Consider the following 216741-nt stretch of genomic DNA (forward strand, 5'->3'; position numbering starts at 1 on the left):
TATGTGTTTTTTATTACAGTAAGTATAAAAAAAAAACCTACACCAACAAAGGAGTTGCTGATAAATGCCGCACTTATGGCAGTAGAATATAGAAAAAAAAAACACCCTACGCCAAAAAGGAGGAGTTGCTGATTAGCAGCGCACTTTCGTGCGATGCTGATCAACACTCAGCGGCGATAGGGTGCGGAAAATAGAAAAAAAAAATTTGGGGAAAAAAAAAACTTTTTTACATTCTGAACGTCCCTGTAGCTGCTGATAAGTGTATTACACACATCAGCCGCTAGAGGGCAGCAGAGCGCAAAATGCGGAAAAAGCCGACGCTGGAGCCGAAAATAGCCGAGAGAAGCCGAACGTGACGTCACGGAGGAAGCCGAAGACCCGAACGAACACGAGGACGCCGCAAAAACGGAAGACGCCGATCAGGAGCCCGGGACAGGTGAGTAATGTACAAATACCTGCTCTGGACCCCTCGGCTACCTAGCTGAGGGGTCCAGGGCAGGTATTTTTTATTTTATGGGACTCTGATCGCCGTGCCACCAGCCCGATCGCCGTGAACGGCGGTGGCACGGCGATCACCATTACTTTTTACAGTAATGGCGGTCGGTGCCGTCCTCGGTCAGCACCGACCGCCATTTTTTTCCGGGTCATCGGGTCACCGATGACCCGGAAAGGTTCCGATCACCGCTATTGGCTGATCTGAATTGATCAGCCTATAGCGGCGATCGTAAGCACGGGGGGTGTTAACCACCCCCCGTGCCGTGAAGCTAAGATGGCCTGCTATGATTTATAGCAGGCCATCTTCCCCGATCGCTGAGTGCGAACACGCAGCGATCGGGGAAACATCGGGCGTAAATTTACGCCCTGATGCGCCAAGTACCAGGGCGTGAGGGCGTAAGTTTACGCCCGATGTCGTTAAGGGGTTAAAGTGAATGTACCATCAGGCCCAACTGAAGCACTGGATGCGGGCCGACCCACCTCCAGTGGGAGGAACCCCCCCCGCCCCTTTATGATGTGGCTCCATTAGAATCAATAGGGGATGGGGGGGGGGGGTTCCCCCCACTGGGAGTGGGTCGGCACGCATCCAGTGCTTTAGCCTGATGGTACATTTACTTTAAATTCTGTTATTGTAGATATACCAACCACATCTGCTGGCAGTTTGTTTCAGGCATCTACTACTCTTTCAGTAAAGTAATATTTTCTCAAGTTGCTTCTGATCTTTCCCCCAACTTACCTCTAACTATGTTCTTATTTTTTTTTTTTTTACTAAAAACACTTTCTTCCTGTACTTTATTTAGTCCTTTAACATACTTAAAGGTTTCGATCATGTCCCCCCCCCCTCCTTTCCCTTCTTTCCTCCAAATTCTTAAGTCATTCCTGATATGTTTTATGTCTGACACCCTCTACTACTTTTGTAGCCCGTCTTTGGACCCGTTCTATTTTATCAATATCTTTTTGTAGGTAAGGTCTCCAGAACTGGACACAGTATTCCAGATGTGGTCTCACCAGAGCTCTATACAGATCATAATCTTCCTCTTCCTACTAAATCCTTCTCTTCTGAAGTCTTTTCCAACACAATACTGCCGATGTGATACTCGGATAGAGGATTCCTCCTCCCCAAGTGCATTATTTTACATTTGGAAACATTGAACTTCAATTTCCAATGTTTGGGCCACTTATCTAGCAAAGGTAAATCATTTTCCATATTACTGACACCTCTAGGAATATCAACCCTATTGCACACTTTTGTGTCGTCAGCAAATAAACCCTACCTACCAACCCTTCTCCTATGTCACTATCCTTACCTACCAAACCTTCTTCTATGTCACTTACAAACATATTAAAAAGAATAGGGCCCAGAACAGACCCTTGTGGTACACCACTTGTAACCAGTCTCTGCTCGTAATATACACTATTAAAGGGAACCTGTCACCCCCCGTGCCGGGGTGACAGGCTCCCGACCCCCCGTTAGAACCCCCTATACTTACCTCATCCCGCCGGGTCCCGCTTCTGGATTCGGTCGGGTCCCGGAGATCTCAGCCGCTGCAGCCCGGCGCGCGCGCTGACAGATGAGTCCAACGCTCATAGAGAATGACGGAGCGCTGGACTCTCCTGTCATTCTCTATGGGTGTTGGACTCATCTCTCAGCGCGCGCGCCGGGCTGCAGCGGCTGAGATCTCCGGGACCCGACCGAATCCAGAAGCGGGACCCGGCGGGATGAGGTAAGTATAGGGGTCTCTAACGGGGGGTCGGGAGCCTGTCACCCCGGTACGGGGGGTGACAGGTTCCCTTTAACAACAACCCTCTGATATCTATCCTTCACCAACCACAAATCTCCTGAACTATCCAGGGATTAAGTCCAATCTTTTGTAACTTTATCTGGTCTTTATGGGGAAATGTATCAAAAGCTTTGCTGAAGTCCAGATAGGCGATATCCACAGCACCACCTTCATCCAGCACTTTTGTGACATAATCAAAGAAATCAATGAGATTAGTCTGACTAGATCTGACATACCATGCATGTTTGGATCCATCAAATTGTTTGATTTAAAGAGAACCAATCATGGGCGGAAATTACATTTTTTTTTTTTCGATAATTAGATTAAAATTGTTATTTTATTAATATTTGTAATTTGAATTAATTACTTTTAGGGCCGCGTTTTCACAATATACCGACTTTCTTTTCCTGTCTCGCGCCGGCTCTTTTGAAAAGAGCCGGCGCGCGACAGGAAGCTCCCGGCATGCCGAGCGGCAGGAAGGGCTCCCATGAGCCTTTGCCACCGCTCTGTAAGTACACAGTGATCCCGCGCTATACAGCGCGAGATCGCTGTGTATGAATATCCTAACTGGGCCTATTAGTCTATTCCTGAAGATACAGACTGCCTGTGCAGTCTGTATCTTATGCCATTACCTATAGCTGTATAGCGGAGCGGAGCGGAGCAGTAAGGCCGGGGGCGGCCATCTTGATGACGTCAGTGGTGCGTTCCAGCGCTGGAACGCAAGGGACGTAATCAAGATGGCGCCCGGCTTTACTGCACCGCTACAGAGGAGTGGGTAAAGTATAAGATACAGACTGCACAGGCAGTCTGTATCTTCAGAAATAAACTTCATGAAGATACAGACTGCCTTTGCAGTCTGTATCTTATACTTTACCTACTCCTCTGTAGCGGTGCAGTAAAGCCGGGCGCCATCTTGATTACGTCCCTTGCGTTCCAGCGTTGGAACGCACCACTGTGACGTCATCAAGATGGCCGCCCCCGGCCTTACTTCTCCGCTATACTGGATTAGGTAAAAGCATAAGATACAGACTGCACAGGCAGTCTGTATCTTCAGGAATAGACTTAGGGACAGAGAATCTTTTATTATAGGGATAGTGATTTTTAGGTGATTGGTCCTCTTTAAGAACGCGGCTTACTAAGAGAATGTTTGCTTGCATACGACACATAAGGGATCCTGTCCATAACCGCAGACTTGCTGACATGATTATGGATGGCCATCAGTAATAGTGTTGAGCAGACTTGCCTAACTGGAAATGTTCTCCAAACCTGAATGCTTGGCCATTGACTCCTGGTATCTGGAGAAGTTAGATGCAGCCCTAGGGATGCGAGGAAAACATGGATACAGCCTATGCTTGTACTTATGTTTTTCCGGACTCCCTAGGACTCCTTCTGCAGATGCCAGGAGTCAAATGCCGCATTGTTTTTTATTTTTGGCACAGATAACCACCCCAATACAGATTTATAGATTATGCAGATGTGTGTAAAGCCCCTATTCCACAGGCCGACTGACAGGAGCAAACGAGCACTATTAGCGCTCGTTTGCTCCTCATTCCCTGCTCGCTGCTGCCGCTATAGCAGGTGAGTCTTGGGGGGGGGCTGCCTGGGGAAACGCTGATCGTCCGGGCAGCCCATAGGATACAGCAGCGTCTGCTGCCGACGCTCCTATTCCACGGAGCGACGGCAGCAGATTGTTGCTGTATCAGTCGTTTGTTTTTCAACATGTTGAAAAATAAACGACTGCAACGATCAGCCGACATGAACGATGTCGGCTAATCATTGCTGTCAATTCCAAGGGACAATTATCGGCCGATAATCGTTCCGTGGAATAGGACCTTAAGAGGCCTCAGAAATCAATGGGTTCCCATTCTGTCCGCAAATGTGAAAGGGGTCTAAGTGTTAGGGTTGAAAATCTGCACCTAGACAAGTCTAAAGATGCTGAATGTATCACAAAGCATAAGCCGCTGTGAAACATGGGCCTCCAGCTTACAATGTCTAATTTAAAGGGGAAGTATTAGGATGTTAGACAAACTAACCTGCTGATAGCTCCCTATTGAGCAGGAAGCGCTATTCCTATGCAGTTAGTTGTTTATTCCTTGGTCCAGTATGACAGTTAGGAGCACTGCCCCACCCCCATAGCGCCGATCTAACCCCAGCCGGCCCACCCCTTCTAATGATTATCAATGGAGCGGGCTGGATCATCGCTAGGGGGCGGGGCCGTGCTCTTAACAGTCTTACCGGACCAAGGAGTAAACAACAATAGGGACGTATTGGCAGGTTAGATTTGTCTTACCTGCTGATAGTTCCCCTTTAAGCTCAAACAGTTTAGCTTTTAGAGTGAATCTGTTCGGTCACACCAGGCTCACGACCTGACATAGTGATGCCACATAGAACTCAAAAGTAACAGTATTCTTGACAGTTACGATGAGTTTTACAGTCACATGCACTTTGTGACAGCCTGAGTGCAGGGCATTTCCACACCAGTCACCGCTGTTCGGGCAGGAGGGGTTGCAATGAGTATGACTGATGGTGCGTTTACACAGGCAGATTTATCTGACAGATTTTTTTTAAGCCAAAGCCAGGAACAGACCATAAACAGGGAACAGGTCATAAAGGAAAGACTGAGATTTCTCCTCTTTTCAAATCCATTCCTGTCTTTGGCTTCCAAAATCTGTCAGATAAATCTGCCTGTGTAAACGCACCATAAGGGTGCCTTCACACCTACCGACTCGCAGCGTTAATAACGCTGCAAGTCGGCTAGGTCCTGGCAGATCACTGTCATTACATACACGCAGTGGTCTGAACGACCGCTGCGTGTATGTAAATCTGCCGGCCGCTTAATCCCTTCTGATGCCGGCCGCCTCCCGCTCCGCTCTGTATACATACCTCCTCGCTCCACGGGGTCCCGGCGTCCTGCTCTCGCGTCTGGCCAATCAGTGTGTTGCCCTGCCGCAGCCACTGATTGGCCAGGCGGGAGAGCAGTACGTCGGGACCCCGTAGAGCGAGGAGGTAATGTATACAGAGCTGGAGCGGGAGGCAGCCAGCATCAGAAGGGGTTAAGAGGCCTGGCAGATTTACATACACGCAGCGGTCGTTCAGACTACTGCGTGTATGTAATGATAGTGATCTGCCAGGACCTAGCCGACTTGCAGCGTTATTAATGCTGTGAGTCGGTAGGTGTGAAGGCACCCTAATGGTGCGTTTACACAGACAGATTTATCTGACAGATCTTTAAAGCCAAAGCCAGGAACAGACTATAAACAGGGAACAGGTCATAAAAGAAAGACTGAGATTTCTCCTCTTTTCACATCCATTCCTGGCTTTGGCTTCAAAGATCTGTCAGATAAATCTGTCTGTGTAAACGCACCATAACTGCTCAATTACGAACCAGCCCAGATGCCCCTTACCACTGTAGCAATGCAGGCAGAGCTGGAGGGATAGCCAGAAGATTGACTAGTGATACAGAAAGGAGGACCTGTACCTGCACCCAGCCAGCGATACATCCAGCATAGGAGGAGGGACTGGGCTAGAGAAACTCTCCATCCACCCCTCCTCCTAGGTGTCCTTACTAGTGTTGTGCTCTTATCGACGTTACAGTCATTCTTCCTGCTGCATCAGGTCATTTGTATCTGCTTAATAGGGTAGACCTGCATCAGAAAATTGTATTCATGTTTATTCTTATTTTATTGAAAAGATTTTGGTTATAAAAAAAAAAAAAGTCTCCTCTTATCATCTGTTGAGGGAACCCAGGTCAGACATAAATGAGGGGCTGCTGTATATGCATATGTTTTCCAGATTTTGTGTATGTATCTTATGGCAACAGTGATCTAGGCACGCAGAAAAAAAACCCAAAATGGTAGAGTAGAAGGCGATATTCACATCAAATGAGAACAGAGGAGTGATAAAATTCTTGTTTCTGTAAAGTATATTCATGGTTATATGTTCCAGACATTGGCGATCAATGCCCTTCATATTGCCAAATTTAAAATGGGCCGCTTCAGCCACAATGATGAGGAACGTCCTGGACGACCAAGAGTAGTTCTTGCTCTGGAAAACGACTATGCTGTGCACAACCTCATACTAGAGAATCAGCGAATTTCAGCTAAATGAATAGCAGATATCATGAAGATTTCTCTTGAACAGGTTTGTGTTATTATCTGTGAACATTTCAACGTGAAAAAGATATCTATAAAGTGGGTCCCCAAATGTCTGACAACAGATCTGATAAGCATGTGAGTGAAAACTTGCCGGTCCATTCGTCAGCGTCTCCAGACTGATAAGAACTTCCTGGATCAACTGGTCACTATTAGAGATGAGCGAACCGGGTTCGGGTTCGAGTCGATCCGAACCCGAACGTTCGGTATTTGATTAGCTGGGGCTGCTGAACTTGGATAAAGCTCTAAGGTTGTCTGGAAAACATGGATACAGCCAATGACTATATCCATGTTTTCCACATAGCCTTAGGGCTTTATCCAACTTCAGCAGCCACCGCTAATCAAATGCTGAAAGTTCAGGTTCGGATCGACTCGAGCATGCTCGAGGTTCGCTCATCTCTAGTCACTATGGATAAGACCTTGATTTATTTGTATGACCCTGAAACCAAGGAGCAGTCAGAAGAGTTACGGCACAGTGGTTGTCCTGGTCCATAGAAGTTTAGGATGCAAAAATCAGCCACTAAAGGTGATGGCGTCTGTGTTCTGGGATAAGGAGGGTATTCTGCTAGTGCACTGCCTTCAAAATGGTTCCACCATCAATGCAAGGTATTACATTGAACTTTTGGACCAATTAAAGGCAACTCTGGAGGCTAAAAGGAGTGGCAATCTGTCCAAAGGAATCTTGTTCCTGCAAGACAACTACTCTGCTCACGCTGCACAAGCAACCACGGCAAAACTCGTGAAGCTAGGCTTCCAGCTGGATGACCACCCAAGACAGGGTCAAGCCCATGGACAAGTGGGTAATGTCCTTCTCAAGAGTTTTGTCTATTCCTGGCTCCCTTTCAACTGTGCTGCAGGCCAGGGCTTAGACTCTGTGTAGGTCACACTGCTGCTCCAAAACAGATATAGCCGTCTAGGTTGCTATGCTGCAAGCGGGTGCTACGAGTGCTAGGAAAAAATCATTAAAAGTTATAGAGATGTCACAACATAATGTATTCCCATGTCTGTGCAGTTTTTACACCAAGGAAGAAAAGAAAACTGGGCTCCCAGCATCTCCAACATCCTCTGATCTCACAGGACGCTTGGCTGGATCTTGTCTCTGAGCTCTAGTCCCACTCTAGTCACCATCTCTGACCAGTCATTCCAGTCTACTTCATAATCTCCCTGTCATATATACACATTCATATATGAAAGTCAAAATGAAGCTCAGTATTGTGTGTGGCCTCCACGTGCCTACAACGCCTGGGCCTGCTCATGATGAGGTGGCGGATCGTCTCCTGAGGGATCTCCTCCCAGACCTGGACTACAGCATCCGCCAACTCCTGGACAGTCTGTGGTGCCACGCGACATTGGTGGATAGAGCGAGACATGATGAACCAGATGTGCTCAATCGGATTCATGTCTGTGGAACGGGTAGGCCAGTCCATAGCTTCAATGCCTTCATCTTGCAGGAACTGCTGACACACTCCAGCCACATGAGGTCTGTCTATCATTGTACTGCATTAGGAGGAAGCCACGACCAACAGCACCAGCATATGGTCTCACACGGGGTCTGTGCGGCACTCCAAAGAAATGCCACCCTACCCCTTTACTAACCCACTGCCAAACCGGTCATGCTGAAGGATGTTGCAGGCAGCAGATCGCTCTCCACAACGTCTCCAGACTCTGTCCCATGTGCTCAGTGTGAACCTGCTTTCATCTGTAAAGAGCACAGGGCACCAGTGGCAAATTTGCCAATCCTGGTGTTCTCTGGTAAATACCAAGCGTCCTGCACATTGTTGGGCTGTGAGCACAACTCCCATTTGTCGACATAGAGCCCTCATACCATTCTCATTGACTCGGTTTCTAACAATTTGTGCAGACACATGCAAATTGGTGGCCTGCTGGAGGTCATTTCACAGGGCTCTGACAGGGCTCTGGCAATGCTCCTCCTGTTCCTCCTCGCACAAAGGCGGAGGTAGTGGTCCTGCTGCTGGGTTAGTTCCCTCCTACGGCCCCCTCCACGACTCCTAGTGTACTGGTCTGTCTCTTGGTAGTGCCTCCAGCCTCTGGACACTATGCTGACAGACCCAGCAAACCTTCTTGCCACAGCTCACATTGATGTGCCATACTGGATGAGCTGCACTACCTGAGCCACTTGTGCGGGTTGTAGAGTCTCTCATGTTATATCATAAGTGTGAAAGCACCACCAACATTCAAAAGTAACCAAAACATCAGCCAGAATGCATAGGTACTGAGAAAAGGTCTGCAGTTCCCACCTGCAGAACCACTCCTTTATTGAGTGTGTCTTGCTAAGTGCCAATAATATCCACCTGGTCTCCATTCCATTTGCACAACAGCAGGTGAAATTGATTGTCAGTGTTAGGGCCCTTTAACACAGAAAGATTATCTGACAGATTATCTGCCAAAGATTTGAAGCCAAAGCCAGGACTGGATTTGAAAAGAGGAGGACTCTCAGGCTTTCATGTATGACCTGATCTCTGTTTATAGTCTGTTCCTGGTTTTGGCTTCAAATCTTTGACAGATAATCTTTCTGTGTAAAAGGGCCCTTACTTCCTAAGTGGACAAGTTGATTTCATGAAAGTTTGGTTTACTTGGAGTTAAATTGTGTTGTTTAATGGTGGGTTTACACAGAGAGATTTATCTGACAGATTACTGAAGCCAAAGCCAGGAACAGAAATGAAAAGAGGAGAAATCTCAGTCTTTCCTTTATAACCTGTTCCCTGTTTATAGTCTACTCCTGGCTTTGGCTTCAAAAATCTGTCAGATAAATCTGTCTGTGTAAAGGCATACTTAGTGTTCCCTTTATTTATTTTTGAGCAGTGTATTTATTTGGAATGCTAGGGAGAGTGAGGTGTGATGCTACAAAGCAGACAGGGAGTGAATGCAACATCTGCAAAGAGTTTGTATGTTCTCTCCGTGTTTGCGTGGGTTTCTTCCAGGTACTCCGGTTTCCTCCCACACCCAAAACATACAGATAGGTGAATTTAGATTGTGAGCCCTATTTGGGGACAGGGAGCAATAATTGGCCAAACTATGAAAGTGCTGCGGAATCTGTGTGCACTATACAAATAAAGGCGCACTCGAAATCTCGCACTTGTCCCCCTATCCTGTAAAACAAGTATGTTTCAACCAGAGAACCCCTTTAAATTACTTAAGGGGGCACAGTCGCACAATTAGTTCCCTTAGTACACCATCCTCTCTTGTTTTATCCCCACCATGTCCAGTGCTGCCGCTCTGGTCCTTCGGCCATTTTTTTTTTTTTGTAACTTCCCTGCAAAAATAAAACAGGCAATATATTATCTAAAAAAAAAAAATCTGACAATAATGGTTTAGATAATTCAGACAATTTCTTTAAGGGGCCATGGTGGCATAATTATTCAGATCAGGGATCAGACGTGCTGCATTGTGTGACAATAGTAGGAGATAGTATAGAGTAAGGGGTCATTCACAGATCTTGGAGAATGGTGATTTAGAAGCCTGCTTCTATCCTAATCAGGGCCGCCATCAGGAATTTCGGGGCCCCATACAACCAAAGTGTCTGGGCCCCCCACATTAATAAAAAAGGTATAATTTGGTTCAGATCAATTCTAGAGAACTGGCTCATATACCCCATTTTCCCCAGTGGCTTAAAATGTAACCTCTGTTATACAGTTATAAAATTGTAGAAACTAAATGTGAACAAGGTGCAATTCAAATAGACACTTACTTGTATAGCTGTCTCTTGTGCTCTGTATGCAGTGCATTATATTCACCCTTGCAACGTACAATTTATAGCGTGTCTACAAGCCCAGCGGGGCTCATTATGATGGAGACTAAAACTTATACAAGAGTGGGGTAGGGGTTCCCCTGCATTCAGAATGCTGTTGAGTACTAGGCAATGCCCCGTTTGGGGTTATTGAATTTCAAGGGTCTGGGGGGCTGTTTGATTTGTATATGTTCACTAATATCCCCCCCCCCCCCCCCCCGGTATGCTCACTAACATAGAATATGTTGATAAGGCTAATATAATGAGGCAGTTCCATGTTAGTGAGCATATACAAATCACACCCCCCCCCCAGGCAGACTAGTTTAGCTCACCCAAGACAGTGATAGCGAATACATGGCGGTGAGAACGCTTTCTAGGAGATCCTGTTTGTGCAGCAGAGGTGTCTTTATCCTGCTCTGCATAGACCCTCGAAATTCAATAATCCCAGACGGGGCATTGCCTAGCACTCAACAGCATTCTGAATACAGGGGAACCCCTACCCCACTCTTGTATAAGTTTTAGTCTCCATCATAATGAGCCCCGCTGGGCTTGTAGACACGCTATAAATTGTACGTTGCAAGGGTGAATATAATGCACTGCATACAGAGCACAAGAGACAGCTATACAAATAGGTGTCTATTTGAATTGCACCTTGTTCACATTTAATTGCTACAATTTTATAACTGTATAACAGAGGTTACATTTTAAGCCACTGGGGAAAATGGGATATATGAGCCAGTTCTCTAGAATTGATCTCACACACAGACACCAGCACACATGTATTCAGACACCAGCACACATGTATACAGACATACAGACACCAGCACACATGTATACAGACACCAGCACACCAGGGCACGATGAAGTTTGAACTTCTGCAACCTGGAGAAATCACCTGATATCACCTGCAGTCCTATGTAACACCACATAACACAGTGGTATCTCTGAGTACAGATAATGTAGTAGATTTCACCAGCAGTCCTATGTAACAGCACAGATAACACAGTGATATCTCAGAGTATAGATCATGTAGTAGATGTCACCTGCAGTCCTATGTAACACCACAGATAAAACTGATATCTCTGAGTACAGATAATGTAGTAGCTGTCACCTGCAGTCCTATGTAACACCACAGATAACACAGTGATATCTCTGAGTACAGATAATGTAGATGTCACCTGCAGTCCTATGTAACACAACAGATAACACAGTGATATCTCTGAGTACAGATAATGTAGTAGCTGTCACCTCGGGGCACCCCTACTAAATGATGTTCTACAAAATAAGAAAAGTGTCATACAGTGACTCACAGGTGACGTCTTCTTTGATCTGAGGCGTCACTTTCCCTTTTCCTCTCCATCCAGTCCAGTCCTCCATGATGATTCCTTCCAGATATGTTTCATCCCCTTAGAACCTGCGAGACAAACAATTTAGGCTCCGCACATTTCTAGCAACTTCCTTTCCTTTCTCCCTCCTGTAGGCTCCCATAGTAACTGCGCTGTGTGGGATGCCCCCTGTATGTAGGATCCCCAGCTGTGCCCCCATGAGCTAATAATGCCCCTAGAGGTGGCCCCCATGAATAATGCCCCCAGAGGTGCCCCCATGAACTAATAATGCCCTCATACACTAATAATGCCCCCAGAGGTGCCCCCATACACTAATAATGCCCCCAGAGGTGCCTCCATACACTAATAATGCCCCCAGAGGTGCCCCCATACACTAATAATGCCCCCAGAGGTGCCCCCATACACTAATAATGCCCCCAGAGGTGCCCCCATACACTAATAATGCCCCCAGAGGTGCCCCCATACACTAATAATGCCCCCAGAGGTGCCCCCATACACTAATAATGCCCCCAGAGGTGCCCCCATATACTAATAATGCCCCCAGAGGTGCCCCCCATATACTAATAATGCCCCCAGAGGTGCCCCCCATATACTAATAATGCCCCCAGAGGTGCCCCCATACACTAATAATGCCCCCAGAGGTGCCCCCATACACTAATAATGCCCCCAGAGGTGCCCCCATACACTAATAATGCAACCCAGAGGTGCCCCTAAAAAAACAAACATCCTACTCACCTAATCCGCGCTGTGCAGGTAGCAGCTCTTCCTCCTCCTCTTCGGGCTCCATCTTGCGAGCCGCAGGGACGGGACTTCCGGCAGGCGTGATGACGTCACATCATCACGCCTGCCGAAAAAGGCACATGATCACGGCCCGGCCTCCCATAGGCTGCTGGTATGAAGTGCCGGCAGCCTATGGGAGGGAATACAGGAGGAGGACGGTGACAGGTCCTTCTCCTGTATTCTGATCGCTTTAATGTTCCGCCCGCTCACTGTGCTCACTGTGCGGGCGGAACATTAAAGCGATCAGTGCATCCCGAGAAGCTGCGCGGCCGCAGCTTCTCGGGATGCTCAAAAACAGGTGGCAAGGGGGGCCGTGCGGGCCCCCCTAGCGTAGCGGACGGGGGGCGGCGGCCGGCGGGCCCCCCCCATGTCTCTTAGGGACCGGGCCCCATACGGCAGTACCACTTGTACTGCCCTATCGGCGGCCCTGATCCTAATGTAGGAGCAGTTAGGTTCATGCTGAACTGACCTAACAACCTTGTGAACAATCTCTTCTGAACAGGAACTTCCTCCTGTACCCAGATAAGGATTAGGTTGGAATAATGGAATGAACCGAATCTCAGCAGGAGGTTTGCACCAGGCTTTTCTGGATTACTCTCCTCTCATTGAGAGGCTAGACTACACTCTCTCTGACAACTGCAGAGAACGTTGCCAAATCTGAAGAGTTCAGCAAGTCTGTTGAACACTACATTTCATCTCACCAAAGAGGCTGCACCAGAAGTAGATCCCAATTCTGTTTTGGAAGGGAGCAGATCTTATTTAAAGGGATATTCTAGCATTTTGAAAAACTTGAAAGAAGAATGCAGGATCATTATACACAGAGCAAGCTGGGGACAAAGTAATGTTTGGTCAGTATTTTAGCCAAAATTCAAAAGAGGTACAATTCTCTTCATCATCTTTTTTCCCTGCACTATAAACATTTATATTTGCCTTTATTACACTTATGTGCTTCTTTTTTGGCACAGCTAGACTGGACTTTGCTTCATCGGCAGACTACAGTACCCATCATTTTTCACATCTCTTCTCCTGATGGCTTTATGTGCATTATATATTGAGCTTGCTCACTTTAGTTTTCAGCTATAGCCACTCTAATTTTTTTCATGGACAATTAGCTTGACCTCTTTTAAAGGGGTACTCCGCTGATTTTTTTTTTTTTAAATCAACTGGTGTCAGAAAGTTTTACAGATTTGTAATTTAGTTCTATTTAAAAATCTCCAGTAATCTTCCAGTACTTATCAGCTGCAGGAAGTTGTGTATTCTCTACAGTCTGACACAGTACAGTACTCTCTGCTGCCATCACTGTCCACGTAAGGAACTGTCCAGATTGGGAAAGTTTGCTACTGTTTTGGACACTTCCTGACATGGACAGAGGTGGCAGCAGAGTGCACTGTGTCAGACTGGAAAGTATATACCACTTCCTGTAGGACATACAGCAGCTGATAAGTACTAGAAGACTGGAGATTTTTTTGTTTAATAGAAGTGAATTACAAATCTCTGGTACTTTCTGATACAAGTGGATTTGAAAGAATTTTTGCTGTAGTAACCCTTTAAAGGGTTTATCCAAAATTTAAAAAAAACAAACAGAATATCGGTCATATTTGCATAATATATTTATAAACAGATCTGCAATGTTTTCGTACAGCGATCCCACATCACTGACACATTCAAAAGTTATTACAAAACGCAGCATTGTTATATAGAAATACAGGGTAGATCCGCCCTTAGCAAAGGTGCTAGTGTGTCAATAGCAAGAACAGAACAAAAAGACAACACACATGCCCTTGTAAACATTTATGGTGCAAAATCTAAACGTGCAAAGAGAAGAACAATCCTGTTTCCCATCTCAGTGTTGCTCTTGCGGCAGGTAGGCCATGTACAGGGGGGGGGGGGGGGGGGGGGAACCAGCACAATTTAAGCTGTATCCAATTTAATAAGATCCCAGCAGATTCTTACAGCATTCTCAATAGAGAGCGTTATAACAGACACATTATCCAGACCAATGCTCTAAGGCAGCGGACCTTAAGCTATTGCAAACACTACATTTTCCAGAGCTGGGAATTGTCATTTTCCACAAGATGAAGACCACTGCACTAAACCTAATCATGCACAAGCAATAGATGTCCGCCATGTGCTATATTCCCCAACTCTACCACAAATATCCCGGTTTATTTCAATCTGGAAAGAAGGATTAGGCGTGTTAGCAGTTGCTTATTCCCAACATTTTAGAATGTTGGAGGCCTCATATTCACAATATATCAACCAATTCTGCCAAAATCAGCAGGCTAAGGGCCCTATTCCATGGGAAGATTATCGTTCGAATTATCGTTACATTGCTTGGATCTAAACGATAATCGTTCGGTTGAATAGCAGTTAACGATTAAACGGCGAACAAGAAATTGTTGATTGCTTAATAGGACCTGGACCTATTTTTAGCGTTGCTCATTCGCAAATCGTTCTCATTGAATAAGACGTAGTTCGCAGTAGCAACGAAAGCAATAGCGACGACAAGGCGACCTCAAGAACGATCATAAGTATCGATTATCGTTCCATGTATATGGGAGAACGATTTCAGTCCGTTCGCAACAGCGGTAGTTTGAAATCGTTTATAGTTAAAGATTATGCGAACGATAATCGTCCCGTGGAATAGGGCCCTAAGTTCTTATCGGATGTGTATGGCCAGCTTTGGGGATTACAAATAACGACTTAGCTTTTCCAGTGCTATTAAAGGGGATTTTTTTTTTCGTTCAAATCAACTGGTGTCAGAAAGTTATATAGATTTGTAATTTACATGTATTTAAAAATCTCCAGTCTTCCAGTACAGTACTATTCAGCTGCTGTATGTCCTGTCGGAAGTGGTTTATTCTTTCCTGTCAGACACAGTGCTCTCTGCTCCCACCTCTGTCCATGTCAGGAACTGTTCAGAGCAGGAGAGGTTTTGTATGTGGCTTTGCTACTGTTCTGGACAGTTCGTGACATGGACAGAAGTGGCAGCAGAGAGCACTGTGTCAGACTGAAAAAAAAAATACACCACTTCCTGCAGGACATACAGCAGCTGATAAGTACTGGACAACTGGAGATTCTTAAATAGATTAACAAATCTATACAATTATAACCAGTTGATTTGACGGAATTTTAAGAGTTGCCCTTTAAAGTCACTATATTCTTTATGCATGATCAACGTCTGCACTACATCTGATCTGCCCTATTACTTAGAGACCTTCTCTTAATGTCTTTATTCTAAATAGAGATGTTGATGGTTTTTTATTACACACCTCAAGTATAGCAACTTCAGGCAGGATTAAAGGGGTACTCAGGCCTGGGGGATTTTTTTATATATGGCTGGGAAGGAGGTGGCTGAGAGCAACGACATCCACTCACCTCCCCGATTCCAGCAGCGGGTCCCGTATCGCGGCGCTCCGGTCCCCTCTGCCCGGCCGCTTCTCAAGCTCACGTCAGACACCAGGAAGCCGGAGCTCCCTCCTTCCCTGCTATATTAAAAAAAAAAAAGCCCCAAGGCCGGAGTACCCCTTTAAGTAAGAGCAGCACATGTATGGATATGCTACAGGTCAGTGTTAGAAGGTGTCGGAAACACTGGTTTCCAAAGACCAGATAATAGGGTAAGAGCGGATAAGCTGATACATTGCACTTTTAGCCACTCGCAACACTTTTGGTCTGTTCTGCCTGCAGCATCGTATGTATAGAGTAAAAGGTTATAAAACAGTAATTTGTAGTAAAAAAAATAAAAAATAAAAATCATCTTCATAAAGAAGCAATCATACATTTTCATATTCAGTAAACCAGCACAGAACAATCGTACAAAAGGTTATAGCATTGGTAGTAGACAAATAACATCAATATTAAAGAAAATATTCCTTGGCAATTCGAGACTACTCCACTGGTGGCAGCTGTGCGATAAGTAATCTATGCACATACATGTCTGTAGGAATAGGATTTTATGATAGGGACCAAAGTTGCTGCAGCTCATTTGTTCAGTTATGAAGACACAATATACTGTATGCTTTGTCATAAACGTCAGCCAAATCAGAAGATTCTCTGAATGAATATGAATGACTATCATTATTGCTTGTAGTTATTGTTAGAAGAATGTGTATTTACAATCAATGGAGATTGACAGAGATCAAGAGAAACAGGAACTGCACTTTGAAGGCCCTATTACACGAAATGATTATCAAAATGCCAGATGTCGGCTGATTGTGGTCTTTGAACATGTTGAAAGAGCACGATCATGTCAGCGACTGTCTAATGCTCGTTGCTCTGTGTAATAAGAGCGGTGGCAGCAGACCGCCACTGACTTATGGGCAGCCTGAACAATCTAAGGATGGCATGGGCAGCCCCTCCTGCTACTCCGTCTGTGTAATAGCAGTGGGGAATGAGGGGAAAGTAAGCAATAAGTGGACACGCCGTGTAATAGGGCCTTACGTCTGTCCGATTCCATTATTAAAAGTTTCTAACCAAGCAGAAGAGTTTTTCTTTGCTCAACCAATGACTAAGATTGAGGAAAAACGAGTGGCCATTACATTTTTAGTCCAGTATGGGTATATATTTGGGAACTTGCCTGTGTATACCTCTGCTGTATGGCTATGACAGATGGGACTTACTATTTTTTCTCTTCTTGAGAGGACTAGGGTGTATAAACACGAGAAACCTAGTGTGAAAAGAGTCTCTCTGGAACAAACTACTCATTAGACATTTAAAGGAAGTTATCCAGGATTATTGAAACAAAGCAGAAAGCACAAAGCCTTTGTATGTGCTTACCCTCTGCACACTGTAAAATACTGGGAGCTCAATTATTGGGAACACTGCTAGTTTCCAGATACCTACTTAGCAGGTATCCCAGAGGTAACTTCTTTGCTGTGTGATCCAGTGTCTCTGGAAAAAAAAAAATAAGTTCTTTATCTTGGTTTGACCATGCCACAGATGCAGGTCTGTAACACTGTCTGCTCTTCCCCTGCTTTCCAGCCCTGTCTTCAGGCTGCACATCATCTCCTAGAATGATTGACAGATGGCTCATCTTCAGCTACGTTGAAATCAAGCTGGCTGTCGATCATTGCCAGAGGCGGAGGGGTGGCTTGAAGACACAGCTGGACAGCAGGGCGGGCACACACAATATTATAGACCCACCTCTCTGAGACGGACGGACTGAAATAAAGATAGTTTTACTAGAGTCCAGATCACACAGCAAAGAGGAAGGTACCTACAAGATGTCTGCTTAGTAGGTAACTGGCAGCACGGATATCCGTGCTGTCATTTATTTTTGAAGTGGGAGTGTAGCAAAAAAAAAAAAAATTAAGAAAATCAAGAGGGGTTGTCATTACAAGCAGTTTTTCAAAATACTCTATTTTTCCATGTTTAAATCAACGTTATACATATGGCCACTAGGTGTGTCCCTTCACTGCGTATGGGTGCAGTTGATGCGTGTCCACATTTAGTAGCGGAGAATTCTGGGGGTGCTCGCATTGTATGGTCAACTCTCCTGTCACACAGCACCGACACCTCTGTAACCACACAAATAAATTATACATAACAAAGAGCATTGTCTCCTGGTAAGCTGCAGAGCTGATATTATATTACCTTTTACTAATTATATTAAGCCCTCAGTGTATATACAACCTGTATGACAAACAGGTGTCTTTCACTGAGTGCACAAAGGACTGGGACTGTGTTTGGTCTCTTTTTGAGCAAAGTAAAGACCAAATATCAGCACAGAGGTAGCATGGACCACAGTTTGGCTGTATGTATAACACTGATTTAAACATAAAGACGTAAAGACGCATTTTGCAAGAAGAGCTCACTTTTTAAAAAAAATTGTGACTTGGTTTAAGAGCATTACTTTGGTTTAAGAGCTCCCTGTACTGGGTAGGAGGTGAAGTGGTCTACAGCCCTGTACTCTGACCCAGGAAGTCTCCCTCGCCTTCTAAATCATGGCAGATCCACTTCAGGCTGGGGCTTGTATCAAGGGACAAGACTGTGGAGGTAATCTCTTCATAGCTGTAACCCCTCTCTCCGGACAGAGAATGCTGCTATACTGTGCCCATATCTGCCCTGCTCCCTCCTTCATGCTCCTTGCAGTCTCTGGCAGCCCTTATGTTTCCCATCCTCTCCATTCCTGCTATAATGTGCCTGCACTTACACTCAGCTATACACACTGCTGCTATAATGTGCCTGCACTTACACTCAGCTATACACACTGCTGCTATAATGTGCCTGCACTCACACTGCTGTATATAAAGTTTCTGCCACTATCCTCCTGCACAGCTCTGTGAATGTCCCTTCCTGATTGGTCCATGCTGAACACACACACCCTTCCCCATTGCTGTCATGTGACCACACAGACCTCTGACAGCGACCCTGCTTTTCTATTCTAGCCTGTTGTACTACACTACTGCATTATGGGGATCTGCACTTCCATCCTGTATCTACAAACTGCGGCTGTTTTTCAGGTTTATGCCCTCACTATACATTATACTCCATGTGCTGATTGCTATACTGTACAGTAACTTATAATATCACATATTCAGCTGTTTCTAAATGTTTGTTTCATTAGTTTTACATGTTATTCAAAATAAAAAATGTTTTTTGGGGTGTGGAACCAATTGTCTGCATTTCAATGATTTCTTATGGGGAAAATCTGGTTTGGTTTAAGTGTGGATTTGGATTACAAGCGCAGTGCCAAAACAAATTATGCTCCTAATCCAAGGCACCACTGTATATTACTAAAAGAAAAAAGTTGTAAAAGACAAGAGATTTTGTTTGTCCTTTTGAACAGAGCTACTGCACCATACTGGACAGGTACAATATCATGCACAGAGAACACAAACAATTGTACATGGCTAAAGTATTGGGCAGAGAGGAAAGTTTTAATATTAAACAGTGTTTAGTTATGCCAAGACACAATCTTACTGCTGATCACTAAAATGAATGTTACATACTGAACACAGCCAGAGAGGTGAACAGAATGCAGCTGTCCCAGACCTGATATTGCAGGAGCAGTCAGGATAAGAACCTGTTTGAAGTGACAGTCTATATATCATTTAACTGGGCTCTGACAAAAACCAGTTCACTCAAGAAAACAACCTGTGTCTGTGTTCTGTCTAATAAGTCAAAATTTATGAAGAGAAATGAAAATACAGATGATTCACCTACACCTGTCCAAAGCTTTGTTATAAATATAAAACACCAGATTTATAAACCTTATATCCTCTAAACAGTTATTATTACATGCCCCTATAATAAATTCTTCATCCAGACACCATGAGAAAGTCTGCTGCTCACTTCTGCAGAGATGTAGGCTGCGAGCAAATATGACAGTGCCCAAATCACTGCCGCATAGTCAGTAATATAGCCCAAGACTAACCCAAGAGATAACACAGAGTAGCCTGTAAACTTCTGATGTGTCAAACAAACCCCCTTATAGGAATACCACCAGAAAAGCTTTTGGAGACGCTGCCGCGTGGAATTCCGCTACAGGCCGTCCACATTGTCCGTGAAACACGGAATGTGGGAGTAAGGCCTAAGGGGATGAAATCAAAGGGTAAAAAGAAAATGGCAGTAAAAGGACTGAAATTATAACATTTTAAAAGGTGATCTCTTACCACAAAGCTTTATTATGACCTGTTAAGAGGATATTACTTGGCAAGTTAAAGGGGTTATTCAGGATTAAAATAAACCACCACTGGTGTTGAACAGACTGGCCAAACTGTTCAGGTTCAGCAACATTCTCTGAACCCAAACACTCTGCATTTGACTCCTGTCAGCTGAAGTTGGATGCCACACTAGGACTGCCAGGAAAATATTGATACAGCCTATATTATATATAATATATCCATATTTTCTATAATATATCCATATTTTCTATAATATATCCATATTTTCCAGGACTCCCTAGGGCTTCATCCTACTTCAAATCTTTGGCAGATAATCTTTATGTGTAAATGGACCCCAACACTCGTTATTTGAATGAAACTAAACAAATTGGCCACTCAGCTCAACGCTAATCACCACTTTCCTCCAAAAAGAGCGCCCACACCTGTCCTCTGGTAGTATGCGGTATTACAACTTGTCTCCATTTACTTTAATACAACTGGGAAAAAGCAGCTAGGTTTATTGTAACCCTGTTAAGGAGGTTGTTGGATTCACATTTTTTCTCGCAGTGATCAGGACATACACCCAGCTCCTGTCATCTTGGAAGGAATCCTTCTGAGACAGGGAAACAGCATAAGTAAGCGTCACGGAGGGAAGACAAGTTATTTTCTGCTCCCAGGATAACCCCTTAAAATTACTGGCCCCTTTGCACGGGCAAAAAATGCTCTGAAAACACCTGATTTACATGTAATCTTTTCAGGTTTTTTTTTTTTTTTTATTATAAATCACCATTGATTTCTACAAGAGTATTTCAGGAACTGCACTGAAAATTTACAATTTTGGCAGGTTCGCTCAACACATACTCCTCAAGACTCTTTTCACACCACTGGTGGAGGTATACGTTAGAGGGCTCCCCAACAGATACCTCTGCTGTATACAGTGGTTTGCAATAAATTATCAATAATTTTTTTTTCCAGTAATTCAATTCAAAAAGTGACCTCATATATTCTATGGAGTCATTGCAAACAGAGAACTTTTTCTAGTGTTTATTTCTGTTAAAGTTGATGAATATTGATTACAGCCAAGAAAAACCCAAAAGTCAGTATTTCAGAAAATTAGAATAATACCCAAAACACCTGAAGGCTTCCTAAGTGTTATAAAGGGTCCCTAAATGGTGGTTTTACTCGGAGCGATTTATCATTCGAATTTGCACGATAATGGTTGAATTCGAACGGTAATCGTACGTGTAAACGCAGCGAATGATTAAGCGACAAGCGAGAAATCGTTCATTTTGATCTTTCAACAACTTCTCAAATCGTCGTTGATCGTTCGCAAAAAATTTGCAGATCGTTCCATGTAAACAGTCTTTCAACGATTTCACCTATGAGATAGGCTTAAAGAGGATGTACCACTAGGTACATCCTCTTTAACCTGAACCCACGGATCAATCGGCGCCGGCACGGGGAAGCGAGTGCTGTGGTCCATTTTTCGGACCGCCGCCCGGCTTCCGTGCACGGCCCCGTTCGATCCAGCGGTACCGGCCAGTACTAAAGCACTGGAGGTCGGCCGGGCCGCCCCCAGTGGGAGGGAATTCCCTCCCCTGTATGACGCGGCTCGCTTAGAATGAATGGAGCCACGTCATATAGGGGAGGGAATTCCCTCCCACTGGGGGTGGGCAGGCCAACCTCCAGTGCTTCAGCACCAGCCGGTACTGCTGGATTGAACGGCGCCGTGCACGTGAACCGGACAGCAGTCCGAAAAACGAACCGCGGCACCGGCTTACCCGTGCCGGCGCCGATCGATCCGTGGGTTCAGGTTAAAGAGGATCTACCGGGTGGTACATCCTATTTAAGCGATCGCAAAACGATTTTTACGTAGGATGTATCGTTCCATGTAAACGCTGATCGTTATGAAAAAAACATAGTTCATTCTAAATCGTTAATCGTGCAATCGGGCGAATTATCGCTCCGTGTAAAAGTACCCTTAGTCTGGTTCAGTATGCAACACAATCATGGGGAAGACTGCTGACTTGACAGATGTCCAGAAGGCAGTTATTCACACATTCCACAAGGATGGTAAGCCACAAAAGTTCATTGCTAAAGAAGCTGGCTGTTCTCAGAGTGCTGTATCAAAGCATATTAAGTTGAGTGGAAGGAAAAAAATGTGGTAGAAAAAGGTGCAACTGGGAGAACTGCAGTCTTAACAGGATTGAAACAAAAATGCCATTCAAAAATTTGGGAGAGATTCACAAAGAGTGGACTGTTGCTGGAGTCAGTGCTTCTAAAGCCACCACATACTGCAGGTCATGGGCTACAAGTGTTGCATTTCATGTATCAAGCTACTCCTGACCAATAAACAACTCCAGAAGAGTTTTATCTGGGCCAAGGAAAAGTAAATTGAAAGTAAATTTTGCATTTCATTTGGAAATCAAGGTCTCAGAGTCTGGAGGAAAAGTGATGGTTTGGGGAGCCATGTCATCTGCTGGTGTAGGTTCCCTGTGTTTCATCAACACCAAAGTCAATGCAGCCGTCTACCAGGAAATTTTAGAGCACTTCATGCTTCCCTGTGCTGAAAAGATTTTTGGAGATGGAATTTTCATCTTCCAGCAGGATTTGGGCCCTGTCCACACTGCCAAAAGTACCAATACCTGGTTTACTAACCACAGCATCACTGCTTGATTGGCCAGCAAACTCGCCAGACCCTTAACCCCATAGAGAATTTATGGGATAGTGTCAAGAGGAAAATGAAAGATACCAGACCCAACAATGCAGACAAGCTGAAGGCCGCTATCAAAGCAACCTGGGCTTCAATAATATCTCTGCAGTGACATCAGCTGATCGCCTCCATATGCGCATTGATACCGTCATTCATGCAAAAAGGTGTCCCAACCAAGTATTGAGGACATTTACTGTACAGACTTTTCATTTGGTCGACATTTGTGTTAAAAACATTTTTCAGTTGGGTTTATATAATCTAATTTTCTGAAATACTAACTTGGGTTTTTCTTGGCTGTAATCCATAATCATTAACAGAAATAAATGCTTGAAAAAGTTCACACTGTATGTAATGACTCTATAGAATATATGAGGTCACTTTTTGAATTACTGAAAAAAATATATATTTTTGTTGATATTCTAATTTATTGCAAACCACTGTAGCTTTGAGGAATGACACTTTATGGCATCCACTATACATAGGCTTCCATGTTAAAAAAACAAACAGATGTATGGTGTACTACTCTTTAAATCACAGGATCCTGCTACATGTAGTAGCTCAAAAGTCTATGCTATTCTATCCGGTAACAAAACCACAACCCTGCCAGATGCCAAAATGACACTTAGGCCTTATTCCCACGTTCTGTGCACTACTGTACTAAAACATACCATGCACAGAATGTGGGAATAAGGCCTAAGGCTGCTATCACACACTTTTATTGGAAACCTGTCACTGCAAGTTTTTAGCCAGAACACAAAGTGGATCCAGCGGGAAGTATAAGGATGGAATAAGACTAGACCACTTAAAATTATTTTCCGGGTCAAGAATGTGGAAGCCAAGTTTTTAAGCTATGGTGTTTTTTACAGGGCAGTTTGGCCTTTTTTTAAGTGTTGGCAGTTTTTTATTTTTTTTTAAAGCCTGCATTAAAGCAAAAGTCTCAAGAAAATAAAAAATAACTGACAGGCAGGGGGTGCTGGAACATAATAAGTAATAGTGCCACTCTCTGACAGCCACTGGGACTTCACCTTTAATTTTTTACTCCCATAGACCTTTATAGGCCAGAAAAACATTATGGGGGGGATTTATCAAACGAGTGTAAAGTAGAATTGTCTTAATTGCCCCTAGCAACCAATCAGATTCCACCATTCATTTTTTAAAGAATCTGTGAGGAAAGAAAGGTGGAATCTGATTGGTTGCTAGGGGCAACCAAGACAATTCTACTTTACACTAGTTTGATAAATCTCCCCCCATGTCTATATTTATATTGCCATTTCTTTGCCCAATTCTGAATCCTAAAATTACATGATTTAAAAAAAAAAATTACGAGACTAGTACTAAAACAAAAATTGGCTAAAATACTAGAGGGGAAAAACACCTATAGCAATTTACACTAAAACATAAAAGAAGAGAAAAAAGGAAAAAGAAAAACTGCTGCCGCAGTTCCTTTTGAATCCACTTTTTGTTTCAAATCTACTGTCACACAATAGTCACAAATTGCAGAAATATTTTGGTTATGCAACAGAGATGCAATCCTTATGTCACAACCAAACTCTCTATGTGGCCCCCGGCCTATAGTCACAATGACCAGTGACAAATGCAGCATTAGGCAAGGTGCAACAACCCACACTACTGAGCTGTGGCAGATCTGACTAGTAGTGAGCGAACTTCAGCAAAGTGTCTTGAGTGTCTTCACCTAGTGTCTGGAGAAGTTGGATGCTGCCCTAGGGCTGCCAGGAAAAATAGATGCAGCCTATGGCCTATCGCTGCATCCATGTTTTCCAGAACCCCCTAGGGTTGCATCCAGTTTCACCAGACGCCAGGAGTTGAATGCCGTATGTTTGGACACTTTGCTGAAGTGTTCTCAACACTGCTGACTTGGCCTTTTTAGACACGGTCACTAGGGCCTCCGACAGAAATCACCCCAAGTAAGTAAAAACACCCATTAACCACCCCCCTCCCTTCCCCAAACATTGTAGTATATATGGCATTTTAGATTTTCAAAACACACTCACAGCATCTTTTCACCAGAACACTGCATGTGTTTTTCTGGGCATTTTTTTTCTCTTAGGTCAGGTTCACACTGCGATTTTATATTTAACATATAGATTTTATACTGTTGAAAAGTAAGAAACTTATACGTTAAACAAATGGCAAAAAATTATGTATGCCATATAACAGCATTGACTTATATTATAAAGAAGAATGGATTGAAACAGTAAAACCTACAGACGCATCGTAAACCCAGCCTAACAGGCATTACAAGTGAAATAAATTTAGTTTGGCTATTAAAGGGGTATTCTACTCAAACACAACATTTCATATGTTGCTGCCATGGTGAGACTAACAATTCCTTCCATACTTTCTATTATCTATTCAGTTATCTCCCCCAGTTGTCAGCTGCTGCTTTCTGCTGGAGACACAAAAAACTATGTCTGAGCTGTTTTCTCCATCTCCCCCTCCTCCCCCCTCCCGAGACGGCTTATGTAAACAAATCCCTATCTGCAACTGTAGAAGCTCTGTAATGTCGGTAGGGATAATCACTAGGAGTAGCAACTTGAATGAATCCTTTCCAGTCCAGCATTACAAATATGCTATAAAAATGCAGATAGGGACTTGTTTACATCAGCCATTTTGGAAGGGATGGGGAGAAAGAGATCACACACAATTTTTTACGTCTTCACCAGAAAGCAGCAGCCTAGAACTGGGGGAAGGAGACTGATTAGATAAGTACTGAATTGTTAGTCTCACCATGAGCAGCAACATATGAAAAGTCATGTTTGAGTGGCATACCTTTAGTATCATTTGGCCAACTAAAGTATTTCTGTATTTGAAGCTTTATGTACAGACAGACAATGAGGTGCTTTGTGCTTTTCACCTGCTATTAATAAATCCTATATGTTCCTTGCGCAGGTTGTGTTATAGGATTTCTACTGGCATGGTGGCTTCCACCAATATATTTTTGCAGACGTCTTAGCTGCAAAACAAACCTAAAAATCATCTCTCATATCACACAAAGGTCTTCAAGAAAAGTTTTATCCTACATTATAAAAATAATGCTACAGCCAAAAAGAGGTGTTACCAAATGATTGGGCATTGTGGACTACAGACATCTTTAAATGAGAAACCCTGAGGAAAGGCTGGGACTACACAGCAATTCGAGCCTCATGTGACCCCATTCACTTCTATGGCAGTGCAACTGGGAATCGCCATGTAGCCCCAAGTCATAAAGCAAATTTTCTTTTGATTTCAGGAATCTTACTCACTCAAAGCTAAAGATCATTGACCAATATCTCTGTGGAAGCTTGCTCTGTCATTGAAAGCAGTTGTCATAGGCTAACTAAGAATCTGCGTGCATGTATTACTCCCTCTGCTGCCTGGGAGGTGTGTAATAAGGTGCTGGGAGATCTCAGGATCTGCACCAAGCAAGTAACTAAAGGCTCTGCTACATAGGGGGATTATTGGCCAAACTGGACTATACTTAATTATTACTTGACAGCTGATTGCTGGGATCGAGCAGCCCTAAAAATCATTGCACATCTCCTTATATGAATAGGGGATGTGCAGTCGACAATGTAAGTGAAGGGCTGTGTGACCAAACTAGCGTTTTGTTCATACGGCCCTGAACTCCCTTGTGTGTGTAAAGGCTCCTTTTAATGAGCACTGCAGACCGGAACCAAACTTTAGGGGTAGGTCACGTTTTAAAGAGGTACTCATCATTGTTTACAAATTAACTGGTGCCAGGCAGTTAGACAGATTGGTAAATAATTTCTGTTTAACAATCCAAGTTTTCCAGTACTTATCAGCAACTGTATGTCCTGCAGGAAGAGGTGTATTCTTTCCAGTCTAAGACAGTGCTCTCTGATGTTACCTCTGTCCATGTAAGGAACTGTCCAGAGCAGTAGCAAATTCCCATAGAAAACCTCTTCTGCTCTGGGAAGTTCCTGACATGGACAGAGGTGGCAGCAGAGAGCACTGTGTCAGACTGGAAAGAATAAAACACTTCCTCCAGGACAAAAAGCAGTTGATAAGTACTGGAAGACTGGAGATTATTTTTTTTTAATAGAAGTCAATAATGATGCGTTTACACAGAGAAATTTATCCGACAGATTTTTGAAGCCAAGCCAGGAACAGACAATTAACAGAGAGCAGATCATAAAGGAAAGACTGATATTTCTCCTCTTTTCAAATCCAATCCTGGCTTTGGCTTCCAAAATCTGTCAGATAAATCTCTCTGTGTAAACGCACCATTACAAATCTGTATAACTTTCTGGCACCGATTAATCTGAAACCTATTTTTCCCCCAGAGTACCCCCTTAAATCAAACATAGTTTTATTTATAAGAGTCCACAATTTGTATTCTTGATCTACATTAGATTTCATGGCAGTAAATTAAGGTCATTTGGAGAACAGCATGGGTGAGGGTCTCCCAGCTTTACTACATCAACATAAATCTAGAATACTGAAATAAAAGCATTGAAGGAGTGTAACACAGATGACACATTTTCTACTTGAGGTTGAACTGTAACATAAAAAAACAATGCATGCCACTGATATCATATATAAATACAAGTACAATAAAATAGGTTTACGAAGTATCAAAACCATACCATGTTAAATTACATAAAAAAGTAAAAGATAATGAAAAACTCTGTTTCCCAGGTTTTCACTTCCACATGTTTACGTACTGTCCCCATTTTCTGTGCGAGGTTTCAAAGCACTTAGTCCATCCATAAAGTCCTAACCACCAAAACTTCTCAGCTCATCTTCTTTCCAGATTGTTCTGTCTGTTCGTGTCCTTTGCTCTTACCCCCTTTGTTACTTTCCGAGTGCACATCTGCGCCTGCAGAAAACAGCTGCGTAGGATTAAGATGACCCTTGGTTTGTCTTTCTGGACTAGCAGCTGAAGGCTCTGACAACCAAGACACAAGAGGGCATCTGTCTCTGCCTGTGGGTTGAAGGGGATAAAACGCTTGACACTCCCAGAGCCCAGAGGCCTTGTCTTGCTCCTCACTTTCCGAGGTCTGAACAGCTATCTGTGGCACTAAGCGGCACTGCTGTTCATGGGCTGTGATTACTGAAGATATGCTAGCCGGTCTTGCTTGAACCCATGAGGTTTGGTGCGGCAGTCGTTCCCATAGTACAGAGTTGCCCTCCGCTTTCTGCCCACTTTCACCCCCTACCGTCTCCTGCTCATCGAAGCTAACTTCCTGCACAGCTTCCTGCTTTTTGAAAGAGTCCCTTCTCTCAGAGAGATTAAGCCTTCTCATAACTACTACTTCCGAATCCCGCTCGTGTTTATCTGTTCCCCAGTCTTTATTACGGCTAACAGTATCAGATATACCATCTGTGCTGTCGTGCGATTCCTCCCACGGCTGAATTTCTGGAGGCGTCGTCTTTCGACCACAGTTAAAGTGGCTGGACATCTTTTCTACTGACTGTACTCTTTTTAGAAGAGGCGAGCGAGGAGCTTCTGTTGCTCTGCTACGTGCTCCTTGCCGTACAATAGCAGGGGGTGACAAAGTCTTTCCCTGGAAAACACCATGACTGGTCCTTGAATGCCCAGGCAACAATGGAGAAGGAGAGCGTTGTGGGGAAGATGGTGCCTGATGAGCAGGTGATGGAGTGCAAGCGAGAGGAGATGGGGGAATGCTGCTTGTGGACTTCCTTCGTCCTACCTTGTATCGTTGTCCGCTCAGCTTGGGTGCTAAACATTGCAGTGAACTGGGACGAATGTGACCAGCAGGTGAGCTTGGTGTACTAGAGCATGGAGATGTACTCTGAGGCGACACATTATCTAAGAAACAAAGGTTCCACAATTAATATTAGTAAGTAAAACCGACCAGTTCTAATTCAATGTTAAAGGTTTAGTTCACAATTTTTTTTTTCTTTTTCAAATCAACTGGTCCCCGCAAGTGCTAGAGATTTGCAATTTACATTTTTTTTTTGTGAACTACCCCTTTAAGTAGTTTATTTTCTCAACCCCTTAGTGACTGCCTATATGCTTTTTTTACCACGGTCAATAATAGGCCTTATTCCGCCATGGTCGGAATAAAGATATGCTGTGCTCCTGCACCAGCACTGCAGGGGATTGGCTGTCAGTATACTGGTGATTTCCTGCTGTAACCACCAGGAGTGGAAAATCCTCCGCTCCCAGAAGTTTAAGCTACTACATGCCACTGTCAAGTCAAGACAAGCATGTAAGGGGTTTTCAATGGACAGGAAGTCCAGCTGTATTGATGCATCAATGCCCAGGTCGTTTTTGGACATCAGCTTATGGGATCATAATGATCCATTGTGTATAGAGAAAGCTCAGCTACTGAACTTTCTGAATACCCCCCCCCCCACCCCCCAGTGCACATCTACCACACATGTACTGCAGATGTTGCCAAAGGGTTAAATGCATATTATTTGGCTGTCCAGGCATGATGGGAATGTAGTTTTGCAACAGCTGGAGGGCAGAGAGTTTGACATCCCTGATCCATAGGCTCTAATAGCATTATAAAAAGCATGTAAGACTTACCAATGGGCATATCAGGAGCAGGACTGCGACTAGGGGTTGTGGGGCCAGGAGACAGGCTGTGGGTCGGAGAAGCTGGAAGACTCTCACTGGAAGACAATGATTGATGAAGTCCAGAGGAAAAGCTCTTACTGGTTTGTAATACTGTTGATTGCTTAGAAATTTTCTTGAAAAGAGAACGCTTTCTACAAAAAAAATAAAAAAAAATAAAAAAAAAATAAAAAAAATTTAATATGTGGTGGATTCAAAGACCTTCAACATTTAATACAGAAAAACAACAGAAAACAATGTTTAAAGGGGTAATGCAGCGCTAAACAATTATTCACTAAATAACACACATTACAAAAGTTATACAACTTTGTAATGTATGTTATGTTAGTGAATCGCCCCCTTCCCTGTGTCCCCCCACCCACACCAGACCCGGAAGTGTAGTGCTCTATACATACCTGCCTCTTGCGGACCCCCGTCCGCCATCTTGTGCCAATGATGTCATCTACGGATGGCCGGCCAAACCGCTCCGACCGTCCCTAGTGCTGGCTGCCCTCTGCCGTGTCATCAGCTGCTCAGCCGTGATTGGCTGAGCATAACTGTGCTCAGCCAATTGCGGCTAAACAGCTGATGACGCGGCAAGAGGCAGGTATGTATAGAGCACTACACTTCCGGGTCTGGTGTGGGTGGGGGGAAACACAGGGCGATTCACTAACATAACATACGTTACAAAGTTGTATAACTTTGTATTGTGTGTTATTTAATGAATAATTGTTTAGCGCCGCACTACCCCTTTAATAGCTGGTGCCAGGAAACCTCTAGTAATACAACTGCCAATGGTACTAAAAATAAAACACACATACCCTTTCAGACTTATGGGGTTGACAGATCCACCTTTTCTAGGTGGTTCTCAGCTGGCGCAACATCTTCCAGTACTTATCAGCTGCTGTATGTCCTGCAGGAAGTGGTGAATTCTTTTCAGTCTGACACAGTGCTCTCTGCTGTCACCTCCGTCCATCTCAGGAACTGTCCAGAGCAGGAGGGGATTTGCTACTGGTCTGGACAGTTCCTGACAGAGCACTGTGGCAGACTGGAAAGAATGAACCACTTCCTGCAGGACACACAGCAGTTGATAAGTACTGAAAGAGTTTTTTTTTTTGTTTTTTTTTTTTTTAAATAGGGGTAAATAACAAATCTGTATAACTTTCTGACAGCAGTTAATTTAGAAAAACAAACAAATTTTTTTTTTCCTCCACGAACTAGACTGTGGAAAGACTGACTGACTATCTGAAATGTTCACAGAAAGCTACAACCTCTATGTTCTAGCTGCCACAAGTAGAAACTTCCTTCATTGTGGGGCAGATCATTTGCTTATTGTAACCAATCACAGCTCACCTTTTATTCTACCAGCACTCTTAGAAAAGCAGAGCTGTGACTGGCTGCTGTGGCAAACTTTCTGCTCATATTGGCAATCATTTAAAGGGGTTCTCCGGCGAAAATCTATAGGTTTGTAATTTACTTCTATGCAAAAATCTCAGTAAAGCAGGAGAGGTTTGCTAGGGGATTTGCTACTGCTCTGGACAATTCCTGTCTCAGACAGAGATGGCAGCAGAGAGCACTGTGTCAGCTCCCATCTTTACCTATCCTGGTTCTCCCTTTTCCGGCTTTTCTTGGTCCTTCTGGCCATTCGACCTTTACAGCTGTTTTTTCTGGCTGGTCCTATCTTTATGGATGTGTTTTCTAGCGGGGTGGTCCGCAGTGATACTTTGGTACCGCTCTGCAAAAAATGGATAAAAGTGTAATCAATAGATGGAAGAATTATACAAATTTGCAGATAGGGACTTGTTTACATCAGCCATCTCAGAAGGGAAGGGAGGAGGAGGGGAAGACGGGGGGAAAAGATCACACACAGTTTTTCGTGTCTTCAGCAGAAAGCAGCAGTTCAGAAGTGGAAGAAGGAGACTGAATAGATAATAACAAGTATGGAAGGAATTGTTAGTTTCACCATGAGCAGCAACATATGAAAAATTATGTTTGAGTGGAATACACCTTCAAGGGGGGGCTTTGATGAAATTTCTGATTACCATTTCTGATTACCATAATTGGAATTGTTAAGGAATCTCTCATCTGATATGGGGCAATTGGCATCTGCCTTTTTTACCTTCCTCTGGATCCACACAAGAGGGTTATGGATTAATCCTGATAGACTGTTGTCTTTTTTTTTGTTTTATCACATATGTAATTATGCCCTCATTCAGGCCACGGGAATTTGCCCAAGAAAAAGCTACGTAGCTGACAACATCCATGTGTAATAATCCAAGGACAGACTCTCCATTCACATGTGTGATCAGATCTCCAGCCCTCAGCCTGGCTTCACAAGCTGGACTCCCATCTCCACACTCATGGAAGGTAGCTGAACCTTTCCTCCAAACTGCAGCCCCCATTATGGAAAATATGATAGCATAAGTAGTAATGGATTCCATCGAGCTAGCTCAGAAAATAAGGTACTAAAAAGATATGATTGGCATTTACAATATTACACTGCTATACAGTGAGTATTTTTTTTTCTCCTGGTTTTCCACCACATAATGTCAATTTCTGTTCAGTAAGGCTACGTTCACACAGAGCAAAAGGAGCGGATTACGCAAGGAAATATTTCCGCCTGAAATCAACTGACGCTGAATTCCGAGCAGAATATAAGCAGAATGTAAGCAGAATCCCTGCGTATTCAGCTAGCAAAGTGTTCAGCTCGTAATCAGCTCTTGACAAATTCAGCGAGGAATACTCGAGGAATCCGCGCTGAATCCGCATGCATTCAGCGCTGAAATTCAGCGAGTATTTGGTGAGTAAACTAGACTATACCAGAACATATACTAGAATCCTCCTCCCCCCCCCTTTTCCCCATTTCCGCGCTGATTCAGCGAGTAATTTCCGCTTGTATTACGCTTGTATTCCGCGCTGAATACGCTTGTATTCCGCGCTGAAACAGAAAATCAGAGCCCCATTGATTTGTATAGGCTTCCGCTAGCGGAAGAATGAACATGTTCATTCTTCTGGCGGAAAGCGGATTAGTTCAGTGCGGAAATTCCACTGTGTGAACTGCAGAGCAGAATCTCCATTCAACACAATGGAAATTAGCTCTGCACCTATTTTAACGGCTGAAATTTCAGCGCTGATTCAGCGCAGAAATTCAGCTGCTTTTGCTCAGTGGGAACGAGCCCTAAGAGTTCAGTCATTTGATGCGATGATGCAATACGTTTCAGACAAAGCTACATGGCCAGGCTAAAGGACAGAGAAATAGGAACCATGATATGAGCCCCAATGTATATTTTTTGTCCAAGCACCCACTCCAAATAAAGTGGTACCTTGGATTACGAACATAATTAGTTCAGGGACTGCGCTAGTAATTCAAATTACTCTTATATCAAAACACATTTTTCCCATAAGAAAACTTTGAAACACAGATGATTAGTTCCGCAACCCAAAAATATTACTGTGTACCAGTGTGTGTGCAAGGTTTAAGTTGTTTTGGATAATATCAGGCAGCTGACACCGGCCATAGAATACAGGGCAGGGACAGCTTTACATACACTTGTCTGTCTGCACTGTTAAAGTGTACCTACCACTTAAACAACCTTCTGACAGGTCATAGTGACACGTCAGAGGTTTGTATCAATGGGGTCCAGGTGCAGAAACCCCCACCAATCATTAGAATGAAGGGGCGGACAAGCTCAGTAGCGCATGCTCTGCCTCTTCATCTCCAGTACACTGCTAAAGTAGCGGTGGCCCCCCAAAATCCTTCAATGGAGTGCTGCAACAACCACCCCCGCCCTCCATGCATAGTGGTCCAGATAGCTTTTCATTAAGGATGTTGTAGAGGTTAACAAACTCATTAGCACTGAAGCAGTTTCGAGCCCCCCACCCACGCCTACCAACTCCTACCTAGGGCTGCTGCAATAAACCATAACCTCCCTCCACCCCCTTGGGGTCCAGGTCCATGTGACATTATATAAGGGTGCTTCAGGGGTTAATAACTTTACTATCTGCCTTTCTGCATAGTCACACCCCTTTACCACTAGTGACAGCTAGGACACAGGATGATCACAGAGGAAGGGGGCAGACCCAACAGAGGAGGAAGATGATGGGATTCATCAGGTAACTGACACACAAGTACAACGGCCCACCACACTGACATGCAGCACAGCAGACATGGTAGCCTCCTCCTGCTGTGAGAGCTGGGCAGCGGCCCGGAGCCTGATTAAACATTGCAGTGGCCTGCAGTGCACACAGTATTAGGATGCAGGCACCAGGTTACTCGTTGTCCAAGGTAACACTGTGTGTTTGTGTTTGTGTGTGTGCGCGTATGTGTGTGCGCGTATGTGTGTGCGCGTATGTGTGTGCGCGTATGTGTGTGCGCGTATGTGTGTGCGCGTATGTGTGTGCGCGTATGTGTGTGCGCGTATGTGTGTGCGCGTATGTGTGTGCGCGTATGTGTGTGCGCGTATGTGTGTGCGCGTATGTGTGTGCGCGTATGTGTGTGCGCGTATGTGTGTGCGCGTATGTGTGTGCGCGTATGTGTGTGCATAGATAGATAAATAGACAGATAGATAGATATGGAGGATAATGCAGATACACCCCTCATCAGTATTCTCTCCCTAGATATTTCTCCATTGTGAACCCTGTATCTACAGCCCTACATCAGCCCTGACTGATTAGCAGGAAAGGGAGATGACAGCTCCCTGTTCCACCATGTTACTTGACTGTGTCCGGAGGATGCAGATATGGCAAAGGGTGGCAGTCACCCAAAGATCCGGGGCACCAGGTCAAAACTTGATGCCTCTAATGTAAACGGCATACAATAAAACTCTGTAAAAGCGGAGAATAGATGAAAAAAATATAGCAATAGGAGTAGTTTGTTTTACTACATGTTAAATAAATACATGTACCTTTAAGAGAAGCTCCACGACATCCATGTGTACTAATCCGAGGACAGACTCTCCGTTCACATGTGTGATCAGATCTCCAGCTCTCAGCCCGGCTTCATGTGCTGGACTCCCATCTTCCACACTCTGGAGGAATAGGGAGTAAAGGAGTCAACATTTCAGACTTTAACCCCTTAAGGACAGAGCCTGAAATGGCCTTAATGACAGACAAATTTTATGAATATGACCTGTGTCACTTTAGTCATTAATAACTTCGGGATGCTTTTACCTATCCGGCTGATTCTGAGATTGTTTTCTCGTGACATATTGTACTTTACATTTCTGGTAAATTGGAGTCGATACTCATAACAAATCTTTATGAAAAAATCCCAAATAATGTGAAAAAATGCATTTTTCCAACTTTGAAACTTTTTTGCGTATACAGAAAGTGGTTATACCACATAAATTATATATTAAATAGCATTAGCAACATGTCTACTTTATGTTGGCGGCATTTATTAAACTATCTTTCATTTTTTTTAGACAATAGGGAGCTTAAAACATTAGCAGCAAATTTCCAAATTTTCAGTCAAATTTCAAAATCAGATATTTTTAGGGACCTGTTCAGGTTTAAAGTGTATTTGAGGGGCCTGTATGTTAGAAAGCCCCACAAAGCACCCCATTTCAGAAACTGCACCCCCCAAACTCTGCAAAAGCATATCCAGAAAGTGTTTTAACCCTTTAGGGGAGTCACAGAAATAAAAGCTAAGTGTGTAAGGAATTTGAAAATTTTAATTTTCTGTGCAGAGATTTTATTGTAATCCAATATTTTTCATAATTATAAACCTATTACCAGAGAAATGCACCCCAATAATTATTGTCCCGTTTCTGCAGTTTATAGAAATACCCCATATGTGACCCTATTGCGCTATTTGACGCAACCACAAGCCTCAGATATAAGGGAGCGCCTAGTGATTTTCAACGCCTCCGTTATATTTGGTCATTTTTGACTGTACCACTTCAGGTTGGCAGAGGCTCTGGGGTGCCAAAACCTAAAAAACACCCCTAAAGGGACACCATTTAGAAAACTACACTCCTCAAGGAATGTAACAAGGGGTGCGGTGAGCATCTGGACCCCATAGGTGCTTCACAGATTTTCCGAACAATATGTTGTGAAAATTTTTTTTTTATTTTTTACACTAAAACGTTGTTCTAGCCTTCAATTTTTCATTTTCTTAAAGGGATAAGAGGCAAAAAAAGACACAAAATGTGTAGCGCAGTTTCTCCCGAGTACGGAAATACCCCACATGTGGCGATAAAGTGCCAAGGGGGCCCAGGACGAGCCTCCAAAGGGAAGAAGCGCCAATTGGCTTTTGGAAGCTGAATTTCACTGAAAAGGATTTCAAGCGCCATGTCGCATTTACAGAGCCCTCGTGCTGCCAAGACACTGGAAACCCCCCACAAGTGACCCCATTCTGGAAACTACACCCCTCAAGGAATCTAACAAGGGGGGCAGTGAGCATATGGACCCCACTGGTGACAGGCACAAATGTGGAACAATGTGACGTAAAAGTAAAAAATTTCATTTTTTCACTTTCATGGCACAAATGTGCCCGTCATCAAGGGATCCATATCCTCACTGCACCCCTTGTTAGATTCCTTGAGGGGTGCATTTTCCAGAATGGGGTCACTTGTGGGGGGTTTCCAGTGTTTTGGCAGCACGAGGGCTCTGTAAATGCGACATGGCTTTCATCATCCATTCTAGCCAAATCCAACCTCCAAAATCCAAATGGCGCTCCTTCCCTTGGGAGGCTTGCCCTGCGCCCACATGGCGCTTTATGTCCACATGTGGGGTATTTACGGACTCGGGGGAAATTGCTCTACACATTTTGTTTTTTTTTCCTCTTTTAACCCCTTGTGAAAATGATAAATTCAAGGCTAAACCAACATTACAGTGTAAAAAATGTAATATTTCACTTTCACGCCACATTGTTCCACATTTGTGCCCGTCACCAGTGGGGTCCATATGCTCACTACACCCCTTGTTACATTCCCTGAGGGGTGCAGTTTCCATAATGGGGTCACTTGTGGGGGGTTTCAACTGTCTTGGCAACACAGAGGCCTTTTGAATGCAACATGGCCCCTCGAAATCCATTCCATCCAAATCCAGCCTTCAAAAACCAAATGGCGCTCCGTCCCTTCGGAGGCTTACCCTGCACCCGAATGGCGCTTTATGTACACATGTGGGGTATTTCCTTACTCAGGGGAAATTGCGCTACACATTAAATGTTTTTCTTTATCTTTTAACCCCTTGTGAAAATGAAAAAATCATGACAAGATTAATGATTTAGAGTAAAAATTTTACAAAAATTACACTAAATGTTGGTCTAGCCTTGATTTTTTTCCATTTCCACAAGGGGTTAAAGAAAATGAACACAAAACGTGTAGGGTAATTTCCCCTGAGTACGAAAATACCCCACATGTGGGCATAATGTGCCATATGGGCACAGGGCAAGCCACCAAAGGGACAGAGCGCCATTTAGAGGCTGGAATGGAGGATAGAGGCCATGTCGCAATTACAAAGCTCCTGTGCTGCCAGGACAGTAGAAACCCCCGACAAGTGACCCCATTCTGGGAACTACACCCCATAAGGAATCTAACAAGGGGTGCAGTGAGGATATGGACCCCACTGGTGACGGGCACTTACGTAGAACATGTGCCGAGAAAATAAAAAATACAATTTTTTTCATTTTCACGTCCCAAATGTGGCCGTCACCAGGGGGCCATATCCCCGCTGCCCCCCTTGTTAGATTCCTTATGGGGTGTAGTTTCCAGAATGGGGTCACTTGTGGGGGGTTTCTACTGTCCTGGCCGCACAGAGGCTTTGTAATTGCATCATGGCATCCTCTAATGGGAATGGCGGCCATACCTACTTAGCTGGGGAAAAGGGACAATTCTAATTTATTTGGGGGTATTAGGCCAATTATTAGTTTATAAGGTTGGAAATGACAGGTGTCCATCAAATTCAACCTGTGTTGATCCAGAGGAAGGCAAAAAACCCTCGTGAGGCAGACGACAGTAGCCTCATCACAGGGGAAAAATTCCTTCCCGACTCCATAATGGCGATCAGAATAATCCCTGGACCAACGTGACCCCTGAAATAGGAATAAGGGACAGAATTTAGATAATGTAGAACCCCAGTGACGTGTGGTGCGCCTTGGAGCGATCCAGTATGCAGAGGCCGGGGTGATCAGGACAGGCGTCACACTGGTAAATGTTGTCCTTCCTGATCCCCCTGTTACGCCACACTCTGCACTTCTTCTGGGGTCTCCTGTTTTCCAGTGTGGGGACGTCAACTGGAAAATGTTGTCCTGGTGCGATACGGGGTCCTTCATATCCAGAAGCGCTGGGTCCGCTCCATGGCTGCTAAATATTAGGGCTCTATTACGGCTTCTGATATGTTCGGATCATGCCGCAAGCTACAGTAGCTCGGGCAGCGAGGGACCAGAAGAGGGGGTGCTGGTATAAATGTTATCCCCGTACAGGTGGTGACCTTTATCCAGCAGTGGGAAGATCAGTTCCCGAACGATTTTCCCACTTGTTCCGAGGATGGGGGGGGGGGGGGGAGGGGGCATCTGGGGCTGGATTCGGGTGTCCCTTCCTACATACACTCTAAGGGTACGTGCACACTGCGGAATCGCGACAGATAACCCTTCGTGCATTCCGCAGTTGGCACCCGCCGGCTGACTAATGCAGGCGCACGTCTCCGTCCGTGTCATAGACTCCATTCTATGCCCGGGCGGATTCCGCTCTCCGTCCAACGTGTTCATTCTTTGGACGGACGATGGAATCCGCCCATGCATAACATGGAGTCTATGACACGGGTGGAGACATGCGCCCGCATCAGTCCGCTGGTGGGTGCCAGCTGCGGAATGCACAAAGGGTTATCCTTCGCCATTCCGCAGTGTGCACGTACCCTATATCTGTAAGTGTACCCTGAGGTACGCTCACACAGTTTGTAGAATTTCACACCATACCACCATCTCTTATTGGGACGGTACTGGCGGAAAAGACGTGTCTGGGGGGCAGCGTACGCTACGCTACCCCCAGACACGTCACTGGATGATGAGGATGATGAGGATGAATGGAGGAAAGAAGGATCCCCCCATTCATCCTTACTGGCTGTTTCGGTGTCGGAGGCAATAATAACGTATGCGTCCGACACCGAAAACACCCTAGAGGCCATCTTTATACGGCGACTAGTATATGGGGTATGTAGTGGTGTGGTGTCAAACTTTATTCAATGTAGTGTGGTGTAATGTAGTGTTTTTTTACGTGTTTTTTTACAGTAAGTATAAAAAAAAAACCTACGCCAACAAAGGAGTTGCTGATAAATGCCGCACTTAGTAGAAAAAAAACACCCTACGCCAAAAAGGAGGAGTTGCTGATTAGCAGCGCACTTTCGTGCGATGCTGATCAACACTCAGCGGCGATAGGGTGTGGAAAATAGAAAAAAAAAAAATTAAAAAAAAACAAAAAACAACTTTTTCTATATTCTGAACATCCCTGTAGCTGCTGATAAGTGTATTACACATATCAGCCGCTAGAGGGCAGCAGAGCGCAAAATACGGAAAAAGCCGACGCTGGAGCCGAAAATAGCCGAGAGAAGCCGAACGTGACGTCACGGAGGAAGCCGAAGACCCGAACGAAGACGAGGACGCCGCGAACCCGGAAGACGCCGATCAGGAGCCCGGGACAGGTGAGTAATGTACAAATACCTGCTCTGGTCCAGGGCAGGTATTTACTATATTGTGGGACTCTGATCGCCGTGCCACCGGCCCGATCGCCGTGAACGGCCGGCCGTTCACGGCGATCGGGCCGGTGGCACGGTGACCACCATTACTTTTTACAGTAATGGCGGTCGGTGCCGTCCTCGGACAGCACCGACCGACATTTTTTTCCGGGTCATCGGGTCACCGATGACCCGGAAAGGTTCCGATCGCCGCTATTGGCTGATCTGAATTGATCAGCCTATAGCGGCGATCGTAAGCACGGGGGGTGTTAACCACCCCCCGTGCCGTGAAGCTAAGATGGCCTGCTATACATTATAGCAGGCCATCTTCCCCGACCGCTGTGTGTGAACACACAGCGATCGGGGAAACATCGGGCGTACCTATACGCCCGTTTGCGTTAAAGCCCAGGCAACGGGGGCGTATGGGTACGCCCGATGTCGTTAAGGGGTTAAAATGACATTGTCGCCCCCTTTGTGCATTCTGACATCTCTACTCAGGTGTAAAGGGTAAATTTAGCGGTTTTCATACCTTATTTTATATCATATGTCACGGAGCTTGTTCAAGTAAAAAGTCATCTTATCAACTGCAGATTATGTTAAGTGGGCGGGGCCCCGCGGCATTAGCACCACTTAGCCCCGCCCCCTCACCAGCCATTGGAACAGACTGGCCTAAAGGTCTCACCCCCTCAAGGTCGGCCCACCAATGGCTGGTGAGGGGGCGGGGGCAAACAGTGGTGTTGTGGGCGGGGCTAAGTGGTGCTAATGCCGTGAGGCCCCGCCCACCTCACACACTCTGCAGTTCATAAAGGATCACTTTTTACTTGAACAAGCACCATGACGTATGATATAAAATAAGGTGTGAAAACTGCTAAATTTACCCTTTACACCTGTGTAGAGATGTCAGAATGCACAAAATGGGAGACAATGTCACTTTAAGGGGCTCGACTAGATTAGAAAAACATGGCTACTGTCTTTTGAAAACAGTACCACACCAGTTCATAGGTTATGTGTTGTATCAAAAACAAATAAAGGAACCAGTCCTCAAGGTCCTCAGCCACCATCATAGTTGTAGACCGAGCACACTAAATGCAGTTGCATTGCAACTAAACTTTATTGAAGTGAATGGGGCTGGGCTCCAATATCACATGCACCCTGAGGAGAATTGTGGCACTTTTTCTGGAGGAAAGCAGCCAATATTGTCTAAACCTGAGAAACCTCTAACACTTTACACAACTTGACAGAAAACTTTACTCACCCAAACCATGTGGTGGACAGTATACACATCAGTTTCTCCCATATAAACACGGATAGCACGCAAAGTGAAGCCGTATTTCTTGCCAGAACTATGTATAATTATTGGAGGGCGCAGGCTTGTTGCGGCCACCGTTGTGTCTCGGCTGGGAGAGGAATCCCTGGATGAGGGATTAGATGAAAGTGAACGTGGGGATATAGGACTCATAAGGGATCCAGTTCCAAAATCATCTGCAGAAACAAAAAACTTATTTTAGTATGCCATAGGATGCAATAGTTGTGGATGGCACTAAGACCACAGACCTACAGGGTTGGTTGGGGTGTTGTTTTTTGCCCCATGATCTATATATTTAATGGTATCATATAGGTGTAAAATGGGATTTTGTGAGTACTTGCCATAAAATCCTTTTCTCGTCAAAGTTCATTTAGGGACACAGCTCCCACCCACCCAGAGTAGAGACCAAATAAGAGTGTCTGCTTTAAATGTCTGAATGTGCAGTTGATGCATAAGAACCCCCTGTAAGGGCTGATAGGGTCCACCTGGAAGCTGGCTGGGACTTCTACCTGAATGACTATTTGAAAGCATAAGACAGTATACAAGTCACATTAAGGAAGTGAGTTTTCCCATCATAAAATGAGGTCTGTTACCGACACAGTCGAGCTCGATTTAGTAAAGGGACCTGGAAGCTGATTGCATCCACAAGGACAGGCCAATGGGGGGTTGGGATTTAGGACAGCTACGTGGCTGAGGAAAAACTAGTAAGAGTTCACCCTCCTGGGTCTGAACAGGTCATGCAGGCATAGGAAATAAGTGTATGACTGGAGCTGTCTGCCAGCAATGAGAAGTAGAACAGAATCAGTAGAGAATCTGTACTCACAAGTAACCTGCCTGTGGATGTGGGTAGCACAGTGGGCTGTATGCTATGGCATTACGGCTAAAGAGGAGGACCATCCGTACAACAAAAGTATATGGCCAGCAGCCACTGTGTAGCGCATTAGGCAGTACAGGTAATTGAGGAGGGAATCTGTATCACTCAATACCTCAAATTTGGAAGGGTGTATTGGGATTGGCGGTGTGGAGACAGTAGTTGCAAGGTACAGGAGGGAACCTCTGGTGCAGCTTATATACTCTTTCTACAGAAAGAATTACTGTGGATGCTAATGTCAACATAGTAGGTGTTACTTAAAGAACAGGAGGATACCTCTGTAATAAAGTAACTCCGCCTATAGAAGAATGAAGAGTGGCAGCAGATCAGGAGTTAAATCTGGAACACTAACTCTGCTTATAGAAGGAAAAGAGATAGCTGAAGAAAGTACTAAATAAATGACAGGGGAAGTACCCTTGTATCTCATAATTACTCCACCTTTTATGTGGATAATGCACCCTCTGACATTGCAATAGGTGGGGCTACAGGAATGAAGTATCTCACCTCTGGGGAGGGATTGGCATGACTGCTGAAATAGCAATAAGTGGTGCTACTTCAAAAACTACAGCGGTACAACTGTAGAACAATAACTTCACTTGTGAAAAGGAGTAACATGAGTGCATATGTAGTGACAGTCAGTGTTACGCGACAAGTCGGGTGGTATCACAGTAGTATGAATACTTCACCTGTGGATGTAAGTAATACGACAGCGTATGTAGCGATAGACAGTACCATGTGACAAGCAGGATGGTACTATTGTAGCATGATTACATCGGCTTTAAAAGTAAAAAAAGACTGCTGACGTAGCCATAGTAAGAACCATACAACAGGCAGAATTACATCGCTGTGCCACAAGTATGTCACCTGTGGTAGGGAGTAATATGGCTGAAGCATTATGAATGAAGCATAAGTCTTGCCATATTACAGGTAGGATGGTAATGCCGTGGCATGATTATAATCACCTGTGGATGAGAGTAATATGACTGCGGTTGTAGCGGTAGTCAGTGTCATATGGTATGGCTGTGGTACAATTACTTCAGCTGTGTAAGGGAGTAATATGACTGCTGCAGATGCGATAGGCAGTCCTATACGACAGGCAGGATAGTATTGCTGTGGCATGATTACTCCACTTAAGGACAGGGCAATATGACTACGGATGTAGTAATGTTCAGTGCCATGTAACTGCTGATGTAGCCTTAGTCAATGCAATATCACAGGCAGGATGGTATCGCTGTGGTACGATTACTTCATCTATGGAAGAGAAGTAATATGACTACTGATGTAGGTATAGTGGTTGCCATATGACCAGCAGGGAGGATACTGTTACGGCAAGATTACATTGTGAAAGGAAGTTATGAGACTACTTACAGAGCAATAGTCAGTACCATCGGAGCTGTGATAGCATAATTACGTCACCTGTGCAAGGGAGTAATACAACTGCTGATGTAGCGATAACCAGTGCGCTGATGATCAGTGACATATTAGAAGCAGGAGGGTACCTCTGTAGCATTTGTACTGCTGTTGAGAGGGTGAAGCGCCTGTTTTACTTGTAGTCTATTACATAGAAACATAGAAGATTGTCGGTAGAAAAAGACCAGCTGGTCCATCTAGTCTGCCCTTATATAATCATCATGGGGCATTGGCATTAAGAATGTACATATACGTATTATTGGCGTGAAGGGGTTAAACAAAACAGCAATACTCTTTTTCCCCTTGAATGGTAAAATGTTCTGTATTTTTACAATGCAGCTTACAAAATGATAACACAGTACAATTTTCTCTTGATTAGAGATGAGTGAACTTCAAGCACAAATCAATGGCTGATGAAGCTGGATGCAGCCCTAGGGAGTCTGGGAAAACATGGATATAGCCATAGACCATAAATTGTACCCATGTTGGCAAGAACTCCCTAGGCCTGCATCCTAGGGATAAATGCAATGATGTCTCACCAGAGGTAATGATCAAGGAGAGTGCAGAAACAGATGCAGACTTGGGAACACGGCTTCCAGGAGTAGAGTTCTGTTTTTCCAGTGACTCCCTCTGACCGCGAAGGCGGCGACTCAGTCCAGGTTCCAGAGTGCGAGGGGTAGAGTTTTTGGCTCCAGTGCTGTTACTCCGCAGGCGAGTCCGGCTTAGACCTACTATATCTGCTAAAGAGAAATTAAACAATTTATTATAATCTAGATGGTATTTGTTAATGTACCACAAAAATCTGCTTAACTTTCTGTCACCGGTTGACTTGAAAAAAAAAAAAATTTTACTGGAGTTTTATAAAAATTAAAGCAAGGGAAAAAAAAAAAAAATCTATCAGTAGTGGACACCAACAAATCAGAATTCAGCTCTCCTTTCTGAGAATAAAATAAAAGTTGTAACCTCCCTGGTAGTTACAGGGAATGACCTGACTATTCCTTACCTGAAGTTTTAATTAATATCATCCACCCTGGAGGGATGGGGCCGTCTGGTCTGTGATCTGCAGGTGGTTCATAGTTTTAAATACTCATCAATAGGTACTCTTCGAGGATTTGAAAACGAATGTATTTCCTTTACTAGACTATGTCAAAACTAAGTTTCACAACTGGGCGACATTACCGCTGACTGTTACAAGTTGTTTAAACTTAACCCAGATGAACATTATGCCCAAGTGTTTATATAATAGAGAACAAGTGGTAATTCTGATTGTTATACATTTTTATAGAAACATTCGTTCTATCATCCATTCGTATGGGGGTCCAACAGATCCAAATTAAAACAGTCTACACAACAGAGGCCCAAGAATTTAGGTGGGCTAGCCTTACCAGATATTTTTATATACTATCTAGCGCAGGGGTGTCAAACTCAAATCGACAGTGGGCCAAAATTAAGAACCTGGACAAAGCCGCGGGCCAACCTTAATATTTCCTTAATATTCATTGAAGTGCACAAGCAGCATATCTGGAAGTTTCAGAGCTGCGTGCAGCGTTCCTGGCACTGTCAGTGGGTTGTGCCTCACCAAGCACTTTGCACTATGATAAATTATAGGGTAAATCTCCACAATAGTGTCCCACATAGTAGCCCCAACAATGGTGCCCCATATATAAGTCAGCCCCCCCCCCAAAGGTGTTTCATAGTGCCTCGCATAGTAATAGTGCCCCATAGTAAAGTTGCCAGCACCCTCAATAATGTCCCATATAGTAGCTATCCCCCACAAGTATCCCAAATAGTAGCCATCCCACTACAAGTGTGCCCCATATAGTAGCCAGCCCTCCCAATAGTGTTCCATATAGTAGTTATCCCCCACAATAGTGCCCCATATAGTAGCCAGCCATACCCCACAATAGTGCCCCACATAGTAGCCAGCCCCCAAAATAGTGCCCCATATAGTAGCCAGCCCCCACAATACAGCCCCATGTAGTAGCCAGCCCTCCCAATAGTGCCCCCTGTAGAACCCAGTCCTCCAAAATAGTTCCCCCTGTAGTAGCCAGTCCTCCACAATAGTACCCCCTGTAGTAGCCAGTTGGTCCTCTTGCTGGCTGTGGAGAAGGGCCATGGTCATAGCAGCTGCTGCTAGCATAGTCTCCAGTGCCCGGTGTGCACAATACTAAGAGCCAGTCAGTGCCCTCGCGCTTTATGTCTGCAAAGAGTTTTGGTTCATGTGCAGTGAGGATGGGGAGGAGCCGACTCTGTCTGTTGCCTAGAAGCCTAGAAGTTAAAGTGACACTGTCACCTCCTTTTTGCATTCTGACATCTCGACACAGGTGTAAAGGGTAAATTTAGTGGTTTTCATACCTTATTTCGTATAATACGTCATGTTGTTTGTTAAAGTAAAAAGTGACCTTTTATCAACGGCAGATTGTATTAAGCGGGCGTGGCCTCGCGGCATTAGCCCCGCCCACAACTGCACCGTTTGCCCCGCCCCCTCGTCGGCCATTGGGACAGGCTGGCCGAAAGGTCTAGACCCCACCCCCTTTACGGCGGCCAACCAATGGACGTCAAGGGGGCGGGGCCAATGGTGCCGTTGTTGGCAGGGCTAAGTGGCGCTAATACCGCGAGGCCACACCCACTTAATACAATCTGCAGTTGATAAAAGGACACTTTTTACTTGAACAAATACCATGACGTATGATATGAAATAAGGTATGAAAAACGCTAAATTTTCCCTTTACACCTGTGTAGAGATGTCAGAATGCACAAAGGGGGTGACAGTGTCACTTTAACCCCTTAAGGACCGGGCCTGAAATGGCCTTAAGGACCGGAGCAAATTTTATGAATATGACCTGTGTCACTTTATTCATTAATAACTTCGGGATGCTTTTACCTATCCGGACGATTGTGAGATTGTTTTCTCGTGACATATTGTGCTTCACATTTCTAGTAAATTGGAGTCGATACTAATAACGAATCTTTATGAAAAAACCAAAATAGCGTGAAAAATTGCATTTTTCCAACTTTAAAACTTTTCTGCTTATACAGAAAATGGTTATACCACATAAATTATATATTAAATAATGACTGAAAATAGAGGTCACCGGCACTACTCTTTGTTTATGGCTTGTATGTGTTATGCCGCCATTCATAGAGGGCTATGATAAAATTTCCTTAGGGGTGCTCCTTTACATAGATAAGGGCACTCACCCATATATGGCAAAATTCTCCTTTATTCAAAAGATGTGCATTTTAAAAATTTTTTATATATTAAATAGCATTAGCAACATGTTTACTTTATGTTGGCGGCATTTATTAAACTATCTTTCATTTTTTTTAGACAATAGAAAGCGTAAAACATTAGCAGCAAACTTCCAAATTTTCAGTAAAATTTCAAAATCGGATATTTTTAGGGACCTGTTCAGGTTTAAAGTGTATTTGAGGGGACTGTGTGTTAGAAAGCCCCACAAAGCACCCCATTTCAGAAACTGCACCCCCCAAACTCTGCAAAAGCACATCCAGAAAGTTTTTAACCCTTTATGGGAGTCACAGAAATAAAAGCTAAGTGTGTAAGAAATTTAAAAATTTTAATTTTCTGTGCAGAGATTTTATTGTAATCCAATATTTTTCATAATTATGAACCTATTACCAGAGAAATGCACCCCAATAATTATTGCCCCGTTTCTGCAGTTTATAGAAATACCCCATATGTGGCCCTATTGCGCTATTTGACGCAACCACAAGCCTCAGATATAAGGGAGCACCTAGTGAATTTCAATGCCTCCATTATATTTGGTCATTTCTGACTGTACCACTTCAGGTTGGCAGAGGCTCTGGCCAAAACCTAAAAAAAACACCCCTAAAAAGGGACACCATTTAGAAAACTACACCCCTCAAGGAATGTAACAAGGGGTGCGGTGAGCATTTGGACCCCAGAGGTGCTTCACAGATTTTCCGAACAATGTGGCGTGAAAAACATTGTTCTAGCCTTCAATTTTTCATTTTCACAAAGGGATAAAAGGAAAAAAAAAAAAACACAAAACATGTAGCGCAGTTTCTCCCGAGTACGGAAATACCCCACATGTGGACATAAGTGCCAAGCGGGCGCAGGACGAGCCTCCAAAGGGAAGGAGCGCCAATTGGCTTTTGGAAGCTGGATTTCACTGGAATGGATTTCAAGGGCCACGTCGCATTTACAGAGCCCTCGTGCTGCCAAAACACTGGAACCCCCCCACACGGGACCCCATTCTGGAAACAACACCCCTCAAGGAATCTAACAAGGGGTGCAATGAGGATATGGACCCCACTGGTGACGGGCACAAATGTGGAACAATGTGACGTGAAAGTGAAAAATTTCATTTTTTTCACTTTCAAGGCACAAATGTGGCCGTCATCAAGGGGTCCATATCCTCATTGCACCCCTTGTTAGATTTCTTGTGGGGTGTAGTTTCCAGAATGGGGTCACTTGTGGGGGGTTTCCAGTGTTTTGGCAGCACGAGGGCTCTGTAAATGCGACATGGCGTTCATCATCTATTCTAGCCAAATCCAACCTCCAAAATCCAAATGGCGCTTCTTCTCTTTGGAGGCTTGCCCTGCGCCCACATGGCGCTTTATGTCCACATGTGGGGTATTTACAGACTCGGGGGAAATTGCTCTACACATTGTGTTTTTTTTTCTCTTTTAACCCCTTGTGAAAATGATAAATTCAAGGCTAAACCAACATTATAGTGTAAAAAATGTAATATTTCATTTTCACGCCACATTGTTCCACATTTGTGCCAGTCACCAGTGGGGTCCATATGCTCACTACACCCATTGTTACATTCCTTGAGGGGTGTAGTTTCCATAGTGGGTTTCAACTGTCTTGGAAAAAAACAGGGGCCTTTTAAATGCAACATGGCCCCTCGAAATCCATTCCAGCCAAATCCAGCCTCAAAAAACCAAATGGCGCTCCTTCTCTTTGGATGCTTACCTTGCACCCGCATGGTGCTTTATGTCCACATGTGAGGTATTTCCGTACTCAGGGGAAATTGCTCTACACATTGTGTTTTTTTTTATCTTTTAGCCCCTTGTGAAAATGAAAAAATCATGACAAGATTAATGATTTAGAGTAAAAATTTTAAAAAAATTACACTAAATGTTGGTCTAGCCTTGATTTTTTTCCATTTCCACAAGGGGTTAAAAAAGAAAATAAACTCAAAACGTGTAGGGTAATTTCCCCTGAGTACGAAAATACCCCACATGTGGACATAATGGCCCATATGGGCACAGGGCAAGCCACCAAAGGGACAGAGCGCCATTTAGAGGCTGGAATGGAGGATGGAGGCCATGTCGCAATTACAAAACTCCTGTGCTGCCAGGACAGTAGAAACCCCCCACAAGTGACCCCATTCTGGAAATTACACCCCATGAGGAATCTAACGAGGGGTACAGTGAGCATATGGACCCCACTGGTGACGGGCACATGTGTAGAACATGTGCCGTGAAAATAAAAAATAAAATTTTTTTCATTTTCACGTCCCAAATGTGGCCGTCACCAGGGGGCCATATACCCGCTGCCCCCCTTGTTAGATTCCTTATGGGGTGTAGTTTATAGAATGGGGTCACTTGTGGGGGGTTTCTACTGTCCTGGCTACCTAGCTGAGGGGTCCGGAGCAGGTATTTATAACTTTTGGGGACTTTGATCGCCGTTCGCGGCGATCGGGCCGGTGGCACAGTGACCACCATTACTTTCTACAGTAATGGCGGTCAGTGCCGTCCTAGGACAGCACCGACCGCCATTTTTTTTTCGGGTCATCGGGTCACCGATGGCCCGGAAAGGTTCCGATCGCCGCTATTGGCTGATCTGAACTGATAAGCCAATAGCGGCGATCGTCGGCATGGGGGGGGGGGGGGGGTTAACAACTCCCCATGCCGACAGGGAGAGATGGCCTGCAGTGTATTTCTGCAGGCCATCTCTCCCGATCGCATGCGGTCATGGGTCCTTAAGTGACAGTGATGCATGACGTACCGGGACGTCATGGGTCCTTAAGAGGTTAAGGAAGCCAGTCTCCCCTGGAAGGCCACCCGAAACCACTCTACCCCTGGAAACAACCCCAATAATACCCCATCCTGCTGGTCCCACCGTGGAGATACGGCCGCCTGCGCACAGATGACCCAGCTTCCCCCTCCTCCCGCACATGAGATAAAATGGTAATCTGTATGGTGGCTGCGCTATCTGAACCTTCCGGTCCTGCTGTCTCCTGTGTGTTCCAGCCAGCTAGAGCTCAGCAGCAGCGAGGCGGTGTCTCCTAGACTCTAGGTTTCTGATCTCTTGCTCCCTGCTGGTACTGAAGCGAAAGCCGCTCCATAGGTGTGTGTTGTCAGTGTGCAGATACCCGAATACGCACTGCTCCACTGTCTCATCAGCACGGCTGTTGTGATGTCCTATTGGCGGGCCAACTCTAGGAAATCAATTGATTTCCTAGGCAGGCCAAAAATAATGGCACGCGGGCCAGAGTTTGACATGACTGATCTAGCGGAACAGGTGAGATACCTTGGTAAGTGGGTGGAGGCAGGTGTTTTGCCCAATAAAGAACACCATTTTGCATACTTCTTGAGGTTGCGTCAACTATGGCCAGTGCTGAAGGGCGGTATGCCCAGGGGGACAAAGCGATTACCTCTCCATAGATTGGGAGCTTATGTGTGGTTGGAGACTATAGTGATAAACATGCTAGACATGCTCATATGGCATAACCCTTCAGTTTACTCATTTGTTAGACGCCTTGAACCCACATATTAGATTAATCAAGAGATTAGTTTTATTAAGTACATCTACGATGATAGTGGTTTTTGTTCTTTTCCACAATTACAAACCAAATTTAATCTTCTCAGGGAGTTTTTCTACAGAAAAATTCATATGAAAACTCAATTCAATAATTCTGAAAGATTTTTTTTAAAGCTGGAGTCGGTACATATTTTATTTTTTACCACTGCCGCCAAAACTACCTCCAACTCGACAGCCCTGCGTTGAACATGATTGTATACTTGGATGTGATCGTATTCTGAGATGTAATGTCTTGTTTTTAAATGATGTACAAACTTCAATAAAATAAGTGAAAAAAATACATATCATCCACCCTCATATTTATTGCTTTCTATATATATTAACTTCACTATAAGGCTGATTATCAAGAAAGACTCCTCCTGTTTCTCCATTTACTTACCACAAAGGGATGATTGCTTTGAGGATGCCCCTTTTATTTCCCCTAAGCTGAATACAGGTTTGTCACACTTGTGATCAGAGGTCTCATCTTCAGAAGAAAATGCAAATTTGGGCATGGTATCCAGGCTACATGTGCTGGTGAGTACACATGGGCTTGCACTGCGCTCACTCAGCCATGAGTGATGGGAAGACCCAGAAGATGTCCAGGACCTTAGCCTAAATAACAAAAATATGGGAAAGAGGGGAAAAATGATCTTGGTACAATGGAAAAAAATATATATGTGCACAATACAATTACACTTTGGGTCTCAACGTTTTAAGATTTTCAAGTTCTTAGCTAATAGGAGAACACCTGTAAAAAGACAAGACACTGCTGCTTCTAAAAGAAAAACAAGGGACAGTGCTCCATAGCGCGGATCAGCTGGACTAAAAGGGGTGAAGGGATAGAATATGGTAACACTCACCTGATAGAGTTGTGCTGAACAGGAGGCACAACTCTCGAAATAGCATGAAAAGTATAAACCTGCAAACGGCAGCCACTCCCGAACTCCACCAAGGGAATAATGGGGAAAAACACCACCAAACTCCAACAACGGGGATCCAGGCGCAGGTCCGACTAATGGTGACCAGATTAATTATGAAAAACTACAAAAGTTTATTAAAAAGATACGTGTTTTGGAACCGTACCGGTTCCTTTTTCAAGAGTCATAACATTACAGGAGAGACACACAACACAACTTATACCAAAAAGAAATAGTAATGTCAATAAGATAGGTGGAGCTACCCCACCCATCAGGGTTAACTCCTAAAGAGCTGACACAAAACATATACAATGTATTAGTACTACAGCTGTAACTACATAACAAACATACAAATAGCATAAAGATATGTACAATTGGTTAGTACTGCGGCTACACACAAAACAGCGTATGGTATAAGTTGTGTTGTGTGTCTCTCCTGTAATGTTATATGACTCTTGAAAAAGTACGGTTCCGAAACGCGTTGGATCTTTTTAATAAACTTTTCTAGTTTTACATTATTCATCTGGTCACCAGTAGAGTTTCCCTAGGTTGAACCTGATGGACTCTTGTTTTCTTTCAACCTTATTTACTATGTTACTATGTTACCATCAGTCGGACCTGCACCTGGATTCCTGTTGTTGGAGTTTGGTGGTGTTTTTCCTCACTGCTGCTTCTAGTACGTGTTCTGTCTCAACCAAAGGCTGGAATTAAAGCTTTCACTGTTAAAGCGACTCTGTACCCACAATCTAACCCCCCTAAACCACTTGTTCCTTCAGATAGCTGCTTTTAATCCAAGATCTGTCCTGGGGTCCGTTTGGCAGGTGATGCAGTTATTGTCTTAAAAAACAACTTTTAAACTGTGCCTTAACTTTGCACCACCGCTCCGTCCCTCCTTCCCACCCTCTTCATCATTAGGAATGCCACTGGAACATTTTCTCCATGCTAAACATTGCACAGGTCCTTAACGATCCAGCCCATGTGCTGGGCAGACACAGGTAAGGAATAGGAGACAATCTGCCTGGAGAATTCCTGATGATGAAGAGCATGGGGAGGAGGGACGGAGGGGTGGTGCAAAGTTAGGGTACAGATACTCCCGTTTGGCACGGGGCTTCAAGTTTAAAAGTATTTTTTTAGGACAATAACTGCATCACCTGCCGAATGAACCACAGGACAGATCTTGGATAAAAAGCAGCTGTCTGAAGGTACAAGTGGTTTAGGGGAGTCAGATTGTGGGTAAAGCGCCTACATGGGGGAAAACTGCTGATAAATGAATAAGTCAAATTGAAGCAGTTATCTCCATTCACGATGTAGCAGCTGGACCTGATAACTGTAGCTCAGCTGTTGACTTGAATGTGGAGCTGAACTGCAGTGACAGGTCTTCACCGCTACTCAGTGAACAAAGACAACTGCTTCCAGGCCTGTTTACTGTGTAGTGCGGGCGCTACAGATGGGCGCAACTTGGGCATGCTCAAGTAGGACTCATCTCTAGCAGGTGCCAAACTGCTAATAGTCGAGGGGGGGGGGGGGGTCATGCCCGCTTTTTTTACATGTAAAGAATGACAAAACCAAAATTTCTGTGCAAGAAAGGTTTCAGCATATAAAAAAAAGAAGTTTTATTGCCAAATAAGTTCTTAGTTTCTTCCACACCTGGTTTCAGAAGTGAACTGGCTCTTTTCATCATCTTTGGACAAGACCTTTTCCCACTTGTCATTTCGTTCGTCAGTGGAAGAGAAGCTGAGGTTAAGTTGTGAAGCAAGATGTTCAGAGCTACTGTAAACCTGCCAAAAAATATAAAAAAAAAAAGTGATATCCACTTCATCATTACAGAAATTCTATCTGTGAAGTCAATAAAGTGCTTTCAGCCATTACTAGTGGCGGCAGGGAGCGGGTAAGTGCAGAGGAGGCCGCGGGGAGGCCGAATATGGCCAATAACTGTTCCGTATAATAGGGCCTTAAGCAAAAAACAAAAAAAAAAAACCCCGAACAAATCATAAAACAACTTTCAGCCATCAGACAGGCCACTATCATCACATTTTATATGTTTTAAATGAACAGGAAAACAAATAAGACAGCAAAGCCAGTCAGCTTATAAAATCCCGTACTTTGCTGAACCGATGGGAACAAGAGGAGAACTGCCGAATTTCCACGGATGACTCTTCGTCATTGGTCTCATCGTCTTCTTCAGAGGCCAAATGATGATAACGTTCTGAACGTGCTGGAGAAAACAATGAAGAGAAGAGACGTATCATAACAAAGTACAAGCAAGACACCTATAGAAGAAGCAGAATAAGTGACCGCACAGGTTGAATATTTTCTCGTGTCTCTCAAAACAGAACTTTTTTTATTAATACGTTTTCCATCTTTGCTCATCCAGGCTGTCACTAGTGGACTTGATAATTTTCCTTTTTTAACCTAACCTGCTTGTAAAATGAAAAATTACAACTACACAGAAGAAAATGAATAATATTTGGTGTAAAAGAGCAGAGTTTCTTCATGAGGATGTGCACCTCAATATTATGACTAGTACTCAGCTTTATTTTGGCTTAAACCTCTCTTAATATAAGTGATGCACTACGACTGATACCTTTAGCTACAGGGTGCACAGCCTTTTGTGGTTTGAGGGCTGCACTGTCAGTCTGTGCTACTTCAAATGGCTGCAGCAATAGTGCTACTTTAAAGAGGAACTCAAACTAAAAGGTTTTTTTTTCCAGATCAACTGGTGTCACAAAGTTATACCCATGATGCCCCTTGATAAAGCTATATCGGCGAAACGTACTTTGGGGTTGGCACCAGGACAGTTATAAAGTGATGGGCGAGTCTGCTTTTTTACTTATTTGAGACATATAGACCCTGAAGTGGGATAGGCAGATACTGGATAGTATGAGCATTTGGTATGAATAGAAGTGACTTGTATTGAGTAACCAAGCCAATTATAGTAAATACCTTTTTTACCTTTTTATCTTAGTATCAGTGGCATTAAGATATTCAGTGGTCTTAGGACCCTGGCAGTATACGGTTATGATTGTCACCCCTGGTTTGTGACTGTGTCCTGATATTCATGGTCATAATTTTTATAGTGTCCTACATTTGAAGTGACTTTTATCCTGATCATAGGTAGAAATTGCGAGGTGTATACAATATATTTATAAAGAAATAGAGAATTTACTCTTTTAAATACATTGCAAATTGAAGCTTTTGTGTCACATGGACAGAGGTGGCAGCAGAAAGTCAGACTGGAAAGACTACACCACTTCCTAAAGGACATGCAGAAGCTGATAAGTGCTGGAAGACTTGAGATTTTTAAATAGCAGTAATTTACAAATCCTTATAACTTTCTGATACCAGTTGATTAGAAAAAAAACATTATTTGCCAGAATACCCCTTTAAGGCACTGTAAAAGGGATGTTATTACAGGGCACCTGTATAGAAAATGGACAGTCAGAAGCTCAAGGATCTCCCCAACCTCCAGCAAAGAACACAGCCCAGGCACAAACTTGGACTGCAGATCTCTATGCTACATCTACTGCTCACTTGTCGCTGTTTGTAACCAATAGGCACCACTCCTTCCTTCACAGACATAACCTGTAACTGTGTGACAGCCCCCTGTGTTAGCCGATAAGTACTTTTGTCTGTAGTAAGGATAATTGGTCATTGGTTACTTAGGGTACTATTACACAGAACACTAATCGGCCCTTTCCGGCCGATTATTGTTCCGTGTAATAAAGACAACGATCAGCCGATGATCTTTGTCATCGGCTGATTGTTGATATAGGTTCTGACCTATAATTGTCGGGCTCCGGCGCTGATGATATGCAAAGAAGAATACATTACCTATCCAGGCTGCAGGGCTCCTCTTGCTCAGTGCTTCTCCCCGGGTCCCTTGTGCTCCAGCTTTGGAGCGGCCTGTCAGCTGACAGCTGGAACATGCGGACCCAGGGAGAAGCACAGAACAAGAGGAGCCCTAAAGCCTGGACAGGTAATGTATAAAGTTTAAACAAGGGCTGCAAGGACATCGGTAACAATGTCCCTGCAGCCCTTGTTAAAAGATTATCGGGCAGTTTAATAGGCCCAGTAAACAAGCGCCGATCTAGCAGATCGGTGCTCGTTTACATTATAGGCCTTCATCAGCCAGTGTAATAGAACCCTAAGTAGCACTACTGACATTTTATCACCGAAGAGCGTAGCTAGGATTCATGGGCCCCATAGCAAAAAACTGTACAGTCCCCTCCCTATGCACAACACAAAGCACTGCATCTATCTATCTATAATCTCTTGTGGCCAGAGGCAGAATCCTGACTGCAGCTACAAAAATGACTGGCAGAGCAGAGCGCAGATGGCTGCTTACTCTGTCAGTCCACTGTATTTAAGTATAGAGGCCTATTAGGAGCTGTTAAGGTTAAATACATAGGTGCAGGAGCAGAGTAGCTTCTACTTATGTACTGCAGTAAGTGACCCAATGTTCGCTTACATGCTGCAACACAAAAAAAAAAAAAAATAGTATTAGTCTTACCGGTAAGACGTTTTCTACGAAACCTTCACGACGGCACCACAGGAGTTAACTCATGCCCTAGGGACAGGAAAAGCACAAACACGAGAGGTTAAAAGCCCCTCCCCTTCCTGCTAGCACCAGTGCATTATAACAATTTCTGAGCACCACGTGAGTATTATATTCAACAATACAATATAGGGAGGGATGTTGGTGCCGTCGTGAAGGTTTCGTAGAAAACGTCTTACCGGTAAGACTAATACTATTTTCTCTCCTCACCTTCACGACGGCACCACAGGAGAAATACCAACAATTTCCCCTAGGGCGGGGCCACAGCCTGGAGACCTTTCTTACCAACCAGGTCTTCACTGAGCTGAAACTACCAACCACGATACATGGCAATAGTAGTAGACCAGGTGATAGCTCTGCAATCTGATCTAAAGATGTGTAAGCCTTCTCCGCCCAAGAAGTGAACGCAGCCCTGAATGAAAGGGCCTTGATCAATAAAGGTAAAGGTAAGTCCTATACCTACGCTTCCATACAGCATTCCGGATTCCACCAGCTACAAATTGCTGGAAATCTCTTCAGTATATTCTTCCTCTGGAATTGAATGAAGATCAATCCAGGTGTTACAGGATTCCAGGAACTATATTACAGTTTCCCTACGGTCCAGGAATAAAACTTCCATCCTTAATCATCTTTGGAGTTGATACAGAATGATCATAAGACCAAGAAAGATGAAACTACCACGGAAACAAATCGGGATCAGTGTGACACTATTCTGTCCCTCTGGAAAAGACAGTAAGTCACGGATAATCAGTGTGCGGGTCTCTGATTCGTCTTATCTAAGATTATGGTCACAGGATGGCTGTCTTGTAGAACAGGAACTTGAGACTGTACTCCAAATAGGTTTGGAAGGAAGACGACTAAGGTCTTCAAGTACAAAGTTAAAATCCCAAGGGAAATATCGATTAAAAGTAGGATTCCTGTTTAAAAGCGTTCATCATAAGTTCTAAAGACATCTATGATTCATGATAAATATAATGATAAATAGCAGATATATGGATACAATGATTAATTGCAAATGATATATGATAATGATACATAGCAGATGATGTATCATATAATGATTAATAGCAGATATATGATATAATGAGTAATAGCAGAAGATATATGATAAATAGCAGATGATATATCATATAACAATAAATAGCGGATAAGGTTGCAACATGCACCTAAGTGGCCGACTTGAGACCTTCTGATATATCCTAGAAGAGAATGGCCTCATTTTCCTAGACTGTAGGAATTACAGCCTCAGAGAGGCCTCTGCTCCTAAACAGACTCAAACAGACTCAGGTCGACATCTTGAGTCTTGACAGATCCGGACGGAACTGGTCCCTGAAGAAGTAGAAGGTGAAGGCTCAAATCCAAAAGTTGTCTTCGTACAAGGCCTGACTACCTTCTTACAGCCATTTCCACTGTTAGGATTTCCTGTAGTGTCCCAGGAAAGAGCCAAAAGATAAAGGATTGTATACAAGACTGAAAATCAAGGCTGTTCAAGTACATCCACCGCCACTGGAACATCGCTTGGAAAGAACTTCTATACCTCCTTGTTCTGATAAATCTGCGAACAAATCAGAGGCAGACCCAATTGAGGGATAAAATCTGGACCTTCCTCCTTGAGACACCCTTCACTCATGAAAATGGATTGACTGCTAAGATAAACCATGTGAATTGTAAGATATGTGGCTGTTGGGGATAAATATGTCGCTCCCCTAGGTGAAGATCCAATCTGAATGGATTGAAGTGGATTCTGCTTTGCACTATCCTGGTGTCTCAGATGTGCCACAGTGGTACTGTTGTCCAATAAGATGTGAATTGTTAGATTCCAGATATTATTCGCCTGCTGTAAGGCACTTTAAGGCCTGAAGACCTTGCTGCTGTCCTTGGAGATAGCAGCAACTGGCCAACGTCTGTGACTAATCTTATCTTAGGAAGAGGGATACAAAGATAACCCCATCTTCAAGTAAGCCATGTAGGCCAACATATAGAGACCACCAGACCTGTGGAGAAAAGGATACCTGTGCCTGATTCCGAATGACAAGTCTATTGGTTTATTACAGTAAGAATCTAGAATGAGTCTGATTCTAAGGTGTCACTGGAGAATAAGTAGTCATGGATTCCAAATGGACATAGTCCTCAAGTGTAACCAGGCCTCCTACATTGGGAACAGTCTAGTCTTCTCCACCAGAGATACCCAATCTGAGGGGAGAGAGGACATTATTACCTAGGAATCCAGAGGATCCCCAAATATATTTTGGGTGTCTGGGTTGAGATCCGATTACTGATTGTTTATCGGACACCCCCAGGAATAAAGATCACCACTGGCTGTCGTTATTTTCTGAACAGCTTCTATGTGGAATCTGTCAAAAGAAGAAACTCAACCAGACAGGCGGAATATTTATCCCAAACCGATGAAGGTAGGGAATCAACTTCCCCATAAACTAAAGAAGATGCAAAAGGGCTGATGAATCCCGAAGGAGAGAGCACTGCATTGATAGTGCTGGACACAACTGCCCATGCAAACTTCTACTAAAGACAAGAGTTGAAACATAGTAGAAGCATCTCTTTAAGTCGATTAACGCCCTCATAGCATCCTATAGATTAAGTTGAGTAGTAGACTACATGGATTCCATCTTGAATCCTCTGTATCAGATAAATTTTGATGGGTTCCAGGTTTATACTAAGCCTGTATGTTCCGTTCAGTTACTAAATAAGGAATAGCTGAAAAGTGCCCCTTCTCTAACTCTGGCACTAGGACAGAGGTCACAACACAGGGTTTTATCAGCTTCTAGACCCTGTAGAAGAGTCCTGATTAAAGGAGCTGAGAAGGTAGGTGGACTAGGAAACATTTGGGGGGAGAAGATGACTATATTGAAGTCCTGGAGAATAACGTCCAGGATCCAGATGACTTGGGTGACACACATCCAAGCCTCCTGAACTCCAGAATCTCCCCCCACCTCCAGGATAGTGACCTGGTGTAGTCCTGGGAGGCCTTGGGAGAGGTCAATAGACATCCCTCCTATAATGCTCCTGAATTCTATGGTGCTACATTGAACCCATACTTCTTAACTACTGAAGGTCTATTAGAACAGAAGAATTTCCCAGATACTATAAAGGGCAAACTGAAGACCTTGCATAGAATGGGATTGTCAGATTTTTTTTTTTTTTTTTTTTTTTTTTTGTGTGTGACTAATGGCAGAAAAGGTAGAACCCAATTCCTGGCAACCATATGGACCATCACTGCTGAGGAATCAGCCAAGAAGGCTAAGGAATTGCCACAAAGAAAAGACACATCAATAATGTGTTCCCGAGGGCACCTTTATATATATTTATTTATTTTGATGGTCGTCTCTGATTGATTCCCATATGTACTGCACAAGAACACATGTAGCAGCAACATCTCTCACAAGAGAAAAGTAACAGTCTATAAGACTTGTACAAATCCTCCTGGCCTCAGTTGAAGAGTCTACAAATGGCAAGGTGATTGCTAGTAACTCTAACCACCTGGGTGTCTAAATCCCATTCTTCCCAGGTTTTGTTAATCATCAGTGATGAAGCCTGAAGTCTGCTGAATAGGAACTAGCTTCCACATGCTAACCCCAGCAAACAACTCATCTCCAATAGATCACACCTCTTGTGTATCCTCCATCCCAGTGGAAGTCTGACAGAGAGAAGGTAAGATCAAATGGCAAAATATGTTCCCTAGACTCTGTGTATCAATGTGATAGAGCAGAGAAGCCTAGAGATAAATTACTGGATTCAAATAGTTGAATCAGATAATGTACAAGACTCAAGCCTAGAAGCAAAAGGACAGGCCCTGTGACTCCTAGATTTTAACAGGTACCTCTGGTACGCTGAAAGCTGCTAAAGCCATAAGAAGGTATAGCAATAGGTGTAGCAGCTGCCATATCATCCTTCATTATCTGACCGAACAGATAGGAAGGAAGATGAGGAGAGAAAACAGCGCAGAGGATGACAGTTACATTAGGTTATGCAAGTGTTTAACAGGTGAAATGCAACATCTGATTGGCCAGATCTTCCATCCATTTAAACATCCTCTATAATGATGACATTAAACACAGGATGTTTTATGTTCTTGTTAATAAAGGAGAGAGGCCTGCATAGTAACAGGTAAATCTCCTAAGAGGAAAAGCTCCTTCTCGCTAAATAAAGCTAGGAGCAAAACCTTATCCATACATACATAAGTATATATATCACAGTCCTAAGCACCAAGGTGAATACAGCACGCTGGTGCCCACACAGAGTAATTATATATTATATATCACCCTGAAAGGTATAGGGAAGAAGAGAGGGAGATAGAAAACTGAGAGTCAGAACTATACAAGCTGACCGCTAGCACTCTCCCCCAAGTGTAGCAGACTTTAGTTGGCACACTTACCACCGGCAGCGGCAGAGGAGGCTAGTCTGCAGCAGGATTCCTCATAGGTGATGCAGTGGATCAGACCTCAGAAGACTGATGACACACAACTCTGCAGATTTTCCAAACTAGCCGCCCGGCGTCCTCGGAAGACCAGGAGTTCTGTCTCTTCCGGCACATGGCGTCAGCGTGCTCCCCCCACTGAAGGCACTGCTGAAAGACTAGGCCTCAGGCCTGACCTCCGCCGAACGCCCGTACATTGCGGCCGGAAGTAGGCCGCAAACGCGGACCACTAGGCCACAGCGTCTGCCACAGCACGACCAGTCCCGGGACGCGCGTATACAAAGGAGAGGTCCGGAGGTTGCAGCAACGGAAACTCTCTGCGCGCCCCCGCCACGTCAGGGATGGCGCGAGGAGAACCAGCGGGCCATCCCTTACCCCAGATCCGAAGATCAGCCAGCCGCCTCCATGGGAAGGAAGGAGGTTAAACCCCGATCGATCCCTGCTGGTAAGGGGAAATAAAATCTTCAAACAGGGGGATCTTCTCATCTTCACCATGGATCCCCCACCTCTCGTGCCTGCCCTACAGGGACAGGAAAAGCACTGGTGCTAGCAGGAAGGGGAGGGGCTTTTAACCTCTCGTGTTTGTGCTTTTCCTGTCCCTAGGGCATGAGTTAACTCCTGTGGTGCCGTCGTGAAGGTGAGGAGAGAAAAGTGTTAAGGGTAGCTTCACACGTACCGTATCGCAGCTGATTTGACTAAATGAATAAATACAGCATTAAATCCGCACTGTAAAATCAGCTGCGGATCCACAGCAGATTTGATGCTATGTCCACTCATTTAGTCAAATCTGAGCTGCAATGCGGTACGTGTGAAGCTACTCTAAAAAGGAAGACAAGGGTAACCTCTGCATGGAGTTGCACGTTTTCCTACTTGATTGTGGCAGCTGGATAACAGAGGTCAGGGTGTATCACAGCAGTAAAGCAGAGATCTTTTCTTCTGCTTATTAACCTTTTTTTTATGTAGCAGCATGTAAGTGAACACAGGGTCACTTACACACTGCAGTACATAATGGGTTAAGCAGAAGAACACAGGGCAGCTCTTATCTTCCCTGTGCATCCCCGGGCCCTCCTCCTGCACAGTCCCCATAGCAGCTGCCTACCCTACCTCTATGGTAGCTACGCCACTGGTATCACCCTAAGTAACAGGAGTTGGCATTTACAAAGAAGCTCTTTTCTTTACTAAAAAGGGAAATTCTCAGTAGAGTCCTGGCTTCTGGTTTACATGGACCAATTGCTGGCTCCTGGTTTACATGCTTCAATAGAAGACAACACATTTTAAATAATTAAACACAGCTTTCTAATAAACATAAGAGGCAAAAATAAGTCCATGGATGCCCTGGACCCCTCACCCCACCCAACAGTAATAAAAGATGTAATATGCTTACTATCAAAGTAACTTGTATCATCATCAGCTTCCAGTTGTGGCACAAACTCTGCTTTCTGTCTGAGCAGCCCATTCCAGTCCAGGGAGTGAAAGAAAACATGATGCTTTACCTCCTGAGCACCACCTGAGGGGATATACATACATGCAACATATCAGGTTAGAATTCTTGCTTATATTTAAAGGGTAATTACTGCTTTGAAAATGGTGACATTTTTACAACTACATTGTCAGGGTTCCTTCACACGTAACGGATCTGCAGCGGATCCCTGCCCTGTACACTCTATAGGCAGACAAACTTGCAGCGGGATGCACATCCCGCTGTATGTCTGCAGCCCGCCCTGTTAACCCCCCGCCGCCGGAGCGTATACTTCACCTGCTTCCTGCTGTCGCTTGCTTCGGGGCTACCTGCATCTCCACTTCTCGCTCAGCCAATCAGTGCGCTGCAGCGGGGCAGTGCACTAATTGGCCGAGCGGGACGTGCCCCCGAAGCAAGCTGGAGCGTGGAGAAGGTGATGTATACGCTCCGGTGGCGGGGGTTAACAGGGCAGGCTGCAGACATACTCACAGCGGGATGTCCATTCAGTGAAATCCGCTGTGGATCAGTTACGTGTGAAGACACCCTCATAGAGGTTCTAGGAAAAAAAAAAACAAAAAAAAAAAACTTAATAATGATGAACACACGTAGAAAACTGATCATTACCGGTCCCCAGCCGCTCCAATGGATTCTGTCTCAAAAGTCGTGTGATGAGATCTTGGGCATCAGTTGGAAGAGTTTCTTCACCTCCTGGCCATACAATATCATCTACAAATAAAGCACAAAACATCATATGGTTTAAGGACACAGTGGATTAGTGACCACGCCAATTGTCACTTTAGTTCTTTCCTCCATGTCTTCTAAGAGCCATAGCGATTTTATTTTTCAACTTACAGGGCTGTTTGGGCTTTTATTTTTTGCGCCATGATCTGTAGTTTTCAATGGTACCATGTTTGTGTAGATGGCATGTTTTGATCACACTATTTTTTCCTCCCGATATATAACAAACTGTGCAGAGCAGGAGAGGTTTTCTATGGGTATCCCCATAGAAAACCTCTCCTAATCTGGAGAGTTCTTGTCTTGGCCAGAGATGTCAGCAGAGAGCAGTGTCTGAATGAAAATAAAACACTTCCTGCCAGATATATAGTAGCTTATAAGCAGGGCTGTGGAGTCGGAGTCGTGGAGTCGGAGCTAGTTTTGGCTGGAGTCGGAAAAAATGTAGCGACTCCAGCTTTAACCTGCTCGGCGCCGCGGCTGCGTGTGAGGCTCCCGGGTCTCCTCAGTCCCCATCAGTCAATCAGTGCACGGCAGCACTGATTGGCTGATGGGGACCAACGGGAACCGGGAGCCTCACATGCAGCCACCGTGCCGAGCAGTTAATGTATGCTGCAGTGGGTTAAAGGGCCGGGTTACATATCCGCAGCAGAATGAAAGTCTAGTGTGAATGGTGTTCTAGGAGAGCTGACCAAATTTTTTTTTTCTGTGCTCCAGATGGGGGGACTGGCTGCCTCTACTTGGTTGTGCACTCCATCCATCCCACTCAGGTGGTGTAATTACTTTTGTCGGTATAAGATGGATCTTGCATGCCCAGAGCATAGGCATTTTAGACATCATGGAGAGGCCATAATACAATGTAGGGTCTGCCCCGAACATGAGGCCACCCCAGGAGCCTCATTATTTTTGTGGGAACTTTTTTTAGCAGTTGGGGGGGGGGGGCTGCTTTTACCTATTTTCATGTCTGTGGTGGGTCTGTATCTTGCCATTGAGATAAGCTGTTGCATTTTGCTGTGTTTTTTTGTGCTGCAGGTATGTAACCCCATAGAACTTCACACTACCAGGATTCGCAGCGGATTTTGCTGCAAACTCGCAGTGTGAAATCCGCTGTGAATCCGGTATGTGTGAAGGTGCACCTAATGTAACTGACAATAGTTGTTACCACGACAATAGATGGTAATGATAACTTAAGTTCTCCTACCTAAACAAGGATTTAAAAGATATTTATCTCTATAAAGCATAACTTGTAATACCGTGACTGAGGTTGGACCATTAGAAATAAGACATCCTGTGCCACTCTACAATGCACAAAGCACATAAAATGCAACAGTCCTACTACAAACAGACTACAAAATAATCTCCCTAGAAATTCGGACAGGTTATAGGCTGACTGAAATCTGAAGGACACCATCACATATCAGAGGCTAAGCTCAGGTACGGCTTTCTTAAGACTTTTTGGTGATGTTTTTCTAATTTTCATTTTTAAAATCTTGCAGTTTTCATTCTGGTCACTTTGAATAATAATAATAATAATAATAATAATAATAATAATAATAATAATAATAATAATAATAATAATAAAAACAGATCCCTTTTTCAACAAACACAAAAATGTAGTCAACCCCATTTCTGTGTACGTTAAACGTTTTGATCCGTCTTTTTTTAACAATGGAAGACAATGGAAAAACAGATCAAAATGGATGCACACAAATGCATCTTTTTTTTTTTTTTTTTTGCAAAAAACTGATGAGAAAAACCGATTGAAAAACAGTGTGAACCCAGCCTTTTTTTTTCGGCCCCCCGGGTGGCTGCTGTCATGTATACTTACAGAAGATGATCGGAGTCCCGTTCCCGTCCCGTGGTGCCGTTCGAATCGGTCGCGCTCACTTCTGCCGGCGCTGTGACTCCTTAATTTGAACGCCGGAAGTCACGCACTTCCATAGCGAATGCATGGAAGCGAGTGACTTCCGGCGTATAATCACAGGTCAGAGGACTCGCAGCAGCCGGCAGAAGTGAGTGCGCCTGATTTGAACGGCACCGCGGGACGGGAACGGGACTCCAATCATCTTCTGTAAGTATACATGACAGCGGCTATCCGGGGGGGGGGCGAAAAAAAAAAACTGAACTGCTTTTAACCCTTTGAGGACCAAGCCCAAAATGACCCAGTGGACCGCGCAAATTTTGATCTTAGTGTTTCCGTTTTTCCCTCCTCCCCTTTTTCTATCTACAAGGCCATGTAAGTGCTGGTTTGTTACAGGAATAGTTGTACAGTGGTGCCTTGGATTACGAGCATAATTCGTTCCGGGACCGTGCTTGTAATCCAAATCTGCTTTTAAACCAAAGCAAATTTTCCCATAAGAAATCATAGAAGTGCAGACAATTGGTTCCACACCCCAAAAATAATGATTTATTTTTCTGATTACATGTAAAACAGATGAAACAAAGATTAAGAAACAGCACAATATGTGATATCATAAACTACTGTACAGTAATGGAGAGGATGGGAAACACAAGGGCTGAGAGAGACTGCAGGGAGCATGAAGGAATGAGTAGGACAGATGTGGGCACAGTATAGCAGCATTCTCTGTCCGGGGAGAGAGTGGTTACAGCTATGGAGAGATTACCCCCACAGTCCTGTCCCCCGATGTAAGCCCCAGCCTGAAGTGGATCTGCTATGATTTGGAAGGTGAAAGGAGACTTCCTGGGTCAGAGTACAGTGCTGTAGACCCAGCTATGCAGACCATGCCCCTCCTCCACTCGCGCTCCCACCCAAAACATGGAGCTCTTAAACCAAAGCAATGCTCTTAAACCAAGTCACAATTTTGAAAAACTGTGAGCTCTTAAACCAAAACGCTCTTAAACCAAGTTACTCTTAAACCAAGGTACCACTGTACTTTGTAATGGTGTCTTTCATTTTACCATAACATGTATGATGGAATTCCAAAATTATTATTTATGAAGATATAAATAGGTGAAATCGTAAAAAAGAATGCAATATGGTAACGTTTGGGGGGTTCCTGTGTCTACGTAATACACTATATGGTAACAGAGAGATGATACTATTATTCTATAGGTCAGTCCGAACACAACCATATGCAGGTTACACAGATTCTCTAATGTAATATATATATTTTTTTTATGAAATCCTTTTTTTTGGCAATTAATTATTAATAAAATGGGCCTATTGTGACGCTTATAACTGTTTTATTTTTTTCACCTATGGGGCTGTAAGGGGTGTAATTTTTTCCGCCATGATCTCTAGTTTTTATTAATACCATATTTGTGAAGATCGGACGTTTTGATCACTTTTTATTGATTTTTTTAATATATAATGTAACATAAAATCGGTAATCCGCGCACTTTTTTCCCTCTTTTCGTGTACGCCGTTCGCAATTACGCTTGTTATATTTTAATAGATCGGACAATTACGCACGCTACGGTATATTATATGTTTATCTATTTATTTTTATATGTTTTATTTATATAAATGGGATGGGGGGGTGATTTCAGCTTTTATTGGGGGAGGGGTTTTGGGGTAGTGTAATAGTGTTTTGAACTTTTTTTTTTTTTTTTTACACATTTTAAGTCCCTTTGGGGGACTTTAACATACATTACTTTGATTGCTCACACTGTACAATGCTATGCCATAGGCATAGCATTGATCAGTGTGATCGGTGTCACACTGCGGGGGTCCCGATCAGTGAGTGACAGGGGACTCCCCGTCACTTACACTTAAACGCTGCAGCCGTGCGGCGTTTAAGGAGTTAATGACATGCGGCAGCGCGATCGCTGCAGCTTGTCATTACCGGTGAGGTCCCGGCTGCTCACTGCAGCCGGCCCCCACCTCCTATGAAGTGCGCTCCGCTCCGGAGCGCGCTTCATAGCGGGAGAACCACCCAGGACGTACAGTTAGGTCCAGGGTCGTCTGGTGACAGACTTCCATGACGTAACTCTACGTCCTGGGTCGTCTAGGGGTTAAATCTACAATTTATGAAGTCACATATTGGAGTGCAAAATTCTAAACTAAAAGTCACTTACCACTGATGACCTGTCCAAACAGCTCCTCTGGAGTGTCACCAAAGAATGGAACACAACCCACCAGGAATTCATAGAGAATGATGCCCATTGCCCACCAATCCACTGGCTTTCCATAACCCTGCCGTAGTATTACTTCAGGAGCTATGTATTCAGGAGTCCCACATACCTGGAAAAAAGCGACATACATTCATGCAAAAGTCAAAATTTTTGCACACTGGACAGTAAATAGTGCTTCATGTATGAGAAAATGTAATCATTTCTTTTATTTACTTCAAAGGAGTATGCCAGTAAAAAAAAAATTCTATGAAACCAGCTGGAGTCAGAATGTTATATGTATTTGTAAATTATTTCTATTTAAACATTTCAAACCTTCCAGTACTTAGCTGCTGTATGTCCTGCAGGTAGTGGTGTATTCTTACTAGTCTGACGCAGTGCTCTCTTCTGCCACCTCTGTCAGAAACTGTCCAGAGCAGTAACAAATCTCCATAAAAAACCTTTCCTGCTCTGGACAGTTCCTGACATGGAGAGAAGTAGCAGCAGAGAGCACTGTGTCAGACTGGAAAGAATACAACACTTCCTGCAAGATATACAGCAGCTGATAAGTAGTGGAAGACTGGAGATTAATAAAATCTATATACAGTGGTCCTTCAACATACATTAAGTGGTTTAAGGACGAAAATTATATGCTGAGAAATGCTATGGAAAACTGGTATTTGGTTCTGAATCCCCCAAAATGTCATCCCAAAATGAGAAAAAAAAATTGGATTTAAAAGGAAAATAAGTAGATAACTAATATAGATAAAGCAAGTCCTTATATACAACAAACAGAAAGAGCGACTGGAGACTGTAAATTACTTTCTATGTAGAAAACGGAAGCTTGTTCAGGGTCCTGTACAGATCACACAGGGTCCTAGAAAAATAAAATGATGCCATCCCCCTCTGGAGCGACTCATCCTGGCACAGGTAAAAAAGCAGTACAGGACATGTAGTATCACACTGTACAGAGGAGTTACTAGACACACACAGCAGTACAGGACATGTAATATCACACTGTACTGTAGAGAGGCGGCACTAGACAGCCAACCAGTTCAGGAAGTTCACTAATATTGGGGCTTAAATCAGTAAAATGGCCACTTTTATTGGTCGATCATCCAGTTATTCACAGTACTGCAAATCCTGACTGTCTGTAGCAGTGTATGTCAAGTCTGATCAAGTTACGACGGTCTAGAAAGGAACATTGTATGTTGAAAATATTTTATCTTGAGATCATTGTAAGTTAAGGGACCACTGTGACTTTGAGACAAGTTAATTTGAAATAAAAAACAAAACAAAAACAGCAACATGTAAAAGATTTTCAAGTACTTCCTCACAGGTCACAAAATAAGTTATCCTGGAGGATTGGGATATGTAAAGACCAAGTACTTCCATAGTAACTGCTTCGTTCAGAACACAAGAAAACTTGGTTGACCGACCATAGCTATTGAATTTGTATAGGTACGTTTAGTATTTAAAGGGAACCAATCACACAGAATATGCCCTAAATGTTAAGGAAACGTGCTGGTACATCGCCCAGCACGCTTCCCAAATATGCACCCGTCCCCTCCGTCCCCTCTTTGGTTATGCCGCAATCTTACATTTTGGAAGTCCCGCGCTGTATGGTAATAAGGTGTAAGTAGTCACGGTGGGCGTATGTAGTCATGGTGTGGGCGGCTGTAGTCATGGTCCTGGGCGGCTGTGAACGCTGTAATCACGCCCAGAGGGGCGTGATTGAAGGAGCTGGCTCTGCCGACGTCACACGGGGGACTGCGTTCACGTCGGCGGCGCTGCGACATCATTAACACGCCGCGCAAGTGCAGAACATCAGCGTCCTCATCTGCCGTACTGCGCATGCGCGGCGTGCTGAAGACGTCGCAGCGCCGCCGACGTGGAACGCATACCACGGGTGACGTCGGCAGAGCCAGCTCCTTCAATGATGCCCCTCTGGGCGTGACTACAGCGTTCACAGCTGCCCAGGACCATGACTACAGCCACCCACACCATGACTACATACGCCCACACCATGACTACTTACACCTTATTACCATACAGCGCGGGACTTCAAAAATGTAAGATTGCGGCATAACCAAAGAGGGGAAAGAGGGGACGGGGGCATGTTTGGGAAGAGTGCTGGTACATCGTTTCCTTAACATTAGGGGCATATTCTGTGTGATTGGTTCCCTTTAACCCTTTAAGGACAGAGCCAATTTCGATTTTTGCGTTTTCGGTTTTTCCTCCTTGTGTTTAAAAGGCCATAGCAGTTGCATTTTTCCACCTAGCGACCCACATGAGCCCTTATTTTTTGCATCACTAATTGTACTTTGCAATGACAGGCTGAATTTTTGCATAAAGTACACTGCGAAACCAGAAAAAAATTCAAAGTGTGGTGAAATTGAAAAAAAAAAGCATTTTGTTTATTTGGGGGAAATGTGTTTTTACACCATTCGCCCTGGGGTAAAACTGACTTGTCATATATGTTCCTCAAGTCGTTACGATTAAAACGATATGTAACATGTATAACTTATATTGTATCTGATGGCCTGTAAAAAATTTAAACCATTGTCAACAAATATATGTCACTTAAAATCGCTCCATTCCCAGGCTTATAGCGCTTTTATCCTTGGGTCTATGGGGCTGTGTGAGGTGTCATTTTTTGCGCCATGATGTTTACTTTCTATCGGTACCTTGATTGCGCATATACGACTTTTTGATCGCTTTTTATTACAATTTTTCTGGATTTGATGCGACCAAAAATGCGCAATTTTGCACTTTGGGATTTTTTTGCGCTGACGCCGTTTACCGTGCGAGATCAGGAATGTGATTAATTAATAGTTCGGGCGATTACGCACGCGGCGATAGCAAACATGTTTGTTTATGTATTTATTTATTTACTTTTATTTATAACCTGGGAAAAGGGGGGTGATTCAGACTTTTATTGGGGGAGGGGGCTTTTTACTATTAACACTTTTTTTTTAACTTTTACACTTATACTAGAAGCCCCCCTGGGGGACTTCTAGTATAAGTGCTCTGATCTCTCATAGAGATCTCTGCAGCATAGATATGCTGCAGAGATCCTTGAGATCGGCACTCGTTTGCTTTCGGCTGCTGCAGCCGGAAACAAACGAGTGCCGAGCCGAGGACGGCGCCATCTTGGACGCGTCCCCGGCCAGCTTCAGTTACGGAGATCGCTCCTCCGGGATAACATCCCGGAGGAGCGATCTCCTCCACTAGACCCCAGGGAACGGCTGAATCCGGTAATCGGATGCAGCTGTCATGTTTGACAGCTGCATCTGATTACTGTATTAGCGGGCACGGCGATCGGACCGTGCCCGCTAATACCTACGGTCCCGGGCTACTCGCGGCACCCGGGACCGGCGCGGTTCAGAGCGGGGTCGCTGCGCGGCGCCCGATGTCGTTAAGGGGTTAAAGAAAGTGTCAAGTAAGTTAATGACATCCAATCAAAGGGAAGCATAAACTTGTGACAGAGAAGCTGAACCGAATGATATATCTCTTACATTGTTCAGTGCAACCGATTTGGAAATATCCTCCTAAAAAACAAGGACTTTGTGCCGCACACTAATCCTCTCCATTATGTGTTTGTTCAGTATTCCTCAATATCTATGAGCACCAGCTCGCTTAATATCCCTGCTGTGGCTAGAAAACAATTTAAATGCATACAAACCTGTTTGTCTAAAAACTCTCTTGTGTCTTTTTCAATATGACCCTCATACAGATTAGTTGTCATGTTCATAAGACCAATTTTAGATAGTCCAAAATCTGTAAGCTTGATATGTCCAAGAGAAGTGATCAGCAAACTACAGAGAGAAAGGAAGACTCATTTACATTGCCACAACTGCAGTGTAATAGCCAACAGAACATGGATAAATTAAAGAGACTAGGTTTATGCTGCTCTATATACTTAAAGGGTAACCAACTAGTGACAGAAGCTGAACAGAATGATGTATCGCTTACATTGTTCTGTGCAACTGATTAGGAGATATCCTCCTGAATAACAAACAATAAGTCCTCTCCATTATGTGCATGGATTGTGCTCGATCTTCTGCCCACCAGCCACTTATTGCCAGTTGTCTATTCATACTGTGTAGTGCACAAAGTCGATACTCCAGCACATCAGGAGAACGGCTGAATGAATGATTTAAGTAATACACCACTCTGTTAATGCTGCCTTCATTTAGGGCACCATAAACCTATTGACAGATTCCCTTTCAGCATAAACATTTTACAAAAACCCCTTAAGGACCTAGACAATTTTCAAATTTTTGCAATTACATTTTTACTCCTCATGTTTAAAAGGCCATAGCACTTATCTAACACATATTTCTTCACCCACAGACCCACATGAGCACTTATTTTTTTGCACCACTAATTGTACTTTGTAATGGCAGACTTGAATTTGCCATAAAAAATGCTGCGAAACTGAAAAAAAAATTATTTTCGCAGTGAATTTTTTGGTGGGGAGGGGGGGGGGGTATGCCATTTGCCCTATGGTCGTTCCTTAAAGGGGTATTCCCCCAAAGAGCTAAAAAAAATGAAATGCTCCCAAACCTAGCTGGTCTTACTCACCAAGTCCCTCTGAGTATTTTGAGACGGGCGATGGGGGGGGGGCTTTGCTTGCCGCGGGCGATCGCGGGGGCGGAGCTTGCCACGCGTGGGGGGGGGGGGGTGCCACGGATGAGTGCAGCGGCTATGCCTCGGGTGAGTGAGGGATGCCACGGGTGATGGGCGGGGGGGGGGGGGGGGGGGGGGGCGCGGTTGGTTGTGGGCCAGGGGCCTGTGTGCTGCCGGGAGGCTCTGGACACAGGGGGTGAGCTCTGGGCTGGGGGTGACCGGGTGGCTGCTGTTAGTTAGCTGCGCTGATCACTGTCTCCCTCTGTAACAGCAGCCACCCCATCAGTGTTCTCAGTCACTTCACTGTGCTGGGACTGAGGACACGTGATGCCGTCTCAGAGGGTTGGGGCCAGGAGCAGGGAGCGTGTCGGGTTGGACTGAGGTCTGATGATTCTATGCAATCCATGGAGGTGAATGCAGCTGGATAAAAGCAAAACTGTGCAGAATCCATAACAACTTTATATTGGAAAGATGGAAAGCTACGGGTGGGCAGCGTATTAATGCAAAAATAATTTTGGGGGAAATACCCCTTTAAGTTGGTAAGATTACATTGATATGCAACTTGGATAACTTATTTTATTTGACCGCTTTTAAATAAAAATAATTTTTTTTAAAAATAAAGTTAAATGTTCTTTAACCTTTTCATGATGATACATCAATGCCCAGGTCGTTTTCGGACATGAGCTTATGGGATCATAATGATTCCATAAGCTGATGTCCCTATCTCTGCCCCCCTCTCCTCTGTCCCCTGCCGCTGTCACAATTTTGTGACAGCTGCAGGCGACAGGAGGGGGCAGAGCGCCCAATGTGCACCCTGCCTTCCCTCCCCCCACTGGCCTCCGTAGCCTGAGGCTTCCGGTTTCCATGGCTACCATCGAGGCTCTGCGATACCTTCGCAGAGCCCCGATGGTCACTGAACACAGAATTCTCTGTCTGGAGCCCTATAGATGCTGCGGTCGTGCTGACCGCAGTATCTATAGGGTTAACTCTCAGTACCCGAGCGCGGCTGCTAGCCGGGAACTGCCATCATTGATAGCCGAAACCCGCCACGGAGGACAAAGGTGCAGCTTCTGCACCTGTGTTATCCTCAATCATTATCCTCTGTTACCCTCAATCGCTGGCATAGGCATGTACTTTCTATCGGTATCTTAATTGTGTATATGCAACTTATTACAATTTTCTGGATTTGATGCGCCCAAAAAGGCGCAATTTTGCTATTTGGAAATTATTTTTGCACCTACTGTACGTTGCTTACCGTGCAGGAATGTGATAATTTAATAGGGGCGCTTGTCTCCCCTTACTACTGCTACTCAATGTAACATTATGTATAAATAAGAAAGGCTTCGGGAACTACTTACTTGTCAGGTTTGAGGTCTCTGTGAACGATTCCGTAATTGTGCAGATACTCCAAGGCCAGGACAGTTTCAGCAAAGTACATACGACTCATGTCAACAGGAAGAGGCCCCATATTCTTTAAAAGTGTGGCACAATCTCCTCCTAAAAACATCAAAAATATAACAGGATTTTAACACCACAGCATCATACACGTTGTACCCACATTTTCTTTTTTTTCTTCTTTTTTTGAGGACGAGAAAACATGTTTTATGGGGAAAGGAAAATATCTGGAACTTTCAGTCATTGGAATATGTCAGGTCACTTCTTGAGAAAAGTTGTAGTGCTTTAAAGAAAAAGGAAAAAAAAAAAAGTCTTTTTCAAAAGTTGCAGCACTGTCACAATGTATGATGGATACCTACCCTCCACATACTCCATCACCATGCACAGATGTCTTCGGGTCTCAAAAGAGCAGAACATGCTGACCACAAATGGATTCTCAGCAAAGGTCAATATGTCTCTTTCTACAAACACTTGCTGGATCTGGTTTCGTAGGATCAAATTTTGTTTGTTAATCTTCTTCATGGCGAAGCGCTGGCGAGTCTCCTTATGTCTGACAAGATACACAGCGCTACCCAGAGAAAAGAATGGACACAAATTAAAGAGGTTACTCCAAGAGGGTTCCCAGTTATTAATTTTACTTGTAGAACAGGAAAACTGTTTTCAGATAAACATGCAAGCAAACATCAGTGCAGCAGCCTCTGTATAGCCACACACCAGCCCTGTGTAATGAAGGCTTGGCATAACTAAATAGAACTAGACATTGTGTCCCTATTTTCTAAAAAGCCATAAACTGTTGTGTTATGTGAAAGTGCAAACTTATTTATTCCCCATATATTTCTAAGTAAAAGAGGGTCCAAGGCCTACTATTTTGGGCCGTCATAAAGACGTGTGGAGACTTACAGGCCATTCCTGCTTCACTGGGAATTCTGGGAAGAAAGAATATGCAAAAAAGCTCACACACCACTTAGGCAAAGAGATGTCCCTTCAAGTTAAGTCTCACTCTATCCAGGAGCCTTAGAACATTGGCTGAGGATAATATGCCAAGCCAAGCAATTTCTCCAAAGACTGCCCATCTGCAGTCAGCTGTGACTGATTTAGTGGTGTGGATTGCCAGAAAGCTGGCATGTGGCTAAGATGCTGTGCACCCCAAAAAAGTGCAAGATTTTTAATCAGCCTGAGCCTCTACTAGAAAATCTAGGGTGATTGCTAGGTGATGCAAATAGTAACAATCACCTCACATTCAACTCCAGTTAAAGATCCAGGACAGCCAGAACAGACACTTCCTTCTGGACCTCAGTGGTTCTCATACCCACCATATGATCACAGGTGTTGTGCCATGTTCAGGTGAGCGGGTTTCCTCTCTCTCCTTTCACACAATATAAGCAGTGGTTCTTCACATAAGTACCTTTTCTTTTTCCATACTACTGATAACCTGGCAAACTCTAAGACCTTTTCACACATCCATTATTCTTTTACTCACCCATAGGCGCCATTGCTGATCAATTTAATAGTTTCAAAATCATTCTCTCCCGGTTTCTTTCTGGTAGGAGTACTTGAAATACAAGCCTGAAATAAACAGTTTAGATTAAAGCCCTCATGCACAAACAAAACTACATAACACCTATCATCTACGGAAAACAATCGTCTATCATCTCTAAATAGAAAACTACAAAATTACTGGGACAAATGGCATAAAATGCCTGTTTGGTGAAAAAAAAAAAAAAATCTACAACCATGTGCCCCCAGGGAAACATATACCCATATAGCACTTTACAAAATGACGCCTTTCTATGAAATACTTCTTACATCTTGAAATTCCTCTTGCTCCAGCTGCAGAGTGGATTCTGTGTCGTAGTTATCCAGCTGAACAATCTCTGTAGAGAAGGAGGTTATATGTTACTGATTTCACTCAGAAATAAAGTGGAGGTTTATCTTCTGTATTATATAGAGTTCTAGCATGAAAACTTACACATTATGAATGTCAGTCTGTAGAGTAACTAGAGAATACATGGTGTAGAGCAGATGATTTCTGCTGAGAACTAGAGACATGTGGCATATATTCTATTTTTACACATGGAATTTTGTGTAAAGAAAATCAGCAACATTTGTTTTAGCAACAATAGGGATAAGATTTTAAAGAAAATCTTATCCACACTTATAAAGATAGCTGTTAGGTCAGGGAGACACATGGTACCTTTCATATATCATCTGTGCTTCCAGGATGGAGACATGCTTTTATTCTCTGTTACAAGGAGTCAAAGTTCCAAGCTCCTGAATAGCTACAAGTCCCAGCAGGGTCAGGGATGGGAGGGTGGAGGTTTTACAGCTTGCTGCAACTCAGGAAAGTCTCTTTGACTCTTTGAACTGTACAAGAAATGCATTTTTTATGTTCTGGAAGCACAGCTGAACATATGAACGGTACCAGGTTTCTCCTTGACCTAACAGATATCCAACATTGTAAGTAGTTTGGAACATGAATTGAAGTTGACAGATATCCTTCACAAAATCTCTTCCACGTACAGTTAAAAAAATCCACACAGAATCAGCGCTGAACTGACCTGTGGTGCAGACATGAAATCCAGAGCAAATTAGGTTAAATCAGCGGATACGATGATGATTTATTAGAGATTTTCCAGGTTGACGTAAGTCACAATTTATGGACAAACATCAAGAAGAAAAGGTTTTGCTGCAACAATGCAGATTTTAACTATATTGCCATTTTCCACCACTAAAATCTACAGCAGCAATCCAACCCCAAAACAAGTGTGGTGCCAATGTACTCGCAGAAACACTGCACAGAATTACACAAATCAGCTACACAGAGCCAAACAGCAATTTTCTCGCTCGCCATAATATAGTACAAATACGCCTGCAAAAAAAGGTAGGGAACTTGCTCACTTGTGTACAAAGCTATAGTCCTGTAATATCTACACAGACACTGATTAGAGAAAGGATTAGATACATGTGACATCATTCATATATTACCTTCTAATGGATCTTTTGTGAGCCCTAATTGGCTGATGATGTAACGTGGGATGTCAGTCTTTATACCCTGACCCTCTTTGGCGTGACCCTCAGCAGCCTCTAACAGATGATAGAACTGCTCGGGATCAAATTCCTAAACATACAAAAAAAAATTATATAGTATTAGGACACAGACTAGAAATCTATACATCTATACCTATTCTCAGTTACTAAGAAATTGTAGAAGTATAGAGATGAATTTGTTTATTGCAAGAGGTTTTGGATAAAGGGATTTTGTTAAGCTATGATTTTCACAATTATTTGCATGTGCGTGGGGGCGATGCATTCCACTAGGGATCACCATGGTATAATATCAGGAAATTTTTCCAGGTAATTTATTGTGCAATTATTTAGCATTGTGCATATCACTTTACACTGCAATCTTCATTCAGGCAGCTCCATTTTAAAGGTCCCTATACACCTTAGACTTATGGCGGCAAGTTTGGTGTATAAGGTGTGTGGGCCTTTCTAGAACAACCAACAGCAGAGAAGATGTCTGTGGTGGTAGGGGTCAAGCATGATGGAAAATAATTGCTAACTCCTACAGAAAAAGCACTCTTTCGTCGGCTTACCCCTCCCGTTCCCATAGAGAACACAGGAAAGCTTGGCTATGCCGAACATTCCCATGTATGGGAAGGAAAGGCAGCGGACAGGAGGGATGACTGACGGCTGGATGTTTGTTCGGTGCCTTTAGTCTGGGGGCTATTTAGTCTAAGCTGCTGATAATTATACTTTGAATAGAAGCAAACTACAAATCTATGTAATTTTTTCCACACCATTTGATTTGAAAAATAAAAACTTCTCTTTACAGTTTCTTGATGTGCCGGAGATGTGTAATCAGGGCACCCTAAGCAGTTTTTGGCTACAGGTCCTCTTTAATCGAGAAGGGGGGAAGAATTTAAGTCACAATAAAGCTGCCATAAATTACAAATGTAACTGAGTTTTGTGTGACGTTATGACAATCCTTTGCTTTATCAATAGGGGCTTTATTACCAGACATTCCAGGAGTCTCGCTGGACGCGCAATAACCATCAGCAACTTTCTTGCCAGCTGAACAATAAAGGTAACTTCTTCACTCTCAGAGCGATTATAGGCCTAGGCAGAAGAAAAAAAAGTAGGTCTTCAATTCGAAAGACTATTCGAAATAAAATAATGACTATTGAAAGCAGTTCTCTGATTAAATGTGGTCAGACCAGGCTAAATATAAAAGTACATAAAGAAAGAAACACTGCACTCGCCTCCCAAAGAACTTTGTCCACACCAAAGGTGTCAGGGCCCACTCTATAGCGCACTGAAACCAGGCAGTGGACACTCTGCATCCATATACTGTCACAGCAGCCATTTCCTTATGTGGTTACATCACCAGGAAGTGGTAAGCAGTGGGGACCGGGCATCATTGGAAAAACAGCAGAAGAATATTGCAGGCGAGTACAGGGTTTTTTTTTATTTCTTTTTTAGCTTGACTTTTAGATGTCAAAATGTTTTCCCAGACAACTTCTTTACTTTCTCAATACATATAAAATATAAGGCAACTTAACTTTTTGAGGTGATTGGTGGGGGCCCCAGTGGTTAAGTCCCATCCATCACCTAAGTATTCTCTATTCTATGAAAAGTGGATAGCTTAATTACATTAAAATACAAATTGAAAATTAACTGTGAAGGCATACATATGCTTTAACTCAAATTTAAAGGGGTATTCTGCTCAAACATAAATTGTTTCTGCTCATAGTGAGACTAACAATTCCTTCCACACTTGTTATTATCTATTCAGTCTCCTTTCCCCAGTCCTTAGCTGCTTCCTGCTGACGCAAGTATGAGCTTTTCTCTCAGGTCTGCCCCTCCTCCCCTTCCCTTCTGAGAAAGCTGATGTAAACAAGTCCCCGGCCAGCTGTACATGCAGCAGAGAGCAGCAGCTCAGAACTGGGGAAGGAAGGAGACTGAATAGATAATAATGGTTGGTCTCCCTATTGGCAGCAACATATGAAAAGTTATGTTTGAGCGAAATACCCCTTTAATGAAAAGTAGTTATGACCCCATTTCTCCAGTAATGTCTCTCACATCTTCTAGCATCTTTTCCAATTTTTCCTGCAACTCCACAAAGTATCGAGAGGTAACTACAGCCCCCTTGGATTTATCCAGGCAATCTCGGGCCAGCTCAATAATCTGGTGATGTATAAAGCCAAGGACACCATCGGCAAGAGGTAAGGTCCGGCTAGGGCAGAGGTTTGTGATGATGTCTTCAAGTCTCTCCTCCATTTGTGCAGTTGCCTAGGATACAGAGACACAAATGAACCAAAATGTTAAAAAAATCTTCAGGATTATTCATCTAAAGTGACAAATATGTGTCCTTACTTTTTTACGTTTTGTCTATAATGGCGATTGGGTTACTTATTTTTTGCTTTTTATTAAAACTGTATAGGAATACATAACATTTAAGGAGCTGCTACTCCCTTTCATGACTAGATGCTTCAACAGCATCTCTCCAACCTGCCTTTTTCCAAAACAATCTCTGCGGGCTCATGTGGTGGTCCTGCCCAAACCCGGGAAAGACCTGGCGCTTTGCAAGAATTATCGACCGATCTCTTTGATCAATTGCGATGTTAAACTCTTTGCTAAGACATTGGCCTCTCGCCTGAATTTCCACATTCCCAAAATCATTTATAACGATCAGGTGGGTTTCGTACCTGGCAGGGAGGCAAGGGACAACACCCTTAAAACCCTGAATCTGGTGTCTTGGGCAGGCCGTACGGGATCCCCACTGTGTCTCTTATCCGTGGATGGCGAAAAGGCCTTTGATAGGGTGCATTGGGGGTTCCTGCGATTGGCCCTGGGACAGTTGGGCATTGGCCCTGCCCTTATAGGTAGGACAATGGCACTATACCACTCTCCATCTGCAAGGGTACGGGCAAATGGGCTGTTGTCAGACCCCTTTGATATACATAACGGTACCCGCCAAGGTTGTCCCTTGTCTCCCCTCCTATATGTCATCATCATGGAACACTTAGCAGTGGCCCTCCGCTCAAACCCCACTATTCAAGGAGCAGGGATTGGACAGGACCACCACAAGGTTGCATTGTACGCAGATGATCTCCTCCTTCATTTATCCACACCGGCCATTTCCCTCCCTTCAGTACTCAAATTTGACAGATTAGGGAATTTGAGCAATTTTAAAGTCAATCTCACTAAAACTGAAGGTCTTAATCTTACCATACCCCAGGCTGAATTTAGTGCTGTCCGGTCCTCCTTTTCCTTCCAATAGCAGAAGGAATATATCCTCTACCTGGGTATTAAGATCCCATCTAAGCTCCAATCCCTGTTCACATTGAATTATTCTCCTTTGCTGTCCAAAGTATTGTCGGATCTGAACACATACTTCCTTAAACCCACTTCGTGGTTCGGTAGGTTGGCCGTGGTCAAAATGGACATATTGCCTAGGTTCTTGTACATTTTCCAGACTGTCCCAATTTCTGTCCCGACTACCTTCTTCAGGGCCCTGCGCAGAGCGATTCAAAAATTTGTGTGGGGGGCATGTAGGCCTCGTATCAAGCATTCCACCCTGATCAAACGTAAACTCTCAGGAGGGGTAAGCTTGCCTGACATGCGCCTGTATCACAAGGCGGCTGTTCTCTGCAGGGTCTTGGACTGGGCTCACCATGTGGGTGGGAAAAGGTGGGTTGACTTGGAATTGTCCCTGGCCCCTGTGCATCACTCTGTGTTGTCTTGAATACTCCCTCAGGACCGACGGACTCTTCCTGACCTTCCCTTCCTAGTCACACAAACTCTTCGGGTTTGGGACAAATGGGTCTCTAAACATTCTTTGTCCTCGAGGCCTGTCCTATTCTCCAGAACCCTTCCTTCCGGCCCCGATGGCAGGTTTCTCGTTTTCTCCTCTGGGATAGAATGACCTGTCCCTGCCTACATGATTGCCTGACTGATCGTGCACTGTTGCCTCTCTCTGTCTTGCAGGCCAGAGCTGGAGAACGAGTGTCATCTTGGCTTGAGTATGACCAATTAGCCTCATTTGTGAACTCCTTGTTCTCCTCGGTCCCATACTCACCTAAGCTGACAGATTTTGACTTGCCAGTCACTTCTCCCTCGGCCATCCCCCACTGCCTGTCTCAAGTCTATCAGATCTTGCTTAGTGCTTTAGATCCCACCCGTGCCTCGTTCTTTGATAGGTGGGAGTCTGATCTACAGGTGTCCTTTGATGCGCAGTCTGTCCAGAAGATGAGTGAACTCTCTCATGGATTATCCATGGCTTCTAAAGCCAAAGAGAAAAATTACAAGATTTTGTCTCGATGGTACTACTGCCCTTCCACTTTACACCAAATGTTCCCCGAAACCTCTGATGTGTGCTGGCGCTGCCTCTCAGAGAAGGGAGATATGCTACACATTTGGTGGGGATGCCTGGGTATCCGAGCATTCTGGGATAAAATACTTGCAATCTATAGTGCCTATTCTGGACACTGCGTGGCGAATACACCTCAATTGACCCTACTCTCACTTATCCCTGGTACGATAGCAACCATTAAGAAGGGGATGTTGCGCCACTTTTTGACTGCAGGCAGGATGATTATCCCCCGCCATTGGAAATCTCGCAGTCCCGTCTCTCACGGAGTGGATCAGTGTACTTAGAGACATTGGGCGGATGGAGGAGATAGTCGCTGAAGGACAGGACCGATCCGATAAGTTTGAAAAGATCTGGTTCCCATGGCGACTCTTTATGGATTCTGCAGAGTTTCTTGCCCTCACTCGTTGAGATGCACGTCTCCGGTGGCTCCCGTATCCAACATTCCCCCCCACCCTCCTCTCCTCTCTTCCTTGTTTTCTGTTTTATTTTTGTTCTGTCCTCTTCCTAATCACTCTTTCTCCCTATCCTGGGCTTCTCTCTCCCTGTCCCCTTTATATGAAAACCTGACAGTGCTGGTATGCTCCTTGAGGAGCTTGTCTTTACACAGAAGTTATTTGCAACGTTCTTGGTATTTCTTTAGCTTTATTGTGTAGAACTTTAAATGTTTACTTATAGCACTTTGTTGCACATGTATACGACTGTATCTGTTTGGCTATGCTTTTCAAATATGCCTCTATTTGTTTGTAAAATACGACACCCCCTCTTTTTTGTATACTGCTGCTTTGTTTCACAGCACCACTACTGTATTCTTTGTTGCGAAGGTACTTTTGTAACGCTTCTTCGGTGTCAATAAAAAACTAATTATACTAAAACTGTATAGGAAACAGTGGGAACTGCACTTTAATACATGGGTTTCTTTATGCACCTACCTTGGGGAATCTTTCCTTGTAAACATGATTCATCATTATGATCTCATTGTCAAAATTTGTAGATGCTCGCCCAGGGCTGAAGGAAAAACAATGGGATAACTTTAGAATAACTAACAGTGACTGTAAAACTGGTCATTACACAATGTTACCCTAAGTATCTCCTTACCTGTACAGTGCATTCACAAACTATTTAGAAATTTACTGCCATGTTCTAAAACAGATAATATTTTCCATAATGACAAATATAAAATAGCGCTGATTTATTAAGAGAAAATCTGAGAAAAAGTTTACATAGGTGAAAGTATGGAAGCTACCAGAGAAATGGAGCATCTACTGGGCAGGATGTCTGCTGTCCAAACAACGCACCATGCAGAATATTTATACTGCTTTCTTCTACTTAAAGGGGGAATTAACGGAAAACAGTGTTTTACATGGCGGCCTTGTATAAATCCCCACTTATGTGAGATCACACTGGATGTATCAAGAGGCGTATTTGCGCCAGCGTCAGAGATTTACACTAGCTTAGTAACTTGTAGTAAATCAGCCCCTTCACACAAAATCACATCCCTCAATTAAAAAAATAAAAATCTCAAACCACCGCTCAGCCTTTACATTTTACCACTCATACAGGGGGTTCAACCACTGGGGCCCCTAGTGATCTGGAATAAGGGAACCCCACAATTCAATCTAATAGGAGCTGTGAGCCATACATTTATTTTTTATCCCTTTAAATGCTATAAACCCATTTGCATGCATTTATTATGGCATTGCACTTATTCTTATGTTAAAGAAATCAACGTTTTTTCCATAGGTCTTTATTAAAAGACCCATGGGAGTTAAATCCATCTGATGGGCGTCTGACTGCTCAGTCTTCATCCTCTCTTGCTTCTCCTGAACAATTGTCCAAGGTAATATGACCCAGTAAAAGTTTACCTACATGAGTTGGACTTTATGCTGACAATTTACTTCTGTTCCTCTCCTGTCCAGATGACTCACTTTTTTGGGACCTATGCAGGTTCCTCTGAACCCCACTGCCCGTTTGGAGTATTACGTGAAGAGGTGTAGACACATCATATGATAATGTTTCTCAGGGAAACTTTGTTTTTTGCTAGGAAGGCAATAGCACTTTGGTAGATAGACAGGTGCCCCCTCACTAAAGAGATGTGGATATCGTTCATAAATTCAACTTACGGGTGAATAGCGTATACACATAGAAAATGCCCCCTCTTAATTTGGAAAGGTATTGTGTCAATCCCCTTTGGCAGTGATTTCTAAAGCAGACACGCCCAACTCTGACTGACTCGTACTGGAGAAACACCTCCTCCGCGCATCGCATGACTGGTAACTTCCCTAGTTTGAAGCTCTGTTTAGACTTATGGTACAATGTGATGCCCAAACAATCGTTATCTTTTGTAACAAATAAGTAACAAATTCTTACTGGGTATAATTGGAATTGTTTAATGATATTCCTGTCTTATGCCTTATGTATATGTTCAGTATTTTTTCTGTAGATTCCTCCCGCTATCCATCTGCGCATTCCACAAAAAATTATGGATTGGGCATAAGTAGTGCATCCGTATTTCTGTAAATCCCGCTTTTTGTTTTTAACATGTCAATTATAACTTATCCGTATTTTTTTACGGAAATACGGATGCCAAACATCCAAAAATTGTATTGCATGAATGGGATGTGAATAAAAAATTTACAATTTTTTTTGTTGCCTTAACCCTTTAAAGACAGAGCCAATTTCGTTTTTTGCACTTCCCTTTTTTCCCTCCTTGTGCTTAAAAGGCTATAGCAGTTGCATTTTTTCACCTAGAACCCCACATGAGTCCTTATTTTTTGCGCCACTAATTGTTCTTTGCAAAGACAAGCTAAATTTTTTCATAAAGTATACTGCAAAACCAGAAAAAAAAAAAAAAAAATGTGTGGGGGGCAAAAAAAACCCTAATTTTGTTTATTTGGGGGGTATTTGTTTTTATGCCGTTTGCCCTGGGGTAAAACTAACTTGTTCCTCAAGTCCAGACAAAAAAACAGAAGGTGCAACAGCAACTGACAGGTGCAGGGGCTCACCGTATATACTCCTCCCAGCGTACACACGGTAAACACCTGCTCTGTAGATATTAAAAAGTGAGGATCTTAGCAAACTATTTGATCAAACAGAGTGTACCATGTCGCCACGTTAAGGCGTTAAGATCCTCACTTTTTAATATCTACAGAGCAGGTGTTTACCGTATGTACGCTGGGAGGAGTATATACGGTGAGCCCCTGCACCTGTTGGTTGCTGTTGCACCTTCTGTTTTTTGTCTGTACTTAGGCCACAAGCAGCGTACAACCTGCAGTGTGAACAGAGTCATAGATGTGTTGCCAATTTCGTCCATCCGAACCAGATCGTTTGGCATTTGATTAGCGGGGGCTGCTGAAGTTGGATAAAGCTCTAAGGTTGTCTGGAAAACATGGATACAGCCAATGACCATGTTTTCTACATAGCCCTAAGGGCTTTATTCGACTTTAGTAGCCACCGCTAATCAAATGACGAACGATCGGGTTGGGATGGACTCGAGCATGCTCGAGGTTCGCTCATCTCTAGGGGTGATTCAAACTTTTATTAGGGGAGTTTTTTTATTTATTTATAATACTTTATTTTTACACAGTATAAGTACACTAATCTCTCATTGAGATCTATGCAGTATAGTAATACTGCATAGATCAATGAGATGCTGAGCCGGGATATTCGTCATTATGGCGCTGACCCCGGCCAGGGAGAGATGTGCGGATCGCTCCTCCAGGGCAATGTCCTGGGGGGGGCAATCCACTCCACTAGACACCAGGGATTGGGCTGCATAAAGGATTCAGATGAAGCTGTCAACTTTGACAGCTTCATCTGAATTCTTAATTAGCGGGCACAGCGATTGGACCGTGCCCGCTAATTGAAGAGGGTCCGGGCTACATGCGGCACCCGATACCGCGGCGTTTAAAGCGGGGTCGCCGGGTGGCCCCACTCTGAACTCCCCGAGGCGGCCACAGGGCGTAAATATACGCCTCGGTCGTTAAGGGGTTGAGCAGGGTGCGCCTGGTGGTTTCTGCCTATACGGAAGACGTGCTACAGACCGGAATCATGGTGCTCCCAGCATCATGTAACATTATGATGCTGGGAGTTAAGAATCAGTTTAAATCTTGGCACTATTGTACCGACACAGCTGTATCGGTACAGTACCGCGAACATTTAAACTGATTCCGAACGCCTGACACCATAATGATACATGATGCCGGGAGCTCAGCATTCCATTGCGTAGCACATCATCCATATATGGGGATCGTTTACAGAACATGGGAATACCCATTAAATTGGTAGACCTCTCCTTGTAGGAAGAAATGTATCAGTCTGATGGGGCGGAGAGGAGCATGAACAGAATGGGGAAATATTGTAGTGTCTCTTAGGCTGGGTTCACACTGCGTTTTTGCAATCAGTTTTTTTTTGACGGACACAAAAACGGATCCGTTTTGATCCGTTTTTTTTCACAATGGAAGTCAACGGAGGAACGGATCAAAACGGATGCACACAAATGCATCTTTTTTTTCATCAGTTTTTTTGCAAAAAACGGATTGCAAAAACACAATGTGAACCTAGCCTTAATTCCATAGCTAATAAACCTATAAGCAGAGACTTAACAGGTGTATTCCCATCTCAGTTAACATAGGTAAACTTGTACAGCTTGTCAAGTAAAATATTTTTGCCAATACAATCATTTAGCAAACTTGTCTCCTCCTGATATACCCGCTCTTCTCCTCCCATTGTTGACAGCTCATTGTCTAGGTTACTGACCACCACTCTGCTCTAAAAGCAGTGGTTTGGCTGGTGTATATATAGCTATAGGGTATACACATGTATATATGTACACGTTAGCTATACATACACCAGCTAGACCATTGCTTTTAGAGCAGAGTGAGGGTCAATAACCTAGACAATGAGCTGTCAACAATGGGAGGAGAAGAGCAGGTATATCAGGAGGAGGCAAGTTTGCTAAATGATTGTATTGCCAAAAATATATAATTTGATGAACACTACGAGTATAACTCCATTATGGGAAAACCTGGGACAACCCCTTTTAAGACTAAAAAGTCATAGTGGGAAAAACCTCACCTGAGGCTTCGGGAACGGGCACGCATGCATGGAGAGCGCCGTCCTTCCTCATCTGTGACGCTCTCTGTGCTCCGGAAGTGTTTGGAGAGAAAATGCAATTCATCAGCAGTGGGTTGGAAGGGCAACTGGTGTAACCTCTCCTGGGAGGAGGAGGAAGACTAAAGAAAAAAAATATATATATATATAAATAATAATAATAATAATAATAATAATAATAATAATAATAATATATATTTTATATAATCATATATATATATATATATATATATATATATACACACATATACATATATACATACACATACACATATACACAAGAAATGTAAAGATTAAGACTGACAAAGTATCTTGTGAAATACTAGATGGAATACATTCCCATAAGGACAGAGCCTGTTCTAACATAAGTGTGTGGTAGGGAGCTTCATTCCCTGGCTGCCCACGACTGCCGTCCAGCCCCAGTAGAGGAGGGGACGTTATAAATCTATAGAACCTGGATCCTGGAGTCGGGAAGTGAAGCGTTCATCAGCTATACCATCAAATAATTAAAGGGGGTCTCCGTACTGAGACCCCAACTGATCTAAACTTATTTAAATCATAATCTTTGCTTAAAGGGAATGTGATATCAGAAAATTAACTATTGTATAACTAATTATGTTATACGCATATTTCTGAGAATTTTTGGTGACTTTTTTTTTCTAAATTTTCAATTTTTCTATCTATATTCTAAAATAATCCTGATATCTTGCAGTTTTCATTCTCACCACTGGGGCTAATAGTAAGCCGAGACTTCCTGTTGTGTCTGTGGTAAAAAGGAGGCTGCTGTAAAGTGATCTGTACAGCATTGCAGCGACATGTGACACCAGTAGAGGAGACAATAGCAGCTCCCTGTGGAAGGACCTCCTTAAAGGTCACAGAGTACACTCAGTACTCATGTATCACACTCAAGGGGACAGAGTCTGTCTTTTGCCGTCTAAGTCCCTGATGCTTGCTGTAAGGCATGTCACCAAATGCTGTTAAAAATAGCTCAGGCAAGATGGTAGCCCCCATAACAATGTAAAAACAGTAAATTAAAAAAAAAAACACAGAAAAGAGAAATTATATTATATATAGATTATAATAAAAGAACATGTTTTAGTATCCAATTCTAATTAGCAATAGAAAATCTAGGTGATACATGCCCTTTAGTGGTACCATTTTGGTGTACATGAGCTTTTATGGAGGCTTTTTACCAAGAAGAATGGGCAGCTTTACCATCTGAGAATATAAAGAGCCTCAACCATAACTACCACAAAAGACTTCAAGTTGTTGTTAGAGGGGGTAATACACGGCATTGGGAACTGGGTATGTAAACTTTTGATCAGGGTCATTTGGATGTTTTTGGTTGTCGTCATTATGATTTAAAAAGATAAACCACATTAGTTTGACAATAAATGGCTACCCCAACCACTAACTATGAGTGGGAAAAAGGTTGTGTTATAGCATATTCTCTGGAAAAAAAAAAGAAGACAAGAAAGCAAGAATTCTGCCAATGTATGTAAACTTTTGAGCACAACTGTAGATAGGAGATAGATATACTCAGGAAATGAAGTAGCACAGATAGCAGGTATTTTAAGTGGTGCCAGCAGACCCAGGTCTCGACCTCAGACTGTACATAAATATCAGGAAAAAATCCACGGCACTCCAAAAGAAAAAATTCAAACCTGTGTTTTTTTTTCAGCAAAGGCATAGTGCAGCAAATCCATGACACAACGTTTCGGCAGCGGCCTGCTGCCACTTGTTCATTGGCTATGTGCTGTACTTGCAATACCAAAAATACCCAGTGAACAGGTACCCCTGTTTCTGGGATAAAAACAGCCATTTTTTTCCCTTTTTAAATCTGTGAAAACCCCTTTAGGGTACATTCACACTTACCGGATTCGCAGCAGATTTCATTTGAATAACTGAACAAAGCATCAAATCTGCTGCGGATCCTGTAGGTGTGAACGCACCCTTAAAGCTTAAATAAAAAATGAAATGGCTTTTGACATTACTACTGTGATCTTCTCAGCTATATCCATGACTCATGAGTAGTTTATTCTTACTGGATTTCCGCTTTAGATGGTCAGTGACATTCTCATCATGCTAAAGCAGCTTCCCTAATCTACAAACAACTTAATTTCTATTAAATTCAGAGACTCCATCTTGTTTAAATATAATTGTCATTTCAGAAGATTTGTCTCCAGTGCATAAGGGCATACATTATGCATGAAGTGGGAATACTGTACACAAATATTATACAAATTTCTTACCGAGAGAGTTGAGCTTGGTGTGTTGGTACCATATCCAGAAGAAGGAAGAGAAGCCAGGGACCATCTACGCCCATCCGCTCTATAAAAGATTATGCTAGATAGTTAGTGTTCTTCTTCATCATCATATGTTTTTCCATTTCAAATGCTTACAGGCATGCGAACATCCATCAGTGATTACCTGTCAGTGCGTGGTCCATGACTGCAAGCATCATAGGATTAAAGCAACAAGAGAAACAAAATCAGAACCAGCCATAGCACAACCAATAAATATCTGTACAAAGTGGATGACATACCAGTGGGTGATAGGGCCAGCATCACCAGCAGGCAAACCCAGGCAAGTGCTCCTTGGGAGGCACCCTCGACCACCCGGTGCTGCACTTAGCCCTTTAACTCTAAATGCAGTACTCTAAGGGAAGAGCCACCAGCTCCCAGCCCTGCCAATCACTCTTGTGGCCACAGACAAGACGCTGTTTCTTCCCCAGTGATGGAGTAATATCACTGATGCAAAAAATAAAAAAAAAATAAAAGGGGGTGGGGGGGTGGGGGTGCAACACAACATGGGCGATACTACTACCATTTTGGAGTGGCTAATTCCAGGGGGAAAGACCGTATTTTGCAGCATATAAGATGACTCCCAATATTTCCAGAGTCTAACCGGGCCCACAGCTGCAAGCTGCATCTTGCTGCAGGTCAGAGGGTGCTGCTGTGTTTGCACCCAGTAGATCCCTTCCTCCTGCACGCAGCAGATCCTCCAGGAGCAACAGCAGGGCACTAAGGTGCCCCTGGGGTAGGAGAGACCCAGGTCACTGGAGAGTGGGGGAGGACCCACACGGCAACACACGACCCTGTAACTACTACTACAACTACAACTTAAAATACAGCTACTACTCTCAATACAGTAACTACTCCCAATACAACTAATACCACTCCCAATACTGCCACTACTAATATTACTGCTCCCACTACTGCTACTCCTCCCATACTATTGCTACTACTACTCAACTCCTGATGCTAATGCTACTACTAATCCCACTCCTGATACTATTGCTATTATTGCTAGTGTGTTAGCTGTTTGCTCCGTCTCCCCCTCCTCCGCCATCCCTTCCAAAACAGCTAATGTAAACAGTGTCCTTGGCTGTCCGTCTCTGCACTCTGTAATGCTGGGAGAGTTAATATGAAGTTGCTGGTGACCTCACTATGATAAACCCTCCCAGCATCAGAGTGTGCAAAGACAGACGGCCAGGGACACTGTTTGCATAAGCCGTCTCGGAGGGGAGGGGGAGACAGACGGAGAGAACAGCTCACACACACACACACACACACACACACACACACACACACATCTGGGAAAAGGAGACTGAAATGACATGTGTGGAACCAATTAATAATCTCCAGGAAGGGGGCAACATTTCAGTATGTATTTTACTTGAGCAGAATACCCCTTTAAATACAAAGGAAATAAAAATCATATTGCATGTTCCTGAAATGCACTCATAAAGAACATAGAATATCCACGAATACCTACTTGCGAGCAAAAGGGAAGTTAACAGATGCACTAGTGGAAAAGTTCCTTGGACTATCCAGGGGGCTGCTTCCTGCTGCCAAAAGAAAATATGAAAGAGCAAACACCATGACTAGAAAACATCTGTGGTATCACGACATGTCACTATATTAGTGGTATCAATATGGTTGTATAGTGACATGTCACTATAGCACACAACTACAGGCTTCTAAAACGTGTTCTCCAGGGTTTTTTTTCCCCAACTGGCCCCACTCCAGTGTCCCCCATCAGACCTGCTTTAATGCCTGATCACATCACCCTGCAGCCAATCACTGCTTAGAGATGATGTGCCATAGATGCAAATATGGCTGGTGGCCACATAATTTGCCAAATGTATCTGACAGAATAATAGCTGGTGACATCAGGGAGGCATCAGTGGATTAAAGGAGAGGTCCGGCGAAAATTTTTATGAAAGTGTTGTATTGCCCCCCAAAAGTTATACAAATCACCAATATACACAGGAAATGCACATAAAGTGCTTTTTCCCTGCACTAACTACTGTATCAAGGCTTCACTTCCTGGATAAAATGGTGATGTCACGACTGACTCCCAGAGCTTTGCAGGCTGTGGCTGCTGGAGAGGATGATGGCAGGGGGGATGCTCAGTGTCCCTCCAGTGCCCTGTGTCCCTCTGCCATTATCCTCTCCAGCAGCCACAGTCCGCACAGCTCTAGGAGTCAGTCGTGACATCACCATTTTATCCAGGAAGTGAAGCCTTGATGCAGTAGTAAGTGCAGGGGAAAAGGCACTTTATAAGCATTTCCCATAATAAGTGTATATTGGTGATTTGTACAACTTTTGGGGGGCAATACAATACTTTAATAAAAAGTTTCGCCGGACTTCTCCTTTAAAGGACAACTCTGTCGCTAATTAGAAAAAAAAAAAAAAAAAAAACACTGAACTGAAGCTCCAGTTGGTGGCTTCATTTTTTTTCTTCCCTTCCTGGTTTGGGCTTTCCCATGATGCACTTTGTCTCCTGGGATGTCTAACTGACTCTGTAGAACTGTTATGTGGCTTACAGCTTGCTCGGCCAATCAGAGCTGAGCAACCCGAGTCATCTGACAAAGGGAGGCTAGCCTAACAGGGCTTAGACCAGTTTCCTTCTTGATGATGTCATTGTCACAAAATGACTGCCACAGAATAGTAATACTGATTCACAAGTTCACGTAATATGGTCGGAACAAGCAACGACAGCCTTTATGTTCACATAATCAGTGTGTACTGTATTGCTAGGGACTCAGTCACTTTAATGATTTACATTAAAGGGAACACTCACCATTTTTATACTGCCTGAATCATGAGCCATAACAGTGGACTTCAGTGGCTTCTCTCCGCTCCACCAACATAGAAAGGATACCTCTCACTTAGCGACTGTGGTAGGATCCTCTGAAAAAAACTGCAGGTGGGCAGTCCTCTTCTAACACAAGCTGTGGTACGGCTTGCGCCATAAGAGTGCGCTGTAACATACTTTCAATGCAGTCTATGGCGCTTCCAGGAGCTCCATACCACAAGCTTATGTCAGAAGAGAACCAAACACCGGCAGCTTTTTTCAGAGGATCCTGCTACAGTTGCCAGGTGAGAGGTATCATTTAAAGATAGATCTTTCCTTATTTGAGTATAGGGAGGGATCTATCTGACAGGCCTTGTGGGATTGGGAGAAGCGGCTGGGGACCCACCTGATGACAGGTTTCTCTAAGATACCACACTACCTGGTAGTTCTTTATAGTATTTTTATTAGTATTGGTAGTATTTTTACTGTCATTAAGTTTTCAGCTATGCCACACTTTCGGTAAAATTGACTAATTGTCACGCAACTACCACCAAATACTGTGGGCAGCTTGTAGGCAGGTTTCTTTTAAGCCAGGGGTGTTACATTGCATCTCTCTCCAGCTGTTGCAAAACTACAATATCTATCATGCCTGGACAGCTAAAGCTTTGGCGGTCCAGGCATGATGGGAGTTGTAGTTTTACAACAGCTGTAGGGCCATAAGTTTGACAGCTGTGCTTTAAGTAATAAAAGTGCTTTGCTCACTTAGCAACATTTGGGCCGGACAGATTATCTGCTGGGAATAGGCCATTTAGTCTAGATTTGTAATATTGGTGTAACAGAATCTCACTGCTACTAAATAAAGCACACACAGAACATGAAGAGCATTAAAGAGTGTTGCCAAAAAACGCTGAAACTTATGCTATTAAAAGGAAAACTCTAGAGAAAAAAAATCTTTCAAGTCAACTGCTGTCAGAAAGTTATGCAGATGTGTAATTTACTTCTATTTAAAAATCTCTTACACAGTGCTCTCTGCTGCCAGCTCTGTCCATAACAGGAACTGTCCAAAGCAGTAGCATACAAAACCTTTCCTGTTCTGGACAGAGCTGGCAGCAGAGAGCACTGTGCCAGACTGAAAAGAATACACAGCATACAGCAGCTGATAAAGAGTGAAAGACTGGGGATTTTTAAAATAGAAATAAATACAAATCGGCATAACTTTCTGACAACAGTTTATTTGAAAGAAAAAAAATCACCCCATTAAAATAACTTGGAAGGTATGGTAATGTATAAGCAGCTTCAACGCTCGAGTTGTTTATTGTAGGGATAGTAGTAAAATATGAGATGAGGCTAGTGTAGGGTATCATTTTTAGATGCTAGGTGCAAAGTTTTAGAGATACACATTGTGTAACAGCCAGAACTAACCTGTAGGCACAGACAGTGGCGATAATGGACGGGAAAGTGTGGGTGACGGAGATCCCACCACCAGACTCTTCCTGTTGCTGCTTCTACAGCTGAGGATAAAACAGACATTGTTATTTAACTGGAATCCACCAACCATATGTTACTAAATATAAGCGAGGATGTAAGGTGGGGGGAGGGGAGGGGTCAAAGGGTGACCCCCCCCTAATAACTATAACATAGTAACCAACTCTAAGCTCAGCATACAAAAAGGCACAAGATAATCAAACACTACAAGTGTTCTCAGAATACTGTATATATATTCACACCATGGCCTGGATTACAAATCCTTTTTTGTATTTTTTCTTTCTATATCTGTTTTTTTTTTTTTTTTAAATTCTATATTTATTGCCACAAAAACAACAAATGGTGTATAGCAGGACTCATCCCACTCAGTCTCCAGTACAAAACAACTGTCATTGTAGTACAAAACATGAGATATAATAAGACATTAATTGGGAGCACAAATAGTTGCTGGCTGATAAGAAGAGATCGGCAAGTCCGCCCGCACCACTTGGACCATTTTCACATCTTCCAGTATAGATAAAGAACAAAAAGAAGAAGAGAGAGAGAACAGACAGAGGGAAAAGCTGTAGAGAGAAGAAAGACAGGTACCTGGAACAGGAAGGGGGGGGGAAGTGGGGGAGGATCACACAGAAAGGATGGGCGGGAAGGAACGGGGCGGGAGTGTGCGTCCAACAACACCCATCCAAGATCCACCAAAAAGTCTTCGACCCGGACGGCAATGCTAAGACCTGGTCTACGTAGCAATTGGATCTGGGGATCTCAGCAAATCTCTGTACTCATCGGAATCCTGAAATTGTATCCACGGTAACCAGGTAGCATGGAACTTATTTCTGGAGTGTAACTCCGATGTCAAGTTTTCCATCTATATCTGTTTTTTTCTAAAATGTTAAAGTTAATTTAAAAAAAAGGGATTTGTAATTGAACAAAAATTTTTTTTTAGCAAAGCTCAGCTACAAGGTAATTTTTTTCATATTTTTGACAGAAAGAGGATGTGCTAAATTATTCTGAATAATACTGCCAAAATGTCAAGAAAGGATTTGTTGTTTTCCAGCACATGACACTGCCCGCTGTGGATAAAGAGGCTGTCTCTATATGAAAGATGACCAGGCGAACTCTAAACTTGTAAATTGGGACATATGTCTCTCAGAGCTACAGATCATCATAAAGGAAGTGATGTGTCATTTATCACTATCGTGTAGGCTGCATATTTAGGATACAGATAACGGGATATACCATGTTCCCCCCCCACACCACGACACACCATTTCCCCCCCCCCCACACCACGACACACCATGTTCCCCCCCCACACCACGACACACCATGTTCCCCCCCCACCACGACACACCATGACACACCATGTTCCCCCCCCACACCACACCATGTTCCCCCCACACCACGACACACCATGTTCCCCCCACACCACGACACACCATGTTCCCCCCACACCACGACACACCATGTTCCCCCCACACCACGACACACCATGTCCCCCCCCCCACACCACACCATGTCCCCCTCCCACACCACGACACACGATGTTCCCCCCCCACACCACGACACACCATGTTTCCCCCCCCCACACCACACCATGTTCCCCCCCACACCACGACACACCATGTTCCCCCCCCACACACACCACGACACACCATGTTCTCCCCCCCACACGACACTATAAAGACTTGTTTCCCCTGAGCTTTCTGGTGACACCTCCAGGCGTGCAACACCAACACAAACACTGAAGCATGACAAGTGTCGCAACATTAATCAGCTGGTCTGGGAGAGATGGAATATCTGTGCTCGAGGCTGCACATTAGTCCTGGTTACCCTGTGGCATTAGTCCCGGTTACCCTGTGCATCATCTGTGTGTAGAACACATCTAAGGGTCACAACTATGCCATTAGATATGAAGCACACTCTCTGACCTGGAAATTCCTGGCAGCAAGAAGCTTTTACAACTCCAAAGCTGCCAGGAGCTCAGAAACTATAAATGTTTAAATGTTACTGTACTGACCTGCTGTATCAGTACAGTACAGCAAACATTTTTAAACAAACATTTAAACATTTTCAGAACTGTTGGAATCATAATAAGGTCCATTCCGTAGCACACGTCCGTATTTACAGGCCGTGCACGGAACACTGGAATAAGGCCTTTGGCATTTTTGAGACAAGTAGAAGAAATTTTATTGATGTCTAGGGGAGAGAAATGAAAAGTCTGCAGAAAACAAAAAAATGCTGAAAACCTCGGCATACTGTGATTTGGAAAAACTGACACAGAGCCCAAAAACATCACAGAAAAAAAATGGCCGGGCTGCATGAGCTATCCTTGTATCATTTGTGCAGCCATGGAAACAGACAACATGGATATACATATAGAATATGGATATATTTGTGCTGTCAGTTTCCAGATCACATAGAAGCACATACATACTTACTGCTGTGATCCTGTTCTCCAAGGCCACACCTCCTCCGGCTGTCAATCATTCTAGAGGAGGTGGCAGCCTGAAGAGACAGCAGCTGGATGGGAGAGCCAGAACAGGACAGCACTACACACAGCAGCAAAGCACTACACTAGGTAAGTATGTACTGTTGTGTGATTTGAAAACTGACAGCACAGAAATATGTATATCCCATATACCCAGGGCTGTGGAGTCAGAGTCGTGGAGTCGGAGTCAGAGCTAGTTTTGGCTGGAGTCGGAAAAAATGTTCCGACTCCAGCTTTAAAAAAAAAAAAACTTAAAAAAAATGTAGAATTGAATTTTGATATGAATTTTACAAGTTTTGCTCATGAATATATATTATGAGCAACATTCTAATAGGACACTGGCCCTATTACATAAGGGGGGGTCATGGAAAAGTTGTCGGTCACTATTTGGCAGTTTGTTTCTGAGCTGGAAGAGTCCATTGTGTGGGGGGAGATCTGTGCTGTTCTCTTCCTGGATGCTGGATGACTGTATGTGAGCAGCAGTGTAATATGAAGATATCCTGTGTAATATAGAGGAGGAGGAGACATAAGTAGTGTAGCTGTAACCTCTGTCCTCAGTGTTGTGGACACACCAGGAGGCCCACCATGATGATTTTCTTTACAAGGGGTGGGCCAGCTAGGGGGCAGATTGGTGCTATGGGGGAGGTAGCCCCAACCCCAGTACTCCAAACTGCCCAATTAGCATATGGCTCTAACTACTAATTGCACAGTAACAGTGCAGAGGATAAAGGTAAGGAACTAAGGGCCCTATTCCACTGGACGATTATCGTTTGCATATCATTAACGATTAACGATCGCAAACGACCACTATTGCGAAAGACCTGAAAACGTTCACTCATTTCCATTGAACGATAATCGTTACTTATGATCGTAATTGCGATCGTTTTTTCTTCGCTATTTATTCGCTATTGCATTCGTATCTATTGCGAACGACCGAACGATGTCTTATTCAACGCGAACGATTTGCGAACGAGCAACGATAAAAATAGGTCCAGGTCTTATAAAGCGATCAACGATTTCTCGTTCGGTCGTTAATCGTTAACTGCATTTCAACCGAACGATTATCGTTTAGATTCGAACGATTTAACGATAATCTGAACGATAATCGTCCAGTGGAATAGGGCCCTAAGGCTGCGTTCACACGTTACGGGAAGTTGTCCGTGCTCACGGATCCGTGCGCACGGACAATTTTACAGCCCATTGCTTTCTATGGGGCTATTCAGATGTTCCGTGATTTCCCGGATCCGTGATCCGTTCCGTTAAAAAATAGGACATGTCATTACTCAGAACGGATGCACGGAAAGGATTCCCCATAGAAATCCATGAGATCCGTGTTTTTCACGGATGTGACATCCGTGTTCATCCGTGAAAAACACGGATGTGATGTAATCAATGTAATGTAAAATGCTGTAATCTGCTGTGATCACGGAGGTTGCTGCCGGACCACAATCACGGACCGGGAAAATCACTGAACGTGTGAATGCAGCCTAAGGAGATATCACCAGGCTAGATTTGTCTAACTTGCTATTAGCTTCCCTTTAAAGGCAGTTACTAAGGGCCCTATTCCACCGGGCGATTATCGTTCGCATAATCGTTAACAATTAACGATCTCAAACGACCGCAAAAGACCTGAAAACTTTCACTAATTTTCATGGAACGATAATCGTTACTTATGATCATATTTGCGATCGTTTGTTCTTCCCTATTTCTTCGCTATTGCTTTAGTATAAACTGCGAACGACCGAACGATGTCTTATTCAATGCGAACGATTTGCGAACGAGCAACGATAAAAATAGGTCCAGGTCTTATAAAGCGATCAACGATTTTTTTCGTTTGGTCGTTAATAGTTAACTGCATTTCAACCGAACGATTATCGCTTAGAGTCGAACGATTTAACGATAATCTGAACGATAATCGTCTGGCGGAATAGGGCCCTAACAATATTCTTTATTTTTCCAAGTGCCCCTTTAAAGCACATCTTGGCATCTATGCAAGATTTATCAAATGCAATATCGATATACTTTGGTTCCCGAACACCTCTGTGTTTGAATATTTCAGTATTCAAACTAAATTTCCCCTTGAAGTTTTGTTCGATAATCGAACATTGGTATCCAAACAAAATCAGGGGATATAACTGTCAGCTGACAGTTAGTAAGGTGTTCTGCGACCTAGGTTACAGGAGCAGGGATTCCCGTCATAATGACTAAAATACCTGTTCTACAACACCCATCCCGATGCAGGGAACAGTTCCTCCAGCCTTCACTAACAGTGAACAGTTCTAACAGTGGCCAGCACACGGCAAGTTCAAACATCCACCCTGCTTCTGCCTCTCAGTGGGGAACTCCTGTTTAGCGCTGGGATTTCCACTTCTTTACAGTATGTAGTGGTGCAAGTTCTGTGGGCCAGGTGCTCTGCATCTGACCCATGGAGTGTAAAAACCAAGTCAAGACATTTACATTGGTCCCTACGGGAACACACAGCTCGCTTCTCAAACGGCTCAGTTCTGGAACAGCCTTCCAGAACAAATTGTGCTTGAGAACAGAGATATTACTGTATTTTGTTGACTCCAGCCCATCCTGCCAGACAGGTTCTGGTTTAGACACATAGACCTAATTTCAGCAATGCAACAATTTGATGAACTGTTACCATATAAGCTGGCTATACAACAGTGTCATAAACACAGCAAAGAAATATCCCCCCCATCATTATGTGACTGTCATTTCTGTAGAGTGATATACAGAGGATGGGAGCTCTTCCCACACTATACTGTTTCTTGCGTTTCTGTGGTCAACATTTTGCTAGCTTTCACTTACAAATGAAACAGATCTAACAGATCACAAGTTTACAGGAAACACAGTTGTTGAACGTGTCATAGCATAGCGTCTCTGCTACATCACTGAGCTCTGTATTACAACTCACATTACTTCAACTACTACTGTTCATGCATGGAGATAGGCATCACTATGCGTTTTATAATATACACTTGTTTGCAAAAAAGGGTGGCCGAAGCACTTAAAGGGGTATTCTTATCTTATTTTTATTTCAACAAATATAGTTAGGAGTTATTTCAACAAATATAGTTAGGAGTTCACACTGTGTTTTTGCAATCATTTTTTTTTTTCATTATTTTAAGCAAAAAAGCAAATGTAAAACAGATGTAAAAACGGATGCAATTGTGTGCATCCATTTTGATCTGTTTTTCCATTGACTTCTGATGATCAAAAAACTGACATTTTTGTGTACGCAAATAACAGTGCAGACACTTTACATTGTGTGCTATGGTGATTTGGAATGTGGGCACACCCAAATGCACCCGCATACCAAATCAATAGTGAAGTTCATCCAGCCGGTACTGCTGTACCGGCCAATGTGAACTTCACTGACAGCGGCCGTTCTGTGACACAGCCGTGTAGATTTAAAAGCTAGTAGATTTAAAAAGTATTTATTTTTCTCCAGAGAACCCCTTTAACTTTTGGGTGACTGCCCCATCTTAGTCTGGGTTCACACTATTGAAAAGCTGCACGTCAATGTTATACACTGCCATAATGACAGAACTGTATGCCATTGTATCCCACAGTATACCCACAGAGCGCAGTTTACTACTTACTGCATTTCTGAACCTATACTCATGAGCCATCTACGGCACTTTAATGTAGTTAACATACTGTACATACCCTTAGGTTATGGTTGCAAATATATTGTGATTTCATGTTATACTGCATTGTATCGTATTGCATTGCAAACTTTACATTTTTACTTAAAAATAAATAAATACTTGAAACAAGGGTGTGTATAAATTCTGGCAAATACACAACACCTATCATCATGACCCTCTCTATCAACATGTGCAAGGTATATACAGTGTCCCAATCAATGTAGTTAGACCACAATAAAGATGATAATTAAGGGGGAGATTTATCAAACATGGTGTAAAGTGAAACTGGCTCAGTTGCCCCTAGCAACCAATCAGATTCCACCTTTAATTTTCCCAAGAGTCTGTGAGGAATCTGATTGGTTGCTAGGGGCAACTGAGCCAGTTTCACTTTACACCTTGTTTGATAAATTTCCCACTAAGTGTATCACGCCCCACCACCACCGTTATATTGGGATCATCAGGAGACAACTTAGGACCACCAACTAAAAACCAATAAACGACAGCAATAGAAGAGAGAGAGAGAGAAATGGAGAGTGTGAAGGAGTATGGCTGGGTTCACACTGTGTTTTTGCAGTCCATTTAACATATCTATTTTTAAATTGTTACTTTTAACATACACAAAAACGTGGTCAATCATGAAAAAAAATCTGTTTTGATGTTTTTTTTCCTATAATGGAAGTCAGTGAAAAAAACAAATCCAAACCAATTGCACACAACTGCATCTGTGTTTTTTTTTTTTTTTTTAAATAAAACTTATACGTTAAATGGACTGCAAAAACACAGTGTGAACCCAGCCTAATTACCTGGTAGAGCGAATTGTCCCATTTGGGACAGGGGCTAATCCTACTTGCGTTCGCTGCATCCTATGTTGCCTGTTTATGTCATATGGATCTTTTAAGTCATTTCTGTATTCTATATTGTATATTTAGAGTTGTATCTGGATACTGAGCAGGGCTGTGGAGTCGGTAAGCCGCAGCTCCGATTTCAACTCTGACTCTTGAATTTTATCAGGACCGACTCAAACTCTGACTCGTGCTCCTTAATAAATGGCCAGTCATATACCAGGAGAGTTATTTATCACACTGGCTCAGCAGCTTCTCCCTAAAGTCCTACATGATCCTGGGGTGACTTCTGAGGGAATAAGGAAAGATATAAAGCAGCTGGATGCAGCTAGTCTCCAGCCTTTATGTCCTGAACTACTCACAATTAGACTAGATGGAGCAGGTGGTCTTTTCTTGCTGACAATCTTCTATGTTTCTAACTAAATATCCACCATACACACAAACACTGCTAACAATGCCAGATACCTGTAATATAGAGGTCAGCCATAGTGATATAGAGAGGGGTCACACACAGTGATATAGAGGGGTCACTGTGGGTGTGGGGGCACACCATAGCGCATGCACACACACAGCCTTAGCATACACACACACAGCTGCAGCCATAGAACACTGAAGAAAAACACTATGTTGAGGACAGAGGTTACTGCTACAGTACTTATGTCTTCTCCTCCTCCCCCTCCTCTATAAGATATCTTCATATTACACTGCTACTCATATACAATCATCCAGCATCCAGGAAGAGAACAGCACAGATCTCCCCCCACACAATGGACTCTTCCAGCTGAGAAACAAACTCCCAAATAGTGACCGACAACTTTCCTCGACCACCCTTATCTAATAGGGCCAGTGTCCTATTAGAATGATGCTCATAATATATATTGATGAGCAAGACTTATAAAATTCACATCAAAACTCAACTCTAAATTCTTCTAAGATTTTTTTTTAAAGCTGGAGTTGGAGTCTGTACATTTTTCCCAATAAAAATAGACAGAAGCACTGCACTACCAGAAAGTTAAATGCTGGTGAAAATTTTATTCAGAAGTACATATATCACAATCCAACCAGATCAAGCTGTGTGAATTAGAGTAGAAAGGCAATGCTACGGGCGACGTTTCGGTCGTGCTTCCGACCTTCCTCAGGCCTATGTAGCCATACTATAAAGAAAAAACAATAATGAATGTATAAACCAAAAATAGATTCGAAACTAAAACTGTGTGGAATAATACATCACGAAAAACATATGTACAAAATGTAAATAGCTATGCATATGTAAATCCACATAAACGTATATACATATATATATACCATATATACCAAACACATAGGTGTATTGGCTAACAGGTTGTTATTCTGGTATGAATTGTGATGTGATAAAAGAAAATAGATGATCAATAAATCTGTAAAAACATCTGGAAATTTACAATGGCGTCAGCAGTTACTAGCTAGCTAATGGCTCCACAGAAAATAGCAGCAAAAGGTGGTAGATGGATAGCAGGAAAAGGGGAAGAGAGAAAAGGGGAAAAAAGAGAAAAAAGAAAAAAAGAAAGAGAAAAGGAAAAAAGGAAAGGGGGGAGGGAAATAATGAGAGCTAGGCTTATATGGAATGGCGTGCACAATATGATCAAATAATGTGGTAGGTAAATGAGAACGCATGGAAAGAAAGGGAGAGAGACGGCAACAAAAGGAAAGTGAATACAAGAGATCAAGAGGGATACTGGGAACAGTATCTTACCTGTAGGGCGAGTGTATAGTGTGGAGGATCTGGTGGTGACCGATGTGGGTAAACTGCCGGTATATATGAGATAAAGGGCAATGACGTCACGAAGGCGGCGCCGCGGCGCAGGCGTGACGCGCACACAGTCACATGGCCTGGTGCGTCAGCACGCCGGCGACGCCGCCGCATCGCGACGCACAGTTGTGGGGATGTATCCAAGGTAACTGTAAGAAGGGAGCAATGACGCTAACCAGTAGAGGGGCATGTCCTATGTGTCATGTGATCGGACAGAGAGTCTAACCACGTCCTATAGGGAGAGTATCCAAGGTAACACAGGGGAGGGAAAACGCTAATCAGTAAGGAAGTATGTCCCAATGTACATTTTTCCCGACTCCAGCCAAAACTAGTTCCAACTCCAACTCCACAGCCCTGATACTGAGTCAGTATTACCCTTCACATTCTGCATTTCTCTCTCTCTGCTATTGCATTATCTTTATATTGGGATCCTGATTATCCAAATATAATATAAAATCTATTCCACAGAAAGATCTTTTGAGCAGACCTTGAAATTGTTCATAATTCTTTCAGCATATGTAAATATTGCTTGTTTGTTATTACAATCAAACAAAAAAATTTGAGGTGGGCACCACCAATAGAAATAACAAAAATATAGCGAAAAATGTGGGTGCAGCTGACAACCCTATCTTTGGTGTGCGCTTGACTTTGTACCCTATATTTCTTCTGTCCTTCTCTTTTAATCTCACTGTTATTACAATCCTTCATATACGTATATACGAACGAACGATCGTGATTGCAATTGTGATCCATGTCCTGAACAACTCAGAACTAGACTAGATGGAGCAGGTGATCTTTTCCTGCTGACAATCTTCTATGTTTCTAACTATATAGTCACAATACTTAAAGAAACACTGCTAACAATGCCAGATACCTGTGATATAGATGTCAGACATAGTGATACAGAGGTCAGACATAGGTGCTGATTTATCAGCTCTCTGTCAGCGTCCGTGCTCCTGAATCATCGCGGCCCCACAGGAACTACCTGCTCAGCCAGTCAGTGACTGCAGCTGTGCCCCACCTCACTCACTGATTGGCTGAGTGGGCTGTGACATCACAGGATTGGGAGCCCCGTGGAGGACAAGTAGTGACGCTGCACTGTAGGGGACGGGTAAATATTACTTCTTTATTATGATCCCACCACTCCCTGTCCCCCCTAGATTTTTCATTGTTGCCCAAAATACCTCTTCAATTTCTCCCTCTCTCAAACACACACACACACCACAGGCTATTGAAGCCATAACAAACAAACAAGAGCAGCTTGCTGCAGGCATAGTATACACACACACCCTGCTGCAGGCACAGCACAGCACACACACACACACACACACACACACACACACACACAACCTGCTGCAGGCATAGCACACACACGCACATGCACACACAGCCTGCTGCAGGCATAGCACACACACAGCCTGCTGCAGGCATAGCATACACACACACACCCTGCTGCAGGCACAGCACGCACACACACACAGCCTGCTGCAGGCATAGCACGCACACACACACAGCCTGCTGCAGGCATAGCACGCACACACAGCCTGCTGCAGGCACACACACTCACAGCCTGCTGCAGGCATAGCATACACACACAGCCTGCTGCAGGCATAGCATACACACACACACACACACACACACACACACCCTGCTGCAGGCATAGCACGCACACACACACACAGCCTGCTGCAGGCATAGCGCGCACACACACTCACACACACACAGCCTGCTGCAGGCATAGCGCGCACACACACACACACACACAGCCTGCTGCAGGCATAGCGCGCACACACACACACACACACAGCCTGCTGCAGGCATAGCGCGCACACACACACACACACAGCCTGCTGCAGGCATAGCGCGCACACACACACACACACACACACACACACACACACACACACAGCCTGCTGCAGGCATAGCACACACACACAGCCTGCTACATGCATAGCACACACACACAGCCCGCTGCAAGCATAGCACACACACACACACAGCCCGCTGCAAGCGTAGCACACACACGCACACACACAGCCCGCTGCAGGCGTAGCACACACACGCACACACACAGCCCGCTGCAGGCGTAGCACACACACGCACACACACAGCCCTCTGCAGGCGTAGCACACACACGCACACACACAGCCCGCTGCAGGCGTAGCACACACACGCACACACAGCCCGCTGCAGGCGTAGCACACACACACGCACACACACAGCCCGCTGCAGGCGTAGCACACACACGCACACACACAGCCCTCTGCAGGCGTAGCACACACACGCACACACACAGCCCGCTGCAGGCGTAGCACACACACGCACACACAGCCCGCTGCAGGAGTAGCATACGCACACACAGCCCGCTGCAGGCGTAGCATACGCACACACAGCCCGCTGCAGGCGTAGCATACGCACACACAGCCCGCTGCAGGCGTAGCATACGCACACACAGCCCGCTGCAGGCGTAGCATACGCACACACAGCCCGCTGCAGGCGTAGCATACGCACACACAGCCCGCTGCAGGCGTAGCATACGCACACACAGCCCGCTGCAGGCGTAGCATACGCACACAGCCCGCTGCAGGCGTAGCATACGCACACACAGCCCGCTGCAGGCGTAGCATACGCACACACAGCCCGCTGCAGGCGTAGCATACGCACACACAGCCCGCTGCAGGCGTAGCATACGCACACACAGCCCGCTGCAGGCGTAGCATACGCACACACAGCCCGCTGCAGGCGTAGCATACGCACACACAGCCCGCTGCAGGCGTAGCATACGCACACACAGCCCGCTGCAGGCGTAGCATACGCACACACAGCCCGCTGCAGGCGTAGCATACGCACACACAGCCCGCTGCAGGCGTAGCATACGCACACACAGCCCGCTGCAGGCGTAGCATACGCACACACAGCCTGCTGCAGGCGTAGCATACGCACACACAGCCTGCTGCAGGCGTAGCATACGCACACACAGCCTGCTGCAGGCGTAGCATACGCACACACAGCCTGCTGCAGGCGTAGCATACGCACACACAGCCTGCTGCAGGCGTAGCATACGCACACACAGCCTGCTGCAGGCGTAGCATACACACACACACACACACACACACAGCCTACTGCAGGCATAGCATACACACACACACACACACACACACACAGCCTGCTGCAGGCATAGCATACACACACACACACACACACTCTTCCACCAGAGAGAAAACAACACACTGAGGGCAGAGGTTACTGCTACACTACTTATGGCTTCTCCTGCCGGTCTGGGTTAAAGCACTGGAGGCGGGCCGGCCTGCCCCCCAGTGGTTCAACCTAGCCCGGTAACTATGAATAGAACGGCGCCGTACAGGGGAACTGGGCCGCGGTTCAAAAAAAGGACCACAGCACCAGCTTCCCCGTGCCAGCGCAGTTCGATTCATGTGTTATTTTAAAGTGAGTGTACCTGATGGTACATTCTCTTTAAGCAGGCCTGGCTTAGGCCAGTGCCTTGACAGGGACTACACTTCTTCTCCTGGCTAGAAGCAATTAACTAGCTAGATGCAGAGTTAAACCAAGAGGTGGAGTAACTGCGACCATAGGAGAGACCCCTTTGCGTACGCTCAGGATTGTTCAGTCAGGACAGTCACCACCTAAGGAAAAGACAGAAGGACTGATTCCAAGTAAGTAAAAGCAGCTAAGAGCCGAAGCAACTTACTGACAGACACTTGTCCACTTGGGGTTAGGCTTTAGTGGGAGCTACACCTAGAGACAAAGACTTATGACTCGTACCACCTCTCAGGGCGGTCACCGATACTGGGAAGCAGACGGCGTCAGATAAGATAACTGGGACTTCCTGCTCAGCCAATCACTGGCCAAGGTGGGGCATCGCTGCAGCCAGTGATTTGTTGTGGGCAGGTCCTGCACCAAGTCACCATCTCGGGAGCAAGAAGAAGAAAGATCAGGGGAACAGAAGGAGAAAAGGATCGGCAAAGGTGATACAGATATATAGTGACATTAGACAATGTAAACCTAGCTGGAGGATTACAGGGCCGAGCTTAGCAAACTACAATGCAACAGAATGTGAGAAAAAGAAAGTTTGGGAATTTTCCAAGTTTCTTCACATTTTTTCCTAAATAAGGCTCAGTTCACATCATATGTTTGTAATACAGAGGCTGAGACAGATGTGTAACATTCATCACCCAAAGGCTGATATGGGAGCTGTTCTGCAAAAACATTGTGAGCTTATACAATAGGTATCTATCAACCAGACGCTATAATAGCCTATGGGTGACAGATGTCCCATGCTAGGCATCCGTTAAAGGGGGTTGTCTAGCGTGAACTACTAACCTATAACGCTGCTGGGGGACATAAGACTGCTGTATACTTACCTGTCCTGCTCTGCTGCAAATGCCAGCTCCTGGGCCGCTGATGTACGCCACTTTTCCACCATTATCTTATTCACAACTTTTGCTGTGGGGTATTCGACCTCCATTTCCCCTGGCAATCTTCAGATCAGCCCCTAAATTTTTCTATTCTTCTTTTTTTTTAATACAGCCACAGGTCAACATGTGACCCGCAGCTCTATTCATTCTCTATGGAGTCACTGGAAAGAGCCGAATGCTGTACTTGTCAACTATCCACAGGCTAGAGTCATAAAGCAAAGGAGGTATAAGGGCCCTATTCCACCGGAAGATTATCGTTTGCATAATCGTTAACGATTAACGATCTCAAACGACCGCTATTGCGAAAGACCTGAAAACGTTCACTCATTTCCATGGAACAATAATCGTTACTTATGATCAGAATTGCGATCGTCTTTTCTTTGCTATTGCATTCGTATCTATTGCGAACGACCGAACGATGTCTTATTCAATGCAAACGATTTGCGAATGTTTTGCGAACGAGCAACGATAAAAATAGGTCCAGGTCTTATAAAGCGATCAACGATTTCTCATTCGGTCGTTAATCGTTAACTGCATTTCAAACGAACGATTATCGTTTAGATTCGAACGATTTAACGATAATCTGAGCGATAATCGTCCGGTGGAATAGGGCCCTAATCAGATGTCTACTGGTCACTGCTAGACTACTAAAAAAAGAACTCTAAAGTCAATGGGCCTGGAGTTGTTGGTAAGCATTGGCAACATCCCAACATTATACTGGTGACATACAGAGCTAAAAAAAAAAAAAATGATGCAACTGAGGCCTACAGTCCAATTCACACAGCATTTTTGTGTTACGTTTACCATGCTATTTTTTTTTTGCAGGAACAAAGTGCAATGCTTCTGAATCCTGCGAAAATTAAACGGAGAAACACGGATAGCTGTGCAATATATAATGCAGGGTATGTTAGCATAATTTACATTAAAGCAAATCTGTACTGAGCTGATACTGTTATGTAGAAGGTGCGGCCAGTAAAAAAAAAAGAGTTGCTGCAGGCCTAGAGCACAGATGTTTTAGGCCCCGCCTCTTTGACCCCATGCCACCCAAATAAAAGACTTTTTTTTTTTTAATAGGGCCTTAGACTTAGGGCCTGTTCCCACTACAGATTCGGCAACCAGTCCGCGTACAGTGGTTTGCACGGAATGTCACTTCGTTGAGTGGAGAGGTGCACGAGCCCTCCCATTCAAAACAGATAGCGGGCAGGATTCGGTAGTGTGAACGGACCCTTACAAAGTACAAATATGGCCCCAGTTTGGAATAGCAATGCCCTGTGCATCCCAGACCAAGAGCTGATCTATCCTTCTATGTAATACATAGGGTTGGGACACACACGGCCCCTCCACCAGACCCAGAAACAATTACCTCTTGGAGCGTTGGAGTAGCGCCCCCTTTGCCAGGTGTCCTTTGCAGCCATGGAACGCTGTCCAGTAACTTGGATCCGACATCCTGAGCTCTAACAATGGGTGGTGGGTGATGGCATAAGGGCTTTCAGAACTGGCACACCATTCAGCAAGTCCAATGTGGCACAGATCCTCTAAAGACCTAGACCCAGCGAATACCCCCCCCCTCACCCAGTGATGCAAAAAAAGCTGGGTACCGCCTGGTCTGGGCACTAAGAACAGTCTATGCCCCGCTGGGTATCCCCGGGTGCAGCCTATGCCCCGCTGGGTATCCCCGGGTACAGCCTATGCCCTGCTGGGTATCCCCGGGTACAGCCTATGCCCTGCTGGGTATCCCCGGGTACAGCCTATGCCCCGCTGGGTATCCCCGGGTACAGCCTATGCCCCGCTGGGTATCCCCGGGTACAGCCTATGCCCCGCTGGGTATCCCCGGGTACAGCCTATGCCCCGCTGGGTATCCCCGGGTACAGCCTATGCCCTGCTGGGTATCCCCGGGTACAGCCTATGCCCTGCTGGGTATCCCCAGGTACAGCCTATGCCCTGCTGGGTATCCCCGGGTACAGCCTATGCCCTGCTGGGTATCCCCAGGTACAGCCTATGCCCTGCTGGGTATCCCCGGGTACAGCCTATGTCCTGCTGGGTATCCCCGGGTACAGCCTATGCCCTGCTGGGTATCCCCGGGTACAGCCTATGCCCTGCTGGGTATCCCCGGGTACAGCCTATGCCCTGCTGGGTATCCCCGGGTACAGCCTATGCCCTGCCCCATCCCTCATGCCCGGCACACAGCACCACATAAGGGCACGGTCCTCTATGCCGCCCCGGGCTCTGCCGCCGCCGCCGCTATAAGCTCCATTGTTGTCCCCGCTCACTACTAGTGCTCCTCCTCAGTATAACAATGCCCGGCAGCCGCCATTCCGTTATGCCCGTTACATGGGTCTGGGAGACCGGTAGCCCTGCACCACGGGTGACCCGCCAGCCCTCACCGCTGCCCTGCACCTCTGGATCCCGGTCCCGCCGGTCACTTCACAACGAGGGGCTACAACGGCAGGAAGCTGGGGCCGTGACGTCACGGAGGGCGGGGCCTCTGGGATATAACACTGTCAGTGCTGGAGCGCTCCCAGCTCTGCTACATGGACATCATATATACTGTGTATAAGACTGCTACATGCACAGTATATATAGTATTGCTACCATGTATAGGAGTATATATAAGCATTGCCTCATCGCAACTACTGCCACATGGACCTGATATAATATAGGTGTGTCTGTGTATACATATATATATATCTGCACAGACTACATGGACATCATCATATATAATATATAATATATACTGCTGCACGCAGGTACATAGATAATGTGCTGATAATACACGGATATCGGTCTAGACTTCCCAATCTGCCTAACACCAAAATTGTCAGGCTTTGCCCTTAACAACCAATCACAGCTCAGCTCTCTCTTAAAGGGAAAGTGTCATCAGAAAATCCAGTCTTTATGTAAATCCTCTTTTCGTTTTTTTAATTTTCCATTTTATTATATTATAAAATAGTGGTTATTTGTAAGGTATGATTGATACACTGCATTTTTCTGTGAAAAAAAAATTGTCAACATTTAGAAAAATCTGCATTTATTTACATTTGAACATCTCTACTAGTAAGAGAAATAGTGATTTCACATACATTAGTCGATAATCCCCATTTAGAATATCTGGTAACATCTTTTCACATTTGTAGAACATTAGACGATGAAAAGTTTAGCAGACATATTTTCCAAATTTTTAAGGAAATTTCCCAATTAGATTAGTGTATACTAGGGATCAGCTCAGGTTCGAAGTTTATTTGAGATGTTAGAAACACCCACGAAAAAAAAATACACCCCTTTAAGTATAAAAAATTACATTGAGGCTATGTTCCCATACAGTATTTTTCAACCAAAACCAGGAGTGGATTGAAAACACAGAAATGCAATGTTGGCAATTGAGTGGATGGACATCATTTAATGGCAAATAACAGCCATTATTTCAAAACAATGGCGGTTGTTTTAAAATAACACTAATTATTTGTCATTAAATGGCGGCCATCCCCTTAATTTCAACAGTGTGGGAACATAGCCTTTCTGTGTTTTCAATCCAACAGTTTTTGGTTGAAAAATACTGAGCAAAATACTGTGTGGGAACATAGCCTTAAGAAAGTTGTTAACCTTAAGGGTATAAACACACATGGCATATACGCTGCGTATTTACTGCTGCGATACGTAGCAAATACGCAGCGGATTAGATCTAAATAACTGAACACAGTATCAAATCTGCTGCGTATCTGCTGCGTATTTGCTGTGTGTGTTTGTACCCTAAGGCTATGTTCACACTACGTAAAAGTACGGCCGTTGTTGCCATTGGTATGCCTTTGTACGCGTGGAGTAACCTCATGTTCTTCTATGGGATCCCAGCCAGAGTGTATACACATGAACTGACATGCCAGTTTTATTTGGCCGCAATTCAGTGAATTGCGGGCGTAGGAAACCCTGTCAGTTCATGTAAATCTCGCTGCGAGTATGTATCCTCATTGAAAGTAATTGACATAGGATCCGCAGTGGATTTCGCTGCAAATTTGCAGCTTAAAATCCGCTGCTGATCCATCCGCGTGAATTTTTCTTAAAATCGCCTGTACTATTGATTTCTACAAAAAAAAAAAAAGTAAAAAACAGTGGCACTTTAAGTAGTTTCACAAAAATTAAGGCAAAAAGGAGGTGGAATTTACAAATTAGATTTTTTTTTAAATAGATATTCCATTTTAAAGTGATACTGTCACCCCCTTACTCTTTCTTTATTTCATCAGTGGACAGAGTCGCCTAAGAGGGGATTTATGACAGCTGGGCCCCATCTTCCCGCCTAGGTGACACTGTCCGCTGATGAAATGAAGCGATTTTACAGCCAGAAAAGATTCTAAAATTAGAATGTTCAGCATCTAAGATTTCTATTACACCAAATAATTATCGGCCGTACTTTGCTGATAATCGTTTAGTGTAATAGGTCATGTTAAAAGGCAACTATCAGCTGTCTTAAAACATGTTTTAAAAAACGATAATGATAGCGACAGTCTGCTGCCCGTCGCTCCATGTAATAGAAGAGGTGGTAGCAGACCACCACTCTTCTATGGGTCCCCCGGACGATATAAAGATTGTCCGGGCAACTCTTCCTGCAGCTCCCTGCAGACCCCCACTCCTCCCCACTCCATGGCTGTGCATGTAATAGATTTTTGAAGCCAAAGCCAGGAATGGATTTAAAAAGAGGAGAAATCTCAGTCTTTTCTTTATGACCTGTTCCCTGTTTATAGTCTGTACCTGGCTTTAGCTTGCAAAAATTAGATAAATCAGATAAATCTCTCTGTGTAAAGGCCATGCCCTCACCATTAATGACAGGCAGAAGCGATCGCAGTTTTTAAGTCTAAGTGACAGAATCCCTTACTGATCTGGACCCCTGCAGTTTGATCAGGGCTCTTCTTAGGCTACGTTCACACAGAGCAAAAGGAGCGGATTACGCAAGGAAATATTTCCGCCTGAAATCAACTGACGCTGAATTCCGAGCAGAATATAAGCAGAATGTAAGCAGAATCCCTGCGTATTCTGCTAGGAAAGTGTTCAGCTCGTAATCAGCTCTTGACAAATTCAGCGCGGAATACTCGAGGAATCCGTGCTGAATCCGCATGCATTCAGCGCTGAAATTCAGCGAGTATTTGGCGAGTAAACTAGACTATACCAGAACATATACTAGAATCCTCCTCCCCCCCCCTTTTCCCCATTTCCGCGCTGATTCAGCGAGTAATTTCCGCTTGTATTACGCTTGTATTCCGCGCTGAATCCGCGCTGAATCCGCGCTGAAACAGAAAATCAGAGCCCCATTGATTTGTATAGGCTTCCGCTAGCGGAAGAATGAACATGTTCATTCTTCTGGCGGAAAGCGGATTAGTTCAGTGCGGAAATTCCACTGTGTGAACTGCAGAGCAGAATTTCCATTCAACACAATGGAAATTAGCTCTGCACCTATTTTAACGGCTGAAATTTCAGCGCTGATTCAGCGCAGAAATTCAGCTGCTTTTGCTCAGTGGGAACGAGCCCTTATAGAGTCTGCCTCAGGCATGAAAGAAGGCCAGATTTTTGCCTTCTCCCTGGCATACACCAGCCATATCGCCTACCTGAAGAAAAAAGGCTGGGGCAAAGCGGGGAAGAGGTGTGGCCTCAATGTGTCCATCAATCACATGACTGCCTTCTCTCTGTGAGCGCTCAGATGGTCTGGGTCTTACAGGGCTTTCTGTTTTCTGACTGTTTGAGAAACAAAACAGTCAGAAAGCAGGAGGTGCCGTGTTTTCCAAGATAACTTAAATTAAATAAATGTAAATTGCAAATTTGATTTATTCTATTGTTATCTACTGTTTTTCTGTATAAAAAATAATAATAAAGTAGTAAAACATTGGAAAAGCTATGTAAACATGCATAATTGCTAGGGGCGCAGCAGTGCTTTTCTCTGATGTAGCCCCAGGCCGATCGGCATAAGGTGTTGATCATTTTAATCAAACTGACTGGCAGGCAGCACCACCAGTCAGCTGTCAGAACTCTCCTGGGTCTGGGACTTTAGGCCTCATAAATATCCTCCACATGTCTCTATTTCTTGCCTCCTTGACTTATCTTTTGGATTCATTTTTGTGCTGCATTGCCCGTTTGTTATTGGCCCGGACCCCCTAACCCTTTTTATTTCTACAAGATCAAGTAGATCAAGATCTACAAGTCAAGATTTTGCAGACCAATAGGAATCTGTTTTCTTCTCTCCTATCAGCTCTCTCCTTATTTTTTCAGTTGCACTCTTCACCCACTCCCGCTAGGGAAGTATATCACATGGGTGGAGGAGGTGCAGAGGTTTTTAGTGTTAGGCATTGTGGAGGAAGGAGGCAAGCTAGATAGCTTTCCACAGTGGTCTTCTCTTGGCCCTGGCCCTCTGCCAGGTCCCCGTACTCTTAAGGGTCAGTCTTAGCTAGAACCTCGTATGGGAAGGATGCAAGACAGTACACCTCCAAGAACTTTCTTACTAGTGACGCTACACAGCACTATGCACTGTTAAAACCCCTCTTAGGAGAGGACAAGCCAGAGACAACCTCAACCCACGCCGTAGACTAGGAGTAGTAACAGAGCAGGACAGTATCCACAAAAGCCACAGGAGCTAGGAACTGATCTAGATAGAGCAAAGTTGCAGTAAGCCTATGAACTCTATCTTGCAGCGCAGGTGTCAGCAGGGAACCCTCAGCATTCTGCTCATCCCAGGTAACAAGGTCTGGAGCCTGCGTCACCCTCTCGGAAGGGTCAGTCGTGTCTAGTGGGCATAAGGTGGTGTTAAGACTATTCAAGGTACACAGGCACAGGTGTTCTTCTTTTCTAATTATTGTACCTCATCCTCCAAAATCGCGGCAGAGCACAGTACTACCTTGGTTGAGACTCTCACGGCATCCTCCTCTCTGCTACACTGAGCAGGGCTGGTACTAAATCTTTTCTTCTGGCCCGCATTTGAATAATAGCTCCTAATTGCCCCTATGCTAATGAGGGGTTTAGGAGCATTTGGGGCATCACTCTAAGCGTCGACAATCAGCTTGGCCCGCCCAGTCCCCCTTCCCCCCGTGACGCCCCTCCTGTGCCGCTCGCTATGCTTACATGAATATGCATAGTGGGCGGCACAGAGCAACCCCTTGGCCCGCCCGGAGCAACCCCCTCCCGTGTTGCCTAGCCCACCCCTTCCCGTGCCGCTCAGCTGACAGACGATCAGGAGCCCAGGAAAGTATGCTTCTCATTGCCACAGTATATGCAAAAGAGGAGCCCGTGGAGCCTCATTGAAGAGTCTCAAAACACAGGACTAGCCAGATATCCCTTCGGAAAGGACCCAGCCAAGGGGCAGCTCCTGTTAGGAAACCACCAAAACCACCATATTAAGTGGCCCTATAAGTCAATGTAATGACAAGGGATAAACCAAGGCTAGGTAACCATCCACATACAGCTGTTTCGGGGTGTTGCCCCTCATCAGTGTGGAGCAGGATTCTGACTAGGTGGGAGCAATGCCTAGTAGAGCCATAAGAGAAACAGATTGCTGAACTCAGGGAGACCAGCCAAATGACAACACTGCCGGCTGCTAATGAAAGCGCTCAATGCAATGAAGTCCTAGGTGCATTGCCCCCTGGGAAACATGAATATGCAAAAGAGGAGCCCGTGGAGCCTCATTGAAGAGTGCGCTTTTCCATCCAACTCAACCCAGGCTCCCAGCGTCGATCACACTCCTGCTATCTGCATACTGTGGCAATGAGCAGCATACTTTCCTGGGCTCCGGATTGGCTGTCACCTGAGTGGCACCGGAGGGGTTGCTCCTGGCTGGCCGAGGGGTTGCTCGGTGCCGCCCACTATACATATTCAAGTAAGCAAAGCGAGCGGAAGAGGAGGGGGCAACAAGGGGGGGAGGGTTGTGGACTGGGCAGGCCAAGCTGGTGCTCGGCGCTTAGGATGACGCCCCAAATGCTCCTAAACCCCTCATTAGCATAGGGGCAATTAGGAGCTATGGTTCGAATGCGGGCCACTATACATATTCAAGTAAGCATAGCGAGCGGAACAGGAGGGGGCAACAAGGGGGGGGGAGGGTTGTGGACTGGGCAGGCCAAGCTGGTGCTCGGCGCTTAGGATGACGCCCCAAATGCTCCTAAACCCCTCATTAGCATAGGGGCAATTAGGAGCTATGGTTCGAATGCGGGCCAGAAGAAAAAATTTAGTACCTGCTCTTATCAGGTAATGATCTACTGCGGCATATCAGCAGGTTCATACGGCGGAACCTGCTGATAGTGCCACTTTAAACTTTTACTGTGTGGTTATAGTTTTTTTTTTAATACTTTTAAAAACTTTTTTATTACACTTTTTTAAAACACTTATAATTTACAGTTAAGCATGCAATCATTAGATTGCATATACTGATGCATGTTATGCCATAGCATAGCACAGATCATTTTTATCGGCGATCTGTGCATAAAGTCTACGTGAAAGCAGACTCTATGCACACAGTGCCCATCCGACTGAACGGAAGTGACTTACCCCCCCATTAGTCGGTACAAGGCTGTGGGGGTCCTGGTCCGTCAGTGACAGGTGCTTAACCTGTCACTGACTTCCTTAACCCCTTCGTGCTGCAGCTAGTTTGGGCCTTAATGACCAGGCTAATTTTTCAAAATCTGACCTGTCTCACTTTATGCTCTTATAGCTCAGTGATGCTTTAACGTATGCTAGCGATTCTGAGACTGTTTTTCCGTCACATATGACACTTTATGTTAGTGGCAAAATTTGGTCACTACTTTGTGTGTTTTTTGTGAAAAACATCAAAATATCATGAAAAATTTAAAAAAATTGCATTTTATGAACTTTGAAATTCTCTGCTTCTAAAAAAAGAACGTCGTAGCACATAAATTAGTTACTAAGTCACATTACCAATATGTCTTCTTTATTCTGGCATAATTTGGTAAACATATTTTACTTTTTTAGGGTGTTATGGGGCTTAGAAATTGATCAGCAAATTATCACAAATTATTCCAAAACTGATTTTTTTTTAGGGACCAGTTCTTTTTTTAAATGGATTTAGAAGTCTGGTATCCTGAAAACCCCCATAAGTGACCCCATTTTGGAAACTACACACCTTAAAGAATTAATCTAGGGGTATAATGAGCATTTTAACCCTACAGGGGCTGGAGGAAAGTATTCACAATTAGGCAGTAAAAAAATGGAAAATTAAAATTTTCCAATAATATATACGTTTAGATTAAAGTTTCTCATTTTCAAAAGGAAAATGAGAGAAAAAGCACCCCAAAATTTGTAACGCAGATTCTCTTGAGTACAACGGTACCCCATATGTGGGCGTAAACCACTGTATGGGCACACAGCAGGGCTCAGAAGGAAGGGAGCGCCAATTAGCTTTTCCAATGCAAATTTTTCTGAAGAAGTTTCTGAGCGACAGGTGCGTTTGCAGTGCCCCTGTAGTGTCAGCAGAGAGAAAGACCCCCATAAGTCACCCCATTTTGGAAAGTGCACCCCTCAAAGAATTCATCTTGGTGTGTGGTGACCATTTTGACCCCACAGGTATTACAGGAAAGTATTCAAAAGAAGACAGTAAAAATGAAAAACTCGAATTCTTCCAATAATATGTTCGTTTAGTTTGAAATTTCTCAATTTCACGAGGAACAAGAGGAAAAAAGTACCCCAAAATTTGTAACGCAGGTTCTCCTGAGTACAATGGTACCCCATATGTGGGCGTAAACCACTGTATGGGCACACAGGAGGGCTCAGAAGGGAAGGAGCGCCAATTAGCTTTTTCAATGCAGATTTTGCTGCAGAAGTTTCCGAGCAACAGGTGCGCTTGCAGTGCCCCTGTAGTGCCATCAGAGTAAAATCTTGCCATAAGTCACCCCATTTTGGAAAGTGCACCCCTCAAAGTATTCATCTTGGTGTGTGGTGACCATTTTGACCCCACAGGTATTAGAGGAAAGTATTCAAAAGTAGACAGTAAAAATGAAAAACTCAAATTTTTCCAATATTATGTTCTTTTAGTTTGAAATTTCTCATTTTTATGAGGAACAAGAGGAAAAAGTACCCCAAAATTTGTAACGCAGGTTCTCCTAAGTGAAAAGGTACCTCATATGTGGGCATAAACCACTGCATGGGCACACAGGAGGGCTCAGAAGGAAAGGAGCGCCAATTAGTTTTTTCAATGCAGATTTTGCTGAAGAAGTTTCCGAACGCCAGGTGCATTTGCAGAGCCCCAGTAGTGTCCGCAGAGTAAAATCTCCCAATAAGTCACTCCATTTTGGAAAGTGCACCCCTCAAAGAATTCATTTTGGGGTGTGGTGAGCATTTTGACCCCACAGGTATTAGAGGAAAGTATTCAAAAGTAGACAGTAAAAATGAAAAACTCGAATTTTTCCAATAATATGTTCCTTTAGTTTGAAATTTCTCAATTTCACGAGGAACAGGAGAGAAATGTCACCCCAATATATGTAAATCAGGTTCTCCTGAGTAGAACGGTACCCCATATGTGGGCATAAACCCCTGCATGGGCACACAGCCGGGCTCAGAAGGGAAGGAGCGCCAATTAGCATTTTCAGTGCAGATTTTTCTGAAGAAGTTTCTGAGCGCCAGGTGCGCTTGCAGAGCCCCTGTAGTGTCAGCAGAATAGATTCCCCCCAAAAGTCACCCCATTTTGGAAAGTGCACCCCTCAAAGAATTCATCTTGGGGTGTGGTGACCATTTTTACCCCACAGGTATTAGAGGAAAGTATTCAAAATTGGCCAGTAAAAATGAAAAACTCGAATTTTTCCAATAATATGTTTGTTTAGTTTGAAATTTCTCAATTTGACGAGGAACAGGAGAGAAAACGTACCCAAAATCTGTAACACAGGTTCTCCTGAGTACAACGGTACCCCATATGTGGGCATAAACCACTGTATGGGCACACAGCAGGGCTCAAAAGGGAAGGAGAGCCAATTTACAGGAGCAAAAAAAATGAGATTACAGGTAATGTGGGGTGGTTACGGACAGCCTGGGGTGGTAACGGGTAATCTAGAGGTGGTTACAGGTAATCTGGGGTGGTTACGGACAACATGGGGTGGTCACGGGCAACCTGCTGTGGTTACGGCAACCTGGGGTGGTTACAGGCAACGTGGGGTGGTTACGGGCAACGTGGGGTGGTTACGGGCAACGTGTGGTGGTTATGGGCAACGTGTGGTGGTCATGGGCAACCTGCTGTGGTTACGGCAACGTGGGGTGGTTACAGGCAACGTGGGCTGGTTACAGGCAACGTGGGCTGGTTACGGCAACGTGGGCTGGTTACGGGCAACCTGCTGTGCTTACAGACAATCTGGGATGGTTAAGGGAAACGTGGGGTGGTTACGGGCAACCTGCAGTGCTTACAGACAATCTGGGGTGGATACGGGCAATGTGGGGTGGTTACGGGCAACCTGCAGTGCTTACAGACAATCTGGGGTGGTTACGGGCAACGTGGGGTGGTTACGGGCAACCTGCAGTGCTTACAGACAATCTGGGGTGGTTACGGGCAACGTGGGGTGGTTACGGGCAATGTGGGGTGGTTACGGATAAACTGAAGTTCTTATAGGCAATCTGGGGTGGGTACCTATAATCTGACATGGGCACCGCAATCTGGAGGGGGTCATTGGCAATTTGGGGTGGTCAGAGGCGCCATGGCGTGGTGAGAGGCAACGTGTGGTGGTCAGAGGCGACGTGTGGTAGTCAGAGGCGACGTGTGGTGGTCAGAGGCGACGTGCGGTGGTCAGAGGCGACGTGCGGTGGTCAGAGGCATCGTGGTGTGGTCAGAGGCATTGTGGCGTGGTCAGAGGCAACGCGCGGTGGTTACGTGCAATCTGGGGGGGTTACATGTAATCTGGCATGATTACGGGGAACCTGGGGGGGTTATGTGCAACCTGGAAGGGTTACAGACAATCTGGGATTGTTACTGATAAACTGAAGTGCTTATAGGTAATCTGGGGGTGGGTACATGTAATTTGGGGTGGTTACGGGCAATCTGGAGGGGGTCACTGGCAATTTGGGGTGGTTACGGGCAATGTGCGGTGGTTACGGGCAACGTGCGGTGGTTACGGGTAATCTGGGGAGGGGTTAGGGGTAATTTGGGAGTAAACTGCAATTATTACTATAATAAAAAGTGTGTGTTTTATTTTTTTGTATGTTTGTCACTTTTTGTACTTTACATATTCATTTTCACTGTATTACTATGATTACTGTGATATTTTCTATCTCAGTAATCATAGTTCAGTGACAGAGACCAAATTGGTCTCTGTCACTTTAAATTTTCAGAGTTGGCTGGTTGTGAAGCGCATGCGCACTTCATAACCAGCCAGGACGTCGAGGAGGACGGAGCTCCAGGATCAGGTGAGTATATGGGGAAGGGGGGGATGACTGGGGGATAGGGGGTGACAGGGGGGTGGGGGGCGACTTGGGGGGTGGGGGGGGCATCACTTTTTATCCCCTGTCACCAATCATTCATGGTGACAGGGGATAAAAAGTGCCGGGAGCACATGGTACAAGCGATCAGCGGTATATAGTATATACCGCTGATCGCTTGTACCGGGACCCCACAGGGGGGTCCCCAATCACTGCCCCATGCTCTCCGCTACCTCCGGTGGCGGAGAGCATGGGGCTTTCATTCATTTTAACTTTTCCATCGCTGTGAACAGACATTAGTCGGTTCACAGCGATGGCGGCGGCCATCTTGGAAATGATGGCCGCCGGGGGAGGGGGGTTAGTGATCGCCCTACTAGGGGGGGCTGATCTGAGGTCTTGGGGACACTTATTTCATCTCCCCCCACCGTAGATTCACGGCGGGGGGAGATGAAAGGTGGCGGCAGCACCGGTAATCCCCTTTACCGACGGCCGCCGCTATAACGTTAATAGCGGCGATCGTCGGTTAGGGGGGGGGGGGGCGGGACGGACCCCACACACTGCCCCAACCCCTCAGCTACCTCCGGTAGCCGGGGGGATGGGGTGGGGGCCGTCCCGGCCCCGCAGCCTTTTTCTCTGCCATCGCCGTAAAAAGCTGATGGCAGCAGAATAAGGACCCTTAGTGACCGCCGTAAAAAGCCGTATCGGCGGTCACTATGGGGTTAAATGCTGCGATCGCTAAAGATCGTGGCATTTAAGGGGCTGATGACAGGCAGCTGAGGAATTGCAGCTGCCTGTTATTTTCTCTGGTTATTACCTCCCAAGTGTCCCTCTTTTGGAGGGACAGTTCCTACTTTTGAGCCAAGTCCCTCTGTCCCTCTTTTTGACCTAGGAATACAATTTGCATTAATAAACATTTTATGTTGCTCTAAAAAGTGTCTGGTTTCTTACTGTATAATAAACCCAATTGTGCATATTATTCCATCATGTGGTGCAAGTTGGATCCTTAAAATTTTTGTATTAAGAAATTATTCACAGAATAACACACATTACAAAGTTATCCAACTTTGTAATGTATGTTATGTCTGTGAATGGCCCCCTTCCCCGTGTCCCCCCCACCCAGGCTAAACCCGGAAGTGTGGTGCACCTGATCCGTGTCGCGCATGTCCGCCATCTTGTGCCACAATGTCATCTTCGGACGGACGGCCGAAGCTCTCCAATCGCCCCGAGTGCCACGTCATCAGACAATCGCGGCTGAGCATCTGATGACGCAGCAGAGGACGGCCGGCACTCAGGAGGATCGGAGAGCTTCAGCTGTCCGTCCGAAGATGACGTTATGGCACAGAAGATCGGGGACAGAGGTCGGCATATGACAGGTATGTATAATGCACCACACTTCCGGGTACACGGGTGGGGGTGGGGGGACACAGGGAAGGGGGCGATTCACAGACATAACATACATTACAAAGTTGTATAACTTTGTAATGTGTGTTATTCTGTGAATAATTTCTTAGCGCTGCACTACTCCTTTAATTTTAGACTGATGTGTGACTGGGACCTAAGGATGCAGTCACATATACAGGATCTGCTCCAGATTTGCAGATATCAATGTAAATAAATGCATCAATCTGCAGCAGATCCTGGATGTGTGACTGCATCCTTGAATTAAAAAGTATACAAATGTCTGTAAAATTTCCCTAGGGTTTCCCTCTTTGGTCGTCCAAAAAGTTGGGAGGTATGTACACTGATGTGTGTCAGGAACGTTTATATACGCTCCTGCTGCACAAGGCGTTTGCAGTAGGAACATATATAAATGTATTGTGGACACGAAGGGGTTAAAAAATACCAAAAATGTTACCCTGTGCATATTTTCATAATACCATTATCACACCAATTCCACCACGCCAAAAAGAATTTTTAGGGACCACATAAAATTGCCATGACTACCACCACCATACTGGTACAGCATTAAGCCACTATGCACAGTGGCTATATAGCGGTAAATACCAGTCCCACTCAGGCGCTATGCAGACCATATAAGTGATTACCGTGAAAATTTAGGCACTGAACGCTGTGAATGAAGGCAATTTTCTTATGTTTATCTTCACCACCACCTTAGCTAAATCTTCACTAAATATTTAAATTATATGGGTTGGGGCAGTAGGGTCAGTAAACAGCACTTGGCGCACCGATTGACTCTGCTAGCACCGGGATATTTATGAGAGGGGGTGAATCAGTGCACTTAGGGCAGTGGTCCCACCCCAAACTGCCTGATTTACATATTAAAGTGAAGATTTAGCGCAAACAGCGTTGAAGGTAAAGAAAATTACCATTGGGGTGTCCTACCACTGGTGTTGCTATTGGTTACACCCTTCAGAAAAGTCTGTACTTATTGTATAGAAGTGGTGATGAAAGTAGTGATAAAGTTTCACCACTAGATGTCGCTGTATTAGATATGTGTATTCAAATGCTGCACGGCTGAATTGTGTAAAGGGTTATTGTTTGTCTGTATGTCACATGGGTCTGTGAATAAACAGGAATCTGTTCTTCTTCTCTCCTGTCACCTCTCTCTTTACTTCTTCTTTTGCAATCCTCACCCACTCAAAGCGCACTTTAAAGAGGAAGGAAGTCACATGGGTACAGGAAGTGTGTGTGTCTTTTGTGTTGGACATTGTAGAGGAAGGAGGCAAGCTAGACAGCTCTCTACAGTGGTCCTTTTTGGGCCCTGGCCCTCTTCCAGGACCCCTACTCAGTTCAGCCTTAGTCAGAGCCCCATATGGGTAGGAAGCAAGACAATACACAGCTCACAGTTTCTTCTCAGTTAACTCTACACAACACTATGCAGTGTTAAGCCCTCACAAGAGAGGACAAATCAGAGACAACTTCAACCTACGCCGTGGAATAGGAGAGTCACAGAGCAGGACAGTATCCACAGACAGCAGTAAGCTAGGAACTGATCGGGATAGAGCAAAGTTGCAGTAAGCCTCGGAAATCTACCTCGCAGCGCAGTTGTCAGCAAGGGAACCCCCAGCATTTAGCTCATCCCAGGTAACAAGGTCTGGGCCTTGTGTCACCCTCTAGGATGGGTCCCCCAAATCTAGTGGGCATAAGGTGGTGTGAAGACTCAAAAGTCAATACACGGGCACAAGTATTCTCTTCTTCTTTTTCTAAGTATTCTTCTACCTCATCTTCCAACATCCAAGCAGAGAACACTACTACTTGGGTTGAGATTCTCACGACATCCTCCTCTCTGCTACTCTCCTTCTTTTTATCCTTCAACACGCTACTCAATCAGCATGACTGTATTCCTCACTCTATTCCTGTCGCAGATCTGGTTATCATATTATCAAGTGTCTCATCAAGTGCTTTATCAAGGTAACTGTCAAATAAAACCAAGCTTATTTATGATAAAGAGCCTCCGTGATTCTTCACCCCACACCGACACAGCTTACACTACAGCCACTACATGACATATCCCCTTTCTGTGGGTGGCAGTTCCGATAGTCAGGGAGGGTCACTACACCACTCAGCCCATCCGTGACTACACTAACCCAAGGGACCCCGTAGCAGCCTGGCAGGCCACTGTCCACAGGGGGAAAAGGGTACAGCTGGCCTCCTAAACTAAAAGCAGGTGTGCCACCACATCTGTGTGCCTCACTGGCACTGGTGTCACGAAGTAACATCCTAAGGTCCAGCTGTATCTCGGCCAACCACCACAGAATTGGAGTCACTATCTGCTACCATCTGGCAAGTGACCGGCCGATTATCCGACACAACATCATTGAGGAGCAAACAAGCGCTGTCAGCACTCATTTGCTCCTCATTCCCCGCTTGTTGCCGCCGCTATTGCACACGGCGTCAGCGAGCGGCTAAGTGCAAGGGGGCTGCCCAGGTGATCGCTAGATCATCCGGGCAGCCCATAGAGGATAGCGGCGGTCTGCTGCTGATGCTCCTGCTACACGGAGCGAAGGCAGTGCAGTGTCCCAGAACAGCCCTTCTCATGGTCACCCTTGTATTATAACCAGTTCTGTTCTGAAAAGCTATGGCCCACTGCAAACTGCGTGTATTGTGTTACCCTTCTCAGTATTCAGGTCTGCTATTTCATTCATTTATTGCATGTATATTCAGGTATCAGTCTCTAATGGGATTGTGTTGCCCCCCAGTGTTCAAGTATGGTACTTCTCATGTATATTTCTCTGTATATGCCTAATGGTGTGATGATGCAATGGCTGGATGTCACGTGACTGTGCCCTGCTTCCATGGTAACTCCAATGGTCATCGAGCTTTGGCTGGGGTTACCATGTGACTTTCTGTTCTACCCCAGTCTATCTCCTGCCCCAGAGGGGATAGGGTGTGTTGCTCTGCTGTTCCTGTGCAGTCGAGTCTTGTCCTCCACCTTCAGGAGACAAGTTGTGTGTCTGTTCTCTCTCCCTGCTAAAAGAGAGAGGCCTGCATGTGCTCTGCTGCTCCAGTCCACTGGCTGTGTTCCTGTCTCAAGTCTCAAGATTCTCATCTGGGTGTCGATTCTTCAGTCATTCTTCAGTTCCTCTCATCATCATCTTCTCTAGTCATCAACAGCAAGTATTTCATTCAAGTCTCATTCCACCCAGCATCTCAACTTCAGCTTCACTACTACTCCCATCATTCAGCACGCTACTCTATTCCCGCATGGTCATCACCCATTACTCTGCTTTATTCAAGATTGCCTTATTCCCGGTTGCATCCGGAGAGACTGTTACTACTAGTTACCACCGTTACAATAAATATACAACTACCGTTGTTTCTGAACCTTGGCATTGGTGTGATAATTGGTGCCCTGACTAAGGACAACGAGGAATCGCATGCCCAGTATTCCCGCATGGTCAGGAGTCCGGCTTCCAGCTGTATCACCCTCGTGCCTACACCGTGACAACCCTATATCCTACAGCTACCCCGGTTCCTGCCTGATAGCACCATCTACACTGCGGAGTGGCCCCTAGGGGCCAGGGCATCACAGCAGCATATCGCTGCTATCACAGTCGTTTCAACATGGTTGAAGGACAAACAACAGCAACGATCAGCCAACATGAACGATTTCTGCTGATCGTTGCCTTCTATTAGATTATCTGACAGAGATTTGATGCCAAAGCCAGAAATGGATTTGAAAAAGAGGAGAAATCTCAGGCTTTCCTTTATAACCTGATCTCTGTTTGTAATCTGTTTCTGGCTTTGGCTTCAAATCTTTGGCAGATAATCTGTCAGATAATCTTTCTGTGTAAGTGGACCTTAACAGCTATCAATCTGTGTAATATGGTGAATGATTTCCTGTAGCTCTCGTTTGCGACTGCAAACTCACGCTGCGTTTGTAAACTCACGCTGCGAGTTTGCAGCCAAATCCGCTGCAAATCCTGGTACAGTAAAGTTAATGGGTCAGCGGACAGCGGAACGAAAATTCTGCAGCGGGTATGTGACCCATTCAATTTCACAGTACATGGATTCTATTTATTACCACAGAAAACCTCTTCTACTCTGTCTCAGCCAGAAATGTCAGCAGAGAGCACTGTGTCAGACTGAAAACATTTCCTGCACGACATATAGTAGCTAATAAGTATGGGAAGACCTGCGATTTTTTTAATAGAAGTCAACTACAAATCTATATAACTTTCTGATATCAGTTGATTTGAACAACCCCTGTAAAAAAAGGTTGTTCTCTGCTCTCCAGACATTTGAGGCCATCCATGACGGAGAATCTGACAATACTTTTTCTGAGGACCAGGTCATAGATTTTTTATTCTTGGATAATTACTTTCAGAAATTTAGTTTATATGTTAATTTTGTTATTTGTTCAGAAAATGTATTCCAATAAATATGCTTCATGTTGCAGGCAGCCTGATTACTTACATAATGGAGGAACACTGACAACAGTTTTAGGGACTTTTAGGCTAGGCCACTGTAGCCTTAAGGTGGTTTAAGATGAGATCCAGGGAGGAAGGTATATAAGTCCTATAGTGCTGGACTCTTTACTCATTACTATCTGTTGCACCTGCACCTTTACCTACAGACCAGGTTTTACTTTTACAAAGGTTCCTGGCTTCAGAGGCTTAGGGTCCTATTCCACAGGCCGAGGAGGGCCCGATCAACGATGTAAACGAGCGGCGATCTGCTAGATCGCCACTCGTTTACTGGGCCTATTCCACGGCCCGATGATCCTTGCAGCATCATACATTACCTATCCAGGCTTCTTCTCCACGCTGTCTTCACCCCCGGGTCCCACATGCTCTCTATCTCCAGAATGGCCGCGCGCGTCCCGGCCTGTGATTGGCTGAGCGTTCCTTCAGCTGACCGGCCATTCTGAAGATAGAGCGCGCGGGACCCGGGGATGAAGACAGTGTGGAGAAGAAGCCTGGATAGGTAACGTATGATGCTGCTTCTTCTCAAATCGTCGGTCGCCCGCCGCTATTCAACCGTAGCGATGCACAGTGGGGGAATGATGATTTTAGGTCTGGCCCTAAATGAACGATCAGCCAAAGACACAATCATCAGCTGATCGCTCTCTCTATTTCACCGAACGATAATCGGACGAATCGGGCCAAATGGGGCCGATTCGGCCGATTATCGTTACTGTGGAATAGGGCCCTTACTGATGTATGCGGGACCGCTGCAGTGAGAGCAGGCGACAGGCGGGGGTTAGGGTGCATTTACACAGAAAGATCTATCTGACAGATTTTGGAAGCCAAAGCCAGGAATGGATTTGAAAAGAGGATAGATCCCAGTCTTTCCTTTATGACCTTATCCCTGTTTATAGTCTGTTCCTGGTTTTGGCTTCAAAGATCTGTCAGATAAATCTGTCTGTGTAAACACACCATAAGTCACTTACCTCCGTCCTTTCGGATCGGCGATCCATGTATCGAGTCTGCTCTCAGGCCGATTAACACTGACCTATGCTATGCTTTGGCATAGCATAGATCATTACATGCAATTTATTGCAATTTATAGTGATAAAAAGTGTAAAAAAAAAAAAAAGGGTAATAAAAAAAGTTTTTAAAAGTGTTAAAAAAAACCCTTATAAACCCCTCCCAATAAAAGTTTAAAATACCCCCTTGCCCATTATAAAAATAAAAATATAAAAAAATAAATAAACATATTACATATCATAGCGTGTGGAATTGTTCGATCTGTTAAAATATAACATTATTGTTCCTGTGCGCTGAACGGCGTAAATGGAAAAAAAAAACACACCAGGATTGCTGTTAATAAATTATATATATAAAAACTAGAGATCATGTGACGCAACAAAAATTATACCCCAACCAGCCCTGTAGGTGAAAAAATAAAAGCGCTATGGGTCTTAGAAGGCGGGGAGGAACATTGCATTAAAGCGACTCTGTACCCACAATCTGACCCTCCCAAAACCACTTGTACCTTCGAATAGCTGCTTTTAATCCAAGATCTGTCCTGCGGTCCATTCGGCAGGTGATTCAGTTATTGTCCTAAAAAAATACTTTTAAACTTCAAGTCCGTGCCAAATGGGAGTATCTGTGCCCTAACTTTAAACCACCCCTCCGTCCCTTGTTTTAAAATAACAGCAAATATTTGCCATTATATGGCGGCCATCCACTCAATTTCAACATTGTGTGAACAGAGCCTTTCTGTGTTTTTAATCCACTCCTGGTTTTGGTTGCAATATGAGGACCACAATACTGACTGAAATATACGTAGTGTGAACCCAGCCTAAAAGTATATTTTTAGGATAATAATAATAGGATAATAATCACCTGCCAAACAGACCGCGCACAACAGATCTTGGATAAAAAACAGCTATCCGAAGGTACAAGTGCTTTGGGGGGGGGGGGGGGGGGGGTCAGATTATGGGTATAGAGTCGCTTTAATTTGACCCGGACTTTTGTGCATCAAAGGGCTCCGTCTTGAAGGGGTTAAGTGGTTTCTAATTATGTCAGACATCACATATGTTACCAAAAAAAAAGAAAGAATTGGCAGCACCTCTATGCCTTTGTTCACACTGCAGGTTGCATGCTGCTTGTAGCTTGTGTACAGACAAAAAGGACACCTTAATGTGGTGACATGGTACACTCTTTTTGATCAAATAGTTTGCTAAAATCCTCATTTTTCAATATCTACAGAGCAGGTTTTTATCGTGTGTACACTGGGAGGTGTATATACGGTAAGATCTTGCACCTGTGGGTTACTGTTGCACTTTTTGTATTTTTGTTATCACGTATATTACCATCACATTGCATGATAACATCAAGTATGTACATTAAGGCAGATTTACTAATACTGTCTAATATTTGAGCAATGTAAACGTGAACCTGGCAGTAAAATTTTTTTTCCAAAATGTCACCATCTTTTTAACTGGACACATTACCAGTCTGTTCTCATGTGCTGTGACATCAGTGGTGTTCATATTGTTGGTAAGGAGTTAACTGAATAAAGGCGACAGCCGTGCAGATGTAAATATCTTGGAATTCCTTCCTGACTGCATGGTTGAGCTCAGTAGTATGGGTGACTCTGGGTAAATGCTTTCACATCATTGTGTGCCCAAACACAGCATCATGGAAAAATAAAATGTGCCGTCTGGAAGTCCTCATGTCTAGCAATACACTGCAGTCTACATGATGTCAAATCTGCAACTCTGTTGGTACAATTGGAGGGCAATGACAGCAACCCCCCAAAAAAAACCTATGCTGTGAAATAGTAAAGGGTGAGGGGAGTTAACAACTTTTTCCAAAGCTAGCCATAGAAAGAAGACTGACAATCACTGTGTCTTTGGTAAAAAAAATAATTGTTTCTCATTGAAGAAAACCAAGGGCCATATGTCATAGCAGGCATAAAGCAATGTCCTTGTACCCGTAGCCAAGCTACTATATGTATACATTTGTTGTGGGGCTGAGGACTATCTTGCTTAGCACTTTAGACTGTGTTAGGGTATTATGTATTATTTTTGTATGCTGCTACTTTACACTGCTACATTGCTTAAAGGGCATGTATCATCTAGATTTTTTTTACTGATTAGAGTCAGATAGTAAAACTTTTTACTTTTTTTTAATTCTAATTTGTTTCTATTTTATGACAGTAATTTATTTTATTTCACTTTTTGTACATTGTTATAGGGGTTGCCATCTTGCCTGAGCTGCTTTTAACAGCATTTAGTGACATGCTTTACAGCAAGCCTCATAGACATAGATGACACTAAAAGGAGTCTGTCCCCTTGAGTGTACTCTGAGGTCATTCCACAGGGAGCTGCTACTGTCTCCTCTATCTGCTGGTATCACATTATGCTGCGATGCTGTACAGATCACTTTACAGCAGACACAAGAGGAAGTCTCCGCTCAGGTTTAGTTCGATTTTTTTTTTAATATAGATAGGAAAATTAGAAAAAAACATCCCCCAAAATACCCATTGTTCACATGTATGAAAGTAAGATGCTTTGGTCACATGATTTTCTCAACCAATGAGAACCAGCTCTAGTCCAGCCCCTGTTAACCTTGAAAGGGAAAGGTCAATCCAGTAATAAAAGGGGCTCTGATACATGACTGATAGTGAAGGCAGTGTCATGCCTAGCACAAAAACCTGAAATCAAGCAACTCTGGGAGAGAAAAATGCACATGTTTGAACAGGTTGCAAATTAAATATCCTAATACAAAAATTGGCCAGCACTCCAATACCACTGTTCACACTATGCAGGTGCACGCTGCTGTGGCTAATATACAGACAAAAATAGAAGAGTGCAACAGCAACCTGCAAGTACCAGGACTTGTCGTATATGCTCCCCCGGAGTACACACAACTTCTCAAGACTTTTTTTTATTTTTAAATGAGGCAACCTTTTTTTTTTTTTACTTGTGTATCATAAAAGGGGTTGTGTATCACAAAAACCAAAGTTGACATAGCAATAGGATACTTTAATATGTATGATAATACTGTCACATTGTTATCAAATAACACCAGTATACACGGAACAAATATGATCAACATACACATTACTATCATATTGTTAAAAAGGTTTTATTTTTCATAATTTGTCATGTGAGAATAAGCACATATAAAACAAACACCAGCAAGAAACATTGAGAACTCAACCATTCCCAGATCCTAAAATGTCAACATAAGGCTGAAACAGTCCTGATAGGGCGTAAGTCCAAAGAGGACAGGGCAGACCAAGTACAATGTCAATGAGACCAGATCACGGTATGAGTGCCGCATGAGTCAGATAATAAGGACTGGAAGGACGGTAATTAACTGCCTAAAACCCAGGGCTGCTACTGATGAGACCCTAGGACCTACTCACAAAGCTGCTCACTGCCACACTCACACCCCACTGCCGACCCTCCCCATATAAGGTAATAGTCAACCTAGGGAGATGTAGCTGTATCTGGCACTGCAAGCCACTGGGACAATGTTTTGTTGAATTTTTGGGGACAGTTTGTTTTGTTGAATTTCCGGGGACAGTTTCTCTTTAGATAGAGCACCTTATACAGGAGGATATACAAGTTCACCAGGACTTTCCACTTTGTTAGTGTAGGAGTGTCAGGGGACTTCCATGACATAATCACTATTTTTCTGGCGCAGAACAGTAGTATACAAAAAAACAGTCATCTGTAGGTGCCGAACACAATAGTATCTAAGACACTGAGTAAAAAAACTTGGGGAGAGAGTGTCCTAGGAAAGTCACTTTGAAAACGAAAACAGGTATTGTATACCTAGTGGTCGAAGACAGGCTGGGGTGAAGTATATGTGGTGTACCACCACTGGTGTTTTTTCTCCTGTGCACCTGTCAAAAAGCCTTTTCTCTTGGGTTAAAGTGTTAATGAGGTATTTTAAAGGTTCAGTATTTTCTATGTCCTTATTTATAGGCACAGCTGAAGTCAGTATTGGGTTAATGTTTTGTGTATGCCATGGGTTCGTTGCTAACCAATAGGAGCTGCTCTTTACTTTTAACCTATTATTTTTCTCCTGCACACACTCATCTCCACCACTCACAGGCAGGCATACGGAGGCCCCTGTAGGAAGAGTTATACCCTGGTGTAGGAAGTGCAGAGTAGTCTTGCCCAGATTCTCAGAGAGAAAAGACACAAAGACAACTGTCCCTGCAGTAGATAAGCCAGGGCCTGGCTTATGCCGGGACCCCTGTTGGGGACAATGAGTTCAGATCAGAGCAGTTGAGTTTAGACACAAGAGTGTACAGATGCAGATAGAGACCAACAGTTCTTTTGCTACTACCACTATGTTCAGCATGCAGTGCTAAGCATACAAAAGGGAGAGGTAACCAAGAAACACCCTGAACCACGCAAGGAACACGTCAAAAAAAGAGCAGGGCAGTATCCTGACAACAAATGAATTAGCCTTCATAGGACAAAGCAGCCAGTACTGAAGGCCTACGTATCCTATCGCGCAGTGCAGGTAACTGGGACATCCCGGACACTTAGCTACACCCAGGTAACCACGGCTTGCGCTTGTACTACCCTACTGGCACAGGTTTGACGATACCAGAGGGCAGAAGGTGGTTAGACCAAAGTCTATACATGAGTACAAATAACTGTACACTACAAAGTATATCTCCATGTTCCGGCAGACTACACAGCTACATTGGGTTGGGGCTCCACTCTAGTCTACAAGTACCGCTTCAACGACCTCACTCTCAAGCACCTCCTCAAGCGCAAAAGGTTAAGCACTAAAGTCTGGGTAAAGATTTAGCTACTCTGTGAAACGTGTACTGTTATTTTGCAAAGGCCGACAGTGAAGCGGTTATATTTTCTATACTATAGGGACTCTGTCATCCTCTTTCTGCACCCGCACCTATACACACAGCACCGTACACCTTGGGTCATTTTTCCCCTTTCTGTGGGTAGTGGTATCGACAGTCGGGGTAGGTCAGTTGCCACTGAGGACTGCGGTGACAGGGACCAGCAACAACCCAGCAGGTTACTGACCATTTGGGGAATACAGCCAGCCACACAAACAGACAGGTATTAACATCCCACCCATGTGCTGGACAAGCACTGGCATCACGACATTAACACCACTGGCTGAGCTGATACAGGCAAACACCATCTGGCCTCCATCAAGTCCACCACATATACTCTATGTAGAAAGCGGAACTGGATAATAAGATCCCTACCACAGATGACCAGAAGTAGTCAGTCACGTTCTCCCAGTAATCTGCCATAAGCTCTGGGATATCACTTGCTAACTGAAGAAGTGCAAATATTTTGGTTAAATGCTTATTTAAGTCCTCTGTGTGCAGCAGAGTCTCAAGACTAGAGGTTGAAAGAGCCACCACCAATGATCCAGACAGCCAGTTGCTTCAGCTGAAGGAACCTAAATAGACTCAACAAGGGGCACTGCAGCAATGATTTCGATGCTTGGAAGAAGTGAAGTTGGAGGAGTCCAGAAAGAGTTGGTTGAGATATTTTAAGCCCTCAAAAGCCCAGTAACCCATAGCTGGATGTTGTATAAAATGGGCCTAGTGGGGATTCAGCCAAACAGATCCAATCTCTCATAAGAACCAACAAGGGCACCATATAGAGAGGATGCAGCATTGCTATAGTGTATATCAAGTCACCAGTCACCAGCTGAGAGGCCAGGTAATAAGCATGAAAGTTAGGGGCCGCAAGTCCACCGAAGTCCTTGGCACCTGCATTGAGGCTACACTAAATCTGGGAGACCCCCCTGCCGGTAAAAATCCCAGAGAGTCCATAGGTTATCGCAATGAGAAAATAAATTATTTTTGTTACAGAAGTTTAGCAAGGATTTTTATATAGTTGTAATTTTTTTCTAAGTTGTGCGGTTGCTATTGATGCCACCAGGTGGCGCAATATCAACTACTTTTACCTGGCTTTCCAACTCCATTTTATATAAAGATTGCATGTACCTTATGATGTTATATAACTTTTATTTATTTTTACAAGTCACAAATAAATAGGGTAAAGACCATCATGCCATTGCTCTGCCCATCTGTTATGTTGTCTTTATTTTTTCATAATAAAAAGATTTAAGGGTTTAAGATTTATCAAAGGGTGTAAAATTTTGACTGGTGCAAACTACCCACAGCAACCAATCACAGCTCAGCTTTACGCAGTGCTGAAAGGAAAGCTGAGCTGTGATTGGTTGCTGTGGGCAGTTTGCACCAGTCTAAATTTTACACCCTTTGATAAATCTCCCCCTTAGGGTATAAACACACAGACACCGTATACGCAGCGTATTTACTGCTGCGATATGCAGCAAATACGCAACAAAAACGCAACAAATACGCAGCAGATTAGATCTAAATAACTGAACACAGCATCAAATCTGCACCATCAAATCTGCTTCAGATCTGCTGCGTATCTGCTGGGTATACGGTGTGTGTGTTTGTACCCTTAAAGGGTTATCCAGCGCTACAGAAACATGGCCACTTTTGCCCCACTCTTGTCTATAGTTAAGGTGTGGTTTGCAATTAAGCTCCATTTACTTCAACTTGAACTGAATTTCAAACCCCACCCAATCTGGAGGGAAGAGTGGTGCAAAAATTGCCATGTTTTTGTAGCACTGGATAACCCCTTTAAAGGAAAAAAAAAGAAAGAAAGACCATTGTGCCACCAGAATTAAAAGTATAGTGTATTAGGAGTTGACAAATTTTTACAACTTTGGACATATAGAGATATTAGAGGAGTATGTCTAACTTAGGGCTCCCTTTTAGGAGGACTCTTTGCTCTGGTCGACCACATTTGCCCGTGTATGTGTGAGCCAGGACATCAATTCATTTCAGTAGTGGTTTTACAGCTAAAAGCTATGTTCACACCACGTAAAAGTACGGCCGTTGTTGCCATCGGCAACAACGGCCGTACTTTGTGAGGTGTGGACATAGCCCTATCTTTAGTGGGATCCCGGCCGGAGCGTATACACATCGTATACGCTCCTGCCGGGATCCCGTACGGGGCCGCAAAACACTGACATGTCAGTTTTCTGCAGCCGCAATTCAGTGAATTGCGGCCGCAGTAAGACCTGTCAGTTCACACAATGAAGCGAGCGGCTCCAGCCGTTTGCTTCATTGTGTGCTGCGGGAGGTTCTGATGGGGGCGCGCGCTGATGCGCCCACATGAGAATACTGCGGCCGGAAATATCACTTAAGTACCGGCCCGGGATGATCCGGGCAGAGACCGGCTGTTCCGTGACCCGTCCGGGGTCATGGAACGGCCAGTCTCTTACTAAGTGGGAACATGGCCAAATCCTGCATGAAAACCATGTGCATGACAATGGTGGTGCACAAGCAGTAAGTGGTTGAGGTCTGTGCCCACAATTGACAATCTCATTATCTGTACGCTGCTATTGTCATTCATGGCACAAGAGCAGGATTTGCAGCCGGGTTTGGCTGTACGTCAATAAGGGAGAGACGGGGATGGGAGGGGGAGAGAGTATGTGTGCCAGCTGTGACATGCCTTTTTGACATCTAGATAACAAGGAAACAGTAATTTTATGAAGTCTGGATTGGCCAGCAGCTCTAGTACAGGTACTGTGGTGTCCCAATATTAAGTGTCCTAAGAGCATCTCACAAAGTTCTCACTCCAGGTTAAAGTGGTGGTGAGGTACTTTGCAGTTTTGCCACTAGGTGTCAGTGTTTTATATGCTTATGTATTGCACAGCTGAGGAAGGTAATGGGTTAATGTTGTTGTTGTTGTTGTACCATGTGTTTTGTGCTAACCTATAGGAGGTCTCTTCTTTTGCCTATCCCTGATCTCCACACCTGCTCACCCCCTGTAGAAGGAATTAGCTCTGTGTGGGAGGAAGTGAGCAAGGCAGTCTAGTCTAGACACTGAGGTGCGTGGATTTATTTAGAGACAACTAGTACTTTTACTACTACCACTACGTTCAGTATGCAGTGCTAAGCCCCTTAAAGGGAGAGGAGTCCAGGAACACCCTAACCCACGCTGAGAAATTGTAGGGCAGTATCCTGAACACAGGAGGTACTAGCCTGGATAGGACAAAGCTACTGTAAAGAAAGTCTTCATATCCTATCTCGCAGTGCAGGTAACTGGGACACCCCTGGACACTTGGCTAAGCCCAGATAACCACAGCTGGGGCTTGTAGTACCCTGAGAAGGCGGTTAGCTCGACACTGTTAGGCACAAGGTGGTCAGACACAGTCTAAACACAACTACAAGTAAAGTATCTCACTACAAAGTATATCTCTTCAAGTTCCTGGCAGAGTACACAGCTACATTGGGTTGGGGCTTTTCCAACAAACTCCTCTACTCTACTTCTCCAAGCACCGCTACAACTACCTCTCTTCTACTCTACTTCTCCAAGCACCTCCTTAAGCACAATGAATTTCAGTATTAAGAGTCTTTGTCAAAAATTTATCTATTCTACCAAAGTGTATTGTGCTGCTACAGTAAAGCTGTCATACTTCATACGCACCAGCACCCATACACACAAACCGCACACCATGGGTTATTTTTCCCCTGGACTGTGGGTGGCGGTACCGATAGTCTGTGTGGGTCAGTTACCACTCAGGACTACCTGACAAGAGTCCAAGGGACCCATACAAACCCAGCAGGTCACCGACCATTTGGGGACACAAACTGGCCATATACAAAACAGGTACCAACATCATACCTGTGTACTGGAAAAGCACTGGTGTCACGACCATACCATCACTAAAAATGGCGTCACGGTTAGCTCAACTACTGGCCGAGTACTACAGTACAATTAGTTTTATTAGGCTGTTATACATGCTGTGGAAGGCAGGTGTAGTGTCAGGAGACTGGAACTCTGGGTTAGTCTCTTCCGGTCCTGCCATTCCAGATTGCCTTACATAGTTACATAGTTACATAGTTAATATGGTTGAAAAAAGACACATGTCCATCAAGTTCAACCAAGGCCTTACTCTTGTCTCCCTCAGCTGGTCCTCACCTGCTGATCAGAGGTGCCTGTCATTGGTCTTTATGACCTTGGCTTGGTATTTCACTTTGTCTCTTTATGGAGGTTCCCATCTCAACTAACTTATTTAGAGCGACTCTGTACCCACAATCTGCCCCCCCCCCAACCCGCTTGTACTGTCAGATAGCTTTTAATCCAAGATCTTTCCCGTTCGGCAGATGATGTCCTAAAAGAACAACTTTTAAACTTGAAGCCCTGTGTCAAATTGGTGTGGCCTTGAGTGTGTGTGCCCTAGGACTGCGACGCCCCTCTGTCCCTCCTCTCCGCCCTTCTCATCATTAGGAATGCCCCAGGGCAGGATTTTTCTTATTCATCACCTGTCTGAACATTACACAGGTGCAGTGTTTAGACAGGGGATGAATAGGAGAAATTGTTCTAGGGACATCCTTAATGATGAGGAGGGCTGGGAGGAAGGACGGAGGGGTGTCACGATCCTAGGGCATGGGTACTCTAGGCCTCGCCAATTTGACACAGGGCTGCAAGTTTACAAGTTGTTTTTTCGGACAATAACTGGATTAAATCTTGGATAAAAAGCAGCTATCTGATGGTACAAGCGGTTTGGGGGGGGGGGTCAGATTGTGGGTACAGAGTCACTTTCAACTTATATATATATATTTTTGCAAATACATTAATTTAACAAACTCACCTCCTTCTCCTGATATGCCCCTTTCCCCCCTCCCATTGTTGAAAGCACATTGTCTAGGTTACTGATCCCAGCTCTGCTCTAAAAGCAATGGTTTGTCTGGTGCATACATCTACATTATAGCTATATATACACCAGCCAGACTGCTTTTAGAGCAGAGCTGTGGTCAGTATCCAAGACAAAGAGCTGTCAACATATCAGGAGAAGGAGTTTTTGGTGTTTTGTTAGTTCAAGGTGTGGATGAATTAGGACACAGCTGCAATCTCTTCAGATACTGAGAGATCTGCTCCAGTATGCAGTGCTAAAACCACAGAGGGGGAACCCTTGTCCACGCCAGGTACTCTTCTGATTTCTCAGGGCAGTTACCACAACTAGGAACTCCCCCCCAGCAAGACAAATGTCCTTCCTGCTGACGTATCTTGCTGACTTTGCATGGCTATTCTGAGAAGTCTTGAAAAGTCTGCTTTGCCCAGTTGTAAGGCTTGTACTACCTAGCTTGGCACTCGCTGATTTAGCTGGGCAGGAGGTGGTCAGACAATAACCTGTCCATAAGTGACCACGAGTACTCTCTCTTTCTTCTACATTTCTACTACTCGGCAAGGCCCCCAAGACCGTCCCAACCTCTACTTCAACCTCAACTTCTCTACACTGCTCAATTCCTGTCTCTGCTACACCTGTGTATTTTGCCTCAACCTGTATTGCACTGAAGATCCTAAGTAAACCTGTTCTATTGGTTAGGTTTGGACACACCTGCAGTGACAAGTGCCCAAGTGACCCACACCCACCTTGATGCAACACCACCTAGTAGCTACCCCGGGCCACGGCAGTGGTAATATGTGGTTATGATGTGGCAGTATTTAGTCCTTGTATAGTGATATCATTTAGTCACTACTGTATGTGTATGTGGTAGTATTGTTAATTTGGTCTCAGTATAGTGGCATTTGCACCTTGTATACTGGTGTATACATTAGTTAGAGAAATATAGTGTTATTAAATATATAGAAAATTATCATTCAATTGTTGCAGACAAGAAAAAATGAAGCTAAATGTGGTACTCGGCCAGTAGTTGAGATAGCCTGTGATGCTAATTCTGTGTTGTACGGCTACTGATGGTAGTCGCCGTGACACCAATGCTAGTCCAGCACACAGGTAAGATGTTGGTACCTGTTTTATATATGGCTGGTTTGTATTTCCAAATGGTTCCTTCCAGGTTGTTATGGGTCCCTTGGGCTCTTGTCACAGCAACCTGTTGTGGCAAGTTACCTGCACTGCGCAGTAGGATACGTAGACCTTTATGGTAGCTTTGTCCTACTGAGATCAGCTCCTCTCGTTTCAGGAGTCTGTCCTGCACTTTGTAGACGTGTTCCTGGCGTGGGCTAGGGTATTCCTTGGAGGCTAATCTCCCTTACTGGTGCTTAGCACTGCATAGTGAAAGTAATCATTGCTTTTAAAGAAGTGTTGTTCTCTTGCTGCACCTGCTTACTTACCTTAATTCTTGGCATCCCCTGCGCAATAGGGAGCTATTGTGGTGTCCCACCACGGGTGTTGTACTGTATGCGCCCCAGTAAGTCATTCACTCAGGTTAAAGTGGGAGCTGTAGAGCTAAAGGGTTAATTGTTTTGTGTCATATGTTGTTTGCTGACTACTTACAGGTGCTCTTTCTGTCTATCCTACACACAAAACCCCGTTCCTGCAGAATCCCTGACAGGGACCGGACAAAGAGTTAGTTGTTGGAGGTCCAAGGAGACAGATGTGTGAGAAACTAGCTCAGAGAGAGACTTTCCTTGTCCAAACAGTCACTACAGTTATGCATTGCTAAGCTACCTTAGGGGGAGAGAAGCCACTTAAGATCACCCAAGCCCTCACCAGGAACCTCTTAAAAAATTGCAGGGCGCTCTCCTGAAAGCAAGAGGAATCGACCGCAGTAGGACAAAACTACCAGAGTGAAAGGTTTACGTATACTACTGCACAATGCAAGACAAACGGGTAATCTTAGAAGTCTGCGACACTCAGATGATTGACAAATGGGGCTCGTACCACCCACTTAGTACGGGTTCTACAATACTAGGCGCCGGAAGACGGTCAGACTTAGTGTGAGTATGAGTATCACTTACCTATCTCTAGTTACACTTCAGTTCTGTCAGAGTCTACATTGGTCATTGGTCAGGGGTCCTTGGCAACTCCTCTTCCCTCTCTACCAAAATCACTTACTACTTCTACATAAGCACTTACCACTACAAGCACCTACTTCTAACAGCACTGGTTCTCATTCTACTGTCAGCAACTACGGTTACCAAGATTTCCACTGTAGATCTGTATTGAGTGTACTGTTTACCTGCAAATGTTGTCCAGTAAAGTATTCTACTTTTATACGGACAAGGAGAGAAAGGAGCGCTGCAAATGTTGTCCAGTAAAGTATTCTACTTTTATACGGACAAGGAGAGAAAGGAACACTGCACCTCACACCTATGGCTGACACTAATGCCTCTCGGCTACATTTAAAAACCAACGCCAGGATGTTGGTATATAATTTGATCAAACCATATTGCCCCATGTACCCAGGGCCGTATTAACAGCTGCTGCTGCCCTAGGCACTATACCTGAAGATGCCCCATCTTGGGGAGCAACAAGGAGAGTGATTTCGGCCACATGCATTTTTCTACATGTAGAAACATTGTCTGAATCGCATTTTCTTCGTTTTTAACTGCTTAAAACATAAATTTCCACATTCAATGAATGATTAGAGCTGTCTGCATATTGCCTGAAGGAATTCTTACCACAGGATTGGTAGATTTGTAGGTAATCGCTCCAGGTGTTACAGCCATACCAGACCTGATCATACCTCCCCCCCTCAAAAAGTCACCAGATTTACTGGCAAGTCTGACCAGGAGGTGGGAGACTAAAAAAACAAAAAACAAAGTAGTTTTTTCCCTCCTGCTCCCTGGTGCTGCCCCCCTGCAAGGTGCTGCCCTAGGCACTGGACCACGGGTGCCTAGTGGTAAATACAGCCCTGCATGTACCACGTGCAGGTCCCCAGGTTCACATGAGTCCCTACACTAACTACTTTCTTATACTAAACGCATGGGACTCTATCACTTATTAAAAAAAAAGTTGTTTTTTTCCCCTGCTCCCTGGTGCTTCCTCCTTCAAGGGGCTGCCCTAGGCACTGGACAGATGCCTAGTGGTAAATACGGCCCTAGCCAAGTAGTAACAAAAACCTCACCACACTATCAGTAGGTTAGATTAGTCTAACTTGCTGATAGTTCCCCTTTAACCACATATAACACATTGCTTTCTGCCTGCACAGTGGTGAATGAGTTAATCTCTCGTCAGCATGGAGTTTCCCCTTCCAAGCTCTGCTACGGCTGCGATCACTCCGCAGTGACTATACCCCTTATTTCCCTGTTAGCTGGGAGCTGGATGGTGTTTCCCTGGAAACGCCATGGATTAGTTCCCATCCTCATTACATCTGCAGCCAGTGCTCTGTGGGAGAAAGGGACATCCCTCCCCTCCTATGTGACATTTCCTTCTATACTGGCAATCTGCCACTGTCATAGGATTCATGTATATTCTATGTGGCCTAGAGGTCACTGGGAAACACAGGAAACTGTCTGCACATTAGGCTCCAAATCAGTGAAATATGGACATTACTTATTCCTCTTTATATAATCACAGACATTAGTACAGAATATCATGTGTTTAAGTGTTTATAATGCATTACTATAACACACTGCTCATTTCATGGTACCAACCGTTCACATGTCTAGTGATTTTTAAGAATGACATCTAAGTCCGCTACCTTGATCTGAGAAAAAAATGTCTGTAATTGCATCCGTTTTTTAATCTGTGTCTGTTTTTTTTTCCTCACACATCACCCCAGTATGTATTCCAACATGTGTGCACGAGTGATGTTACACATGCACCAGGGATATTAGGGTGACACATACCTCCCAAATGGTCCTCTTTTGGAGGGACAGTCCCTACTTTTGACCCACATCTCTCTCTCCCTCTTTGCCCCTTAAATGTCCCTCTTTTTGACCAAGGAATTAGTTTTTCATTAATTAACTTTTATGTTACTCTAGAAAGTGTCGGGTTTCTTAATAGACCCAAACATGCACATTATTCTATCATGTGGTGCAAGTTGGATCCTAAAAATTGTTATATATTTAGATGAATGGTGTGATGTTATGGCCCCTTTCACACATCATTTTACACATGCAGTTCATATGGCCCTAATCATACACCTGTAGGTGTTACAGATCCATTTTGGGGCCATAATCTGTGCCATAAAAATTATTAAGCCACTGTACGTCCACTTCACCCACTTGACAGTGGGTCCTTGCAAATTTGTAATCGGGTCGGGTTGCGGGTCCACAATTACAGGCAAGGTTACTGATGTGTGAATAGGACCTAAGAATGCATTCACACATACAGAGCTGCTGCAGATTTGCAGTTATCAATGTAACTAAATGCATGCATCAATTTACAGCAGATCCTGTTGCAGTGTCCCAGAGAGGGGTGCACTGTCTTTTTCTAAACATGTATAGGAACAAATTGGCAGCACCTATATGCCTCTATTCACACTGCACGTTGCACGCTGTTTGTGGCTTAAGTACAGACAAAAATACAAAAAGTGCAACAGCAACTCACAGGTGCAAGATCTTACCGTATATATACTCCTCCCAATGTACACACGATCTTCCTATTGTGTACACTGGGAGGAGTATATGAGGTATAGGTCAGTACCATGGCTCTGTATTACACAACTCCCACCACTAGGTGTCACTGTTGTATTGCACGGCTGATAGTTAAAAGTACATAAGGGTTAACTGATGTCTATATTATTGGTTATGTATTTCCTGACACTGTTACCTCAGGATCTCTACCCTATCACAGAGGGTTATTCCTAGCTTATTGCCCAAACAGATCCCCTCCTGTTAGCCATATATATATATATATATATATATATATATATATATATATTGGGGTGTGACTAATGGGGCAGTTCCAGTTGTGGCCTAGTACTGCCAAGTGTCTCTACTGTTGCTTGCTAGCGTGTTCCTAAAGGGTCTCCTGTACAACTAGCTCTTCCACTAAGTGGACCTGTAAACCCTATGTGGTGGGCCGCCTGTGGCAGCTGCTAGATGGTACTGTGTGACTAGACTACTGTGGTGGTTGGTCGGTGGAGTATAGCTCAGCCAGCTGGTATGTTGTCTTGACGCCTGTGCTAACTCAGCACACCTGGAGGACACACACAGGAGGCACACCTGCTTCTTGAGGATAAATGTTGCTTTTAAGAAAATCTCTGTGTCTTCCATACGTGTCTGTCTACTACACTCCAGACCAGACTAGCCTGGACTCTTACTCTAACTTGGTCTCCCACCTCCCCAGGTCTCGTTTTTAGTGTTGTTTTTTTCTGTGATTGATTTAATAAACATATATTTTGATAAATTAATGTCTGATTTTATCATCTTTGATTAAGTGGGGTTCCCCATATGAGTTTTCGGTGTAGTCTAGCCTAGACTCTTGTCCCTGACAGGGGACCTGGCATAAGCAGGGACTGTCCTATCTTGTGTCTTCTCCTGTGCAGGAACCTAAGACTAAGACTGACTTATTCTTCCTCTCCTCATGTGACTACTTCCTACAGGGTGTGTAACAACCTCTGTGAATGGTGGAGAAGAGAGTGTGAGAAGAAAGGAGGATAGGGATAGGTGGAAGAAAAGAATAGCTCTCATTAGTAACTACATCTGTGCAATACTCAGACATATACAACACTGACATCTAGTGATGAACAATAAAATATCTTCTAAACACTCCAGCATAACTTAAGCTGACAAAAGAACTTTTTGGACAGGTGTATGAGACATGAGAAGAAAACAAAAAGAACCACCACACCTATAGTGTTTCACTCCGTGCCCACGTAATAGTTCAGCGGATGTCCTTTACTATAAATTCAGGACTTGTTTCTCACAGCCCTAGCTGAGCCACTGTCCTAACCTACCTACGCTCTACAACTACAGTCTATTTCAACTAACAAAAAGTCTACTTCAACGACTGCTAACTGTAAGTATATTATCTACCAGTATTTAACTGATGAATGTGACTTAGTGTACTGTAGAGAATCCTCATACTTAAAGTTACAAGAGAAAATAAATAGAAGATGCCTTAAAGGGGTAGTGCGGCGCTCAGCAATTATTCACAGAATAACACACATTACAAAGTTATACAACTGGGTAATGTATGTTATGTCTGTGAATGGCCCCCTTCCCGTGTCCCCCCACCCCCGCACGTGTCCCAGGAAGTGTGGTGCGCTATACACACCTGATCCGTGTCGACCGACCCCGTCCGCCATCTTCTTCAAAGACGTCATCTTCGGGAGGCCGGCCAACTCGCTCCTGCCAGCCCCCCTCTGCCGCGTCATAACTGTGCTCAGCCGCGATTGGCTGAGCACAGTTATGCTCAGCCAATCGGCGCTGAGCTGCTGATGACGCTGCAGAGGGGTCCGGCATGCGGGACGGCTGCAGCGAGTCGGCCGGCCTCCCGAAGATTGCATCGACAAAAGAAGGGGGTCGACACGCGTCAGGTGTGTATATCGCACCACACTTCCGGGTACACGTGCGGGAGTGGGGGGAGACGGGAAGGGGGCGATTTACAGACATAACATACATTAAAAAGTTGTATTACTTTGTAATGTGTGTTATTCTGTGAATAATTGTTGAGCGCCGCACTACCCCTTTAAGCCAAACCAGCCCAGAGACTGTCAGGTTTTGTTAGCACCAGTCCCAGGCTTGAACATCTGGGCGAAGCTAACCTATCAAGATTACCCAAAGAAGTCAAGCAGTTATCAGTAGGATACTTCAGCTTATGCTCTTTGTCCTACTGAGGATCAGTCCCTTGACTTTACAGACTGTCCTGACATTTAAGAAGGATCCCAGGCATAGGAAAGATTGAACCAGGTGACGGTTACCTCACATTTGAGTTTAGCAATGCATCTTGTGCTCTAATAGAAGAAATATGTAGCTATAGACAAGGGCTCTTGCACTGGGCCAGGGCTGGGTATATACTGCAGCAGGAACTCTCTGTGTTGCTTGCGCTCTCCACCATACACTAGATAAAAAGCCCTCCCATTGTAGTTGGTGAATTGTGTGTAAGATACCTGCACCTGTGATTGGTCAAACAGTAAACAGCAAAGAACTCTAGTTAACCCTTCATCCTTCAGCTGTACTTACAACAGATAGGGGAGAGTGCACGCCAAGCAGTAATGGTACAAAAAGGCACCCATCATCCCAGAGTGTGACAGCAGACAGACTTACCTTTAACCAGGTGGCATAAGACCTAAGGTGTTATTACACGGGCGGATAGGGGCCCGATAATAACTGTAAACAAGCACCGATCTGGTAGATCGGCGCTCGTTTACTGGGCCTATTTAACGGCCCGATTAGTGTTTAACAAGGGCTGCATGGACATTGTTACCAATGTCCTTGCAGCCCTTGCTTTAACTTTATACATTACCTATCCAGGCTTCAGGGCTCCTCTTGCGGTCTTCTTCTCCCCGGGTCCCGCGCACTCCAGCTTCAGAGCAGTCTGTCTCAGCTGACAGGCCGATCAGCCAATCACTGGGGGCGACGGTCCTGACCAGTAATTGGCTGAGTGGCCTGACAACTTAGACAGACTGCTCTGAAGCTGGAGCCCTCGGGACCAGGGGAGAAGAGGACCGCAAGAGGAGCCCTGTATACAGTTTTTAAAACTATGTTTGGCACATTAAAAAGGATGGATCTTTATACTGTGGTGTGCATCGGCATACCGGTATACCTACAAAGCTACACTAAGGGGGTAACTGGTGTAAAGTAGAGTTGTCTTAGTTGCCCCTACCAACCAATCGGATTCCACCTTTCATTTTTCAAAGAATCTGTTGTGGTGTCCCACCAGGGGTGTTTCTGCTTAGAACACCCCTTGCAAAAGCCTTGTACTGTAAGAAATAAAGTGGTAATGAATGTGCATACTTAAGTTTTACCACAAGAGGTAACTTTCTGTATATTCATTTATGTTTCACAGCTGTAGTAAGCTAAGGGTTATTGTTGTTTATGGTTCTGTATACCAATGAGAGTTGCTTTTCTCTTCTACCTATCTCTACTCCTTTTATTTCTCACACTCTCTTCTCCACCACTCACAGGAGCTATTACATACACCCTGTAGGAAGTTGTCACATGGGGAGAGGAAGTGTAGGTCAAACACTGAATAAACTTGAAGGAGATTTTAAAATGTTTGAGGTTATATTTTTAGATGTTAAGTGTTATCTTAGATAAAGTAACTATGGATTTTACACTGTTTAAAAAATATCTTGGGGAAGAAGATATTGGTTCTACACTGCTCAAAAAAAGTAAATAAAATTTTAAAAAAACACACTGAGATTAACCCATTTTCTATTATTACAATTTTACATAATTTTTGTTTAATATGTTAAACTTACAGAAAACCATCTAGAAGAGAACCTGTTAGAAGGTTTTTGCTTTTTCAAGCTGACAAGCAGCAAACGTTTTGTTTTGCCACACCAAACAGCGGAGAGCACATGGCCACTCACCGTAGTACTATCCCATTAAACAACAAAAAGCATCTGCTTTGGTTAATAAGGACTTAATAAGCACAGGAATGGAATCGTCAGCACATGGTGGAGATTTAGAGAGTGTGCTGGTGTGACCTAGGGGGCGTGCAGGATTCATGGGGCCACATACAGTTTTTTGCTATGAGGCCCCATGAATCCTAGCAACTCTCCAGCCACAGCCTGCTATGCATTCATTCTCTTTGGGGCGGTCCAATGTCCTATAGACAGGGTATAACAAGCGGAGATGGGAATACCCCTTTATTCCCATAAAGAAAAAGCTACTATAAATCTGTAGGTACAGTAGATATTTAGAAATACAATTGCATAATATAAAATGACAAATTATAAGATAGGATTGATGGTTTAATCCTTAGATTTAAAGCATTGAGAAAAGAAAACAGATAAACTTTACACAATTCAGAAGCTGAGGTTCAGCACCAAGCTTCTTACCTCCATGGGTGTAGGGTTTGCAGGGGACTGTTTGGGCTGCAGGGACTACAGGGACTGAGCAGAGTTGGACTTTGGTTGTTTGGAGACAGACTGTAAAGGAAGAGCAAGTTCAGAACTAGGGGGTCCCAAACAGTTTATAGCACACTATAGGAAATAGAAAGGGTTTCAAACTCACTTACCTGTATATGGTAACCAATAACACAAATGTAAATTCATTGTACTCCCATATAATGCAGTCTAATAAAACTTAAACTGGCGAGGCCTAGAGTGTCTGTGCATCAGGCTGGCACAACCTTTCTGTCCCTCCTCCCCACCCTCTTCATCATTAGGAATGCTCCAGGCAGATTTTCTTCTATTCCTCACTTGTGTGAGCACGGCACATGGGCTGGATCGTTAAGGCACATGTGCAGTTTTCACTGCAGAGGAATAGGAAAAATCCTGCCAGTGGCATTCCTAATGATGAAGAGGGTGGGGAGGAGGGACTGAGGGGTGGTGCAAAGTTAGGGCACAGATACTCTAGGCCACGGCAATTTGGCACAGGGCTGCAAGTTTAAAAGTTGTTTTTTTAGGACAATAACTGCATAACCTGACGAACAGACCCCGGTACAGATCTTGGATTAAAAGCAGCTATCTGAAGGTACAAGTGGTTTGGGGAGGACAGATTGTGGGTACAGAGTCGCTTTAAAGGCCTTTTATATGGGCCACTTATTGGCCAGGAGAATCATTGTCCATTCGCACTGCTTGTGATCTGGCATCTGGCTCTCCCATCCTCTAGTAACTTCAGGCTGCCATCTCCTCAAGAATGGATTGACATATAAAAGAGGCAGGGCCTGAAAATACAGCTAGTGGCCAGAGGAATAGGGAAGTCAGATGCCAGATCAAACAGCAGCACAGAAGGCAAGTATGCACTGCTTGTGATGTGGAAACTGACAGCACAGATACATACATATTCTATATGTACAGTATCTCCTATATACATATCTGTGCTGTCAGGTTCCATGGCTGCACGCACGTTAAATAGATTGTTTGTGCAGCCCAGCCGCCCCATTTGCAAACAGGCACTGTTCTCACTCTTCAGGGCTCAGTAAAAGAACATGTAAAGGAACTCTTAGATTTCATAGTTAAAGGGGTACTCTGGGCATTTTTTTCAAGCCCACTACAGATGCTGAATGGCTGAGCAGGCTTGAAATGTCACATTTTAAGCCCCGTCTCAGACCAGGAAGCGGCCAGGGACCAGGAGACTGAAGCAGCGTGATTACAGCCCCCAACGCTGGAACTGGAGAAGTAAGTGGACGTTGTTGCCTTTATCTACCCCCTCCCCAGCCATAGTGAAAAGAGGCTTCCCGCCCTGAGTACCCCTTTCATAAATAAAATACTTAGTACCACACAACAGACAGGCAGGGCTGGTTTTCTAAATTTTAAAAGTTCACGCAAAATTTATAGAAACCTCAAAGGGACACTAAGTACTAACATATTCTGAGCAAATTAGCCCAAACTATCACTTGCAATGAGGGATTGTAATTTATGACTCACAAATAAACACATATGATTAGAGACAAAAAGAGAAGATTGACTCACTCCCAAACACTTGTACTGACAAACATAAAAACATGAAAGCTAAAGAATACAGTTACCTTGCAGCAGGATTGTGAACAAGAAAACATGCTCTAAAACAAACCTTAACACCAGCTCAGGACAAAGATGATAACAGACAACAGGTAACAAAACTCCTGCTACTACTGCTACTGGTCAGGTCAGTTCCTGACATGGACAGCGCTGCGTCAGACTGGCAGCTGATACGTAAATATTCATTAGGAGGGCGGGCACTGAGAGTGGTAGTCCTGCCTCTAGTGCATCAAACTGCCTAATTTACATGGTAAACTTCTAGGCCCTCTAACATTCTAAAAAGGTACAAGGATGTCTCCCAAATAATGCCAACATAAAGTACAATATGTAACAAAAAAAAGCAGTTCCGCAGAAAAATAACTTTTGATAGATTACTGCCCCAGAACATAATAATTTGTGTATTCTTACCTTTCCACGCTCTCCCGCTGTTCTCCTACAGCATCATCCCAGCCTAGATGATCCCTCCTTCCGAGGTGGGAACCCAAAGATGCCATAGGAGAATACCACTGTTTATGATGTATCAAAAGTTAACTTTCAATGGAATAAATGCTTTAAATGCGGCAGTTGTAGTACACAAAGAAAGTTCCATCCAGCGTTGCATCTATTACACCAGCACACCAATCACACAGTAAATCCATTAATTATATCATGTGCCCAGTATGCCAGCGTTCCTGCAATCCAATTAGCCATAGCCCTCAGTGCAATGTACGACCGCCAGCACAGCCATACATTGTGTGAACAGAGGATTATCTACATCGGCTGTTCACCAAACCAAAAATAGACTTTTTTTTACGGCCGCAGTGAACAATGGTTGTAGTGCACTCACAAGTGTGAGCACTACGGCCGTTGTTGCCTTGACAGCTATGTTAAGTGCAACGCCAGAAAACTACAGCCATTGTTTTAAATAAAAACTACAACTGTAGTTTTCTGTATTTTTTACACTGCGTGAAGGTAGCCATAGGCTGGTTAATAGTAATAAAGTTTAAATGGGTGGCGTGCTGCATGGACGTTTCTCCGTTTACTATTGTTTTTTTCCCCATGTTTTCACACAATGTTGAAATTGAGTGGATGGCCGCCATTTAATGGCAAATATTTGCTGTTATTTTAAAACAACGGCTGTTGTATTGAAATAATGGCAGTTATTTACTATGGCGGCCATCCACTCAATTTCAACATTGTGTGAACAGATCCTTTCTGTGTTTTTAATCCACTTCTGGTTTTGGTTGCAATATGAGGATCACAATACTGACAAATATACGTAGTGTGAACCCAGCCTCAGAAAAACATGGCCACTTTCTTCCATAGACAGCACCACTCTTCTCCAGTGTGGGTGCAGGTTTTGAAACTGCACAGCAAACATAAGGTGAAGCTATAAAAAGGTTTAACTGATCTCTCTATTATGTGTATTCTATGCCACTGTCTCCTGATTTATGATTAATCAATCCCTGAGCTAGCTACCTCAGAGGTTATTGACCTATCCCCCTAAGGGTTATCCTGTCCCCCCTTGTCCAAATAAATCCCCCCTATATAAGTAGTGGGTTGGGGCTAGTTATCGGAGAGTGCAGAGTTTTAGTAGTGATTATTAATTATTATAGATCCAGTCAGTGTATGTGGAGAGATTCTTCCAGGCCACGGCATGGGGCCAGGACCCTGTTGAGGGACTATTCTTTATTCTATATGTCTGATGGCAACCTAGCCATGTCAATCTAGAGCACCTCAAGTCATTCCATGCCCACAGGATAGCTCAGGCAAATGGCATGTTCATTCCCCTGGATACAGGACTTTCTTCTAATGACCCTAGCTAAGTACCTCGTGTCTGAATAGGCCCCCTGGTCTGTAGCCTACAGATTTCACAAAACTACAACTACTACAAATCAAGGCTATTCTAAGTTATTCTCATCAAGGTCTGATCTGCTTCAAGTGTCCCTAGTATACAGAAACTGCTTTAACTCTTATCTAGATCTCTACCAGCGACCACACTGTGCCTGAATGTAGCAACTCTTAATTTCTCTAGTCTCCCAGCAAAGCCAGCTGTGTATTATTCAACGTACAAGCCTCTATTGTATTCTTGAGATTCCTAAACTGTGAAGGAACGGTTTATTGACCTAACGGGACCTTCTGCAATATATATATACTACTATATATACTACTCCTGGCCACCATGATATGTGCCTCGTTTGATACTACAACAACCAGCCCAGCCACAAAACACCTGGCCCCCCTGGGTCGTTGCATCTGGAAGAAAGCAGCCATGTGTTTCTAATGCCGGATAGGCCTTTTAAGAGCAGGATCCAGATGGATTCTGTTTTATGCAACACAGAAGTCAATTAGAACAGCATAGCACCCTGCTAAATCCTGTTTTAAAGGCACCTTTTATAAACAGTACCTATCAACAGGATGGAAAACATAATGCAAACAGAGGCTTGGTTTACCTGCTCTGTATTACATATCGATTTGCTGTAAGAAAGTACTAGAACCTGGCAACCACGACTTGGCTCAGATTGAAGGGCAGTTGAGTGGTTACATGTACACTTCCATAGCAATGTACTTGAGCAGCTCTTGTCATGTTAATAATTACATACAGACGGACTCGCATTAGCGGCTTTTCTGCCCTGTTTTGTCCAGACATCTTTCCTGTAGGGATACATAACACATCTGTGCTGGGATCACAATAGTCTTAGTTTATTGAGTTTATTGTGTGCACTGTGTTATAGGTTTGTCTATAGAAAAAAAAGTTACGTATTAATAAAAACCCAAATGGTTTTCTTGGAATTAAAAAATTTATGTTTGCCTCTACCAAAGAAAAAGAAAGCTAAATTGGGTCTTGTTTATCAAACCTCTCTAAGCGATATCCTGTTTCTGTTCATAGTAGCCAATCAGAGCTTAGCTTCTTTATCACTGAAACTGCCAAAGGGTGCGTTCACACGTACAGGATCTGCAGCAGATTTGATGGCGCAGATTTGAATCTGCAGCAGATCTGCAGCAGATTTGATGGCCCAGAATTGATTTGCTTTGAATCTGCAGCTTCAAATCTGCGCCATCAAATCTGCTGCAGATCCTGTCAGTGTGAACGCACCCTAGGGGTGTGTTCACACGTACAGGATCTGCAGCAGATTTGATGGTGCAGATTTGAAGCTGCAGCAGATCCGCAACAGATCTGCAGCAGATTTGATGGCTCAGAATTGATTTTCTTTGAACCTGCAGATTCAAATCTGCGCCATCAAATCTGCTGCAGATTCTGTACGTGTATACGCACCCTAAGGCTATGTTCACACAACGTGAACGACCGGCCGTTCCATGACCCTGGCCGGGTCACGGAACGGCCGGTCTCTGCACAGATCATCCCGGATGATCTTTATGGCCGTAGTGTTCTGATGCGAGCGCATCAGCGCGCGCCCGCATCAGAACTTCCCATAGGACACAATGAAGCAAGTGGCTGAAGCCGCTCACTATATTGTGTAAACTGACAGGGTTTCCAACGGCCGCAATTCACTGAATTGCGGCCACAGAAAACTGACATGTCAAATCTTTGCGGCGCCGCAAGGGATCCTGGCTGGAGAGTATACGATGTGTATATGCTCCGGCAGGGATCCCATAGAACAATAGGCTATGTTCCCCTCCGCACAAAGTACGGCCGATGGCAACAACGGCTGTACTTTTACGTAGTGTGAACATAGCCTAAAGGGGTATTCTTATCTCGTTAATATCTCTGCAAATACAATAATTTAGCAAACTTCCCCTGATAGGGTGAAGATGTTAATGATGCTGTGTATAAGACAATGTAAAATGTACAGAGATGTGTCTTTTATCATAGAGATCCATTAAAACTACTCATGGATCTCTCAAATACTAAACTACAAGGTCTGTATCACAGCAGCAATGATACATTTAGCTAAATGACCCCTTTAAATAATCCAGGTTCTCAAGCGACAAGCGGTGGAACTCCAGGCTTTCTGAAGACACAGTGTGTGAGATTTGTAAAGGTGGTGCTTGCTATTAGGCTGAGTTATAAATGGAGGGGTGTTTTCCGGCTGGAAGATTCTGTCTCCATGGTAACCCCATCAGCACCACTGCAGTACTGTGAGGTTTCTAAGAGGAGTTAGACAAGGATATCACTTAGGTCCTTCAATAGCAAAGTGGTCGCATTATCATATCCTCAAAAATAATGTTACCGCATCTGAGTGTAAAGCTGATCTTCTGCAAATGTCTGTACATGTACACAGGGCGGATGTGCGCCCACGTCACCGGTACACACTGATACTTGATTTCACTAAGGGAAAAAACTCTATATGGTTGGACAAATCATCTATTGGATAAAGGTGTTGTCTAGGCAGGGCCATTATATATATATATATATATGTATAAATATATATACACACTAGGGAAGTGGGTAGGTAAAAAAATAACTCACTCAAGCTTCCATTCCTGGCATAAACATATATATATATATATATATATATATATATATATATATATATCTTACTTTCTTATATATTATACTGCCCTCGCTAGACAATCCCTTTAATGCAAGAGATTTTCAAGCTATCTCATAGTAAGATTCTCTGTGTTGCCCAAGACTACCAACTTTACAAACATCAACATTAGAGATAAGCAAACCTCGAGCAAAGTTCTAGTTCATCTGACCCCTAGCACAATGTGGCTGAAAAAGTTGGATGCAGCTAAGACTGTCTAGAAAACATGGATACAGCGATAGGCCATAACCATGTTTCCAAGACTCCCTAGGGCTGCATCCAAGTTCTTCAGCTATCGATAATCAAATGCCGCACACTTGGGTTTGGATGTAACCTTGCTCAAGAATTGATCATCTCTAATCAACATACATTGCGAATGGACAATGACATGCTAAGACATTAAAGATGGTTAAAGACGTCATGGTGCATTGGTGACATGTCAATTGTTTGGAGGAATGGCAGAGTGCGTGTGAGATATCCTATTGAATCAATGGGATAGGCGGAACTTCAAACAGAGTCCAAGGCGTGAACTCCACTTGAAAATCCGTGCTGATTCCGTAGTGTGGACATACCCTAATGTATAAGTTAATGGACTAATCGATTGGCAATTCGTCAGAGTTGAAAAAGTTAATGGCAAATCAGTTGGAAACTGATGTTATTTTAGGTTTATATTAGTTTCAATGGAAAATGACAACAATCGGGCTATGGTTGTCAATGACGTAACCATTGCGGTTGAACATGATTTCCACTGACTTGGTGCAACTGTTTCAACAACAAATTGCAGCTCTGCTGAGATGCTGAGGACACTTTGTGCAGCTCAATGTATTCCTATTGGATGGGGTGTCTTGTGCCACATACTATAATATGAATAGTTAACTACTAGACCTTGTAAGTACCCAACTTTCATCATGCTACCCAACCTGATAGTCTACTAGTCTATTGCAGAATATTTAGAAGCTTATTAGAAAGTTAAAGGTTCTATTATTCTATCCACTAACAATAACCAACTGTATACAGGTAAACATATGACTTCCTTACATACAATACACTACAGCCTACAGTAGCCCACCATCAGTCATTGGTGGTTCATTTTGTACATCAGTATTTATTCCTACAATGCATACAGTAATCCCAAGTGTTTCCAACCCATTCACATATTGCAGGGGACAACATTTACTTTTAATGTAGCAAATACTGCGTCATACATGTCAGTGCAACCTTCCTTCACGTATGCAGTGTATCAATTAACCATATAACTGCATTGCACTGATAGCCAGAGACAATCTACTGATAGACAGTATCATTAAACCTTATAGGATATCCTCATGTTGTTTACATGCAGTCACTGTCATTTATTGGACAACATGGTTATTTCCCACAGATCTGTATACCATCAGGGTTATATAGTAAAATCTCTATACATGTATAATAAATCTACAGTCATGCATGCACTCATATCACCGGTCGCTAAAAAGCTACAGAAGGCTTCGACAGCTGTTTCAGCCATTTCCCAAAATACCATGAACCTCTCTGAATGTCTCCATTATAAACCCCTAGGAAATGACAGACATATGCATATACTCACTCCAACGTCAATGATGGGATTTTCAGTTTGTCTCTCCTGGATTTCATGGCTGCTTGCAGATGAATCCTGCTGTAGTGTGTAGCTGACTCTCCCTGTCTGATCTTATGTTATCAGCACAGCCAGAGATAATAAGTGTACTAGGCACAGCTGGCCATTGGGGAGGGAGGGAGAAGTGGGAGAGAGAGGGAGGGAGCATGTGTGTAAAGACTGAGTAATGCAAATTTACAGAGTGCTCTCTGTATATGGGTCATCCCATGAATAGCTCTCCTAGCTGGAATGAGATGACCCCCTTGTGTGGATGTTTCATGAGGAACAAACAAATTGCTGGCAAGTAAACAGACATTTTCAGATTAGTTAATTATGGTTATATAATGAATTACGAGCTCTTGGCAGAATATTCCGTTTTCTAAATGCCAATCGGTGCCCCATAAAGCCAGTTCCCACTATAGATCAGAGATGTCATTGCTTGCTGCGTGACGGTAAGTTTAATAGTTCATGCAGTATATAACGCTGTACACATCATTTCTCATCTACATTATGTGACATGAGCTTCAAAGCATTCGCTTTCCTGGTACGTTCCCCCCTATCCTTGTGATGTCTGTTTTACTTCTGATTAGTTTTAGGGGTTGACCACTGTATATCACAATTTACCAACTTCATGCCATATAGGTTTTTACAATTGCCCCTGCTGTGCCTCCTGGTGACTTTATAGGAAGCTGTGCAGTGACAGCGATCCTGTCCATGGATTACCGGAGGACCATGTGATAGCATTCCATCCTCAGTGTCCTCCATAGGCAAATACTGGCTCAGTGGAGGAGTGGAGGATGCAAGGAAGGAACATGGTCATGTGCTCCTGCGTGCTCGTGTGGTAACTCAAGGAGTGTCAGATGTTGTTAGCAGGTGTAGCGGTACTGCTGCGGCAATTGTCAAAATGCTCCCTGGGTCCCAACACACGCCCAGTAGAAGTCCCTGCTGTTCCCTGAGGTCTATAGGTGCACTTGCGTAAACACCGAGTCCAGGTTACTTAACCAGTTAACAACTTTTACTGGCAAACTTATTAAAGGAACAGTAGAGGATAACTTTTGGAACAAGTTTAGACAAAGCTGTTTTGCGCCTCAGTATGATTGCCAATCCCTTGTAACACTGAAGATAGGTGTCGAATTGTGCTGTACACTGTCACTATGACTCTAATGCTCTACTATACATAACCCATACTCTCTTTTGCCAGAAAAGATTACAGAGTACCATATCCAAGAGTACGGGCCCCAGGCTAGGACATCCAGGTGGAGCTAATCCCTCAAGATTGCCCAAGGAGATTGAGCAGTGGAGTACTTTAGTTTAAGTTGCAGCTTAATCAACACACCACAAGGGATAGTCCTTTAAAGCTGTAGGACTTCCTGATGAGAACCTGTAGAATATGGTCACCACAGGTTGTGGACCCCCTTAAAGGTAGTTTCCCTACTTAGGGTTAAGCAGGCCATAATACTCGATATAGGGCGTTCAGCCGAAACGTACGTCGGGGCACATTGCACTGGGCTTCTGTGTATTGACATTCATGAGGTATTGAACATTGTATACTAATACGTGTGTCTTTTTGATGTTACCAGTTTTTTGTTTCTGATTTATATGAATGGGAGGCTGTATGACGTTTGCCCCCAGGATGTAACTTCCTTTACCTGTAATATACTATATTATTGCTGTTTACCAGATAGTCGCCCATGTGCTCTGCCAATCCAGTTCTGATTTTTTCTTCTACCACTATGTTGTATTTTAATGAAAGACTAATAAAAAGTGATTTTATATAGATTTACTTGGGTTTTCAGCTGTATAAATTTGTAGGTGTTGTTCATAATACTTGCTAGTAGCTTGTGAAGAAATCAGTCTTAGGGCCCTATTCCATGGAACGATTATCGTTCGAATTATCGTTACATCGTTCGGATCTAAATGATAATCGTTCGGTTGAAAAGCAGTTAACGATTAAACGATGAACGAGAAATCGTTGATCGTTTAATAAGACCTGGACCTATTATTATCGTTGCTCGTTCGCCAATCGTTCACACTGAATAAGACAGTCGTTCGCAGTAGCAACGAACGAAATAGCGACAACAAGACGACCACAAGAACGATCATAAGTAACGATTATTGTTCCATGTAAATGGGTGAATGATTTTAGGCCGTTCGCAATAGCGGTCGTTTGAAATTGTTTATCGTTAACGATTATGCGAACGATAATCGTCCCGTGGAATAGGGCCCTAAGGAGGTCTGGGCATCTGGCCATGAGGGCCAGGCACTGAGGAACTCACTCAGTAGACTTATCAGGAACACACTAATATAATCGGTAACTGTGTGGTGTGCCATGAGAAAATACGTTGTTTCGCTAGTTAAACCAGTTGTCCAATGTGACACAGGAGCCAACATTCGTAACAACACATAAATATCCACTTACATATAATCGAGTTTTTGGGTGAAGTCAATGTACCGCTTGTTGATGAGTGAGTGAAGGGGGAAACAGTAGTAAGCGTGCCCAGAAGCAAAAAATATTACCTGTAACATCAAATATCTAAACAGCGTCAGTATGCCTTAACAACCATTTAAGAAAAATGTGCTTAACTGGGAAGCTATAAATTTTAAAAAAAGTATAGGAATGTAATAAATAGAGGAAAAAAAAGAAACAGAATTAGTACCTGTTTTGCAAATTCGATCTTAAACGTATGGTTGGAAATTCAAACCATTGTCGCAATAAATGTATGATATAAAATAAGAGTTTTCTAAACTACTACATAACGTATGAATAAACGCGAAGTAAAGCATTCGGTCGAGTTTATTTTTTAAATTTGGCGATGAAAAGTAAAATGTATTGAAGGATTAGAAATTGAAATGCATGGATTTGCAGTTATTAAATGTAGTCAAACATCGGTTTATTACATAAATATATAACGTACAAATAAACTAGAAAAAAGCCAGCATTCAGCCACATGCGTTTATTTTGAAAATTTGGCGGCAAAATGTAAAATGGCAGCTGTTGCACCAGGCAACAGCGAGACTTGTACGAAATTATATACGTCACAGTATAGAAATATTGGCAACTGAAACACGTGTAATTGCAGGTATTAAATATCCAAAGTCTGTTTATTCAAAGGATATATTGTGTACAAATAAAAGCGAAGAAAAGTTCACATTCACTCAAGGGTGTTCAATTTGAAAATTTGGGTGCCAACTGGAAATGGTGACTTTTGTGCCAGGCAATAGCGAGATTTTTACGATTTTATATACTGTACAGTATTGAATAATTTGCAACTGAACTGAAATACACGGATTTGCAGCTATTAAAGGGGTACTCCAGCGGGGGGGGGGGAGCTATTTTTGGATCTGGCCGGGGAGGAGGTGGCTGAGAGAAAAGACGTCCACTCACCTCCCCGGATCCAGCGGCAGGTCCCGTATCGCGACATCTTTTCTCTCAGCCACCTCCTCCCCGGCCAGATCCAAAAAAAGCCCCGCCGCTGGATTACCCCTTTAAATTGTGCCAAAACTTGGTTTATGACATGGATACCCTATGTATGAAGAAATGCAAAGGAAAAGCTGCATTCGAGAAATTGTGTTTATTTTGAAAATTTGGGCATCAAACAGCAAAATGGCGGTTATTGCGCCAGGCAACAGCGAGATTTATGCAACTTTATATAGTTCACTGTATAGAAAGATTGACAACTGAAATTTGTGGAATTTCAGGTATTAAATGTCAAAAGTCTGTTTATTCAACGGATATGTATTGCGGACAAATAAACGCAAAGAAAAGGCAACATGCTTTTTCACTAAAAATTTAAATGATGTATTTAAAAAATTGATACGTTGCATAGGAAGAACAGGCCTATAAATACTTTATTACAACTATTTCCAAGAACGTTACGCTAATTGGAGGAGGAGATGCAAGCTACGTGATACTTATGAAATGAACACAAACATTAAAAAAAGTAAATCGCTCCACCTACTAGAAAGATGATCTGTTGCAGATCGCTATGTGCAATAGCTCTCGAATGAATGATCAGTGAGGAAGGGACAAGCGCAAGAACGACCATAAGTAACGATCTTCGTTCCGTGTAATAGGTGAATGATTTAAGATCGTTCGTCTAGCGGTCATTTGAGATCCTTTATTCTTAATCGTCGAAAAACTGCTGTGAGTAATGGTGCCCTAACTGACTCTCTAAACTGAATACTTCCCCCTTTATAAGGGCTAATACCCTATTGGTGGGTGAAAGCTGAGGCACCTCGATGACCCATTAGTGGGAACTTTCTAGAATAAGCCCAGGATAGGCTGAGGGAATGGGACATGGCTGGGACATACTCTGCACAAACAAAGTAACTAGAGATGAGCGAACCGGGTTCGGGTTCGAGTCGATCCGAACCTGAACGTTCGGTATTTGATTAGCCGGGGCTGCTAAACTTGGATAAAACTCTAAGGTTGTCTGGAAAACATGGATACAGCCAAAAACTATATCCATGATTTCCACATAGCCTTAGGGCTTTATCCAACTTCAGCAGCCACCGCTAACCAAATGCCGAAAGTTCGGGTTTGGATCAACTCGAGCTACCACACTCTTAGTGATAATGAAATACCTTTAGCTCTTTAGGAGAAGTCTGGCTATAATTAAAAAAATGTGGTGCAGGCAGGGGCTGGGGGTAACATAATCAAGAATATATACTTAGACATCCCCGTGCCCCCGCAGCACTGCATTACCGGCTCTCTGACAGCCACCAGAACTCATAACGTGATGTCATGCCATGCCATATCACGCCATGCTCAGCCAGTGAGTGACTGCAGCAGTGTCCCATGCCAGCCACTAAATGGCTAAGAGGGCAATCCATCAGCCGGGTCATGTTGTTGTAGCAGCAGGAGCTAAACACTGGCGAGGATCTGGGATCAGTGATGTGGCCTTGTGGGGGCACGGGGACGGGTAAGTATATATATTTATTATGTTCCTCCCAACCCCTGCCTGCACCACATTTTTTATTTTTGCTGGACTTTCACATGGGTACTTTGGAAACTTTGGTTGTATGGATCTGTACTGCAGCAGTCTTTGAGGTACAGTATGGTGGCACATAGGGGTTATCCAGGATTACAACAAATTGGGGCTTCCTGGCCAACCTGAGCCTGATTTATGCCTGCTAGTTAGTGTAAATCATGGTGAAAACCTATACCAGCTTCAGGGCTGGTATACAGTAGGTTGCTGAGACTGCTGCATGGGGATGGCGTACAGGTAGATCACAACCCCCCCCCCCCCCCCTCCCTCCTCTGTGTGCCTTAATACTGGGTCCAATTCAGGTAAGTGACACACCATAAGACCAAGAATAAAGAGCAAACATATTATTGCTAGAGATGAGCAAATCTCCAGCACTCTCGGGTCTGTCCATACTCCATCATGCGCCACTGACTACCAGTGGCTGAAGACGTAGGATGCCACCCTAGGGAGTCCTGTGGCCTATGTTTGTATCCATGTTTCCCAGACAGTCTTAGAACACTAGCCACCAGTAATCTAATGCCGCATGCTTGGGTTTAGACAGACCTGAGCATGCTCGAGATTTGCTCATCTCTTATTTTTACTAATTAGCTGCTTTAGAAAAATTCTTACCATACGTGCTAAGAAGATACATTTACATATATTACACATACGTCTAAGTTTCATATCATGTTCATACAGGGCATCCTTAATGTAAAGAGCAGGGAAGAGCAGCAGGGAAGAGGGGTCTGTCTGAAATGATGTCAGCTGGAGCGTAATATGATTTATTTTTTAAATAACAAACAGAATCGGAGCCCACATCATCAAACTGCTCATTTTGGCTGGGAACAGAGCAGCAGATGGACAATGAACACATATGTGGAGTAGGAGGAAACGCTTATAAATATCATTCAAATAGACAATACATTTGCAAATGGGCTGTCAGTAGGTTTTCAGTAGAAGGCAGATCACATAGGACACAAAGGGGGAGATGGAACCAAAGTTGTGCAAGGGAAAAGTGGAGCTGTGGCCAATGGCAACCAGACTGATTACACCTTTTATTTTTAATAAGCCCCTTAGAAAGGTTTCCATAAGTAACTACTCCATTCCTATTTTGCACAGCGTTTAATAATTTTCCATGCAGTAATACATTTCATAAGTTTTTAGACACCATGGGAGGTTAGCGAACCTCGAACATGCTCATATTCATCCAAACCTGAACTCTCTCTTCATTTGATTATCAGTGGCTGAAGAAGTTGGATGCAGCCTTAGGGAGTCCTGGAAAACATGGATACAGCCTATGGCCTATGTCTGTATCCATATTTTCCAGGCAGCTTTGGGGCTGCATCCAACTTCTTCAGCCACGGGCATTCAGAAGAACCCAAGCATGCTCAAGGTTTGCTCAGCTAAAGATGCCCTTTTTTTAAAAAAAAAAACACAATTAGGCTTGCACAAAAATTTGTGACTTGTTTTTATGCCTGAAAACTGATATACAAGTCTTGATAAACTCCCCCCCCATGTGTAATAGATGCCAAAAAGTCAACTCTCCAAGAACATAGGAGAAATGCTGATCATGGAAGTGGTTCACACTATAGATGGGTTAAAATAATCTCCTTATATTCTGATTAGGGATGGTCCGAACCTGGTTCGGTTCAGGTTCGTACAAACCCGAACTCTCGGCAATGATTCCCGCTGTCTGCCCGCTCCGTGGAGAGGGTGGATACAGCGGGAGGACCGCCTGGAAAACTGGGATACAACCATAGCCATAGGCTGTATCCCAGTTTTCTAGACGGTCCTCCCGCTGTATCCACCCGCTGCACGGAGCGGGCAGACAGCAGGAATCTGATGCCGAGAGCTCAGGTTCATACGAAACCGAACCTCGGCAGGTTCGGACCATCCCTAATTCTGATGATTATTAACTGATGGTTAGGTAGGCCACTGTTAAGGTCCTATTACACTGAACTTTATAGGCCGATTACTGACCGATTACTGACCGTTTAGTGCGATAACTGTTTGGTGTAATAGCAACTCCTGTTGCCATCGGCAAGGATTGTACAGGTGGCACTTACTGTTGCTCCCCACTCGCTGTGTGTACGTGTAATAACACATTCAGCCAGCAAGAAACGAGGGAGAAGCAAGCATTGAACTGAAAGGCAGACGCTTGCTTCCCCAAGATTATTGGGCCTTTCTTATGGCTGTAACTCCATGCCTCACTTCTACTATGCCTTGCAGTCTACTGGTAGGGTACTTTTGCACTGATCCAGGGGCGGACACAGACTGCAGGGGGCCCCTGTGCAAAATGAGTTTGGGCCCTTATAACCTATTCCTATGTCCACCTTTCTGCCTTAATGGCACACACATATGAACGCCCAGGTATCCGATACATGTGTCCTGGTTTCTCAGGAGGGATATACAGCATAAATGTCAGGGTGCACTAATGGACTGTACTGTAGTCTGTGCAGGCCCCAGTGTGGGACTGGGGTACCTGTGGCCAACCAATAGTACTGATCATGGGGGTCACCCAAATAAAGAACCCCTAAGAAACGACATGCAGACCTTGTCCTATCTTGGACTGATGTATCTGTGATCACAACTCCTGTTGCCATCGGCAACAACGGCGGTACATTGTGCGGAGGGGAACATAGCCTATTGTTCTATGGGATCCCGGCCAGAGCGTATACACATCGTATACGCTCCGGCCGGGATCCCGTATGACGCCGCAAAGAACTGACAGAATTGCGGCTGTAGGAATCCATTTCAGTGCACACAATGAAGTGAACAGCTCTGGCCGCTTGCTTCATCGTGTCCTATGGGGAGTTCTGATGCAGGTGCGCGCTGATGCGCCCGCATCAGAACACTGCGGCCATAAAGATCATCCGGCCGATACTGCAGTATCTGTGCAGATACTGGCCGTTCTGTGACCCGGCCGGGGTCACAGAACGGCCGGTCTCTTACAGAGTTTGAACATAGCCTTATAATGTAAGTCAAAACCTTAGTGGAAAACAGATCCTAATTAATGGCATACAATTGCATCTGTTTTTACTATCTGCTTTTATTTCTCCATAAAGTGGATACGTTAATGGGACAACAGTTTGACACTAGCTTTACTGAAACATACCGGTAAATTCCATTCTTTCTTTAAATACACACTGCACTATCTCCTATTTTGGGGATGAGATTGGGGAAATCCTTATATATTGTCTATACATTAAGAAAAAACACAGCAGACAGCGCTCCATAGTGTCGCTGTAACTATAATTACACACAGAGATAGGGAAGATCTCACCTTGGACAGTTGTGCAAGGACGAGGCATACACAATACTATGCAGTGTGTGAACAGGACAATGAAACTCATAGATGCTCCTATATCTCCTACTCCAAGGGGTAAATGTAAGCCAATGAACTGCCACACCAGTCCAACAGGTATTCTTGGTGCAGGATCACAAAGTAATTTAAAAGAAATGAACATGAACGTTCTATTTCATAATTTATTCCTAAAAGCACTACATGTTTCGAGGCTGTACTGGCATCTTCATCAGGTACTCATTATGGTCACCTGTAGAGATGAGCGAACCGGGTTCGGTTTCGAGTCCATCCGAACCCGAACTTTCGGCATTTGATTAGCGGGGGCTGCTAAACTTGGATAAAGCTCTAAGGTTGTCTGGAAAACATGGATAAAGCCAATGACTATATCCATGATTTCCACATAGCCTTAGGGCTTTATCCAACTTCAGCAGCCACCGCTAATCAAATGCCGAAAGTTCGGGTTCAGATGGACTCAAGCATGCTCGAGGTTCGCTCATCTCTTGTCACCTGATAAAGAGGCCACATATGGCCTTAAACATGTAGTGCTTTTAGTAATAAATTATGAAGTGGATCTTATGTTCTTTTGTTCTGACTCACTAGGTGACCTGTGCCAATTAATATTGTAACTTGAGGGATCACTGTATTATATATTACTTTGGAGGTATTACATTCACGTAAAACTGCCCACAACATGGAGCTCGCATTTCCAAAAATCAAGGAGCTCTGCAGATTCAGGCTGCGTTCACACTACATATATTTCAGTCAGTATATGTATATTTCAGTCAGTATATTTCAGTCAGTATTGCAACCAAAACCAGGAGTGGATTAAAAACACAGAAAGGATCTGTTCACACAATGGTGAAATTGAGTGGATGGCCGCCATATAACAGTAAATAACGGCCATTATTTCAATATAACAGCCGTTGTTCTAAAATAACAGCAAATATTTGCCATTAAATGGCGGCCATCCACTCAATTTCAACATTGTGTGAACAGATCCTTTCTGTGTTTTTAATCCACTCCTGGTATTGGTTGCAATACTGACTGAAATATACTGACTGAAATATAAATATACTGACTGAAATATACGCTGTGTGAACATAGCCTCAGCTGAAGAATGCTTGTGTGTGCTAATGGTGCTTCTTCATCCTGTTATTACCTGACTGCACCAAGAAAGGCTTCAAGTGCCATGCAGGTCCCATCTGGCGGGGACGATGATCTTCCCCCTCCCAACCTGTAGCTTTTCACTTGATAAGCTGTGTATGCAGTGTTATGTGAGTGAACAGATGTTCCCCACAATGCTCCATAAAACACACACAAAATCTCATCCGAATGTTGTTGCAGTAAGACTGTAGGAATATGTTTAACTCTTCCCATGTTGTTAATGGTCACAGTCTTGAATTACAATATACCTTAGTGCTTTTTACAAATAATATAAATTGACTTATAAGAAAACTCTAGAATCCTCTTTTGAGGGAACAGTTTTCCTAGATAAATGAAAGTAAATCCGCCAGAGATGACATATACAGAGCTGGGAAAAAACTCTAGGGTAATTACGCTAATAACACGTGTGCAGGCTACGCTCATTAACAGGCCAAATCGTAGATTCTCTAGAGAAGAAAACCTCTCTTTGGTAGGGAGAAATAGGCCCCAGGTTGCCATTCACGCTGATCTCACTGTGTTGTCCTGGTTGCCATAGCAACAAATCATGTAGACAGGAAAATATAAAAACCTATACCAATATTCTTCCAATCTTGCAAGCTGAACATCTTTTGCAGAGAGGCACTTTAGGCTTTGAAATAATATAGACATATTTGGAAACCCCTTAAAAGTAACAGACTTTGTTCATACATTGCATTTTGGTCATTATTTCCGTCAGTCTTTTGGTCTGTATTTGTAGCCAAAACCAGGAGTTGAACTGAGAAAGCAAAATTATAATGGAAACATTCGCACAGTTTCTGTGTTTTCAACCATCTCCTGGTTTTGGTTGAGAAAATACTGACCAAAAGACTGACTGAAATACTATGTGTGAACATAGCCACAACCTGTATATATTTTTTTGCAAATAAAAATACACAAATGTCCTTTTCTGCATTTATAGGATTATGAAAAGTAATTTAAATGGAACACTTACTTACAATAAACACCAAAAGTATTAAATAAGAGTTAAACAATTTTCATAATTTAGTCTCTGTACATAACCACAGTGGATCAGAAGCAAAGCAATAAATATGTGTAGACTTTCAGCTGGGTTAGGGTGCGTTCACACTTACAGGATCCGCAGCAGATCTGTAGCAAATTCGATGGTGCAGATTTGATGCTGTGTTCAGTTATTTAGATCAAATCCGCTGCGATACAGTATGTGTGAAGCTACGCTTAAAGGGATTTGTTCAAGCAACAGAAAATGGCTAAAACCTTCTACTCCTCCCCCCAAAGCTGATTTTTTTCACCCCCATCCCCTTCCATGGATTGGTGGTTCTAGTGGTGCTTTTCCACAGAGATTTATCTGACAGATTTTTTTAGGCCAAAGCCAGGAACAGACTATAAACGTGGAACAGGTCATAAAGGAAAGACTGAGATTTCTCCTCTTTTCAAATCCATTCCTAGCTTTGGCTTCCAAAATCTGTCAGATAAATGCACCATAAGTCCTCATCATCACCCGCATGCAATGTCCTATAGCTGCACAGTGTTACCACAACATTGGACCCACCCTTGCACATCTTGGAAGGTTATATGTCTGAGATGTGGACTGGCAGGAACTAGGTGAGATCATAAATTTACTCCAAACAATCCCCACACCACAGCTCCCCAAGAACTCCCCACCCAATGAATACACAAGACAAGGGTTGAATTAAATGGGAACTCACGGAAGAGGTTAAAAAAATGAAACATCTGCAGAAGCAAATAGCATTACTTACCTACCTATCTATCCCAGTTTTGAAACAACCAAAAATCCATTTGTTTCAGGGGTTTTTGTTCTGTATTGTGTGGTTGTACTTCCTGGTTGAGCAGTCGTACAGAGTACTACAAGTTCCAGAATGCAATGCTTTCTCTCAGCTGTTCATCACAGTCCTCCACCCTGACCATTCCCCACCCAAATCTGTTGCAGAACATCTAGGCTGTGTTCACACATTGCAGTTTCATTGTGTTACTGAATTATTTGCAGTACTTTATCAATTCATTGTTGTCCCACCCACACAGAGCACTGTATTCTTTACCTGTAACGCTGACATTGGAATAAAGTAAAGAACTTTTTGAATTTAATTAAAAAATTTTAAAATATACACACATACTGCATATATTATTATCAAGCATCTTTCATCTTTGAGGTTGAGCCCCACAATAAGGACTTTATCCAAAAAGATCTTGGAGTATACTGTTTATGCCTTGTTTTTTTCTCCAGGTGGGATTGGCAGTGGCGGCAGTGAAGTTGCAGCACCTGCTTCTGGCTGGTCAGGGATGGTGAATCACTCAGGCAGGGGCGGACCTACCGCCGTAGCAGCCGTAGCGGCCGCTACGGGGCCCCTGGCACCAGGGGGCCCGTGGCCTGGGCCCCCCAGAGCTGACTGTCTGAAGCACCCGGGGGCCGAGCGGGCCTCCCGGGTGTTAAGTGTCGTGATTGACAGCGCGAGAAACCATAGGCTTCCCGCGCTGTCAATCACTCTTGTGACCGCAAGCAGCGTTTTGCTTGCGATCACAAGAGTTTCCGCCCGATGAGCAGCTCCCTGCCGAAGTCCCGGGCAGCGCCATCATTGAGCGCGGCGGCGGCTGGGACTTCCGGTTTGCGTTCCCTGTACAGGAAGTCCCAGCCACCAGGGCGCAGCCTGAGCTCAGTGATGGCGCTGCCTGGGACTTCAGCAGGAAGCGGCTTATTGGTCGGAGGAAGAGAGAAGAGGAGACCGGCGACCGACGGGGGAGCGTGTGGTTAGGTGAGTTGTATTTTGTTTATTTTTATCAGAGGGGAACACTGGGGGCTATATGGGGGCTGAGGATGCACAATACTGGGGGCTATATGGGGGCTGAGGATGCACAACACTGGGGGCTATATGGGGGCTGGGGATGCACAATACTGGGGGCTATGTGGGGGCTGGGGATGCACAATACTGGGGGCTATGTGGGGAAGGGGATGCACAATACTGGGGGCTATGTGGGGGCTGGGGATGCACAATACTGGGGGCTATGTGGGGAAGGGGATGCACAATACTGGGGGCTATGTGGGGGCTGGGAATGGACAATACTGGGGGCTATGTGGGGGCTGGGGATGCACAATACTGGGGGCTATGTGGGGGCTGGGGATGCACAATACTGGGGGCTGGGGATGCACAATACTGGGGGCTATATGGGGGCTGGGAATGGACAATACTGGGGGCTATGTGGGGGCTGGGGATGCACAATACTGGGGGCTATGTGGGGGCTGGGGATGCACAATACTGGGGGCTATGTGGGGGCTGGGGATGCACAATACTGGGGGCTATATGGGGGCTGGGAATGGACAATACTGGGGGCTATGTGGGGGCTGGGGATGCACAATACTGGGGGCTATGTGGGGGCTGGGGATGCACAATACTGGGGGCTATGTGGGGGCTGGGGATGCACAATACTGGGGGCTATATGGGGAAGGGGATGCACAATACTGGGGGCTATGTGGGGGCTGGGGATGCACAATACTGGGGGCTATGTGGGGGCTGGGGATGCACAATACTGGGGGCTATATGGGGGCTGGGAATGGACAATACTGGGGGCTATGTGGGGGCTGGGGATGCACAATACTGGGGGCTATGTGGGGGCTGGGGATGCACAATACTGGGGGCTATATGGGGGCTGGGAATGGACAATACTGGGGGCTATGTGGGGGCTGGGGATGCACAATACTGGGGGCTATGTGGTGGCTGGGGATGCACAATACTGGGGGCTATGTGGGGGCTGGGGATGCACAATACTGGGGGCTATGTGGGGGCTGGGGATGCACAATACTGGGGGCTATGTGGGGGCTGGGGATGCACAATACTGGGGGCTATATGGGGGCTGGGGATGGACAATACTGAGGGCTATGTGGGGGCTGGGGATGCACAATACTGGGGGCTATGTGGGGGCTAGGGATGCACAATACTGGGGGCTATGTGGGGGCTGGGGATGCACAATACTGGGGGCTATGTGGGGGCTGGGGATGCACAAAACTGGGGGCTATGTGGGGGCTGGGGATGCACAATACTGGGGGCTATGTGGGGGCTGGGGATGCACAATACTGGGGGCTATGTGGGGGCTGGGGATGCACAATACTGGGGGCTATGTGGGGGCTGGGGATGCACAATACTGGGGGCTATGTGGGGGCTGGGGATGCACAATACTGGGGGCTATGTGGGGGCTGGGGATGCACAATACTGGGGGCTATGTGGGGGCTGGGGATGCACAATACTGGGGGCTATGTGGGGGCTGGGGATGCACAATACTGGGGGCTATATGGGGGCTGGGAATGGACAATACTGGGGGCTATGTGGGGGCTGGGGATGCACAATACTGGGGGCTATGTGGGGGCCGGGGATGCACAATACTGGGGGCTATGTGGGGGCTGGGGATGCACAATACTGGGGGCTATGTGGGGGCTGGGGATGCACAATACTGGGGGCTATATGGGGGATGGGGATGCACAATACTGGGGGCTATGTGGGGGGATGCACAATACTGGGGGCTATGTGGGGGCTGGGGATGCATAATACTGGGGGCTATGTGGGATGGGGATGGACAACACTGGAAGCTATACGGGGGGGGGGGGGCTGGACATCATAAGGGGGCTTTATGGGGGCTGGACAACATAAGGGGGCTATATGGGGGAGTGGACAACATACAGGGTCATCTCTAAGAGGACTACACAGAAGTAATCTCGGCTCTCCAGCTGTTGCAAAACTACAGCTTTAGCTGTCCAGGCATGATGGGAGTTGTAGTTTTGCAACAGCTGGAGAGTCGAGGTTCCCTACCCCTGATATAGGTGATGCACATGGGGCCATCTATACGGAGCACTGAACAAGGGGCAATCTATAAGCTGTCTACACAGAGCGGGGCATATACTATAAGGGATATATATATATATATGTTCCTATACAAGGAGTCAGGGCTACTCACTGAAAGAGGGTACAAAGGGGCCATTACAGATGTGCAGTTTGTATACAGATGAGGATGGTGTCAGTGTGAGGAGCCTAATATGTCTGTCTGGCAGATTCTGTGGATTCGTGGCTCCGAGAAGTTCTCATAACGGCCCAGGACAGATGGAGAAGATGATGAAAAGGGAAGAACTCCGATCAGAGAAGACGTCCCCTGTGAGTCACCTGATGTAACTACACTGTAATTTATATGGAGTACAGAACCTGTGTAGATCTGGGTGTGTTGATGGCGTAGTGGTCGGTCAGGGGTGGGGGTGGATTTGGGGTAGGGGGGGCCCCAATCAAAGGTTTGCTATGGGGCCCAGCCATTTCTAGTTACGCCCCTGCACTCAGGGATTGGGGGATCCAGCCAAGCAGGGACAGCCTTTGGGGTATGAGGCCTTTGGGGTATGCTTGCACAGGGCACATCACTCCCGACCAGCTGGGGGGCCCTTCCCTAGCTGGCCGCCCAGCGCCCACCTTCTGTGGTGGTTCCTCTCGGGCTTCCCCTGCCTCCCCTCCCCATAGGCGCTGCATACTGTCCTATCAATCTTGAGACCACAAGCAAAACAGTGCTTGCGGTCACAAGATTAATAGGACAGTACGCCTACGGCTGATGAGCGCTCTCTGGGGGTGTCCCGGGATTTCCCCAGCAGACAATGTACCAGTGACCTCAGCGTGAGCCAGCGGCCTTGTACTTCTGGCACAGGGAGCTCTTGTTAGAGACGTTCCCTATGCCAGAAGTACCAGCCTCGGCGCACTCTGAGCACATTGGTGTGTGCAGTGCCAGGGACATGCCCAGGGACCGCGCATCGGCTGGGGGTGATACTGCAGAAGACAAGAGCCGAGGCGGGGGAGCGAGGTGCTAGGTGAGTTGTGGGTTTTTTAAATCTGCACAAAGAGGGGCAACTGTAAGGGGGACCATCTATAAGGGGGAGGCAACATAAGGGGGCAATCTATAAGGGGCAATCTATAAGGAGGGACAACATGAGGGGGCAATCTATAAGGGGGGATAACATAAGGGGCAATCTATAAGGGGGGACAACATAAGGGGGCAATCTATAAGGGGGAACAACATAAGGGGCAATCTATAAGGGGGGACACCATCAGGGGGCCACTATAAGGGGGGATGGACAACACTGGGGGGGGCATCTGTAAGGGAGATGGACAACACAGGGGGGCCATTTATAAGGGGTACAACACAGGGGGACCATCTATAGGAGGTATCACATGGGGGTTATCTATAAGAGGTATCACACAGGGGACCATCTATAAAAGGTATCACACAGGGGGCATCTATAAAAGAGGCAGAAGGGACAACACGGGGGGGCATCTGTAAGGGGTACTACAAAGAGGAGGTCATCTATAGGGGCAATACACAGAGGGGGCCATCTATAAGGAAGGGCTACAGAGAGGGGGCCATATACTATAGCAGGGCTCTCAAGGAGATGCACATGGGGCCATATATAGGAAAGACTGAACAAGTGGCCATCTATAAGCCTGTCAGCCTACCCACTAAATGAGGGTGTAAAGGGGCCAATACAGATGTGTAGTTTGTTGAGCGATGAGGATGGTTCCAGAGTGAGGAGCCTAATATATTTGTCTGGCAGATTCTGTGGATTCATGGGTCAGAGAAGTTCTCATGATGGCCAAGGGCAGAAGAAGAAAGTAGAAAATGAAAGGGGAACAACTGTGATCATATAAGATGTCCCCTGTGAGTCACTTGATGTAACTGCACTGTAATGTATATGATGTACAGAACCTGTGTAGTGCTGGCTCTACCTCTATATGACTGGATGAAGTGATAGTGATCTGTGTACAGTGGATTTTATTCTGAAGCGGCGGTGGTGTTAGTCAGTATGCGGTGGTAATATTTCTTACTTGTTATCTGGTACTGTGTTTTATTGATTTTTGTATAATGGATTTGGTCAGAAACAATATTGTGGTGATGGTATTGGTTGTAGTGTGGTTGTAATATTTCCTTCTTGTATACTGGTATTATTGGTAATATTGGTCTCAGTATATAGGATTTGGTCAATAACAGTATGCATACCTCCTAAGTGTCCTTTTTTTTGAGGGAAAGTCCCTCTTTTTGACTTGCGTCCCTCTGTCCCTCTTTGCCCCTTTCATGTCCCTCTTTGCGACCTAGGAATTAGATTTGCATTAACCCCTTAGTGACCGCCGATATGGCTTTTTACGGCGGTCACTAAGGGTCCTTATTCTGCTGCCATCAGCTTTTTACAGCGATGGCAGAGAATAAGGCTGCAGGGCCGGGACGGCCCCCACCCCATCCCCCCCAGCTACCGGAGGTAGCTGAGGGGTTGGGGCAGTGTGTGGGGTCCGTCCCGCCCCCCCCCCTAACCGACGATCGCCGCTATTAACGTTATAGCGGCGGCCGTCGATAAAGGGGATTACCGTTGCCGCCGCCGCCTTTAATCTCCCCCCGCCGTGAATCTACGGCAGGGGGAGATGAAATAAGTGTCCCCCAGACCTCAAATCAGCCCCCCCTAGTAGGGCGATCACTAACCCCCCTCCCCCGGCGGCCATCAGATCCAAGATGGCCGCCGCCATCGCTGTGAACAGACTAATGTCTGTTCACAGCGATGGAAAAGTTAAAATGAATGAAAACCCCATGCTCTCCGCCACCGGAGGTAGCGGAGAGCATGGGGCAGTGATCGGGGACCCCCCTGTGGGGTCCCGGTACAAGCGATCAGCGGTATATACTATATACCGCTGATCGCTTGTGCCATGTGCTCCAGGCACATTTTATGCCCTGTCACCATGAATGATTGGTGACAGGGGATAAAAAGTAATGTCCCCCCACCCCCCCTGTCACCCCCGTCCCCCAGTCACCCCCCCCAACCCTTTATACGTTACCTGATCCTGGAGCTCCTTCCTCTTCAGCGTCCTGGCTGGTTGTGAAGTGCGCATGCGCTCCACAACCAGCCAACTCTGAAAATTTAAAGTGACAAACATACAAAAAAATAAAACACACACTTTTTATTATAGTAATAATTGCAGTTTACTCCCAAATTACCCCTAACCCCCCCAGATTACCCGTAACCACTGCACGTTGCCCATAACAACCACACGTTGCCCGTAACCACCGCACGTTGCCCGTAACCACCGCACGTTGCCCGTAACCACCGCACATTGCCCGTAACCACCCCAAATTGCCAGTGACCCCCTCCAGATTGCCAGTAACCACCCCAAATTACATGTACCCACCCCAGATTACCTATAAGCACTTCAGTTTATCAGTAACAATCCCAGATTGTCTGTAACCCTTCCAGGTTGCACATAACCCCCCCAGGTTCCCCGTAATCACGCCAGATTACATGTAACCCCCCAGATTGTACGTAACCACCGCACGTTGCTTCTGACCACCGCATGATGACTCTGACCACCGCACCTTGCCTCTGACCACCACACGTCGCCTCTGACCACGCCACGTCGCCTCTGACCACGCCACGTCGCCTCTGACCATGCCACGTCGCCTCTGACCACGCCACAGCGCCTCTGACCACCCCAAATTGCCAATGACCCCCTCCAGATTGCGGTGGCCATGCCAGATTACAGGTACCCACCCCAGATTGCCTATAAGAACTTCAGTTTATCCGTAGCCACCCCACGTTGCCCGTAACCACCCCAGATTGTCTGTAAGCACTGCAGGTTGCCCGTAACCACCCCACGTTGCCCATATCCACCCCAGATTGTCTGTAAGCACTGCAGGTTGCCCGTAACCACCCCACGTTGCCCGTAACCACCCCAGATTGCCTGTAAGCACTGCAGGTTGCCCGTAACCACCCCACGTTGCCTGTATCCACCCCAGATTGTCTATAAGCACTGCAGGTTGCCCGTAACCACCCCACGTTGCCCGTAACCACCCCAGATTGTCTGTAAGCACAGCAGGTTGCCCGTAACCAGCCCACGTTGCCCGTAACCACCCCACATTGCCTGTAACCACCCCACGTTGCCTGTAACCACAGCAGGTTGCCCGTGACCACCGCACGTCGCCTCTCACCACGCCACGTCGCCTCTGACCATGCCACGTCGCCTCTGACCACCGCAGGTTGCCTCTGACCACCGCAGGTTGCCTCTGACCACCCCAAATTGCCAATGACCCCCTCCAGATTGCGGTAACCATGCCAGATTACAGGTACCCACCCGAGATTACCTATAAGCACTTCAATTTATCCGTAACCACCCCACATTGCCCGTAACCACCCCACGTTGCTCGTAACCACCCCAGATTGTCTGTAAGCACTGCAGGTTGCCCGTAACCACCACACGTTGCCCATAACCACCACACGTTGCCCGTAACCACCCCATGTTGCCTGTAACCATCCCAGATTGTCTGTAAGCACTGCAGGTTGCCCGTAACCACCACACGTTGCCCATAACCACCACACGTTGCCCATAACCACCCCACGTTGCCTGTAACCACCCCAGGTTGCTGTAACCACAGCAGGTTGCCCGTGACCACCCCATGTTGTCCGTAACCACCCCAGATTTCCTGTAACTACCTCAGGTTGCCCATAACCACCCCAGACTGTCCGTAACCACCCCACATTACCTGTAATCTCATTTTTTTTATTTTATTTTAGTAACTACGCTATTCTAATAACCATTACTAGCTGCGGTTTTGTTCCAGTAAATTGGCGCTCCTTCCCTTCTGAGCCCTGCTGTGTGCCCATACAGTGGTTTATGCCCACATATGAGGTACCGTTTTACCGCGTTACAGATTTTGGGGTACGTTTTCTCTCCTGTTCCTCGTCAAATTGAGAAATTTCAAACTAAACCAACATATTATTGGAAAAGTTCGAGTTTTTCATTTTTAATGGCCAATTTTGAATACTTTCCTCTAATACCTGTGGGGTAAAAATGGTCATCACACCCCAAGATGAATTCTTTGAGAGGTGCACTTTCCAAAATGGGGTGACTTTTGGGGGGAATCTATTCTGCTGACACTACAGGGGCTCTGCAAACGCACCTGGCGCTCAGAAACTTCTTCAGAAAAATCTGCACTGAAAATGCTAATTGGCGCTCCTTCCCTTCTGAGCCCGGCTGTGTGCCCATGCAGTGGTTTATGCCCACATATGGGGTACCGTTCTACTCAGGAGAACCTGCGTTACATATATTGGGGTGACATTTCTCTCCTGTTCCTCGTGAAATTGAGAAATTTCAAACTAAAGGAACATATTATTGGAAGAATTCGAGTTTTTCATTTTTACTGTCTTCTTTTGAATACTTTCCTGTAATACCTGTGGGGTCAAAATGGTCACCACACACCAAGATGAATTCTTTGAGAGGTGCACTTTCCAAAATGGGGTGACTTATGGGGGGTTTCCTCTCTGCTGACACTACAGGGGCACTGCAAACGCACGTGGCGCTCAGAAACTTCTTCAGCAAAATCTGCATTGGAAAAGCTAATTGGCGCTCCTTCCCTTCTGAGCCCTCCTGTGTGCCCATACAGTGGTTTATACCCACATATGGGGTACCGTTGTACTCAAGAGAACCTGCGTTACAAATTTTGGGGTGCATTTTCTCTCATGTTCCTTTTGAAAATGAGAAACTTTAATCTAAACGTATATATTATTGGAAAATTTTAGTTTTTCATTTTTTTACTGCCTAATTGTGAATACTTTCCTCCAGCCCCTGTAGGGTTAAAATGCTCATTATACCCCTAAATTAATTCTTTAAGGTGTGTAGTTTCCAAAATGGGGTCACTTATGGGGGTTTTCAGGATACCAGACTTCTAAATTCATTTAAAAAAAGAACTGGCCCCTAAAAAAATCAGTTTTGGAAACTTTCACAAAAATGTGATAATTTGCTGATAAATTTCTAAGCCCCATAACACCCTAAAAAAGTAAAATATGTTTACCAAATTATGCCAGAATAAAGAAGACATATTGGTAATGTGACTTAATTTTTCATGATATTTTGATGTTTTTCACAAAAAACACACAAAGTAGTGACCAAATTTTGCCACTAACATAAAGTGCCATATGTGACGAAAAAACAATCTCAAAATCGGTAGCATACGTTAAAGCATCACTGAGCTATAAGAGCATAAAGTGAAACAGGTCAGATTTTGAAAAATTTGCCTGGTCATTAAGGTCCAAACTAGCTGCAGCACGAAGGGATTAAAGGAGAAGTCCGGCCAAAATTTATTTTTTATATGTTATTACTTATGGAAAGTTATACAATTTTCTAAAGTACATTAATTATGGGAAATGCTCATATACTGCTATTTCCCTTAATTTAGTGTATCAGGAAGTGTTAGAATTCTCTCAGAAGCAGTGACGTCACGACGAATGGTGTAATTCCTATGGAGTGTCCAGCAGGGGGCGCTCTATATATAGAAGTCAATGAGTACCATTGACTTCTATATATAGTGCGCCCCTGCTGGACACTCCATTGGAATTACAATGGATGTGTGTATGTAATGTAATGTACTGTACTTTGCGATTGAATACATTTATGGAATACTTTGGGGAGTAAGTGTCCTTGCTCCCCAAAGTATCCCATAAATGTATTCAATAAATACATTTGCTGGGCACCGAGCAGGGAGGGAGAGAGGTGCCATCTACCTCCCCCCTCCCTCCCTGCTCGGTGATGGGCACATATACAAAGTACTACTCTCTCATGATCTGCAGATAATGGGGGAGTAGTACCTGTGCTATCTTATCTCCGCCCGCGCCGCCGCCGCTCACAGACGTGCCGCCCGCTCCGCCACCGCTCTCAGAGGTGCCCCCTCCTCCTCCGCTCCCCCTCTTCCTCGAAACACTATGGCCCCGCGGCCCGCGCCGCTGACTCCCCACCGCCACTCACACTATCTGGCCGGCCACCGCTCTCTGATCCTGCAGGCCGGCCGCATCAGCCCTCACCCACCCCAGGCCGGGGTGGGTGAGGGCTGATGCGGCCAGGGTGGGTTTCAGCGTGACGTCTCAGGTCTGCTCAGCCACTCAGTGAAGGAGGCGGGATCCGTTTCAAGTCCGCTCAGATCCCGCCTCTGTCACTGAGTTGCTGAGCAGACCTGAGACGTATCGTCTTGGGCACGCGTCAGACACCCAGAAGCAGCCGGGAACCAGGCACCGGAGCGCCGCGATGCGGGACCACTGGAACCGGGTAGGTGAGTGGACGTCTTTTCCCTCAGCCACCTCCTCCCCAGTCCCAGCAAAAAAGTGCCCCCCTGCTGGAGTACCCCTTTAAGTTGGCTACAGCAGCCATTTTATTAAAATGCAACCTACAGTCTCTGAACTCGCACTTCTGATTTCGTAGAAAGAGTTACCAGTGTTTAAGGGGAACCAATAAGCACAATTGTGCCGATTAAAGGGGTTGTGTGAGAAAACAAGGTCTTATAGTGTATAGTTGCCAACATTTGAATTTTCTTTCTTGGGGCACTTAGGCTTCCTCAACGAGAGGTGTGGCCAGGCCCGCTTCTGCCATGAGGGAAAGTGAGGACTTGGCCTCGGGCGGCACAACCTCGGGTCCCCAAGGGGGTGACAACTCAGCCCTGTCATTTTTAGTAAAGTCAGTCTAACAGGGCTAAGCAACTTACTGTTTCTGTCCCTGGTATAAATTGTGCAGAGGGGCGCCTGGCACTGTGTCTATGTGCCCTTTTCTCTCCCTGTCAAACCCACCCTGCACTGAGCTTAATCAAGCATCACGCAAAGGTCCTGCACCTGATTGGTGGATGGAAGTGGGGGCCTATGTAGATGCCTCTTAGCCCAGCATGCAATGTCCTGACACTTGGAATATTCTTCACAGAGCAGAGTGCTGGTGACCTCCTCTCCCCTTACTGGCAATGCTGCTGCTGTCCCCTTCCTCACAGTTGCTCCAGAGGCCAGGTCTGGGGAGGTCATGCAGTGCTGAATGATGGGGTCAGGGAGGTCACACAGAAAGTGCAGATAACCCCTCTTCTGCTCTGGACACAGTCCAATCCCTGGCAGCCCCTATAACCCATTCACTTAGTGAATTTTAACCCTTTTGAGACTGTGCCATTATTACTGGGAAACTCAAATTGTAGGTTAGTTGCCAATGAATGGAGCCACCATTTCTTGTGGGGGACGGTGAATTAGACTGTCATTTTTCAGGAGGGCACTTGACCAGTTTTTGGTGGCTCACGTGTAGCATTGTCATTTTCAGAGAACATAAAGTGTGTGACACTAAGTTTTGGGGGCACAGTATATTTCACTATAATACTCAGCACACAATATGTTTGTCACTCAGGGGGTCCGGCATGTGGCTCTGTTCAGCGGGCACATTTTGTGTGGCACTATTATAATCAGGGGGCACTCGCCTACTGCTCCCGTGCCGGTTTGCTCACATGTTAACTAGCAGGGGGGGGGGGGGGGGGGGGGGAGGATTCAAGTGTTTGTGTTCTGCACTCCTGTAATCTCTGCTGCTGAGCGGCAGCAGGGGGTGGGGGATCTGTGCCGTTATCCCCACTAGGACATATCCTACTTTTTGGGACGTGTGAATGCAGCCTTATGGCCCTCTTACATAGAATGATTATCGTCCGTATTTGGCTGATATCGGCAGAAAATCGTCCCGTGTAATAGAAGGCAACAATCAGCCGAGGTCATTGCTGTTGTTTGTCTTTTAACATGTTAAGACAAACGACAATGATAGCAGCGATCTGCTGCCATCGCTCTGCGGAATAGGATCGGTGGCAGCAGACCGCCGCTATCCCCTATGGGCTGCCCGGACGATCTAGTGGGATGTCCTGCCCTGAAGTGGCATGGGAGTATCCCTGTTTGGCTACCAGGGGTTCACCCTTTACAAAGTACAAAGAACATTCCCTATGGACAGTAACATGGTCCTGCATTGCAGGTTATAAGGATGTAACTGGGCATGCCCTCTTCCTTAGGTCAGGCGCCTCTATATCAGTAGTTCAGTAAGAAGTGCTCAAGAAGTTAAAGCTTTTCCTTGGGAGCTGGACTAGGGTTCAAGCTTTAAAGGGGTTATCCTGACACAGTGATCTCTGATGACATCTCTGTCAGTGCAGTAGCAAATTCCCACCTAGATGATTTTGTATGCAAACATGAAAACTACTCAAGTGAACAGGAACCATCTAAATCACGGCCACATGATTGTGCTCTCGGCCACGGCAATCAGAAAACTGATTTGGTTATTGTCCTTCTGTTAGCGACTCCTAACAGATTAGACCGGTACAAGAGGAGACAGAAGTGGTTATCGCCAATAAGTGCTGGGCACTGAAAAGAGGCAGTAACTGCTATTTTTGTTTTTGCTTCTTATGGTAATGTGACATATCATGATTATGGGGAGCTCATTATAAAGTGGTTGATGCTGCTGTTTCTGGCTGTGTTCCTACACAGTATTTTTGCTTAACATTTTTCAACCAAAACAAGGAGTGGATTGAAAACACAAAAAGTCTATGTTCACACACTGTTAAAATTTAGAGGATGGCCGGCATTAAATGGCAAATAATGGACATTATTTCAAAAGGAAGGATGTTATTTTAAAATAAAGGTAATTATAGGCCATTAAATAATGGCCATCCACTAAATTTCAACAGTGTGTGAACATAGGGGAAGATTTATCAAACATGGTGTAAAGTGAAACTGGCTCAGTTGCCCCTAGCAACCAATCAGATTCCACCTTTCATTCCTCGCTGCTTCTTTGGAAAATGAAAGGTGGAATCTGATTGGTTGCTAGGGGCAACTGAGCCAGTCTCACTTTACACCATGTTTGATAAATCTCCCCCATAGCCTTTTTGTGTTTTCAATGCACTCCTGGTTTTGGTTGAAAAATACTGACCAAAATACTAAGCAAAAATGCTGTGTGTGAATATATCCTCGAAACTAAACGTAGTACAGCCCTATCTGTGACAACTGTCTCTATAACAGGACTGTGAAGCTCTTATTGAAGTAGGAAATAAGGCTAAAAACAAACATGTACTATATAAACATAAATGTAAAATAATGGCACATAAAAAATTAAATCAATAGCACCATCTACAGTGAGCATATGGCGGTCAGATTAATGTTTTAAAAAAAGCCCTCTGCAAATTATCATTACAGCGCAGAATTACTCTGTAGAGCATCAGCATAGTGCAGGCTATACAAGAGAATACAGCACTGATCCGATCAAGTCATTTGCAGACTCGATCATGCTCCAGATGGATCATTCTGCATTTGAATACCGGTGGCTGAAGAAGTTTGATGCAGCCCCAGAGAGTCAGGGAAAACATGGACATTATGTGGATACCAGCTGTATCCAAGTGATTGTCTACCTGCTCCTGATTAGATTATGGAAAAGGTATACGTGTACACGGAAGAATTACAATTGTGCTCAAAACTTTACTTCCCTCGGCAGAATTTTTGCTTTCTTGTCCTTTAACCCCTTAACAACATGGGGCGCAAATGGACGTAAATGTACGCCCCGCCGGGGTACCGGGCTATGGAGTAGCAGGTGAGGCTATGGAGCAGCCAGGCCCTCACCCTCAATGGCAGGTCGCTCTATCGTGCGGCTGCCAGCCATTAACCCCTTAAACACTGCGATCGCGCCACGGCGTTTAAGTGTGAGTGACCGGAGCATCTCTGGTTTGTTATCATTCATATTTTTTGAAAAAAGAACAAGAAAGCAAAAATTCTGCTTGGGTATGTAAACTTTTGAGCACAACTGTACCCTGGACAGCTTCTGTAGTCTGGATTATACTTATTAGGGCTCGTTCACACAGAGCAAAAGCAGCTGAATTTCTGCGCTGAATCAGCGCTGAAATTTCAGCCGTTAAAATAGGTGCAGAGCTAATTTCCATTGTGTTGAATGGAAATTCTGCTCTGCAGTTCACACTGTGGAATTTCCGCACTGAACTAATCCGCTTTCCGCCAGAAGAATGAACATGTTCATTCTTCCGCTAGCGGAAGCCTATACAAATCAATGGGGCTCTGATTTTCTGCGCGGAATACAAGCGTAATACAAGCGGAAATTACGCGCTGAATCAGCGCGGAAATGGGGAAAAAGGGGGAAGGAGGATTCTAGTATATATTCTGGTATAGTCTAGTTTACTCGCCAAATACTCGCTGAATTTCAGCGCTGAATGCATGCGGATTCAGCACGGATTCCTCGAGTATTCCACGCTGAATTTGTCAAGCGCTGATTACGAGCTGAACACTTTCCTAGCGGAATACGCAGAGATTCTGCTTACATTCTGCTTATATTCTGCTCGGAATTCAGCGTCAGTTGATTTCAGGCGGAAATATTTCCTCGCGTAATCCGCCCCTTTTGCTCTGTGTGAACGTAGCCTTATATGTAGCAAGCAGTTTATATAGTAAGCATAAACAAAGCAAGTGGTTGGGTGTGTTGTATCCTCTGTTCATTGATTTCTTCTATCCATCAACCGTGGGTAAGAAAAGAATTTGGGAGTGGTACAGGATGAGAGGTGCCATCTTGGAGCAGGGGCCCTCTGCCATGATTCACAGCAGTACAGCAAGTGATTCCATTTTATACTACTGTCTGTCACAGACACAGCCATAGGCTGTATCCACCAGGTTCCCCTAGGGCTGCATCCAACTTCGTCAGCCACCAGTATTCAAATGTCAAGCGATGGGACTCCAGCATGATCGAGTTGCGCTCATCTCTAAAATTATTAAAGGGAATCTGTCACATTATGCTGTCTTAAATGAGGGCTGTATAAATTGGTGAAAATCTGCAGCTAGTGGGCAGAGTTTGCTGTTGCTCATGAATATCCAGGACTACTGGGCTCATGCACATATCGGTGAGGACTAGTTATTGTCTTTGTCACTCAGGAGGATAGCTCCAAAGCCGCTGCAAAGAACAGTGTAAGTGTTACATCATTCTGTTCAGCTTCTATGTCACTAGTTTATGCTCCCCTTAAATAGCCTCTTTAAATTTTGTGACAGGTGATAGCATCTCTGATCTTCTCTAAAATCATTCCCTTTCACTACCCAACACTGGTGACAGCAGGGTTTCCTGCCGAGACACATTGTGTAGCAGCAGAACACCCCCTACAGAAATTATTAAAGGCTTATTCACAGGATCAGTAGTTATTCAGCAGTGTGTCGGCACTCTTATATTACTCTTAGTTATCTGCATCAGACATTTATCATATAAAACAACATTACAATTCATGACACATGAGTGCAGCATCCATATATTAGATTGTTCATTTATACTGATGATCACATACAGTATATCTTTTTTACTTACACATTCCCCCGACGTGGCAGACTGAGCTCTTTCTGAAACAGAAGAAAAATGTCCATTATTCATTATTCTGGGATTATTTTACCACAACAACATATATATACTATATATGTATATATATATATATATATATATATATATATATATATTTTAATTGCTGTCAATGCTTATTATTGCTTGTATATGCATGTGACATAGGGTAACTGATCTAATGCAATATCTTCTGTGTGCTATATGTAATGCTGGTGTCTTCTTCCATGGAGTATGGGTCATTGGGTTCCTGCAGGTTGCAAGGCCCAACACCCTATATTATGCTTCTGTTTATGACATCCTCCTTAGGCAATTCTGAAAATGAAGGTTAGCCACAGTTAACCTAAGGGCTTATTCAGACATCCCATAAATTCCAGACAGGGGAAGCCCTGTAATGAAATGTTGTGTGTGGAAGGAGATCAGAGTTGGGAGTGAAGAACAGTATGTCTGATTGCAGAACAGTCCTCTGTAGACAGCTTATGTCTGAAAGAAACACTCAGATAGGTCAGCATAGCATTCATTGTTTAACATGTACCTGTCGTGAAGTATGCTGACCCCATCGTCATGAAATCCATTCCAGAAGTTTGGGTATTGGGCTACTGCACAGTACCGACCCAGTGTGGTTTCATCCATGGAAACCCTAATCTCCGAAAGCAAAATGGATTTTATGCCGATTGGGTCAGTGTACATCATGGCAGGTACACTTTAATCGAACTGTCTGATGACCCCTTGTCAGGATTGAGATCCACCCTGTTTACTCTGGTTCTCCTGGGCCCATTGTTTAAACCTAATCTTGGGATAAGGGAGATGTAGGCATGTCCTTAAAGAGGAACTCCAGCTAATTTAAATGAAATTTTTTTTTTACTGGCGTCAGTAAGTTATACAAATTTGTAATTAACTTCTGTTAAAAAAAATCTCCAGTCTTCCAGTACTTATCGGCTGCTGTTTGTCCTGCAGGATGTGGTGTTTTGTCTGACACAGTTCTCTTTGCTGCCACCTCTGTCCATGTCAGTTACTATCCAGGGCAGGAGAAGTTTTCTAAGGGGATTTGCTACTGCTCTGGACAGTTCCTGACATGGACAGAGGTGACAGCACAGAGCCCTGTGTCCGACTGAAAAGAATACACCACTTCCTGCAGGACATACAGCAGTTAATAAGTACTGGAAGATTGGAGATTTTTTAATCTGACCCAGGAAGTCTCCCTCACCTTCCAAATCATAGCAGATCCACTTCAGGCTGGGGCTTACATCAGGGGACAGGACTGTGAAGGTAATTTCTTCATAGCTGTAACCCCTCTCTCCCCAGATAGAGAGTGCTGCATGTATGTGCCCTCCCTATACTCTGCTCATTCCTTCATGCTCCCTGCAGTCTCTGTCATCCCTTGTGTTTCCCATCCTCCATTACTGTACAGTAACTTATAATATCACATATTCTGCTGTTTCTGAATGTTTGTTTTATCTGTTCTACATGTTATTCAGAATAATAAATCATTATTTTTGGGGTGCGAAACCAATAGTCTGCATTTCTATGATTTCTTATGGGAAAATTTGCTTTGGTTTAAGAGTGGATTTGGATTACAAGCGCGGTCCCAGAACGAATTATGCTCGTAATCCAAGGCACTGTATTATTTTATTTTTAATTGTTGTAAGACAGTGACAGGAATAGTGGTGGGAGATCACTATATATTTCCCAATGATACCTGTCATATGTAACTACATTTCAGGAAGTACAGATTTTATCCAGGGAAAGCTGGGTAACAGATGAGAAGTCTAGGAGTAGTTGGAATTCTCTAGCAAAGTATATATGTAGTATACATTGGGTTTTAGTAATGTTTGTTTACGGGCCTGGACTTTTATAGAATGACAGGAAGGTTGGTAGTGAGGCTTGCCATACCCTTTCTGGGCAGTCCAGGTTCTCAGTTTGGCCCATGTCAACCCACTGGAGGCCGCTCATTACTAGGCTTATAAGAGGAGGCACAAAGGCTGCACAAAGGAAAGAGAGCCTGTGGGGAAATGCTGCCAGAGTTTGCCAGTTCGGAGGGCTGCTAGACTTTTATGGGTCTTTGAGACATACTGATATGGGGGTAACACATCTTGTTTATTGTATTTTAGGAGGTCTCCTCTATAGGAAAGGAGTATTACTGTTTAGTTAGTGATTAGTGGTGTTTATTTTGTATTTTATGGCTGTAAGTGAAGGTTGGGTTTTTTATTTTTGTTCTAAAAAACAGACAGGAGAATGTCTGTTTTAAGCTATACCCTTGTGTCTCTGATTCTATCCAGCTAATGTCTCACACCACTTTTACCCTTGATAAAGCTCATACAGCGAAACGCTGCGTCGAGTGAGTGGCAATACTTGGCAGCATACAGTGTGGACCCAGAGGTTTAAGTATTTTTACTCTACTAGTTTGCTTTATAGCTTATTATAGCACACGTGACTTTGCACCTTCAACTGCACTTGCAATAATAACAGAGAGGTTATCTTTGCACTTTCTCAGTCTTTTGTTTACTTGCACTAGCACATTTTTTACCTCCGGGAGTCAATTGACATACCACTGTTTATTTAGTATATAGTGTATTGAACATTTATTTATTTCTGCCTTGTATACCATTTGATATATGCTATGTATCTTTTTGCTTCCTTTTTAATGTTTTTAAATATATTTTTTGATATTTTTTGATATGTAATAATAAAGTATTCATTTATAAATGGTGATTTTGTTGTCCAACATTTTTATATAGTTATAGGTTGTATACACTTTTAGCAATATTTGCAGCATGTATTGAAAAAAAAAAAAAATAAGTATGATGATGCCCTCTTGTGGCCAAGTGAGTTACTGCTGTAGAAGAATTGTGAAAATGTAAGGGCTCCTTCACATGTTTTTTTTCTCCCATGTAAAACACAGCACACTACAACTAAAAATACTGTATGTAAAGTTTACAAAATTTTGCTATAGACTTTATGTACTGTCCCAGTACAGGGGTCACTATGTTTTTTACTATCTGTCAGAATGTAACTCTCAGGTGTCACACCAAATGCTGTTAGCCGCTGATTTTCACTTCAGCCACTAGGTGCTTCACTCTCCACAGTGCAGAGCTGCACTATTTGTAAAAAGTTTAGCAAAGTTTTAATATGTTTAACCCCTTAGTGACCGCTGTATAAACTTTTTACGGCAGTCACTACTGGGCTTTATTCCGTCCCCGTCTGCTTTTAACTGAGCTACCAGCACAGGAGCACCAGTACCAGAGGAGATCGGCTGTCAGCTTGACAGCTGATCTCCTGCTGCAACTACCCGGAGTGGCAATTTACCGCTTCGGGTAGTTTTAACTCGTATATGCTGCTGTCAAGTCATGACAACGGCATGTAACGGGTTCCGGTCAGGTTCAGTAGTATACTCACCTGATCTGAAGTCCCTCACCAGGGTCCGGGCCTCCGATCATTTTCATGGCAATCCCAGGGGCCTTCTGAAGGCCCCCAGGGCTGCCATTGTGAAGCCTTTACACAGCCATGCCAAAGGCATATATGCATAAAAGAGCCTGTGGAGCGTTATTTAAGAGTCTCAAAACACAGGACTAGCTAGATATCCGTCTGGGAAGGACCGAGGCAAGGCAAGTAAATTACAAATCTATATAATATTCTGAGACCAGTTGGTTGGACAACCCCTTTAAGTGGTCAGGTATCCGTCCCCAGATAGCTGTTTCGGGGTGCTGCCCCTCATCAATGTGAAGCAGGATTCTAGCTAGGTGGAAGCAATTTCTAGTAGAGCCATACAGGAAACAGATCCAGGGCTGGCATCAGCACCTGGCTTAGCCGGGCAAGTGCCGGGGGGCCCACAGCGCCCCTAGGGGCCCAATCCTGCCATTACTTACTTAATCATTGCTGAGGGAGAGCTGTCAGGAGAGGACATGCAGTCTCTGCGTTGCACTACATTGGTGTCTTTTAAACACCTATACAATACAACCACTGAGAACTGGTTGGAGGTAGGAAACATTCACCTCCCGGCCCGGCCAGCCAACAGGGGGGGTCTGTTGAAGCGCAGTAGCGCGAAAGGAGCTTGCAACCTGCACCTGTCTGGCGTCCGCCCTGTCTATGTCCATGCGTTATTAATAAAGGAACCTGCATGGAAATCTACACTGGTGAGTGCCACTACTTTATCTTTTGAAAGTACTAAGAATTAATTTAGTGCAGTGTTTTCTAACCTGTGCCTTTCTAATTGCTAAAAAACTACAACTCCAATCATTCACTGCTGGCAGGACATGATGAAGGTTGTAGTGTTATAACAACTGAAGAGTCATTTGTTGGGTAACAGTGATTTGGGGACAGTTTATTAGTTCAGTGTTCTCTAACATGTGATTTTCCAGTTGCTGCAAAACTACAACTACCACCATTTACTATTGGCAGGGCATAATGGGAGTTATAGTTTGGCAGCAGTTGAAAGGCCACTGTTTTGGAAACAAAGATTAAGGAGAACAGTTTATTTACTCCAGTGGTCTCCAACATGTGACTCGCTCTCCAGTTGCTTCAAAACTACAACTTCCATTATCCACTGCTGGCAGGACATGATGGAAGTTGTATTTTGACAACACCTGCACAGTCACTGGTTAGAAAACAATGATTTAGGTGGACAGTGGCCCAATTTATCTAGGGGGTTTTGTCACACTTTAATAGGGGGGCAGTGACACAGTTCATAAGTGTCTAAGATGTTTGCCTGGCAGAGGGGAGCATCTATAAGGGGCATGCAGTTTTACTTTAGCCATATGATTAGCTCCACAAAAAGGCCCACTGAGGCTCTGTCGCCCAAGGGCCCACAAAGTCCTGCAGCCGGCCGGGAACAGATCACTGATCTCATAGAGACCAGCCAAAAAAAAAAATAATAATGCTGTCATCAGCTGGTTAAAGCGCTCAATACAGTGAAATCCTAGGTGCATTGCTGCCTGGGAAATACAAATATGCAAAAAAGAGCCCGTGGAGCCTCATTTTATTGAATTTAAGAGTCTTAAAAAAACACAGCTCTCTGCTGACATCTCTGGCTGAGACAGGAACTGTAGCAAATTCCCATAGAAAGCCTTTCCTGCTCTGGACAGTTCCTGACATGGACAGAGGTGCCAGAGAGCACTGTGTCAGAGTGGAAACAATACACCAGTTCCTGCAGGACATACAGCAGCTGATAAGTACTGGAAGACTGGAGATTCTTAATTAAAAGTAAATTAAAAATCTATATAACACAGCCCAATATAAGGTGAGATGACTTCCTGTTCTTGTTATTTCTCCTAGACAGTGTGTTTGAGAGACAGACCAGCATTCCAGCTGCAGTGACTAAGCGGGCCTGGCATAATATAGAGCCTTTAGCAAGAACAGATTTATTTCTATGAGAGACTGATACCTACACTATGCAGTACTAAGCCCTAGAGGTGGGCAAACTGGACACTAGCACCAACCCTAGCCTATGCAGGGATTTCTTCAGTAAGGATAGTCACCCCTAAGGAAAGGGAGAGGGACTGATCCCCAATAAAGCAAAGATGCACTAAGCCAAAGTACTTTACTGAAACTATGCTCAATTAGTTAAAGCGATCTTCACTAGTCAGCTCCATCCAGAGTCTTGGGACTCACTTGGTGGTCAGATACCAAGAGATTTTTTTGAACGTGAGTATGAGGATTCTTCGTTCAAATATTTTATTCCACACACATTCTGACAGAGTACTGTTACTACTTAGGCAAGGGCTTCTCTCCGACCCCCTACACTATCCTCGCACACAAGACTCTTTCTTCTACTAACTTATACCTCAAGAGTCTAACTAAAGTATTGTACTATTTTTACATTAGCACTTGTGAACAGTATTGTTATTATACATTGAATTGCACTGTACATTGAATTGCACTGAAGTTTTCCAAGAAATGTTAAACCACTGTTTAAATTGGGACTTTTACGCCGTACCCTGAACCTCACACCAGTTTTACCAAGGTCCAGTGTCCACGTGTCCGGGGGTGGGTACTACCACTCCTGGCCATCATGACAAAGTTGCCCCAAATAACCAAAGCTCACCAGCTAGTGCAACACTGGATGCTGATCCAGTGCCCCGGGCCATGGCATTTACCTATCCACAGTGTGTTGACCTAAGAATATGTGAAAATACCACAAGATCAATACAAAAAAAATCTATAAAAATACCACAAGAATGAATGTTGTTGTAGTCTTAAAGGGGTAGTTCAGCAAAAGAAAAAAATCAAATCAACTTGTGCCAGAGATTTGTAATTAACATCTGTCTATTCCAGTATTTATCAGCTGCTGTATGTCCTGCATATAAGTGATGTATTTTTTCCAGTCTGGCACATTGCTCTCTGCTGCCACCTCTGTCCATGTCAGGAACTGTCCAGAGCAGTAGCAAATCCCCATAGAAAACCTTTTCTGGTCTCCACACTGAAAATAATACACAACTTCATGCAGGACTTACAGAAGCTGATAAGTAATGTCAATTCTTTGAGCGGAGAGGCACGGAGAGTAGAGGTTCAAGCCCCCCCCCCCCCCCCCATTCAAACTGATAGAAGGCAGCATTCGGCACCGAATCCGCCCAGGGGGTTCCTAATTTGGTCAGCGAATGCCAGCCGACCAAAAAAAACAGCTGTCAAACGGCCAAAAAAAGTCTGTGGTCATGGCCTGTATCTGGATTCTTTCTCAAGATGCCTTCTTTCAAAGAAGAAAATTATAAATGTTTTAGCCAGATGTATTGGCAAAATGTTAAAGGAGTACTGCAATTACTAAAAGTATATTTTAAATACATTGTTTTAAAAAAAGTTGTATTACTTTGTAGTATAACTTTATTAGGGTGTAATTTTTTTATGTACATTTTTGCCTCTGTTGACTGGTAGCAGTAAGAAGCAACCCAGCCCCCCTTCCCATGCTCTGCTCAACCATTGCTGCACAGCACTATACACAGCAGGGTCCCGTTCTCTGTGTAATGTTCTTGTATGTTCTTGTATACAGTACCAAGGGAAGGGGAGAACGATCATTGTGTAGATGCTGCCAGACACGGCGATCATGTCGAGCAGGTACTGTATACAAGAACATACTGTACATGGGGAACGGGACCCTGCTGTGTATAGTGCTGTGCAGTAGTGCTAGATTAAACATTGGTGGCAGCAGAGGGCGCCGTGTCACACCGTTGACTACTGCCAGTCAACGGTAGGGAAAATGTACATTAAAAAAAACTACACTTTTTTAAAAAAATAAATAAAGTTATATGGCAAAGTAATACAACTTTTATTAAATCTATTGAATGTATTTGAAATATATTTTTGGTATCTGGAGTGCCCCTCTAATGCCCCACAGACTTAGAACCCTTTTATACAAAGCGAAAATCTGTGAATCAGGCTGACTCAGCAAATTATCGCTCCGTGTAGTAAAGACAATGATCAGCCGATGATCGGCCTTTGGCTGACAACTGTGTAAGTTGAAGTTCCAACGGCAGCTGTGGATAGCGAGCAGAAGCCAGGTAGATGCCAGGAAGAATCGCTTTGTTAGCTTGGCAATCTGCTTATTAACCTGCTGTTTTTGAAGTTTGTGTCACTCCACCCTGGGTTGCTGGAAAAGTTTAATCCAGTCCTGGGAAACTTCTCCCAGGATTGGATCCACCTTTTCCAGCCATCCAGGGCAAAGCAGTACGGACTTCAAAGGCATCTGGCGTATAAGCAGATTGCAGAGCTAATGAAGTGGTTCGTTTCCTTTGTACTGTAAGTTTGCGCATTATTGCTCATTATTGTTATATAGCTGCCTTCAGGAGACTGGACCTGGATACAGTAAGTATTGCTGATATATAACAGTCTTCAGGAGACAGGACCTGGATACAGTAAGTATAGCTGTTGTATAGCAGCCTTCAGGAGTCTGGACCTGAATACAGTAAGTATAGCTGTTATATAGCCGCCTTCAGGAGACTGGACCTGGATACAGTAAGTATAGCTGTTTATATAGCTGCCTTAACCCCTTAACGACATTGGGCGTAAATTTACGCCCTGATGCCGGTAAGGGAGTTCAGAGCGGGGCCGCGCGGCAACCCCGCTCTGAACCCCGGCGGTCCCGGGTGCCACTTGTAGCCCGGGACCGCTGGTATTAGCGGGCACGGTCCGATCGCCGTGCCCGCTAATACAGTAATCAGATGCAGCTGTCAAACATGACAGCTGCATCCGATTACCGGACGCAGCGTCATCCCTGGTGTCTAGTGGGGAGATCGCTTCTCCGGGATGTTATCCCGGAGGAGCGATCTCCGTAACTGAAGCCGGCCGGGGACTGCTCCAAGATGGTGCCGTCCCCGGCTCGGCACTCGTTTGTTTCCGGCTGCAGCAGCCGAAAGCAAACGAGTGCCGATCTCATGGATCTCTGCAGCATATCTATGCTGCAGAGATCTCCATGAGAGATCAAAGCACTTATACTAGAAGTCCCCCAGGGGGGCTTCTAGTATAAGTATAAAAGTAAAAAAAAAGCGTCATTATTAGTAAAAAGCCCCCTCATAAAAGTCTGAATCACCCCCCTTTTCCCAGGTTATAAATAAAAGTAAAAAAATAAATAAACATGTTTGCTATCGCCGCGTGCGTAATCGCCCGAACTATTAATTAATCACATTCCTGCTCTCGCACGGTAAACGGCGTCAGCGCAAAAAAATCCCAAAGTGCAAAATTGCGCATTTTTGGTCGCATCAAATCCAGAAAAATTGTAATAAAAAGCGATCAAAAAGTCGTATATGCGCAATCAAGGTACCGATAGAAAGATCACATCATGGCGCAAAAAATGACACCTCACACAGCCCCATAGACCAAAGGATAAAAGCACTATAAGCCTGGGAATGGAGCGGTTTTAAGTGACGTATATTTGTTGACAATGGTTTAAATTTTTTACAGGCCATCAGATACAATATAAGTTATACATGTTACATATCGTTTTAATTGTAACGACTTGAGGAACATATATAACAAGTCAGTTTTACCCCAGGGCGAATGGCGTAAAAACACATTTCCCCCAAATAAACAAAATGCGTTTTTTTTTTCAATTTCACCACACTTTGAATTTTTTTCTGGTTTCGCAGTGTACTTTATGCAAAAATTCAGCCCGTCATTGCAAAGTACAATTAGTGACGCAAAAAATAAGGGCTCATGTGGGTCTCTAGGTGGAAAAATGCAAGTGCTATGGCCTTTTAAGCACAAGGAGGAAAAACCGAAAACACAAAAATCGAAATTGGCTCTGTCCTTAAGGGGTTAACCTCTTAAGGACATATGACGTACCGGTACGTCATATGTCCGCACTTGCACTTCAAAGCGGGGCTGCGCGGCGGCCCCGCTTTGAAGTGCCGCGATCCCGGGTGCCGCGAGTAGCCCGGGACCGCTGCTATTAGCGGGCACGGTCTGATCGCCGTGCCCGCTAATTAGCTAATCCGAGGCAGCTGTCAAAGTTGACAGCTGCCTCCGATTACCGGAGGCAACGTTTCCCTGGGGTCTAGTGGGGGAGATCGCTCCTCCGGGACCTTGTCCCGGAGGAGCGATCTCCGTTACTGATGCCGGCCGGGGACGCGTCCAAGATGGCGCCGTCCTCGGCTCGGCACTCGTTCGTTTTCGGCTGCAGCAGCCGAAAGCAAACGAGTGCCGATCTCATGGATCTCTGCAGCATTATCTATGCTGCAGAGATCTCAATGAGAGATCCAAGTGTATATACTAGAAGTCCCCCAGGGGGGCTTCTAGTATATGTGTAAAAAAAAAAAATAAAGTGTTGTTAATAGTAAAAAGCCCCCTCCCCTAATAAAAGTCTGAATCACCCCCCTTTTCCCAGGTTTTAAATAAAAGTAAACAAATAAATAAATAAATAAATAAACATGTTTGGTATCGCCGCGTGCGTAATCGCCCGAACTATTAATTAATCACATTCCTGATCTCGTACGGTAAACGGCGTCAGCGCAAAAAAATCCCAAAGTGCAAAATTGCGCATTTTTGGTCGCATCAAATCCAGAAAAAATGTAATAAAAAGCGATCAAAAAGACGTATATGGGCAATCAAGGTACCGATAGAAAGATCACATCATGGCGCAAAAAATGACACCTCGCACAGCCCCATAGACCAAAGGATAAAAGCGCTATAAGCCTGGGAATGGAGCGATTTTAAGGAACGTATATTGGTTAACAACGGTTTGAATTTTTTACAGGCCATCAGATACAATATAAGTTATACATGTTATATATCGTTTTAATCGTAACAACTTGAGGAACATGCATAACAAGTCAGTTTTACCCCAGGGCGAATGGCGTAAAAACACATTTCCCCCAAATAAAAGAAATGCGTTTTTTTTTTCAATTTCACCACACTTTGAATTTTTTTCTGGTTTCGCAGTGTACTTTATGCAAAAATTCAGCCTGTAATTGCAAAGTACAATTAGTGACGCAAAAAATAAGGGGTCATGTGGGTTTCTAGGTGGAAAAATGCAAGTGCTATGACCTTTTAAACACAAGGAGGAAAAACCGAAAACGTAAAAACGAAAATGGGCCACGTCCTTAAAGGGTTAAAGCAAAACTGTCATATTTTATTTATTGCAGAAATCAGTAGTATAAGCGATTTTAAGAAACTCTGTAATAGGTTTTATCAGCCAAAAAAGCCTCCTTCTGTACTCAAGAAGCAATCTCCCCCCCCCCCCCCCCCGACTACTTATCTGTGCATTATCAGGCAAACACGTCTTCATTACAGAGAAGCCAGTGAAGACGGGTTCTGCTCTCTCTATTCTATCCTTATGGAGGGGGGAGGGGCCGAGGGAGATGAGGGAGCAGAAAGAGGTGACATGAAGGTCAGCTGTTTGTAGACTCTCTAGGCTCCTAAAACGCAGGATTCTGGGGTCAGAAAGGTCAGTGCTTATCTATGAACTTACTGAGAGAAGATTGCAGGGTGTTGTGCTTTGCAGGACTGCTCCGTGCTCAGTCACTCCTAACAGCCCCTCCCCTCTCCATAGCCACATAATGGACACAGAAATCCTGCTGCTTCTGCAGTGAGGGGGAGGCTGGGAGATTGCTTTTTCCAGAAGTCCAGAAGGAAACTCTTTTGGTTTATAAAACCTATTACAGAGTTTCTTAAAATCGCTTGAACTGTTGATATTTAATGACAGTTACGCTTTAAGGAGAGTGGACCTGGATACAGTAAGTATACCTAATATATAGCAGCCTTCAGGAGATAGGACCTGGATACAAGTAAGTATAGCTGTTATAAAGCCACCTTGAGGAGAATAGACCTAGATAGAGCAAGTATAGCTGTTATATAGCTGCCTTGAGGAGACTGGACCTGGATACAGTAAGTATAGCTGCGATATAGCATTTCTTGAGGAAACTGAACCTGATTACAGGAAGTATAGTTTTGTTATATAGTAGCCTTCAGGAGACTGGACCTGGATACAAGTAAGTATAGCTGTTATACAACAGCCTTCAGGAGACTGGACTTGCATACATTAAGTATAGCTGTTATATAGCTGTCTTCAGGAGACTGGACCTGGATACAGTAAGTATCCCTGTAATATAATTGCAAGTAAGAATATAAGTAATATAAATGTAAATTGAATACTTGCTTTATATCACATGCCCTGCCAATTTAGATTTTTAAAGTTATAACAGAAGGGACACTTTAATGATGATTGCAATTTAACTTGTGTTCAGACCAGCCAGGGAAAACTGTATATCAGCATGCCCAAAGACTTAAAGGGGAACAATCAGCAGGTTAGACAAATCTAACCTGCTCATATGTCCCTACTGCAAAGGAGACGCCGAGGAGGAAGGTATGTCTCTTACCTTCCTTCACAGCGCTGTTCCGGTGAAGTTAGTCTTCTGCTACACAGCCTGGTTACACCGTTAGGAGCACTGCCCGCTCCCATAGTGTTGATTCCCCCCCCCCCCCCCGACCGGACCGCCCCTTTTTAATGATAATGAATGGAGCAGGCCAGATCAGCGCTATGGGATTTGTCTAACCTGCTGATACTTTCCCCTTAAATTATTAAACTGACAAGATGTATTTCTAGTAATTCATGTTTTGGATTGTTGCACGACTACATTGTATGATGTCTAACACAAGGCATAAAATATGGCTGTTAATAAAACAAATCACTTGGCTACATTTGGGTCCCAAGTCAAAAAATGTTGAAATCAAGATATTTTGTGGTTCCATTGGCTACAGGTTTGCAGTGTCCCAGTACAGAAGGTTTTTCTCTATATCCCTGTGTATCTCTGTGTATATCTGTATTTCATTTGTCCCTGTACTGAAAAGGGTTAATGGCCACTGCAAACTGGTTGTATTGTACTGCCCCCAGTGTTCGAGTCTAGTATTTCTCATATTTCTCTATGCATATTCATTTGCCTGTTATTTAATGGTGTGATGATGCAACTGGCCAGTGTCATGTGACCTCCCCGACTGCCTTAGTAACCCCAATAGCTGTCAAGCTTTTGCGCTGGGGTCAGTTGTCACTTCCCTTCTACCTCAGTAGTCTTCTCTCTACCCTCAAGGGAGAAGGTTGTGTCGTCTTCTCTCTACCCTCAAGAGAGGAGGTAGTGTTGTTATCTCCTTCACCTTCAGGAGGGAGAACGTGCTCTGCTGCTTCCAAGCAAGGCCGCAACTCAGGGTGATTCGCTCCCCTGTTCCAGAGACAGATTCCGGTCCAGTCCTGACCAGTCTCCTCTCCAAGATTCTTCATTATAGTCAAAGATCTGGGTGTCGTTCTTCAGTCACTACTTCTCTTATCATCATCAACAGCAAGTATTCTATTCCGCCCAGCATCATTCTCAGGGAACTACTACCCTCATTCTCCGTTAAGATTCCTCTAATCCAAAGTAACTCTGTCACACCACGGCCTATCGCAGCATCACCCATCTGCTTAGCTATATTCAAGTTTGCCTATTCCTGGTTGCATCCAGAGAGACTGTTGCTATTGACAATCACCGTGTTAATAAACGCACAACCACCGTTGTTTCTGAACCCTGGCATTGGTCTTGTTATTGGTGCCTTGACTAAGGGCAACGAAGAATTGTTGGGGCCCCGCATGGTCCCGTGGTTCCCGTGGGTTAGTCAGCTCCCCTCGTGCCATACCCGTGACCTAACATCTGGCAACTGGCTACCCGGGTCCGACCTACCACCGCTGACAACTACTACTCCCAGCGGGCACCCCCATCGCAGGTTTATTAAAGGGATAGTTCAGGGGAAAAAAAAATCTTTCAAATCAACTGGAGCCAGAAAGTGCCAGAGATTTGTAATTTTCTTCTATTAAAAAATCTCCAGTCTTCCAGTACTTATCAACTGCTGTTTGATCTGCAGGAAGTGGTGTATTCTTTCCAGTCTGGAGAGCAAAAGAGGTTTTATATGTGGATTTCCTACTGCTCTGGACAGTTCCTGGCATGGACATACAGCAGCTGATAAGTACTGGACAACTAGAGAATTTTTTTAATAAAAGTAAATTGCAAATTTCTGGCACCAGTTGATTTGAAAGAATTTTTTTGCCGAACTACACCTTTAAATCTTGCAATAAGATCATCACAGAAGCCTCATGTCTGTGAAACATAGGGACGGACAGTAAACTCATATCCCTGACCTATGCCATAATATTCACATAGCTGTAGCCGAGGTATCCGCACTGGATCAAAAACAGAAAAGGCTTCAGTGACCTATAAAATAATCACCCACATTGCCCTTGTATGAAGAAGATCTCCTCACACATTGCTTCACACTTATGCTGTCCCTAGTCAATAAACTCTTTATACTCTGTACAACATACAAAAGATTAATGCTCAGCTAGACATGGCTGAATGGGTGGCTTGCTTACTAGATACCTATAGTCATAATATTCATAGTACATATTGTAAAAAATAAACTACAGTATATTAACAAAATCTAGTCCCCCATTCTGAATTCTGTAAATTAAGCTCTGTTCACACTAATATCATGGCTTTGTAGTAAGATGTGCATCCATTGTGAAGCCATGAAAAACTCTCTTTTATATGTGAATGTTGGAATATCCCACCACACAAGTAGTCCAGTGTGTGAACCTCAGTGTGTAACATGGACAGGAGACATCAGTGTGTGAAATTGACAGGACACCTCAGTGTGTAATATGGACAGGAGATCTCAGTGTGTGACAATGTCATAAGACCTCAATGTGTAACATGGACAGGAGACATCAGTGTGTGACATGGACAGGAGACCTCAGTGTGTAACATAGACAGGAGACCTCAGCGTGTAACATGGACAGGAGACCTCAGTGTGTAACATGGACAGGAGACCTCAGTGTGTAACATAGACAGGAGACCTCAGCATGTAACATGGACAGGAGACCTCAGCGTGTGACATGGACAGGAGACCTCAGTGTGTAACATAGACAGGAGACCTCAGCATGTAACATGGAGAGAAGACCTTAGTGTGTGACAATGTCATAAGACCTCAATATGTAACATGGACAGGAGACATCAGTGTGTGACATGAACAGGAGACATCAGTGTGTGACATGGACAGGAGACCGCAGTGTGTAACATGGACAGGACACCTCAGCGTGTATCATGGACAGGAGACCTCAGCATGTAACATGGAGAGAAGACCTTAGTGTGTGACAATGTCATAAGACCTCAATATGTAACATGGACAGGAGACATCAGTGTGTGACATGAACAGGAGACATCAGTGTGTGACATGGACAGGAGACCTCAGTGTGTAACATGGACAGGACACCTCAGCGTGTAACATGGACAGGAGACCTCAGTGTGTGACATGGACAGGAGACCGCAGTGTGTGACATGGAGAGAAGACCTCAGTGTGTGACATGGACAGGAGACCTCAGTGTGTAACATGGACAGGACACCTCAGCGTGTAACATGGACAGGAGACCTCAGTGTGTGACATGGACAGGAGACCGCAGTGTGTAACATGGTCAGAAAACATCAGTGTGTGACATGGACAGGAGACCGCAGTGTGTAACATGGTCAGAAAACATCAGTGTGTGACATGGACAGGAGACCGCAGTGTGTGACATGGTCAGAAAACATCAGTGTGTGACATGGACAGGAGACCTTAGTGTGTAACATGGACAGGAGACTTTAGTGTGTGACATGGACAGGAGACCTTAGTCTGTAACATGGACAGGAGACTTTAGTGTGTGACATGGACAGGAGACCTCAGTGTGTGACATGGACAGGAGACTTCAGTGTGTAACATGGACAGGAGACCTTAGTGTGTGACATGAACAGGAGACCGCAGTGTGTAACATGGACAGGAGACCTCAGTGTGTGACATAGACAGGAGACCTCAGTGTGTGACATGGAGAGAAGACCTCAGTGTGTGACAATGTCATAAGACCTCAGTGTGTGACATGGAGAGAAGACCTCAGTGTGTGACATGGACAGGAGACCTTAGTCTGTAACATGAACGGAGACTGCAGTGTGTAACATGGACAGGAGACCTTAGTGTGTGACATGGACAGGAGACCTCAGTGTGTGACATGGACAGGAGACCTCAGTGTGTGACATGGACAGGAGACCTTAGTGTGTGACATGAACAGGAGACATCAGTGTGTAACAAGGACAGGAGACCGCAGTGTGTGACATGGACAGGAGACCTCAGTGTGTGACATGGACAGGAGACCTTAGTCTGTAACATGAACAGGAGACTGCAGTGTGTAACATGGACAGGAGACCTTAGTGTGTGACATGGACAGGGGACCTCAGTATGTGACATGAACAGGAGACATCAGTGTGGGACATGGACAGGAGACCTCAGTGTGTGACATGGACAGGAGACCTCAGTGTGTAACAAGGACAGGAGACCACAGTGTGTGACATGGACAGGAGACCTCAGTGTGTGACATGGACAGGAGACCTCAGTGTGTGACATGGACAGGAGACCTCAGTGTGTGACATGGAAAGGAGACCTCAGTGTGTGACATGGACAGGAGACCTCAGTGTGTAACATAGACAGGAGACCTCAGTGTGTGACATGGACAGGAGACCTCAGTGTGTGACATGGACAGGAGACCTCAGTGTGTGACATGGACAGGAGACCTCAGTGTGTGACATGGACAGGAGACCTCAGTGTGTGACATGGACAGGAGACCTCAGTGTGTGACATGGACAGGAGACCGCAGTGTGTGACATGGACAGGAGACCTCAGTGTGTGACATGGACAGGAGACTTCAGTGTGTGACATGGACAGGAGACCTCAGTGTGTGACATGGACAGGAGACCTCAGTATGAAACATAGACAGGAGACCTCAGTGTGTAACATAGACAGGAGACCGCAGTGTGTGACATAGACAGGAGACCTCAGCGTGTAATATGCTCAGGACTGCCTTCACCAATCCGTCCATAACAGTTACCAATGAACTCTGAGAAACGCCATTGACTGCGCATAGTATTTTTGATATTCCTGCTGGTATATACAGCCTGACACAAATAGCATAAAGCTAATTTGAATGGAGTCTTGGGCTGTTTTATGGCAAGAAATACATAATACTAAAAGAGATAGAGAATGAACCATATAAGAAAGGCATTAAACAGTCGCACCATATATCAACGTTCATCACTGAGAATCAGACAGCATTGTAAAGCATACAAAGACTTACTTGCAGTCCTCTTCGCCTCAGGATACTTGACTCATCCATGTCTAATTCTTCTTTTTTTGCCTCTTCAGTCTCTCACACGTCCAGCTTTATCATTCTGCCTTGTTGCCTTGTTGATGTCTTCTTAGCTTTGCCAGCAGCAGCAACACTACAAGTAGTTTAACCGCTTTATTTTCCAATTGGATATTCTCTGTCATCTGATTCTCTTCTTATCCCCCTATCCTATCTCCACAGCAGTCTGATGTGCTGCTTAACTCTTTCATTTCCACCGGCAAACCTCCTGTACAGTTTTTAAGCATATCAATTAAACACAATGGTTCGTTCTTTGGGACTGCTAAATGATGGGTTAGTGCCAAAGGGTATGAGGACTGATTCTGTTGATTCATGGGGTCTGGGCCAATTATGATAAACGATGGGTTTAAGGTTTTTACGAGTGGCCGGAGCCCATAGTAAAGATCCTTTACTATCCTTTACTATCACCCAGGGCACAACTTGCATTTTGTATAGTCATATTTGCATAACATTCAGATTTTTCAATATACTGATGGTTTTTTTTTACTTGTATCATGTTTCTATATTATCATGAATAAATAACATTGTTTTTTATGGAAGTTATGGCTACAGTTCTTTTGCATTCAGTTATAGCTGTACTAAAATAATACAATAAATTTATTTTTATTTTTTATTTTTTTAATTACCTGCAGTAATGTTTCTGGCACTCAACAATGAAGAAAATTTCTTACTAGACTATATTTACGGAAGGCTTTCAACAATGTCAGAAGGTCTCTGACACCAGATTGCTTTGATGTCAGAAGTCAACGAGGACCGATCACGTTCTGCCATCACCATTCAACTGCAGATAAAATGAAGCCTGAAGAATTTAGATTCAGGCCATATTTAATGTTTATTCTGAATTGCTGACAATTTATATACCCATATCATATAAAACAAAAAAATACATGAGATGTGTAAAAATTGTCATTGATTTAAAACTGGTGGGCTTTGTTTCACATACATATACTGTAACAGTAATACCTCAGTTCACAAACACCTCGGTGTTCGAACTGTTCGGTACTCGAACATTGTTCAGTATTTGAATAAAATCAGGGAAGATAGCTGTCTGTCAACTGAACTATTGTTCAACTGACAGTTATTGAGGTGTTTGAGAACACCAAGGTTACAGGAGTGGGGATTCCCTTTATTATGGGTGGAATCCCTGCTCTAAACCAGTGTTCCCCACAGTGGAGGCTGAGAGAGGCAGGAACAGGCGGCTATTTGAACTTGCCGCGCCGCCCTTGCTTCTCACCTCTGTGGGGAACAGCTTCTCCATCCCCTGGACCCATCCGCAGGCTGCCGCTTACCCTCCTGGACCCCCTCCGGCCGCAGCTCACTGGTTTGGCAGCCACCGGCGGGGACATTCACCCGACCGCTGCAGCTGCCTCTCCCTGCCTCGTGGCTCTCCTTCCTCGACAGTCTGGCAGCCGCTGGCCACAGCATACACTGGAAACGGTTTCTCCCCAAAAGGGATCACCTCCGCTGGCCTTCCTGACCCCCTGGGACCTGTCACCAGGCCCCTGCCACCCCCCTCCATTGCCAAATTCATGTAACTGGCACCAGCCACCACTACTGCCTCTCTCTCTGCCTCCGCTGCGGGGAACAACCATCTAAACAGGTGTTCTAAATGAATATTAACCGCATCCAAGGCAGAGGGAGAAAGGCAGTAGCACTGGCACCGGCTACTTGAATTTGGCACTGTGGCGGGTATTGGAGGGGCATGGCAGGGGCCTGGTGACAGGTCCCAGGAGGTCAGGAAGGCTGGTGGAGGTGAGCCCTGTCGGGAAGAAGCAGCACTGGCGGCCGGGGCTCAAGGAGCGTGGTGGGCGGCCTGGAGAGTGTGATGGGTACTGGGAGGGCGACAGATGAGCTGTTCCCCACAGGGGGGAGAAGCAAAGATGGCACGGCAAGGTCAAATAACTACCCGCTCCTGCCTCTCTCTCCGCTCTGGGAAACTCATTGTAAAGAATCGGGGATTCCCCTCATAATGACTGATAGTCTTTAAACTCTGAGAGCTGGGTGCTCTGCACCTGACCCATGGAATGTAAAAAACTATTAAACACATCCCTAAGGGAACATACTGCATGGTTCTTGAACTGCTCGGTTCTAGAACATCCTTTCTGTATTAGTATACTATATATATATATATATATATATATATATATATATATATATATATATATATACTGTGTATTTTTATATATATATATATATATATATATATATATATACACACAGGGGTACCTTAGTTTAAGAGTAACTTGGATTAAGAGCATTTTGCAAGAAGAGCTCACAGTTTTTCAAAATTATAACTTGGTCTAAGTGCATTGCTGTTCTCTATGCAGAGCTCCCTGTACTAAGTAGGAGGGCGAGTCAGCACAGAGAAATTTTATAATTTTTCCTTTACATGATTTGAAATATAAATTCATAGCTGTGTATTTCCTACAAACTTAAAAAGCTGGGTGACCATGCTGAAAATGTGCTGATGGCTACATTTTAAGGTGGTATGAACACTTTATTGCCTTTTAGCATAAAAAAGTTTGTTTTCAGAATAGCTGAGTATACAAATAACACATGTATAAATATATATGTATCTGTGCTACTGAGTAATGGAGAATCTGAATAATTATATTCCGGAAATGCTAAAGAACAAACCTAAAACTGTGTCTTCAGCAGGAAGGAGATATATTCATCTTTCAGAAAGTAGAGGAAGCCTGAAGCGTTTCACTGAAATCTTATTAATATATTAATGACACCCTCGCCATTAACTGATGGAGAAGCTGTACTTTATACTGTATATATGAATGGGACAAGGCTGCAACACCCCAAAAAGCACCTACAACATACAGGATTGCAGAGGGGCCAAGAGTTATCAATCACAGATCTAATGTTGATGGCCATACATACAGGGGCGTAACTAAAGGCTGATGGGCCCTGGTGCAAAATGTTAGCTTGGGGCCCCCCATCTCACCCGATCAGGCAAAGTCATAATACAGATAATGTAGTAGCTGTCACCTTGGGGCACCCCTACTAAATGATGTTCTACAAAATAAGAAAAGTGTCATACAGGGACTCACAGGTGTCACTTTCCCTTTTCCTCTCCATCCCGTCCAGTCCTCCATGATGATTCCTTCCAGATATGTTTAATCTTTTCAGAACCTGCGAGACAAACAACTTAGGCTCCGCACATTTCTAGCAACTTCCTTTACTTTCTCCCTCCTGTAGGTTCCCATAGTAACTGTGCTGTGTGGGATGCCCCCTGTATGTAGGATCCCCTGCTGTGCCCCCTGTATGTAGGATCCCCTGCTGTGCCCCCTGTATGTAGGATCCCCTGCTGTGCCCCCATGAGCTAATAATGCCCCCAAAGGTGCCCCCATGAACTAATAATGCCCCCAGAGATGCCACCATGAGCTAATAATGCCCCCAGAGGTGCCCCCATGAGCTAATAATGCCCCCAGAGGTGCCCCCATATACTAATAATGCCCCCAGAGATGCACCCATATACTAATAATGCCCCAAGAGGTGCCCCCCATGAACTAATAATGCCCCCTGAGGTGCCCCCATGAACTAATAATGCCCCCAGAGGTGCCCCCCATGAGCTAATAATGCCCCCAGAGGTGCCCCCATATACTAATAATGCCCCCAGAGGTGCCCCCGTGAACTAATAATGCCCCCAGAGGTGGCCCCAATGAACTAATAATGCCCCCAGAGGTGCCCCCATATACTAATAATGCCCCCAGAGGTTCCCCTGTGAACTAATAATGCCCCCAGAGGTGGCCCCAATGAACTAATAATACCCCCAGAGTTGCCCGCAAATATTAATAATGCCCCCCAGAGGTGCCCCCTATGAGCTAATAATGCCCCCAGAGGTGCCCCCATATACTAATAATGCCCCCAGAGGTGCCCCCTATGAGCTAATAATGCCCCCAGAGGTTCCCCCATATACTAATAATGCCCCCAGAGGTGCCCCCATATACTAATAATGCCCCCAGAGGTGCCCCCATGAACTAATAATGCCCCAGAGGTGCCCCCATGAACTAATAATGCCCCCAGAGGTGCCCCATGAACTAATAATGCCCCCAGAGGTGCCCCCATGAGCTAATAATGCCCCCAGAGGTGGCCCCCATGAACTAATAATGCCCCCAGAGGTGCCCCGATGAACTAATAATGCCCCCAGAGGTGCCCCCCCATGAGCTAATAATGCCCCCAGAGGTGCCCCCATATACTAATAATGCCCCCAGAGGTGCCCCCAATGAACTAATAATACCCCCAGAGGTGCCCCCTATGAGCTAATAATGCCCCCAGAGGTGTCCCCTATGAGCTAATAATGCCCCCAGAGGTGCCCCCTATAAGCTAATAATGCCCCCAGAGGTGCCCCCATATACTAATAATGCCCCCAGAGGTGCCCCCATATACTAATAATGCCCCCAGAGGTGCCCCATATACTAATAATGCCCCCAGAGGTGCCCCCATATACTAATAATGCCCCCAGAGTTGCCCCCATATACTAATAATGCCCCCAGAGGTGCCCCCATACACTAATAATGCCCTCAGAGGTGCCCCCATACACTAATAATGCCCCCAGAGGTTCCCCCATGAACTAATAATGCCCCCAGAGGTGCCCCTAAAAAAACAAACATCCTACTCACCTAATCCGCGCTGTGTGGCTGCAGGCAGCCGCTCTTCCTCCTCTTCGGGCTTCATCTTCCGAGCCGCAGGGACGGGACTTCTGGCAGGAGTGATGACGTCACATCATCACGCCTGCCGGAGAGGTCCGGCCGGCGTTCCATAGGCTGCTTGTATGGAGTGCCGGCAGCCTATGGGAGGGAATATAGGAGGAGCACGCTGACAGGTCCTGCTCCTGTATTCTGATCGCTTTAATGTTCCGCCCGCTCACTGTGCGGGCGGAACATCAAAGCGATCAGTGCATCCCGAGAAGCTGCGCGGCCGCAGCTTCTCGGGATGCTCAGAGACAAGTGGCAAGGGGGGCCGTGCGGGCCCCCCTAGCTTAGGGGCCCGGTCGCCATGGCGACCGCTGCGACCCCTATAGCTACGCCACTGCATACAGAACATACATAGGACATACAGCAGCTGATTGACTGGAGAACTTTAAATCGGAGTAAATTATAAATCTATATAACTTTCTAACACCAGTTGATTTGAAATAAATGTTTTGCCAGACTTCCCCTTTAAGGAATTATAGGAAGCAGCCTTGCAACAACTTCAACAGGAAGTCCTATTACATTGGTCCAGAAGCAATAACTATACAGTTTGTGCACTATGTAGATTAGACATTTGGCCAATCCACATGACGTCTATGGCGGCATTAATGTGTTGCTTTGCCCATATTGCAAAAATGGTTTTGGGGGAAAGAACTTTTATGGATCACATATAGTTGAATTTTATCATTGCTATTGCAATGGGTTTGCAGAATGTCAGCAATGTCTAAAATATTAGGAAAGAGGAGTCTCAACTTAACTCAGGGCATTAAAAACATATATTGTTTTCTATCTATGACCGTAGTTTGCCGAAATGGTTAATCAAGTGAGTGATTATAGGTTTGGGCCATTAAAGGGGTTATCCAGCGCTACAAAAACATAGCTACTTTTCCCCCACTCTTGGGTGGGGTTTGGAACTCAGTTCTGTTGAAGTAAATGGAGCTTAATTGCAAACCACATCTGAACTGGAGACAAGAGAGGGGGAAAGTGGCCATGTTTTTGTAGCGCTGTATAACCCCTTTAAGTGGATTTCATCTGACAGCAGGAACAACCTGTATCAGATCTTTAGCCTACTGCCCCAGTTCTGCAAGTGACTGACAACCCTGACTGCACCTGTATCTAAAAGTTCCCAGCTTTGCCAATCATTGCAGCCTATGATTTGCCGGGATGTGATAAGGTGCAATGATATGATGCCATCACGCCTGCTTGGGAATCGTGTCTCTCCCAACTACCAACATACCAATTTTTTTTTTTAATTATTAGTACTTTGGCACAATAGAAATAGAATAGAATATCTTCCTGGAAAAAAATGACAAAAACTCAAATTGCAAGATCCATAGTATTCTTATCTTTCACACGACAGAGCTGGTTGTGGGCTCATTTTTTGTTGGAAGATATATAGTTTTTATTGATACCAAGATTGACATATATATGACTTTTTAATTTCTTGTATGCCATATTTCCTGAAGTGGATTGATAAAATACAGCAATTCTGGTGTGTTTTTTTTTACAGTGTGCGTAGTGCAGTATAAGTAATGATATAGTTTTACAGCAGTATTATGGGCATGGTGATGCCAAACATGTATAGTTTGTTATATATGGAGAATACAATGAATTTTTATTATTGGGGAGGGATGGGTAGGCGGGGTTATGTTTTATTGCAAACACTTTTTTTTTTAACTTTTACACTAGTGTTAGGTCCTTTGCCACCTTTGACACCAAGCAGTGGCATTACTACTGTATGGGAGAATATAGGAAGGGAAAAGGGAAGGAAGTTGAAGGAAAAGTGTGGAGCCTAAGATGTTTGTACAGGGGGAGCTGTGAAGGAGCTGCCCGGGCAGTGGTGTGCACCACTACTGATGACAGTGACCCTGACAGGAGCCCAGGGCGGGTGGCTGCCTGTCTCTGCTTAGCCACAGTTATTATGAGTGATGGCAATAGAGCTGGGCTAATAGAGTGGTCATTGGGGTGACTAGCTTCTGTACTGGGCTCTTTCACTAACTGCTTATGACGGCGCTCAGAGGGCCCGTGCCCCGGATGTTTTAGGACCCTAGCAACGCCCCTGGTGTAGAGGATGATGTAAAGCAAGTGATAAATTGGGGAGATGGGTAAAAGAAATAATGTAGTTGTGAACAGCTGGAAGGAAAGATGTTGGACAGGATATATACTGGCTGCTGTGCATGGTTGCAGAGAGGGGACCTGAAACACCAGTCTTAGATTAGGGATAGATGGAATAGGGTAAGGGTCCATTTACACAGAAAGAGTATCTGACAAATTTGAAGCCAAAGCCAGTAACAGACTATAAACAGAGAACAGGTCATAAAGGAAAGCCTGAGATTTTTCCTCTTTTCAAATCCATTCCTGGCTTTGTCTTCAATCTTTAGACAAAAAAGGAGACAGCGCTCCATGGCGAGGATCAACCAGATAAAACGAAGGGGAGGAAAAAACAAGGTAACCCTAGCTAGGAGGCACAACACTCAGAAGCACATATGAGACAGACCGCAGCCACTCCCGATATCCTCCAGGGATCAATAGAGCAACGATTCCTCCAACCACAAACACACGGGTGTGAGGGCGCAGGTCCAACAAAAAAATAATAAAACTAAAAAATATGTATAAAATATATGTATAAAATTTTATTAAAAGACTCAACGCCTCATGACTCTTGAGAAAGGAACCGGAGCGGTTCCAAAACGAGTCATTTAATAAATTTTATACATATATTTTATACATATTTTTTAGTTTTATAATTTTTTTGTTGGACCTGCTCCCCCACACCCGTGTGTTTGTGGTTGGAGGAATCGTTGCTCTTCAAATCTTTGGGAGACAATCAGTCAGATAATCTTTCGGTGTAAATGGACCCTAAGGGAGGTATTTATTAAGTCCGGCGTTTTTTACGCCGGACGTAAAAATGCCCCCGCAGCTCCGGCGCTACGGAGATTTATGTAGAGGCGGACTGCCTCTACATAAATCCCGTGCGCGCCGTTGCGCACCGCCGAAAACCTACGCCAGCTGAGGACTGGAGTAGGTTTTCGGCGTACATTTTGGCGTACATTCCGCCCACTCTCCGCCCCTTTTCCGCCCCCTGGCGTACTCGGCGGAAAGTGCCGATTTGCGAATATTTTATTCGCAAATCCGCCATTTTTGCTTAAAAAAAGACGCAAATCGGCACTTTCCGCCGAAAATCATCCATTCGCCGGATGATACATGTGGCCCTAAGAGTATGCCTGGAGACTGGGGGGGGGGGGGTGTCATCTATCGTAGGGAAAGTAAAAGGTAAAAGTAAAAGGTAGAATTGTTTGATATGAGGTATGTTTATTGCCATTGTTAGGGTGGAGGGTAATTGTAGATGTGGTATAAGGAAAAATGTTATAAAATTATGGTGTTGTAAATGTTAAATGTTATATTTTAAAGTGGAAATAAAAAATTTTAAAGAAAAAATAAACTTTTACACTAGTGTACATTACTTAGTGATCTTCTGATCACTGTTACAATACATTGCACTACCAGGGACATAGCTAGGAGTCATGGTGCCCCATAGCACCAAACTGTACAGGGCTCACCCCCCCCCCCCCCCCCGCACAACACAAAGTACTGTATGTATATATATATATATATATATATATATATATATATATATATATATTTATTGGCTTGGTGATGTGGCCAAAAACTAAAATCTCTTGTGACCTGAGGCAGAAGCAGCTACAAAAGTGACTGGCAGGGCAAGGAGACAATGGCTACCCACTGTATTTAACCCCTTCAAGACAGAGCCCATTAATGCCCGGATGTCCAGGTCAAATTAATGCAATGTTTCTCCCCGCCTTCTAAGAGCCATAGCGCTTTTAATTTTCCACCTACAGGGCTGGATGGGGTGTAATGGATGTCTACTTTTTATTAATATCATATTGGTATTACAGAAAAATTGATTGGTTTCAATAATTTTTTTCTGATATATAATTTAAAAAAATCAGCAATTCTGGTGTTTTCTTTTTTTTTTTCCATCTACGCGGTTCACCGTGCCAGAACAATAATGTCATATTTTAATAGATCAGACAATTCCGCACGCTATGATATGTAACATGTTTATTTTTAAAAAAATTTTTTGTAATGGGCGGTATATGGGAGGTATATTAAACTTTTATTTGGGGGGGGGGATTTATAAAGTTAAAAAAAAAAAAAACTTTCAAAAACCTTTTTTGTATTACACTTCTTTTAAACACCTTTTTCCCCTTTAAAACATGAAAACAATAGATTGCATATACTGATCTATGCTATGCCATAGCATGGAATAGATCAGTGTTATCGGTGATCTATGCATAGAGCCTGTCTGAGAGCAGACTCTATACACAGGGTGGAGGTAAGTGACATACCCCTGACCCTCAGTACAAGAGATTGGGAACCCTGCAGCATGGCTGCGGGGATCTCGATCACTCAGTGACAGGAGCTTGTCCTGTCACTGGCTACCTTATCTAACCCCTCACAGTCAGGAATGTATATGTACATTCCTACTGCACGGGGTATGTGCAGTAGGAACGTATATATACTGATTGCTGAAGTGAAGGGGTTAAGTATAATAGCCCATTAGGAGCCCTTATGGTTACATACGTAGATGCAGGAGGAGACTACTTTCTGCTTACTGCAGTGTGTACTGCAGTGTGTAAGCGACCCAAAGTTCAGTTACCTACTGCAACACGAAAAAAAAATTAAAAAGGAAGACAAAGAGATCTCTGCTTCACTGCTCATGCACTGATAACCCCTGAGCTCAGACACATTTTCCTTCTAGATTTAAGCAGCAGAAGGACACAGGAGACTCTTATCTTCCCTGTGCATCCCCGGCCCCCCCTTCTGCACGGGCCCCATAGCAACTACCTACCCTGCCTCTATGGGAGCTACGCCACTGTGCAATACAGTGGTAGTGCAGTGTATTGTATATGTCAGTATAATGCTGGCATGGTTGTGTAGAGGCAGTGGCATAGCTACAGCGGTTGCCATAGCGAACAGGCCCGTCCAAGCCCCCATCACCTTTCTGTGTCCCTAACTTGTTTGGGGCAGAAGCCCATTCTTGGGTCACAAAGAACCATGGATGCAGCAGGCTGCTGCTAAATGGCACACGCCAGGCCACCCACAGTACAAGCTGCTCACTTCTCCTCCATCTGTAGTCCGAAGCCCCTCCCCCTTACGCCAGGTCTGAGTGCCATACAGTTACGCCCTTTGTGCCCGAGGCCGCACCATCCCTAAAAGAGGAGTAACAGCTTTCCTTCAGGCAGCTCTCCCTCCTCACAGCCTGCAGGGGGCGGCAGTTAGAGATGGTGTAGAGCAGACCTGGGCATTGCACGGCCAGCTAACCAGCTCTGCTCAGCCTTCAGTGTTGGGAGGCCCAGCTGACACTTTAGCAGCAGGAAATGCTATGTGTCCATGGCTGTAACTCCTGCCTGGTGAGCAGGGAGGAAAGACAGGTCACCTGCTGTACATAACATGTAATATACATTACTGCACCCAGGGCCGGATTAAAGGGAGGGCACAAGGGGACACATGCCCAGGGGCCCCCACCACACAGGGGCCCCCACCAGCCCGAACCCAGAAGCAGAGTTCCGGGTTCAGGCTGGTGTATATCAGGGTCGGCGTCAGCACCCGGCTTACTCGGGCCCCCAGGGGCGGGTGCTGCCGACCCTGAGTCCCTCCCTCCTTAGAATGGCGTTGTTAGAAGGAGGTGTAAAGGACCTGCCGTTGATGGGGAAGGACCTGTGGTGACATCATAAGGGGGGGGGCTGAGAACGGGAGGATGCTGGTGGATGAATGACCTGTGATCATTGTCATGTGACTTGAGAGGGCGGGGCTCACTTATACCTCCCCTCTTTATGCCTCTTATACCTCCTCCTGTAATGTCTCTGGTCTCCCATAATAACAGGCTGGCCATGCTGGGAGTTGTAGTCCTCTTATACCTCCTCCTGTAATGTCTGTGGTCTCCCATAATAACAGGCTGGATATGCTGGAAGTTGTAGTCCTCATACCGCCTCCTGTAATGTCCTCTGATCTCCCATAATAACAGGCTGGCCATGCTGGGAGGTTTAGTCCTCTTATACCTCCTCTTGTAATGTCCTCTGATCTCCCATAATAACAGGCTGGACATGCTGGGAGTTGTAGTTCCCCCCGGTATACCTCATGTAATGCCTTCTGATTGTAATAATGTCTGGCAATTCCATTGCTCTATGGTGAACAAGCTAGAATACAGACTCCAGGGGGAGGACCTCCTTCTAGCAACTTCATTCTAGTCTCATCCCTGCGTGGATCCGATCTCACCAGCAGGCGCAGAGCGATGACGTCTTCACGCCTGCTGGTGGATCCACAAGGCGCACACAAGGGAGAAGAGGACCCGTCCCCGCCCGGATTAGTGAGTATGATTTTATTTTTTTATTTTCTTGTGTTGAGAGAGAGCAGGGAGCATTTCTATAGGGGCTGAGCAGGGGGCATTTCTATAGGGGCAGAGCAGGGGGCATCTACTATGGGGCAGGGAACATTACTATTGGGGCATGGGACATTACTATGGGGCAGAGCATGGGACATTACTATGGGGGCAGGGGACATTACTATGGGGGGCAGGGCAGGGGACATTACTATGAGGACAGAGCAGGGGACATTACTATGGGGCAGAGCATGGAGCATTTTTATGGGGGCAGAGCAGGGGACATTACTATGGGGGCAGAGCAGGGGACATTACTATGGGACAGAGCAGGGGACATTACTATGGGGGCAGAGCAGGGGACATTACTATGGGGGCAGAGCAGGGGATATTACTATGGGGGCAGAGCAGGGGACATTACGATGGGGCAGAGCAGGGGGCATTACGATGGGGCAGAGCAGGGGGCATTACTATGGGGACAGAGGGCATTTTTAATATATGGAGGGCACAGCATGGGGACATTATTACTATATGGGGGGCACAGCACGGGACAAACAAACCTCCTTACTTTACTGCACATGACACCAAACAGTGGAGTTACTACTGTATGAAAGCCTATGGGTAGGAAAAAGGGAAGGAAGTTGCTGGAAATGTGCGGAGTCTAAGATGTTTGTCTGACAGGTCCTGAAGAGATGAATTGTAGCTTGAAGAAATCATCATGGAGGTTTGGGCAAGATGGAAAGGAAACGAAGACGTCACCTGTGAGTTACTGAATTAAATTTTTTTTCGGTATTTTGTCAAGTGCTGGGTTCTCACATTGCGTTATTAACACAATGCGAGAACACACCCTAATAGTCAGCCCTCCCTGCTCCTGTCTCTAGGCCTGGCATATTCCTCTGGACTGCAGCCTCTAGTGACCATCACATACATAACAGAGGAGGATGCTGAGCCATACAGCCAGGAGCGAGGGGTCTGTGCTAAGTCGCCTACAGTAAGCTGCCATATGTATAGATCGCGGTATAGTTTAATTTTTTTTTTGGGGGGGGGGGGGGGGGGGGAGTGGGGGCCTCCAACAAAATTGTCGCCCCGGGCCTCCACCAACCTTAATCCGGCCCTGACTGCACCCAACATCTCCTTTTGACCCAGGAATTAGATTTGCATTAATAAACTTTCTATGTTGCTCTAGAAAGTGTCTGATTTCTTCCTGTATAATAGACCCAAACTTGCATATTATTCCATCATGTAGTGCAAGTTAGATCGTAAAAAGCCACAAAAAAAAGCCATTATACGTCCATGTCACCTATGTGACAGTGGGTCCCTGCAAATGCAGACAGTTACTGAAACACATTCATAATCCTGTCCGTGGGTCCACAATTACAGACAGGGTTACTGATGTGTGAATGGGACCTAAAGATACATTCACACATACAGGAGCTGCTGCAGATTTGCAGAAATCAATGTAACTAAATTCATCAATCTGCAGCACATCCTGTATGTGTGAATGCATCAATCTGCAGCAGATTCTGTATGTGTGGATGCACCAATCTGCAGCAGATCCTGTATGTGTGAATGCATCTTTAAATTAAGAAGTATAGAAATGTCTGTAAAATTTTCCTAGAGTAAACTACATGTGTCCCTCTTTGGCTAACCAAAAAGTTGGAAAGTATGTAGGTAACCTGCTGTATATAACATGTAATAATATACATTACTGCACCCAGCATATCCTAGGTAACCTGCTGTATATAACATATAATAATATACACTACTGCACCCAACATCTCACGGGTAATCTGCTGTATATAACATGTAATATACACTACTGCACCCAACATCTCATGGGTAACCTGCTGTATATAACATGTTATAATATACATTACTGCACCCAACATATCCTAGGTAATCTGCTGTATATAACATGTAATAATATACACTACTGCACCCAACATCTCCTGGGTAATCTGCTGTATATAACATGTAATATACACTACTGCACCCAACATCTCCTGGGTAACCTGCTGCATGTAACATATAATATAAACTACTGCACCCAACATGTCTTGGGTAACCTGCTGTATATAACATGTAATAATATACACTACTGCATCAAACATGTCCTGGGTAACCTGCTGTATATAACATGTAATATACCCTACTTCACCCAACATGTCCTTAGTAACCTGCTGTATATAACATGTAATAATATACACTACTTCACCCAACATCTCCTGGGTAACCTGCTGTATATAACATGTAATAATATAAACTGTTGCACCCAACATCCCCTGGGTAACTTACTGTATATAACATGTAATATACACTACTGCACCCAACATCTCATGGGAAACCTGCTGTATATAACATGTAATAATAACAGCTACTATACCCAACATCTCCTGGACAATCTGCTGTATATAACATGTAATAATAAAAACTACTGCACCCAACATGTCCCGGGTAACCTGCTGTATATAACATGTAATATACACTACTGCACCCAACTTCTCATGGGTAACCTACTGTATATAACATGCTATATATATACTACTGCACTTAACATCTTCTGGGTAACCTGCTGTATATAACATGCAATAATATACACTACTGCACCCAACATCTCCTGGGTACCCTGCTGTATATAACATGTAATAATATACACTACTTCACCCAACAACTCCTAGGTAACCTGCTCTATATAACATATAATAATATACACTACTGCACCCAACATCTCATGGGTAACCTGCTGTATATAACATGTGATATACACTACTGCACTCAACATCTCCTGGGTAACCTGCTGTATATAACATATAATAATATACACTACTGCATCCAACATCTCCTGGGTAACCTGGGTACTGCATTGATCAGTATGAGCACTCGACTAAAAAATTGTAATAAAAATTTGAAAACTATTTTAAAAGTATAAATAAATCCCACCCATAGTAATAACTGAAATCACCCCCCATTTTCCCAATAAAAAAATTTAGTGAATTCGTGTACAGAATTTCAATACTAAATTATCACATTCCTGCGCAGAGGAATAGGTTTGGGGTGAAATGGCATTGTGTGTGTGTGGCGGGGGCATGTTGACCCCTTGCACCAGGGCCCATGAGACGGTAGTTACGCCCCTGTGTAGAGCTATATCATTGGCAACCCCAGCTTCCTTCAAAAGGCCTCTGGGATTGCCATGGAGCTGATCAGAAGTCCAGACCTCACCACGGGACTTCCAATCAGGTGAGTATGACCAGAACCCATTCAAGTCATGACATTAAACTTCCCGGAGCTGTAAATAACCCTTCTGGGTAGTTGCAGCAGGAGATCAGCTGTCCTACTGAGCACTGCATACACTTATACAGATTCAGCAGTCCGCTAAAAGAATTGTCAATATGGAACGGGCGGAGATGCGCGCTGCTGCAGGCCGGTACGAGCAACAGAATCCGCTTTAACTTCTCAGCGCGGATTCTGTAGTTTGGAACCACCCATAGGCCATGTTTTCCCGGATTCCTTAGGGCTGCATCCAACTTCATTTCCATTTCTAATAACTCTTAGGCCTTATTCACACGTCCCGTAATTTATGGATCCGTATTTCCGTATCCGAGTTAGTGCACATTGATGTCTATTGAGCTATTCACACTCATCAGTAGATGAAACAGATGAAAATCAATGCTGAAAAAAAGTGCGGACCCAGATTTTTTTACGGATCCTCTTGTTTACGGATTGCAACATGTTTGGCATCCATAATTCTGTATTCCCGTAAAAAAATACGGATGACTCTTAGGTCCCAAGGTTCTGTTTCTAAGCAACCATAGGCTGACAAGCGATCATGTGACTTATTTTAGGGGTTGGGCAAACTGGTGCTATTTTTTTTTTAACCTACTCAACTTTATTAACTTGTATAAGGCAGTCAGTAGTAAAAACGGATTTACGGAAATACGGATTCAATACGGATGTACTACGGATGTCCGATCCGTAATTTTTAGCGGGTTGTTTCAGGACTAGAAAATATTACTGAACGTGTGAATAAGGCTTAAACCGAAGCGAGAGCACATCCTCTTGTGGGGTGACGGCTAAACGGGGTAAAAGAAGACAGGGTGTAGGCAGACTTTTGCACTCCTTTATATTGAACATAGATATTGTATATTGGGAAAGAAGGACATAAGTTATGCAGAGTCCAGACAGGGATTTTTCATAGACTATTGTTATGTGTCAGAAGATTAGAGTTAACGTCGTTCAGTGTTTTCTGAGGACAATGATTGGTAATGGTCATGGGTATCTTTCCCATTAGATCCGCTACCAGGCTCTCAATGGCACAAAGATTGTTTTTTGTATGAATGCTGTATAAATTAAAGTACAACGCAGACAATGAGGCTCCTTTACAAACCAAACTGCATAATTGTACACAATGTTGGCTCTGATTGTCCCTACTGGGGAAGAGGAGTCCGTGTAATTCATATTAAATCAGAACAGAAGTGATTTAGAAGATACAAGCACCAACCTTTCGTATTAAGCACTCACTATCATTCCTATGTGCACTAATGGTCAGTCTGTGTTCACACTGTGTTTTTGCAGTTAGTTTTTTTCATTAAATTTTTGCAAAAAATGGATGAAAAAATGGATGCATTTGTGTGCATCAGTTTTGAGCCGTTTTTCCATTGACTTCAATTATATATATATGTATATATATATATATATATATACAGTATATATATATATATATAGATACACACACACACACATATATATATATAATGTGTGTGTGTGTATATATGTGTGTGTGTATATATATATATATATTGTGGGGATCTTTAGTAGGGGGTAGCGAGAATAATGCAGTCCTTATGCCAATTTAACATAAAAAGTCCAACGTCGTTTTATTGTGGCATAAAAATATACATAGCAGCACTGTGCAAAAGCAGGATACAAAATAAACACCTGCCCGGCTGGGCTCTAACTAAACAGAGGTCTCACCTGACTCAACCAAACAGGAACAAACAGCAGCAGTATCTGACACAGGTCAGTGGCTTCCAGGCTCCCAGCAACATTCAGCCCTCTGAGCTGCCTTTTATGAGCTGGAGCGATTAGCACCTGCTTACACCTGTGTGCAAGGTGTGGACTGGAGTGGGGAGGGAATGGCAGGTCCCACTACCAAACCTACCCGCCATTCCAGTAAAATCCAGGCCCGGAAATAATAAACAACAGTTCAGCAGAATATCTCTGCTGAACCACATCTTTCCCGGAGTTTACCATCTCATCCCAGCTAGCAGTCTGGGTGAGATGTACACCCCCTCCAGTATCTTACCATTCACCCTTCTACATATCCCCCCCCTCTTCTCCAGACCGGAGGGCTGGGCATTTTCAGACCACAGGCAATGAACCCTTGACAGTGCGTCCGCATTTCCCTGTAATTTCCCTGGTCTGTGTTCCACAGAGAAATTAAAATTTTGGAGGGACAGGAACCACCTGGTCACCCTGGCATTTCTCTCCTTGTTTTGCTTCATCCAGGTGAGAGGGGCATGGTCTGTCACAAGCCTAAATTTACTGCCAAGCAGGTAATATTTTAGGGATTCTAGTGCCCACTTGACTGCTAGACACTCCCATTCTACAATGGCATAGTTTTTCTCAGCCGGAGTTAACTTTCTACTCAAATACATGACAGGATGTTCCTCCCCATTTACTATTTGTGACAACACAGCCCCTAACCCTGAATCAGAAGCGTCTGTCTGTACCAGAAACTCTCTTTTAAAATTAGGGGTAACCAATACAGGCTGTTGGCACAGAGCTGACTTAAGGCTTTGGAACGCCTTTTCTGCCTCTGGGGTCCATGTTACCATTACCGACTTCCCCCCTTTTGTTAAGTCGGATAAAGGAGCAGCTATTGAGGCAAAGTTAGGCACAAATCTACGATAGTACCCTGTAATACCAAGAAAGGCTCTTACCTGCTTCTTTGTTAGGGGTCTAGGCCAATTCTGTATTGCCTCAATTTTATTCACTTGAGGCTTGATTAACCCTCTGCCAATTATGTAGCCAAGGTATTTGGCCTCCTCTAACCCCAACGCACATTTCTCTGCGTTTATGGTGAGACCCGCATCACTGATGGCATCCAAGACAGCCTGGACCCTACAGAGGTGACTTTCCCAATCTGCGCTAAAGATGACCACGTCATCAAGGTAGGCGGCTGCGTAGTCACGATGTGGCCGCAGAATTAGGTCCATCAACCTCTGGAAAGTCGCAGGAGCCCCATGCAACCCAAATGGCATGACTACATACTGAAATAACCCCTCTGGGGTTGAGAAGGCAGTTTTTGCTTTGGCTTTCTCAGTTAGTGGTATCTGCCAGTAACCCTTTGTAAGATCAAGGGTAGTTATGTACCGGGCATTACCCAACCTCTCAATTAGTTCGTCTACTCTGGGCATAGGATACGCATCAAACTTGGAGACCTCATTCAGTTTTCTGAAGTCGTTACAAAATCTCCAAGTACCGTTGGGCTTTGGGATTAGAACTATTGGGCTAGACCACTCACTCTGGGACACTTCAATTACCCCTAGATCGAGCATCCTTTTTACCTCAGCTGACACCGCCTCCCTCCTGGCCTCTGGTATCCTGTATGGCTTGAGGTTTACTTTACTTTTGGGCTCAGTCTCTATGTGGTGTTTGATGAGGTGTGTGCGCCCTGGTAGGTCAGAAAACTTACTTCTGTTTACCTGCAAGAACTCTTTGGCCTCCTGTTTCTGCGACCCTGAAAGAGTTTCCCCTATTTTTACTGGAGGAACTGGTTGAGGAAAATCTTTATTTCTTCTTATAGATGCTATCAGGGACTCCCTGTCTTTCCAGGGCTTTATCAAATTTATGTGATAAATCTGAAAAGGTTTCCTCCTATCGGGCTGGTGTACCTTATAGTTTACGTCCCCCACTTTTTCCACAATCTCATAAGGGCCCTGCCATTTTGCCAAGAATTTACTCTCTACTGTTGGGACTAAAATAAGGACTCTATCACCTGGGTTGAAATTTCTAACTCTGGCAGAACGATTATAAATTCTACTCTGAGCCTCTTGCGCCCTCTGTAGGTGTTCTTTCACTACAGGCATTACCATGGCTATACGGTCCTGCATTTGCGCCACATGCTCGATCACACTCTTATATGGGGTTGACTCTGTTTCCCATGTTTCCTTGGCAATATCTAATAAGCCCCGAGGGTGGCGGCCATACACCAACTCAAAGGGTGAAAACCCGGTGGAAGCTTGGGGTACCTCCCGAATGGAAAACATAAGGTATGGTAACAAGTGATCCCAATCCCGGCCATCCTTTTCCACTACCTTTTTTAGCATGTGTTTCAGGGTCTTGTTAAATCTTTCCACTAACCCGTCAGTTTGGGGATGGTACACAGATGTACGTATATGGGTGATCTGGAATAGTTTACAGAGCTCTTTCATTACCTTGGACATAAAAGGGGTGCCCTGGTCAGTGAGGATTTCTTTGGGAATTCCCGTCCTGGAGAACATATGAAATAACTCTCTTGCTATGGTTTTGGATGCTGTATTTCTTAGAGGCACAGCCTCAGGGTATCGTGTTGCGTAATCCAAAACCACTAGAATGTACTGATGTCCCCTGGCAGACTTTACAATGGGTCCCACTAAGTCCATGGCAATCCTCTCAAAGGGCACCTCTAAGATGGGAAGTGAGACTAAAGGACTGCGGAAGTGAGACACTGGTGCACTAAGCTGGCATGTGGGGCAGGACACACAGTAGTTTTTGACCTCCCGATATACCCCTGGCCAGTAAAACCGCTGGAGGATTCTCTCTTGTGTCTTGTTAGTCCCCAAGTGTCCCCCAAGTACATGATTATGTGCCATATCAAGCACCATACGTCTGTACGGCTTAGGAACCAGAAGTTGCTCTACCACTTCACCATTAATTTTAGTGACTCGATAGAAGAGATCACTATGCATTGAAAAATGTGGAAACTGTTTGTCAGCCTCTGGTTCCTGCGGTACACCGTTTAACACAGTAACACTTTCTCTAGCACCTATGAGAGTCTGGTCCTGCAACTGTGCAGTCCCAAAGTTGTCTCGGGACACTGCAAGGTCAGGCACATTATGATCGGCAGAAGACTCCTCCTCCTCTCCAGCCAGGACCTGCAAAGGAAAGTTATCAACACCATGCACATATGTTAACTCATTGTTATTATTCCCAGGGGGTGACTGGTTGTCACCAAAGGGTTCCTCACATGTTTTTGAGGACTTTTGTTTTTCCCACAAGTTCCAAAACAGAGGAAAGTCACGCCCCACAATAACACTGTGCATTAGGTTTTTCACTACACCAACCTCATAGTTCACAGTTCCTAACACAGTCTCAAATTTAACAAGTGCCACTGGGTAGATTTTGGTATCTCCATGGATACACACTACACTCATGTTTTTACCCGGCACAAAGTCCCCACCCACAAGGCTGGCATGCACCAAGGTGACCAGGCTACCCGAGTCCAGCAAGGCCTTGATAGGATAGTCATTTAATTTAAGGCTGCAGACCTGAGGTTCAGTCTCTAGTCCAGGTGCCGCAACACACACAGGTTCTGCAAACAGCGACTGGCGCCGGCTAGCGTCACACTCCATGGGCTCAGAGGTAAGAGGGCAACAGGCAGCCATGTGTCCCAGTTCGTGGCATCTCCAGCACTGGATTGGCCCTGGTCTCCTTGGCAAGGAGTCCTTTTTGGGGCTAGTTAACCACTTGGGACCATCGCCAGTAGGTTGCCTGCCAGAGACCTCAGGAGCCCTTTTCCCTTTTTCTGCACTCCTCCACACTCCCCCAACAGATGGAAGTCTCTTACCAGCTGATGGCGCAGGTCTGGCACTCCGGGGAGGGGAAGACACAGCAGGGACATCATGGAGGTAGCCCTCAGTCGCTTGGAACCTTTCCACGAGGCTGATGAGGTGGTTGGCATCTCTGGGGTCGCCTTGCCCGACCCAGCGCTGCAAGTCTGGAGGAAGAGCCCTGATGTAGCGATCCACAACAACCTTCTCCAGGATCTGAGCAGGAGTAGAGGTGTCTGGCTCCAGCCATTTTCTTGCCAGGTGAATGAGGTCATACATTTGGGACCTGGCTGGCTTGTCCGGACTGTAGCTCCAGTTGTGGACCCTCCGGGCCCTAACAGCAGCTGTGACTCCCAACCGAGCAAGGATCTCCGCTTTCAGCTGTGTATAGTCCCTGACCTCTTGTGCACTGAGGTCATAGTAGGCCTTTTGAGGTTCGCCAGTCATATACGGAGCAATGACCTCTGCCCACTCAGCAGCTGGTAGCCTCTCTCGCTCAGCCACCCGCTCAAAGACAGTTAGGAACGCCTCCACATCATCATCAGGAGTCATCTTTTGTAACGTCTCTCTCACTGTCTTCCGCACACTGCCACTGGCAGCTTGGCTTGGCAAGATTACAGTCTCTTTAGCTGTGACAGTCTCTGTCAATGCCGCAATCTGCTTCATAAGGAGTTGATTTGTCTCCTGCTGGGCCTGCATGGCCTCCTGGTGTGATTTCTGCTGCTGCACAGTAGCTTGCTGTTGCTGCAGGTTTGTTTGAACCAATCGCTTTATCAGCTCCTCCATGCTTGGAGACTCTGCTTGCAACTCTGATGCGGCTTTTACCCAGGACATCAGCAAACCAGTCAACTTTTCTTCCACCGTTGCCCCTAGCAACCACTGTTGCCCGCATCCGAAACACCAATTGTGGGGATCTTTAGTAGGGGGTAGCGAGAATAATGCAGTCCTTATGCCAATTTAACATAAAAAGTCCAACGTCGTTTTATTGTGGCATAAAAATATACATAGCAGCACTGTGCAAAAGCAGGATACAAAATAAACACCTGCCCGGCTGGGCTCTAACTAAACAGAGGTCTCACCTGACTCAACCAAACAGGAACAAACAGCAGCAGTATCTGACACAGGTCAGTGGCTTCCAGGCTCCCAGCAACATTCAGCCCTCTGAGCTGCCTTTTATGAGCTGGAGCGATTAGCACCTGCTTACACCTGTGTGCAAGGTGTGGACTGGAGTGGGGAGGGAATGGCAGGTCCCACTACCAAACCTACCCGCCATTCCAGTAAAATCCAGGCCTGGAAATAATAAACAACAGTTCAGCAGAATATCTCTGCTGAACCACATCTTTCCCGGAGTTTACCATCTCATCCCAGCTAGCAGTCTGGGTGAGATGTACACCCCCTCCAGTATCTTACCATTCACCCTTCTACAATATATATATATATATAAAAAATTTTAAACAGATAAAAATTCATTTAGCGTACACAGAAATGTGGTCAACCACATCATGGGAGGGCTGGAGCAGAGGCCTGCATGACTGGGGTGTGTAGGGAGGGACCTAGGGGGCAGTACCTAGTAGGGGGAAGGAGCTTTAGGTAGCCGTTATATAAGGGGAAAAGAGTGGGAAAGGCCTCAGTCAGGCAGGTTTTAGCAAGCTGCCCCTCCTGCCCGCCCTCTACGTGGTGGATAGCGGTATTGGTCAAAAGGGGTACTGAGTCAGGTATTATCGATGCAGCTTAAATATAGCCACAGTAGTTGTGAAGGTTAATTTCGGGTCGTAGCGGCTGGCGGGTGGAGTTCCTTGGAGTTGGTTTCAAATTTGGAAAAATGGGGGTTTCCTTATAGATATGGTCCCTCACCTTTAATTTTACTATGCTATTGTTGGTGAAGTCTGGTACATTTTGGGGGTCTCCCAAGAGGGGCGACACTCTTGGTGAGTCGGGATATTTGATCGGCTACTATGTGGTTATGATGCCCCCGAGCCCGTGATGGCGGCTGGTGGTGAAGATGGTGTGAACAGTAAACAGAGGTTAATTATATGTTTATGTGCCAGATTATGTAGTTCCAAAGACCTCCCCTTCTTTACTGTGTTTTCTTCCAGGATATACAAGTTTAGTTACGGATGTTTACATGTATATTTGTTATATATAAATATATATTTTATGTATGTGTTCACATACAGTATATTTGCAATATTTATGAGGTTATATATATTTGTTACACGTTGTTTGTAATAAATGGCTGCTGTGGCCAAGATTATTCCAACAGTCGGTCTTCTCTATTTCGGGAATAGTGTTGGTCGGAAGAGAGGAGAGGAGTTTGTCGTGGAGGTCCCAACCCAGGGTAGTAATTTACTCTGCCGGAATTTTAGAGAGAGATACTTGAGAGACACTTGTGCCTGTGTTTCAACTATGCTGTCGCTGACCACCTTCTGCCCTGCAGTGTCGGGGTACCTGTCCTATCAGGGTGACACTGATAAAGTTAACTTTTGTTTTGTCTGACTTTATTAAGTCAGACACTCCCCAGGATAGGATGGTCTCTAGGATAGGAGGGTTGAGAGTTAGCAGCTGCAGTTCTGCTTACAACCTAAAATCACAGACACAGACAGCTGATGTACGCATCAGTAACATACGTTGGAGAAGCGCCCCCTTGATTTGTGTTAGCTTTTATAGACAAAATATGGGGTGGTATTACTCATGCGCAGTGTAATCAAGTATTCCAAACTTAAAGGGAACCTGTCACCCCCTGTGCCGGGCTTCGGGCGCTGAAATCTCAGTTACCGGACCGTATCAAGAAGCGGGACCCGGCGCGATCAGGTAAGTATGGGGGGGGGGGGGTCGGGAGTCTGTTTGTATTTAAGAAATAAACGGCCAATGTAGCCTTTGCAGTGTCCCTGATGACTACAGACTCGGACGCCATACCTCCCGATCCCAATGAATAGAACCGGATAGGATCCAGACGTTTCCTTCTCTGCACAGGCATATTTAGGAAGGAGAGAACCAGCATCTAGGAACCTCCCAGACCCACCGTGCTTTTTTGGAGACTGACTTATACCTTCTCAAATGGACCAGGGTATATAAAGGGTGAATGATACCCTCCAATTCTTCCCCTTATCCCAGGGATTAATACTTCACACAAGAGACGTCTCATATATATCGTGGCGAATACTCGTACAGCCACGCTGTCCATCCATCACTTGATGGCTGACCACAAGTTCTCAATGGGATTAAGATCTGGGGAGTTTCCAGGCCATGGACCCAAAATTTCTATGTTTTGTTCCCTGAGCCATTTAGTTATCACCTTTGCTTTATGGCAAGGTGCTCCATTATGCTGGAAAAGACATTGTTGATCGCCAAACTGCTCTTGGACGGTTGGGAGACGTTGCTCTTGGAGGACATTCTGGTACTATTCTTTATTTATGACTGTGTTTTTAGGCAAGACTGTGAGAGAGCTGATTCCCTTGGCTTTTCCAGATGTCCCAAACAATCGAAAAGGGGATTCATCAGAGAAAATGACTTTACCCCAGTCCTCAGCAGTCCACTCCCTGTACCTTTTGCAGAATATCAGTCTGTCCCTGATGTTTTTTCTGGAGAGAAGTGGCTTCTTTGCTACCTTTCTTGAGACCAGGCCTTGCTCCAAGAGTCTCCGCCTCACAGTGCGTGCAGATGCACTCACTACTGCCTGCTGCCATTCCTGAGCAAGATCTGCACTGCTGGTAGGCCGATCCCGCAGCTAAAACCCTTTTAAGAGACAGTCCTGGTGCTTGCTGGTCTTTCATGGGCTCCCTGGAGCCTTTTTGGCAACAATGGAACCTCTCTCCTTGAAGTTCTTGATGATGCGATAGATTGTTGACTGAGGGGCAATCTTTCTAGCTGCTATACTCTTCCCTGTTAGGCCATTTTTGTGCAGTGCAATGATGACTGCAGGTGTTTCTTTAGAGATAACCATGGTTAACAGAAGAGAAACAATGATGCCAAGCACCAGCCTCCTTTTAAAGTGTCCAGTGGTGTCATTCTTACTTAATCATGACAGATTGATCTCCAGCCCTGTCCTCATCAACACCCACACCTGTGTTAATGAAGCAATCTCTGAAACAATGTTAGCTGGTCCTTTTAAGGCAGGGCTGCAATGATGTTGAAATGTGTTTTGGGGGATAAAGTTCA

The 216741-nt window shown here is 44.6% G+C and overlaps 1 protein-coding gene across 6 annotated transcripts; it reads right to left on the minus strand.

Moving 5' to 3' along the window:
• Positions 1-27202: 27202 nt before the first annotated feature.
• Positions 27203-149422, minus strand: MAST3 (microtubule associated serine/threonine kinase 3). 6 transcript variants are annotated; one of them, XM_069977955.1, is made up of 28 exons: positions 149342-149422; positions 141659-141748; positions 90408-90496; positions 87681-87750; positions 86334-86354; positions 86156-86234; positions 83868-84025; positions 79724-79799; positions 76502-76711; positions 75437-75538; positions 74405-74537; positions 73226-73293; positions 72900-72985; positions 71779-71987; positions 71383-71521; positions 69078-69210; positions 65360-65525; positions 61214-61315; positions 60515-60637; positions 52243-52355; positions 51788-51918; positions 49621-49835; positions 42964-43164; positions 40093-40319; positions 34070-34192; positions 30764-30900; positions 29139-29320; positions 27203-28412 (listed from the first exon to the last, which is right to left on the minus strand). In XM_069977955.1, the coding sequence occupies exons 1-28, from the start codon at positions 149386-149388 to the stop codon at positions 27373-27375; spliced, it is 4470 nt and encodes a 1489-aa protein (XP_069834056.1). In that variant the 5' UTR covers positions 149389-149422; the 3' UTR covers positions 27203-27372. The 6 variants fall into 6 exon arrangements, with proteins under 6 accessions (XP_069834056.1, XP_069834057.1, XP_069834055.1 ...); XM_069977956.1 differs by having other exon boundaries at positions 42964-43161; positions 87681-87753; XM_069977954.1 differs by having other exon boundaries at positions 87681-87753.
• Positions 149423-216741: the final 67319 nt, after the last annotated feature.

This window comes from Dendropsophus ebraccatus, chromosome 7 (genome assembly GCF_027789765.1).
Source record: "Dendropsophus ebraccatus isolate aDenEbr1 chromosome 7, aDenEbr1.pat, whole genome shotgun sequence".
In the NCBI taxonomy this organism is placed as follows: Eukaryota; Metazoa; Chordata; class Amphibia; order Anura; family Hylidae; genus Dendropsophus; species Dendropsophus ebraccatus.

Coding starts and splice junctions, on each gene's coding strand:
- MAST3 (XM_069977954.1), bottom strand. CDS start 149,388: ATGAAATCCAGGAGAGACAAACTGAAAATCCCATCATTGACGTTGGA. Junction 75,539..76,501: donor TGGAAAAGATGCTAGAAGAT/GTGAGAGACATT, acceptor TCTTCTGCCTAG/GCCTATAATCGCTCTGAGAG. Junction 43,165..49,620: donor AAAGCAATCATCCCTTTGTG/GTAAGTAAATGG, acceptor ATTTCTCTTTAG/CAGATATAGTAGGTCTAAGC.